The sequence below is a fragment of the Ptychodera flava genome, chromosome 18 (assembly GCF_041260155.1).
Source record: "Ptychodera flava strain L36383 chromosome 18, AS_Pfla_20210202, whole genome shotgun sequence".
Taxonomy (NCBI): Eukaryota; Metazoa; Hemichordata; class Enteropneusta; family Ptychoderidae; genus Ptychodera; species Ptychodera flava.
In genome coordinates, this window is record NC_091945.1 from 21,155,905 (window position 1) to 21,444,262 (window position 288,358).

The 288,358-nt window shown below is 38.4% G+C and overlaps 8 protein-coding genes across 11 annotated transcripts; 3 read left to right on the plus strand and 5 right to left on the minus strand.

Annotated features, from left to right (window-relative positions):
• Positions 1-5,348: 5,348 nt before the first annotated feature.
• Positions 5,349-49,249, minus strand: LOC139117132 (lysM and putative peptidoglycan-binding domain-containing protein 2-like). Its single transcript, XM_070679982.1, has 3 exons — positions 49,033-49,249; positions 46,031-46,413; positions 5,349-13,330 (listed from the first exon to the last, which is right to left on the minus strand). The coding sequence occupies exons 1-3, from the start codon at positions 49,198-49,200 to the stop codon at positions 13,054-13,056; spliced, it is 828 nt and encodes a 275-aa protein (XP_070536083.1). The 5' UTR covers positions 49,201-49,249; the 3' UTR covers positions 5,349-13,053.
• LOC139117857 (uncharacterized) lies at positions 15,856-20,540 on the plus strand. The gene is made up of 7 exons (XM_070681091.1): positions 15,856-15,907; positions 16,331-16,434; positions 17,956-18,129; positions 18,368-18,538; positions 18,736-18,787; positions 19,865-19,905; positions 20,174-20,540. The coding sequence occupies exons 3-7, from the start codon at positions 17,981-17,983 to the stop codon at positions 20,538-20,540; spliced, it is 780 nt and encodes a 259-aa protein (XP_070537192.1). The 5' UTR covers positions 15,856-15,907; positions 16,331-16,434; positions 17,956-17,980.
• A 47-nt stretch (positions 49,250-49,296) lies between the features above and the next one.
• LOC139117135 (transcription initiation factor IIA subunit 2) lies at positions 49,297-54,017 on the plus strand. Of its 2 annotated transcripts, none has more exons than XM_070679986.1 (4): positions 49,297-49,336; positions 49,467-49,604; positions 51,233-51,337; positions 51,832-54,017. In XM_070679986.1, the coding sequence occupies exons 2-4, from the start codon at positions 49,533-49,535 to the stop codon at positions 51,982-51,984; spliced, it is 330 nt and encodes a 109-aa protein (XP_070536087.1). In that variant the 5' UTR covers positions 49,297-49,336; positions 49,467-49,532; the 3' UTR covers positions 51,985-54,017. The 2 variants fall into 2 exon arrangements, with proteins under 2 accessions (XP_070536087.1, XP_070536089.1); XM_070679988.1 differs by having other exon boundaries at positions 49,309-49,341.
• LOC139117133 (snRNA-activating protein complex subunit 5-like) lies at positions 54,006-86,091 on the minus strand. 3 transcript variants are annotated; one of them, XR_011548459.1, is made up of 5 exons: positions 85,564-86,076; positions 58,192-58,304; positions 56,922-57,014; positions 55,079-56,203; positions 54,376-55,044 (listed from the first exon to the last, which is right to left on the minus strand). XR_011548459.1 is itself a non-coding variant. In XM_070679984.1 (4 exons), exons 2-4 carry the CDS (start codon positions 58,291-58,293, stop codon positions 55,985-55,987), a joined length of 414 nt encoding a protein of 137 aa, XP_070536085.1. In that variant the 5' UTR covers positions 58,294-58,304; positions 85,564-86,091; the 3' UTR covers positions 54,006-55,984. The 3 variants fall into 3 exon arrangements, 2 of the variants coding, with proteins under 2 accessions (XP_070536085.1, XP_070536084.1); XM_070679984.1 differs by having other exon boundaries at positions 54,006-56,203; positions 85,564-86,091; XM_070679983.1 differs by lacking the exons at positions 54,376-55,044; positions 55,079-56,203; positions 56,922-57,014; positions 58,192-58,304 and adding an exon at positions 74,310-78,873 and having other exon boundaries at positions 85,564-86,085.
• On the minus strand, positions 62,353-71,372 carry LOC139117134 (BTB/POZ domain-containing protein KCTD6-like). The gene is made up of 2 exons (XM_070679985.1): positions 71,189-71,372; positions 62,353-64,747 (listed from the first exon to the last, which is right to left on the minus strand). The coding sequence occupies exon 2, from the start codon at positions 64,719-64,721 to the stop codon at positions 64,035-64,037; it is 687 nt and encodes a 228-aa protein (XP_070536086.1). The 5' UTR covers positions 64,722-64,747; positions 71,189-71,372; the 3' UTR covers positions 62,353-64,034.
• A 5,416-nt stretch (positions 86,092-91,507) lies between the features above and the next one.
• LOC139117660 (mothers against decapentaplegic homolog 3-like) lies at positions 91,508-95,245 on the minus strand. Its single transcript, XM_070680900.1, has 3 exons — positions 95,152-95,245; positions 93,021-93,158; positions 91,508-91,776 (listed from the first exon to the last, which is right to left on the minus strand). Exons 1-3 carry the CDS (start codon positions 95,243-95,245, stop codon positions 91,508-91,510), a joined length of 501 nt encoding a protein of 166 aa, XP_070537001.1.
• A 618-nt stretch (positions 95,246-95,863) lies between these two features.
• On the minus strand, positions 95,864-174,463 carry LOC139117137 (mothers against decapentaplegic homolog 3-like). Its single transcript, XM_070679989.1, has 9 exons — positions 174,269-174,463; positions 173,875-174,102; positions 136,677-136,870; positions 131,744-131,878; positions 114,535-114,609; positions 103,325-103,366; positions 101,601-101,813; positions 100,449-100,586; positions 95,864-99,612 (listed from the first exon to the last, which is right to left on the minus strand). The coding sequence occupies exons 2-9, from the start codon at positions 174,069-174,071 to the stop codon at positions 99,344-99,346; spliced, it is 1,263 nt and encodes a 420-aa protein (XP_070536090.1). The 5' UTR covers positions 174,072-174,102; positions 174,269-174,463; the 3' UTR covers positions 95,864-99,343.
• A 27,246-nt stretch (positions 174,464-201,709) lies between these two features.
• LOC139117124 (mothers against decapentaplegic homolog 6-like) lies at positions 201,710-216,723 on the plus strand. Its single transcript, XM_070679969.1, has 4 exons — positions 201,710-202,553; positions 202,805-202,858; positions 203,020-203,088; positions 215,860-216,723. Exons 1-4 carry the CDS (start codon positions 202,136-202,138, stop codon positions 216,399-216,401), a joined length of 1,083 nt encoding a protein of 360 aa, XP_070536070.1. The 5' UTR covers positions 201,710-202,135; the 3' UTR covers positions 216,402-216,723.
• The last annotated feature ends 71,635 nt before the right edge of the window (positions 216,724-288,358 follow it).

Sequence of the window (288,358 nt, forward strand, 5' to 3'; positions counted from 1 at the left end):
CAAGTTAGAATGCTATATTTTAGGCAATTAAAAGGGAAACAGTCATTGGAACTGCGCTAAAAGGTCGTATGGACCCATACGACCAATGTAAACACTGTATCCAAGTTACGACGGTGATTGATGAAAGTTAAAACATGTCTGCCATAATCTACATCGTATAATTTAAATTTTGCTGCTATGATGATGAGATGCATCCAGATATCGTGCACGAAATACATTGTTTGTAAACAAGAAACTCGCACAGGAATATTTCCGACGACGGTTTCCTTTTAATCGTTTCTTCTCAGATGCCTTTTCTAATGTGGAAACGCCATCATATTCTGTGAAATTTATATTTCAATCTCCCCCCCCCCAAAAAAAAAAATGAAAATGAAACTCATCAACGGTCTTTAATATTTCATTTTTTATGCGATCAAATAATCTTTTGTTAAAAAAAATGCTTGTCCTACAGCGCTGAAATTTTCTTTCGCAGGTTTCTTGGATTCCTTTTCATTCAAACTTGGTCATAACAATTATATAACACTTCAAATTTGATGATTTCACTCATTATATTGTGCCTTCATATTAGCCGCAAGTTAGCACTCATATCAATTCTGATCTAGTTGGAGCATCCTCAGTTGCAGTACATTTTACAGTCAGATTGACCTTCTAAGTTGTCATGGTTTCACGTGGTTCTGGACTCAGGTTAGGTGTATCATGAAGCAAGTTAATTATCCGTTCTGCGTCTGCGCGAGCTTAGGTCTTCCGGAAAACAAACACACTTTACTCGCAAACTTGTGCTTTGTTGGCGCTGTTATGCCCCCGGGTTATGCCGCAAGACAAGTCCATAAATTCCACTTTTTTGACGGATAGCATGTTCCAAGCATTGACAATACACACATAGTGAGTCACTCTGTTACAGGAACTTTCATATTGTACAGTAAAAGTGCCAAATAAAACGAAAATCGAATGTGTTTTATTAACTCTCTGTGCTTGTTTTTCCAACCGCTTACCCGCCTACCTTTCTAAACTTTGAGTATACGTTAAACAGATAATTTACGTACTTTGGCCGTAGCCCGGTGTTTGAAAGCGATAAGGAACGGACAAGTAGATTTTTGGAGGTTGAGTGGGCAAAGAAAGGACATGGTAACTTTATTTTGCCCCACGTTTTTTCTGATAAACCAGAGTGTTCATGTATTTTTCTAGAATTCCTCGCCTTTTGTAGCTTCGAGAGTTAATATACTTTGTGCGAAAGCAGCGAAGTGGCGCACGATTCCTCACAACATCTCTGCAGCATTAACCTTTCCAGTTTGACATCCCCTCCAAGAACTAATGGTCAATTCCTACACAAAGGGCCCGGATAACATCATTTCAGCAATCGGCTGCTCATAAAGGATACACCTAGGTAATTTTCTTTGTCCGTGAACACATTTCAATGTAGCTAAAAAGGGAACTTTTGGATATAAAACCATATAAAGAAAATTCTTTGTTTGCCCGTCCTTGGATTTTTTTAAAAGCATACCAGCCGGCCAGGGAGAAAAAAAAACAGAGACAAAAAAACACAAGGGCATTAACATAAGCTCATTTTTCAATAGGGTTCTTTTTGAAAAATAATATTTTTATTTGTAATAGTGTTAACATTGTGTTTGTTTTCTTAATTTTCTCTGAAAACCTACCAGCAAGCGGACGGCAAACAAAGAATTTGATTTTAAGCGCCTAATCGCCTGAAATGGATACGATCCTCAGTCTAAATTATCTTTGTTGATTTGTCCGCGTGAGATCTCATGTGTTCAAACAACCGCCGGTACCCCCTCCTCCAAAAAAAACACATATCGTCCTGCAAATTATTTGCTAAAAGTACAACCATAGAAGTAATCAATCGAATGGTTTCTTGTGGTGATACGGTCGCAGACGTCACAAAGAAGACATGCAAATTGGGACAGACATTGAAAGAGGAAAAATCAAGGCTCTCTTGTATTTCGCTCTCGAAATTCCAAAATAATTTATCCTTTTCGAACACAATTCTCACTCCTCTTCTTCGTTTACGACATCACAAGGTCGGCGATACAATACTTGAACTATTAACATCCTTGTCCAACATTTTGTCGGCTGAAGACTTACCATGACGTCAATATGAATAGTTTATGTGGAACACCAGATCGTTATTCGTTAACGCATGCGCACTTACAACCGGGCAAGAAATCGTCGGCAAAAGAGGCTTATGAGTGGGAAGATAGTTCAGATTTGTAAATGTTGATACCTAAGGATCTTTGTATGACAGGAATTGGAAAATCGATCGAAACTGACCTAGATAAATAAAACAGCGAGATAAAAGTACACGTGCAATGGTGAACACGAGGCCGTAGTCCGATGAGACTTGCCCCCGTGGTAACGTTTGTACTTTTCTAAGTCAGTTAATTCGCGTAGTTTAATTCCTAAGTTTTTACCGAACGGAATTCATGACCTTGTGAATGGTACAACGCTTGGATAATACAGATTATAACATGTAGCCCGCTTATCAGACAATTATTAGACATAATTTTCAATTGGAAAAAACCTGACTCTGTTGAACCACCATCGCCCGATATCATACTACTCTATCCGGTTCTTGCATCATTGCGGAATGACAAAACTTTTCTCTACAGGGACCACACTGAAGCGAAACTGACTTTATTTACATATTTATTCATTTCATTTTATTTATTTATTTAATTTATTTTCGATGCTTTCTGGCAGATACTAATTGCAATACTGTTCTCTATAGTTTCGTTCAGAACAGGGGCAGAGTAGTAGTTTTACAGCAAATATAATGCTTCCAGAATATTGGCGGCCCAAGGTGCCCTCAACGATATAGGAAATGCACTAATGATTGGCTTTTTTTTCAAAGGTCATATCTACATGAATATCACATTTCTAAAACTGGTGTCCTGTCTCTGCTACCTAGGGGGCGCTATACAGTTGATGGCCACTACGCTGTCCATCCAAATGTTTGCGACACCACACATCGAGCGAGAGACCGAGGCGATCGTCTGCGAAAATACTTGCACGATGACTCAGAGCTGATACAAAGCTTATAATATCACTGTCTAACTTTTGCTATTACCACCTGTAAACATGTCCCGGAAACATGTAGGGAAGACACACGATGCACACCAGGCCATGAAATATCTGATATAAAACAGTCCGATAAGAGGTGACTTCGTGATATGGTAGTACTTTCCTACATGCACATCAGTCTAGTGGTCAATTCGCGTGACATAATTTCCTAAATGTCTTTGCGATTAGACTATGTTGGCCGAGGGGGGCGCACTGCTTTAGGAAGTCTATGCTATACGCACTTCTGTACCGCGGTTTTGAACCCCTCTTTTTCGCTAGCCTTCAAGTAGATTTTCTGACTGAGAAAATATTGATAACATGAGGAATTTTGTTTCTTGTTTCCAGCACGATTATGGCCCGTCACTTTATAGAAAATGTGGAGTTTTGACGCCGGCATTTGAGTCGAAATGTTGACTTTTTTAACCCCGTTTTTACTGAAAATTGTAGAGATTGTTTAGTTCGAACTGTTCAGCGTACATTGGTACTGACTGAAAATCCGAAGGGGAGCACCCCCTCCCCGGGGGTTGTGACTAGTACGTCATTCTTAAAACTCCTTTCTTCGGTGCATTCTAATACCACACTTTTCAAATCTTGCTTTCCCATCGTTACTTTTGACATGGCGCATAGTCGCCGACATTTTCCCGCATAAGATTAAATTATCTGTTCTGATTCGTGAATGAAAAATCAGTTCTTCCCTGAAGTTATACGGAATAAAAGTCTGTTTGTGTGTCAGTCAGACTTGTCAATTTAACGGCAAGTAATATTTTATGACACTTTAAAAGTAGCGACTACTCTTTTAGATAATTCGAAAACAATTCAAAGACCATTGTGATTGACCAATACAAATGTAAGGTTTTTTTATGGAAATTTCCTGTAAAAGCTTTTTTACAATATCTGATCGACTTACTTTAGAAAGTAATATAGATGCACAATTCAGTTAGAATGCGCCTCGGGTACAGATATTCAGACACTCTAACTTTTACAACTTGTGAGAGCTCATTTTGAGTAAATACAATTTTCACCGCTTTAGTTTTTAAAAATCGAAATTTTAATTTTTCCCAGTAAAGTTTACACAAAGATGGCGGCCATTTTGAGTGTCAAGTGTCGATAGGTATTGGGTCATATCTGTAGTATTAATTTTCACTGTGTGGTTTCTTTTTTTTTACTTCGTTCGGAGGGAACGGTTTAAGTTTCCTTGTGGAAAGTTTTCAAAAAAATTTGAATCTTTCAGTTTCGAGGTACGGACTACCTTAATGGGTATATCAAAGATGAAGAAATTTCGTAATCAGTTGTACAATAGAACAGGCATATGCGTACAGTCAGTAGTTTCAAGGCCAAGTTCAGTGTCATCAGTCAAAGAAAAGGTAACACAAATTATTCTGCATGTTTCATATCGACGATCTTCATGACATTTGTACGATCACAATTGCTTGCTCTAATAAATACCGTGTGAAGAACTACTTCTTTTTTTGCATTACTATTGTACGCTGGCTTGCAATCCCATTTGCGAGAAGTTAAAGTTGGTATAGGTCATGTCACACTGGCTAGACAAACACGCTGACTGCTACAGGAAAAAAAATCCCCTTTCGTGCCCTTCAGACTTCAAAGCTAGTCGATATGGAAGCAATAAGCCCTCACAACGTCTAGCATGAGGATGACGGTTGGGTTTTTTTCTGGCATAGACAAGATGTCTGAGGGGTGCAACACTAGATCTTAAATAGAGGTGGTCAAAATAAATATATCAATAGTTTTTTTATGGTTGCATGTAAACATTTGATTCTTCTTTATTTAGCATGGTCAGCACACTCATCTTCTCGAATTGCCACAATAGCGCATCGGGGACAAATTCGGACTCCCAAACTCTTCAGTTCTTTTCTGATCTACCACTTGTGGGGGGGCCTCATTTTAAACCTCGCAGTGTGAAAAAAAATTCACCATCTTAGTTTGTCGAAAATCGAAAATTTTATTTTTCTCCATAAAGTTACCTTAGGGAAGGTGGCCATTTTAAATTTTAAATATCGGTGAGCCGTGGGTTATTTGTGTCTCTAGTAGCAAAATTTGCACGGTGACCCGCGACTTTCATTCTTGATTTTGAAAGAGAATGGTTGAAAGATTCCTTGCGAAAGGTTTGAGCAAAAGTTTAAGTCTCACTTTCGAGGCGCAAGCTACCTTGATGCAGCATGGTTGGGGGTTTTCAAGCAATTTTGTTCGGCGCAACTAACTCAACCTCCCATTAGTTTTTAACTAACTCTTAAAGAGATACAGGAGCCATGTTTTACATCGACAATGTCACATTTATTTTCACTATATATACATTGTTATATTGTTATATTGTACAGTCTAGTATTTGTTACTATCTACACTATAAAAACTGCATAGCACAATGTTGGTTATCAGAAATACATGTACATAGGTCTCAAAATACAGGGCCTCTTGAGGGCACACGAGTTCAAAAATAAAAGTTTTTACAATTTTTGCTGTGGAGGGCAGGCTGTCCTTCTGAAGCTCCTGAGAACTTTCTCAGATAGGATTTTATAACTTCCCATCGTTGGGGTATGTGTACGCCTTCTAGTATATACATGAAAAAAATATGAATAACTTCAAGAAGGACGTACTACAGTTGGACGATCTGTCGCTGAGGGCGCTCTTCATTTCACAAGGCCAAAGATTATGCCGCACCCTCGACTGACAGGTCTTCCAGTCTACAAACGGAATATTGAGTACGAAAAAGTGACAGGTGCCACCTAGAAGCCTGTATTTTGAAACATGCTTAACAAAGGAAAAATGGGTATTTACAACAATATAACTTTTCTTTAGTTGTTAGATGTTTTACTTGAAACCAGACATAAGTCTTTCATTGTTTGAATTTCAATGACATTAATAACTGTACAACCAAAGTCAGTTTCAACGAACACATTTTGTTTTCAACAAAAATCCACTCTCTATCCCTACTCTGCTAATAGCATTCCTGTTTCACATAGTTTTTTTTTCAAGAATTTTTCAATTTCTTTCACACAATGATCTACCACGAGTTGTAATTGACAGTACTCAATGACAATTTACTACAAGACAATAACATACTAAAAATTACTATATGATACACGTATTCACATTGTCAAATTTGACAGGTTGACCTCGAGCCAAAAAAATGTCCATATTTGCATACAAGCCTTCAACAGGTGGTCAGGTACTATTGAAGGATGTAAGTTTGTCTTCCTATACATGGTATGCTTCAAATTTTCTATCATAATGAAAAGCTATTACACAGAGATCGCATTGCTTGAAACACCTTCATTATGGCTTGATGAGAAACAGCTATCATAAAATAGAATACAATTTTTTTTTGATATACAGGGAATGTTGGGAGTCAGGGAATTTAGTACTACACATCATTTTGGGGAAAAATTTTCTGCAGCAGTAAGAAATATTGTGACATCTTGGCCTTTACTGTATGAAAATTTTGACTGTTTTGGACATTGTATCAAAACCAGCTTGTACTATTAGATCACATTTACAATAATACACATTTGTCTTATACGTGCTAATACCATTTAGGCAAATTGTCAAACCACATACACATTACATTACCTAGTAATACATTGAGTTCATATCAAGCAGATACCTCTAGCTTGCACAGAATAACTCTTTCTGCTTTCAATAATCTGATCAATCCACTTCAACTGAAACAGGTTGAAAATGGACGATGATGACGTGTCGTTTCAATATGTTCACAATATACAAAACTCAAATAGATATCTATGCTGACATAGAGTTATGTGTTTACAGCACAGCAACAGTGACAAAAACCTGTACATTACACAATACAGAAATGTGCGCAGATGCCTTTGAAATTGATATAAGTGCATCATTCCAATACATATCTCAGTGATTCTCTTCATCCATATTTTCTAAAGCTGACATTTTGGGGGGTTCTGTTACATGCGGCAATTATATCCTCCATGTTCAAACCTATATTTCTTATGGCGTCTTTTTACCCAACAATGTTATGTTATGTGGAACAAAGTAATACACACTGAATATATGGCACTGAATGTTCATTACACTATGTCATTAAAGCGGCTGTCCTTGAGATGCAGAAGTTCACAATTTTGCAAGTTAAGTTTATACCACCTCCAATTAACCTTCCATCACCCAAATGTGGTTCAACCCACATTGACTTTCTATGGATGCGGGGACTAAACACTGTAAATTAGGGTAAAATGGAATTGAGGAGAGACGTGTATTATTCTTTCATTTTATGAACATGCAAGGCTGTGTTGTATTATTTGAACTTGTATATTTCTGTGAACTGGGGAAAAACAGGCCTTTCATCTCTCAGTTAAGTGTGGTATGGTATAGCCCAGTCATTGAAAAACACTGGGGCTGAACCAAAACATGGTGAAGAGGGGTGTCATCCACCCCATTTCCCCAAACTAATAAAATTCTTACAAAAATATTGTTCAATACAAATTCAAATGTAGTTCACATTGCAAAATTGTACTTCACAATATCAGAAAAGTGACAAACGAAAAACAGAGTTTTGTGGATCTGCATCAACATATACAATTACACTCACACAAAAAAAATACTGTAAAAATTTAAATTATTTGGTCACAGAAAAGTTAAGACCCCATTTCTGAAGCTTTAGGAGTAATAGTTATGGACATGCGCTATTGGTAGAGATAAATTCAGGAAAGAATATCTGAAAGAAATTCAAATATTTTGACAAAAAATATCAGTGGAATAGATGCAGCTAGGTATTGTCTTTTTGGCAGTATCAACTACTGGTAAATAAATGTGAGCACTGAATCAATGAGAGAATTTTATGAATGTTGCAAGAGATGGGAGTACCTCACGTATCACATATGCTATGAATTTTTCTGGCAAGCGCTTTGTTTTCTGTCATGTCTAGCTGCTGCGTACTGTGCACAAATCCACATGACTGCGCTTAAATATTCTAAAGCGCTCTTCTGCATTCTAAAGAGTTCAAAAGTTCAAACTGTTGGTGTGGACACAGCAGGTCTCTCCTGAAAGCATCGTCAGACAGATGATTTTTCTCTGTGATACAAAGATGTTGTATTTCTGAATGGCGATTTTAATTTCCATCAAGGTATTCTATTCACACAATGATGAGATGTGTAAGGTTTTCAGAACCCACATAAGGATTGTGCAACTTTTGAGCAAGTGCCATAAAACAATACATTCTCACTTGAATAATCGAGTAACTTTTGCAAATTGTACTTCATTTATGCACCGACCTATTATTTCCCTAAAGGCATGTGATCTATTACTCTACAATATAGAAGGTAAAAAAACACATTTTGATACCACAGCAATGCAATCATAACCAAAGACCCTTGAGGGTCTACGTCATGACAACTGAAATGTACACAACTGAGAAATGGACAAATAAAACATTCCTATATGAAAAAATACGTAAAACAATCACTGTAATGTCAATCAACATTCAGTAATAAACATTAAAGCGATAAATAATTGAATACTGAGACAGGAAAATCACAAACTCTGTCGGCGAAGGACTTGTGGACAGCATGATATGCAAATACCTATGTCATGGCTTTAGGGTATACTAGTAATACCCTGTACAGAGACAGAGTGACTGTGATACATTACATGTAACTAATAGGTGTGATCTGCCTATGGGCAACATTCAAATTTGGTGTAGTATGTAATTCTATAGCACAGACCAACACATTGCATTTTGGAAAGACCTTTGGATTGATGATTATTTTGATGCATCTACCCCGTGTTCTGTTTTCACAGACTGGTTTCCATGGCAACATCCAGGCACCAAGCCACCTTAACGATGCTGTCCTGTACATTTGGATCCATCGGGATGAAAATTCATGACAAATTTAAAGATGTTTTTAGGATCATCATCATTAAAACTGAGAAGAAATTTCGTCTATCCACATGTTCCGTTGAATTGTGTTGGATTTGTCACACAATTTCAACGTGCAAGCAAAAGAATCAGTCACCAGCGTCATTTGTAGCTCCAATAACCTGACCTCACCAATACCTACAATCACTGCAGCATCATCCATCACAGATGCCATAAATATATCGACCATGCTCTATTGTGAACCAAAGCAAATATTTGGCAGAGCAACAATTTCAATCATAAATCAGATTTCTGAGTTGTAACACCACTGTGTGGAATGGTCATATCGTTTCAAGATGGGTTTCTTGTTTCTTGAAAACTTTCACATTTGACATTTACAATATTCCATTCATGAAAGACTGTGGTATAGAGATTGGTTCCCAGCTTGTCACCTAAAAAGCTTTTCACAAGCATTTATCTGTCTGAGATCTAAAATCAATCGTAGCCAGAAATTAAATATTCGATTAGCAAAGGTCAAAGGTCATAGCAGAGAATAATCTAACCTTTAACATGATGAAGTATGAAATCACTGTATTGGTGATATTGCGTTCTTTCTATGTTTGGTCTGTTCAAGTTTGGTCTCACTGAATTTTAGCTAGGATTATGTTGACAAATACTGTGTATTTTACTTTAGTTTGGATCATGATAATAAAAACAAAATGCATTGCTTCAAGTGTGACAGCTGGAGTTCTTTGATGTGCCTGGTTCTAAGAAGACACAATGAATTTGAATATCAATAAAAGATCTTAAGTTCACCCTAGTTACCAGAGATGACAACAGACACCGTGAGGAATTGAACATGATGAATAGACAACGTAGGACCACTGTACCAGTTGTGATTGAGTTAATGGATGCTGTGACCTAGATTACAGATCAGAAAAACAAAGGCCTCCACAGAGCAGTCACAGCACACTGTGATCACTGGTGCCAAGAGCCACCAGGCTGTAAAATCATTGAATAATTGAAATCTCAAAGCGGCCGCCGACCTTGACAAGGGATTCAATCCTCAGATATGTTGCCGATGTTGAAATCTCATGACAAGTGTTCGTTTTATGTCTTCTTACAGTATAATGCGATCTGAAAGCCTCCTACACTGTTGCCATGGAAACAGGATAGCTTGATCTTTTCAATGATACTGCACTCTTGTGCAGAGTTGTCAAAAAGCCAAACTTCAAAACACACTTTTTTCACTTAGTTAACGCTGACACAAGAGTTCCACTGATGATGGAGGGGTCCCTGGTTTGTGACCTTTCCATTGATGGTACACAGTTAAGTTGTCATCGACTGCTTTCTTCTCTTGCACACTATGACACATGCCTTTGATTGAATCCATCCTAAAGCAAGAGCTTCCGGATAGAATTCCATCCCATAAACCGGCTGTACAATCTCATGCCATGCCTCTCCCAGGTCACTAATGCATGGTATGTGTGCAGTCACGCCTTCAAAGACATCTTTGTGGTATGCGTGGGTCAATGTTAATATGACCTGTACACATCTCATCACGGTGATTCGTGTAATACGAACAATACAGTACTGTGTTTTTCTTGAGGAGGCCAGACCTGTCCGAGTAACGATACACCACATGCTAACTGTGACCTCCGATTTTTATTCTTGATTTTGAAAGAGAGTGGTTGACGGTTTGTTTGTGGAAAGTATGAGCAAAAGTTTAAGTCTTTCCTTTCTAAGGCAAAAACTACCTAAAGGGATATGCCTATCGTATCTGCAAATATGCCCCTTTCTTGTTCACAGGTAACGTATTTCTTCAATGAAAGCAAGTCGACAAGTCAACATAGCTACAAAATTCAAATGTTACTGTGGATAAATATGCATGCACAAGTGATTGTGTAGGTCAAACGCAACCTTGGTGTTGATAGACATATCACTTCACAAAAGCTCTTTCTTTCACGATGCTTGAGCAAAGATAGAAGCCCCTCTATGGTTATGGTTTGAGTTTAGGTTGTAATGGCAGTACAACTGAAACAGTGTTAATAAATAATGTGACGTTTAACAGGACTGATATCTGCATCTATGTAATACTGGAAAGATGCAATTCAGAAAGCAGGCAGGGATCATGAAAGAAAGTGCTCTTGTGACAGAATTTCGGATCACAGTATGCTGACTTTGTCCCATCAGGAGAAAACAAAAGCATTTCTGAGATGTGTGAATAAATGAAGCCACAGAATAAATCAACTGGTCATGGTACTATATACATAACAATATCGCCTTTTCCAATATATTTAAATTTTTATGAAAAAAATGAAGATTTTGTGACTTTCATTCTGAAAACGTAAATGGACAACAAACAAGGACAGTTAATAACCACTACTTTCAATGTTATGTATCTGTCCTTGTGGCATCATCAACAAAGTCAAGGGCACATTACCTTTTGGTTTAAGCTCGTATAAAATTTTTTTTTGATGCTGGCAATAATATTGATGTACTGGCAACAAAGCATTCTATGGTTGGGACAAGCTCTGTTTGTGTTCACAAAAATAACACAATTCCTCAACTTGGAAAAAAAATTTACTCAAAAGTATGATACATTTTTTTCATATTTTATGACTACAAAGTATAGGCCAAGTTTATTGAACTTTCTACGGCCACTAATCCTATGGCAGTGTTTAACTGCACAAAATAATTTTTTTGTGAAAAGTTTACAAAACTGAATTCTCAAATGCTACAAAAAATTAGTAACAAAAATACAAAAAAAATGTGTCAAAATGATGGTGGTTTGTGAAACCAGGACTTTACAAATAATAAAGAAAGGTTACTCGGTAAAATTCACTGATATAGGCAACTCAATGACACGGTGTAGTTAACAATAGTGTTGAATGAAAATTTTTATCAGAACTTGCAAAATTGAATGAAATATGTATAGTTGACTAAATGTTAACACTGCAGTCATAAGGAGTGTCTAAAATTTGTAAAAACCTAGACACTGTGAATATAGTAAAATACAAACAATCAGAAGTCTTGACAAACTGACATGTGCTTTTCTAGCTAACTATGTCACCAACTCACTTCGGCAAGAGATGCATACATGTACAAACACACAAGAAAACATTTTCAGACACATTAACCTGACCACTAACCCCCCTAAAATAATGGCAGAGTCAACATGAACATACTAGTATTATGCAGAGGACATTCCATTTATGAACTCAGGGGATGAGATCATGAACAAGACTGAAATACAACTTACATTTTAAAATATTGCACATTTTGAACATTTCACATGCGTTATGCATTGTACACAGAGATTTGGGCTTAGGATGCTTAATTCTAGGATAATTATGGGGAGTACACTCTGTATAATATTTTTGGAGTTATTTCAAGTGCTACAAATCTACAAAGTAAGAGTTGTGTCTGGCCTTTTGCACAGCGAATACAAATGTCAACAGGTCTAATAGTCTTGAGTTGTCAATCTCCTAAGCTGTGGATTTCAAATGAAAATGCCTGCCTTTGATGGGGAGTATTGCCATCAACAGGCTTTATACAGGAAATGCCAGCAACAGCGTCATCAGTGGGCTGTATCTGTGGCATGAAGTGGTCTGTAAGACGGGCAGATTGTTTGCAAGCAGCCTACGCTTTTCCGCAGCATTCTGTTTCGCATTTTGAGAAAGGCCAGCTGAAGTAATAAGCTGCATCTTGGCAGCTGAGTGGCATACACGTCCTTCCAACAGAAGTAATCCCTAGTTATTGGAATTATCCTAAAAAGCGGGTCTTGTTCAGTATTAGAACGGTGGCCTTGACTGTTTTGGATTTATCTGAGTTAATTTTAAGAAGTTTTTAGAGCTACTATACAGTGGAGTCTGTAATTGTGGAACAAAATTTGGAACAATTTGCAATTCGTGGTTTGGTAAATTCCAAATGCAAAGTGCCTCTTTCATTGAACCCACTGATGATAAAATTGCCAAACACAACAATTGTACAGTTCAGTGGGGAAATGATGTCATTTTTCATCCTGAAAAAGCGACTGACAAACAAACAGCAGATTAATTAAAATCACTCTGCAACTGGGACATGAAATGGAGGACTTGACTTTTTGACCCCTGCACCCTGACCTTTAAACTGTGCTATAACTGGTAGAAGCCATCTTGGTCTTCTTGTAACAGCTCTTCACCCTGGCTGCCTGCCTTGCTCAGCTTCTTGCTTCCCCCTTCCTTTCTGCTGAACAAGCTCTTGGCTTTCGCAAAAATTTTTGGAGATCCTGTACTGCTGCTGGTGTTGCTGCGGTACGTGGCTGTAGGGATGACATTGTCACCCTGATACGCTGGCGTGGATCGGGTCTTGTAATCGTATGGAGCTGCTGGATTTGGGGCAGGCGGTTCTTTTGATTCTAGCTCTTTGAGGCTGGTTTAATAAGTGGAAAAAAATAAGAACATATCATAAGTATGGCATTCTCACAATGTCAGAAATTGCATATAAAACTTTCAATTCTTTTATTTCAACAAAAATTTATGAAAATGAATGTCAGATAACTGTTAGTGCACACCGTGACAATTGACATATTAAAAGCTTACATGTACATAGCAGCCAATGGTAAGTATTGTTTCCATTGAGTGTCTTCCAATGAAACCACTGTGATTAATTATTAACCCTCTGAGTGCCAAAGTCAATTTTGGTTACCTTTATATAAAATACATCCTAGTCAAATTTTTTCAAGTTTTTGCCAAAATTTTGATAAAAAACTGTAGTCAATGATATGCGATGTTCGTTTGGTCCAAAATTATCCAAAAAATTTTATAAAAATTCATAAAAATGGGCAAAATGTTGCATTTAAATTTTGGTGGGAAAAATTACAGCACTCAAAGGGTTAACAACATAATCACTGATTATGCACTTTTCAAAAATTGCACTGACAAAAATAAAACTGTGAGGTAGAGTTTTCAAAATACCTTTTAAAATCTGCAAAAAAGTTAAAGAAGCAAATACTGGGAACGATTTCAAAATATTACCTGGAATAACATACAGTTTATTATCCTACAGTACCTCTATTACAGATACTGAAATTTGAACATTTTGCAACCATGCAGTGAGGGAAAGTTGTCACAACATAATAAGAATGCCCTACTTTGCTTCAAAAAATAGTTTTTTGAAGAATTTTGCTAGCACTTTTTAAAGTACATATATATCATGTTGCTATTTTTGTCCTCATATTTCTGGAAAATACCACTTCACGCCCTGCCATCTCAGTTTATCATATAAATATCATATAAATTTAGCTTTTAATATTTGTTTCAAAAACACAAAGAGAGCTTATTACCAGTCAACGACCATTGCAATTTCTGATACACACAGAAAGTAATTTAATACTTCATGAACAGACAAGATTTCTGTTGGGGGATTTTATTTCAGTTTTTCTATCCTGTCTCCCAGTGCATGTCTCCATGGCAAATAGTTTTATGCAACAGCGCTGTTCAGGATTGTAGTGGCTTTTTGTGACTAATTATGGCATCATGTGTCGGGAACCAACGCTTTATAGCTTGTAGACCAAGCCCTTGTTGTGTGATTTCTAGGCTTTTCATCATACATGTATCATTGGTAGCAGAGATGCCAGTTTGCTCAACCTTGCATGCGAAATGTAAAAAAATTCTGTAAATTTTTTCGCATATAATTCAGTGTTTCCGTTAACGCAAAATCCTGCGTATTTTACGCAAATTGTTCGGAAATACGCAAAAAAAAATCATGACTGCGTAAACAAATACGCATTGAGAAATGCCGCCCAATGACACGACGTACTTGGCCCGCACTACATTGCCTCAACGTGGTTCAATGCAGGACAAAAAGGGCTATTGACAAAGGTTGAGACGACCCAAACTAGCCAAAATTAGCCAAACCAGCATAAACCACCAAAAACGACCCATATCATCAAGTAAACGACCTAAAACAAACATTCTAGGTATTCAGGGATACAATAAAACTCCACCTTCTGGAGAAACCGTCGACAGAATTGCGGGCAGCCATGTTGTTGGTACTATCAATTACCAAGTTGTGGGGCTCATTTCGATGACACAACTGAAAACGAAAATAACTTCAGCATCGTAACTGGGCTCACCGAAGGAGGGCGCTTTTTCAAACTTTGTGCAGTGCAGTGCTAGTGGGGCATAATTGACGAATTTTCGAAAACATGTGGTCTCCAGACTCTCATTCACCGGCCAATAATGTGCAGGTGAGTGAAAAAAGGTTAAGTTCTACGATTTTTAGTGTTTAACTATGTTTTGGAAGATTTTGCGCTTTTTTTTGCTCCAAGAGACTCTTTAATGATTTTCCATCAATGCCATCTATTCTGTCAGAACTTACCGGAAGTCATCCAACTGTGTTGTCTTGTTGAGAGAACAACCAAACGTTATGTGACACCATCAGAATGATATTTCAAGACAATTCTCTTGACTTGACAGAGTACTCGTTGTAGTTTTCTAAATCTCATCGGAAATTGTTTCTCGAAACTTTTTTTTTTTGGGGGGGGGAGGGTGTTACATATTGGAAATGTTTTCATGCAGTAACCAACATGACCAATGACTCATGTGTAGGTTTGAAGGTAATTGTACCGAATCTGACATTTTCAGTGGTTTACATGCCCGGAATCCACCTGCAAAAGAAAGTTCACAGAAGAAGGGGAGGCATATTTTCACTACTTTTCTTGCCATGTAGAGGTAAGTACATGATAAATCTGCACATTGATGCACTATATTGGTTATAGGTTATACAAAAGTGGAAGACTGATGCCATCACTTGACAGATAGTTTTATTTACTATTATTTCTTTGCAACAAGAACCTTTCAGGCAGTAGGGTTTGTACACTCCAGATGGTATAGATAACAGTCTTTCACTTCCCTTAAAATTACAGGAGTTTGACTGTCCCACTTGTGCCACAAATTTGAAACACAAGGAGAAGTAAACATTCATTACATTGAAAATCATGTACAGGTAAGTATTTATGTATTTATCAAGAGGCTTAGATAGATATTGACATTTCAAGCCCAGTATAACTGTGTATGTAGGGGTATACAGTTGATACACAAAATCTTGATTATAAAATTCAATTTTTAGTGAAACTGAAATGACCCCAAATATAATGTTGTGTTAGTCTTTCAGTCCTTTATTCAGACTACTTCAATAAACTTAATTCTTGCTTTATATATACAACTACGCTTGTCCAGATTATCTATTGAGGAGTGTAATCAACATGTACTATAAATATTTCATTCTGAGTGAGAAAATTAAAATAATGTTCTCCTTTCTGCTCCTGCTTTTTATTCAGATACTGTTAAAAGTCACCGCCATGAGTTATTGTTTTTCTAACAAAGTTTGAATGTATCAGTTACATTATCTTGTCTTTTGTGTATTCAGCAAGAAGACAGTGATTCGGAATGTTCAGAAAGTGATTCTGATGATCTGACTGGTTTCCACAGTCCGGCAAAATCCAATTGGGATAGTTTTAACAAAGAAAGATGGTAAGTACAATGGTTAGCCAGTAAACTGTCAGTGTATGTGTATCCTTAAGACCCATAATTAGTAAAGGTAATAACTGGATAACAAGATCAGCAAAAAAGTATTTACTAAGAAAGATAACTCCTAGTCATACATATTGGCACAAGTCCAGTAATTTACTTCCGGGTTCTTTACCCACGAATATAGTTCCAGTAAAAGAAGAAGTCCTTTCTTATTCTTTGTGAGCTGAATTGAAACTTTAAAGGATTAGCACTGCCTATGGAGTATTTTTGTAAAACACAAATCAAGGATTTTCTAAAAATACCCATTAGAGTGATAGCGCCTGTTTATATTTTGCTGAAATGCTTGCAGTTGTGTTGCCCTCAGGAAATGTGAAAGTTGGCCTGGATTTTGTCATTTTTGCCACTGAGGGTGCTATTTGACCCCTAATTAAAAATTTTTGTGGACTTGACCCCACGAGATTTTTACTGGTGAATGAACAGACCTTGTAAAGTAGGAATATTAAGCTAAACGCTAACATTGTCGTCTATGGGGAATGAATTACTGGTCTTGTGCCAGTATGTATGCTCCACTTATCTGTGGAAATATGAGGAAATATTGTAATAGGTGATATTGAATTAGTGTCAGTCTTCCAACTAAAAACTGGATAACAGCATAAATTATTGACTGATGACATTTGATGTATAGATACGGCATGACTTTATTATGTGCATTTGTCTAGAAAGGATATATGTATATTGTCTGTGCTCATCACAACTCAGACCTCACTTGTGATGGAAATCTATAGAGGTTTACAGAAGTGGACAACCCAGAAGTAGTGCAATACAGCCTGTCTGTAGAGTTTCAAAACAAAACATTTTACTGATACTGTGATTTTCTTTCAATTTCCACTTAAGATGTTGGGAGACTGAGTCACCTTGCATGATTTTTTGGTAGATCCATTCTAGTAATTTACCATAAAAAAAACTTGAACCAAGAAATTGTATCCTTGGCACTTTTCCCCATGTTTTCAAATGAAATGTTTCACCAGTGTAGCAAGTTTACTCTTAGTCTCTCCATTAGTGTTCTCCACCAGAGATTTTCAATGGGCAGCCACACTTTAAATCTCTTACACCCACATGATTGTTCCTAAGTTCTTAAGTTCAGTATTTGTGGTACGGATCACCACTTGTTTGTGTATGTAATATCAATTAGGGCAATTGAAGCAAACTCAGTACAGTTTACTTTTATGGTCTTGAATTAGGAAATTTCCTCAAGTTATCAAACTATAAATGGCAAATCAGTGATGTATGCAATAACATTGTAATAACAACAACAATATAATAATAATAATAATAATAATAATAATAATAATAATTTTATTTTTAGTTATGAGTTTGTTTTTGAAATACCTGGTCATTGTCCTTACATTGCGTCAAGTGGAGTTTATAAAGTAATTATGCATGAACGAAGCAGAAATGGCTTTGGAAAGATGATACTGTCACTGTTTGATGTCAAACTGTCCATTTTGAAATATTGCACAGGGTATGGGAACACGAGAAAGACAGCATGTTTATCAATGCATGCAACAGAGGAGCAGTTTCAAGAAAACATGTGAGAAAATTAAAGTATGATGGATGGAAGAGGTATGACGACAGCAGAACCCAAGGAAAGAAGACACCAAGCCCGCCAAAGAAAAGGAAAATGAATATCACCAAGTAAGGACCTTTATGTGTTCCTCAAATATTCAACTTTGCATAGTCTTTACATCTAAAAGGTGCTTTAGCCTGAAACCTTTTCACAACCATGTTTTAGTCCAAGTCCATTGTTTTCTATGGTAAACTTAGACTTGTTACAGGGAAATCTAGGGTGAAAAAGTTAAAGTGACGTTTGATATTATATGCTTCAAACAAAGTATTGACATCATTGCTCAATTCTATCTTTTGATATTTTCAGCCTTACATGTACAGAATGTCATGCTGGACCATTCACAGATGTGTCACAAATGCACAACCATTACATAGATGTACATCTACAAGAACAGGTACATGCACTAGAAAGTCCCAAGAAACATACGTCGTCACGTGTGTGTACATCTCCACCAAGTACAACAGATGTTGAAGAGAGGTACGTTCTGTATGTAAGGCAATGCATTGAAGTTTGGTAGAATAATCACTTTGATAATAAACCTTAGTAAATACCAACTACTACAGGAATGCAGTATAGGCATGCAAAAATAATTTTGTATCTTACAAGTACACAATTTCTGATAAGATATTCTAAGAAACTAATTTTCAACCCATATCACTGTTTCCTTTTCACAGAAAAACTTCTGAGGCAAGCACTTCTGGTGATGTAGTGGTCATTTCATCTGATGTGAGTCCAATAGGCCACTCTCATGACCCCTGTGTGACCTTTACATCCTGGCTTTTTTGTTGGTATGAGTTTACCATTTTGAGTTCAAACTCTGTAACAGTTGACCATAAAATTCAATTTATGCATTCACATTCATCCTAGTACAAAATGTGAGATGTAATCAGTTACAAAAGGGGGAATGCTCAATGTTGTAGGATGCCATACCACCAAAAAGACCAGGATGTGAGGTCACTCAGGGGTCATGAAAATGGCCTATTATTGTCAGTTCTCTTGCTGTTTTGAGCATGAAAGTAGTATCAAAATGCAGTAAATAAGTTTTACAGTTAGCACTTAGTGTTTTCTGAACACCAAAGTAGGTAGATGATCACCTACCAATTTGGCTAGGGATTATGGCAATATACCAAAGTAATGATAACTTCCCAAGGCAAACTGGTTCTTTCTTAATTGGAGTGGTGAGATAAAATTGATGACAACACAGCTAGCAGAGCAGCTAGCCATGTTCATGGTAACAATGCCAACTCTGTCCACTTGATGTGTTATCCTCAAAATTACCCAGTCACTCCAATAGCAAAGAAACAACACTTTTCCTTGGAAGTTACCATGGCATTATCCAAGCCAAACTATAGGAGGGAATTGCATACTTTGTAGTAAAGATATCTGTGCCAACTGTAAGTCAACACAAATGTGTTGATGTTAGTCATTGATGTTGCCCATGAGTAACTCTGTAAAACACATATTTAAGCCTTTGAATCTTGCTCCAACAAAGATGTCCACACAAACACAAAAGTTCTGAAGGGTCAGGGTGCAATGGGTTAATTGCCTGGGCTCAGTCAATGCTGCTTGCAGCTTTAATTTTGTCAAATATTTCTTTCATAAAATTCACATGGTGATCCCATATTCCATTAAATGTAAAGTCCAACAAGTCCTCTGGTTTTGCTTTACAAAAAATAACAAGTTAGATTTCATTTCTAGACCACTTCATTGTCATCATTAGTCATGCCTATAAGCCATGGTGTCCACTTAAAGGTGACTTTGACTTTCATGTATATTGATAATCTTCATTATCCACAATTTCAGGAGGAAAGTAGCAGCATTACTCCCCCGCCATCAGTATCTAGGTGAGATTATAAGCATTACAGCCATCATTGCCTTAACTCTTAGGATGATTGTTAATTCCTACAGTGCTTATTAATGAGACTAAGGTGTAGCGAAAACAATATTCATGTAGCAAAAATAACTGATAATTACTGTTTGTTCATATGTAGAAAATAGTTATCAAGTAGCTTTGTTAAGCATGTGCATTCGAATGTGTGTGTGTGTGTGTGTGTGTGTGTGTAAATGTATTACATACAGGTGGTGTGCAATAACACTCTTTTCTCTTTTCAGTCAACAGACCATGGATCCTATTGTGTTGAGCGACACTGAAGAAAATCAGGATATTATTGTGCATGGGTCTTCTGAAGTCTATAGTACACCATCTAAGATGTTAGGAGCTCAAGAACTAATTGAAATATTCCTCATAGACAATATTGAAAACAAACTGTGTAATAGATTGCCTGAACCAATCTTTAATAATGAAGGTAATCCTCAGAACTGTGTTTTCAAATGTAGTGTAGACAAGATATCTTTAGGTGATATCTGTGCCAGTAGCCGCTGTGGAGCATGGACAAAGGGTGGTCAAGCTGCCAAGTACTTTTGGGTATCCAGAGAAGAGAACATTTTGTCATCAGTGCAGCTGCAAAATTGTTTTTGATGATGATGGTAAACCAAAATTTGGAGGAATAAAAGTCAGACAGGGTAGGAAGTATAAAGATATTAGAAAACCACTGAAGGAAATCTACAAACTTAAAAGGCGGTACAGTACTAACAATAACAACACAAACTTTCAAAGAATGATCGCAACTTTAGAAAGTGTAGACTCTGCAAATGTACAATCACCTGTCATTGTCCAATATTGTTGGTCAGGGAAGCCAGGGACACTTAATTTACAACCTCATGGTAATGCCAAAGTCTCTTCACCGGTACCCTACACTCAAACATTACCAAGTTCTTTAGAAAATTTGAAGTCTGCACTCGATGAAAATTCACCTGGGTTGGTTTACAGCAGCACCCATGACAATACCAAAATAAGAAATAAAAGGCAAGTGTACCGTCAAAATCAGAAACGAAAACGTGACAAACTGTCAGGGGAATTTGGTGATCAAGACTGGATTTCAGCTGCCATACAGCAGGTACAGGAACACAGGAAAAGGGGAGATAAACAAGCTTTTGTTAGAGATCTTCGCATTGGTAAACATGGTCCAATGTGTGTAAACTACACAAAACAACAGTTGTTTGATCTAGTAAGGTTTTGTACTAATCCGGTAAAGTTTTCTGTACTATCAATTGATGTGACATACAACTTGGGACCATTTTTTGTGACAAATACTGCCTTTCATAATCTTAGCGTTATCAACCGTACAACTGGCCAGCATCCTGTATTTGCTGGGCCAAGCATGCTTCATTGTTCTCAAGACAAAGAGTCATTTAGTTATTTCTCATCAGTCCTTGCATCTGCAGAGCCAGAATTAAGAAAAATAAAATTCTTTGGTACAGACGATGACCCTGCAATTTATATGGGATTCAGGGATGGGTTAGGATGTGCTGAAGGTGAAGCCCAACCTGGACATTTGCTATGCTTTAATCACAGTAAAGATAACATAAAAAGAAAACTCTCAGATTTGGGATTCCCTCAAAAAATAGCAATGACAATAATAGCTGACATATTTGGTCTTATAGACATAACAAACAAAACAAAGCAAAATGGTCTTGTCGATTCAACCGATCAATTTGACTTTCAGGAAAAACTAAAAGTTTGTTCAGAAAAATGGAATAGCCTTGAAGGGAACACACTAAAAATGACCCCCCAAAGTTTTTTCAGTATATTGTTTCTCATAAAGCAGACAAAATATCAAAATGTATGTTAGCACATGTCAGGAAAAGGCTGGTCTTGGTAGTCCACCTCTGATCTATACACAAAATTCTGTAGAATGTGTGAATTCATTAAGTAAAAGAGAAGCAAAATGGGAGAAAAATGATTGGTGTACTGTAAATGATCAGCAATACAACATTAGTAACAATCAATATAAGGAAGTCACTAAGCTATTCATGAGATGGTGAGTTCACATTGAGCAAAGAGTATAAACATTTTCAAAAAACTCAATGTATGGCAGGTAATGACTGATGATCAAAGAAAACAACATATTGACAAATTTTACAGGGCCTCTCTTGATATTGAAAGTACACCTGTTGAAAATATAGTACATGTAAATGAAATTCAGGACTCTCAGGTCAAACAGCGTTTATCTTTACAGCCTTGGCAAATTAAAAGTAAATTACCGGCATCCCAGCAGACATTAAGTGCACTGTGGGTGAAAGCTGAGGCACTTTTGAATATGGACAATGCAATATGTCAAGTGCCTGGAAACAAAAATGGTAGAACTATACTCAGAGATAGCACTGTCACTGCACCTGAAAGAAAGAGTAGCAAAAATGAAAAACCATATGTGTATGTCATTTGTGCAGAATCGTCTATGTCATGTGAGTGTGATGTATTTCACAGTTCAAACTTATGTCAACATGCACTTGCTGCAGCACATGACATGGGGTTACTGCAAAAGTACATTGACTGGGTGGAAAAAAGGCCAAACTTCCAAATTTAGCAGCTTTGTTCAGGGGAACAATACCCAAAGCTGCTGGCAGGAAACCCAATTCTGGTAGGAAGTGAATCCCTAAAAAAAATACAAGATGTGGAAAATATTGACAGAATAAGTTTGACAGAAAAAGTCCAACTCAGCTTTTCACCAGTTACTTCCACAATGATAATGAGTGGGAAATAATAACAGTTAACAAAACCATGCGGGGTAAAACATGCCCCTCATGCAAAATGGGATTTCCCATTCATGTGAAAACTATTCCATTTGATATTGCTTTCTGCCACAAAGAGCGTTATATGTATCCAGATTCTAATGGCCAATGGATACCAACCAAATCTAAATTACGAGATACATACTATCACATTTCAATTACATGTATAAAATCACGCCATCCATATTTTACCAGTAAATATGTGGTTGCAAGTGAGGATGTCAAAAAATCTCTAAAACAAAGCCACAAAAACCTACTGCAGCAGGAGATTGGTCTTTTCCTGTAATGTTTGAGTACTGACTACCATACATGTAAATGTCAAATATTTTACAACATGATCCAATGTTTGTTGCCATTTTTCAGGTTTTGGCACTTATTCTATGAACTGATTTTGTCCAAAGCAGTTCTATCTTGCCATTTAATGCCATGTCTGCTGTGGGTAATATGTGTAATTGAAAAATGGATCCACTTTGAGTACATCCAGCCAAGTGAATGAAGAATTTTTTTTATTGTTTCATGTATTTTGAAGCACAAGTCTACTACATGTGTTATTCAGTCACCATGATAATTCAAACACCTCTATCAGGTGGATGCAGCTGTATTATTGATGATGACTTGTTTGTGAAAAAAATTAAAGCTTCAAACTTTTGAAATTAAAAACTTTATGCAGTTGAAAGTCCTGCGTGATGTTGATAATGCCACGTGCTTTAAGAGTCCGAGTCTACATTCATTATCTGTCAGCCTGCCTATGTATGTATGTATGTAGTATGTATGTATGTATGTATGTATGTATGTATGTATGTATGTATGTATGTATGTATGTATGTATGTATGTATGTGTGTATATGCATGCATGCATGTATATGTGTATGTATGTATGTATGTATGTGTGTGTGTCTCCACATATAAATGTAGACATGCATGTTTCCTGTAATATGCCCTTGTATCAATATGGCCATGTGAGGGCGCTGTTTTTTTAAAGCGACCACCCACTTAATCTGTTATTTGCTAGATCTTCAACTTTCCATGGTAACCTGCATGCACGCATATATATGTTTGTGTGCATGCATGCATGCATGCACATATATGCAGGTATGTGTATGTACATGTATGGAACCAGGGCCACGGCACATGTTATCTTAATATTTGGTTTGTAGAATTTATTCAAATAAATTAATGTTGGTATCAAAAAAAATGTGAATGAGCTGTAAAAATTTAATAAACTAAAAACTTTGATCTCATTCCTTGGTAAGCCACTAAACACGACAACGGGGAAATTCCCTGTGCTACACTTTACGTTGTAAAAGCAGTAACAATCTTGCACAGCGCCCTCTATTGAAGAAACAAACCGAACCCCTTAACTCGTTGATGGCATGTATAGGAATTTGCAATGATCGAAAATGCCGGCTGGTTTTCGCCGTTTTTGGGGCGGTTTCTCCAGAAATCTGAGACATATTTCATCCCTGTGCTTATTTTAGGTCGTTTACTTGATGATATGGGTCGTTTATGGTGGTTTATGGTGGTTTGGCTAATTTTGGCTAGTTTGGGTCGTCTCAACCTTTGTCAATAGCCGGACAAAAATAGAACATGCACCTGCTTGCAAGTGACATTTATCATGATATTGCAACATTTTAGACTTTAGCAGACCGCAGCACTTTATGCAACATTGTATTTCATCATCACAAAACGTCATGTCAATCAGTTCTGTACAGACAATGAGACACTACAGATGCAAAAAATTCGAGAATCGATCGAGTCTACGTTGTTGGTAACACAATACATACAGTTACATGTAATGGTCATTGCGTTGCATGTATTTTGGAAAGTGTTTACGGGTGACCATTTAGACTCTGTCGGGTTGCATTCTTGAGAGGTCCCGCTGGACTTTGAACAGTATCTGCTTTTTGTTGGCCCTTTGAAAACACTAATTTCGTGGTCAGAAGGTATTTTCTTTGAACATGAACTCATTGGGCCCCATGGGCTGCTCAACGATCATATGCGGGACATACATCACGGCATGGCAAACGTTCAGCTACACTTTGAAGCCCCCCAGGTTGTTGTTTTTTGTTAATACAGCATGCGCATTACAGGAAACCCCAAGTTCTACAGAAAAGACTGCTCAGCTCACTTCAGATACTGATTCCTACCGTACGCATTTTGAATACAATTTACGCAAATAAAAACTCAGTTGCGTAAAATCGTACGCAAGTTTTGAAATTGTAACAGAAACGCTGATAATTACAATGGCACTGACTTCATTCGATATCAGATTCTTAATCAGACAAAGATTAGGGTTAAGAATTGACTTCATTCAAAGCTGTTTCACTTTCTTCTTTCGAATTATCTCAGAAAAATTCCCCCCCAATAACCTGACTGTCTTGCACTGTGCTATGACCAATTCTGTCTCAAAGTATTCACAACATGTTTTTTGCATGTATGGTATGTATAACATTTGATATGCAGGAAATACTGAAATATGCTTGAAGGTCCTGAAAGAGAATCCATAGACCATTTGCGGACACGGAAATCAGTGAACCCTATCCCTAGATCTAGATACATGTGTAGCTACATGTATTATTATACATGGAAGTTGTTGATTGATCCAATGTCTCAGCGTGGTTCCAATTATGACGTGTAATCACCACAGCACAAATCTCAGATAACACTTGACTTGATATACTGAGCAATGAGGCCTTTTGAAGAAGTAATAACTGAAACACTACAGTACACCATGAAGATCTGATTTTGGCGTTGGAAATACCAAGAGCAGAATAAGAAGGCAAAACTATACACTAAGCATTTACCCCAATACCTACATTTTGTATGATTTAATTATTTCTAATAGCAGGACCAGACCATATTACTTGGGTATCAGGTGAAACCATGAAAGAGAATATGATCGGGTTTTCTAGAATTGGAATGACTCAACAAATCTTTATTAAAATTCCACCTGGCAACAGAGATTGATACGGACGACATTAATAGCATCCTTGTTGCAACGACTAGATCCGGGGAAAAAATAAATCCCAAACAAGTTGTCAAAATCACAGCGGGTTAATTCCGTCTTCTCATTTAGCTCTTTGTCATCAGAATCCTGTTACAGCCCTGGATATCGCTGACGCTAATTTGTCGGCAAGGCAGGTGATTGGATACAACAAAAGATTATACCAAAGATAAATCACCCATACGGTTGTTAAATGTCATAAGACTCAATGCACTTCACAGATTCTACTAAATCCTGGACAGATGGCCCCACGTAGATTATACATGTATTTTGAGCAGAACATAATGATTACATGTACTATACACCTATTATTCTCTTCCAATGACAAATGAAGTCAATAACATAATAATACATTTCTGGATATCAGACAAGGCTTTCAATGATTTTCTATAGCCTGGGATAAATGCTTGCATTGATAGAAATTTGTATTTTGACAATAACAATTATTATGAGGACACTAGGTATTAACTTGTGTCCAATTTTCACTTTCTTATATTCTGCGTAAAGTATCCTTGCTGAGTGTACGTAGTCATTACTCTTAATTCTACACAGGTGAGAATTACAGCTAACCTCAGGAGGTCATTACTGACAATGGGTAAACTACGTGTAACACTTCCAGGGTTCAAGTCATTATGGCATGAATAACACATACAACAGTTGCAATTTGCAGGTAATCTTATGAAGAATGAATGGAAGGCTAAGTCTCAAAAAATTCTAAGAGCATCTTTATTGATGCGTCAATTGATAAATCTCCCGCTGACCTTTACAGCATATACGTGAGGATAACAACGGCTCTAAAGGACATGGATGTTTGACTTTTTGATTCCCATATCCAAAGTTTTCTCGTGAATGCACGATTGCAAGTTATACCCCCCTTTTCTAATCTAAATCCCCCTCAAATAATGCAATCTTGATATATTGACATATACATACAGTATTGATAGTGGCATCCGGCACCATGATAAGTGCCACTAATGTAACATCATAGACTCTGCCTCCCCATTACAAACCTGTGTTTGAACTTATATGAATAATGTAAAAGTATACACATTTCCTACATAGACAAGAAGACACAACAGAAGATTGTTTTCAATTTGATATTTGACCAATACTTTGATCTTCGACTGTGTGAATACCTTGATAACCTTAACTTGCATAACTTAATTTGCATAATTTATCGTGGTTCCCCTAAATCAGAACCAACTCCCACACAATTTTTGAAAGGGGTGGGGGGCATTCCCTCCTTATGAGAGAAACCTGGAAAAAACATTGCATATCATTTTACAGAGGTCCCAGAGCTTCACCTTAGAAACAATGGGTCGTACCACTTTAATAGGCCTGGGTGGGGGTTGACGCTTGGCTGATTCAAAATAAATGTACATGAGACCACTAAGGTGTACGGAGTACTGCAACCGTTTCCATAACTGGCTGAAACCTTAGCAGGTCTACAGTACACTAAGAGCATCAAAAATTCAAAATGACTTATATTTTGGAATATTCCAATCTGATTGAAATTATCTAGAGATGGTGAGATCTCTACTGTTTATCATTCCTTGCTCATTGCAAGGCAACCATAGCCAAAGATTATGGATATATAAAAATGCTAAGACATAACTCGGAACAGTGCTACAGCGGAAACCTTGCCATCGTTACATGTACATCTTATTTCAATCAGATTTTGATGTTTTTACTATGGAAGAGGTACACTGAGACCAGCAAATAGGATTCAGAATCCATCAGATGAACCTACATGTACAACATGTACACCTCCACTGCCATGCAGTTTGGTTTGTCCCTATTGTATTCTTCAGTGTAGAGAGAACAGACTACTGAACCAGGGGTTGGACAGGGTGCAATACACAGGTTATGAACTGAAGCAGAGTCTCATTTCAAGTTGCCATGGGCACAGTACTTTCCTCTTGTAAAATTTTCAACGCATACATAACAAAGAGACTTAGGAATAATGGCGCAGTACAGTCGCTTTAATCTAAGAGACACATGTTTCACTTGTCAACATTTACAATCATGTTCATCACAAATCAATAAGAAACAAATTATCATCCTGAATCCTGGGGTGTTGCGATGGTTACAACCTTAGGGTTTAAAAAAAGGGCAGTTGAAATTAGCAGTAGACATCTTACAGTATTACACCACCACTCCAAGTTATTGTAGGTATAGCAACACTCTCAATATTTTATTGATCGGAGGATGTACATGTATGTTAATATTCCAGACTTGTTTTGTGCAGTTTTTTGTTGGTAACGCAGAATGGACATCTTTATCAAAGCTTGGCATCACCAAGCTGTTGTTACCATGGTAACAGCTCTAACTGGATTGATTCCGATGAGATCAGGTGGACAGGAAATTATTCGGGACATGGTGGCTATCATTTAGCACATCTTTTCAAATGTACCATGTGTCTACGTCTACACAGGGATGGAAAGAGCCATTCTGAATCTGGGCATTCTACAACATTAGTGCCATTAATATGATGGTACACTGTGATAGCAGTGCTGAGAGAATTCTACCGGACACTGAACTCTAAAAAGAGCACAAATCCATGGCAACTGGTGTATCTTATCAATTATACAATCATAAAACATAGGGCCAAAGTCCCTGAAGCTACTATAGTAGTCCGTGGGCTGGAGGGGCCCACCGTGCACCCCCCCCATAAATCTACTACATGGGTATTTTTTTGTTCTTTAGGATCTGCTGAAGTAGAAAAAAGATGTTACATTGGATATTTTGGGATGCACTACCTGTCTACACTGGTTTTTGATTTGCATGTACAACGAGAAATGGCGAAAAATGGATAGGGGTAGGGGGTACGATATCCTCCCCTACATTAAGTAAACTAGCATGAAATAGCACAAACTTTACATTTTGGAAAGCTCAGATACTGCTCTTTCTGAAAAACACCAACTTTAGCAAAATAAATTTGTGTACATAGAATAGGACGACTTAAGAGTGAATATTTTGACAAATTTGAATTTCTTTACCCAAAATACCATGTAACATTGTGATCTACTTTTTATTAAGCAAAATTTTCACAACTTTTTTGTGTTTAAATTATTCATTCCGACATATTAAACAAGAAAAAAAGTGTTAACATCAGATATTTAACTATACACTACTTCTCTGGCGTCAATTTTGAATTGCGTGTATCTGTATGGGGTGTGCAAAAGCTAGGGGTAGGGGTACAACATTCTTTCCTTGATGAAGTAAACTGGCATGAAATGCCATATACCTTATAGTTTTAGAAAGCTTAGATACTGGCCTTTCTAAAATGCATAAGTTTTTAGTAAAAAATATGACGTCATAGAATTGGATAACTGTAAATCGATTTTTTCTGGTATTCAGCAATTTTAACCGGAAGAAAATACGATAACTATTGTTTCCTCCCAATGAAGCAAATCAAACAGATTTATGGATGTTATTTACTAATTGCAATGTGCTGAAGAAGAAAATAAATGTCAAAATTGGGTATTTACAATCCATTATTGTCCCTGCTCACTCAAATTGCAAGTTTTGCTACATTGGTATATCGTGAATGGGCATTTTATTGTTATGCAATGAACTAATGCACAGCCTTAAAAAGAAGATTTTAAAACGCACACACATAGTCATATTGCCATTTTCTCCTTAAAGTAAATAGATTGTTGATGACTGTCTATTTTTATAATTTACTTTTTAAATATTTTCTATGAAATAATTTTGATAAGACGTATTTGGAAAATTGTGTATGCCTCCTTGTCTTACTTATACAGCAAGCATTACTAACAATCTATTAGGCCGTGGGCTAGAGGGGGCGTCTACGTGCACCTCCCCCCCCCCCAACCGCACAGGATAACAAACCTGTATTTTTCAGAAGCCTTGGGATCCCTAGAATAAGAAATAGGATTTTAACAGACAAAATATAGGGACTCAATAGCTGTTACGGTCATGTTTTGAAGGGTGCCGCAAAATCACGATTTTGTGACCCACATGGATTTTTGTCAAACCTGTCTTCATGTACGTCATCTGCTGAGCTTACTGTTTAACATGACCTGGCTTATGGGGTATCATTAGAAAGGTGATGTATTCTTCTTGATAATGTTATATAGCAATATGCAATATCTTCTATAGTTTTTATGAAATAGGGCCATAATTTACCCCATACCCCAAAGTTTATGTTGCAAATTACTGTCAAAACTAATCTAAATTCTACCAATTATTTACCTAGACATAATACAAAGGGTAATGCTGTGTATTAACTTTGTGTTATTTGCTACAGGTACATGTTAGAAACCTGAAATAAACTTTTGACAGAAAAATATTGGGATCCTGTAGCTGTAACAGTCATATTTTGTGAAGGGTTCCGCAAAATCACAGTATTACTGAATCACATTCGTTTTTGTTAAACCTGTCTTCTTGTAAGTCTTCTGCTGAGCTTATTTTGAACATAAAGAGGCATATGCGATATCATTTGAAAGTTAATTTACTTTTCTTCAAAATGATATATTGCAATATGCAATATCTTCTATAGTTTTCATGAAATGAGATCATGAATGAGACCAAAACTTACCCCATACCCCAAAGTTTTATGTCGTAAATTACTGTCGAAACTAATCTTAAATTCTACAATTATTTACCTAGACATTATACAAAAGGCAATGCTTTGTATCAAATTGTTTTATTTGATACAGGTACATGTTAGAAACTTGAAATAAACTTTTAACACAAAAATATCGGGATGCTGTAGCTGTAACAGTCATATTTTGAATGGTACTGCATAATCACAGTATTGTCAACTCGCATACATTTTCGATAAACCTGTCTTCTTTAAGTCGTCTACTGAGCTTATTTTTTATTATAACGTGGCAAGTTGGGCATCATTAGAAAGTTAATTTACTCTTCTTTAAAATGATATATTGCAATATGCAATATCTTTTACAGTTTTCATGAAATAGCACCACAACTTACCCCACACCCCAAAGTTTTATGTTCCAAATTACAGTCAAAACTCATCTCAAATTCTGCCAACTATTTACCGGGACATAATACAAAGGGCAATAATTGTATTAAATTTAGTTTATTTGCTACAGGTTCATGTTAGAAACTTGAAACGAACTTTTAACAGAAAAAATATTGTGATGCTGTAGCTGTAACAGTAATATTTTGAAGGGTACCACAAAATCATGGTATTGCCAACTCGCATACATTTTTGTTTAACCTGTCTTATTGTAAGTCATCTGCTGAGCTTTTTTTTAACATAAGTTGGCTATTGGGGTATCATTAAAAAGGTTTTTTTCCTTTGATATAACATATTGTTATATACAATATCTTCTTTAGTGTTCAGGAAATAAGACCAAAACTTACCTCATACCCCTAAGTTTATATTGCTAATTACTGTCACTACTGATTTCAAATTCTACCAAGCTTTTACCTAGACATATTACAAAAGACAGTGATTTGTATGAAATTTGTTTTATTTGCTACATAGACATGTCACAAATATGAGATAGACTTTTAACAGACAAAATACTGGGATTGAATGGTTGCTGCTGTCATGTTTTGAAGGGTACCGTAAAGTCACAGTCTTGCCCTCTCGTATGTGTTTTTGTTAAATGTGTTATCTTGTAAGTCATCTGATGAGCTTACTTTTTACTCTAACCTATCTTATGGGCTATCATTGGAAAGACAATTTTTGCCAGAAAGCGACCGACATATTGTAATATGCAATATCTTCAATAGTTTTCATGAAATAGGACCAACACTTACCCCATATCCCAAATTCGCAAACTGCAAAGTTTTAGAACAGATGTAGTTTGCAAATCAAACTATGAGCTGGGGTGATGAGATGTTTGCTATTTCATTACAACTTAAGATGATATTACAATATTACAATGCATATTACAATATGTCAGTCGCTTTCTGGCAAAAAATTATATCAAAGGAAAAAAACTGTTTAATGATACCCGAATAGCCAACTTATGTTAAAAAAAGCTCAGCAGATGACTTACAATAAGACAGGCTAAACAAAAATGTATGCGAGTTGGCAATACCATGATTTATTGGTACCCTTCAAATATTACTGTTACGGCTACAGCATCACAATATTTTTTCTGTTAAAAGTTCGTTTCAAGTTTCTAACATGAACCTGTACCAAATAAACTAAATTTAATACAAATTATTGCCCTTTGTATTATGTCCCGGTAAATAGTTGGCAGAATTTGAGATGAGTTTTGACTGTAATTTGGAACATAAAACTTTAGGGTGTGGGGTAAGTTGTGGTGCTATTTCATGAAAACTGTAAAAGATATTGCATATTGCAATATATCATTTTAAAGAAGAGTAAATTAACTTTCTAATGATGCCCAACTTGCCACGTTATAATAAAAATAAGCTCAGTAGACGACTTAAAGAAGACAGGTTTAACGAAAATGTATGCGAGTTGACAATACTGTGATTATGCAGTACCATTCAAATATGACTGTTACAGCTACAGCATCCCGATATTTTTTGTGTTAAAAGTTTATTTCAAGTTTCTAACATGTACCTGTATCAAATAAAACAATTTGATACAAAGCATTGCCTTTTGTATAATGTCTAGGTAAATAATTGGTAGAATTTAAGATTAGTTTCGACAGTAATTTACGACATAAAACTTTGGGGTATGGGGTAAGTTTTGTCTCATTTCATGAAAACTATAGAAGATATTGCATATTGCAATATATCATTTTGAAGAAAAGTAAATTAACTTTCAAATGATATCGCATATGCCTCTTTATGTTCAAAATAAGCTCAGCAGAAGACTTACAAGAAGACAGGTTTAACAAAAACGAATGTGATTCAGTAATACTGTGATTTTGCGGAACCCTTCAAAATATGACTGTTACAGCTACAGGATCCCAATATTTTTTCTGTCAAAAGTTTATTTCAGGTTTCTAACATGTACCTGTAGCAAATAACACAAAGTTAATACACAGCATTACCCTTTGTATTATGTCTAGGTAAATAATTGGTAGAATTTAGATTAGTTTTGACAGTAATTTGCAACATAAACTTTGGGGTATGGGGTAAATTATGGCCCTATTTCATAAAAACTATAGAAGATATTGCATATTGCTATATAACATTATCAAGAAGAATACATCACCTTTCTAATGATACCCCATAAGCCAGGTCATGTTAAACAGTAAGCTCAGCAGATGACGTATATGAAGACAGGTTTGACAAAAATCCATGTGGGTCACAAAATCGTGATTTTGCGGCACCCTTCAAAACATGACCGTAACAGCTATTGAGTCCCTATATTTTGTCTGTTAAAATCCTATTTCTTATTCTAGGGATCCCAAGGCTTCTGAAAAATACAGGTTTGTTATCCTGTGCGGTTGGGGGGGGGGAGGTGCACGTAGACGCCCCCTCTAGCCCACGGCCTAATAGATTGTTAGTAATGCTTGCTGTATAAGTAAGACAAGGAGGCATACACAATTTTCCAAATACGTCTTATCAAAATTATTTCATAGAAAATATTTAAAAAGTAAATTATAAAAATAGACAGTCATCAACAATCTATTTACTTTAAGGAGAAAATGGCAATATGACTATGTGTGTGCGTTTTAAAATCTTCTTTTTAAGGCTGTGCATTAGTTCATTGCATAACAATAAAATGCCCATTCACGATATACCAATGTAGCAAAACTTGCAATTTGAGTGAGCAGGGACAATAATGGATTGTAAATACCCAATTTTGACATTTATTTTCTTCTTCAGCACATTGCAATTAGTAAATAACATCCATAAATCTGTTTGATTTGCTTCATTGGGAGGAACAATAGTTATCGTATTTTCTTCCGGTTAAAATTGCTGAATTACCAGAAAAAATCGATTTACAGTTATCCAATTCTATGACGTCATATTTTTTTACTAAAAACTTATGCATTTTAGAAAGGCCAGTATCTAAGCTTTCTAAAACTATAAGGTATATGGCATTTCATGCCAGTTTACTTCATCAAGGAAAGAATGTTGTACCCCTACCCCTAGTTTTTGCACACCCCATACAGATACACGCAATTCAAAATGACGCCAGAGAAGTAGTGTATAGTTAAATATCTGATGTTAACACTTTTTTTCTTGTTTAATATGTCGGAATAAATAATTTAAACACAAAAAGTTGTGAAAATTTTGCTTAATAAAAAGTAAATCACAATTGTTACATGGTATTTTGGGTAAAAAATTTCAAAATTGTCAAAAAATTCATTTTAAAGTCGTCCTATTCTATGTACACAAATTAATTTTGCTAAAGTTGGTATTCCTCAGAAAGAGCAGTATCTGAGCTTTCCAAAAATGTAAAGTTTGTGCTATTTCATGCTAGTTTACTCAATTTAGGGGAGGATATAGTACCCCTTACCCCTACCCATTTTTCGCCATTTTTTGCGGTACATACAAATCAAAAACCAGTGCAGACAGGTAGTGCATCCCAAAATATCCAATGTTAACATCTTTTTTCTAGTTCAGCAGATCCCAAAGAACAAAAAAATACCCATGTAGTAGGTTTATGGGGGGGGTGCACGGTGGGCCCCTCCAGCCCACGGACTATAGACATGGATACAAAATTAAGTATCTCCTTACTGTATGAAATTATCTCACTAAGGTCATCCTACGGACAAGTAAACTAAATATTAAAGCTGTCTGACCAGCGTTTTGAAAGAACAAGCAACTCAACAGTTGACAGAGCTCTGTTGAGTTATGTAGAGAATAACCTTTTGTGACACATGTATTGATGAAGAAGGTGGATATCTTTGATTAACATTGTGAGTTCTGTTTTATACTAAGTTGAGACTGTACATACTCAGAGAAAGCACACTGAAGAGACAAAGGTTTGAAACTTAAGAAGTTCAAGGTCATCAAAAGCATTATAAGGAATCACAGGGCTCCCCCTAAGTCACCAAAATGATTAGCCAACTGATTAGCCAAATCAAAAATTTTGTAGCCACTTTGAGCAACTTTTAGCCAGTTTATGATCTCAAGCGTAGCAATTACAGCTTTCTCGGCATTCAGGTGTTCCTAATTTTACAAATCAAGATGTTTTGTATGGTGTTCCTGATAGTTTTTATATTAAAGAAATATTTGTTCAATTTTTATCGAATAATCTGGGTTTTTATGACATTTCCAGGATAGAAATACTTTTTCATTTCAGATGTTAAACTTTTATGACCAGAAATAAAATAAGGTATCAATTGAATTCTAAAAATCTGGTAGCAAAGTGAAGTGTATATTACAACAGGTACAGAACATTTCTACGGCATTCATTTAGTGTTCACAGTATAATAGCTTGTCATAAGCTACAAGCCTCTCATGCGGCAAATTTATGCAGTCTTCCATAACCAAAATGTTTTAGCCACAAGAAAAAAAAATGGTGCAGAAGAAAGCATTTAGTAGCACACTGGCAGTGTAGATATGATTGGCCCCAGTGTTACCAGTATGTTATAGTTGTGGTCAAGCAGGCTGAATAGCATTTTGGGTATGAGTATTTTTCTTGAGACCAAAGGGTTTGGCCAAACATAACTCTTGCAAGACACAATGATATATGTTCATTTAAATTACTCACTGCTTGAGAGTGTACATTGTTTTAATGACTATGATAACATTTTAGCACAGATATATTTTCATTTGATACTTTGATATCATCAAGAAATGTCTGGTGATGTTCACTTCTACATCATTAAACTGGCAGAATCTGCAAAAATATTAAAATAATTCAGAATCACATAATTTCTTGTATAAGTTATAGCAGTTTGAAATAGACCGAATTAATAATTTGTTGCTTTAACCTTTTCCTGCCAGACAGTAATAACTGTATCACTTCCCCATCAGCCAAGTCAGTAAAAGCGGTATTGAGCCAAAAAATGACGTATTTTCACCCACTTGGCTTGGTATGTTATGGCATCTTTTGTCCAAAAAAAATCAACTTTACAGTATTATGTTTTCAACAGCCTTCAAATATACAGTATTATGTTAAAATACATCATGTGGAATATGTTGTGTTTCATTAATTTTAAGCATCTTGACCTGGTGGTGAAATATGGACTTGGCAGGAAAAGGGTTAATGTTTACATGCAAAATTGCAATTCACAGACGTGATGATTAGACAATGGATATGCTTATACTGCAATTACTGTTGACAATGTCCCTTTGCAATGACTCTTAATAAAATTTAATTTAAAACTGACAGTCAAGCTGAATGCCATTTAAATTTGAAGGCACCAAAATTACCTTTTACCTATTGGACCACCCTAGGTGGCTCTTTTAACCATAATTGTACACCTAAGGGGTCTTCATGCATGACATCACATGATGAGATGACCTAGACTTGACCTTTCAGAAAACCTCAGTTTTTCTCCTCTTCCTTTGTATTACTACTCTGTTTGTGAAAGTTTCCTTTGAAATTATGGTTTTTACTATCATACTGAGTAGTTGCAGGCCAAATATTGATTCTAGCAAAGTAGGTAAAACTTCTGATAGACTGAAGGACGAACGGGACTCACGGAGGCAAAGCCAAGCCTCTTTGTACTGCAGACGGAACAGCAACAATGTTTGTTTTACGTACCAGGGAATTTGTAACTTTGTAGAAAGGCGAGTGAAGTGTTTCAATACATTGCAACTTTGTATGAAGGAGGGTAAACTGTTTCAACATCTAATACAGCTTTTTTATTGTTAGCTGTATAGTTTTTTGTTGAGGTGGCACCAGGGCCGGGCAGTAAAAATTCATTAGCCACTATGTTCGCCAAACGGGAATTTTTGTAGCCATTTTTAACTTTCTTTCGCATTTGGCTAATTGGCGATCGGGTAGCGGGAGCCCTGAATCATGTTACACTTTCATTGCACTGTTTACACAGATTGCATAATTGCTATAAATAGCACATGAGGAATCTTACAGCCCAGCTTTACCATAAAAACCCTATCACTTTGACCACTCTTTTAATTGACCACTCTATTTTTTTTCTTCAAAAGGTAATTTTATTTTATTGTTACCAAGTCAACCATAAATGGAAATTAGAACTTTCTCTATCTATATCTCTATCTCTATTGACTATTTTGAGCAATTTCTTTTAGATAACATACAGGGCACAATAATGACGGTTCAGAATATGTCAAAGCTGGGATTCAGGAAAGTTGCCTTTACATGTTTTAATCCTCCAAGATGGTAAGCATTTCACTATGAACTGTCAAAAAAAGTTGAACTTTCTGATAATTCTACACTAAAATTATTTTGGCTTTGATGATTTCCTAATTAATTCAATTATTTAAAATCATATTAATTATTTTTTCTGGGTGAATTGATAGGGTTTATACAGTACAAGAATTACATACAATGTAAGTCAAATTTTGACCAAAAATGACAAAAAAATTCCTTAAAAATACAGATTTGCATATTTCATCACAATTTGAACAAGTCTAAGTTGGGTTACCCCTAGGGACCTGTATACCAAATAACAAAGCTGTCTGACCAGCGGTTATGAAGAAGTAGATTTTTTTTCAAAAACACCTTTTTTGGCATTAATTTGCCTATTTTCAACAATATCAAAAATTAAAAAAACTAGTTTCTCAAAATCATATTTTTCATCTACACAACAAATATCAAATCAGTAAGTACTGCGGTTCTCAAGATATTTGAGTGGACGGACGCCTCACAAACGGACATACATACATACATACATACATACATACATACATACATACATACAGACTGACGACGGACGCCGGACGGATACCCATCCCAATAGCTTCTATAGACTATAGTCTATAGTAGCTAAAAAATTATTCCACAGCTTTTTGAGTCTGTTGGTTTTGAAAATATACAATGAACAAGCGACCTAGCGGCCGATATAGCTCCGCTGTGTTTATGTAGAGAATAACTATTTTTGACACATGTTGATGAAGAAGGAGGAAATCTTTGATAGCTCAATGCAGTGGCCAGAAAAAAGTGGCTAAAATAAGCTGCAAAAATACACAATTGAAGATTTCATCATACTTTGAATATATCACATCGGATCATCCCTAGGAACATGTCAACCAAAGCTATCTGATGAATAGTGTTTTGAGAATAAAATTTTCTGACCAAAAATGGCAACAATTGCCCCCCCAAAATAAAAATTGCAGATTTCATCATAATTTCAAAAGATCAAATTGAGTTCATCTATAGAAACCTGTATACCAAATTTCAAAGCTGTTAGACCAGTACTTTTTGAGAAACACATATTTTGACCAAAATGGGAAAAATTGCCACAAAATTCAAAATTGCAGATTTCATCATTATTTCAATAAATATCATGTAGTTCATCTATGGAAACCTGTATACCAAATTTCAAAGCTATCAGATGAGCAGTTGTTGAAATACACATTTTTTGACCTAAAATTGCAAAAATTGCCCCAAAATACAAAATTACAGATTTCAGGAGAAATTAAATATATATTACTTAGCTCATCTGTAGGAACCTGTATACCAAATTTCAAAGCTATCAGACCAGTACTTTTTGAGAAACACGTTTTTTTGACCAAAAATAGCAAAAATTGCCCCAAAATTACAAAATCGCAGATTTCATCATAATTTCTACAAATATCATTAAGGTGATCTGTAGGAACCTGTATACTAAATTGCAAAGCTATCAGATGAGTACTTTTGGCAATACACATTTTTTGACCAAAATGGCAAAATTGCCCCAAAAATACAAAATTGCAGATTTCATCATAATTTCAATACATATCATTTAGTTCATGTGTAGGAACCTCTATACCAAATTTCAAAGCTATCAGATGAGTAGTTTTGGCAATACACATTTTTGACCAAAAATGGCAAAAATTGCCCAAAAATACAAAATTACAGATTTCATCAGAAATTCAATATATATTACTAAGTGCATCTATAGAAACCTGTATACCAAATTTCAAACTATCAGACCAGTACTTTTTGAGAAATACATTTTTTGACCAAAAATGGCAAAAATTGCCTTAAAAATGCAAATTTGCATATTTCTTCACAATTTGAACAAATCTTAAATAGATCATCCCTAGGGACATATGTACCAAATTTCAAAGCTATCTGACCGGTAGTTTTGAAGAAGAAGATTTTTAAAGATTTTTTTACCAAAAATGACAAAAATTGCCTTAAAAATACAAATATGCAAATTTCACCACGATTTGAAGAAATCTGACTGAAGTCACCATAAGTAAACTGCATATTAAATTTCAAAGCAATCGGACAAGCGGTTTGAGAAAAGAAGATTTTTTTACCAAAAACACCAAAAAATGCCCCAAAAATACAAATATGCAAATTTCACCACGATTTGAACAAACTTAAGTGAGGTCACCCCAAGTGAACCGCATATAAAATTTCAAAGCAATTGGACTTGCGGTTTCAGAGGAGAAGGCAATTGTTGACGGACGCGACGACGACGACGACGACGGACGACGGACGACGGACGACGGACGACGACGGAAAATCAACCTATTTGATAAGCTCCGCGTCGCTGACAGCGGAGCTAAAAAAGTCATGAAATCTTGCTTCCAATGACTAGTTAATCATATGACGCAGAATCCATGACCAATATTAATCTGTCCACCCACAATTTTCAGTAAACATGTCCTACGTCACCATCATACAATGGGGTTTAAGCCAAACCATGGTGGTGATAGGGTAAATCAAAAAGAAATGACCGCATGTAAGATATTTCAAGGTTTGAATATTTTGATGACATAACAAACCAACCCATATTATTCAGTTCAATGGCTGACACTATTCTTCACAATAAATTATTCATTAGTTCCCCCCCCCCCCCCCCCCAATACTTAATACTCTGAACTGCAAGCCTTCCCATTGGAAATTTGACATTTCACCTGGGGCTTTGTACATGTTCAACACTACAAGTAAATACATACCGGTACTCTTCTTTGGGAAGCATTCTGCTTGACAAGAGAGTTGCTACTCTCCACAAGAAACAAGGTTGACTTTCTAATCACTGAAATCTGCTCTAATAATTTTTTTTTTACCGATGGATGGCCTGTATTCCAAGAGATGAAGTTCACTGCACTTTAAGAGATGTATAATAGTATGAACCATTGAACCATTTTTCCTGCCTGGTTCATTTGTCTTTACAAAGTCAAGGTGATTTAAGCCTATGAAGCGTTGCAACATGTTCATACAGAGTATTTTAGACTTGACCATGAAAACCTGTGCATAACGTAAACAGGACAATCACTGTCTTTCCTTGCTACTATTTGCATAGAGAGGATGATCTTGATGTTACAGAGATAGTGAATTGTGGGAGGGGGGGGTGCTCAGGGTGTGATGCAGTGATAGTCTGGATACCTTGATTTTTATGCTGATTTTCACAAATTTCACAACTTGCACTATAATCTATACAAGAGAACACTCCTATCCTAATCAACTCTAAGACGACTGTTTCACCAGAGCTTTTATCCTGCCATGTTCATGTGTTATCATCATCGTTAAAACCACTGAGGCATACACATAGCACAGCTGATATGACACATTTTACCGAAGACTTGAACATTTGAAGGGCCCCTGAAACGTACATACTGCTAGGATGATTTTTACAGACTAAACCTCCCATAATTTACCGTGCCACGTAGGTGTAAATACATAGTTTTTGGGCTCAATACTACTTGTTCCTGACTCAGCAGATCAGGATGTGATACTGTCCAATAGGATAATGGTTAAACACCCCCAATTAATGACAAGATTGCTGTCTAACTTGACAGCGGCTTTCGCTATTTTTCTCTCCGAGTCCATTACAAGACTTTGGACGACCATGAACTCATACTTGCAAAACTTTGGGACGTGCTATTGCTCTGTCAAATGCAGCAAAACAACATTGCAGGAAAAGGTAAATTTTACAATGCTCACAGAAGTCACATGGTTAGGCTGCAAAGAGGTGAGGTTGACAGATTTAATTTGTAAGGTACTCTTGCAGAGGTGTCAGTATTTGTGAAACATCTATAACAATGACATCATTCATTAGGTGTGTTATTTGTTATATGTAGTAAAATTAAAATTTTGATGCAGTCCAGTTTTTAGTGGATTTGATGATATTTTATAAAGAACTTCTAGATAAGTCACCATTTCAGTGGTTTCCAGCAAGAATTTAAAGTGGAAATTAGAAATGAGTTTAGAGGGTTTTGATCTATAAATTGATATATATTATACAATACAGCTCATCATTACATGTTACCAATTTGCCGGCATTCACGGCAGCCAGCTGTTCCAACTGTTTTGCTGACTGTTACAATTCATCATACCTAAGCGAATATATCATCCGTCTTTATTGTTGACCCTAAAGTAACTAATTCAACTGTATGAATATATGCCAACTTCAGTATGAAATATATGCCAACTTCAGTATAAAATATATGCCAACTTCAGTATAAAATATATGCCAACTTCAGAGTAAAATATATGCCAACTTCAGTATGAAATATATGCCAACTTCAGTATGAAATATATGCCAACTTCAGAGTAAAATATATGCCAACTTCAGTATGAAATATATGCCAACTTCAGTATGAAATGTATGCCAACTTCAGTATGAAATATATGCCAACTTCAGTATAAAATATATGCCAACTTCAGTATGAAATATATGCCAACTTCAGTATGAAATGTATGCCAACTTCAGTATGAAATATATGCCAACTTCAGTATAAAATATATGCCAACTTCAGTATGAAATATATGCCAACTTCAGTATGAAATATATGCCAACTTCAGTATGAAATATATGCCAACTTCAGTATAAAATATATGCCAACTTCAGTATAAAATATATGTCAACTTCAGTATGAAATATATGCCAACTTCAGTATAAAATGTATGCCAACTTCAGTATGAAATATATGCCAACTTCAGTATGAAATATATGCCAACTTCAGTATAAAATATATGCCAACTTCAGTATGAAATGTATGCCAACTTTAGTATAAAATATATGCCAACTTCAGTATAAAATATATGCCAACGTCAAACTAAGACCATTTGACAAAAAGACTTGTTTCTAGTAACATACCTCGGATACTAGGCAGGTTGGATGACATTTTTAGAGTAAAATTTTCCTTTTGTTGGCTGAGACCCATAAAATAAGGTGAAATTCAGAGAATTTACTAGAAATTGTTTTGAAAATGTGATCAAACTATCTACTGTAGGATCAGTGGTTTTTCATAGGGTAGGTAGGGGTTATAGTGCAGGAACACAGATATTCTTTTATTTGGCCTAAATGCCAATATCCAGTCTTACTGCATAGTAATCCTACTCTCATTGATTTATATTTCACAGATGAAACAGACCTGAAGGATGTACTGACAAGCGAAATGTATTGGTACATGTAATATTGCTGCAACAGTAAGATACTCTTGAATTAATTCATTCTCACTACTTAGCAGGAGTTGAAAGCCATGGGTGTTCCCTACTCAGTTTCACCAATTATCTTGCTATTCTGCAGCATATTTTAGAATACATGTACAGTAGCCTACAAAAACATTTACACAATTGTGCCAACTGTGGTGAAACAAACATCAACTTGACAGTCTATCAGCTGTTAAGGGTACAGTATTTCCTATGCAAACAGCAGAAATCTAGTTGTCTCATTTGGGTATGAAGTTTACACATGACGTGACTAGCTGCATGTAACTCTGGTGAGCAATGGTTCAGTCATACAGTAGCTCACTGTTGGAATCACTGGATGGGGTCAAAAGGGCTACCCATACAGGTATTGAGGCCGTCAAATCAAAATCATTCATTATCAGTCACAATCATAATTTGTATCTTTAGCTAATAGCTAATGCATTCAGGTAAGGGTCACATTGACCTCTGTTGAGAAAATGACTAAACTGACATTAAATATTTTTAAAAATTTGCGGACAAATCGGAAAAAAAGCAATAAGCTGTTTGAAAACTGAATCCCTGCTAGATTATAAATTTTGAGCTAAATTGTAAATGCCAACAGCATAAATTTTGTTGGGTACTGACACCAAATGACTGATAATCTTTATTGCAATACAAGTACACTGATGTATATCCCTGCAATAAAATCATCTGAGCTTGTATAAAATGCATGTCATGCAAGTACAAGATGGAACATGTACTGGGGTAAAACACAGCCTGTCCACCAACAACTAACTAAATATGGAGACATGATGTACATGTTTCTTTCACAATATTAAAATACAGTGGTAGAATGTGTACACATACTCAAAAAATATTAGATTCCAAAGCTCAGGGCATACGGATACGACTTCACATTTTCTGCATGTCCTTCGTGAAAAAATAATATTGACCTTTGAAGCAACGGAGGGGATATCATCTTTGACACATGGTCACTCATTCATACCACCCAAGGGAATGACCAGGCCAACCACAAAACAGACCTTCCTCTAACTGTTTGGTTACTTTGATTTTATTACATTGTAAAGGTCTGTGACTTTTTGAGGTAAGGGGCAAGGATAATGCATTGACGCAAATGCCGCATTTGTGAAATATCTTCTGTGGAATAGGATTTCTAGGCAAACAGAAGTAGGAATTTATTATTTTGTGTACAAGAGATTGTATCACATGATCATGCTGAATTTAGTGATTGTATGACATAAATTAACATGTTCTGGGATGAAAAATAATAATTCTTAATGTACTACATTGTGTACGCATACATGTATAAACACTTTTAGGATTCTGATTTTTATAGTAAATGCATTCATTTTGATTGATTACAATGTTTTGCATGTCGTTAATTTCACATGCACGTACGTGTATATTATACAGTTCAATGACGTGTCAGAACTTGTGAAATATTTCTGCAATACAAAAAAGACCCCAGGTTTGTACATGTACACATGTGAAAATCTGAGAGACATGATGGGTTTGTGGTACGTGAATAATCACTGCATTAACTGCGAGAGATTTGAAAATACCATTCTGGAAAGGAACTCCATAGATTTTAATTCATGAGTGAGTTGAGATCAGTTATTGTGCCTCATTCATGACTCTCCAACCAGACTGCTGCACATAATCATGGACACTCTCACTTTCAGTAACTCATGATGGTATGACTTAGTATGTACCATGTATTTGCACAGTGTAAATGTACATGGCACTAGGACGATCAATTTCACCTTTCCTTCTTTATTTACCTGCTTCAATGTACTTGTTAAAACCTCTAGACTTCAAAATTTGACATTGGAGGAAAAAGGATATTGATGGTCTGTCTTTGAGTAGCACAGTGGTAAGGATTCTAGTTTTCTGAGGTGGAAAGCGATCATTTTCTCACAAGAGGGACCTTTAATTTTGAAAAAAATTGCTAACACACTCATCAAACAAAGAGGTGTACACATATGGCATTGCTACAGCAACTGAAAACACATGAATTACAATGAAAACTTATGATATCAAAATTGCTTTGACAGCTTTGAGCTTCGATGATCATATCGGAAATACTTGTCTTTATCCTCTATACATGTCAATTTACATTGAAATCAAGTTTACTGACATGATAAGTATTTTCCATGTGAAAAGCTGCCAAGCTTCCTCGTAATAGGGAAATTCAAATTCTTAAAAATTCCAAATTAACGTATTTTTAGGGAACAAAAATTGTGCATGTTCCCTGAGAGGGCTCAACAATTTTACAATGATTAAACGATTTTGTGCAGAAGTACACAATTTGCAAATCCAAACAGACTTATATTTAATAGCTTGTTAATTTCCCCTTGGCATTTCAACCGTATATTGCTTGACCTAAATGTATAACATAGCTCGAATATTTTTAAAATATCTAAAATCTGCACTGATTTACAGTCCATAAATTTGTCTTCCCATACAACATTTTCCCTGCAGGATAATTTAATTCATGGAAGTCTCCCAAAAATAGTTTTGTTCATTCTTTTTTTAAATTTGAGATGAGATACAATGTACTAATTTAAAAGAGAGTTTTTTCCAAATGTTGATGCGCTACAATATTTAAACCCTTTGAGTGCTGTAATTTTTCAAACAACAGTTCAGTGTAACATTTTACCAATTTTTATAAATTTCTCTGCAAATTTTTTTGATAATTTTGGACCACATTGACATAACTTTTCATTGGCTACAATTTTTAACTAAAATTTTGGGGAAAATCTGAAAAAAACTTGTCTGGATTTGTAAAAAGTTATCGCCAATTTTTACATATTTCTCTGCAATTTTTTTAAAATAATATTGGACGAAATTGACATGACTTTTCATTGGCTACAATATTTGACTAAAATTTTGGTGAAAATCTGAAAAAAATTTGTCTGGATTTGTAAAAAAGTTATTGACGTTATTTTCCATAAATGCAACTAAAACTGACTTAGGGACTCACAGGGTCAAAGTCTCTTGATGGATCTATTTAGTTATTGGCCAAAAACTTGGAATTTAAATGTTTAGGTATTATGAAGATTACACCTTTGACATTCATTGGGTAACCTTTCTGTAACTTAGAAGGACCATATTGGCTACATGTACACTGCAAGGCATGTACATTTACACGCATGTAAGACTCTTGCAGCCTCATTGATATTCATACAGGCTGCAAGAAGAGAGTCTATTACCTTAACAAATTATTTACACTAGTGGGACCAGTCAGACACAAGTAATTTGATGAAAGTCCATTTGATATTAATCAGACAACAAATCCCCATTCCCTCTCAACACACAAAGAATGCCCCTACTCGTATATGGTGGTAGAAAGCGTTAACTTATTGACAGTATTATACAAAAAACATGGAAAATTCCATTCTGCCAGACAAATGTTTTAAAATTCATCAGACACCTGGACAACTAGCAATGGGAAGTACGAGGTTATGTGCTGTGTTATGATTCAAATAGCAGCTACAAAGATGAAATCAATCTATTGATCACACTGAATATATTTTACAAAAGGGATAATACATTTTCTGCTGCAGTCTGGATGACGTAACCAGATATATATTGTTTGGCAAGAAATACAGAAAATGTTACCTAAGCAATGTATCATAATGGCAAAAATATTAAATGGGTACATTTAAGAGTGATTTCTAATACTTTATGATAAAAATCATGTAAAAATTTGAAATTTGTCTTGAAAAAACTGTTATCAACTGGAGAAAACAACTTGAAAGGTCTTGCTTTCAGAAAATACATATATTTGCAGCCTTGCATTCACTTCACAATTCTGAGGGATTGAACCATTAATCTAAAGGGGTAGTAAGCATAAAACTCAACAATACATCAATATGTTTTTTTAATTCAATATCAATATTTGCAATCTTCATCTGTATTTTTTACAACTTACCTGCTATTTTCTTCTATCCTTTTCACTTCTGTTTTCATATTTCTAACCTGTCTGTCTATTCTGTTAAAAAAGTCCATAGTTTCGTCCCTGGGTTCATCCTTTTCAGTGGCTCCTTCCTCTTCTTTCTTGTGCTCTTCTGTCACTGCCTTTGTAGTCTCAGCCGGTGCTTCAGCTTCAGTTTCAGATTCCGACTCCTCTTTGGTCTTTGGTATGATAGGTGCTGTGTCTGACGTGTTGTTTCCATTCCCGTTTGTCAGCGATGCTGTTGCTGTTTCTAGGACGTGTGCCGGAAGTGGCTGCTCACCCACCGGAATATTTAAGACTTTTCTAAGAAATATACTGTCTGTTGTAAATAATTTGTTGGCTCTCTTGATTTGCTCTATCTGTAGAAAAATAAAACGAAACAGAAATTTTGTTTGTCTTGTTTATTACACAAATGTTGCGATTTCAGGTGAACCAGTCACAGAGTACAGTTACATGTACATGCAGTGAACTCCACAGCCTCGAAAATCAGAGATGACAATTTACAAAACAATGCATAATTTGCATATTCATTCATTGTGAAAAATATTCTCTTTATTTGGTTGTTCGCATATAAGTAGATTGGTGAAAAACACAGAGGTGTGGCCTATTGTGGAAAACAGACATGATGTACGTACACTGTGAGTTTCCTCGCAATGTACCTGGTAAATGGGAAATTTGAACTTATTCACATAGAACACAGGAATAATTTCCCACTTGAACGCAAAATTTCACTTGATCATAACCACTGTAATAACAAGGATATATTAACGTATTAGCCATGCTCTAAAGAATGTCAAAGACCAAACACCATTCACGTTGATTTGCCCAGATGACGACAACTGTATGTTTACTGGTACCTGACACACACAAAATTTTAGACTGAGTCATAAAAATATTTATAGAGCACAAAGTCTCTCCAATGAACACAATATCACATTCAGCATCCCTGACTATGATAGACCTTTGTTCCTTTAGTTTGTTTTGTTAAACATTTGATAAAATGATAGATATATAAGGCATTTTATTAATGAACAGCTTTACAACCGTAACCTGTGACCTCACATACCTGTGAACAATACACCCAGTTCAGATATTTTGATTTTTAGGTTGTATACAACTTAAGTATTATCTCTGTTTATCGTTCTTATCTCCATTTTTTTTATATGACTGTAATCTTGCTACCAGTACTTCAATAACTTTCCAATATATAACACAAGTTACTATTATTCCAAAGTTAGAGTTTTGTTGGTTTGAAGGCACATTGAAAGCGCCTACACAGTGGGTTTTTTACATGTAACACTTCAGTTTACATAAAATTTAGGGTTTACATGTAAATCATAACCAAACATACATGGTTTCCACAGAGAATATATCATACCTGTCTCAATGTAATGCAATATCCACTATTTTATTCATTTTTACGAGGGGCAACTGTTGTATCTTGTGAACACTCTTTAAGGCAATGGAATTCATGAATATCAGCTTTGTGGGATTTAACAATTGAACATAAGATGATTCTTCATGTATTGTCTGCCAGTAGCACCATTAACCCTTTCACCACCATGGCTTGGTCCAAACCCATTGTTAACAATGGTGAGTGTTGACCTGTTTACTGGGAATTTGGGGTGAAAAGGTTGAAATCAATCTGTCTCTATAGATAAGAGGCAATGTCTCCTTCCAAGAGTACAATGAATGAACATATGTACGTGTAGTTTTTAGGATTTACGTTAGTATGGTCCTGTAAGGTACACTTACAAGTGACCGAGACCTATCAAGAAAAAAATAATTTAAGCACTGTCTGAATATGACAGCAATACAAAGTTTCATACATCTATGTCTAAGTTCTACACAATTTGAACTTCCTGGTGCCTAGTGGTGAACAAAACAATAAGTGTACTATTTTTCTTGTCAAAGCCAAAGATATACAATATTTGTTTGTATGTATGTATGTTATATATATATATATATATATAATATATATATATATATATATATATATATAATATATATATATATATATATATATATATATATATATATATATATATATATATATATATATGGACACACACACACAAACAAGCTTGTCAGCAAGGTGTAAAACTTTGGAGTGTGGTGTTTACCATCAGAAGACGAGGTGATTCAGAGTCACACAATGATATTATAAATTAATGTAAGTGTAACATGTTTGAAGTGAACACGCCTATACGCATGTTACTGTGAGCCAAATGACATTTTAACATTAGGTTTGAACAACAGTCGAAGATGATAACTCTGAAAACAGTCCCTTCACGCAGACTGGCTAGGAGTTTTCCCCCATCAGAGCCATCTATAATGGTCAGCCCTAACTATCGTTCAACTTCAAATGGCGAGAATGTACAGTACCCATATAGAGGGTACATGGAGCTGAGGGAGAAACTGTTTCCAATTGAAAAGATATGCATGATGCATTCCAAATGATTTTTAACACCCACACGTTATTTACTTCAATAACCAATTTTTTGGTGAATATGCTGGTACTCGACAGCTATTTTTGCGACAGAGGACTAATAGTAACATTATCGAATTTATTACTTGAATCCTTCACAATTATTGCTGCTTTTAATAACGGAATCGAATGGCGCGGATAAACTTGCTGTGCTTGATACGGAGAAAATCTGTTTGGAGCAAATTTGTGAAAAATGTGTTGATGTTATGATGTTGTCATTTTATTTTTAGCTCATAGACGTCATGTTTTCGAAACAAAGGCCCTACAATTTACAAGAAGAAATGACTAGTGTGTGAAGTCAGAGAATGTATTTGATCCAGTCGAAAATGGGAGATATCCTGAGTACCTTAGTGGAAACTTGTCAGAGATTTACTAATTCTGATCTTTTCATGCTGACATCTACGTACAGTACTATTAAATATCATGGTTCAGTTGCGTTCACCTAACCTTCGGATAAGTTCAACTTTCCGGAAGTGGTTCTGGTACTCACCGAAACTCCGTATTTTAACGCAAGTCCTTGTAATGTGTCTGTCTCCGAGACGATGTGTTTGATGTAGATTTCTTGTTTTGATTTTTGAAGGCTTCCATACGATTTCCCGTATGATTTTCGACTTATCCCAAGTGACTGTCGTTCACTGCGGCTACCGTCCAGAGCCATTTTGGTGAACTGATTGATTCTGCGGTGATCTCGCGATTGACGATAATCTCCTGTGGCTCAGTTTTCTTAAGGTCAACGCTGGTGGCGAAATATGTACGGAATGTTGCGAAGTTAAAATACAGACTAGGATACAAACGTAAGGTTCGATCGAAGTTCAGAATCGCGTTTTCTTATCTCATGAACGATAGTATGCACACTTTGATCACTTCAGCTTTTATAGGACTATGATCGATACAAATTATCATAAATTTTCTCAAACGTCACAGGTCAACTGTAGAGGGCAGACTGTCCACCACGAAGGAAAAAGGAGTTCGTGCGTACATATTGTCGAAATGAGTTACCAACTTTACCGAAACACAACGCTTGGAAATAGCCTTCAAGAAAGCCTTGATGAACTTATTCAGGTAAATAAATTTCCATTTGATTAGTATGCCGTCTTTAGCGAATATATATGCACAGAAACCGCTTCATGTGACGCAAAAATGTGGAAGAAAAATCCCTGTGACAATTCCATTTTACAACCACAAAGCACAGCCCTTTGTCTTTGCTAATTTTTTCTCTCTTTGACAGACTTCCCAATTAAATGCAGAAATATTCTGCCTTTGTATATCATTCTGTACAAAGGCCGTCAGTTATCAGCCGTTGGGAAGGGGATATTTGTGTTCCCCACTATGCAAATGAAGACTTTCCTTCCTAGTACTAGTCATGTTTGCATTGTCACATTCTAATTCTAGTCTACGAATCATTTTGATTTTGTCATTTTTCTTTGACAAATTCACAATGGTCTCATTGTGGAAGTAGCACACCGTGTGCTACCTCCATGGTCACATGTAGTGATTCAAAAGTAACCGAGAAGGAGAACATGGTCCAGTGATTCGTTGTGCCTGCCATTGTGAGGCTTGCACGAGATGTATGCTCGCAAAACCACAGGAAGCATGAATAAACTGAACGTGTTACCATTCTTTCACAGTGGGTAGGCAGTGGTCTTTAATTCCAGGCTTCTATGTTTAATAAGAAAATATTGTCTCTCTATCTTTAACTTTTGTCTCTGTTTTCGAGGTGGCCCATCTTTACGTTAAGTTTTCAGTAGAAGCATGGAGGAAATAGATGGAGACGGAAAGAAGTAACACAAAGCATTTTTCTGTGGTATCAAGATTGATAATGTGAATATTAGAAAAAAAATTCCAAAAATAAAGGTATTCAGCAGCTGATCAAACTCATCACTATATGTTAATATTTTGAGAAAGGCAATACAGAGCAATGTATCCATGTGTATTTTTCACCTATGCCAATTTGATGACCCCTGTTTGACCTCATACAATTACTTTTGTTGTTGCTCTCAACGGGAAGTTACAGGACTGTGGGCACACAATAGGGGGATTACTGATGACGCGGCCATTTGCATAAACTTGGCAGGAGTTTTTGAATTCTCATAGCATTGCTTTGACCGTATGAAAAATTTTAATAATTTTGATGGGCACTTTCTTGATGTATGCGCAGAGGGGTCAAATGGGCATACAGGGAACTTAGTTTGAAATATATGCCTTCTCTGACAAAAAACCTGTATTTTTCAGTTTATTTTCACTTAAGTCGCTATATATTCACAGACATCATATGCGAGATTCAAAGACAATGAACACCTGAAACATGGCAAAATTATGGGATTCTGGGACCAAACACGGCATGTCCGATCAGTGGCGTGGCTTTTTTACATTTGCATAGATTTATGTTAATCTGGCTTTTATAGGGGAAGTTCCTGTTTAAGTGGCGGGCACAAACTCTCTGCATTCATACCAGGAGAATCTAGGAGGAAATTACATAAACTCTGTCAAGCAATTAGCAATTGAAATGTTTGTGACAACTGTTAGTCACCCTGAGGCCAGAGTATTACATGTTGACTTGAGGTCATGGCCAACTGTTCTTATAAAAGTCATATCCACAAATATGGTAAATAGGGAAGAACCAAGGTCAAATATGAAGTAACGTGTGTTTAACAAATGTCAATTTTTGCCCTTTTTCCATTTTTCTGCAGTCACAGCAGATCAGTCCACAGTTAGCTCTCCAAGTACTACTACAGTTTGACAAGGCTATCAACAATGCATTGTCATCCAGGGTCAAAAACAGAATCAACCTCAAGGTAATTGATCTTGTGATGTGATAAACACATCCCCTGCACATCAACTTCTTCGTCACAATTATTCATTTTATAAACCGTTCCCTCGCCCTTTGTTCCTTGTTTATTCTCAAAAAATCCTCCAAAGTGAGTGTGTGTGTGTGTGTGTGTGTGTGTGTGTGTGTGTGTGTGTGTATATATATATATATATATATATATATATATATATATATATATATATATATATATATATATATATATATATATATATATATATTCACACAGTTTTAAACATTTTTTGTAGAAAAAAACAAAGTTTGGTTCTATCCTGAAATTTACAAAGTATGCTGGGACAGTTTATGACAAGCAATCATGGAAACCCATTTTAACCAGTGAAGATTCCCTCTCTTGAGACGACCACTTGGGACCATCAACTATGTTATTGTACATACACCAGTAATTCTTCTCATGATGTGATAATAGAGACTTAGTGTTTATTTATTTTGCGTCCATTTCAGGGTCACCTGAACACATACAGATTTTGTGATAATGTATGGACTTTTGTGCTAAATGATGTAGAATTCCGGGAGGTCACAGAAATGGTGAAGGTCGACAAAGTGAAGATCGTGGCAGTCGATGGCAAGAGTTCAAGTGCATTGAGTGGAGACTAAAACCAATGCATATGCTTTTTTTTCCTTTTCTCTAACACCTGTCTATGTACCATTTCCTCCCAAATCTGTCAAGCCAGTGTTTCTTATATTTCGGCCAAAAAAAAGTCTAGGTTTCTTTCTCATCTTTGATCTTTTATACATGTAGGAATTCTGTGGTGATGTGAGTTTTTTCACTTCATTTCCTATTTGAGCATACAGCATCCAACTACTGACACGAAAACAACAACTGGGAACGTTTATATGCAGCAGGAATTCTAACACGCAGAAAAACATTGTTGAGAAGTTCAGTGTCGGGTACTGTACTGTATGCTACAGATATTAACAACTGTCATTCATAGTGCATAATCATTTGTTTGTCTTAAATTTTTCCATGCAAATGAGAAAAAAAAAAGGGCAGACAGCATGCAAAGATGAGAAACAAAACCTTGAACTTTTGGGAGCCAGAAGCAAAAACATGAAGAAGCTTTATGAAACAATGTAATTTTTCTATGAAGCAACTTAGTTTATTATAATATATAGCAGCAGGGGGATTCTAGTCGCAAAGTTTAAAGCTGTGCTTTAGTGATCTGCTTGCTTTTTGTAGAATTTTAGTCTGACTTTTTTTGTGAAGAAAAAAATCGTCTGTGTATTACAGTTTGAAGACTTTGATGTAATAAGCTTTTAGTCTTGACTTGCTTGATTGTGAATGGCGTAATATTAAGACCCCAGGCTTGGACTCTTACTATTGTTAGGATGCCTGGAAATACAAAAAGTAAATATTTTAGTTGTGTCTTTGCTGGGTACTCTTGGTAAAAGTCTTTGCAAAATATCAACTGAAAAATCTATGCAGTGAGTGCTGTGTGGAAGAAAATCTGAAAAATTTTAGTATCTTTCAGTATGTGGACTGGTTTCTCATTTTAATCTGTTGATCTCATATCTTGTAAAAGATCGCTGTAGTTGAATTTAGAGGTCTGAACCAGAGCTTTTGATGCAATCTGGAATTCTGTACTTCAGTGATCTTATACTGTACACTTTTGAGATACACAATTATGTATGGGCATTCGTATACCTTCTGTACCTGTACAAAATGGACATAAATAGTGTGTGACGTTGTTGTGGAAATTTGTGGAAGTAAATGAACAAGTGGGAATGTTTTGATCCCAGCAAATGTTTGAGAAGATCTCACAAAGTAGTTGTTTTTTTTCAGTACCATTCACTTTTATATGTAGAATGTGCATGAAACTGGTAACATTATTGCTCATCAGGAACTAGTGTAGTACAAAAGAGACAATGTTGCAATAACAGTCCCAAATCATTGCAGAATGCAAGTATTATGCTGTTCGTGTAAAATCATGAAAACAAATGTGCTGTCCATCTGATTCACTTTTCAAACAAAAAAACACGTTGTTACAAACTGAAATTAAATTTTACAGTGCTGAGAGTCGATTCATATAATTCTGTACAGCTTACCATCCCTATATTTAAAGTTTTCACACATTTTCCAAACTTTTCTGTGTTCACCAAATCGGCAAGTTGTTTGTTGTTTTGTTTTCTCCACCATGTATTGCTTGTCTTCATTCCTCCACTGCCCATCGCAGATTGTGAATGACTGCGTTTAGGTTTTCTGAAGTGTGTCAATTGAATCCATTGTAGTGGTATTTTGGTGTGTATTATTATAAAGCCTGTTCACTATTTTGTTGTGACGATACCAAGATTTGTAATCACAGAGCGGCCATTTTCTGGAACAACCCTGGCCTTCTGATATACAATTTTTTTGTATGAATATTTTGACCTTTTTCGATAGTTTTGGGATTTTCTTTTGGAACTGAATTTGTACGATTTCTCCGGTGAATATAGTACAGAGGTCAAATGTAAAATGCCAGTAGTAGATAACTTTGACAATTTATAGAATTGTCCTTTCAGTAGTGTCAACACCCCTTTCAATAGTGTACTGTGCCAATTTCCTGTGTTTGCTTTACTTGTTCTGTAACAACCACTTTCAACTCAAGCATTGGAATTTTCCCACAATAAAAACACCATACTTTCATTACCAACTTTAGCAAGTATTTCTTTATTCCAAAATAAGAATAACACACATCCAACAAATAACTGTTCTGTCATCTAACATACGAACATGCACATATGAACCTGACAGAGACACATTACCATTGTGTCAGCTTATATACAGGAATATTTTGATAATTTCAAACATCACTTAGCTTAACCCTTTGATCTGTTGGAAATTTGCCTAGCCATTTTGAAAAATGTTCTCTTGAAATGGCCACAGAAAACCAAATGGTCGTCTAACATTGATTGTGTTTCGTAGTCCTAGTCTATGTAATCTCAATATAGTTACCTCTCTCAAACATTTTTTTGAAAAGACTGGCTCATTTCTTCAAATATCTTTCCAGATCAAGAATTTGAAAAGACCTGTTGCAGACATATTGTGGTTTCTGAACAAATTTTAACTCGTCCAAAATGCATGCAGCCTCCTTGCATGCAATAAATCTGCTATTTTCTTTGCCATTCACTGATTTTGGCTAGCTGTTTTCACATCAAAAATGTCCTCAACCATAGATGGTGAATAGCTGTGAAATCTACTACTTCTCTGACTGGCTGGCTGGCTGTGAGTCAGTGACATTATGCAGTCTATTTGAAATCTGTTTTATCATCTTGATAATGTGGAGACGGATCCAAATTTGTTTACAATGCAATGTTTGGAGTAGGATATACCTGCCTGCACATGTAAACCAGGTAAATTTCACTGCTGCCTGCTTGATGAATGGTTAAACAATTTCTGATTCTTTATTTGCTGAAATCGGAGGTGTGGTATACCACCCATACGGTACATGCAATCTGCATTCTTATTAGTTCCAGGTGAAATGCAGTTATCAGGACAGCGAGGTGTTGTTTTGACCGACCGGACAATTTTTCAAAGCTACCTGCACAGATGTCTGGTTGTTCTTTTCAACATATTTGCTACATCAAAATAGTGATGTTCATTTTGTTGTACAATTAATTGGTGCTGTCAATAGACCAGCATTACTGACAGATCAACTTACAGGAACTTGCACAAGACACCTAGTTCTCTGCGTCACAAACTTGAACAAGACACCTAGTTCTCTGCGCCAAAGACAACTTTTGCTGATTCAGTGATCGTAAAATAAATAATACTGAGCATGCAAATAGAACTTCAGGGTCAGAAGGACAGCATTGTGCCCTTCAACTCTAGGCCAGAATTGAAATGCCCTTGAAACGAGGATCTTCTCTCAGTAAACTTAGATAGTACATATGTTTTAAGATAGCGCCAACTGAGGGACATTTCCTTAAATTCTTAGATTGACTCCAAGGTCTTAGATATCCTACAAGATTGAGGGAACCCTGAATGGCACTCTGAATGAAGTATTCTTTTACATGATATCATGACTTTCTTTCAACAGTCACAAACTAGGTGTAAGATGGTCATCCTGAATGATCTGTATGATTTCTGACATCTGATGATGTGAAGTGATCAACAATACAACAGCAAAAGTACCCATCATGTCGGACATGATTGAGACAGTTAATGATACACGTACCAAAATAGGCAAATTTCAATTTGTGGTATCAATTTCTGTTGGGAAGTTGATAGCTATAAAAACGGGTAACTTTATATCTATAGGTAACACATGTCAAATGGCAAAGCTTCTTTTGGACTGAGGCTTAAGTTCACGTAAAGCTGGTATTTATAAAGATGAAACAAATGAGTCTTAAAAACAAAAATTCTGTTTGAAAAGGTGAAAATCCCATGCAGTCCTGCTGAATTTTGCTTCCGAAGTGGCAAAATTTCTCTGTGAGATTTGATTTGCAGGTTTTGCAATTTTTTCCCCCATATTTATGACTATTTCTGCAACAGTCAAAGAAGCTGTTAGGAGAGCAGATTATCTTCTGAAAACACCAGGAGTCAAGATGGCAAGATGTAGCAAGGTTCTTTGTACATGTCTGATTTGCATCACTGTATGACTACTGTCTATATCTTCCTCTATGATTCATACTGTGCGTTGTCTCTGTTCATCTGCTGCATCAGTTCCATCAACTGAGAGCTGTATCCTTCCCCATCCTCTCCCTCATCTTCGTCTTCCTCTTCCTCCTCCTCCTCCTCCTCCTCTTCCTCCTCCTGGACCCCAAAACCACCTGTGCCTGGGTTGATGAACTGAGCATTCAGATCAATGGGTATCTCGTTGGATTCCAGTTGCTGTGCCTGTTTTGGAGTAAGAACATGACAATAACATGGTTAAAACCATTCACCTTACACAAAAAAGGTATCATTGGCTGACAATTACATCACATGCTTTGTGTTTGACCTTTAACCCCTTCTCAATCAGGAAAGTTTCCAAGGGCCAGGAGCCAACAACAAAATCATAATTCAAACATGTGATGAATTACTGAAATAAGTTGTGGAAGCTAGTTTAACCTTTTTACAAAATGGTTTAGCCCAGGAAAACCCACTGTTATCAAGGGTGACTGTGGACTTGTTAACAGGGAATGGGGGTGATCTGGTTAAAGTAGGAAGTTTTACTGCTTACAAATGTTTCAAGTCAGAGGCTGATTGGTCATTGGAGGGTCATGCATATGCATGATTTCCATGGTGTAACTATGGCAATAATCAAAACAGAGCAAATGAGTTCCTGTTTGGCATTCATGTGAATACCCATAGCCCCTATATCCTGCTGCAGAGTTGCTCTCGGGGGAGGCATATATTGACATCTGCAAAAGAGGCAGGTCTTCATCAGGTCTGCTGAGCTGAAGGCAATAGTCAAGGTACCTTGGAGAGAACCATAATATTGGTACACCAACAAACAAACTGCAATACGATAAGTTGGCCCCAAAACTACCTTTGCCCATCAAGCACACGATGGCAAAAATGAGTGAATGTTGTGTGCAAGGTGTTGAGTAACAGTAACTTGTACAATGCTTACCTCAGAGGTGTAAGTGTCTTCTTCAGTTGGTGCAGGCTGATTAGCGCCCTCAGCGTTCATGGTTATCATACTCCTCAAAGCCAGCTCTTCCACCTGTGAGCGAGGATGTCATAAAAGCATTTAGGTTCACTTTATTGTCTAGCTGCGGCACAATTACTCTCAAACTTGGCCTTCCCATGTTTCTAGTTCATGATGACAGGTATGACTTGGTAAATGTGCTTTTCTGTCTATTTCTCGACCAATGGAATTGCTGTATCATACACTTTGCAGAAAAATGAGGCTTTTGCCGAGTCGGTGTTAATTTCTCTATCATTTGAAAGACAATTGGGTCACATCTCAGATTTTGAAGGAGGATAAGCAAAAGGCTGGAGCTTTTGGTTGCTACACTGACTTATCAGAACACAGCTTTTATATATATCAATGGACTGACAGATTCATCACTATTAAGGTAGTACGCACCTCAAAAGTCAACAGACTAAGACTTTAGCTCAAACTTTCCTCACTGACGTTTTCAACTATTCTCTTACCAACAAGAATAAAATCAGAAGTCATCTCACAAAGTTTGGCACTAGAGAGACAAATTATCCCAATATTTGAAATTCAAAATAGCGATCATCCCTGAGCTAACTCTATGAGGGGAAGTAAAATTTTTGATTTTCAAAAAAGCAAGAAGGTGAAAATATTTGTTGCACAAAGAGCTTTAAAAATGAGCCCCCCTCACATATTAAATAGATTAGAAAAATCTTGATAAAATTTAAGAGCCCAAATATCTGTCCCAAAGGTGCCTTCTACCTTAGAAAGGCACTCATCAGAATCCCAATTTCATTTTAGGTTTTCCAGCAACCTTTTTATGGTGGTCAATATTTTCTTCAAATGATTTTTTTTCTGGTACTTCTTCACAATTGAAAAACTTTCTCATGATAAACAATGAAAATGATATGTAATTACTAATATTACCTATATGTAAAGATGTTTCAGTGTATTTTTGAATAATAGAAAGGCTGTTTCAGCAATTAGCCCTTTGACTGCTGTAATTTTTTCAACCAAAATTTTAATGCAATATTTTACAAATTTCTGTGAACTTTTCTGTTAGTTTTTTCATAATTTTGGACCAAATGGATATTAGATTTCATCGGCTACATGTTTTTACCAAAATTTTGGCAAAAGTGAGAAAAAATTTGTCTGTGGTAGATTTAATAAAGGTGACAAAAATAGACTTTGGCGCTCAAAGGGTTAAACAAATGTAAGTGTAAAAATATTGAAATCTTACCTTGAGTCTGTTCAGCTGTTCTAACATCCTACCCTCCATGTTGGCGATCACTTTTTCCTCCTCTTTGAGTTCTTGCAATTCTCCAAGTAAATTTCCACTCATGATGATCTAGACTGCAGACACAGAAAACGAAAATGTCATGAGTGTGCAGAATTCAGGTCAGGCCTGCAGGTTCAGATCCACGAGGGGATGTTTGGCCACTGGAGGGCGCTGTTCACAATAGGGCGCTGTTCACAATTAGACCAGAGTTGGATGTGTTCCACAGATGCGACGCACCCAATCACAGGAAGCATGGCTAACACAATTAATTGATGGCAAATGTCACATTTGAGGCCAAGATGAAACCAAGGAACACATCTCTAATATTTTAATGTGAATATGACATGAATTTTGGCAGAAATATATTTCTCATTTTGTGAGCAAACATATATCAACTACAACATCAATATCACAACAGCAGGTATTGAAACTGACAATAACGCAACATCAGATATTGTTTTTACCCTATCCCTGCCTATGTGAACACGCAATTTCGAATACAGAAATTCAGGTACTCTTGATGGGGTTAAAGTTACCCTTCAATCCAATGTTATGCAACTCAAATGCTATCTATCTTCATGTATGAATGTGTTGTACTATATTCATATGATCATATTGATGATGTACAAAGTCCATTATTTCCTAAACAAGCTTTCAAGCCTTGCTTGACATAAATAATGCACCTTTATTATCTTATGATAATATTATCCTTTTTACTTTTTGTGGGTTTTTTTATCTTTCAAGGTAAATGGGTACTTTTTGACCAATACTTTGTACTTATATTTTTTTACTTGATATATTCACAGTGATGAAGATTTGACTTGTACGTTATTACTTGGTGGTATGCGCTTTGAAAGTGAAAGCCTTAAACTTTTGCTCAAACTTTCCATGAAACTTTCAACCATTTTCTCTTTCCAAATCAACAATAAAAATCGGGGGTCACTGTGCAAAGTTTGAACTGGAGAAACAAATTATCAAACATTTTTGCCGTATTGAAATTCAAAATAGACGCCATCCATGTGTTAACTCTGTGGGAAAAATTAAAGTTTGGATTTTTGAAAAACTAAGATGGTAAAAACTTATTTTTTGTCCAAGAGCTTTAAAGTGAACCTGCACAAGTAGGAGATCAGAAAAGAATTGTAGAAATTTGAGAGTCTGAATATCTGTCCCCTAGGCCCATTCTGCCTTATTGTTGAAACAAAACATATCATGTTCTATATAGCAGAGTTCAATACCAAATCCATTAAGCCTACACCTTCATACTCTCTTTGCATGGTCAAAAACTGGTTTTCAAGGTTCTAAAAATTTTTTTTTCTTTTTCAAGCATCACTTTTTGATTTCTTACATCTCCTTTGAGACAAAATGAGTTTTATAATTATCATAGTGAAGAGTATCTGCCTATAGATCAAGATTCATTGTGTAGGGACACTCATTAAGGTAGACTGTGCCTCGAGATTTTCAGACTCTCAAACTTTTACAATTCTTTTCTGATATACCACTTGTGAGAGTTCATTTTAAAGCTCTTAGTGAGAAGAAAACTTTTCACTGCTTAGTTTTTCGAAATCCAAAAATTTAATTTTTCTCCATAGAGTTAACACAGGGATGGCGGCCATTTTGAATTTTAAATCTTGAGTTATCTGTTTCTCTAGTGCCAAAATTTGCACAGTGATCCCCAATTTTTATTCTTGATTTTGAAAGTGAATAGTTGAAAGATTCCTCAAGGAAAGCTGTGGCAAAACTTTAAGTTTTTCACTTTCGAGGTGTATATTACTTTACAGTAGAATATCAATTAATTCCCAGCTCAGAGCCAACGAGTGTGTCTGAAATCTTTCGCAAGCAATGCTGAATAAGACGCGTTTGCAGGTGGCTCTGAAAGTATTATTACATGCCTCGATCTGAGTGCAAATCACTGCATTGATTTATTTTTGACCCAGTGTCTTAGAAATACATGTGACCTATAACCTTGTCATATTTTGACCCCCTAGGAAGCTGTTTTTTATTCAATATGAGCGAAAAATTAACATTTCTCTCCCATTTATATGGCGCAAATTACCCATTCACCTAAAGATATTGTAAAAAGTAGCGTGGTGACACCCTTTTATTGAAAGTGTAAATTAAATGGTATTATGTCAGGAGTTTATTCGCCAAGTTTGGTCAGAATGACACCATTCAAAGCGACAGGAAGAAAGTTCGAAATTATGTAGTGATACAATTTCGATATCATCATTTTGTAATCAATACTTATGTTAAATTTCTTCACAAACGTCATGAAAACTATACATTCGATAGATATGGATCTTAAGTCTTGGTATTTATTAAAATTAACTCATTTGCTAAGCGTTTTATAATTGCTTTCTTTAGTATAAGTGAATTATATCATTTTTATTTATTTCTAACGATGCCATTTTAATGTCCGTTTCCATGGAAACGAGCATGGTGACCCCCATTTTTTATTTCATTTTTGCACTTGCACAACTTTCAAGAATATTTGTGCAAAGTTTCAAGAAAATGCACCACAACTTAATTTTGACATAATTCGTAGTACTTCACCTTAATGCTAGATGTAAAATATCCATGCGTGCACTGCTATTTTGACTTTCTTTAAAATCTGTTTGATGTTGGTAGATAATGGTAAAATTGTTTTTAAAATGCTCTGCATGTAACTAAATATCATATAGCATTAACTGTGAAGAGGCATGTAATAAAAATATTATTGCCTGAATACATGGGTTTATGTGATCTCGCAGCAGGAGACAATTTGCCCTCCTGGTGTCGGGCAAATTGTAACCTGCTTTTGGGCACATAAACCCATGTATTCAGGTAATAATATATAATATCAGCAAATTGGGGTTTCATTCATTTCAATTGTTTCAGCAAATATATTCAAACCTAAGCTTCAATCACTTTGAATAACATCGCTGAAATACTCTTGCTATGTCGTAAGCTGTGTACATTCTTGAAGTTAGTTCTTTGTCTGTCTGTCTGTCTGTCTCTGTCATGTCAGCCATGCATGCACAGAACAATCAGGACCAAATGTCATTTTGTATTTCACTCATTTATTTTACATTGTTGAAATCCCATATTTAAACATCACCTACAAAGGAGAGCATTTTAATGTATATGTATTAAAGCAGTAAAAAAATTGGCAATCTAGGTTTAAAAAATTGTATGCAAGCATTTCAATCTGTGCTGCCATTGACCAGGGTTCATCTTCAAAACCTCATACACCAGCTGATCACGCTCGGGTACTTCATAGGTGCATGAAAGCAAAATGTGTACCGGTAAATATCTAAATAAATGTTTGAATTTCCCAAGATTTCTTTCGTTTCTGGAACTTGTGACCACTGTTTCAATTCAATTTAATGCCGTATACGGCGGTACAAGGAGCTTGATTATGCTTGATGGACCTTCCGTCTAAGCAGCATTGACTGAGTGAGATGCACTTAGGTCACGCTAGTCCGGTCCCCTGTCCCATACTACCACTGGTACGCTGCTCACGAGAACAGGGTCAGGTATGGGCTAATGTAAACATGGCTGTCATTGGTCAATAGTAATGAGCGCAGTGAATGCATTAAATTTATTTCCAGCATGTTGCTACCTTTGAACTTATTTTTACCTCTATGGTGTGCCGAACCAAGCATGTTTTGAATGAAAAACGGAAAATCACTCATTTTTTAATTACTGCCATACATGCCAAAGGAGGGATTGTCTCTCACGTCTGAGACTAAACCAAGACCGATACTCGTTGTCCTATCACTAAATGCCATCATAGAAGAACGGTGTAATAAAGCCATGCAAATATTACGTCAACGTCGATGTTTTGTTGTCTTATTTCCAGGCTATCCACTATACATGTGTGCTGATCACATGATCTTGTCAGGTGACTGTGCTTGTTAATTTGCAGTCAAAATGCTGACTAAAATGGCGGCCCATACCTCAGCCCATACCTGACCCTATTTTCGTGAGCAGTGCAGCCAGCAGTAGGAATGGAGCAGCGATCCAGACTAAAGGACATGCTTTACGTGATGAAGATTACCAATTTCCAAGCTCTAACATATCATCTCATAATGCATAGAAAATCATGTACAAAAAAAGCAACTTAAAAGCTCCACTCACTCTCTCAGTTAAAATTTTCCAAAATCAACTTGAAAAAATATAATTTTGGAGAAATAAATTCAGCCACAGTGCAAGTTATTTCTTATGTGTGCATGCTTTTCCCCTGACTTAGGGGGTCACTTCTTGGTCCTGAGACGCACATATAGACAGTTCTTGATTTGCACAGAAGCAAATTCAGTAAATGCCATGTACAGGGTATATCTGATGTGTACCTATTCCTCAGACTGAAAGTTTCGTCACTTGAGGGCGCTCTCTATGCTCCCCCCTCAAGTGATGGATCTTTCAGTCTACCCTATTCCTATGATATTCAACAGTTAAGTGCACATATGAGGTACAAAAATGAACAAGAAAATAATGGCTTCTATTAAGAATATGTCAAAAAGTTGACAATACAACCATAACAACTGTATATGAAACAACCAACTAGTACTACCAGTATATTATTTTACTCCCTTGAGCAATTACTGGATGTCACAAATATGATTTAGTCGTCCTGGTGAAATACATCAATGATACAAAGTTACAGAAAATCATTTGATGGGTTGTATTTACTGCTTTCAACAGCAAAAAAATCACTTGCTGCTTTTCTTTGCCTTTTCATTGTGGGAAACTTTGACCAGCACTCACTATCAAGACATTTTGCATTCACGGTATAGAACTCGCTGACAATTATTAAAACAGACTACAGGAAGCAACTTGTATCAAACACCAGAGAAAAGCGCAGTCAAGCTATTCAATAAATCATTTTTCTCTCCAATTGTGGCGGTCTTTTAACCCTTTCACCACCAATGGTTTCACCCAAACCCATTGCCATTGAAGCTAAATGTGGACCTGTTTACAGGGAAGTGGGGGTGAACAGGTAAAACAACTACCTACTTGGGGTAAATTTAAAGTAGTAAAATTGAATATATTCACATTTTCTAGCTGCAGTTTCAGTTCCATCTGTCCTCTGGTTTTTCCATTTTCTGAATGCTTTCAAGTAACTTTATGAATTTCTAGAAATTTTTTGCGGAGTCAGTCTTACAAACATGACTTTATGCTGATAATTTTATTGTTTATACTGGTGAATCAAGAGAATACGAGTGCCACTGTACAGGCAAGCAGTGATAGATTGTAAAAGTTGAAATGATGAGTTAAATAGCCTGTGCATGGGAAGGTCCCTGTGCCTCGTACAGTATTGATATCAAAGAGCACATGATTCATTTTTTTGGCTGAAATGACATTTTACACATGTTGATCTGTGTTTTGAAATGTGAAAACTATCAGTGGGCTGATCCCCTCTTTGCTACCTTCACATATGGCACTACTCTGAATTAATAATTTCTGGTATGTATAAGGTAAGTGTACTAGGTTTTTCAAGTTCAGTTTCATATTACATGAACTTATACAAAGTGGGTTGAAGTCCTACCCTGTTGATCAAAATTTCATCAATGTATGTCTATTGCAAAAAACCAATCTATTTTCCCCAGTCAGCGACATTGCAGCATTCATCTGAAACTCGTGACAGATTGACACTGCCAACTTTCAAATGGGAAAGTCGTTTTACAAGATATTTCACGCGTAAATTTTGTTCAGCTTGCCATCTGAAAGCCACAAACAACATTGTTTGATGTAGTATTGCAGTGACTATAGTGCTAAGCTTATTTCTTTTGTTCAATTTCTCTGTGCATTGAGATCACACAAACACATCAGCGTTGCAAATTCCCGTTTGTTTGTTGAGTGTTCTTTTCTCTAGTCAGCAGCCACTTTTCAACCGTGGCTGTGGTGGTTCCCTGGACGCCGATGCCGCTGATACTGGCCAATGAGATGTTGCTGAATTTCAGGTCAAATCCGGCATCGCACAGATCCTGTAAAAGCATGTGCCGATCCTCGACGTCTCCGTGGATGTGCAGACAGTGGCCCTCCCTGTACCATCCCACCGGTTTCTGGACCAACCGCTTAATGGACGGAATCTCATTCAGAATATTCTCTTCACCGTAGATCCTGAAGTACATCACGCGCATCGATTCCTTCTTGCATTCAAGTTCGATAACCGTTTTGCTCTTCGTCGGAGGCTTGGTGTTTTTGCGCTCTTCACGAGCATGACTGATCGCGTCGGTGAGTTCCGCGATCTGATAAAAGTCCGCCTCGGTCGACAGCAGCTCCCATTCCTTGAAGTCTTCCGGTAGACTGAGACGCGAAGACCGAAGGAAATTCAACACATACTTGAATACCGCTCCGTCTCTGTCAATGAAATAGTGACCCTGCTCATCTTGGTACGCCGGAAACCGGTCGCTGAACATGGAACCAAGCATGGAGTGTGGATAGTTGAGAAGAGTTGCTCTCGTCGTCATGTAAACCACGCCACCGACATTTAGATGTATAACCTCAGACATGATCAATCAGTAAGTACAACCAAATTCTACAGAGTAAAAGGATTACAAGACAAGATGAGAGTCACTCAGGCCAGTTTGAGTTTTGTAGTCTGTTTAAAACAGTACATCACAAAACTTCACACATTGCTTAATTTTGCATGTCTTTGAAAGTAATGTGTCAAACAGAGTATTCCAAAATATTTTTACTGATCTCAGAACTTTGCTAATTAAAGCTGACAACTTTTAAAATATGTAGATCTTTTACGACTGACACTATGCTACACAGGACAGGTAAGAGAGAACAAACTTCAACAACAAACTTCAATATTACACATGACTGATTTTTTATGTTCAGAATGGTTACCTCATGGGGAAGATGATATGAGGTGTCTATGGCAACCCCTATTGCCAAACTCTTGAAATAAAATTTCAGTCTGACAACTAGGGCATATCCACTGTTTTCCTATCGCAGTGTGCATGGATGGGTAATGTTTTCCTATCGCAGTGTGCATTGATAGATAATGTTTTCCTATCGCAGTGTGCATTGATAGATAATGTTTTCCTATCGCAGTGTGCATTGATAGATAATGTTTTCCTATCGCAGTGTGCATGGATGGGTAATCAGTGAGCAATACAATGGAAAGGAAATGTCCTAAAGATTCATTCTCTTTTGAGTTTCCAAAGGTGTCTTTGGAGCCATACAGAAAGACATTCGACACATCTGGGTTTAAATGCAAAAGTTTCACTGCAAATCTTTGTCACCGACTCCCTTCCCTTCCCTTGTTCCATTTTGATAGATCTACAACACAGCTGTTGTGGGCAAAAGAAGGGTAATTTCTCGTAACTATGTATGTATCCTCGGCAGTTATAAGCTCATATCCAGGTACTGCCAATACTCAACAGAAGATAGAGGAAAAATCAACCCTTTGACTGCTGTAATTTTTCCCACCAAAATTTTAATGCAATATTTTACCAAGTTTTGAAAACTTTTCTGTAAGATTTTTCATAATTTGGACCAAATGGATATCACATTTCATCAGCTACAGTTCTCTCTCAAAATTTTGGCAAAAATCAGAAAAAAATTGACTGTGGTATATTTTATAAAGGTGACAAAAATAGGCTTTGGCGCTCAAAGGGTTTAACTATTGTAAATATGTAACTTAAAAAAGAATGATAAATTGTTTAGTTCAATGTCAAATGTTTTCATTGATGTACATTATTTGCAACAGTTTATTATTTGTGAACTCTCTGGTAGTGCTTGTTGTACATTGAATAGATAAATAATTGTCGGCTCATCGAGGATATCTTTTCATTCAGTTTTGGCAATTTATTACAAAAACAAATGATTATACAAACATATAAATCTCAAACTAACAAACAAAGAGTTTTCTTCACTACATAGATGTAACAAAATCAAAACAAATGCCAAGACACTGCATTTATTTTTAAACATGTAATGTTAAACAGGTAATGTTGCATTCAGAAAAGATTTGAACATTTAAAATCATTGCACAAAATGTTGACCTAGCTAGCAGAAGCAATTCTGCGATGACACTTGAAGTTGCAGACCGTCCACCCGCCAACCGTTGACCAAACAACATCCATGACAACAGCTGACTCTGAGTCTGCTCTACATGTCCATGTCTTGATAACTCGACTACATAGTCAACACTTAAACACTCAAAAGTTGTGAGTGCATCGATCTACACAGTAACAAAGGGGCAATAGCGTTGATCGCGATTTCAGATTTGATACCAAATATAGCTGCACGACATAGGACAAAAATTCGAACACATTTTGTTGTTGCATAAGCGCCTGTTGTTGCAGCTTGAAGTGTGAGTCATAAATTCATACAAATTAGTGTGACTTTTAGTAGCCATTGTAACACTAGCAGGTTTTATTTTTGCCATTTATGTGGAAAATGTGGACAAATATTTATTTATGCATATTAATGAGAGAGAAAAATGACATCATTTGTGATCAGCGCTATAGCTCATGTGAGCAGCGCAGACTTTGGCCCACAAGTAGAAGTAACTTTGTATGTTGGGACAAGAATATTGTCCTATTTGGAAAATATAGCACATCATGGTTGTTGTGTAGAGTGATCTTTTCGGTTTAGTTGCACCTTTTAATCAATGATTTTGCCGCTAAAAAGTCTTTGGGTGATTTCATTTGTGACCTCTAGGGAAAATGGATTTTTCCAATTCCTGCTGGCTTTAATATGACAGATGAACATTGCTACGATGAAAGGGCAAGCTGCTTTCAAAATATCTACCTATGTGAAAGGCATCGCCAATTAAAGATTTCATTACAATAGCCTGCATGAGGTACAAACTTTATGTAACAGTGTATGTTCAGTTATTCATGATGAAAGTATGCACTTACAGAAGTTGATTTTTTGGTACAGACTGCAACAAGTTTCAATGAATGTTAAATCTTGTCAAGCTGCAAGCACAGCTGAGGTTGTGAACATGGTTGCTCGCACTCGACTCAACCAAATCTGAATATGACTCCTGAATGTCCAAATCTGTGCAATTGTATGGCTCTTTTTTATTGTTTATGCTGATTGTATTTGCACATTTTACAAACTGTAAAATTACTAATTGAAATACGGGGATTTACTAAGATGACCAAATCCATGCTCTGTGTATAAACACAGTATGTTTCCAATGTTTTTGACCAAATTTGACACAGCTGCAGCATTTTAAAAATTTGCTAAATTCAGTCGCAAAATGTTAAGACATCAGGGGCCTGAGGCTAGCGACTGCACATCCCCTGTGTTGCTTTGTACACTATCGTGTATTAACCTGTGAATTAACCCGTGCAAGTCCATCATTCAAGGTTAATGCACATCCTGTAACCCTTTCACCCCCAGTTCCCTGTGTAGAGGTCCAACTTTACCATAGAAAACAATGGATTTGGGACAAACCATGGTGGTGAAAGGGTTAATGTCATAGAAATCTAACCAACAATCCATGCTTATGTGTTGTCTAAGACATGCCTTCTACTATTTGCTACATTTGATCATAATTTTTTCAACCTTTTGCGCATTGTTGTTCCGACTAAATAATGCCCTGAGCTTCACCATTCTAAGTACACACATCATGTATCTACACTAATAATTTCCTACCTTTGTCACTGATCTGGAATTAAAAAAAAACCATAACAATTGAACTGGTAAATAAAGAAACCGCTATAGAATAAACAATCTATAGAACTACAACATCAGCCTGATAATCACTGGAAAATCTGATTTGACAGATTTAATGCAGGAACTGTAAAAATTATCAAAATTTTCATGCAAACTTATTGGCAAAGGCAGCCATATATCAAAATAATGAAACATAGGGCCAAAGTCCCTGAAGCTACTATAGACATGGATACAAAATTAAGTATTTCCTGACTGTATGAAATTATCTCACTAAGGTCATTCTAGGGACCTGTAAACCAAATATTAAAGCTGTCTGACCAGTGGTTTTGAAAAAACAAGCGACTCAACAGTTGACAGAGCTCTGCTGTGTTATGTAGAGAATAACCTTTTGTGACACATGTATTGATGAAGAAGGTGGATATCTTTGATAGCTCATTTCAGGATGGCCTGACCAAAAATGGAAAAGAAAATTCCGTAAAAATACAGATTTGCATATTTCATCACAATTTGAACAAATCTAAGTTGGGTTATCCCTAGGGACCTGTATACCAAATAACAAAGCTGTCTGACCAGTGGTTATGAAGAAGAAGATTTTTTACCAAAAACGCCTTTTTTTGTGCTAATTTGCATATTTTCAACAATATCAAAAATTAATAAAAAGAGTTTCTCAAAATCATATATTTTATCCACACAACAAATATCAAATCAGTAAGTACTGCAGTTCTCAAGATATTTGAGTGGACGGACGCCTCACAAACGGACATACATACATACATACATACATACATACATACATACATACATACATACATACAGACTGACAGTGCACGCCGGACGGATACCCATCCCAATAGCTTCTATAGACTATATTAGTCTATAGTAGCTAATAAACGAGAGTTAATTACATTCTAATTAAAGTCAACAAGATTTGCTTAAATCAAGATTTTCGTCATAGAAAAACAGCATATCTGTCAAATTGAATTGACTATATCAGCAATTTTCATCCCATAATAACCAGGTATATTTTAACTTTCAAATTAACATTGTAAGTAAGTTCTGTTGAATAAGTTGAGACTGTACGTACTGACAGAGAAAGCACACTGAAGAGACAAATGTTTGAACTTAAGAAGTTCAAGGTCATCAAAAGCATCATGTTCACTGTTTACACAGATTGCATAATTGCTATAAATAGCACATGAGGAATCTTACAGCCCAGCTTTACCATAAAAACCCTATCACTTTGACCACTCTTTTAATTGACCACTCTATTTTTTTCCTCAAAAAGTAATTTTATTTTATCCTTACCAAGTCAACCATAAATGGAAATTAGAACTTTCTCTATCTCTATTTATTTGACCACCCTATCATGACAAACTATTTTGAACAATTTCTTTTAGATAACAATGGTTCAGATTATGTCAAAGTTGGGATTCAGGAAAGTTGCCTTTACATATTTTAATCCTTAAAGATGTAAGCATTTCACTATGAACTGTCAAAAAAGTTGAACTTTCTGATAACTCTACACTAAAATTATTTTGGCTTTGATGATTTCCTAATTAATGCAATTATTTAAAATCATATCAATTATTTTTTTCTGGGTGAATTGATAGGGTTTATACAGTACAAGAATTACATACAATGTAAGTCAAATTTTGATCAAAAATGACAAAAAAAGTTCCTTAAAAATACAGATTTGCATATTTCATCACAATTTGAACAAATCTAAGTTGGGTTGTCCCTAGGGACCTGTATACCAAATAATAAAGCTGTCTGACCAGCGGTTATGAAGAAGAAGATTTTTTACCAAAAATGCCTTTTTTGGCATTAATTTGCCTATTTTTAACAATATCAAAAAATTAAAAAAAAAAAATTTCTCAAAATCATATTTTTAATCTACACAACAAATATCAAATCAGCAAGTACTGCGGTTCTCAAGATATTTGAGTGGAAGGACGCCTCACAAATGGACATACATACATACAGACTGACGCCGGACGCCGGACGGATACCCATCCCAATAGCTTTATAGACTATAGTCTATAGTAGCTAAAAATGTAATAAAAGTTTGCTTTGGGGCAGTAAAATTGTTGAGTCATTAACTTTAGGAGAGAAATAGCTCACTGACAGCATAAGCAATTGTGTTCATGGCATACGCAGCATCGTTACGGAGAATTTCTTTTCACAGAAGTTTCTAGAAACAGGAAGAAACTCAAAATTAAACAGTTTTTGTCACAATGTGAATTTCGTTTTGTTTGCTCTATCAGAAAGCAATGAATAATATGCGAAATGTGTGATGTTTAATATCTCTGTACAATGAGATTTCTCGAGTGAATTTTTCAATGTAGATTTGCATTTGCTTTTTAGATGTTCTTTACTCTGGTCAGGAACCACTTTTCAACAGTGGTTGTTTTGAGTTCTGGGAATCCGATTTGCCTGGTCATGCTGGTGCTTGAAATACTGGTATTGCCAAATTTTACTTGAAATCCTGCATCACACAGCTCCTGTAATAGCACGTGTCGATCTTCAATGTCTCCGTTAATGTGCAGACAGTGGCCGTTTTTGTACCATCTCTCCTGTGGTTTCTGCAATTGTCGCTGGATGGACGGAATTTCATTCAGGATATGCTCTTCACCGTAAATCCGGAAGTAATTCACATGCGTCAATTCCCTCTGGCATACAAGTTCAATTACTGTTTCCCGCATCATCGGAGGCTTGGTGTTTTTACGCTCATCGCGGGCATGATTGATCGCGTCAGTGAATTCGGGGATCTGATAAAAGTCCGCCTCGGTCGACAGCAGCTCCCAGTCCTTGAAGTCTTCCGGTAGACTGAGACGTGAAGACCGAAGGAAATTCAACACGTACTTGAATACCATTCCATCTCTGTCAATAAAATAATGACCCTGCTCATCTTGGTACGCCGGAAACCGGTCGCTGAACATGGAACCAAGCATGGAGTGTGGATAGTTGAGAAGCGTTGCTTTCGTTGTCATGTAAACCACGCCACCGACATTTAGATGTATAACCTCAGACATGATCGGTCAGTGAGTATAAGTACAATGGAATTCTATAGAGCAACAAGATTGTAAGACAAGATGAGAGTGCACTCAGGACAGTTTTGGTTTGATGGTCTGCATAAAACAGTACGTCACAAAACTTTGCACATCGCCTAGTTCTTGTCAGGATGTATAATGAAGGAAGGGCATGACTTAAATATTTTACCTGAGAGTGATCTATCCAAACAGGAAGTTAGTAAATATCTTTTAGTATGACAATAAGTTGGTGAAATGGGTGTACTAGAAATGGAACAGTCACTACCGGTAATTCTGTTTGGACTTACTTTCACAAACTTCAGATGTATGAAAATTCAGTTCTACTCTGGTGCAAGCCCTGGTACCTTCGGCACTTTACAATGAGGAAATGTATATAAACCTACTGAGATTGTGCCTTCTGCACTAATATCAGACATGTCATCGCATGGTGTAACCTTTGTTTGCTTTCATAGATAGGTAGTATCACAAACATGCCCACTGTACTTCCGCATTCGTGAAGTAAAACAACAGCGCCCTCTCTGGGTTTCATGCAAGATTCAGCTGAATGTCACGACAACCATAAGATTCTAGTCCAGACTGGAGACCATTTGCCAACGATAACACTGAAGGTTGCAGACACACACAGGTGGTGGTGATAAATTGAACACGAGACACTTGGATATGCTTTTGGGAGTTGAACAAGAAATTGTATTTCGCAAAAAGAGCAAAATTGATCAAAAATATGTCGAAGGTTACAGATTATCGAGTTTTCAGTCATTACTATTACAACAGGAGTGATTAAGTGAAAACAGCAATGGTATAATTTTTCATGTTTGACAATATCTATGTAATATACAAAAAAAAACCATTCGAAAAAGAAGAAATGCAGTCACTAAACAAACACTATTTTATGAAAACTCAAATGCCACAAACATTGTCGAAAGACTAAATTGCAAAGTGACAATGTCTATGTTGTAAATAACTAACGTGAGTTGGTTTTCAAAGTTGCAGCCAGTATTGTGATGCACCATGGGAAAAAAATCAATCTCTAATTTGCAATGACAATCTTAATTTCGTGTTGTCATGTTTTGTTTTCTTTTTTAACCCTTTCACCCCCAGTTCCCTGTGTACAGGTCCAACTTTACCATAGAAAACAATTGATTTGGGACAAACCATGGCGGTGAAAGGGGTAAAGGGCCCATAGCTGTAACTTTGATGATTTTTTTTTTCATTGGTTTTGATTGAATGTCAAGTGCAAGTTCTTCCTCTTTATACTTGCAAAAGGTGTGTTGAATTACCGACTATTTAGCTTGTCATCTCAGCATCTCCAATTGTCACATGAGCTATAATTATTGTTTACATTTGAATACAAGCCCAGACCAGAATTCACTAGTCCATAAGAGCAATGCAGTGTACACGTGTACAGAGAAAGTTGACAAGCTCAAGATTGTTTATCTCAACGTGATTTTGGACAGAAGAACAACAAACTATACGGGACTTAAAAGACAAAAATAATGAAAAAATCATTGAAAGTTACAGCTACAGGTCCTTTAATTGGCTCCCCATTACTAGGGACAAAGACAATGGTGAAATCATGTAGTGACTATTGACATCATCTGAAACTTATGTCTGGATATAAACTTGGATCCATACAGATGATACTACAAGATCTGTCACCCTCAAGCAACACATCTTCCAACCTACACTGACTATACTGTTTAACCCTTCCACTGCCATGGTTTGGCCCAAAGCCATTGTTATCAATGGTGATTGTGGACTAGTTCACACTGAATTGGGGCGAACGGGTTAAAACAATCCTCACTCTGCACAAATTTTGGCTTAACTTACAGACGAGAATAAAATTCCCAAGTAAACATTTCTATAATAATACTGATCAATGTTTGAGAAAATAATAAAAATAATGATACATTTACACCTGGTGGGCTAAATTGTGGACAAAAATGTGAAAATTATCTTATATATGATCTGCAAATATATAGTACAGAGAAAAATATTATTATTTACACGTGGGATACAAATTGAACTAACGAAATAATTCTGTAAAATAAAACACAAAATTTTCTCAAATAAAATATTCCCTGTAACGGAATACTTTTGCATTTAATTACACTGACTCACAGTTGTCTGTGATTAGTCCCTGGACTATTTCTGTGTATTGCTTTGTCACCCAAATGTGTGTATGATGTGCATAAATATTATACACCAGTGACGTCATAAGTTTCGTCGCGTTTCAGGAAGTCCAGATTATTTGCTGAATTCAAAGTCTCATGCAATTGTTCCTTCTATGCGACTACAAATCTGTTTTGTACATAAGTCCACACATTTTGCTAGGGGGAGTCCCTCCTCCTCCTCCCCGGCAATCAACATGTCACTATGCAGGGACTGTCAGACGCAATATCTTACATACCACGCCCCCTCCTGGAGAGGAAGGTACTGCCCTGCCTAAGTGATGGCTCTTTCAGTCTATGGGACTATCCGGTACTTGTGAACACATTCCCGAGTGGAAATCACACAAATGTGAGGCAAGATAACTACCTTCTCCTACCTAGAAATATAAGGTGCTGGTCAGGTAATGATAAAACATTTAATTTATTCGTTTTTGCACTCATATTTTGCACGAAAGTCTTTCCTGAATTCCACGCCTTGCTCAGGCAATGAATAAAAAAACGTAAGAATTGGTAAAGTGGAAACTAAAAAATGATGAACAAAATATATCTTTTTTACAAAAAAACAATGAAAATAAATGCAATTTGAAGAATTTCGACACACTTCAAAAACACACTATTTATTAAGAAAACTGAGCGGCTGACAAGAGTAAAGATTATATGCGATGAAAATGTTTTACATTTTGAACTAGTAACCTAGGGAGTAGTTAAGGTTTGGGGATTGTGTACAAAAATTGAAGTTGCTCCAAGTAAAACCACTTAGAAATCCAGAGGTGTGTGTTTGCCGACCTTGACTTGGGTCAAACAATTAAAATGATAATACAAGTGTGCCAGTGCTGCACAAAAGTGGACCCACCTCCTTTTGGCAGTAACAGGTTTCCTATGGAACCTTTCAAAATATGTTTAAGAGCTTACCCCCTAGGTTCATGTTGAAGTGTAATATGGCTTGGCTTGAGTCCAGTTTTCAAGAAATTCACAATTTTATCATATTGCATTTGTCGAATGAGATTGCTCAAATACATTTGGAAATTCACAAATTAAGGTAGTATTCACCACCAAACTGAAAGACCATCCCTTTGCTCAAACTATCCATAAGGAAACTTGAAATCATTCCCCTCAAAAACTAATAATAAAAAGCTAAGGTCATCATGCAAACTTTGGTACCAGAGAACCTAATTAGCAAATATTCACACTTGAAATTCAAAATGGCTGCCATCCCTGTATAACTGTGGGGGAAATGATATTTTTACAAAAATAAACCGGTGAAAACTTTATTGACTCCATAAGCTTCAAAATGAGCCCCAACTGGTGGTAGGTCAAAAGAATATTGTAAAAGCTTTAGAATCCAAATATCTGTACCCAGACGACATTCTACCTTGAACCATCACTGAACACTTTAGGCATGCTGAAGGTACATGTACAGTAACATCAGTCACTAAAAGCTTACATGTACGTGTATGCTCAGTCTAGATAACTCTTACATATTACCATGACAATAAAAGCACAACAAACAAGTCATCGTTGATGACACAGTCCCCACTTGTTAATGGGTACTTTGATTACAGGTCCTCAGACAGGATAGACGCCTCTTCATAAGGTCTGTGATAAAAATACTTTTGAATGAATTCGCTTGATACATGTCTGAGTTGTAGTTCAGGACATGAAAAAATCGTAATAAAATGGCCACACGGTGGCCATATTGGATCGTATCACAAAACAAATAAATGTGCATATGCATGACATAGGTTAATGTCCTTGTAGAAAAATTTGATTAAAATTGGTTGAGATATGCCTGAGTTATGGCTTGTACATGAAAAAATCATAACAAAATGGCCGCACAGCAGCCATATTGGATCGTATCACAAAACAAATTAATGTGCATATGTATGACATTGGTCAATGTCCTTGTACCAACTTTGAATAAATTCGCTTGATACATGTCTGAGTTATGGTTCTGGACATGAAAAAATCGTAATAAAATGGCCACACGGCGGCCATATTGGATCATATCACAAAACAAATCAATGTGCATGTGCATGACATAGGTCAATGTCCTTGTACCAAGTTTGAATAAAATCGGTTGAGTCACGTCTGAGTTATGGCTCTGTACATGAAAAAGTCTTAACAAAAGGCCGCACAGCAGCCATATTGGATCGTATCACAAAACAAATTGATGTGCATAGCTATGACATTGGTCAATGTCCTTGTACCAACTTTGAATAAAATCTGTTGAAACATGCCTGAGTTATGGCTCTGTATATGAAAAAATCGTAACAAAATGGCCGCATGGCGGCCATATTGGATCGTATCACAAAAAAAATTGACGTGCATATCTAGGACATTGGTCAATGTCCTTGTACCAACTTTGAATAAAATCAGTTGAAACATGCCTAAGTTATGGCTCTGTACATGAAAAAATCGTAATAAAATGGCCGCCTGGCAGCCATATTGGATCGTATCACAAAACAAATCGACGTGCATCTGTATGACATATGAATTAATCCTTGTACCAAGTTTGAATGAAATCGCTCCAGGCATCTCTGAGATATCTGCGTGAACGGACGGACGGACGCACGGACGGACGCACGCACACACGCACGGACATGACCAAACCTATAAGTCCCCCCGGACGGTGTCCGTGGGGACTAATAATTACCGTCTATCTGCATTTCAAATGAGTACAGAGTCAATACAACACTATCTTCTTCATAACATGTTTGAACAGTGTCATATTCAGCAACAAGTCTTGAAAAAATTTGGGCGTCAAGTAGAGCCATTAAGGACATTATGTAAGTTCTTTCAGTTCTTATTTGAATGCACATTTTTTTTTATTTGCTCTGTCATATCAGAGTTGTCTGTGCCTTTTATTGGCCATCTTTGCAATCATAACGGGGTACATCCAAGACAAAATGGCCGCCGCCACAAATTATTTGTCTGAATCAATACAATTACAAATGTGAAGGTAATTTTTTAGAGAAAAATTTAAACAAAACTTTTGTCTTTTCACTTTTCAAAAGTATGTTAACTGAATGATATTTTTTATTTTTACTTGTTCTACCAGTGCATATGTGCCATCATCTGATTGTATGGATGACTTTGCGAAAAGGTATCAAAGCCATATACTGCATTCGGTTGCACTTTAACCCTTTCACCACCATGGTTTGGCCCAAACTCATCATTACCAATGGTGAGTGTGGGCCTTTTTACAATGCACTGGGGGGTTTACAGGGTAGTTAGCGGATGGCATCAATTTTCAGGAATCAAAGCTTTACAATGAGGTTTCCTGAACTGCTCTCATCAAAACTGATATCTGTCTAACATGGAAAAAGTCATTTATTATTCTACATATTGCCTGTAACCCCAGGGGGTTCAGTTGCTCCACCAAGGGTGCCTCTGCATAATAATGAGGCTCAGGTGATCTGTTTGACAAGAGCACCCAAATTTTATGACAATTTTTTTTCAAGTCAACCAAATACTGCATCATATAAATGAAGAGTCAGATTATGGTCTTCAAAACTCACTATACAGAAAGTCATTATTTGATACTAGAAATCATGCAAAATATCAATAACAATCTAGGTAACTACACTTGAAAATATGACGTTACGTTACAACTACTGGTGCAACACCTATATTCATGTGGTGGTGTGTTTGGAACATGGTACACTATATATTATAGCCCAAACATGGGACTATGTGCCGAGGGTAGGTGACCATTTGCCCGACGTAAGGAGGGCAAATGGTCTCCTGCCCGAGGGTACATAGTCCCTTGTTTGGGCTATAATATTTTTATTACATGCCTCTCTTACTCAGTTTGCACCAAAAATATTTACGTTTATTGGCAAATTATAGTCAAATGCTTTATTTTCATTTTAGACGAAAAACGGTTAAAATAGAACGATTTTCATCATCGAATGGCGCATTGATATATTTAAACTACTGTTATGCGGTTTATCAATATTTTTATGCGAAATTTTCCAAAAACCGGATTTTCTGTGCAAAACATGCAATTTCAAGACTTTTACGTCGAAAAGTTTTCAAGTTGAAAATAGTTCCGGTTCACTTTCAGTCCAGTGATGACTATGCGGCCCGCGACGTCATCGGCGAGTTACCATTGAATCCTATGGAGCGCGCGACGTTCGATATACGAGGCATGTAATAAATGGTACTGCAGAGGGAACGGAAGACTCGGTTTACGGAAGCAAAGTGGTACGATGATGGTGTAAATAAATTCTCTTGAACAAAATGTTAGTTTTACAAAATTTTCATAATTAGCACAAGATGAACACAAATGGTAAATTAATGGGTCAAATGAGTGAACAGAATAAATTATTCATTTCTAATAAACATACAACCACGCCACACAGGATGAATTTTACATTGCACACCATACCGATATACATACACTTTTCTCGGTGAATTAAACAATTTTAAGGAAATCTTAATCTTTTGCTTTCTGAAAATCTCAGCCATGTAATGTAAAAAAAAGTTCGAAGGTCAAGTCAACAATGTTAAATCATTTTTTACAATAATAATGAATAGAAAGACAAAATAAAAACATAATTATTTAAAATATTGCAGGAGTGGCCTACAGAACACAAAATTGATTTTTTCTCCTTCATAAAAGAGTCCTTTGTGTGCAACAAAAAAACTACAGTCACAGAATTTAACATGAAGCTATTTGAGAATGTGATTGAAAAGTTGGTCTCTATTAAAAGGTATACTGTCACCTGTTCCAATTTTGACACGGTCACCATGGAAAGAGAAACTCTAACCAATCACAGATTTTAAGCGGGTGGCCACCTTTTAAAAACAGCGTCCTCACATGAGCATTTTGAATAACAAGGAACGCCCCTTTGACCATATATGGGCATATTTAGATTACAGGTGACTGAATACCTTTAAAGCCAGAGAAAGATGGAGCCATGTACCCTGTTATGCAAAAGTAAAACCTGTTCACCGAATTGTTCACTGATCTGTTGGGTTCAGTCCACTATGAGATAGCGGTGGTAGCGTTAGGAAATTTTCTCTCTGCAGAATGTCCACTTTTCCAGGGTGTTGCTGAGATTGCTCTGAGCGTGTAGGGAAGCGTCCTTGCTAACCAGGGAGTGGGCGATGTTCGTAAATTTGAGTTCAAACTGTAGCTTGCTGAGTTCGTGGAACAGCTGGGCCCTGTCGATGTCGCCACGCAGCTGAACGCCCCCGACTTCGTGGTACCACTGGCGCCCTGGTGTGCTTTGTATGATGTCTGCAACCACGCCAAGGTTTTTTAGTGTTGTCTCCGAGCCATATATCTTATAAGAGTTGCCCCAGGTAGAGTGTTTCTGGTAAATGACTTCGACGTAATCGGCGGTTTTGTGAAGTTCAATGTCCTCGTCCTTGCTTTCCCGGCTGTTCTGCAACTCCTGCAGGGCGTTGATGAGTTCCGGGATTTGGAAAAAATCTGCTTCGATAGTCAGAGCATCCCAATCTTGAAATCCCGCTGGTAGGCCAAGCCTTGACGATCGCACAAAGTTCAAGATGTACCGGAAGAGCTCCCCGTCCCGGTCGATGAAATAGTTTCCTCGGCTGTCCTTTTGCGTTGGAATGCGACCGCTGAACATGGCTCCCAGCATGGAGTCCGGATACATGCACAAAGTTGCCAGGGTCGTCGTGTAGACGTGGCCGCCAACGTTCAGGTTCACCACTTCCGCCATGGCCGATTCACTCTCCGTCGTACCTCTGCCGCTTTCTTTGAGCCCGTCTTCTCCCATTCGTTCAGTCCATGTCTGTCGATCAATACGTGCGATTTGGTCGCAGCACACTGTCTATGTACACACAGAAATGACTTCAGTAAGTATACTGGTAAACTGAAACTGGTATTATGAGGTCCTTTTACTCAGATGTCATCAGGGTAAAAAAGTAATAAAGAGGACAGACATGTAAGGTGTACCTTCTTGGTGTTCAGTCTTGCATTCTCCTCTTTTGAGCAAGAAAGCACTGTTTCTGTACTGTAACTTGAATTGACTGGAAAATGAATGGGCAAAAGAGGAAACACATTCACGCCTTGATTGTGAAAATAGACACTATATAAGATATAAACAGGCAGTGCAGAGGTATATTTCGTATGTTTACGCAGCATACATTTTTCAAATCTTCTCAAAGCTACAGAATTACATGTTAACATAAGAATCACAGTTCTCTTCTCCTGGTAAGTGATCTGTGATTTGGTTTCAACCTTAAGTGACCCTCCGGTGCAGAGTGCAAACCTTACTGAATTCTCATCCAGTCCAAAAAAGGTAGTAGGGAAGTTATCACATGATTTGTTAGATTTTATTGGGACATCTGAACTCACACAGGTCGTACTTAGATGGAACCTGTGATAATGCATGAGAGGTCATGAACTTTGACCCCTCACCTTTAAAATATTTGTTAGGCCAAGCCACACACATATTATACGATGCATTGAGAGGAAAACCGGAGTTGCAACAATTGTTTCATCTCCACACTTTGGTTACTGGTGAATGGAACAAACTTCAGAAGAAATAGCATGTCTGAGTGATTCATACGACACCCAGCAACAATCGAGGAACAATCATTCATGAGATGGTAGAGATTATTAAAATTATACAACATTTCAAGGACATATACTCTTCCTCATTTCAAATTTGTTTGCACTGTGATATGATCAGCTATCAATGCAGCATAGCCCTGTTTTGCTTTGTCATACATGCTGGTCAAATCACATCATTTACCCTTTCACCGCCATTTCTCCCTGGGCCCATACATAGATCAGCCCACCAATCCTACTGAAAATAACAAGAATATTTTAAATATCTGATAACGAAAAGGTTAAGGACATTAACCTGTTCCCACCCACCCCCCTTCCCTGTAAACAGATCCACAACCACTGTTGATAACGATGGGTTTTCGGGCCAAACCATTGTGGTGAAAGGGTGAACTGGCTGACGCGTACCATCATGATGTTAAACAGATTTTACCATCTTCACAACGTTTGTGTGGTAAAATTTTTTGTAAATGTTCAAAAGTTTGAATGAATGAATGTACCGAAAACGAAGAAATCATCCTGTCAGTGGATGAAAGCTCGGTCTTTTCCATGAGAGATCAGTCATACTTAGGCAGTCATTTCTTTAGAGTGATTGAGGGTAGATGTGATCTTCTGCAGCTCTTTGCATGGACATACAGGATTTGACAAGAGTTCTGAATGTGTAAAAATACTGACAACCTCCCTGAAAAAACATCGGTCAATTTGTCATTGATGCACACTCGTGCATAGCAGGACTACTCTAAATTCACCCTGGCCAGTCTAATTTTTGGCACAGCTGGGAACACTGCGGAAAAATGTTTGTGCTTGTCCCCCCAGCATGACCACCAGTAATGGGATATCCTGTCATACAACTTGAGAATGCTTATAACATTTTATAGGAGTATGCTGCCCTCTGTGTTTAAAAGCAAAATGCTACTTCAGTCTTTACTATGCCACAATACGTGAGTACAATGATCTGCGGATAGTAATGGCACAAGCCAGTGGTTATTGACATGGTGACCAGCCCCTGCTGTGCAACAACCATGGGTTCAAATACTGCACCAATGGGATTTCTACAGGTTAAATAGGATACACATGGGAGTGTACTCATATTACCGCCAAAACCATGCCACGTCAAACAACAAAATCAAAAATTGATTTCTGCAAGAAATACTATCTCATTGAGTTCCTCAAGGTACCACAGTGGCAGTGTTTCATCTAGACAGGGGTATGGGGGATTCCCCCTCTGATGACATTTTGGCAACCCCTAGTAGTAATTTGTCAAGGGGGACAGCCCCCATGAAATGGTGCCAGTCACACCATAGAGATACAAGTGGAACACATGATCTGGTGAAATACCCCCTAGATTTTCTGGTAAAGAGGGGGAAAATCCACCCTGTCCATGCCATCCTGGATGAAACACTGTATTGGTTAATTAGCCTGATAGGAGCATCAAGAATCAAGCTCAAAATTGCCTGAGATTCACCTTCATATACTGCAGGAGTGCGGACAGTCTGTCAGTATTTTCAGCACCAGCAGCCTACCAATCTATTTACATGAACGTCCTTGGGATTCTAACTGTTACTGGTACTGCCTCGACACTTGGACAGTATGGGTATCAAGTGCACATTGCAGAACAAATTGAATCTTTTTTGCCTGTCTGGCAATGTGACACTCTGAAAAATGCTGTGAGCAGACTAATTACAGTTGATGATAGTTCACAACCTCCTTGATTGCATGATATATTTTTTCACAGAGAGTAAACCATAATTTAAGTTTCTGTCTCTAAGAAGGTAGAAGTAGATGAGCCTTCTACCAAGACACTATCGCTGTAGCTAGAAGTCAACAAAGTATTACAGACAAAAAACAACAATACTATCTTGTTTTACGGGTTTTCTACAATCAGCTTTTACAAAGAAAACCTAGGATTTTTCTTTATGCATTGTGATGCATTTTAGGAAGAATAATGAAATCGGCCTCTTTTTTTCTAGAACAAAAATAGTGAAAATATTATAAACAAACGTAATTACACCTAATTTTCCTTGAACACACTGAAGTCTTTATTCATACCTGCGTCTGTAAGCTATGGTGTTCTGTCAGATAGAAAGTTTGGCATTAGAGGACGCCTATAACTTTTGGTGCTATTGATTGCCATTTGACCTTTAACCTCATAACACCTTTACATCAACGAGAGAAGATTTCAGAGTTGTTTAAAAAAATGTACATCTGATGATCAGTAGGTCATGTATTGAATTATGGTCACCCAAAACCTGTAAATTTGAGTGAAATTATGCTGCTGAACTACAATTTCTGCTGCTGAACTACAATATCTAGCACATGCATTGTACTGCGCAGGTTGAATTTTCGTTCTGTACGATATAGCGGATATGCTGAGTGCCTACCCCATCTGGGCCCCATCTGCTTGCAATCGCGCAACACAGTGTAAAACAGAGCATTCTCAAAACGCTATAATATCGACTTCTGTGGTAAAATTCAAATAAAACATGTATTATAATAATAAGGTTCTTCACAAAATACCAGGATTTATGTCAGAGTACATCCCACAGTAGAGGAATTGTCTGCATCTTGGACAAAATACCTCTGCTGTACTATGAATTCGGACGTAAATCCCATTATTTTGTGAATGACTTTTATTATTTCATGGTCGTGAAGGACAATCATTGCAAAACCTGTATAAGTAAAGATCTCTTCATTAGTAAACTCTGTAATTTGAGCTGAACTTAAAACACAGATTTCAACAATATTACATACACAAATGGGGAGCATTTACCCAGAATCACCTAAATAACCATTCTTTAACTGTAAGTAAACTCCAGTAGATGCCAATCCCATGATGATATTTACAATACAGTCACTGGCGTACACCTTCACTTTCTATTTTACTTGTACTTGGGAAAAATACGAATTTTTCACCCAGCAGTTTTTCTTCTATACATTGACTTGGTATCAACAAAATAGTTACTGTAACCATAGACTCTCAGGGTCTACTAGTACTACGGTATAACCAGTGTGACCCGTCACTGGGTCAGTCTACGACGCAGTGACTAACATTAAAAGGGGCAGGATATTCATCAGCTTTACCCAGAAGCAAATTAACCTATTCCAAGACCTACACAAACACACAAAACATCCACGACCAAAAATACAGAGTTGCACGACAGATCTACAGGCATTCGACCCAATAAAAATAGTGTCAATGACACTGTCCTCCCATTTTGCAGCGATACTAACTACTAGTACACACATGACATTGCATTCTTACAGGTTGACTAAGAAATTTCCATTGCAAGTCCAAATTAATCTTATACCCAGCAATATGAAATGCTCCATCTCATAATGACTTTTACACGTCTGACAGAAAACAACCCTAGGATCAAGACTATCATGTTTTACAGCAATCCAACAAATACTTTGGGAGAAAATGATTTTTTGACAAAAAATGGGAAAAATTGCCCCAAAAATACAAATATGAAAATTTCACCACAATTTGAACAAATCTGACAAAGGTCAACCCTAGGATCATACATACAAGTTTTCAAGGCAATGGGATGAGTGCTTTCAGAAAAGATTTTTTGACAAAAAACGGGAAAATCGCCCAAAAAATACAACTTTCAAATTTCACCACACTTTGAAGAAATGTACCTTAAGTCACTATAAAGAGCCTGCATACCAAGTTTCAACCAAAGTTTTAGCAATTTGCAGGATTTTTCCTTTTTTCCCTTGCATATTTTTGACTTTGACATGTTTATTTCAACAAACATCTCCACCCCTCGATGCACCTGTCCACCAAATACTAAGATGGTAGGTGCTGCGATTTAGGAGTTTTTAATGTTGACAGACATACATCCGCACATAATAACTAACATACATACATACATACATACAGACAGATCATAGACCCTCCAAAAATGCGGTCTACAGACAGACAGACAGACAAACAGATAGACATGCATACATTTATTTTTACAGCTTTTAACCTCCAACAGCCTACCAACTTGTCAATATTAGCTTGATCAACTTGATACTACTGCTTATAATAATATAAATGAGAGTTAATTACATTCTAATTAAAGTAAACAAGACTTGCTTATCAACATTTACGTCATAAAAAAACAGCATATCTGTCAGGTTATAAAGAATCTTCAGCTGGTTATCTTTATCAGTATTTCATCCTATTAACCACGCACATTTTAACTTTCAAATTAACATTGCAAGTAAGTTGAGACTGTAAGTATACTCAGAGAAAGCACACTGAAGAGACAAATGTTTGCAACTTAAGAAGTTCAAGGTCATCAAAAGCATGATAAGGAATCATGTTACACTTTCATTGCACTGTTTACACAGATTGCATAATTGCTATAAATAGTACATGAGGAATCTTACAGTCCAGCTTTACCATAAAAACCCTATCACTTTGACCACTCTTTTAATTGATCAATTTATTTTTTTCCTCAAAAAATAATTTTATTTTATCCTTACCAAGTCAACCATAAATGGAAATTGGAACTTTCTCTATCTCTATTTATTTGACCAACCTATCATGACAAACTATTATGAGCAATTTCTTTTAGATAACATACAGAGCACAATATATGATGGTTCACAATATGTAAAAGTTGGGATTCAGGAAAGTTGCCTTTACATGTTTTAATCCTCCAAGATGGTCAGCATTTCACCATGAACTGTCAAAAAGTTGAACATTCTAATAATTCTACACTAAAATTATTTTGGCTTTGTTGATATCCTCATTAATTCAATTATTTAAAATCATATTAATTATTTTTTGGGGTGAATTGATAGGGTTTATACAGTACAAGAGTTACATACAATGTAAGTCAAATTCAGTTAAAACATCAATTACCGTCTAACATTGCATCATTCCTATAAATAGCACCTCAGCGTGGAACAGCACAATCATAATCTGCTCATTCACACAGGTAGTACTTGACTTTGAATGAATGACCTACTACATTTCACCTATGTACCAAATTTGAAAGCATGACAAAAAGTACCACAAATTTGCAAATTTCAGCTTGAGTTCACAGAGTCATCTTCAGGTCACTCCTAGGAACCTGCACACCCAATTAGAAAGTAATGGCATACACAGTTTCAAAGAAGATTTTTTTAACCAAATATGGCAAAAATTGCCCAAAAATACAAATATGCAAATTGTGCCATAATTTTGATGAATTCTATTTTGAGTGTCACAAGGTACCAGCACACCAAATTTTAAAGCGATCCAACCATTGTTTAAGAGGAAAAGATTTTTTACTAAAATGCCAAAAAAAGAAACAAAAATCATTAAAAATAGAAAGCATCAAATATTGACATCAAATCTATATGTTTAAATGAGTTGGGCCCAAGGTACCTAAAACCCAAATATGACAATGATTAGATGAGTAGTTCCTGAGTTATTGATTTTTGACCATTTTTGCTTTTTTTTGTACCTCATTAGCATATCTATGGGCCTAAAAAGTTCATTTTAACAACGGCACATCTACATCATATATGGCATCACTACACCAAAAATCAGCTCAATACGTGCAGCGGTTTTTGCGTTGGACGGACAGACATCCATACATACATACATACAGACAGACATCTCACATACAGACTTTTTTCAACCATATAACCTCCCATTGCCATATATGTATGGCAAATGGGAGGTAAAAATGAACCGTCACTGATGACTGGTTGCATCAGTGACGGTTTGCTTGCATTGAGTCAAATGCCTGTGCGACCGGTCGTGTAGCACACTCATATAAATCATGGAGGTAAAGTCTACTTTTACCTCCATGTATAAATATATAGGTAACGTTGGTTCCTGTTGGGGCACATATGACATATTGTTTAAAAAGCGGGTAGCGAGTTCTCCGAAGTTCCCTGTAGTGTTGTCAAGCCTACATTAAACCAATCACCCCCATCCCATCGATAAGTGACAAAATTTTACCTGTTTCGTGTTTTCTCGTAGCTTCTTCGTCACTCCAAATCGCGATCCTTACTGTAGACTGTACTGTACAGTACTCCAGGTCGAACTCAAATCGGCATTAGCCTCAAGTTCAGGCATTAACTTCGCATTAAATGAATGCTAGTAAATACAAAGCCAGGTAACTGGATTCAGACTTGCATTGTCAGACACGCATTTACTGCTGGAACGGTGTTATGAAGTCACTTTGTCGCTTCTCGTGTCCTGCGCTTGATATTTTGATCGGCTGAGTCACGGTGGACCGTGGCTGAGTGCATCGATTTCACGGACGTTAAATCATTGTGGCAAATCTGCAAATCTGTTTCTTCTGTGTAAGCACTAGAATAAAATGTTTCTGTTTTCATGAAATAATGTGGTTACTACTTCAAATATGCCCACTATCGCCTCCAGGTATCCGAGATAGTCGACGTCTTGTGAACTTCACGAATGTTCCGTCGCGTGAGCGATCCTGCAGATTCTCCTCCCTCGAAGATTTATTTGCCCTACGACCTGGAAGTAGTTTGTCGCCATCAAGCTATTTCCTAATAAATCGTTTGTTTTTAGACAACCGGTAATCAGCGACTTGCCTTGCCGACGAGTGAAAAAAGACCTTTTTAGTTGCGTATAAATGTTAAAATAAATATTTTCTGTCACAGTTCATCCTACGGCAATTCAAAAGACAATGCATTCTCACGGAAATTTGTCCTCATTTCGGGCCTAAATTACTGAATCATTACTTCGCCTGATGAGGGCGCCCTTTAAATTGGACAATGTACAAGAGCGTTTGTTTGTGGGAGCACGTGTCCCGATTCCAGAATGGATGATGTTTTTAGTTAAATCACTGATTTATTTTAGGCAAGGTGCTTTGTAATTTGTGCTCAAACACTTAAAGGGACAAAGTCGGCCATTTTTCATGAATTTTGTTTGATGCGAGATACTTCATATATTATTTGACGAAAGATACTGAAGATAATGAATGGGTGACCATTATATTCGACCCCGGTTTTTAGAAACCATCGCGAAAATGAATTAATGGTCATGACCATAATTCATTTTCGCGATGGTTTCATGTATCGTATGTAAAACTAGGGTCGAATATATGCATGGTCACCCATTCATTCAGTATTTTTCAACATGTCAAACAATATAAGAAGTATCCGTATCAAACAAAATGCATGAAAAATGGCCGACTTTGTCCCTTTAACACATTCACAATAATGTAGTTTAGTTTTATTTGCCACTTTGTTGGAATAAATTCATCTTTAAAAAAAGGGAAGGAATTCAGGTCGTAACGCCAAGTAGTTTGTATTCGGTCGACAAATAAAGTGGCAAGGTCTCTGTGTTTTGTTCACTTTCAATGTCAAGAATTCAATGTAACACTTGACTTATAAGCAACAATGAACTCCAGTGGTTTTGATGCATGTATGATGTTTTGTGTTTACTTGCAGTTGGACATAGTGAACTTGTAGTTACTTCTCCTCTCAAAGTCTGTACTACCATAGCCATTGGTCAATAGCTGTGGTGTTTTCAGATGGGATTTCTGCCTTTACTGGCAGGTTTTGACTTTCTTAAAAAATTCAAATCCAGCCAGTAAAAGGCAGATATCCCGTCCAAAAGCGCCACAGCTATGGACCCACAGCTAGTGCTACCACAGATGTAACATACTAAAACAGTCCCTCCACCAAAGACTGATAAAAAGACAAATTTTAAAGTTTCCGAGTTGTATTGAATAAAGTTAGCAAACACTGGAGGCTAATGAAAGGTATGAGTTTTACCCTAGCTTGTTGACACCAAGTAATGGAGCCAAAGAGAACAAAAATGTCGGTAAAGATGGTATTTCAATTACTTTTGAGATTGGCTCTGTCTGACAATTGAAAAAAAAATTTTCATGCATTCTAAAAATACTACCACTTTACAAAGAGCAAGATCCAGTTTTGATTTCACAACACGGCATTCCAGTCAACAACTTTGATTAATAGCAGTCTACATGCATATGATCTAATATACAAGAGGTGTCAAACTCTGAGTTTTTCTGTCCAGTGTAAGATGACGTACATGAAAATGCTTTTAGTTGAAACGGAATTGCACCATACAGAAAAAAAACCCAGAAAGAGTGACAGTGTAGCTGAACATTTGGGACATTTTCAATCATTTTGGTTGTGCTTGTTAAAACAGTTCACTTGTTTTGATCCCATGTCATATCAAAATGCTACAGTGTTCACAACTTTTCAACACTAGGAGTATACATGAGCTGTGTCAAATGCCACACTGTCGACATCTGAAGTCTGGTTTGGATTGCAATTCAGTTGTCAATGACGGCATTAACCATTGTAAACAGACTCTTGATAAGGCTGTAAAAGAAAAGGCTTATTTTTTGTATTTCAAGACTTAAAGGACAAGGAGAAAATAACACTTGTTTGACTGAACAAAAATGATAAAATTATCATCAAAAGTTGTAGCTTCTATCCAAACCAGTAAAAGTGCGAAACGCAATTGACAAACACCAAATAACTTTTGTTTTAGCAAACATAATTGACAAGACCAAAGAACTTCTGATTTCATGCATATTTACAGCCACACATAACACAAAAAAGTGTAGATATACATGCTGATAAACAGCACATTCTACACACAGCTACATATCTACATACGCTCACATACACAAACAAGAAACGTACATGCATGCAATTTCATACATACATACATACCCCCTTGAATGTATGTATGTATGCACAGATACACACACGGTAACCAAATAGAATTAACAGACTGTAAATGGAAAAACAAAATAAAGCAATCTTTTATTTTCCAAAAGAATTCTGCCCACTAATGACTGGGTTTCGATGAACACGTAACTGCCTTATATCCGTCTCTATAGAAACTGCCATTCACTGAAATTCAGATTTATAATCAACGGAAAATTACAATCCCATCCAACAATAACGTCTCAGTCTAAACATGATGATCAAATTGAGGCCCTGCCTCTAATAGTTACAATGCTCTCATGATGGATTTTCTGGAGTAAACGTTGTTTTAAATAAAAGAATATTTGATCAGCAGTTTAAAATCAAGAAAACAATGATGTCATATCTAGGAATAAAATTGGTTTTTCACTGATAAACATCTTAGATAAACTTTGCTACTTGGAAACTTATTTTGGGAAAAGGCAGGAGTGTTATTCAAAATAACTGAAAATAATTTTATCTTTATGTATGAAATGGCACTTCCAAGCAAGACATGGAGAATTTGTTAGAAATGTGGTTATAAACGAAAATATTAGATTTATGTCAGAACAAATAATCACTGGCGCAGTATGTGATTCCTGAAGGACAATGTGAGTCTTCATAACTCAGATATGCTGGAGTGAAATATGTTTAATTTTGTGTGTATTTTCAAGCATTTTCGCTTTTCTTTGTGAGGTATTCTTTCTTGAGTGTTGGATTTGTCAACACAGCCTCTATCACGGTATGCACGGGACATCAAATGTTATTGTTGACTGCTAAATTTCACTCTGGACTGGAATTTGTGCATCCACCCAAAAGAAATGCACTCGAAACACGACCCTTTATGTTGTTGACAAGATTGATATTTTGCATTTCAACATACCGCAGTGGAAAAGATTAAAGAGACTGTTCTTGTTTTTAATGCTGAACAAAAACCCATGAAAATATCATCAAGAGTTACAGCTATGACCCTGTCTCTGCACATATGGGTATCATCTGTGTATCATGTGTGTTGATGGCAGCGGAAGCAGAGTGTGGCATTATCAAAGACAGATTTTCAGACTCCATAAATCTGTAAAATTTTCTGTTCATCTTTACAAACTCATTTGGACAAGCTGTAGAGAACAAAACTTGTTTTGGGTGAATGAACAGTTTTATTACCCCCCCCCCCCCTCCCCCGCCCCCTTAACCCTTTGAGTGCCAAAGTCAACTTTTGTTGCCTTTAAAGAATAAAACACAGCCAGCAACTTTTTTCAGATCTAGACAATTTTTTTCAGATATTTCCCAAAATTTTGGTCAAAAATTATAGCCATTGAAAGCTTATGTCCATTTGTTCCAAAATTATCAAAAAATTACAGAAAAATTCATAATAGTTGGTAAAATGTTACACTGAAATTTTTGTAGGAAAAATTACAGCACTCAAAGGGTTAATAGAGTTCACAAAGAGATACAGAGAAAACGTTGATCACTATGAGTATCAAATATTGGTTAATTTCAGATAATTTGGAGTTTTTTTGTCAAAAATGTGTATGTCAGTGCATGATTTCTTATTCATGATTGTGAAAACGAATAGTTTACAAGTTTCCTTCAGCAAAGCGTGGATCAAAAATTTGAAACTTTCATGGTTGGGATGGTGCATGCACTGGTGCTTGCATGTTCTAGATCATAACTTTTTAATATTGTTTCCCCCCCCCCCCCCCCCCCCCCCCCCCTCCTTTTCCTTTCAAAAAGTACAATAAAAACGTGTTTATAATGAACGGTAAAAATGCATCTTAAAATTGGCTAAGCTAGGGAGTCAAAATTTTAATCATCAACTTCATGGAACTCCTAACCTGGAAGCTATTGATCAATTACCAAAAAAATATACTTGCTCTACGTCAAATAAATAGTCAAAAATGACTTGCTTGTTTGAGAAAAACAAATTTTTACGAAAATTTTCTCCTTGAGTATGTTAATGGTAAGACTCGAGTCAAATCAGCCGGTGTGAATTTTTCACAGATTTCTATCTCCTAAAAAATGTCATTGCCATAACGAGTGCTGTAACTAGCAATACTGAAATGCCTCTTGATCATGGTTGTCACTCGTTATGACTGGTAGTTGCCAGTTACTGCAGGCGTTGAGGTAACCGACATCTGACTGTAGGATGATGGTCAAGTTATAAAGGGCTTGACGCTAGCTATCACTAGATACAGCTATTTTCTTGGACGAAGAACTAACAACTAATTTCCATAAACTTACAAGCTGAGTTCTATAACTGCACAAATTACTTTGGTTACTGCAGGTTATTGCCAGCAATATTAACTGGCAAAATTTAATATCAAGCTTGATATGCAGCTCATGACAGACCACAATGTCCATATTGTTTGTCAAACTAGCAACTACTGGTAAAGACATTTCATTTCGTCTATTGTAAATATAGTTTTACCAATTGTCCGTTGTGTGGCATGTGTGCTACGAGTATCTCTCTTGTAGTACATTGAAGTAAAAGTTCCCCATCACCTAAATCACCGCATCAAATAGCGTTTCTTGAATCCATTTGTACAGATGAGAATTGCAGCAAACATCTTCCTGCAGAGCAGTCTTGACCTTGACTTCCATTTGAAGAAAACAACAATTAGGTCACCACTGAGGGCAGCGTTTCACAGCTCCAACTGAGAGCAAAGTTTCGCAGCAGAATGTCCGTTGAATTCATGATCAATAAGTTGTAGCTCATTCGTTATGTGAAGTTCTTTCTACTGACAGCCAGTTACAATCACACATAAGTCAAAAACAGTGGAAATTGGAAATTCCAATTGAAAAGACAATCCTAAATCATCATTTGTTAATCCTCCTGTAATACATCCTCATGTGCAATGTATTGAAAGTTCAAGGGCGGTGAACGCACTTGATCCAAAAAGCTTCAGACTTACTGGGCAATGTCAAACATCATCATTTAAAAGATCACTGGAGTTTTACTTAAGAAATGGTGTACTGCCCTGTAGTAATGCAAGAGTGTACAAAAAAACTGCAATGTGTCAGATACGGAGTTGTTTCAATAATGTATGTAGGGTGTAAAGAAAAACTCAACTAGTTATCATAACTACTTAATATTTCTTCTTGTTACTTCTCAGAAGGTTCAAATTCTGGAAATTTTGATGAAGTCTTCTGTCCTTGGAAATTTGGAATTGTCTCTTTTCAAGATTGTCAAGTTCCTTTTGTTTGTTTTTTCAAGACATGCTGGAACACGGCACTCGCGGCGAACCCATTTGCGTAAGAACTCTATCCAACCACTGTAAGGGTCCATTGAGATGGAGTTCGATCCAACTCGGGGTGCTCGTCACCGTCTGGCGCCTGTACTCCGCGCCCCATCCTTTGACGAAGCTCATGCGAATTGTGCACATCTTGGTCAGCTGGAACACGGATTCAAATCCCTGGTTGACAGACTGAGACAGCAAGGCGGCAAACTCCTGGTTGTTGAAGATCTTCAAGTTACACCCTGCAATGCAGGAAAAACATGAGCGTGATGATCGATAAATCACTCTGGTTTTTTCTCTCTTGATTTTGTACTCGCATATTGCTGTATTAAAAGGATGGCTATCTACCAGTTAAACAAGTTCTCACAGATACCTCTGTAGTAAGGAAACCTCTCTTATATGGATATATTTATCAAGCCCAAAAATACTAGACTGAAAGATCCGTCGCTCTCAGGACGCTCTCTAGACTGAACGATCCACCGCTCACGGACACTCTCTACGCTCTCCTCTTCTTAATGTAGAGAGCGCCCCTGGGCGATGGATCTTTCAGTCTACAAAAATACAAGCGGAACTGAATTTAAATTTAATGTAGCTCTATGGACAGATTTCACTGTACTTTGTGACAGTTTTGTGAGTTGAATATCTTTCAATGAAATGATATTAATTTTCTTTTACACTCCAATTCATTTTTGAAATGTTTCAATTCTCACATCAAACCTGATTGCATTGTATAGTCGTCATTCAGATTCATATGAAACTCTCTAAACCAGACAGCAGTACATATCAAGATGTGGATATTTTTGTCAGCTAAGTTACGCTCTTTCAACAGATTGTAATATACTGACGTCCAATGACTTAAGAACACAGCATGTATTGAGAGTAACCTTTGCACTTTGACCTTATACAAGATTAAACTTTCATGCCTCGCAAAAGATCATGCATTTTGTTTTATGAATTATCCTAATATTGAGTGTTAGTCTGCCTGTCCATTTTGATAAACATCCCCCATCACTTACCAAACTGTAAAAGATTTTAGCAGATGCCTATGAGGCTGGTTTGAGGTTGGAGGTCTGCTATTTAGCAGATGCCTATGAGGCTGGTTTGAGGTTGGAGGTCTGCTACTAAACAAATTAAACATGGCTGCTTCAAATTCAGACATATTTTGTCGTTGTTGTAGTTGCAGCTTGTTATTTGTGATGTTAATGTCTTTTCTAGTGTTCATCATAACACTTGCAGTCGCCCATGAACTTGTAATTTTTTCACTGATGCATGTGTAATTTCAAAATGTAATCTAAATTTTTGGACAAATATTTATTTTTGCATATTAATGAGAGGACAAGACGTCATTTGTAAACAGCCCTATACAGATGATGGTTTGCATTTTGTGAGAAGTTCCAAAAACAAGAATTGCAAACACAGTAGATTTTCTTGTATATCCAGTTTATAAACCCCAACACTTTGGCTACAAACAATCAATGGTGCTTACCTGGCGGTATTTTACAGACTGTTGCCGGATGCCATCCATATCGTAGATTACACTGTGGGCTCTGTACAAATATGCTACTCTCGCTCAGACACTCTGCAAACACTTCGCCTCCTATGTAATACAACCGCACGCCTTTACCTGCAACAGGACGTGATGAAACAAAAAAGGTTGGCGCCCTAGACGTCGTCCAATGACAGCGATGCATGATGGTATCAGATCCCACAATGCATCGCTATTGTTGGAAGTGAACAATGTTTCAGGCAACAAGGCCCAAATGATGGAACATGGAAGCAATGACATAAGTGTCAAACTTGCATGTTTACAATTTTGTCTGTGCGTTCTTACAACCTGTCAAAATTTTGAGTGGACGTAACACAAAGAATTTAATCATTTTGGCTTCAGTTTGTATAATACCGTATTGTCTATTCGCAAGTCTACATTTCTTATTAATGATAGTGGTGTTTTTGGATTCTGCATCATGTTCAAATGTAGTATACTGCCTGACTGGAAAAATTCCCCCAGTGCTGGCAGGCTGAATGCTGTTTCTTTCCTATAGGATATCGAAACAACTGAAATATGTGATGAACAAGTCAAAGTACCCTATCATATTATGTAAGTGACAAGAAAGGGTGCAGCAAAGTGAGTATGAGTGAGTCTGAGTGGCAGGGGATTCCATAAGTATTAAGCTATAACCATAGATAGCATGTCTCCAATATCTCTGGGCTCAAGCGTAAACCAAGGGTCAATCACCCATACAAATCGCACTGATAAAACCCCATTCTACAATAACTCCCATGTGATGCCAAATCAATGGTTGATCGGGACATGACCTGTCTGGGAGTATTAGAGAACATTTTTCCCTTTGACCACAGCATGAAGAAATTCTATTTTTCCAAAGGTCTGAGATATTGTTTTAGGACGAATTTGCATACAAATGTCTGTGAAGGTAACTTTAAAATGGCGTTATGAGAGAGGTTTCTTTCCATGGAACAACAACAAAACACATTCACAGATGATAAGTTCACTAGTGTCGCTTTGATTATTTCAGATGCAAGATTTTGTTGTAACTTCTCTCTAGCATGTAGACTGGAAGATCAGTCGCTCAAGGAAGAAGGGGGAGTGTAGATAGCGCCCTCAAGCGACAGATCTTTCAGTCTCTCCAGCATGGCATGTTACAGATATCAAGCCTGCATATACAGTTCAACTTCAACACTATCGCTGTACTTTCATGGTCTGTACACTGAAGGACCTTTTGAGGTCCAAATACCAGATTTCATTTTAACTATATATTACTTTTTCATATTATTTTACATATCATTTATAAAATATCAGGACCATCATTTTTGGACATTGTACGTGATTTGTTAATTTTCCAGGACTCAAGTTCATTTGCCATGACTTTCCAGGGGCCTTTAAAATTCAATGACTTTCAAGGTTTCAAGGATTTTCAGGGAGTGTACGGATCCTGTACTTGGCTCTGTTGTTGTGAAAGAGATAATCTGGCATTCACACTATTGTAATATTACAGAGGTACCACCCGTACAAATACTGTAAGGAAAGCGAAATCACCCTTGTTGATGTACAGCTCTGGCCATACAAGTGTGAAGGCAATGGGGAAAGTTGGAGTCAAGCCTGCCCTCAGTGGCATGATTTTCAAATCTTTTGTTTTGCTATTATGAAGGAAGTAGAGTGATTGGGATGACTGCGTTCAGTTCATCCTGTGGAACATCCATGATCTCAAATTTTGACCTACAGACAGCAAGACAAATTAATTATTTGTACAATTGTGATAAGCATTGCAAAATTTCATATTTTTTTAAAAAGATATTATGTATTTTGTTCACAGAAATAATATATATTATTGCCTGAATACATGGGTTTATGTGCCCAAGAGCAGGTGACAATTTGCCCAACGCCAGGAGGGCAAATCGTCTCCTGCTGTGAGGGCACATAAACCCATGTATTCAGGCAATAATATTTTTATTACGTACCTCTTCACAGTAAATGCTATATGACAGTTAGTTACACGCAGGGCATTTTCAAACAATTTTACCATTATTGACCAGTATCAAACAGATTTTAATGAAAATCAATATAGCAGTGCGCGTATGGATATTTTACATCTTATTACATGCCTCGATGTGAGTGCAAGTCAGTGCATTGATTTGAATTGGAACATCTGGGGAGTTAGCGGGCTGGTGAATAATGTACTGACCGGTTTCCATGCTTAGCCAGTCCAGTGAAGCCCTTTGACGTTTTGGACGTCAAAGTAGACGCTTAACGCTAGATGTAAAATATTAATGCGCGCACTGCTATTTTGACTTTCGTTAAGAACTGTTTGATGCTGGTCTATAATGGAAACTTGTTTGAAAATGCCTTGCATGTAACTAAATGTCATATAGCTTTTACTGTGAAGAGGCATGTAATAAAAATATTATTGCCTGAATACATGGGTTTATGTGCCCTCGCAGCAGGAGACAATTTGCCCTCCTGGCGTTGGGCAAATTGTCACCTGCTCTAAGGCACATAAACCCATGTATTCATGCAATAATATATAATGTACTATGATAGCCCTCTATTTATGATTTACCAATAGATAGATAGATAGATAGATGGATAGAGAGACAGATAGACAGGTGCATTGATAGAGAATAGATGGATAGATAGCTAGAGAGACAGGCAGGCCATGTAATGGGATAAAGGTATGTAAGCTCAGAGCATTTTTGTTCAACAAAGTTGGAATGTGATAAATACAATGAAAAGTAATCAAACTATACACAATCTTCCATTTCCATCAGGAGGAGAGTGTACAACTGACAAAAAGATGACAAAAGTCACAAATATTTTCGGCTTCCAACGCTGTGGCAAACAACCATCCTTTATTTGTCGAGAAAAAAAAAATTATAGTTGCAAATACAATGGGTGCTTTAGCAACACAAGTTAGGGTGTCTATACAGTCACCAGTCACAACTCAATGTGACATACAGGGGGTGAGCAAATCTCCCACTCAGAAGTTGGGTCAACGACCTCTGACAATTTTTTTTTAAAGCTGTGATCTGTGCATTTGAAAATCATGTAGCCTAGGCATACCAATAAATGTGGGTATTGACTGCTGGATGGCAGAGTTCAGGACCCTGCGACAGCAGCTTCCAGCTTCACAATGGCCCCCAACAGACTGCTCCAACTCCTCAAAGGATTTGCTCACCCTCCTGACAAGATGTCTCGTGGACTCTCCGCGATACGCCACCAACCCTTCTTAATTCAAAGGTAAGCAAATTTAGACCTTTGACATCACTGCAATTTATGGCCTTGCTGGCTCAAGGATATTACCTTTTATTTTATTATAAAGAGTACACTTAGTTGTAAATAAAGAAAAAAATCTATATGTTATTTTTCTTTTTTAAAAAAAGGAAAATAAACTATGACATCTAACTCTCTCTCTCTCTCTCTCTCTCTCTTTGTATTTTTTCATGCCTTTTTTTAAAGACTTTATCAAGGACCATTACTACCCACACAATTTCATATACTTTACATTTATGGTGGTAGTCATAATTTTTTAGGTTTTTTTCATTCCTTGTAAGTTTGACTCGCCTCTGCAAATGACACACACACAGAAATCTCTTTGGATTTTTTTAATCCATATAGCAATATCCTCAAAATAACTTTTGTAAACTTCTTGACCCCAAGTTCACCTCGGGTATTACAATGGCACCTTTCATTCAAACAAAAAAAAAGTGGAGTTCAACAAATATATCTTCAATGGCAGAAGCGGTAAATTTTTCATACTTTTTAAGTTTTTCACGAAAGTTGTTGACAAAAAGAAGGGAAAACAAAACCACAAATAAACCTCGTTAAAAATTTGATGGTCAGATAAAAGTCTACTTGTGTAGCTATTAAGTCAACAATTTTACAAAATTACTTTGTTTTGCTTGGTACAGAAGCAAATACTGAACATACGCAATACATGTACGTTTTCATTTAAAAAAAAAGATTCTCATTACAACTGTGTTTTCCTCGCCTAGTTGTCAACTACAGTGCATGCTACAAAATGTACGCATTCTAGGATGATTCAAACGTTAAAAGGTTACGACCTTAGGGGTTAAAAGGTCATGACCTTTGGGGGTGTAATAAGACATTGATTTCACAATTGAAAGTTTATGGAAGGACCCCCCCTTTGGTAACACTGTGAAATTCTATGTGCAATTCTATAATATTAACAGTATGATCTACCACAGATTAAAAAGATGACAATAGTTTCATGACTTTCCAGTTAAGAGTACTTACTAGCATTCCCTAAGTTACGATCTAAAATGTGTTTCATTTCATCAATATCTGTATGTTTCAGTTTCTAGAGAAAGCCTTGGTACAAACAAATAGTTTGCCATTGACAACCCTGCATATATTATGACATCCACTTTGTTGAAACCTACATTTTGAAATGAACATTTTCCCTCTCTGTACTTTTTGAAAAAGACCCCCCTCCCCTCATCATGGGGATGGGGGAAAGCAGGGGGGAGGAGTGGTCGATAATAAAATCTACATACTGAGAAATACATTATGAAGAAGTGTTTTGTATTTAACCCTCATAAAATCTCTAAAACTTTTTTAAGTCAAGCAGAAATGACAATCAGTGGTCCACGAATATGCATGTTCTTTTTCAAAGTGACGTAGTTTCTTTCAAGACTGCCAAGTGACTTGCTTTTGGTGGTATTGCCCTGGTCTAAATGAAAAATAATTATTCTATTTCAGTAGCTCATCCATGAACCAAGTGTGGCTGGCCTCTGAGAAGACTCAGAAAGTCTGTGAGCACACCAGCAGACACCCGGCGTCAAAAACTAGATTAGCAATGTGCTCCGGTAGCTGTTGACTCAAGTATTTCACTGAAGGAACTATTTACGTCAGTGAATATAATGACTTTATTTTTTGGATAATTTTGTTGAGTAAAACAACTATGAACTGGTTGTAATAATAATTTCAACTGATGATGACGAACACAAAAATACAGACAGTCAATTTATATTAAATTCAGACATTTTTCGCCTCATTTTGAGTTCTTAATGTCCTGTTTAGCACCCATCACTTGACTGCCAGTGCTGATAAGTTACCTAAAAACCAAATTCAAATTTTGAGTATCAGCACTTAAAAAAAATTAATGTATTTTTTTGTTTCAAGTGTGTTGCAACGAGTGCATGTAAGTCAACCAAGAAGCAAAGTCAAGCTCATGTATAAGCTTTGAAATGGAATATGAAACACTTCTGTGAAATATTTCTGTAATTTTTGAGTAGTAAGTTCGTACAGTATTTGCATACTGCAGGATTATTTTTTTTGCATTTGTGTGGTGTGGAAAATGCCATCTCCTTTCTCGATAACATCTGCATTTTGATCTGCTGCACTGCCTGCACATAATATTACACATGCTTGTGCTCTGTTTTGTGTCGAAAGTGAGACACTGTGCAAAAAGATCGCATGTGCAGGTTTACGTGGGCTTCAACAACGGTGCATGCTCCAGAACCGGTGCGTATTTATGCAGGAGGATTCAATACAGCCCTGCTTTCTGTGAATTCCAAACCATGACTTTGGTCACAAACGCTAATCTAAAAACGATATTACGTCAACAAAGTGTAATGAGCATCACTTAGTGCCCCCCAATCGCTCATATTAATCGCTCCTTTGAGTTCACTTCATGAAATTTCAACCAACAAACCTCTTTTGGTTTTTTTTTTGTTTTCAACTACGACGGTATCAAAATACATACAAGAAAAATAGACCAGTCTTTAGCTCTGGGTAAAGTTTTCAAACTTCTGTCCTTTGTATCAGTAAGAAAACTTTGTAAAAGACTTTTTTGCATTTACGTTGAATGTGAATTGTGTCTGACTATTCACTTTCTTTCATACACACTCTGGCAGCTTCTCCATCCAGACGGAATGTTCGTACACCAGGGTTGACTGCGGAGCTCTTCCAAACTCATGACTTTCCTTTCGTTAGGTACAAGTTCTCAGTGATAAGGTCTTCATAGGATTCTGGTGGGTCCTCTCCATTGTAACACGTTTGATGCCTTAGCAACAAGAGGTTCAGATGCTGGGTTTCCATGGTGACAGGGACATGGTTACCACTGACGTTATCACTGGGGAAAACGTGATTACATGATACTGGCAAGCTAAAATGCTAATGAGTTCTATGGTACGTTAAAGGTGCCGGAACAGGAAATTGTCATTTCTTAAAAGTACGATAAGGAGATATCTACTTTTTAAAAAACTTTTGATTTTGTTAAGATTTTTTTTTTGTAGAGGCAGGATTCTTGGTATCCGTAACTCTCTATGCATTCATGACATGCTTGGGCAGGGCCCCGGAGGCCCTCCCATCTGCGTAAGAACTCTATCCAGCCATTGTAAAGGTCCATTGAGATGGAGTTCTATCCAACAAGGCGTACTCGTCACCGTCTGGCGCCTGTACTCAGCGCCCCATCCTTTGACGAAGCTCATACGAATCGTGCACATTCGCGTCAGCTGGTAAACCGCCTCGAATCCCTGGTTGACTGACTGTGAAAGTAGTGCTGCAAACTCTTGGTTGTTGAAAATCTTCAAGTTACAACCTGTAAATCATCAAAAGGAGCGCATATTTTGGGTGCTTGAAACAGACAGAATCACAGCATTGGTGCAGAAATTCAGCCCGTCTCACTGCATGAAGCAAATTTTGCAAAACTATGAACAAAATAGCACTGGATAATTAACTTTAATAAGACAAGAAGACACCATAAAATCTGACCTACCATGTTCCTACCATAGACAATATGTTTTTACTTTCTGTGACCCCTACATGACCTTACCTAATTGTGGTTTAGGTGGTGTATGAAAAAATTCAACATTCTGCCGTGAGATGATAACAAGTCTTCACCTTCACAATATAAGTTAAAGTGGCCATTCAGTTTCAAAAGCTGTGAATACGGTTGGCTCCTACTGAAGAATATGCCTTCGAAGCAGCACACTCAAATCAATAAGAGTATAGAGATGTAAGCTCACGTAGGGGTCATTCCATCAAAGTTGCACATTTAAATCAATCAGAGTACAGGGGTGTAAGGTCACGTAGAGGTCAAGAACACGAATAATTTGTTGCTACTTTGCCAAGGGATAACAAGGATTGCTCAAAATGCAGTCATTACATTACAGCTGGCTTTTGTTGGACCCCCTAGCTTGGTAGAAACTCAACACAGCATCGATATCAGAAACCTAGAGATCTATTGATTTTTAGCACACTGTGGTTTGCCTCGATAAATTGACATCACAAATACATTACTATATTTCTCAATTTATACATTTCCTAGGACTAGAAATATTACTTTCATAGCGACAGTGCAGAACTGCGACACACAATAACGAGGTTGTGTTATTGTGTTATCACAACTGGATACAAACGATTGACAGAGCTTACCTGGCGGTATTTTACAGACTGTTGCCGGATGCCATCCATATCGTAGATTACACTGTGGGCTCTGTACAAATATGCTACTCTCGCTCAGACACTCTGCAAACACTTCGCCTCCGATGTAATACAACCGCACGCCTTTACCTGCAACACACGAGCGTTAACGCCCAACAGTCTATATTGTGCATCTCATTAAAATGGGGAGAAAACGTAACCGCTGAGGATACGTACTGGGCATTTCAAGTGTACTTGTCACCGTTTTCGTTTTTTTTTTACCAGTCAATGAATATTCCTTCAAAGAGTAGAAAGTTTTTATTTCTTTTTGACTCTCGTTTTTGTCTTTCAAAAGTGAGAGCAACCCACACACTGTCGGCGTTCACGCACGTATCACTTTGTGTACAGGTATCGTTTTCAAAAGTCTTTCTATCGGTTAGTAGTGTGTGTACTCTAATTCTAGATTTTGAAACGCATGCATGTCTCCTCGGCAAATAATTCTTCACAAATTTTGGCATCTTCACGAGCAGATTTCTTCCAGTTTGGAAACGTTCATATTTCTGTTCGAAATCCTTGAATGAGGATAGTACAAAAAGAACTTACAGAGCGTAGTATGGATGACAGTGAGTTGGAATGTTAAGAGTGGGTTAGAATGGAGTATTAGATTGTGAAATGTAGAAATTGAGGAAAGAGGTGCCAAACGGAACTTTTCCCTATCATAATCCGGCGGACAATATGAGCTGAGAGTATTTGTCGTCCTTAAAGAAGGTAATTTTATGGGACAAATTCAGTGGCCTGTAATGTTGCAAATACTCTGAAACACCCCCCATTTTTACCGTAATAGACTGACCCTTCAGGCATATAACACAGAGTACACATGAAAGTCACGTAAAAAGAGGTAAATTTTGCTAGGTCAAAGTCAGAGTGTGACATTAGCCATGAGAAACTGGAACAGATGGGACATCATCTGGATAAACTCCAGAACACAAAATCTGTTTTTTAATGACTGCAGTTACTCATGATTCTGGCCAAACACATTAGGTCCATCCCAGTTCATCAATAATGGTTCTGTATCTTAGGTGCGCTCTGAATGGGTCATTCTACCTGGTAGCCAACTCGGGGGGGGGGGGGGGGTGATCTGCCGAACAAGTGAGAGGGGCTTACCAATATGCCTCCTTGTGAGTTCAATGGTTTGATTTCTGTTGATATTCGACAGCAGTCCCAGGCAGAAGCGTTCGGAGTTGGATGGATCAGTGAAGCCATCGACCGTCAGAGAGGGCTGGGACGCGTGGAATGTCTCGCCAACCCGGGTGTTCATCTCGTAGTAAGCAATGGAGCACCAAAACGGAGGTTCGCAGTACGGAACCGGCTGCACGTCTGCCAGGGTTAGAATAAAAGTAAGGAATGTTGAACATTTAAGTTTGTTATTGAAACAGCATCCAGAGTTGACAAAGGGTGAACCTGGAAATCAAATTAGCAGTAATTTGTCAGGAAATCCATATGAAATCTTTATGAAATTTAAGTCTGTTATTGAGACAGCATCCAGAATTGGCAAAGGGTGAACCTGGAAATCAAATTAGCACTACTTTGTCAGGAAATCCATTATGAAATCTTTGAAATTAGCCAACGTAAAAAAACAATGCATGTTGTAGTCTAAATGATGACAATGTCTTATGATTATTTTTTTTTCAAACAGCAATATGCTTATGTTTTTGTCTCCCTTTTCCAATGAGCTAGGATTCCAATTGTCTTGGATTTATCACTGCAAAGACATTAAGCTTGGCACTATCATGGACAAAAACCAAATGAGCATGTATGATTGGCCTTGCCCCATGATGACTGATGACTGAATTTCACCGGCAGTTTCTTAATCTGTTTGATCATTCCTGGATACCGGGGAAAGCCATTGGTATGGAAATGGCAGGACAGGGTGTGTTTCCTTATTTCCTGGCAATGTAATGATTCTCATTCCTAGAATGTATACGGAAAGAATTTTATTCGAAAGACTGGGCCTGCTGGTCTGTTTATTAATCCAAGAAATCACCAACTCACAAAACATTTGACACACAATGCAGTGTGAAATGTTAATATGAAGGGGCGAGGGTTTTTTCTTTTTTTTTGACACAGGTGTTATGTGGTCTCAAGAGCATCATTGCAAATACAGAGAGATTATTAAGCCACGGAATGCTGATGATGACCAACTCTGTTATGGCCCCTGTCTTCATTGTCATGGCGCCATTCAGCCCCTGATCCTGAACATTAGAACAGATCTGACTGGCTGCAAATTACACCCTGCAGGGATAGGCCCTCAGTATTTCCCCTTGATCAACTTTGCCTGGTAATTAAACCGACATGCCACTGAATTACCACTGAATTACGGGGACAGCTAAGGGCATTCTGAGATAGGGCTGTCACCTATAGCACAATAATCAAGTCCAGTGTTTGGTTCTGTTGTAAATATATGATCCAAGAAAAGTCTTTGACAAAACTATCAATTTCATAAGAAGCCAAATATTTCTTAATCTCTCAGAGAACAAACATGAGCCACCAATATTCGGGGTTAACTAGTTCCAGCAAATTTCAAGTAAATATGACATATCATTTTCTGCTTTTGTGAATTAATACTTGTGTTACTCCGAAAATCATTTGAGAAAACATTGCTTGATTGGTTTTTGAAAGTAAAAACACATCCACATTTTAAGCCTGAAAAAATGTGTACAATGTTTCACACAATACGTTTAAAATACACAATTTATTAATTGGCAATGGAGATCACAGGAGACTTTTATCAAAACCAGTCTGTCCTTGTGACTCACATCAACATTTCCTGTCATTTTAAACAATGAGTGATATTTTTCTTCGCGTACAGTAAAACTTTTCAAACTCACCCAAAGCTGGATTTGGACTCTGAGCAGAATCAGCTCCGTTCCCTGGAAGAAGAAAAAAAAGAGAGAGAGAGAGACAATTTAGCACAAATGATCATTTCCAACTCATCTGATTTAGATTTTTCCACAATACAAGACTGACAAAGCTCACGAGATCAAGGACTGCAGATATGACTCAAAATCCCTGTTGTTGAACTGGAAACTGTAGAACTACCACCGTTTTTTGCCACAGTTTTTTTTTTGACCATCACCCTAGCATATTTCACTGTTTGTGCAAATTTTCTAAATTCACTGGCTTTGACAACCAGAGTAGAAATATAACAGAATTCCGGCGTTATAGGTGCTATATTAAATCTTTCAAAAGACATAAAATACAGTCAAGAGTTATTACACAATATGACCTAGAATTTAGGTGCTAGATTTGACTGCTAATCACTGGACAAAACTGAGAGCGTTTAGACAAGAAGAAGGAATTTGCAATACTGTATACATTCATCAATTCATCCCATACCAAATTTCATTACAAAAGTATTTAATCTTTATGAGCTGTTTTAAGCTGCAATAAAGGATTACATTCACTGTGACTGGGGATTTTTCATAGTTTCTCAATGCTTACATGTTTCCAAAACAGCTTAGATTCACTAGCATGCAAAATGGATGAAAGAACGTAGGTAAAAGTGCCAGGGAAAATTAACGTAACAGATTGGCAGCCTCCTGTATCAAAAACAATTTTACTTGAGTAACACTACAGCAGTATAAAAAGAGTATTTGTGATCTCACATCCATGGCCTTTACATCATCTCTTTGATCAAATTCAGAACTTTCTCTTCTTCAAATATAATTCAATCACAGTCACTGATTTCACACTTGTCTCAAGTCACACAAGTGGTCCAAACAGAATCTACTCTCGGATCAGATCAGATTCTACAGCTACTAAAATGTGTGTCATTGATCGGAATGTCAATTATTCATTTTATAAAGTAAGTAAACCTTGACTCATTGCCACAGTTTATTGCTTTTATGATTAATCAACACAAAGTCATGAAAAAGCTGTTGATACATGGTAATTGTAAACACCTGTTCAGAATGACATGTACAAATCACACTCGGTGTGTTCTGTGTCATCACCTGCCCTTGACCTTACATGACCCTTTCACTTGGGTTTGATGTGTGATTTTTTAGGACCTTTCATGCCCAAGGAATACCAAGAGAAATCCTTCTGTAAAATATCTGACTCACACAAAACATTAATCACGGCTTCCATGAGGAAACTCTAAACTCTGGTTCCTCTGGACTGTGTATTTCACCCCCTTGAAACAGTATGCTGGTGATAGCAGACACAATATCAGTTTGAGCGGTGGCATGAACGAGACTGTGACCTATCCATCGGAGGAACAGATCATGAGTATGCATATGACACAAAATCATGATTAAGCACATCATCGGCATCTCCACAGGAGAGTGCAAAGAGCAAGGAATCCTGTGAGAGAACTAAGGTGATATAACTATCGCTGACTATGTAGCTTATCAGGCGTCAAGTGGATAACACACGCTACAAATGTCATGTCAGGGGCTACATACACAGATCAAGTAACGGACGTATATCCTGCATTTAAAGTCTGATGATTTTTACAATGACTAAACTTTAGGCCGGCAGTGAACACTGATGAAATTTGTAATACTTCCCGTATCAATGACAGGCTGATAGCGAGGCATGCAAAAGTCAGTGAAACAAGAACTCTTGAATGGAGCTTTTTTGTTGGGTGTAGTTAATTTAAAATTTCTGCCCTCTGAAATTTTTGAGAGTTTTATATTTATGATGAGTGAATCACATAAACAAATTCACGGAATTACAAAGATTTATTTATCAAAGGTTTCAATGCTGTTGCAGTACTACTTTAAAGTGATGCAGTACATTGAAGACAGAAATTGCTAGGTGTTCACTGAATAAACTCAGAAATGATTGATTTATGTATAAATTACAATCTAGTCTTACATTTTTATTCCACATGCTATCATTCCATCAACACTTCATTTAATATTCCCTCTTACTCCCAAAACTTTATAAACATGCTCTATTTTATCTACAACTATTAAAATAAATGCCATAAATGTATTAATCAATAAATAAATAAATAAATAAATAAATTAACACTTTTTTGGCAATTCAAATGAAAGTGGCATTCTTTCTGTGATTATAAATTTTGCGACCTCAGCTGACCTTCGATAAGCCAACGCGGTAATGACACCACATCAATTTTCCCTACATCAGTCACATGTGCGTTCATTTTACGTGCACATAAAATTTTACTACCGCCCATTATCCCTTAAACACTGGTTTTGGTTGATAAAACTACTTGAATGTCGCTGTGGCTTAACAAAAAACAGCCAGGTTCACAGTTGCAAGGGGGAAAAGGATCGTCAAGGTGGATATCGTAAAATGTTGCAGTTTATTTTTTGAAATTGCAAAACAAAGATGGTAACAGACGGAGGGATGATTTTCTGAATAAGTTTAGGATATTTTTCATTAACCCTTGAGTGCTGTATTTTTTCCCCATCAAAATTTAGTCCAACATTTTACAAATTTTTATGAACTTTTCTGTAATTTTTCTCATTTGGACCAAATGAACACAAAATTTCATTGGCCTCAGTTTTTTATCAAAATTTTGGCAAAAATCTGACAAAAATTGACTGAGGTATATTTTATAAGGGTGACAAAAATTGACTTTGGCGCTCAAAGGGTTAAAAGCTGATTTTCATTTATGGTTAATCTCTTCGTGGAAAGACACCGTAAGCATTGTGCACAGTGTGGAATATACACATACTGTCAAAACTGAGAGAGCTGCAAAGTTCAAAATTCTGTAAGCAATTCTGCCAAAACAATTGATGGCATAGATAGAGACATTAAAACACTTTCCAACCCTCATGTTTCTTTGATGAGTTCAAGCTGTGACATTATCTCATACTCAGTAGTGGAAAGCTGGATATTAAAGTTACAGGTCATATGGGTATTTTTTCGGTTTCGTTTACCTTTCCCTGTAATTTTGGTGCAACCCTATTGTCTGCTGTGACACAGTTAGACAGTGAAATTGAGGTGAAAAAGTGTACAAGCAAAAGCTGCCTTTTTACCGCATACAGTTGACAATTATTCTAGGGAAGTTTAAGTGTAATGAGGATGTCTATATTTATATATTTTTGTTTTAGTAAATATGACAAATTCAGCAGGAATTCATGAAACAGACTTCTCTAACTACATGTTCATGTACAAGGGGATTAGTATTGCATGGTTTGATAATGAACTTGTTTTTTAATACTGTGCTTCAATGAACTTTCAAGTTGACTGTTATTCCGACAAAATGTCATGCAGATGACTTGAGATGCATCAAAGTGACTCTTAAAACTTGTTACCCTCTCGCTGAAATTCATTGCTCTTAAACTACACCGCAATCGGGTCAATAACGATGTTAAAAGTTTGTGCATTATGGAGTTAACTGGGGATTATCTTGAGTTGTGGCGTGGGTCTTTCATTTATCTGATTGAATGCCCAAAGGATGGCTATATAAAGGGGTAACAGTCTCACTCTGCCTTTGCTTTAAACTTCTGAATAAGTGACGGACAATTACCTTCTTTAACGTCACGGACAGACTTTTGAAATGGGACGCATAAAAGCCACTGAAGAAAATACTACAAAACCTGATCTCAATGCCTCGGTTTAGTGTTCAATTTCCATAGGGGAAATTCGGAAAGGACAGATGTTCAGGACGGTCCATTTCAACTGATGTCCTGCCTCAGTTGCTACAATTGATTTGCAAGTGCCACACTGTGCAGAAGAGGGATGTGAAAATTTTCTGAAAATGCATAAATTCTATTTTGCATCTGATGATCATAGTGTACACTGTCCCTTAAAGAAAACTCATGTTCTTTACTATCTCATAGTATGCACTAGAAATACGCATCAAACATGATCTGCTCAACACTCTCTTTTGGTCAACACACACACACACACACACACACACACACACACCACACACACACACACACACACACACACACACACACACACACACACACTCTCTCTCTCTCTCTCTCTCTCTCTCTCTCTCTCTCTCTCTCTCTCTCTCTCTCCTCCAACAATGCTGTCCATCACACTCTCTTTCTCTCTCTGATTTCTGTTCAGTGTTATCCTGGTTTCTTCTTTCTAACTTGTTTCTTATCCTTCCAGTTTTCCATCCCCCCACTACTCAATGAGCCAGGAATAAAATAAGCGCATGGAATATTTTTTTCTTGTTTGTAATCACTGTCTTCTTAAACAAGGGATAATTAGTGGACTAATCAACAGTGATGAATTTCTGAGAAACCTAATTTCAGTCATTCTCTACATCTTTACAAAAAAAAATGCACACCCACAGACAAAATTACTTCCCTGTTCGGCTTTGATAAATGACCACAGCGGCCATTGTGAAAGCAGCATAGGCCGAGGGCCTTTTTTATCCATCAGCCAAGATCATTGCAACAATTATACAGCAATTACACAAACAAGTCATGTCACACTCAAGGCCGTTTTTATAGGAAAAGTACGCGGCGGAAAACATGAACAAAAAGAACAAAAGCAGTACGGGGGATGGACGACAGGTATTGGCACGTGAAAAATATAAAAAAAATTGTCTTACCCAAGCGGACATCAGCAGTGCTGCTAAGCATCTTTGTTGTGAGCGAGGCAGTTTGGTCACAACTGAAGGGTGTGAGTGTGCGTGTGTGCCACAAATTACAAAAGTAATGGAAGCAATTGCACTATGGGGAAAGTCAGCAGAGACAATGAAATACTGGCTATTGATTACATTCCGTCCAGGTCATCAGTGGCATGGGGGAATTGCCTTTTCCAACTTCTCACTTCATTTCACTTACTTGACCTGGCTGAAAATGCCCGTGTCGTACGCAGTCATTATAATAAATCACCTCTAAATGACAATTTTCATTTCTTTTTCCAGCCAATAAACGTCACAACCCTTCACGTTTCATGTGCTCACACACAACATTTAATGACACCAGGGGTTTTTCCTGCCAACTTTTGATATTTTTCAACTGATTCATGATTTTTTATCATTTTGTTTACAAATATCGTCTAGCTATGATTTACAGTCACAATATGAAATTTGATGGAAAATCTTCTTGGGAAACACCATATTTCTAGATAATTTCAAATTCATGTCTGGTTTTCAAATTTTTGGATTTGGAAATTGCAATGCAGGAAAAAAAAACGCCCTATATCGTTGTTCCTTTTCACCTTTGCTCCGTATGCTTGACAGTGACCACGGAACTTGAACACACAAAGTAATGCCCCGCATCCAATACTGCATAGACACAGCTGAGAATCAAATCTAACATTGGAAGGAAGGATTAGCAAGGGAGCACAGAATTCTCTCCGAACCAGATCTCAAATTTGCATGCTGCTCATGGGAATTCACCTCCATTTCAGAGCACTGGATCGCAGGACAAACCTCCAGGGACATGCCTGCATCAACATCAATATGCACTTGACATTTCACATACGGGCAACACAGACCTTGTCCTTGATGCAATCAGAGTTCAGCTGCATGGGCATAAACCACTGAGTTAGGGGGTCCACTTTCAAGTTGTTATTACCATTGGGAAGATTAACGACAGACATTTTAGGCCAATATAATCGCTCTGCTAACATCATTACTGGACTGTTTTGGATGCAAAGGACACATTAATTTGTGGAAAAATATTTTCAGGATGACCACAATGCTTTCCTAATGGTTTTTAGCTTATACTAAGCCTGCTTACAAATATCGGTATATCATCTGTGTATGTTTTTTTCAGAAGCAGATCAGATGGAAATGTATGAACCACCTTCACACTGTTCATATCTCAAAATTTTCTGTAAACTGGACTAAACTAACAGACAATGATTTGTAGATTTGTAGATGTCAAGTTGTACAATGACAGCTTTCTACTTATGCCCGTCAATGGCTGGACAGCCGCAAACCATTCTTGGTATAAAATAAATATTTTAGTTTTTTAAGGTTTGCTACAAAATGTAGCTTTGCACACATGACATTTACTGCTGATGATAGAAGTTTGGATAAACTCTTATCGGTTTTGCACTTTCTGCTTGCTGCTAAACCCTGAAATGCTACGTTCTACAGATTCTGTGATAACATTGTGGCCGACTCAATACCAGTTTTGAAAATAATTTCAGCAAAATTTCTGAGAGTCTGTCGAAAATTTTCAACGAATATTCATTTTAGCTTATTCATGATAGGAATGTAATATAATTGGGAGTAGGCTGAAAAAAAAAAACACAAAAAAGATACAGTGAACGAGGAGGAGCTCACGGTTTAATTGGGAAGGTTTTCGAAGGATTTTGACACAACAGTGAGTGAGTTTTGAAGGTTTTGATTGCTGGTGGGAATAATGAGATGGTCACAGTTGGAAAAACTTGTAAAGACCTAATTTCATAATTTTTTATGAAATTTATTGTAGGAATATTTTGGCATTTAAATTTGCAATGAAAAGAACTTGACAACAAAATGGCAAATGTATAAATATTCTTGATGGAAAGGACGAGCTGATGTATTGCTCAACTATCACAAATGGGATTTAACAACTTGGCATTTACATTTTAACTTCTGAACTCTGAAAAGATGCAATTTTGTCAAGACCTTCGGAGCACTCAAATCTGATTCGATGTTTTATCGCAAGAAATCTTTGTGTGATGAAAATGATATTGCGTGGCTTGTTCTTTTCACTGACAAAGCAGGATTCAAGCAACTGGAGTGTCCAGTGAGGAGGCTTTAACCAAAGTGCAAAGATATATGACAACCAATTGCTTCACCAACCATTTACAGACTGCTTTTGCCTGCGGATCAGGAAATTGAAACGGTCATGGTTTTCTCTCGGATGTAAATGCGGCGTGTTTAAAATGACTGAAAAGTCATTTGTGATATTGAAATTTATCTTCGTTTTGTTTCTCTTCGCAGTGGCAACTCCGGACGTGGCTGCCCACGCTAACTTATTGTCAGTTAAAAGTGAAAACACTTCACATATTATTTTGAAATCCCTGATGAATGATAATCGTGGTTGTGTGCATACAAACCTGGAAATCAACCACTGAATTATTAAACACTCAATTTGCCATCAAGAATTTTAATTGGGGAGGGCAATTTTACCAGAATTCAATCACAACACCCCGGAGGTAAAGAAAACCCCCTTTTTCTCAAAATTCCTCTTTCCGCCAACTGACCGGCATTTCAGGTCATGTTAAACAACACTTTCTTTCTATTCTGGAAAGCCTAACCCCGATTTCTCCTCCGTAAACATGCATTAAATGAAAGCTGAATTGTGGTGAACTTGTGAAATTTCTCAGCTCACTATCATATATATACTTCCTGCCCTTTCAAACAAACGCTGGAATCACTGAACAGCTGGTCTAGGCTGTACATCGATAGAAAGGTCAACTGACACTTTTTGACTTGGCAGTAACACTACAAAACCTCATGGGAGCACGCTTCCCATCTTATTGACAATTTTCATGCATTTTTCATACAATTATTATCAGATTCACTGTATATGCACAATCGCCTGGGACAAACCAAGCTGTTAGTTTTCCTTTCAGCTGTTTTGTAATGAGCTTCTACAAAGAAAAACACTGATATGGGCTTTCATCCCATATTTCCCATTCAAGTTCTATTCACCACAACTTTTGGTGCTTTTTTCTAATATTTTTCTTCTGTCGGTAAATAAAATTTCACGTTCAACCCCCAAAATATTTTGAAACGCTTGTGTGTAACTGAGTTTATTGTCCAATGTTATTGTTGACGACTGAATATTAGTCCGCACTAGAAATCACTTGTCAATTTTACATTGGGCAATGACTGGGAATTTTTTTCAAATCTTCTCCATCTGTAGTCATGGCATTAAAACTAATCTTTTGCTATGAGAAACTTTTGAAAACTATTAACAACCTATGTGTCTTGTCTAAATTTATTGTTAATGACTGTATTTTAGTCCAGACAAGAATTCATTGGTCGATAATAATACTGTTTGTTGCACACAATGTAAATTGTTGGCAAGGCTAATACTCGGTATTTCAACACGCTGCAGGCAGACATACAAAAAACATCAGCTTTTTATATTAAATGAAAATAATGAGAACACAATTGAAATATAAACCATAATAGCCCCTCACTGGGAAAGGAAGAACAGTTTAAAATTTATCCGTGGTTTTTGTCAACAGCCAATGTCCAATGACTCAACTACAGCACTTCATTAACACCAATGAGGTTGCTTTCTTTGTCGTATTTTTATAAGGAGTATTAAAGTATATCACCGTTCTTTTAGACTTTTTGAACTACCATGAACTAAACGGACATGTCAATGCACTGTATATTGAGTATTAAAATACAAGAACTGATAAGGGCATGTGCAGTTGGGTGGAGCAGCTGTAAGTCAAGTCAAAGGCTGGTTGATACCGGAAAGTAGGTCACCGCCTTCAGCATCTGTCATGCAGGTATCTGCAGGCAGAGTGTCTTGTCGTCCATTCTGGGTGCACACTTTCATAATGGCGAATGATATTACCAGCTACTCTCGCATAATTTTGACCAAACATACAAATGATGACTTTGCATTTGTCCTGTGAGTGAAATTTGTTGGGAAACAACACCAAACAGTGAGCGTGGTGTATTTGGCATTGAACTTCAATCACACCAAACAGTGAGCGTGGTGTATTTGGCATTGAACTTCAATCACAGACAAATGGAACAGTTAAACTGCTATAAGATTAAATTTCAAAATTCACTGGAACAGATCAGGTTCAAACTGATATATAATAAGGGTTTCAAAAATGCATGTCCTACAGACGCACAAATAACCAAATTGGAAATAATATGTCACATTTTATAACCACACATATATTCACACACTCAATGTCAATTCCCAAATATACTTAACATACTTCTGAGCTAATAATTTATTAAATCAATCCTTGGAGCATTTTTATGGGCTAAAAGAACTGAAGTATTAGCAAGATCTAGGAGCAAGATTAGATGGACTTGTAAGAGACAGCCTTGTTGGAAAAAAATAGGCGCCGGTCTCTAAAACACTGCAAGCTGACCAGTGGAAAATTTACGGCCGTGGACATGATTAGAATTTACGAGAGGAGATTTTAAAACTCGCTTAACAAACTGCTTGACGCACATAAAGAATGAGCAGCCCGCCCTACTTTTCTGGTGAACTTTTGGACTGAAAAATGTCCACACGACGCCATCTATCATGTGTTTCAGACATGTCTGACACATATTACACTGTAATATTTTGTTTACAATATCCCAGATTGAAATACAATCCCAAGAACGCCCTGCCACTTCTGAAAAAATCCAGCAGAGATGTGTGCTTGACAGGCTAAAAAACAGCATGCTCACCAACATTTTCAAGAAAAAATTACTGCTATACTGTGTTGTGAACAATTTATACGAAAAATTTCCGCAAAAAAAACCCACTGTAATCTTCTAAAAGTCGAAACAGAAAGTCCACCTTGGCATTGAAATGCAATAATTACATACGATGCTACAAAAGATGCCGTTTTAATATTATTTTCAAATTGTGTGTCAAGGTAGAAGACACATCCATGAGAACTCTGAAGATGCTACAACTCTTTTGTGTGTGGTCTTAAAACCTCGAAAGTTAATTTATGCAAAGAGGGTAATTTTACAGTCAACAAACTTCAACATTTGTATGGCTTTTTTCCCTCATTGCAGTGAAATATGTAAGCCTTTATAATAGTTAACCCTTTGAATGCTGTAAATTTCCACCAAAATTTTAGGGCAACATTTTACTAATTTTTATGAATTTTTCTGTGCTTTTGTTATTATTTTGGACCAAATTGACATCACATTTCATAGGCTACAGTTTTTAATCAAAATTTTGGCAAAATTCTGAAAAAAAAAAAGCTCTCTGGTATATTTTTTGATGGCAACTAAAATTGACTTTGGAGCTCAACGGGTTAATGAAATATTGATGGTTTTACAGGTGTTCCATGAAAACTGTTTTCAATCTGAACTACTTTACAGGGTGACCTGATTTTTTTAGTACACGACATTTTGGTTGAACTTACTGTATGACCAACACGTACTGCCAGGCAATGAAGATAGCTGTACGTGTGCCGCAGTCAATATCAACGGTTATTATTAGCCGCAAGTAGCATGTCTTGGAAGTACAAGTGTTTTAGAGCTTACCGAAAAACAAGTTATTGCCACCAAACACCTAATTTTGGTGATCCATCACCGCAAATCGTTTGCAATTTTTCCTGGCATGACACAGACATTAATCAGCACATGTGCACTTCCGTTGGCCATTACGGATTCCGGCAGAAGGCCATAAAACGAATTCAAACCATTGAGTCACTCAAATACTCTCGATTCCAACTCACACACACTCTCTCTCTCTCTACATCAAATAAATCAGCTGTGATATCCCTCTTCACTCTCATTTCAAAGTGAACTGTGCAAACGTTTTTTCACAAGAAAACAGGAGTTCCATTCAAAACTTGGGCAGTCAAAAGTCTACACTGTCACATCGAAGACAAAACGCACAAAAAATGGCAATGACTGTGATCAATTGATATTGAAATTTCAAAACAGCAAATGCTGGAAAGAAGCCTACATAAAATTCTCATCGATGACAAACACATTTGATCCAAGCTACATGTACACGCCCCCATGATTCTGAATGGTTCAGTCCAATATAATTGTTTTCCTGAGTGCAGTTAATTCTACATAAGGGAAATGAGGGGGAAATGGTGAGGTGAGCACAGTAATCATCGCCCCTCTTTATTTTGAAATAATTTTATGTATTAAATTCATGTTCATCTGCCCGCATGTTGAATAATGGGAAAAGCCAAGCCTCTGGGGAATCATTTTAAACAGAGGCGCAACAATAGATCTGTGATTTTATATAATTCAATGACATAAACAAATTCTTAAACCTGTTACATCATCAAATTATGACACTCAGGCACTCATACTAGCAATATTGACATTGTTACTTTCTAAACGGTGGTATAACGATACAATTACTGCATCACAGATCTGATGTACGTGATTACACATCTTGAAATGTGAAACAAAACCTGGGTAAGCCAGTGTTTCACTTTGTACTGAGACAGTATGGATGGGTAAAGCGGTCTGACTTACCTCCGACGGAGGAGGTGTCCATGCTCTGGTCCTGGTTGTCGCCGTCTTCACTCATGTAGCCTGGTGGTGGGGTTTCTACAGACACACACACAGAGGAAAACAAGACGTGGAAAAGAAAACCATAAACAGTCAATATGAGTCAATCAGTTGTAATCAACTACTGATTCATGCTAAGAGACAGAATAACAAAACACGGATGATGAACCGATAAGGCTTCCTCAATCTCACCTATCACAACTTTCATCCTTTAATTCATGTAATTTGCTTCCCTGAAAATGGCACCAAAATGGAAAAGATCGTGCCGTAATTTGCCCTGTGAAGATGTCACACGCTACTACTACAAACAATACAGACCACAATATGGGCAAAAGCAAGGTTTGCTCTCCTTTCTGATAGCCCTTTATAAATGACGCCTAACTGCCTGAACTTGAGCCTTCAGCACCCAATCCAATCTATCTGTAAATCTGCCTTGTATTACCTTTAAATACACGTCTCTTTGCAATACCTGGTGTGTGGCATATCCCTTATCCTTTTATACTTTTGCCTTTTCCCTGGGAAAAAATCCCATGAACACCTGACCCCTGCTGTATTGTTAGTGTTGCTGTAAATGACACATCATTCAGTTTCCGCAGTGCATTCAGTGTACTAGATTGTTGCCCCGCATGGCCTTTGACCTTTGACCTCCCCTTGGCATAGTTGAACTTTTTTTTATTGATATTCTCGCGAATCAACATGCAAATTGGAATTTGCGAACGCTGCCAGGCTGTGTGCAGAGGTCAATTTGAGTAAAATCCATACATATGATTCCACTCTTACTAGCTGCGTCAGAGTCAATACCATGAAAAGGCAAAATTTCATCTACATCCTCTAGGTTTTTTTTTGTTTTAAACTGCACGTTCATTAACAACGTGATGCTTGACGCACGATGGAAATCATGCAAATACAAAGCAAAATCTACTAATTCTATTTCACATGCAAAACAAACCCGAATTCTGTCATGTGTATTTTCAAAATAAATTTACTTTGTGAGTTAAAATGATCAACAATTTTTATTGAATTTTCAGGCAGGGTATCCAACTTGTCTCGCGAGAAGACTACGGCGAGAAGTTGCGACATCCTGGATAAGTCTGTGAGAATCTAACATTGTCTTGTATGTCAAATATTACGTGCAAGACGACGATCAGGGTCACCCTCACCAAAGAGACTTCCAATGTTCATGGCAATGCCGCTCTGGGAAAGTCAGGACCAGAAATAAGTTAGCACTGATGTAGTTTGGATGGATGTCTCCAATCTTTTCAACTATTAGGGCGACATTTTTTATTTTTGTTTTTCTCATCTCCCGACCGACAGACTCTTCTTCAGAAGCCAAAACCATTGAATCAACCAAACATTGTTTCAAGCTCACATGCCTCTGAATTTTCAAAGATTGATCATTTTGTCATCAAATACCACATTAGTTTCTGTTACCACTCGAGTACCACTGTCATGATTTTTCAACCCCTGTCTTGTCAGATGACAGCAACTTAGAATTGGGTCAACGTATATTTTGAAAGTTCTTCTCAAATAATGAAATTGCTCTCTGTATGGCGAAATGTTGGACACTTCTATGCGTACATGCCAGGCTGGGAAACAAGCACTACCTGCACTTTGCCACTCTCACTTGCCACTGAAAAATGAAACAACACTTTAACCCTCTGGGTGCCAAAGTCAATTTTTGTTGCCTTTATAAAATATACCCTGGTCAATTTTTTTCACATTTTTGCCAAAATTTTGATAAAAAACTGTAGACGATGAAATGTGATGTCCATTTGGTCCATAACTATCAAAAAATAACCGAAAAATTTATAAAAATTTGTACCATGTGCACTAAAATGTTGGCGGGAAAAATTACAGCACTCAAAGGGTTACAATGCCCTTTTTGGGGTCACTGATGGAAGTTCACATAACCTTAGTGAATTTCCCTGACAGCTGCTGCAGTACAACACATTGTATTTGTACAACAGCTCGTTATGTGTTCTCTGTATTTCCCATAAACTGAAGTCATATATCATCCAAGGAACACAAATTACAAAATCAAATATTTCCCCTCTGAGTCCATGAATCATTCCAAATCAGATCAGATTCACTGAAACTGTCATCTTGTGAGAAAAAAGGTGAAAAGAATGGGGGCACCAATTGTGAAAATAATTGGAATGATGCGTCCTGCTGGAAACCGGGTGAAACAATAATATCTTACTCATGTCAATATATCATGAAAATGTGAAGAATGGCAAAAAAAATCACAATACACACACTTGGAAGCACACAGGTGACAACTCACAGAGTTTTGTTTCCCAGTCTTCATACACAGATTAACAGATACATTTGTCATCCAATAAAACCAATGTCATGAGACAGTAATCCAACATACGATGGCATATACCAGCTCATCACTTGCCACTTTCAGGCTGTGCTGGCTTTACATACTGAAAATATGATGCGTGTCAAATGCCTTACAAAGGGCATAGAAGACGCCTATAATATGTATCACGGTGCCCTGTATTCATCCACATTCATATTGATGTGTGCAATGTGAATAAAATAAATATAAAAGCCTGCAGGGCAGGTAACCAACGACCGCTTCCAAAATCACAAAACAGAATAAACTAAATACAGGGTGAATGACACTTCGAAATCTCTCGCTTGTCACTCAAATTTGATCAGAATTGGTACATACCAAAGATCAACAATAAGTGTTATTTCTATCTGTTCAGTGCAGGAAAATTATACGCTGATGTTATGACAATTTCTGCACAGTACAACCAGAAAAACAACAAGAAATATTTAAACCAGAAAATTAAGAATGACAAAAGTAAATAAGGTCAGAAACTTTAGGTACTGAAGGTCAAATTTAGCAATATACATAGCAAAGAATCTTTCTACCATGGATGTACAAAAATAGACATACATATGGTTTCAGCAGATCTGTTAATATGTCACAGTTCATAAACAATGACAGGAAATGACAAATTAGCTGTTTCAGTCACTGCTACCACTCCCAAACATAATAGGTACCCTGCATAAAATAGGTTAAAGGTCAAAATCCTCTTATTCAGATGTGTGGGCTGATTCAGTTCACTGCCACCACTCCTGCACACTTGCAGTATTTCCCTTTTTCTTACCTCATTTGCACATTTTTGACACTGATGTGTTCATTTGAACAAATTCACATCTCAACCCCTACATCTACCTGTACACCAAATACTGAGACTGTAGCTTTGGCGGTATGGGAGCCTTTGTGTGTGACGGACATACATCCACACATACCCACAAATATACAGACATACAGATGCCACTCAGACTCATCATATAAGCTCTTTTTGGTATTTATATATAAAACCAAATATGAGCTAAAAACTGTAGTCGATGAAATGTGATATCCATTTGGTCTATAATTATCAAAAAATAACCGAAAAATTTATAAAAATTTGTACAATGTGCACTAAAATTTTGGCGTGAAAAATTACAGCACTCAAAGGGTTACAATGCCCTTTCTGGGGTCACTGTGACACTGATGGAAGTTCACATAACCTGAGTGAATTTCCCTGACAGCTGCTGCAGTACAACACATTGTATTTGTACAGCAGCTCAATATGTGTTCTCTGTATTTCCCATAAACTGAAGTCATATATCATCCAAGGAACACAAATTACAAAATCAAATATTTCCCCTCTGAGTCCATGAATCATTCCAAATCAGATCAGATTCACTGAAACTGTCATCTTGTGAGACAAGCGACCTAGCGGCCGATATAGCTCCGCTGTGTTTATGTAGAGAATAACTATTTTTGAGACATGTTGATGAAGAAGGGTGGAAATCTTTGATAGCTCGATGCAGTGGCCAGAAAAAAGTGGCTAAAATAAGCTGCAAAAATACGCAATGAAGATTTCATCATACTTTGAATGTATCACATAGGATCATTTCTAAGAACATGTCAACCAAAGCTATCTGATGAGTAGTTTTTGAGAATAAATTTTTTGACCAAAAATGGCAACAATTGCCTCCAAAAGTAAAAATTGCAGATTTCATCATAATTTCAAAAGATCAAATTTAGTTCATCTATAGAAACCTGTATACCAAATTTCAAAGCTGTTAGACAAGTACTTTTTGAGAAACGCATTTTTTGACCAAAAATAGGAAAAATTGCCCCAAAAATTCAAAATTGCAGATTTCATCATTATTTCAATAAATATCATTTAGTTCATCTATGGAAACCTGTATACCAAATTTCAAAGCTATCAGATGAGTAGCTTTGAATATACACATTTTTTGACCAAAATGGCAAAATTGCCCCAAAAATACAAAATTACAGATTTCATCAGAAATTCAATATATATTACTTAGCTCATCTGTAGAAACCTGTATACCAAATTTCAAAGCTATCAGACCAGTACTTTTTGAGAAACACATGTTTTGACCAAAAATGGCACAATTGCCCCAAAATTACAAAATTGCAGATTTCATCATAATTTCAATAATTATAATTTAGTTCATCTGTAGGAACCTGTACACCAAATTTCAAAGCTATCGGATGAATAGTTTTGGAAATACACATTTTGACCAAAACTGGTAAAAATTGCCCCAAAATTACAAAATTGTAGATTTCATCATAATTTCAATAACTATCATTTAGTTAATCTGTAGGAACCTGTATACCAAATTTCAAAGCTATCGGATGAGTAGTTTTGGAAATACACATTTTTTGACCAAAAATGGCAAAAATTGCCCCAAAAATACAAAATTACAGATTTCATCAGAAATTCAATACATATTACTTAGTTCATCGATAGAAACCTGTATACCAAATTTCAAAACTATCAGACCAGTACTTTTTGAGAAATAAATTTTTTGACCAAAAATGGCAAAAATTGCCTTAAAAATGCAAATTTGCATATTTCTGCACAATTTGAACAAATCTGAAATAGATCATCCCTTGGGACCTATGTACCAAATATCAAAGCTATCTGACTGGCAGTTTTGAAGAAGAAGATTTTTAAAGATTTTTTTACCAGAAATGACAAAAATTGCCTTTAAAATACAAATATGCAAATTTCGCCATGATTTGAACAAATCTGACTGAAGCACCCTAAGCAAACTGCATATCAAATTTCAAAGCAATCGGGACAAGCGGTTTCAGAGAAGAAGATTTTTTTACCAAAAACACCAAAAAATGCCTCAAAATTACAAATATGCAAATTTCACCACGATTGTACAAACTGAAGTGAGGTCACCTTAAGTGAACTGCATATAAAATTTCAAAGCAATTGGACTTGCGGTTTCAGAGGAGAAGGCAATTGTTGACGGACGACGACGGACGACGGACGACGGACGACGACGACGACGGACGACGACGGACGACGACGGAAATCAACCTATTTGATAAGCTCCGCGTCGCTGACAGCGGAGCTAAAAAAAGGTGAAAAGAATGGGGGCACCAATTGTGAAAATAATTGGAATGATGCGTCCTGCTGGAAACCGGGTGAAACAATAATATCTTACTCATGTCAATATATCATGAAAATGTGAAGAATGGCAAAAAAAATCACAATACACACACTTGGAAGCACACAGGTGACAACTCACAGAGTTTTGTTTCCCAGTCTTCATACACAGATTAACAGATACATTTGTCATCCACTAAAACCAATGTCATGAGACAGTAATCCAACATACGATGGCATATACCAGCTCATCACTTGCCACTATCAGGTTTGCTGGCTTTACATACTGAAAATATGACGTGTGTCAAATGCCTTACAAAGGGCATAGAATACACCTATAACATGTATCACGGTGCCCTGTATTCATCCACATTCATATTGATGTGTGCAATGTGAATAAAATAAATATTAAAGCCTGCAGGGCGGGAAACCAACGACTGTTTCCAAAATCACAAAACAGAATCAACTAAATACAGGGTGAATGACACTTTGAAATCTCTCGCTTGTTTCAAGTCAAACACCCTGGCCTACTGGAAGCTACTATTTTATCAATATGATTATTGCTACAAAGTTGTTTATTCGTGCATGGGCAATGCATTACCCAATCAATTGAAATCGATTTTTTACCGTGAAAGTTTACGACAGCTGAGCCACAATTGATTGAAACGTCTTTGTACGACAGTGAAGTTCTTACGGGGTAGAAAGCTCCCCTCAAGGTATACATTGTATTTGTGATTATTATACACGGCTTGAAGACGTTGGCATTCTACAAACAATATTTGGGGTACTTGCTGTGGCAGTAAATACATTTGCAGGCCACGCTGAACTGCCACTGAACTCAGCTGTCTCTACCAGGGGACTTGGAAAACTGACAGTTGTTAATGATGAAGCGGGCTATCCTGACCTACATGTCATCAGATATTGTTACCTCTGTGAAAACACGTACATCATGACAGCTAACATTTCATTCCAAATTTTTTTTCATGTGAGCCTGAAAACTAATGATACCATCCAGGGTTACTGACACGTTGTGAAAAGCAGGCGGCTTATCCTATACAACCAACTTTTTGCATATGGCGCCAACAACTGCCGATTGTATCAGCAAAAGGAGTGAACGAATCTCCAACTACACGACGAAATCAAGCAATAAAACATACAGGTGTAACAAAACGACAGTTTAGGGAGCCAAAAGCTGAAGAGTTAATCACAAGCGGCCCACTCCTTCGTCGGATATATTGCTTTCATGAAGAGACTAATAAAGATGGAAGATTGAGCTGGGCAGCCACTGTCCCATAAAACATGTAACTCACCCTATTAGCAGCTTACATTGCATTGTCTTGTAACCATCCAGACATGGATTTATGTCCCCGACTCTCTGACATTCAGTGTAAGTGTGAAAATTCTGAGCAATGGGTGGCACAACGTTGTGGACATGTCAGTTGGAACTTTATCCCCCATACAAAGAGTTCAATATCTGTCTTACCTTATGCTGTTTGCCACGCAACTAAATTAAGATTCGTACCAATCACACAAAAATCCTAGTATGTTTGTTACTTGCATGTATTCATACTTATAATAATATTTTTTTTTAAAGTATCATCACGTGCTGACTGTAGATTAATCAAGTGAGATCACAAACGGCACGTTTTCTTGCAATGAAAATGTCGCATTACAACAACAGGCTATTTTTTTAGGTGGGGTCACCGCATGATCATGCGGGTTCATTGCTCAATAACCCTCCCCCCCCCCCAACCATTCCATAACACAAGAGGGCCCATATACTAAATTAGCATAAATCCATAAGAGGTGATCTGCGCTGCTGATTCGACATCAAAAATGAAAAACAAATACAGAATATTGTGTGAATTGACCCATGCCTGCTTGATCCTCCTCTATAAGCCATTGATAAGCTGATTCTGACTGATGTCGTGTAATTTGCCACGAGGAAAACCTCTGATTTTTATCCTTGCTATGAATGTGAAGCGTTTCCATAACTGTATTTGGTAGCCCCTGTATGAACTGAGGTCATCCCCGGTCAAAAGCCCCTGCTTTCCATCCACAGTTCAGTGTACAAAGCTGTCTATCTATTTCACAAAAGCAACACTGAGTTGAGTGTGATTGTTAAAAGATCATGCAGGTATAATTCAATTCCCTTTCAGTTGGGTTTTTTGTTACGGTGCAAAAGTGTGACAGATTGGTGTCACTGAAAACTGGCAATTTCATAAATGGCTGATCTAGAAGATGTGGCGGGCATGACTCTTGGATGAACCCATCATCAAACAATAGTCCACCACTGCAACGCTGTGTTTTACCAGCCACACACGTTTTCAAACAACCTACCGGTACACTCAAAAGAAAAAACATAAATCATACTTGTACAATCTATTTTTGGCAAATATTTTCAGCATGCAAAAGTTGAATAAACATTGAGAACAAAGGTGATATAGTTAACATTACAACTGACACCGATAAAAACAGAAGGACACAATATTAAATTAAACGCTGTCTTGACCTTACTCAAATTTTCTCTCATCAATATTTCATTTATTTTCCATTGATATTCTTTTCAACGTTTTGGAAACGCGAGCTCAATCTTAATATAAACAGCTGTAAAAATTTTTGAGATAATCGATAGTGTGGCTTTGGGCCATACGTGTGGAAATATCTATGTATAATATAGATAGGCATCACCAACCTATATTTTATGTATCTGCCTATTATCTATTGATCAATCTATTGATCTAAATGGCAAGAATCCAAAATATTGACCCTGAAATAGCTATTTGTGGCAATCGTTGTGAAAGTATTACTCTCAAACATCTGTACATTCTGACACCTCTACTGCCTGATGAACCTGTGCTGATTGACACCCTGTCACCATGAAAGAGAACAGAAATGACTACCAGTATCCATTATTACCAGGTTTGCTGTCACCGGTAGACAGCATTTTCCTGCAAGCAATCAGATCTTGCCTCAAACGCACCAGGGGGAGGGGGAGTTGAAATGAGAGTGCATGGAAGGGGGGGAGTTGGAACGAGAGAGCATGGACAAAAGAAAATCTACCCATGCATGCACAAACAACAACCTTGGGCACCGCACTCACTACAAATGCATTTCAGCGATCATAGCCAGGAAACCTGCCCTCAAGCTGTGACTGACCTACATATCTCCCACTGTAATCATGGCCTTGACCTTAGTAACAAAGTCAATGGTAATTAGTACCACCGTTTTCCATTGTTTGGGGGTAAGCAAAGCCGGCTGAGACGCTTCATAGGTGCACAGGCAAATTGTGTCGGTCATTGACTTCGTAAACAACATCCCTAGATTCATGAAGAGAAATTCAGCTGGGTTTTTTGTTATAAAATTACATTTGCTAATGACAATGGCCTTACATGGATTTACAGCAAAGGAATCGCTCATCAGAATAAAAAGCTACGACCACAGTTTAACTGACTAAAACCATACTGACCTCGTTCTCCCAGAAACCGTGATTTTTTTTTGTCTCACCGAGTACGCGGAATCCAAGATGACATGCAACACCCTCTCTGCACAGCAACACTGCGTAAACAAGGTTGCTGGAAACGATCTTGAACCATGATGCATCGTGACGTTGGTGAATTTAACCCTCTAACAGAGCCATCTATAAATTGCTTTGTTGATAATATCTCCTGCCCCTTTGTTGCCGGGGCAATCCCTTCACAGAGTTCAGTAATAAGCTTCAGTATCATGTGACACTTAAATAACTAGTCTTACTGTAAAAGCTCCTCAAAATACATCGCCATTACTGTCATATACTGGCACATCAGTTTGGAGATGACTTTGTCAATACAAGAATGCAAAAAAAAGAGGAGTTTATTTCATTGAAATTTCACGTATAAAATATATAACGGCTAACTGTTGCAGTGAGATTGATCAAGGTGACAGAAGAAAAAATGCAGTGACTTGAATCATCGTACAAGTTAAAGAAAAATGGTGTCAATGACACTGTGCTCCCATTTTACAGAGATACTAAGTACTAGTACACACATGACATTGCATTCCCACAGGTTGATTACTAAGAAAATTCTGTTGCAAGTCCAAATTAATCTTATACCCGAGCAATATGAAATGCTCCATCTCATAATGACTTTTACACATCTGACAGAAAACAACCCTAGGATCAAGACTATTATGTTTTAAAGCAATCCAACAAATACTTTGGGAGAAAATGATTTTTTGACAAAAATTGGGAAAAATTGCCCCAAAAATACTTTAATATGAAAACTTCACCACAATTTGAACAAACCTGACAAAGGCCAACCCTAGGATCATACATAAAAGTTTTCAAGGCAATGGGATGAGCGCTTTAAGAAAAGAAGATTTTTTGACCAACAAGTCATTGACAATGACATAGTCCCCACCTGTAATAGGGGAGTATTAGTCTTGATGGGGCAGGGAAATGTGGTCATTAAGAAGTATCACTGGAGTGTATATGTTGAGATCTATGGGCACATAGGTCTATGTCGTTGTTCCCAATTTGAAACACATGAGGTATGTCTAAGTTATGGTTCTAAATCGGGAAAAAAGATCAGACCTCTAGCTGTATTGGCCAGCCAAGAAATACATATGCGCATAATAATGAGGTACAAGATGTGACATCTTAAGGTCTAATATCCTATCAGAATTGGAGGGTATAGAACTTGTGGTTACTGAGTTATGCATATATATGTATAATCAAGGTCAAAGGTCATCGAGGTCACGTGACATTTTGAAAAAAAATTGTATTGCTAATTAATCCCTATATGCCAAAAATCAGACCTCTAGCTCTATTCGCTTGCCCAGAATGTGTGCATAATTAATGAGGTAAAGCGTGTGTTGTCATAAGGTCTCCCACCCTAAAAAATATAAAGGACATAGCTCTTGTGGTTACGTATTTATCGACATAAACTTATATTTCAGGTCAAAGGTCATCACGGTCACATGATATTTGGTCAAAAAATTTCTATGTTATAGTTATCCCTATATACCAAAAAACAGACATCCAGCTCTATGGGCTTGCTCAGAATTAGATGTACGCATAATTAATGAGGTACAGTATGAAGCATCATAAGGTCTCCCATCATACCATATATGAAGGGTGTACCACTTGTGGTTACTGAGTTATGGACAAATATGTATATTTGAGGTCAAAGGTCACCGAGGTCATGTGACATTTTGTCAAAAAAATTGTATTGCTAAGTTATCCCTATATACCAAAAATCAGACCTCTAGCTCTATTGGCCTGCTCAAAATTAGATATGTGCATAATTAATGAGGTACAATACGTGGTGTCATAAGCTGTCCCATCATACCATATATGAAGGGTGTAGCACTGTGGTTACTGGTTATGGACAAATATGTATATTTGAGGATGGACAGACGGACGCGCGCACGCACGCACGCACAGCACGCACGCACGCACACCGCACGGACATGACCAAACATATAAGTCCCCACGGACACCTAAAAACAGGAAAATCGCCCAAAAAATACAAGATTTCAACAATTTGAAGAAATGTACTAAAGTCACTATAAAGAGCCTGCATACCAAGTTTCAACCAAATCTGACCAGTGGTTTATACAGAGTTTTAGCAATTTGCAGGATTTTTCCTCTTTTTTTCTTGATTTGCATATTGATTTGACTCACAAAATGTCAACAAGATTGGGAGAAAACTCCTAAGTAAAGCACAGTCCCAATAATTCCTTATACTTTCCAAATACACTTACAGAAGAGTTTGTTGAAGTTACAAGGAGATTGTTCTGTAATCAATCATAAAATTATTTGTATTGACTGGATTGATTGTGGATGCCATTTTTTGACAATAATCTGAGCCATACGTCAATACTTGGAATATCCACATATGGACTGAGTATTACCATATATGGACTGAGTATTACCATATATGGCTACTACAAATGTATGGCTTAATTAGTACAAAGCACCCATGTAAAGACAAAAACATGATGAGCTACCACGTTCTATAGGTTTGTATATTGTAACAGCAGTTGAGTAAAAGTTCACGAACTCAGGATGAAAGTGGGGTTTTTTTTCATAGTTCCCCTTAGAAATACGGGGAAAGATGAAACTTTTCTGAAAAATCTATATTTAGAATTAGCATAAGAATCTCATATACCTACTCACTACTTTTCTGAAAATCTACATTTAGAATGAACATATGAATCTTGTATGCTTGAGAGTAATACCGGCAGATTTTTCTGGTAATCAAGGTTGCTGATAGTTTACTTGATATGAGTACTTTCTGTTTTCTGATGATGATAATTTACACATACTTTGACGTCGGAAATTCACCAAATGATTTTATTAACATTCAAAGATGTGCACTATGGGGGCCTTGATGGCAAGCAATATCCTGAATCCAATCAGTAAGCCACACTTAATACTGACATCTCATACAATCATACCATGTCATAAGTCTTCATCACGGAAATTGATGAAGCGTGACAGGGCAAGGCCAGGTATTGTAACCTTTAGTCTTCTCACACATCTTTGATTTATCCAAGTCAAGAAAATACTTAATTGTTGCACACGTACACCTAAGTCCTAATCACAGTCACCAAGAGGCCCGAAGCTTCAAATGTTTGAAGTGTGACATGTTATATGCTGATGGTATGAACAAGTATTGTTTCAGTATGCGAATCTTATGATAATGAGTTGTTGTGAATGGTGTACATTTGCATATATTTGCATATCTAACGACATGCACTATAATTTACCGTATTCCTCCGATTCTAAGACCCGGGGTCAGCAACATGAAATGGTTGTATTTATCAGGGGGGTCTTATAATCGAGCCATCCCCAGTTTTGAACAAACACTGCTAATTTATGCTAATTTATTCACGTCAATTCAGCATTACTCGAGACTTTCACACATATTTTGGCAGAACGTACTAAAGCTTACTTAAGTTATATGAGCAACATTCAACTGTTCAAACAATCCCTGTCTGATCAAATGACTTGTGAGGTGAAACAAAACTTTGAAACAATTCTTGAAAGACGTAGACAATTCAAAACAGAAAGTCAATCATGTATTCACCGGATTGGGCATTATGCAGTATAACTCATGGCATATACAATACATGCATTTTCTGTACGTAAAAAATAACCAACCTTTCTTTCAATCTATGTCTGTCGAGTAAAATAATGATATGGCAATAAAATTCATGGTTGTCAACGGTAAGAATTCATGATCCAAGGCGAAAGACTGTTAGCTACAAACAGTAAACCCGTGCATGAAATGGTAATACATACATCGTGGATCAGCTTGCAGCATGCAACTTCGTATTAATGATCGTTGAAGTCATAGTATTGTCAATTTTTGAGTTGTGATTTATTGGCTTTTTGAACTAAACTAGGGAGGGGTCTTAAACACGGATGTATGGCATTTTCTAAAATCCTCAAAAAGTGGGGGAGGGTCTTATACTCAAGCATGGTCTTATAATCGGAGGAATACGGTAAGTTCAGTCCAGGACACATCACTATTTTATGAGTGTGCTATTTTAAATGAATGTACCTGTTAGAATTAACACATTCCTGGTAAAGAACATTCACTGTAAACCTTTGACCTTCAATCTTTGACCTTCAACCTTTGACAAGGTGGTAACTGTACTATATAACAGCATATCAAAACAAGACTTCATGGTTTCACTGAAACTACTTTCTACAAATTCTGGCGGTTGGCATGTTTGTTACAACACATCAAATGTATGCTGTCCCAGGCAGATATTCCACAAATTATTAGAATTTTTCTTTAACATGCAGAACACAGCATTCCAGAGAAAAACAAGTAATATAATAATAATAATTCTGACTGCCCTGGGGACAAATGGTGCTTTTCTGACGATCATTTACCCATCTCATAACTACTCCATAAGGTTACCTATGTGTCTGTCTCTGTGCTTTCAAAAGTCATAATGTACGTCAGTAGGTCCTGCATAAGCTAGTTGGCATCCACTGGTTTGGTTAGTTGTGGATAACTACCATCTACCACCTTACATGCAGTCCCACTGCAGCTCTATCATCCACATAATCTCCATGAGCCAACCTAAGTGTCTTCAACAGTCAGTCAGACTCACAGCCTTTCAAACAGTTAAGTCAATTGTCATAAAAGTGTCTTCCCGCCCACACTGGAACCCTTTCCCAGAACACAGAATACTGCTCACAAAAGTGCTATAATCACCGCACTGAAACAATTCACCCTCGGCAATCGCGAGACTTACGCAGGACGAACTAATACCTTATTAAACGATCTGACAGCATTGCATACGTGTAGCAACCCATGCAACAACTTACGTGAGGGGAAATCCAGTCACCTACATCCCCGTGGCAAAAATCAATACGCATCCTCTCCCGGATTGCTCCGGCAAGATTTATGTTTCACAGGAAGAAGTGGATGCGTTGCGTGTATCAGATGACGAAATTGAAAAGGAAATACGTCACCCAGTCATTAACTTACAGCATTAAAACACCAAGAGACTTAGCTTCAAGCTACACTGTAGAATAACTGTATTGATCCGCCGATTAGAGCTCCGTAAAGTTTGAACTTTTGATTTATTTTCCAGTGCCTTGTCCCGTCAGTAAATTGTAGTTTTCTTGTTCTTCTCCAAAAACTGTGCCAAAACGCCTAGTGTCCAACTTATCAATGCAGAATGTATCATGTCTCTCATGTTATTGTTGACAACTGAATTTTGGTCCTGACAAAAATCGGTTTGTTAGCAGGCAAAATCTGACTGCACACGTGTTGTGATGGCAAGGCTAATACCGTACTATGTAGTTACGCATGCTTGAATAAGAGTAAGAAAAATAGGACCTTGTTTTAAAAGACCTATAAGATGAAAATATTCCTACTAATATTACCATCCCTTTTAACAGACTACAAGTTTCGTTAGACCTCAGTTGTTTGGCCAATGGTGACTGATTCTCTTACCATCATGTGATCAGATTTAGATTCACTGGCATGCTGGCATACAGATCTGATCTGACACAGTTTGCGCTTAGAATTATTCCAGTCGGCAAATTACTGGCAAATTGAGGAGAAATACCAGAGTTCACGTCATTTCAAAGATCACTTGTGTCTCTTTTGTGGGTTAAACATCATCTTATATATTGACATCGGTAATGATGATCTGTAGGCTGATTAATTAATTTACAATCAATCAATTGATCCAAAGATTCATTAAATTTCACATTATGAATTATTTCAAATATAATCTCTGGTCATCGTCATAACATTGAGTGGACTGCACATGCCCTACTTAATAATTCCAGCATCAGGCGGCAAATTTAGCATGGAATAAAAATTTCAAACAAAAGTTCTAAAACAAACTGTTTAGCAGACCCAGCAGTACAAGTTTCAAGTTTACACCGCCAGCTTTTGGAATGACCACGATGTGTCTCAGTATACTGTGCATATATTCATGGTAATTTACAAAATTCTACCAGATAGTGTTTATAAACTCTGAAAATAGCCAAGTAAGTATAAACTAAACTTTTTCATCCCTGATATCTTCAGAGAAACATCATCTCATGAGAGAAGCAGTCTTTTACATATCTGTCTTGGTTTGCCCTGTTCACCCCCAATGCCCTGTGGAATGGTCCACCATCATCATTGATAATAGAGGATTTGGGTCAAACCATGGTGGTCACAGGGTTTATAAACAAAGGCAGGCATACAGTAGTCACTGGATGTGGACACAAGTGACAATTTTCCCTCAAGTATCCTTTATTTATGAGCAACCTGAATTTTTTTGAAAGAGACGGGAGATGAAAGGGATAGGAGTGAAACTGAAAGTAGAGGAGTACATACAGTTCTTTAAACACCCAACTGAGTTAAATTTTCTGCTTCAATGTCAAGTATACTCCATCTTTCACTGAACTTCACGCAACAAAATGTTGACAAACCTCACGGTGACAACAGTAAAGTTAGGAAAATTCATAGCACAAGTTGACGTTAAAGCATGATTGATAAGGCCATCACACTGACTAGTCAATTACTTCAGCCAACCCTCTGTCGGTTTCCAAATCATAGCCCCGGTAAATTTCCCAGTAAATGACACACTACAATATATCATCTGAACCTTTAAATAAATAGCAGTGTGGGGGTGCCATTGATTGATTCCCCTAGTAACAGAAATCTCAAACCACCACACTTGATGAGCTGATCCACGATAATTTCAAAATGATCAAGGTTGCGACGACTCATGTGTGAGGTAAAGCACGGTCTGTATCCAGGCAACAATCGAGGTTTAACAAGCAATTATTTCTTGAGGTAAAGTGCAGCGATCAAAATGTCGTGTTTACAACACAGCAACATTTACAGGCCTGACTCGTAACTCCTGCCATCAAAACAACATCAAATTCGTGTACTATAAATATACATCTCCGAGAATTTACCTGCAATTGTGAACAGTGATTTGATTTCATCGAAAACCATACGCTATTTCACAACACAAATTTTTCACATTCCTTCTTACTTCATGGCTGAACGTGACAAGTATGAAGCTACGCCATTATTAATATTTTCAATCTCAAAGCTGCCATGGCTCAAGTACATGACCTTCGCGCCCTTCTCAAATAATTTGAAGGCGACAAACTTGACTTGGACAATCCCTGCTTGCAACACATCAGAGTCAGACAAGATCACATTTCAACCTTCAGTCGCAACCAAACAACCCAATCACAATACTCCAACGTCAGAGTATCAGGAATTCTAATCACTAAAAGCACCACTTTACCAACCATCAAGGTCAATTCTCCATAACAGGGAGTTTCAATTTCACTAATCTTGGGTGAAGCCTCAGTAATGGACTTGACACTTTGACCTACTTGGCCCTGACGTGAGGAATGTTGTGGTACTCAGAAAACATGACTTGGGGCTTCCTTCAAGTTTTCCTGAGGAGGCACGCATTATCACACATTCAGTGAAGCGTTTATAGTGCTTCATTGAAAACTTTTCTATAAAAAAAATATCCTCATTTCCATAATGTCTTCAACTTTCATACTGATACTTATTGATAAAATCACTGCATGAGACTTTCACCTTCTTCAAATAGTGGAGATGTGACAAGGAGCTGGACACACCTTAGTTCACCACGGCTGATGATAGATTTTAATACAATACTGTGAAAACATCTGGAAATGTGCATTGTGTGAGTATTGGGCTTTGGATCCCGATTAACAAATTTTCTGCGAATCTGAATCTGGATCCTAATTAACAAAATTTTCTGCGAGTCTGAATCTGAAGCTCATACGGAGCGCCACATAAGATCCAAATGCACTTAAGTTATAGCTTCACGGGCTATAATTTCAAGATTTAGGACGTCTTCGAGGTATTAACCAACTGACTGAAGTAAGATGAATCTGATTGGCTATTCTAACCCATGTACGCAAGCAAACAACCAATCATAGACCCTACGCTTACACCGCAATAAAATTCAATCACCCAAAACAAGGGGATGACATTTTCACTTCCTATTAACTGAGACGAAAATAATCGCTCAACAATTAGCATAGGAGATTCAAGGCAAGACTACAGAATGTGAAAAATATACAAAAATCATGAGTATGCATCTGGGCACTGATTTCCTTAATAAGAACATACTGCGAATATATTAACACATTTGCGTTGACAATTTTAGAGCTGACAGTCAAATTTCACGGCCCAAAATGAAACATTTCTTCACTCGCTGCTCACCTGGAAGAATACTCTGGGCTTCGACTCCAACCGGGAAATTGGTGTTCTCCGGTACCGATGTGGAATAGTCGTCCAATGGCGGGAAATCCTGGGGTATCTCACCAGTCTGACGAGGAACTAATACTGGTGGCAATACTACAGAGAAAAGCAATATGCACACACAAAAAACTATCATTCCATTGTAATGTTTTCCTTGGTCCCATATACCACAGTTACAGCCAAAGTATTTGTGTATTTACAGCACTGAGGAAAAGAATGGCACCTTCTGAAAAGGGTGACTTAATATTTAACGAGTCATCGTTGATGACACAGTCCCCACTTGTCAATAATGGGTACTTTGATTACATGTCCTCAGAGAGAGTCCTCTTCATTAATTAGGTCTGTGATAAAAATACTTTGATACAGATGGCGCCCAATGGCCAAGAATGAGTTCCATGGTGATGAAAACATAAAACCAATGTAGGCCACCATCCTAAAGTTCATAAAATGAGTCAACTAGGAATTAATCAACAGGATGTTGCAAAACATTTTTGCATACAATTCTAACACTTAACAGATTATCACTGGTACCATATTTCATAAAGTTTGATGCAGTATTTACAACACTATGAGATCAACATCTGTATCACGTTTCATCACATTTGACGTTGTATTAATTTGTGGCTATATCACCCTAATTAGGAAAGTTCATTACTTATGCAATTACAAATTAATTAAAATGACACTGATAAATGTCTTTTTCAATGTTAAAGCAATGTGAGCTTAACATCAGTTAACATCTGTATAAAGTTTCATGAATTTGATGCAGTACATATTTCTTGACATATCAGCCTACTTACGAAACTTCAATAATTGACATGTTACTGCTACATGACGTGAAAAAAATTGACGAGCATATGTATGAAATAGGTCAATGTCAACTTTGAATGATACTGGTGGAAATATGTCTGAGTTATGGCTCTGTACATGAAAACATCGTAATAAAATGGCTGCCTAGCGACCATATTGGATCGTATCACATAAAAAATCGACGTATATATGTATGACATAGGTCAATGTCCTTGTACCAACTTTGAAAAATACCGTCAATGACGCTGTACCTTCTCTAATGTGTGGCCAGGTCAGGTAATTGGTTGTTGGCATGGAGTTATTGGTAAATAGTTGATGATGTAGGGGCATGAGGTGGGATATGGACCCAAAGAACCCAAAAGATGATTAAATACATCAATCAAAAAAATTCTAAGCTACAGTATAAACTGCCTAAAGATAGTTCAATGTGGTAAAAAAGTTAAATAATCAGAAATAAGAATTAACAGTCCAAATAGTAATGACGCACTTCCTTACTGACCTGAGTGCATGTGAAATACACAACCTGGCATCTGTAAATTAAATGTATACCAAGTGATCATTTCAGTCACTTTTAACTGTTTTTAATGGATTTTCCAAGAGTCCTGTGGAAATGATGAAAAACGCTTATCTGGTCTTGTGTTTGTATAACCTCATGGCTGATAATTGTCATAGTATTGAAAAAAAATTGAAAGTGAAGAAATTACTGTTTTTAATAGGCATATTTTCCTTGAAATACATGACCGTGTAAAGAATATATGCTAAAAGTGTTTACAGCAAAAAACAGGATGGTTGGACAGTCTCATATACATTACGTTTACGTTTTTGAATGTCCCACACAAGTTCTGTTGATAACATTGTAGATAAGAAGAACCGACCCATTTGAGTAAAATACTAATCATGTAACACTCCACTCCACTGTTTATCCTTGTATGTCTATAACAACAGATTGGCTTCAGTAGGTATACATTGTTTTATGGTTTGTTTAGCCAGAGTGCTGTACTAATTAACTTCAGTCTCTACTATCAACACACTCAGTAATTTAGCAATTCTCCTTGTGTGTTCAGTCCAGACACTCAAAATGAGTCGTTTCTTTTTATCTACAATGTTATCTACAAAACTTGTGTTGCCACGTACAAAAAGTAACGTAAATGTATATGAGACTGTTCAACCATCCTGTTTTTGCTGTAAGAGTAAATTTCTTTTCAAAAAATAATTTAATTTGTGACCAAAGGATTTTTATTCTTTGAGTTTACAAATTCAAACATTGCAATTTGTTCAATCATCTTGTGCAGTGCAAAATTTATAAAATGACTGAAAGACAAAAAAAATTGGCAGAATTACAGTCTTTGTGATGTAAAATTATGGGTTGACATCACGATAACTGTTAATCTGTTTGAAGTACTAATATACTATAATTTAAAAAGAAAAATTCATGTAGAAACGGTAAAATATATTGTCAGCAATGTAGTGTTAATTTGACTTTACATCAAAATATGCCTTTGCTGGATACCAAATATATAGGGCGAAATGTCAGCAATGTTCAGCAAAATCCACACAACAGCATTGATCCTTTTCTAATTTGATTTGATTTGCTTATGTTATCCTTGTATGACAGTCAGTACAATATGGAACTTGAACACAACACAGTGAATAAGTATGCTGTAAATGAAATGGTGTGGCTGCATCCACATGCAGCAATAGGAGTGCCTTTGTCTCTCACCCCTCATTTCCAACCTGTCCCATCCCTGAAAAAATAGTTTGGTCTTATATTTATAATGTTAATAATTTCTGTATTTGTTAAAATGTGCGCATCTCAAAAACTTTTGATCATAAACATTTTCATTGTTTTTTATAGCTGACCAATCACTTAACCTGTTTATTTTGAATATTTGCGCATTTTTCCTCAGTATTTGACATTTTCTGAATACCTTCTTATTCAGTTTGTCACTTTCTAAAAGTTTAAATGCTCCATTGTGTGGTCAAGCTTTCCACAAGCATCAAATGTGGTACTTCATATAGGAGGGTCTGCCTCTAGAGGGCGGGCATCATGAACATCCTGTGTTTGTTGGTTAATTCCTCCACGTAAACTTCTGATTGTACTGTAAACATTGAACATGGCCGACGTCCGATTTTCCTGTCTAAAACTTTCACTCATTTTCGTTCATATGACTCTGAAACTCCAGGAAACGATTGGGAAGAAAGGGTTATCTTGAAATATTGAGGTACTCGCCGATATTTTGCAAAATTAAATGAGAAAAATGCAAGGAAAATGCCGACAGGCTTACACAATGACAGTTTTCAGACTCGGAGGCATATGATCATCTCTGCAGATTATGCAACAGGCCCAGATCACGTGAGGCCATGAGGGGATATCCACGCAACTCAGTACCAAACACTAGCGCACACAGAGTGAGCAAACACAAAGTGAGTACCCCTAACGTCAGCTCAGTAGTCTGTAATACAGTAGATTGTAGTCAACTAAGAAACCTTGGAGAAAGGCTTACACTGTGGCTATGCCGCTAAGTCCCTTTTGATTTTTGTCATAGCTCAAAATCGTTCTCCCACACCTCAACCTGAGCCATGAACACCCCCCACCAGTTTATGATATGACCCATCACAATGGCATGACGTCCACGGATCTTGACAGACGGAAGTCTTGACAGACGGAAGTTCTTGACAGCAGCATATTGGTTTTCAACTCGAATACCTTCTCTGTCTATAAATAGACACGAGAAGGTAATAAATCAGTTGAGATGTGCCTGAGTTATGCCTCTGTATATGAAAAAATCGTAACAAAATGACCACACAGCAGCCATATTGGATCGTATCACAAAACAATTGACGTGCATATCTATGACATTGGTCAATGTCCTTGTACCAACTTTGAATAAAATCGGTTGAGATATGCCTGAGTTATGCCTCTGTATATGAAAAAATTGTAATAAAATGGCCGCCTAGCAGCCATATTGGATTGTATCACAAAACAAATTGACGTGCATATCTATGAAATTGGTCAATGTCCTTGTAGCAATGTTGATAAAATCGGTTGAAACATGTCTGAGTTGTGGCTCTGTACATGAAAAAATCATAATAAAATGGCCGCCTGGCGGCCATATTGGATCGTATCACAAAACAAATTGACGTGCATATCTATGACATTGGTCAATGTCTTTGTACCAACTTTGAATAAAATCAGTTGAAACATGTCTGAGTTATGGCTCTGTACATGAAAAAATCGTAATAAAATGGCCGCCTGGCGGCCATATTGGATCGTATCACAAAGAAAATTGACGTGCATATCTATGACATTGGTCAATGTCCTTGTACCAACTTTGAATAAAATTGGTTGAAACATGTCTGAGTTATGGCTCTGTACATGAAAAAATCGTAATAAAATGGCCGCCTGGCGGCCATATTGGATCGTATCCCAAAACAAATCGACGTGCATCTGTATGACATATGAAGTAATCCTTGTACCAAGTTTGAATGAAATCGCTTCTTGCATCTCTGAGATATCTGTGTGAACAGACGGACGGACGCACGCACGGACATGACCAAACCTATAAGTCCCCCCGGACGGTGTCCGTGGGGACTAAAAAGTTAGAATTCAAAAATTTTGGATGAAAAGATAGCACAATAATGCAATATTTGATTGGTTTCGTCAAAGACAGAACTTCATTCATGTATCCCTTTTCCTGCCAAGTCCATATTCCACCATCAGGTCAAGATGGTTAAAATTAATGAAACACAACATATTCCATGTAGTGTATTTTAACATAATACTGTACATTTGAAGGCTGTTGAAAACATAAATACTGTAAACTTGATTTTTTTGGACTAAAGATGCTATAACATACCAAGCCAAGTGGGTGAAAATCTGTCTTGTTTGGCCTCAATACCGCTTTTTTACTGACTTGGCTGATGGGGAAGTAATAGTCTAAATACTGTCTGGCAGGAAAGGGGTATAGTCTGCAAAGATTAATTAAGGTTCTCTATTTAGTCAGCGAGGCATGTATTTTTTCAGCATACAAAAATGAAACACATGCACATGAACATTACACGAATTGTTTTTCTTGTTCCTTACCTGGAGTTTCTACTCGCTCGTAGTGATATGGATTTACGCAAACTTCGTCTCGTTTGAGGTTGAAAGCAAATTCACAGCCGTCAATGGCGCGGAGTTCGTGATGGCTCTGCAGGTCGGGCCACCTCCACAAGCGACAATAAATTACGTGCGGTAACCCCTTCCTGTGGGAAACCTGTAAACGGCCATCCAGGGACCTATCAGAAGAAAAAAAACAAGAGAAAGGAAAGTTCTCGGTTAGATCATGAATGGTGTGGATGTAATGCTACAAAATGATTGCTTGTTGATGGACAACTGACAGACATACAGACAAACAGACAGACACACAGGCACGTACAAATGTATGATAACAATGATCTGTATTACTTGTGATGGCTACATTTTTACAATGGGATGATTACATCATAATGTGTTAAAGGGCCAGTAGTTGCAACCTTTATGATTTTCTGTTGTTTTTGTTTTGAATGTCAACCATAATTTCATGTTCTACTCCCCAAAGCATGTTGAGATACAGAGTGTTCAGCTTGTCAACTCAGCCTGTACATGTGTAGACTACATTGTTATTGTTGACAAGCTGAATACTGAGATACACAGTATTCAGCTTGTCAACTCAGCCTGTACATGTGTAGACTGCATTGTTATTGTTGACAAGCTGAATACTGAGATACCCAGTATTCAGCTTGTCAACTCAGCCTGTACATGTGTAGACTGCATTGTTATTGTTGACAAGCTGAATACTGAGATACACAGTATTCAGCTTGTCAACTCAGCCTGTACATGTGTAGACTGCATTGTTATTGTTGACAAGCTGAATACTGAGATACCCAGTATTCAGCTTGTCAACTCAGCCTGTACATGGGTAAACTGCATTGTTATTGCTGACAAGTGAATTCTGATCCGGACTAGAATTCAAATGTGAATAATAACAGCACATATTACACGTGTAGACGTTGGCATTGACAAGCTGCATACTGGTTGCTTAGGGAGTTGAACAAGAACTTGCAACTAACACACAAAAAAACAATAATTTTGACAAAATCATCAAAAGTTGCTGCAACTGACACTTAAACAGACAGGCTGAATCCCAATGCTTGTATCTGTACCAGAGGATCCATGGTTTGCCGTGCTATTTTTTTTTGGGGGGGGGGGGGGGGGGGGGGGGCAAAAGAAATGATTTAGGAGCTCCTGTAACATTTCTGTAACATATATAAAAGAAACCCGGGAAAACTGATATAGGAAGCTCTACAAACATTTGCGCGCTTAAAAGCCTTGGCATAATACTGTAAATGTAAAACCATAGACTGTAATGTAGTACTGTGTGTGTCCTCCATTTCATTTCTTCTTCTTCTTCTCTGCTTTTTCAAAAATGCATTTTCAAAAATCGCACGTTAACTTTGTAGTATGCTTTGCAAAATGATATGGGTTCAATATTCTCACAATGTAAAATGGAAAAAGTAAGATGATACGTCGTTTTTAGCAGAAAATTGGAATGGGACCTTGCAAAGTTACAAGACTGTTGTTTCCCGTTGACCCATGTGCCCTGATAGTTTCGTACTGTCATACTGTCCTAGATACTTTTAAGAGAATCCAAATCCATACTTTCGCTGAAATATTAAAACACAAAACCCATTGTGACTGCTACGGCAGTGTTGAGGACCCTGAAAGCAGAAAAAAATGAAGAATTTCTTTTCCTCCACTTCAATACTTTAAGGAGGCTGACCAAATGTTTTGTAAACGTATAATCACAACAATGCATAATATTGCCTTTCCTAATACAGAGACGGCTTTTTCAAAAGAGAAACAAACTCAAAGAAGGACAATAACATGAACAACATACTGTACCAGGAAATAAACGGCCAGCCAGCCTGACAAACAGCACACTGTCTCTATTGATGGACAGGATTCACGCAGGCTGTGCAGGAACAGATCACCTGTGAGATTGACCTTTTACAGGGAACAAAACATCAAGAAGATAGCACCAATCATCGGTCATTACAGAGCCAACTCACACCGAAAAAAAAACCTCGGAAAGGCCATAATTCACTCTCTTTTGGGCACACAGCACATCTGGATTGATAAGGTCGGAGAGTATTTAGGTTATCCTTTGCGTGAAAACATGAGCTGCTCCAATTAAAAGGCATGACCAGGATATCTGGAGGTAAATTGATACTTGTCGTATGGGATGACCTACATAGCACCTGCACAGGGGACTCTTGTAGTTTTTTTGCTAACAGACCGGTCTGATTTCATTAATATTTGTATCGGTTTCCAGCAGTTCTAATCAGACAGCATCACGACCGCAATGCAGCGGTCGCCACACAAAAAATTTACAATGCGACACAAGAGCCAACAATCACAACACACGATATTCTAACTTATAACAATGCAGATATTTTACCTTTTCACTTTTGTGTTTGCTCCCAAACTGACAAATTAACTCTCTTTCACCCAGTAGTAAAAAGAAACACTGTACTCTTTGCATTTGCTCATTACGTCCACAACAAAGACACTGTAGAAACTCTATAAAACACCTTCACAGATCACCTGAATCTCTCATATTAACATATCATCAGCAATCGCTACACTGGGAATATTTCACCAAACATGTATCCTTTCAAACCACCACATGGTTTAACCCTTTCACCCCCAGTTCCCTGTATACAGGTCCAACTTTACAATAGAAAACAATGGATTTGGGACAAACCATGGTGGTGAAAGGGTTAAAACCATGCCCAGTAAAAATGTAAACACCAACACAAGGAACAGGCTCTTCAAAAACCCTTCATCCCCTAGGTTCATGTACACTGGTCCAACATAGCCACAATCACAATTGGAACATACCATAATGTGGTGGGGAGAGGGTTATCATCACAATGAGAACTTTCTATCCTCCCAATGCTGCTATCACTTTGTTCAAGTGGAATATGCCACCGGGGACCTAATCAATGCCCCAAATTGAGGAACTACCTCTCTTGTGAATTCAGCGTATTAAGCCAGATCTGATGAAAATTTAAGTCAAATACAGCAAAGTGCGGTATTTTGCTGCAAAAAGATTGAAAACGAGACAATTTCAGTCAATAGATGCCAACATCCACTCATGGTCACTGGATATCACATGAGTCCAGGGCTGAGGTACACTCGTGACCCCTTACATGAGCAATTTACATTACATACACACTGACACATGGTTGACCCGTGATCTGCCATTCACAGATGTCATCCAGCAGTCAGGAAAATAATCCCCAGATCCCTCTCTTGTTGAGCTGAAGACTTGTGACCAAAAATACATTATCTGATACACAGTTCCAGTAATTTCACTTGCAGAATCAAGCTCCTGTTCACTGAGATTGAGAAAGTCAGAGACCAGATTTTGAGTTCATGAAGTGTCCTGGTTGGTTTCTGTCACTAAAATATTACACAAGGTAACAAAATTTGTCTGTAAGTCAATTGTAGCGACGTTTTACTGAAAATGACATACAAAGAGAAAGCAGTGGTACACAACGTAAAAAAATATACAAAAAGAGGTGACTTACATGGGAAAAACCTGTGCGAAAAAAACCTAGACTAAATCAGAAGTTTGGCAACAGTTCTTGACGGTCCCTGAATTCAATTCTCAATTCAATGCCTGTATCATTACTTACGCATCAATGCCGTGGTTGATTGGATCAACACTATTGACCTGACCACATCATCCTTATAAAAGACTCGCATTCAGACGACAAAATGACTTCCCAGAGGTTCGTTCACAACCTCACTACGAACAGTACTCTCTCTCGGCTTGAAGGGTGGGTATCTGCCAATCTTAAAGAAGAAAGTTTGTTTTTTTTACCTGGGAAGAAGCCAGATGGTGTTAACATTTCCCTCCAAAGTGCAGTCGACCTACGCATTTCACAGGAATGGTACATTGATATGGCACAGTGCAGTAACCCTAGGATGCCTACTGGTATACCACACACGTGACCTCGTCGGAGGTCACTCCCATAATACCAATTAACAACCTAACACATACCAATCCACAATGATCTCTCAAATGACACAGTCAGCTGAAAAGGCCAAATGTAATCACCGCTCAATGCGCTCTCAGAATACATTTTATCAAAGTAAATAGTTTCGGCATGAATACTGACATTAACGTCTACTATACTCAACCGGCTGCACACTGTGCGGGCAAATCAAAAGGGGGGATGCCCTATAGCAAGCCATGTGCTGTACTGAGCAAGCAGTCGGCACTGAAGGGCGCCATCTCTACCTCAATATCAACACACCAAGTTTCACAGAATCCACTGACTCAAAAATGAAATTTCTGCGATCATGCATAATCTTTTGTAATTTTTTAACAGTCTGTGGCCATAATCCTTGTGTACAACTTGTAGAGTAGAGTTAATAAAGATAAACATAATTTTCTTTTTGAATTAATTCAAGAAGACATGCTACAGCTTGCCTGTCACAACTCTGAAATACTCAGTCACTTTAAATGAATACGTCAACATTATCACAAAGTAGATAAAAGTGGGGGATATTTTTACATCTGTATGTCAAAGGAAATATTTAGGAGAGTCAATATTTGTTTTATATATTTGCTTTATTTGGCAATAACAGGCAGTGCTGCTTTTAATAGTTCAATATATCCAAAAACAGTACCTACTGCCAGCAACACTTCCAAAACGAAATGTGACATGATTTGGTGGCTATATCACAATTCTAGATAGATGGAAATGGCATTGAACCTGAAAGAAACATCTAAACCCTCTGATCAATCAATGCATCTTCTATTCAGTCATATTCTGAACTATCGATTCTTAACTCCAATCTCTCTGTATGTTAGACTGACCACGTTTACCAAAGATAAGTACGGGGGGGGGGGGGGGGGGGGAATGCTCAAAAGTACGACAGTTATTTAATATGTTATCGTAATGAATTGTACAGAGATACAGCCATCCATGTAAAACCTATTCACGAATATCAAATTTGATAATTCCCCTCGGCATGCTATTTAGTGACTGATGGAAGACTTCAGGCTGGAGCTAACTTAATCTTACAAGAACATCACAAAAGACTTAAGTTGGGAAAATCTGAACTCAAAATGCTTCTTATTATATGTATCACCAAACTGCAAAAAAATGAACTCTAAAACGTTCAAAGAGTTCAAGAACGGTCTTGTGAACTACTGATGTCATTCACGACGAGATTACATGAACTTCTAAAGCCTCTTAACATGGCTACATTAAACAGAAGGTCATTTACTGATTCAGTTTTTATTGCAGCGAAAACACTTGTTACATAGTGATGTAAACAGTTAATAAATTTGTCTTTCAGTTCAACCAGGAACAAAAATCATGTAACTTGATATTCATTTGCAATAAGAAGACAAAATTTACGTGCAAGCTGGTCTAAGAACACAACAGGCATGGATGAGGGTCTCCGAAGCCATAAATGAAATTGTTCACACTTGTAGTAGACAATGGGAACTAAATACAGAGCTTCACGATCCCATGAGCAGCGCCCTCAAGCTTTACAAAGCACTAAAGTCACCATGTCGTCAAACATGATTTTCCCTTGAAGAAACTGAAACCAGTGGTGGACAGTTTGATTTAAAGCTTCAACAGAAATACAAATTTCAACAAAATCCAGTCTGGTGATTGTTAACCGTAAACCCTCGCAAAGAATAGGGCTGGTGTTCTAACGATACCTTTGGACACAGACAGACGCCGTTCTACTGTATGACTATACAGTAACTCTTGGGTCACTCTGGCATAGATAATTTGCCAGTATTTGGATACGTTTATATATCTTGAACTAAACCATAATAACAGGTTGTGCAGGATTATTCCCAAAACTACATACATCAGATCAATTTCATGTTGAATAAACCACTAAATTCAATGTCATTTTCAGCTGTAAAAAACAACAGTGATGACAGCTACCGAGCTCTCCTACTCTTCTAGGTATAGCTGGCATAATTAAACACTCTCTCATTTCCAATCACTTTGCTTCCACATCGCTATATGCCACTTTTTTATGCCAATGCAGTATTCAATGAAACAAATGCTTTCAAAGAAAGAATACAAATGTTAGCCAATCAAATTCAAACATTGTTTAAGTTAAATTTCCAACATCATAGATAAATCTAAAAATCATGATTTAACAACAAAATTTTTCATCACAATTATCGCTATCATAAGAAATTGTCAAATTAGGGTTAGGGCATTAAATCAAACACATCAGAAACATGGTATGAGTTCATTGACGTCAAAAGGCTTCCACTTGATTGGTTTAAATATTCTCAATTCTCTTCTTAAGGAAGCAAGTACGGTGCTTGATGAGACAACATGCCAGGAAGAATTTGGGAACATCAATTTGTGAATGTTGTGAAGGCAAAAATATGGAAAACAGAATTTGGTTTGGAGCAGTGGGACTCTTTTTAAACAAATAAATGACCATCGCAATCATGCAAGTTCAGCTCTCTGTCATTAATACTTCTGTCAAATTGTAGATTCTCTTTAACATAGCTGGGGACAGCAGATACCAAACAGCGACTGTGATATCAGGGCATTACCGGCAGGTGATTAACAGATCAGTGAAGATTGGAGGCTCACATCCTGTTATTCACATACCTTCACACCCAAAGCTAAGAAAGGCAGTGCGCTGACAAGGAAATGCATAAAACAATGAGAAACCTGTGTCTGCCTGACAGCAGTGCATTCACCCGATTTGTCTGAGGGATGGCCATCGCTCCCTTTCCGATGGTGACTTCAATGAACAATGGGTCTCCCTGATGATACATGTACGTGCAACAATGCCTGAATTGGCTGTTGTTGTCCGGTAGTACTGCCACTACTCAGTTCTGGCACATGCTCATCAACTGGCTGCTTTGCTTCAAAAAACTTTTGACAAGAGACACAATGTTCCACCGGCTCTGTGCACACAAAACCTGTTACCTTACTCACCCCTCAGAGAAACATGCTGCCACAAAACCCAGATGTTGCGGATAGAGTGAACAGCTCTCCAACCTGATACCCACAGAGTGATCTCTACCTCACGACAAGCATGATTTATGCAAACAAAAACCCCGAGCCAATGCTTACATCACATCCGTTTGGGCTACTGAAAAAAAAGCCCCTTTCAAACGACCGTGGTCAAGGATTCACCTTGACGCATAGTACTTTTTCGGATTATGGCATTACTGCTGGTGAGCTACCCCTTGGGTACAATATAACAATCCATCTGGAAAAGTCCATTCTTGATAGTACCACTGTACTACCAGCCAACATAAAAAAAGGGACCATATACCAAGTGTGGGGCTGTCATGTTGAGCTTATTTTTTAACAAGTGGCGAAATACCAGCAATTCTTTCAGATTGGATTTTAGATGCTTTGCAGACAGCAGAATACCATGATTAATTGCGTTGTGTTCATTTGTGGCTGAGTTTTTATGAGACAATATTAATTAAAGGTCATCTCTGTTAGCCAGGCGTTGCTGGTAACATGCAATGTATCACATCACGCGCGATGTTTAATATGTTCCATTAAATGAAAAGTCACACGTTGGCATGGAAGTATTTTATTGGTCCGCCGGTATTCTGCATTTATCTAGGCGAAAAACAGCATCAGAGATCCGCCAAGTGATGTGTACATGGAATAACAAAGAACATACACACTGAAAATTATAGCAGTGCGATGTTTAACACAAAGCAGGAACGTTTAAAAATTTACAATCAACTCTCCTGCTCTTCAGACAGAAATAATGATGAAGAAACATTTGAAAAGAGTCCTTGCAATTTGCATATGGTGAAAAAGCAAAATGACATCAAAAACTGATGCAAGTGGTGGTTTAAACAGAAATATCAGTTTTCTCTACACCTTTGACTTCCAAGTCTGATATCGTACACTGGACACCCCCAAAAGGCAAAAGCTGTGTCTGGTTTGTCTAGACTCAGGCTCGTCTAGACTTTGCTGAACAATATTTTATGAAGCTTTTGTAAATTCAAAGGTCGTTTCATGGTTATCACTAAACCATTGGGGATTTTTTTGTATGTATAATGTATTAATGATAAAGGGGCATCCAAGATTTACAACGCTGACCTAAAATACGAATGCCCGTTTGATTTATAAATGAATCTTTTCTCAAATTTTGCAAGATGATCTCTGGCAGGTCGGTTCAACCTTAACTGACACAGGGTGAAACTAAAGGACTGAGTAGGTGTTAACCTGCAACACCCCTGTTTTTCTTGCAGTAGTCAAACTTTGCCATAGAAAACAATAGGGTTATGCCACCCTGCGGGGGGATGACACGATTGCAATACCTGTCAAGTGAACACCACTCATACTATACTAGAGTCTCCATATTTCTTTCTTTTTGCTACACTTTGTAATTTTAATTTAACAATCCCATACACTGCTTGCTTCAACCACCCTCAATTCTACACCAGTCTAAGCATTACAGGGGTGATCTGGCGCACAGCCTACAGTGTCGGACCAGACCAAAGTAAAGACAGGCAAATCAGGATGGAAACGTCCATATCTTACATTTTGTGACAATCTGTCATACAGCGTTGGTGGAAGTTAAACAATATATGTGATGTGGTTACAGTCTTTTTACCACTGTTATGAGATAAACCACCTGTAGAGAGATCCCCTTTTGTGAATATTGCAACAGCTCAGTACCTTGGCTTACATCAGCGCCACATTCTCGAGGAAAGCTCACCTGTGGATCTACACAGATGCACATCTGCAATGCAGAATGTGACAAAGCATCTCTCATACTCTCAAAATCAAAAGATACCTTCCCGAACGAACGAAAAGTTTGCGTGAACCTACTGTGAAGCCAATTCAGGAAAACTTTTAACAATATTTCCTTTCAAAAATTTGAAAATGATATTTTCCTTTCCATCAAGGCAAAGAAGAAACCGGAGGCCATTTTGAATCAGGACACTGGCTGTTTTTTGAGATTTGCTCAGCAAATCTAAAGACTGGAATAATGAACTCTTGATTTTTTTATTCTTGATTATAAAAGGTATCATTTCCATGGGTAAAGTATTTGCACAAGTTTACAACTCTCTTCAGAGGTTCCTGTTACTTCATACTCAACAAGGCTATCTTTATCTTCATCAACAGAATTCCAGGTTACCTCTTTTCTACAAGTAAGTTATCGTCTTACCCAATTATTTCATCAATGGCATTTTGCAGGATGAGATGAAACATACACTGCATTAACTTCATTGATGTTACTTGAGACTGACTTCTTCATTACACTTTTGGGATTTTTGATGGCTTCTATCAAGAACACAGCGTGCAAACAGATATCTCCTATATGTGTTGACAAAGACATTAAAGGTGGCTTTCTTTCCAACTGACAAAATAAACAGTGTCTGTGATGCTGAAAATCAACCTATCACATTTCTTTACCCAATCAATACGTGTTGACATCCAGTGTCCGGGCGGAGAAGGTTTTGACATTGGTTTGACCTTGGCACTGGCTTGACATCAGTTTTGACCTTAAATGGCAGAGACATTGTCAGTAACACATTCCACATGAAGTATGGAACACAATGCCTGCCAGGTATCGTGACATTCCTTGATGTGTGTTTTGAGAAGAGTTTGGGCTACCTGTTGGCTGTATTGGGGTACCAACGCAACGATCGAGATCAGACCAGAACATCTTTTTACACATGATTTTATAGGGCATCGGATTCACAGACAGTCCTTGTCATTTTTCCATATAGAACCAACATCATCTTCAAGCCAACATGGTGTAACTTAAATACTTGATCAAATGACTGAAACAAAATGACCCACCAGATCTGCACCAAAAAAGACAATTCACTTTATCAACCAACTAAACGTAAAAGATTTTTGAAATGCCAAGAAAGTGACAGACAGGTTAAAAGTGTATGCCTTCACCTGCCTCACTGAACGTTTGCAAAATCAACTGATATTTGTAGTAGAGCTTGTAGGCAGATTTCTTTACACTATACACTCACACACGTCAAATATTACTCACTCAAGATTCTGCCAGCTTCTTGGTCACCACCAACCTTACAAAACACTAGCAACTTTCAGCCCAGTGGCTGCACAATGGTGAACTGCCCAGAGCGACTACCCGTTGTGCTAGAGTTTGCCCCTATTTTCATACCAGTAGCATTTCAGTTTCATAGTCTGGTGATTTTGTACAGGCTGTTTCTAAAACACCCCTGGCCTACGCATTATACGACACTCTCTCAACAGACAGGGCAAATATTCCCATGAGGGAAACTGGCATACCACTAATTCATCACGGTTTTCAGGAAAGGCGAAGGACACTTCCATACATCCACTACTCGTCTCACATAACTTCTTCGCTTCAGTTTGCCGCTACCTTTGGGAGTACACAGCACTTTATATTCTTCAAAACAGTCAATTCAAATACCTGGATATAAGCTGCAACAGCTGGGGGGGGGGGGGAAGATCTTTACTCTTTAAACATCAAGTTATGCTCACATGCTACTGTCTTTGTGGAAATGGTTGTACCTGTTTCAATTAAGGAGAGCTGACACCGTTGAATCTCAAGCACGTGGAATTTTGTTGGAGCATTGAATTTTTTGTTTACATGAAGAACTGTTTTCAATTATGTAAATCAGTATTTGTTTCTTGGCATTGTTTTGTCTTTTGTCACTTGTAGGCCAATGTTACTATTGTTCTCAAATAATTAACAAAATCTAGACAAAATGTGCGTTATTCATGTGTAAAATGGGTGTTTTATGATACAATCATTGTAACTCATCTAACTTTATAGTTTGTTTTGACAAAGGTGGTTAACTTTACTGGAATAAAAAATGCCAAAGAAAACCAGAAACTTTGTCAATTCAACACTTTCTATGAATACATTTGCATGTCATAACATACTTCTCTTAAGACTAATGGGTTGTGGGGCATCGGCCTTTTGTCAGGTCATCTGGGGACACTACAAGAACAGCTGGTGACTGTAAGGTCACCCAGGTCAAAGAGTACAGCTGGGCAAACATAGCAATCCTTAACCAAGGGTATCTCCAAACATATCGCCCCATGTCACAAAATGCGTTTAACGCCAACTGAAACCCTGGCTTGCTTGGAATGACGATAACAGTCCCTGGCCCTCAAGTTACTGGCGATGTCTTGTAAGCTGATAAATGCAAACGGCAGACCTGGTCTTTCACCGAGGCATGCCACAGATGACAAATCTCTTTTCGATTTCCATCTCAGGTGTAAGAGGTACACAGACAGCCTCATCAGGTTTCCCCTCCGTACATTGACACAGAACCTTCCATCACCTTGTAGTCTATAAAACTTGACACATTCGTAAGCATTGCTTTGAAATGTAACAATGTCCATTCTGGTGAGAAAAAAAACTCCCCAATAATATGATCAGCATTGAACAAGGCAACTCTATAGCTACTCAAGACAGCTGGAATGCGACAATAACATTCCCCCTCTGAACATTTAGCCAGTCACTCAAATCACATGAATGCACTGGATGGCTGTGTTGATGGGTCAACTGAGGTGATTCAAACCAGCTGGCAATGAAACATTTAACTGGGGCCACCTAGGCTGCTTGAAATTAAGACCCTGCAAACACAAGGCCCACTTTTACTCGGCTGTCAATCATTTTATTCTTCACAGTGAACCACAACACAATCAAATAGGTGATTGCCACTGCTAAAAGCTCTGTTTTGTACTGTAGTAACATTCAAAACAACTTATGTGGCATTCAACAAGGGCCACCTAGGCTGCTTCACAGTGAGTAGACACAACAAAATTCACTTCTCTTTACATGTAAACGTTGTCATTCATTCAAATTAATCCCTAGAGCCTGGCCGCAAGACTATCTAAAAGATGCTTGCCACTGCTAAGAGCTGGGTTTTTGTGTACCAAAAAAAACCCCATTGAAAACAACTTTGAATGTGACAATGAACCAGAGGGCCTCCTGGGCTATTGGGAAACACAAAATAGCCCATGTTTCTTCAGATGTCAGTCAACACTGAGTCTGCGCCCAAGACGGTCACATCAGGTGATCGCTGATGATAATGACATTGCTTTGACACATCTGCTGCAATAATCAACACAACTTTCTGATGGAAAATTGTGAAACAGCATCCGCGTATTTTCAAAGAGATCCTATTCCTCAGTATATACTTATTGTTGTGTGTGCACCTTCATTCTTTGTTTCCCTTGAGCTTTAAATCCTTTGGATGAATTTGTGGTCTGTTTAATCTCATCAGATACAGACCTCTCTAATCCTTCCACCCCCATTTTCCTCTCTAGAGGACCAACTTTACCATAGAAAACAATGGGATTGGTTCAAACCACTGTGATGACAGGGTTGAAGTGATGAAACAGTTCATGTTATAACACACCTCATGCCGTCTGCTGCCAAGAAAAAGGATAGTCAAGAAATTTCTCAGCTTATCCTATTACTTGAAGAACTGACTGCTCAGGTTTTTCTGACAAGGACTATAAACAGACAAAAACGATAATCAAAGGTGTCTTTAGCTTTTTGCAGAAGTATTGTGTCACTGTCGGGAAAAACTTTTTCTTGCCAAGCCACTCCAACATATTACATGCGACAAGTTTTGTGTATGGTATATCCTTATGCATGACTGCGGATGAGGTGTGTTATCAAACACATATTGACTGGCCATGAGGGCAACAGCATACGTCTTTAACCCCTCAAGCCTGAGTCACCCCCAAAACAGACTGTTTCCTGAGGCCTTTGGCCTCGGGAAAAAGTCTGTTTTTGGGGGTGACTCACAGTCCCTCAGGGTACAAACATATGCTGTTGCCCTCATGGCCAGTCAATATGTGTATAGTATTTTCCATTTACTGTACGTGGCATTGCTTTCTGGGACCTATTTTTAGGCAAGCCAGTCCCCTCTCTTATTATCTCACAATTCTTTAGACTCTACCACCAATAACAGCTACATAGTCGCGATCTTTTGACAGAGTTTTGCTTCTTAACCTCTTCTTCACTACAAAAAACGAAGCTGACAGACATATTGACACATGCACAGTCACCTTTCTCAAGAAAAGATACCCTCCAATAGGCATGTGTAATATTAAAATTGGTAAATAATTTGTGGGACACGCCTAAAATCATATCATCAACAGATTTTGATGTTACAAGCAAAACGAAAGACACTGGTTACTTATTACAGTCCTCTTGAGGAAAAATGTTTACTCACACTAACACCAGTCATGAAAACATGATTTAAAAGAATATCACTCTGTTTAATTATGCAAGTGACTAGAAGGATTTTTTTCATGCAAATGTTTGACAGGAGGCCATAAATTACCTCATTGAAGAAGGTGATTATGTAAATGACCTTGTCATGGGGCCAAGGCTGGTAATCAACACAACCCTGGAATAGAAATGAATTTACATAAATAGCATTTTTCCTCAAAGTACACGTGACAGCAGAAGATCATGAAATTGCAACCACTATTTGAAACATGTTTCTCTCTCTCTCTCTCTCTCTCTCTCTCTCTCTCTCTCTCTCTCTCTCTCTAAAATATATAAATTTACTAGCATAGAATAGATGACATATTCTATCATAAAAGTATATCTGACATCTTCTAACATTTATATCAGCAATTTATCTCCAATAAGCTGAGAAAGCTACAGTACAGGGCACCCTTTCTCCCTTAATCACCATAAACTAGGGTCAAGGACAAGGTCGTAGCCTTGAGACTAAACTATCATACATTCCATAAAAACAGGCTTTGCTCACATTCTCAAAATTTGAAGCTTTGGTTTTCATCAAAAACTGTACTAGAAATAGTAGGCTGTGTTTTCCCTCTTTTTTTCACCCATGTACGAAAAGACAGATATATTCAGCGGCAAATTCACAGATGTATTTCACAGCAGATGTAAACGCCCTACAACTGTGTTGTTTCCTTTCCTACATTTTTGTGACACAATATGATCACACTATTCCATCATCTCTTCAACATTTTTGTGGGGTTAATTCTGTACCAAATGGAAGCTTATGATTTCACACATTTGCTAAAACAGGTTTTCCCAAAAATTTTTGCGCCAAAAATAGATATATTTCAATCTTGAATCCTGCAGACAAACAATTACATGCTTCAAAACAATCAAGTTTATTCTCCAATGTATTGAATTCAAACACTTCCATGAATCTCTTACACTGTAAGTGGAAACAATACTGACTCACATACATACTGTAACACAGCAGCATGTTTGAATTTCTCTATTTTTTTTCCAATAGCAATTTTGCTGTACGTCTCCAACACTCTTGTTATTGATGTGTGAACTGTAAATTGGGTAAACCCCTAAATCTCAGAATCTGTTAGGTCTTATTAAACAACACAGAAGACAGTTTTTGGTGCAGACACTTTCCCTACCACAATACTCTTGACTGTTTGTTTTCAAATATGAAACACAATACGCTTATTACAACTCGGTCAGAGCGAAATCTTGGCCTGACAAAAATCTGCTCCCCTCAGCCTTTGTGCATACTTCTCCACAATCTCAAAGTTGTGGGAAAGTAAGAAGATCGTGCTGGGGTTTGTTTATGTTTCAACTTGACCTTGGCTGACCTCCATGATAGAACAGGCATCACTGTGTTTGCCTGAGCAACGATCACCTTTTCAAAATGGCCGCTGGATGCTAGCCTTTGAGTCATAGTGAGCAACGACAGCCTTTCAAACCAGGAATGAAATATTTTGATAAACATTACATTCCTGTACATTTAAAAAGCTCTGACATTTTGGAGAAGCTGTAGAACTATGTAATTTTTATCTTAAATATGACAGAATATGGAAAACACAAGAAAGCACCTGTGCTAACATGCATGTATATGGCATATTTTTTTGTTTCTTCCGATAAAATTTTAGCAGACGACCAACAGCAACTGAATCACATGCTGGATAGCACAACAACATTTTGAAGATGTTGTTGATTCAAACTATATCATACTTTTTTCACAATGTTGAGACAAAAAATCACTGATTATCTATGCTTGCCTACTCCATCTGTAAAACACAGCAGCTTTTAAAATAAGGTGCTGGGTACCCATGCTTAAATCCCGCACTCTACAGCATTTTCTTTCAAAACTGGGTACCTGTCAGTGCGTTGGGCATGATTTTTATCAATATTCTCACTAAAAATATGTCTTATGAACGGAGGACATGCATGTTAAACTGTATCATCAAAACCTTGTTCTGCTAATCATTCTAACTTAGCAAAATACGCCCCCAGGCTGGTTTTGTATTTTCTTTTTGACAGTCTGTCAGGGTTTTTTTCACATTTTCTGTGCCTTTTCACACGCTGATGTTTACTCAACAACAAGCGGCACAAACCTTACCATTTTTCTGGTTGAGAGTATGCCTTGAATGGTGTGAATATCGCCAACTGGCCTGACATTGATCCTTAAAACAACAACTCACAGAGGCTCTATCTCCGCTTACAATGACCATGGTGACCTGATTCGATTTTCTGTGCCCTGACTGGTGTCATGTTTTGCCCAGCAGCAAACACACACACATGAACTTCATAATGGCATCGATGAAAATCAATCCATCTCTCATGGAATGCGAAACCCTCTCATTCATGGTTGTGGCAAAGAAATAGGAAAATATATATTCTTCATTTGGGGGCTAAAGATGGCAGCCTTTCTCACTCGACGGGTTTGTATTTTCCATCAAAGCTGGTAAAGCTTGCTGAAATCCAGCCACAGCCACTAGCTCAATCACACACAAACAAGACACGGCAGGCATACAAATGGTCTTACCTAGCCAACGCAGTGTGCTGTCGTCCATTAGGTTAGATGTAAGGGCAGGCAGAGGGCATTCACACGGCAGCCATTGGGCCATACACTTCCTGTCTGTCAGCCAGATACACTGATACACTGCAACTATGTAAGCGGGACATCGTATAGCATGACCTTTTAATCACCCCCATGTCTAACCTTTTCCCCCTTCTCCATTGTAGTCGGGTAGAAGCAGGGCAAACACAGCAAACACGCAGAGTGCACTGCCCGTATCGAAAACTGCCTCAAAAAATATAACCTCGCACAGAACTTTTTACCATACTTACCGGTGCGAAAATGTACGAGCAGCGCCCGTGCGGCGGTATTGGCAATGGCATATGGGTGTTCGCTACCCATCATGCCTTGCCACCAGTTTCAAGGTAAAGTCGCGGAAGTGACATCAGAGAAGTCATCGTGACGTCATAAATAATTACCAACAACCCCACCTTGTCACATCAAATATATGAAGCTTGCCTGCTACATCAAAACAACCTCAGTCCTTTTGCCTTCTCTTGCTTCCAGCGCACGTACCGTCGATAAAATTCAGTTTCCATGCCTTCCCAGAAGGCTCCTTCAGATACTGCCTCTGTTTGTAATCTGTACTTTGAGTCATTTCTACAAAATGTGGCAAGTTTCGATCGTTGCCAGGCAAACCAGCCAATGGAGGGGGACAGACAGCAGTGATTTGACAAATAGTGTGCAGAAAAAAAATCAGACGTTGTTCCCCTTTGTTTGAAAACGTCGCACTGCCCAAAGCGATGTTGCTGTGATGTTATGGATAACTACTGACAACAATAAAAGAACAACAAAATCGCGAGAGCACTGATCTGAAAATGTCGTGAGGATGCCCTGTGGTTCATATCTACACAAATCAAAGAAGACAAAAGCATCCCCATATGGCTGAATTGGCGTTCCCATAGAAACAATGAATTTTACAAACCTGGGATTGGATCGACAGATGATGAGGGGATAGACTCTCCCAATGCAGGTTACGGATCACATCACAAACAAAATTCTACGGTTCACTTTCCGACCACTCTGACAAAAGCACTGAAGTGGCCCACGCATACCACAACTGGCTGTAACAAGCCCTACTTCTGACACTGGTTAGAGAACTGGCTGATGAACTGTGACCTTTGGGAGCCTTCCAATCAGCGACCCTCAATGGGATCATGAGTCAATGTTCCTTTATGATAGGAATGGAAATGATTAGCAGTGGAAATCAGCACATAGGGGGCACTGTCCCCAAGTCACAACTTCACCAGAGATTGTTCAGCCCAAGCCAGACATACTGCTGATGAAGCAATCACATATATGCCCAAGTATGAAATTTCATACGCGTCTGGATTCTACAAGTGGTGCTATTTTTATGTCCGGATTAACATCCATCCTCTGGATAAAGATGGAAAAGGCTACCGGAGAACGTGTCGTGGGAGCGGTGAAAATATCACTCCATCACACTGCAAAAGTGAAGCTGAGAATTGACAATCTTTTCAACAACTAATCATACAGGGATGTAAATTTCTTTTGGTGAAATATTCAACAGCAAGACCTGTGACCTTTTGACATTTGGGAAACTATTTGACATTCAACACTTCTGTTAAACAATGCCGCTCGAAAATACGGAGTTTAAATTCCGTCTGATATCTGATGGAACAATATTGCTCTGTCTGATTGTGGGCGTTTTGCTCTGCGTGGGCATGTTAATATTAGATTTGTATTCCTCAAAGTCAGGGGTGGCCTTGGCAATGCATAAAGATCGAACAAGACCCGGAGGTGTAGTTCTACGACAGATTTTTGATAAAACTTCAGAGTTTTCCAGAAGGGAAATCTCAATTTATTTTGCAACTCCTAGATAAAAATGACAAAAAACAGCTGAGATAAAATTGTATCTCAGATATAGAAACAGATGGTGTGAAAATGATCAATTTGCGGAGAATCAGCTGACACAGAAGCACCGCTGCATTGGAAATCAATGTGTCAAGGAATAATTTTCACGTCGAAACCAACATTCATCTCCAGAGGTGAATGAACCCACCGGGTAACTTACATGTAAACTTGTTTTCCTAAAGGCTTGTAGAAGATATCGGTCACTGTCACTTTTTCAGACACAAATCAAGAAATGTACACGATGATGTACGTTTCGCAGCTGCAAGAAACGCAGGTAAATTGATTTCCCTGAACAATCAAGCTAATCTCCCTGAGAGATTTCATCTCAGGCACAGCTCCAAAACCTGTCAAGTCGAAGTAATGAAATTTTCATCAAAACTTGAAAGTTTGTGGGCGAAAGGGCGAGCTCTGTGTCAAATTTTGCCGATCAAATCCACTCCCTTGGGACTGACGAGTGTATCATTTTCCATAATTGAATGATGTTCGGGGATATCTTTAAGGTGTATGAGCACACTTCTCTCACTGCTACTCATCAAACCTCACTTCCATGGAACAGCTACAGATCACCACGAGTTTGCCATCTTGGGCACCAATACCAACCTACGACACATAAGACTTGAGGCTGGACCAACAGACAAGTTGCTGTACAGGTAACACTACAGGTTGTCTCACTGCGTCCAAGAAACAGGCATCAAAATGTTTTAATCAGCTCTCAGAATTTATACACCTACTACACGTAAACACCTGATGCAATAGGGATGATTATGAGAAGTCAGTCGCCCACTGTGACTGTGTTAGGCATTACATTGTGAATACACTATTCCCTCACACTATGGCTAGATTTTTACCACTCTTAAAGACGTCAAAGTCTGACTACATGTATACTGGGGAATGTTGCCCAAAAACCCAGAGGTATTGATGAATTTGATGCTGGTTCAAGCATACACTGTAGCTGTGTTTGCAGCATGTGGGCGACACAAGGCCTGCCTTCCATTGGTGCAGCAGTTCAAATGGCCGGAGTAGGCTTTTCCAGCCCGTGTTGCCAAGTGCAAGTTCAAAATGTTAATGAACCGGACAAATCAGTGCACTTATTCTTGCCTCAGTTACATATTTGTGAGTACTGCACCACTTTAAGATTCATGAACTCTCATGATTATTAAACCTCAACCTGTTCCACACACAATTCCTTGAATTGTATAAAATATCATTATTTGCAACAGGAAAGTCTGACAGGAGAAATACAAGTAACAGGTACACATCAACAAGGCTAGACTCATTACAGTTCATAGTGGTGCCAACTGTGACACAGATGAAGGGAATTTTGAAACCGTGCAATCTTCCACTACTCCCTGTTATTTTTAATTACTAAACACGATGAGAAAATCCATCTTTTCAAAACATGTGATGTCGGGTCATTTCAGAGATGAGAGAAACAGAATGTATACCTAGGATGGTTTCAATCATCTTCCCCGGCTTCATGACAATTATTCTATCATTCCACAAGAGTTCTTTATCTAATAATGAAATGAAAAGAAAGTAGCAATGTTTCCCTGCAGAAGTTTGATGAATGAAAGATATGAATTCATTCCCTGGCAAAAACTAAACTCTGCATAAATACACACAAGGAGTTTTTTTGCAATTTTAAAGCCCCTATGTCACAACAGTGAGGAAATAAAAGACAAACAGCCATGTTTACATTGACAACAGTCTCTATACTGATGCTCTGCTCAGGCTACGCCTGGCCTCTATGTCTGGCATTCCGTGCAGGATTGCCTTGCTGTGCGTCACCAGGTACAGGTGTCTGTGTGTCTCCGCACAGTCTCTGTACACTTGAATATTCATGGCAACAGCGTGGGCAGAGTACGACGTTAGAAAAGCATCCGGCTTTAAAAACAGAAATGGAGCAAGCATTGCCGGAGGGTGTTGACAGAACTGACAATATTGTATGATTTCACCTCATTCGTCATGACAATACTAACATGTAGGTTCATAATCCCCCAGTCTCCTGGCAAGAGAAGCTTTGTTGAGCTAGTTATATAAATGCCATCTTTGATATTACTTTTAATTATTACAAAAGATGAGCAGACTTTGTCTGTCTTGTTATCAATATTCCTATAAAAGAACAGACACTCGTCAGAGGCAGCCTGAAATGCTCAACAGGTCTAGGGGCAAATCATCAAAGGGCAAATCATCAAGTCTTTGATGAAATTTTGAAAATCACATTTACAGTTTGTGTCAACAACGGCTTCACCCCCTGACTGCAATAAACATATCACCTCTGCTCTTTGCATGTGTTATGCTTTCTCAGCCTGCCAGGAATGCTCAATTAAATTGATTGCTGGGGAGAAATATGGTTTTTGTGCAGAATAAATCACTTGAGCATCACTGAAACTGCGGATACCGAACACACTGCACCAAACCGGAACAATGCGTGTTGTGTGTACAGCCCAGGGTTATCATATTACAGGGCGACAGGCATCCAAGGAAACCGTCAAAACACAAACAGTACAAGGGCAAGGCCTCTCACTATCTCCGAAGTACTGACAACTTCAAATGTCAAAGTGCTTGAAATGACCAGATTTCACATCACATACAAGCCGTACTTGAAGTTGAGAAGACCACAGTTCATATGGGCAGTACTGACAAAGCATATTGAATTATGAAATTATTTTTAGATAACATGTTCACACGTAAAGTGCTCGGTGTTGCCGTAGTAGAAATTTGAAAACTAAAATATTCTCACTGTGCATACACAGATGTGTACATAAATGCCTTCTGTAACGAGAGATAGAAAATCACCTAATATCAACAATGTCAAGACACAATGAAAAGATAATATGAAGAGACAATCCATGTCCACATGCACGACCTGATTTCAGTTTAGCCTTGCAGCATGGCATGCCTACAGGGTAGTTCATCAAATACACATTACATTCACTGTAAGTTGACATAAGAGACTAGTGCTTTCCCAGTAATTTACAAAGAGTTCATTGTTGACCACTTTGTGTATTCCAAACCTTGAAATCTTTGAAAGATTTACAAATCTCAACTGTAAACATCAAGAGAGAAAATAATGCTGAATAAATGCTGAAAAATACTATATATATATATATATATATATATATATATATATATATATATATATATATATATATATATATATATATATATATATATATATATATATATATATAATATATGTGTGTGTGTGGTGTGTGTATATATATATATATATATATATATATATACATACTATTAAATAATAACACAAATTACTTCAAGTACAAAGTAATAACGAAGTAATTTGTGTTATTATTTATAACGCTCTGCTTAGCATCGAGCACTGTAATTTCCCACAAGGACATCTGCATACTTCGACTCACACACACACACACACACACACACACACACATACATACACACACATTAAATCGAGTTCATGGCTGGCCCTACGACCAAGAGACTATTCTGGTATTACCCATAATTCAATTTGATGAATACCATCATATGTTGTATGACGCTGGGCAATCTTCTCTGAGATTTGTCCACAAAAAACTCACATTGAGTTTTAAACTGGATTTCATCGAGTTTTAAAATTAAAATGTGGATTCTATAAATCACAGTGGTGAAGCTTCACAGAAACTCACAAGGCATTTTGACTGATTTCATGAAAGCACAGTGGTGGTGCTACCAGATTTGAAAGGAACTGGAAAAGTAACGAGGAGTATTTGTGAAAATTTGAAAGAATTTTATTGAAAGTTTGCGGCTCATCAGTTTACAGCCATTAATTAAGACAGCAGAAGACATCATTGTTAAAATTGGGACACAAGTTGCACCTGTTTTTGAAGTACACAAGACCCAGATACAATGAGTGGTGCAATTTTCATAGGAAATTCTCTCAAAGATCAACCACTCCTTTTGGTCAGCAATAACGGATTGCAAAAAGGACTTTATCTACATTCCCTGTGTAACCCAAATTTTCAATGAACTTGAATTTGAATTTATTATGTGCTTGAAGACAACGTATTTGTCAAAGATAGCCCCTGAAAATTTCCCAGTAAAACTCTATGAATCTGTGACAGAGACAAACTTCAACACATGTGCTGGTCACTACCACTGAAGCTGTTCAGAAATTTATAGCATTGTACAATCTGCATCGCGTAAACAAAATGTCTGCTTCAACAAAACTACTGCCAGTACAGTCTGACCCTGATCATCAGACATCAGCTGGTCGAATGAAAAGACTAACCACCCATAAAAATAGCACACTACGCATATTGTAATGGCCGGCATTTCTGGCAGCAGTACTGTATTGCCAAAAAACAGGGAAAATTTGCATACAAACTAACTAAAAAGCCATGGCAATATGCCTTTTATAGCAGACACTTTGTGCGTCTTCAAATTTCTGATACTCATGGCAAATCTGAAGTGGACTGATTCCGTCCAATTGCCTTCACGACAAAAGCCAACGTTACATATCTCCATTAAAACAGTCACAAGACCATTGTGTTGAATCATACTGATTCAGCGATACTTATGTTCAGTTAAACCGGCATACTTTTGGGCAAAGACGTCGACTCGATACACAGCATCAGATAGAGCTGTGAAGGTCTCGGCCGGTATTACATGCCATTTGGCTGCATGTTGTTTACAAGTTGAGAGCAGACAATAGCCTAGTATAGAGCCACTAGATTTCTCTTTCATGTTTGAAGAAAAAATAATTGTGAGAACAAAAGCATGGTCTGCAGATTTGCAAAAAAAAAAAGCACGGCATCTTGCACAGATTTGTGTTGTGGAAAGCTCTTCCCTTCACAATGCATAGTTGTGGATTACGCTACCACTGGATACTGAGGATGTGATCGATTTGAAAGCAAAGCATTATCAGTCAAGAAACTACACCGAGTTCCTGGGTTATTTTCCAGAAGGAGATTTTTTGCACAACACTGTATGCATAAGAACGAAAAGTCCAATTACACAATACAAAGGTGGTAAAACTGAGCATTTGTTCTGTGCTGAATTGCTTGGCTAAAATCAGGTTTTCTCACAATTTGAAACAGACTACGAAACACTGGGAGGACAACACTTCAAGAGCAATTTTGCACTCAAGTGAAACGTGGAAGATATCATTACGACTGTTGGGTTTTAAGAAGAGACTCTTGGCATCGAGAATCTGGCTGCAGATTTCGTGCCGAGAAAAGCGTAGAGAAAACAACACAAATGTTGAAATTTTCTGCAAGACTGGGAAAGGTTGGAAGTAGGACAGTACAATACACATCTGCTGAATTCCAATGATTTGAATCACCGCTTATTCTTACCTGCTCCCTAGGCTGCATAATTCACTACATCAGACAGGCCGTATACCTGAGTCTGACTGTCACCAGTCAGTTCGTACCAGGCTTTGAGCTGCCAAGCCGATATAGTCGGTTACGTAACACCGTCGGCTACATTCCTAGTACTAGCCCGCAATCTGCATCTATGCAGATGAGCAAAGGTCAACGACCCCCATGAACTGGGGAACTTTGACCAATTTACACAGTTAGCACAAATTACATTTCTGATGATGGCTTCATCCCAGGGTCCAAATAACGGAAAGATTTTTCTTTCAAGTTGCATTGTTAACATCTGCAGCTAAAATTTTCCAAAGCCCGGGCTGTATTTCTTCACGTATAGAATTCAAATAGTGGCAACAGGTACAAATGTAAATTGTTGCATCAAAATTTCCACATCGAAATGTCTTATAAAGTGAGAAAATAGGAGTGTCATTTAAAAAAGTTCAGTTTTCTGAATCAGTCAGTGCAATTCATGTATTCATTAATGAACTGGACAAAATACACTAGAATGTCATATGCACCCTGAAAATTTAAAAAAAATGTCATTACAAGCTCAACACACAACACTCGTCAAGAATGAGAGGTACACTATAGCCATGCCTATTTTCAGATTGGAGAAGCATTGTAATGCAAATGATTCCCGGAATTTGTTCACATGAGTATTAATTAATTAAAAAAGTTCCAACTGTGGAATTCTACTGACTGTAACGATAGAAGTGATGTGTTTATTGGAATTATTCTAGTTTAAAAACTACAAAAAAATTAACATCTTGATTTCTTGATGAAAAAATCAAACTGAGTTTGTGAGAGCCATTTACAGCGTCCTGCTAGTGAAGAGCTAACTCACAGGATCACACCACATCTTGCTTACACAAGACACACAAATGATCATGATTGAGACATTCCTTCCTAAACTTCTCAATAACAACACTCCTGCATAAACAGTTTTTCACAGGAACTTTCAATCAAGTTGTGAGTAAAGATTGATGGCACCAAAGAGTGACAAGCGAAGCGGAGCAAGATTGCTACCGCTACTCCATGATATCACCTGTTACTAAGCTATTGCACAATGCCGTCATAAAAACAAGAGCATCCCTTGTCTCTGGACACTGGCTAGAGTCAATGACCTAGGGAACCATAATTTACTGCCGTTTCACAAAATTTACATACTGTTTTCCACCCATCTAACCCATAAGTTTATCCTTAGACAACCAATGTGATGCCTCGGTATTTTTAATTACATCTAATGCAATAAAATTGGGGAATGGTGCTGTGTGCTACAAGCTCGTAGATAAACTGTAAAAAAATCATGTACAATTGCAGGTTGACTAATTTATTCATAGAATATGGTTGTTTTTCAACACACACAGCCAATGTCACCTTGAACAGCTTATTGTCATTAAAATTATGATTAATATCATCAGCATAATGTAACTCATACGGAAGATACTGGAATCAGCAGCAATTCCATCAAAAGCTCTTTATGTGATTAGACGCAGTATTAATTTTCTGTCTCCACTTTGATACTTAGATTTCTGCAATTTTTCATCATTCGTTCTTTTTTCGTGCCACCACTCTGAGACAATGTATCTCATTGTGATTTTTCTGTCACACAGAAAAAAACAAACCACTGTCTTGTTAAGATCTTGTACCCACATGAATTTGTTCTAAAAACTAGATAGTGCACGGTTTGCGTCCTGTGAATATTCTTCATTACGTTATACCAGATGGCAAAAATACAGAAATCTGATTGGTTGAGATGTGAAATTAACATAGCTCTATTTGCAATATTAAAGCACAATCGAAATAAAGGCAAGTTCTTAGAGATAGAAAAGTCCCTTTTTCGGGCTTTTAAAATCAGGATATCAATACAGTATTATAATAGCAATAAACCAAGTCAGGTATACCAAACAGTTTTGACCACTTCACTCTATGTATGCAGCGAACTAGTCAAAACCTCATGGCATACCCATCACTAAGCGATGCTTTCAATGCTCATAATATACTTTGCAGAACTGAAAATATGTATATATATAAACTGAACATAGTTACTGGTAAACAAGACAATTTGATGAAAAACAGAATATAATGCATCTTGCATCTATGAGAAACGGTCTCTGCTCAAGTGTCTGTATTAAAATCAGATGTGTATGAGTCCTTCTTGAGCAAAAGTTTCACAAGTGACAATTTAGAAAAGCTTGCCTCAGTCTGGTTGATTGAAGGATCAATAATTTGTGGACAGCTTGTGGTTGAAAGTAATAAAGCAGATCAGTCCAGCTGCAACGACACAAGGTTAGGTTGGGGATAGTTCAACATTTTTGTGTGTTATGGTATCCCTGAATGTTTATGAAGTCATTGTGGCAGCAAAACGTTATGACGTTCAGGTAGGAACTTTTCAATCAGGTCTCTTGGCACACCTTTTGTTCAGCATCACTTCCATACAATACACTTCATGTATTTTTTTAAATCTGTTGGTTCAAATTCATAGGGCCCTCACAAAATCAAACAATGAGCAGCATTGTGTAATCAAACTCGGACATGTTTCACTGCAGCTGGGTCAGGGTTCAGGGGGCGCTGTTTCACTGTGTTGCTCCTATGGGGCAGAGCTCATTTGCAAAAATGGCCAGCACCAAGGAAGCCATCGAGTGAGATGATTACACATGATTACTCCATTTCTTCTCCCTGGAACAGCCCTGGTGTTTTCCAGGAATACCAACAATTGCTGATCAAAGCAACATTTTGTCTGTGCCCTGGATATTAATCTCAAATAATTGCAAGACTTTACCACAGACCTTGAAGAGAGACTCGCTCCAGGGTCATTGATTTTTACAGATTTACAAAAATTTACAGATTACCAAAACTAACCTATGGCAAACCCACACCTTTGCTTATTTTTGACTTCAAAATTCCAATCATGTTTTGTAATCAGTGAAAGGACCAGTAACTCCAACATTTGGAGGTTTTTTGTACTATTTTTTTATTTTAATGCCATCCATGATAATTTGTTGTTCTTCTCTTAGAACCATGCTGAGATGCACGGTATTCAGCTTGTTAACTCAGTGTTATTGTTGACAAGTGAATTTTAGTCAGGACAAGAATTCAAACGTAAATAATAATAATAGTGCTTTGTACGCATATAGATGCCATATTGACAAGCTAAATAGTTGGTGTTTCAACATTCTTTAGGAGTAGAATAAGAACTTGCCATTGGCATACAAAATTAAAATAATGCAAAAAATCATCAAAATTTAAGAGTTACTGGCCCTTTCAAGGCCCATGAGCTGCAATTCTAAGAAACTTGTCCACCCTCAAGGTACCTCCAACTTCCTCAGATATTCATTGCAATCTGCAAATTGAACGATATGATCGTTAACTATGCCTCAATACATTTGCTTGTGGCAGAATAGGCAAGAAATTGAAGAGATTTTTGTTCATTTTAAATTTCCCGCCATTTTCAAAAACTTGCCATGTCATGTAAAAAACGGAGAATTTTTTGTCAAAATGGAATGAATCCCTCTTCCCGTCTTTTCAGTGGGTTGCACCACCTTGTATTTGTAAAGATTCAAATGTGTACATGCTCCATTTACACTGTTTATCATGTAGTTGTATAGAGGCGGCCATATTTGGGTGCGGCGCCTGTTTATTATTTGTCTTACTGAAACCTCCCCATGCAGTCCCACTCGTTGGATAATTATACTTGAGTAAACATCTCTGAGTAGGAACATTTCTATGAACTAATCATAATCTAAATGTAAAATCATGAAAATAATGCCAAAAGTTGCAGCTCACGTGCCTTTGAAATTATTCAGTGAAATTCGATAATGACAACCCTTTCAAGTTTTTTTTCAAGATTTTTTTTTTTATTCAGTACATCATCCAACAGAAGAATGCCCACTTACAGGATGAGGTATCCCCTAGCCATTACCCAATGCAGCAATGAGGAGTAAGGTGCCTTGCTCAAGGCCGCAACACTGATAAGGGCTGATTTGTGATCTGGCTTGCGACTTTGACTAAGGGATGCATTCCCGTCCCTAAGGGAAGGAAATGAGCAAAAAATGGGGGCAGGACTTGTCATATGTGGAAACTCGTGCTAGTCTCAAAATCACCATCCCCCCCCCCCCCCCCCCCCCCTAACAGTGGGTTTGTTATGCTGGACTTTATTATATAATACCAGGTCTTCAACTCACCATCCTCGGATAGTGAATCCACAACCCTAACCAATGCTCCACTGTGCCTCCATGAAACTTTTGACCAAAGAATACCACTTATGCAGCTGCGCAGAGCTATCCACACGGATGAAACAAGAGTGTACCTATACACTTTTCTCACTGAATTTCTTTGACTTAAGAAGTTTCTGTTCAGGCTGTTGCAGACATTTTCACATCATGGCTACCAACAGAACAAGGAAACAAGAATGCAACACACTTATGCTCAGTCGGCAGTTTGATAACCCTGCAAATCCACCAAATCATGGATCGTAGTGTCACTGGGCTGTGCTGACTTATATATTCAGACGTTACTGAATTTCACCGACTTGACATAAGTGGGGTTCAAAACACCAGCTTCAATGGTATATATAACAAATACACTGAAAGCAGACAAGGCCGACCCCTTGGCTGCTGGGCAACCCTGCTACATTCAGCTGTTGAGCCACATCATTTCAAACACACAAGATGAAACAGGCATCATGACATTTTTCAAATACATGCCCTCACTCTAATTCCAGCTGCACTCACATAAAATTAGGCACAGCATGTTGGAAAATCTTGTACAGCAATGTAAACATATGTACGGTCAAATATAACAATGATTTATCACCCAAACCGTTAAGCAGTGGTAATCGGTAGCATGGCCTTTCACACACTAACTGAACAAAGAATCGTAAAATATTATTATGCTACGAGCATTTATTTGGCACTTGAAAATCATTTCATTGCACCCCATTAAAAGCCACTCAAAGGAAAGAACAATACCTATATTGTCATACAACACATATGGTCACACATCTTATAGTTCATTTCAAGAGGGTCCATCAATAATACAGTTATGAATTAAATACAAAAAATAAGCTGATAGTGCTGCCTTGCAATTGAATTAAAAAAGAAAGACGTTTAAATATTGTTAATCTACTGACACTGTTTAGAACTGGTGAGCAATGGTATTACAGAATGCAGGAAAAGCTCCACATTTAGAAAGAAAAAGAAAAACATTGTCTTAACATTTCAATTTTGAAGTTTTTGCAACAATCCATTTGACATGGGAGCATTCAAAAATATTGACTCACCTCATGATTTTATCGTGATGTGTGATTTAAGTACTGTATTTCTATTATAAGTACATGATTCACATATGACGATTGCCTGTTGCATCGCCTTGTATGATTCACACCTTAGAAACTGTTAACATCCACAGGGAGACTTCTCTGCTCAATTAAGAATAAAACATTGTGTCCAAATAATCTGCAAATAAGTACGTCTTCAAAGCTGAGAGGATCATACCTGGGTTTTTGTGCACTTTTTTCCATACATCGTTGCTACGAGCCACACACAGACTGGCAAGGTTATTCTCAATGCTGATTGGATAAACCAAGTGACCTGATCCATTTTTTTGAGAAAACTACAGAAAGTGTTGTGTCATTCAATGTTACCCATCATGCCATAGTAATTTGAGCATGTGACCAAAGCATTTATTGAGGAAAGTGCAGACTAATTGACGTAGTCTACAGAGAGCAAACATGCACCATGAATAACTAAAATTTACTATGAATTGATAAATGAAACTACTGTAAATCAATAGGAATGCTAGGAACTGAAACATATCGTACATGGATGAAGAGGCTTTCTGCTCATTTAGTTTCAAATCTGATACATTTTCAAGACACTCAATCATTCGACAGAAACCAGGGTATCTACTCTGAGCGAGAATTAACACAGGTCAGCAGAATAATCTATAAGGCGATAGGATATGGTTACACTGCTAGACATTTATAAGCTGAAGTAAAAAAACGCATCTCAGGTTAAATGTAAAACCAATCACTTGGTACAGCCTCCAGCCCGTATTTGATTCCAAGTAAATGTGTGTGTCAAGTTGGACAAAAATTATTTATATTTACACTTAGGGGAAGTGCTAAGGTGCTAACTTAATTAAGGCAGTATGTGCCTTGATATTGAAAGAGTCAAAACTTTTGCGCAAGTTCTTCTCAACGGAAAGTTCAAACATTCTCATGAATTACAGTAAAATTGGGGGCCACCAAGCAAATTATGGAAACAAATTACCTTACATTTATACCAATATTTGGAATTCAAAATGGCTGCCATCAACATGTTAACACTATGGCAAAATTGTCACAAAAATATGATTGCTAAAAGTTATATACACCGAGTTTCAAAATAAGCCCACATGAGCAGTAGATCATAAAATTATTTGAGAGACTGGGAATCTGTCCCCAAGGTGCGTTCTACTCAAAGACACTGACTAACTGTAGCTATGATATTGATTAAGATGTACAGAAATTCAAAACAGCAATTCCAACTTATTTCCTTTGATTTATGTAAGCTGGCTGAATAAATCATTACTGTCCAATGAAAAATTCTTGATTTTCAGCAGACAACCAGCAGACAATTTTGCACTTGGCACAAAATGTACGCTACATGCTCATCACTAGCTTTGAGTAAAAGTGTATTGAAATCCAGAGATATTCTGAGGCTCTCACATACACCTCGCTTTGGCCATTGAATCAAAACATGCTTTTTACGTCACAGAATTTCAGCCGTTTTTCATCAGTTCTGACTTATATACCACTCGAAAACCATTTTCATTTGATTTCCTACACATCTTATTACGGGTTTGCCTATGAATGACCGAGTAAAAATTTTGAACATTTTTTTCATAGCAGAGGGCGGTCCTATATAACAAGTGCTACCACTTTTGGCATCACAGGGGTCAATTTCATTGAACCAGTACACAGCTACTCGTACCTCGCTGCAACAAGAACTATTTCGTGAAAAAGTTTCAATATTTATAAACCAAAGCACGAGCACTGCATATCACCTTGCTATGGTCACAAAATCTCTGTTAATCTCAGCTTAGCTCATCAAGACCTGTAAATCTGATAGTGAATAGAATAGACTACAATTGATATTCACTGAAGATGCTTGAATAATTTGAAAAACCATACGCCATCCTTTGCATAATACATAACTTGGAGATTACAGTGATTCCCATCATTCTAGTTCATGTATTTCACCACACCAGCACCCTATATTCCTTACAGTAATTAAAGTAGCTTCTAGCGTGCAAGCTTTCAAATTTCGTTTAAAAATATTCAACTTAAAAGTAAAAAGGCTCATAAAATCCCCTCGTACACATAGGTCGGGATCTCTTCTGGTAGCCCCTGGATGAGATATATTTATTTTTGCAGTCATTTTATGGTGCATGTTCCATGCATAACAAACAAATAAAAGTGTGTAATCGGTTTAAGTTTGACAAGTCCACTTTTTCATCATTTGGACGATTGATTACCTAACCTTCTATTGTGTATGTATGAGAATTAAAGCATTTCACACCTTCCCTGATAGTGACAATGAGACAGGGCCTCTGTTGTGTAACACTGTGTGTTTGTTTTGAAGAGAAGCATTTCAGTTATGTTTATGGCCCGCTATCATAGCTATGAATATAAAGAGTATCCACTACCTCCTGCTGAGTGGTTCACTACCACTAACGATATCCTCTTCTGTGTTAACTAGCGGCATGAGTGATCAATCTGAAATGTCTTCCATGAACTGCCGACTTTGCCTGGCAAGGCAAAGTTTTTGGTCAAAATACCGCCGTGAATACTTCCAATAAAGTTATTCCAATGCAAAATATAAACAAGAATAAAGAGTGTTTCATTAGCCCAGCCCTTTATAAGATTCACAGGAAAGTACTGGAAGTTTACCATGTTCTTTCGACTGTGCGCAAACACACTACACACAAATGACTTTTCTTATTTTTTTTATTTTCCATATTGAAGAAACCTCTGAAGCCAGACGACATTTTTGAATGGAACCCTCACCAAACTGGCTGACAATAAACATTTATTGGATGATTTCATTCATTCAACTCTAAAGTGTGGTCAATGAACCGGTACTTGAAGAGGTGACAACGCTCACTTCAGGCAACCAGTTCATGCTGGGGTCAGAGGTCAGTACACCGGAACTCACTCGAGTGACATACACACACACCTTTTTTTTACTTTTTTGATAGAATCATGAGTAATGGTGCCATTGTCGGTATGATGTCAAGGCATAGAACCATACTGCTACATTATCAATAGCCTAGCCTGTGACACACTATTGCGACCAGGCATTGCGGTGACTGACCAAACACAGTTTGATGAAGAGCAGGGTTTATTGTGAGAGTGGCTGATAGAAATCATAACATTAGTAACCCTGCCATCATTGTGAACCACTGCTGATACACCCCCATCCTGTCACAGTTTATTGTTTCCTCAATTCTCAAAGAGAGCTACGCCCACCATCATTCAAACGGCCCCGGGCAAGCCATCACAGTTACCAACGTACCAAAAAACTACAAAACTAAACTACTTCTTCACTTTGCCCTTTTTACCCTTCCTTCCTGATGTCAAAGACAGACCTTGATATCACACCCTGGTCAAGCAATTGCTAACCATGGAAACACAGGGAGTCAATGACCAGTCAAGTATATGGAATACAAACACTGACAGTTGAGAATCCAAATTCTTTTTCTCATTCTGGCCAGTTTCTTTAATAAAATTAAACCATATTAGTACATGTAATTAGCTTCAAAATTGTTTTTCTCATAAATTTAAATTCTCATCAATCACCGTAATTTTAGCACTTGTCGCACGACTAAACACAGCAGGTATTTGAGTACTTCCCTCAATATTGACTTGTGATCAAAATACACGTATACCATATGAAGCATAGTATAGAATTCTCCAAATTGTACCACATTCGGCACACGACCTGTTTTAGTTCTTCCACCAAATACATTCAGCAAATACTGAGTGAAAATGAAATCAAAGTAAAGGAGAAGCTTGCACTCACAAGACCAAATCCTTTCAATTTTTGTTTTCACCTTTTGTACAAAAGATGTACGATACAGGTACTGAGATATAATTCATGGTTCATTGGTCTCACAAATATGACCGAGTCATCCGAATTCAATAAACACCGTCACTGCTATGTTAGTTGTTTTATTGTACCAAGCCTCAGGTGAAAAGAAATGAACCACACAACCCTTATTCTTTACACAAAATCAATTGTCCTGGAAAATGGTGTGTGTATTTGCTTGACCTCTCACCCACTTTTACATGTAAACTAACATGTACCTTTGCCGCATGACACCAGGAGCTCCGCAACAGGGTTTGAAATGGGAAGGAGTTCATCCTGGCCAAACAGCTTTAGTATATTTGCCGGAAATGCCTCTTTTAAACCTATACAGAAATCTATCACCCAATCATCACCTGATAAGCTGGTCCACACATGTACAGCTGGGTAAGCTACCTTGTGTCAAGCAACAAGACGAAATATAAGACTTTGAAAATCGGTCAATGACAAATATGGCATTTATTATCACTCTACTTGCTTTACTAATGTTCAAGAAAGGGGACTCTCGGTCAGCTTTATCACAGAACAATCTGAGCATAACTTGATGGAATTTTTCAAAGGAAAACACCATAACGAAACATGGTCAGTGCCAGGAAATGTTTAGCCTAGACTCTAAACGGAGTGTTTTGGCCTCGGAGTTCTTGTTGCCTTCACCACACTCCAAAGGCAAAATGACCTCCAAGGCCAGCGTTTAGAGTCTAGGCTACGAAATGCTAGAACATGGGAATGACTGCGGCTGTGTGGGACTGTGGTTTTCCATGACCACTTCATACTACAACTCTACGGGGTTTACTACTGTAAAAATTCCTCCTTGATATTTTCGCACTTGTCTACTGACTACACCTCAACACTGGAAGGATATTCCATGGTGTGCATATTCCATAACCATATGAGTTTGGCTCGCACCGTAACCAAAGCATGGTGTCCCAACTTTTGTTACAATTCTGCAGCTGCCTCTTGTGTTTTGATGTCTCAGAAGCCTGCACTAGCCGAGCGCCAACCCTCTGATTACACCTCTAATAGCAGGTATGTACCAAACATTACAAGCGAAACTGGCAATACAATGGGAATGGACACACACTGTAATAAGTACTGTATCAGCCATATTGCCTATCAAATATTCACAGGCCTGACTATACAAAATAATTTAAAATTTACGAGCTCTTCACTCAAATTGGTCTTTTTCCATGTTAATCCGGTAAAACCGTAAATCAGTACTTGCTTTTCAATAATATTAATGTCTATAAATTCAATATGTTGTTATTGAACTCTCAAGTTAATAAAAAGACATCGCATACACACGTTTTTTTGTTCTGATAATTATGTCACTGTAGCACGTTCCCTGTTTTTCAATAGAAAAGCGACAGCACTTTTAAAAATCAATATGGAATATTTCATTGCATAATGCAATACATGAACAATTCCTGGTGTAAATACACACAAAGACCCAATGATATCAATTGACAGTTATAATAAATAATTAAATGCCATCCCCCTATTTTCTCTCTCACCCTGGTGTGATGTAACTGTTTTCTCAGTGCTAAATTATCACCTTCATTCTTCGGAATAAAACCGAAGAGGATTTTTCTCCTCATCACAGACCCAACAAGATCATCGAGAGTCTGTTTATTTTTCCTTCTTACTTATTTTTTTAACACTTTTGTCAATCATTGTCCACTCCTTATTCTCTATAATTTTGGAGGATACTTGAATATGTAAATTTCTGTACACTGTTGAATTTTTCTATTTTTGTGGGTTTCTCTTCAAACGTTTCTGTGAGAAAATACAACAGTTCTCAACAGACTCCAGCGATTTGACACAGCAAGACTTGTTCAAGTAATTGCATATTTGTTGTGGTTACACTGACCAAGCCATTCAATCCTTTCATTGGGTACATGATAAATGTAATAACAATGTTGGGACTAGCTTTGTCACAGCAAGCCCACTTCAAATCAACTTAGCCTTATCACCTCCTTTTCAATCCATTTACTTTTGAAAAACGCAGCTTGTGGTGAGGTTGAAAAGAGATTTGGATGTAGGAGACAGAGACGCTGATTTTTCCTATTTCTTTTGTATATTTTGTTGAACATTTCCATGCCGTGTCAAAATCTGTTCTGGGTTCAATGTCACAGAGCGACATTGAAGCTGCTCTTCAACTGATAGACTATAACTCACCTAGCAACATACAATCCTAACACAGACATACTTTTTTCCAAGATCTAGTCAGTTGATGCTACAGTGCCCTGTCTCTTTGAAGGTCTGCCTATTAATTAAACGGATAGAAGCTGAAACTTTTGATTATTTTTTTCACTGCAGTTTCTTATTCTACTTCACAATGCATGTTGAAATACCTACTTTTTAGCTTGTCCACACAGTTGCTTGTGATGTGTGAATCACTGTAAGACTTGTGAAAGGGCTGCTAAGAATTTTGTGGTCTGCGCCCATTGTACCTTTAATTTCATGGTAATTGGTTTGTGGGCGACCAGGATTGACGGATCAAGCTGGAACCTTTCGTACTACAACTATTACAGAGATCCTACCTGGCAAGGTCCTGGATTCATGCTGCAATTGTTTACAGTGTGAGAGTGAGATTAAGGCAGTGCCGTTATCATCTGACAGACACACATAGCTGAGTTTGTAAATATTGGAAAATAAACTTACGAAACTGTACACCAAGTTTGAAGAAAAAAGATGCATCAGACACAATGCACCCGTTCCTGGTCCAGTGTCCTTACAAAAAGAATTTTGTGGGGGGACCGTGAATAGATGTTTCTGAAATGACCTTTGCGCCGAGAAGACACTACTGCAATCCAACAGACAAGTCACTTAACCCTCTTCCTATTCAGGTTCATCTGTTGCAATCAAGCCAACCTGGTTGAGGTGAATGAATGCCTAACATGTCCCATAAAACACATCCTGAACATATGAGAACCCCTACATACAGAAGTTCGCATAACGTTCGACGTCCTGTCTTGCCTTGGCATACTGAAAACAGACACAGTGATGTTGTAACGCATTTGACCTGACGGTGAGTCAATGTGATAATCTTCTGGACACTTTTGATTTTCCAGCCAATTAGAATTTTGAACGACTTTACCCGAAAGTGTTTACCTGTCCACCCCTAATTCCCTGTAAACAGCTCCATAATACCATTAGTAACCAATGGGTTTAGGCTATACCAAGGTGGTGAAAGGGTTAAATATCCATTTGGTGGCCTGACAAATATGGGCATGTATTTGTACTGCTTTCACTGTGGCCTCTTTTTTCACTGAACTGTTTTATATCATAGTATCATATATTATACCATACCAGTATACTGATTGTGCAAATGCAGTGAGTTGATTGGTCGAGATGCAAAAAGAACCGTAGTGTATTCTTGATATACCACTGCTGGCACACACGCGAGCTCACGGTAAGCGCAAAAATCCCTTTTTAAATAACGTTCCATGCCAGAATTGCAATATATGGTATAATAGAAATAAATCACCCCAAGCGATGGTATACCACTCAATTTTGACCAGTTCACTTCATATATGCACTCACTATCACTTGGTTGTGAACTGGTCAAAATCTTGTGGTATACCGTCACTGGGTGTGCTTTATTGCTTAAATATGCCAAAGTACTTCAACCATGATGTTAAGGGTAAATAGTTTCTCAGACAAACAAGTATTTCATGATACACATTTAAGTATACAAGAGTATGTTTGAAAACGTACAGACATACATATTCTTTATTGATTTTCACACAAAATTCCAGTTAGCACATCAATACTGAAGCAGTAAATTTTTTTTGAGTATATCCAACATCATGTGCTATTTAGCAGTCAGATCCTTACTATTAAAGTTGCCCAACTTTGGTGGCTACTGCCTTTGGGAAGGCACCAGTTTCCAATATCGATGCAAAAATCAACATTGTGTTGATGTGACAGGCTGGCTGTATCACGCTGGGAATATACCAAATGAAGGCCAGAGTTCAAACTCCATGGTCGAGTTCACAAACATGTGAATCATAGAAAGTATAATAGTTTCAAGTGAAAGTAGAGGGGGGGGGGGGGGGGGGGGGGGTAAGCATGGGATGTCGAAAACCACACATGAATAGTTAATCATCTCGTTTGAGATCTGACTCACTAACACCCTGGCTGCCTAGGGTCTCTCCACCTTCCACACATGGGCACCAGGGCTTTGCTGTGGCAGTGTCACTGTTAATACAGACGTGCACACCTCACCAAAAACATTCAATGTGGTATCATGGACGTATTAATTGGTCTGGTGCGATGGTGCAGTAATACAATTCATGATCTACTGATTTGGCTGTGAGCCATGCATGGGGGAGAAAACTTGCAGATGTTGAACACCTAGGTGCTGAGGTGCAGGTGGGGGATGGTATTATCAGGCATTCGCTTGATACAATCTAATAAGATGTTGTTTGGCTTTTTGCTTACATGTGTAAGTTGAAACTGTGCGTTATAGCCTGCGTTATGTTTGACACATGACAAATATTATTGGATATTTGTTACCAGAGCTGACGATATAAATACAGTCACAATTGAGCAATTTGTTGTGTTTTAAATTTATTAACTTTCTGTCTTGCATAATTTGGTGTAAAACCTGCAATAATGTAGAAACTGTCGGCGAAACGGCTGTCACTGAAATGGAAGCCCTGCAAATCGTTCTGCATTGGTTTTCTGACGGTGGACACACGAATCAGTGCACCGAGCTGCGGATACTCATTCTGTTTACAAAATTACGTATGTGTGCACACACTGGGGTTCCCGAAGATCCGACAGATTGGAATGCTCTGTGACCTCAGACAATACTGGAGTCCTTGTCAGTGGCGAAGTTTGGGGTTGGGCTCACAGTCAAAAGTGCCATTTGGTATAGCAAGCATGCAGATAAACGTTGGACGCAACAGCAATGAGAACTCCACGTTGCATGCTCGGGCTATTGACAAGAGACACAAACCATACACACACAAATTCTATGCTATCGTCACGCACTTAAATATACTCGACTCCATGTTAAAATGCAGAGCCCCAGAGTAAAACAGTATTAGGGCATATCAACTCACCGAGGGATTGTCACACACTTTGTTGTCGGGTCCTGGTTTGAAATGGATTTCTCAAGGTCGTCTAAAGTGCCGGTCTTTTTGAGCCGTTTGACCAAACTTTTGACGGCTTTCTCGGACCACTTATCTTCAGCGTCGCCCTTCTTCCAACCAAGTAATCGTTTGACGATAGGTGGAGTGAACGGCAGCATAGAACTCATATTTCTACAGATCAGCTACTATGGTCCTCTCCTGTGGCCAGTAAAAGGACAGTATTACGTGAGTTCCCGATGAAAATATTGTAAGAGTTATTAAAAGGTCCAATTAGATGGTTAGACTGGTCAAGCAGCATCCGACTCGGAAAATCCAGACATTGACGAAGTTACCCACTGTAGCAAGTAATCTGATGTATACTTACGCTGGGGTCAAAAAAGAAAACACGTTCGAGTGCCTCCACTTTTAGTTGATCTGTACTGGCAGAAAAATTGCTGGTTGGCAGAAACTGACTGCAGCTCCACTCTATCCAATAAATTTTCAAAAATACGACGTAGATGACCTGGAACACAAGAGAAAATTTCCGTTCACCCACGCGTGTGTATATTATATTCTGAATAAAGGTAAACTGGCCATTTTGTAGATTTGCATATTGTGATTGACACCTATGATATAGTTGGGCGTGGTTTCGTATTGAATAGACCAATGAACTTCCAACTTTCGGTGGTTTTCTAATCCTCACAACCATGACATCATTGTTTCTTACAGTAAGCTAAACCAGGGAAGTGACGTTGTAACCCGAGGTCAATTTGAATAGCTAATATGGGAAATCCTTATCACCCTATTTGGCAAAACACCACTCCCGCACCCTACTGAATCTGAGAAAAGGAAACAGCACGCTGCGAATTTCCGTTACGTTGAATTTCAAAGTTCCGGTCCGTCGATATTGATGTAAATAATAATCGTTCAATACTTTAATTTTGTCGAGAAATTTGAGAGCGTTTTGATGCTTTTTTAAAGCTTTACCCCGTGAAACGCAGAAATAGAGACACAAAGGTGTTCTGATTTCACAATGCCTCGCTGTCATGAGCACAAACAGTCAACAAATTACATGCAACTTTACATGCCCATAAAGCCTGAATTGTGGTGTATCTTCACTACAAATTTTATTGCTTTTTTATACATAAGCAACGAATACGTGAATAAAATATACTTTCTTCAATCAAGTGTTTTACAAGTTTAGCATATATAGTATAGTTTTTTTAACAAGTAGCTCTCCAATAGAGCGCCGAGACAATACTACTGAGGATTTATTGAGATTTCATTCATGCATTCGTTCAATTACTAATAACTCTATTTTTCCTTTCCTAAAGACTTTACTCGCTATGTAAATGAACCTTTGGTTCTGGTCGACCGCCCACGCGCGTCAAGTTTATTGTTTGGGAACACAAAACTTTTCAACTTCAATAAATAGAACAGGTTTTACCTCAACTGGGGTTCTTCTTTTTCACGTCCTGTATTTATCAACACAAGCATATTATATATATATATAGGTGATAACCGGGAGGGCACATTGTATACATTTTGTGTGTATATATATATATAATATATATATATATATATATATATATATATATATATATATATATATATATATATTATATATATATATATATATATATATATATAGATAGATAGATAGATAGATAGATAGATAGATAGATAGATAGATAGATAGATAGATAGATAGAGATATAGATATAGATGGATAGATAGATATAAAACATACGTACATACATACATACATACATACATACATACATACATACATACATACATACATACACACACACACACACACATACATACATACATACATACATACATACATACATACATACATACATACATACATACATACATACACATACATACATACATACATACATACATACATACATACATACATACATACATACATATATACATACATATACACACAAACATATACACACAGACACACAGACAGACAAGCTATAACACATCAAATATGCAGAGTGAGGTGGTGTCTCTATGTGGATATATCTTCGCAGGAGCTGATAACTCTATTATTCATAAGTAGTCTGCATGTAACACAGATGTAAGAACATAAAGTGATCAAAACATTGGTGATCAATGTCTGTGCGTGTTCGTGTTCGTGATGTTCCACAATTTTCAGTTGATGGCTCATAAAGATTCATTTCTACTGATAATACACGAGAGCCAAGTACTATTCTAAGTTGCCAGTTTATGCCTATCTTTATTGACGATGCAACGAAAGCATTTATATAACGGAGATATTCAAAGAAATATTGTGATGCACAGAGTGATGTTTCAACTGAGTAATTGTGTCGTCATCGATAGGCGCTGGAAATATTAAAATTGCCCTGGCTTTCGGCCTCCAAGAGAATAACTTGAGATGGAGTGATAATAAAAATGAAGACGACAGTCTATAGAAACATTGGGTTAGGAAGAAGACTTATCTCCGACCCAATCTTGTCTTTTTAACACTTTTCGCTTTTTATGGACTGGCTATGACAACTTAGGGTATTATAAAAACGACGTATTGAGAACAAGACATTTTACGTGAACTATCAATGGGGTTTTCAAGTCCAAGGTCATTATTAAACCTGTTGGGAAAGTTTGAGGTTTCAGAACAACTTGGTATCAGTGTACTATTTGATGTCCGATTGTTTACGGAGAAAGTTATTCTTGCGAGTGAAGAAAAATGTGAAATTTGGAGATCATCGAACTGCGTTCCTGCATGTCAACAGTCACCTACCGATCATGGTAGAGCCAAAGTCCGAAATGGATTTAACTTCAACTCGGTTGTAATAAGTATGCGCCTCGAAAATGAAAGACTTCATCTTTCGCTCAAATTTTCCTCACATAATCTTTCAACTACCCTCGTTAAAAATCAAGAATAAAAAATTGGGGCCACCGTGCAAATTTTGGAAGTAGAGAAACAGATTACCCGAGATTTACCGATATATGAAATTCAAAATGACTGCCACCCCGTGTTAACTCTATGGAGAAAAATAAAATTTTCGAGTTTCGAAAAATTAAGACGGTGATTTTTTATTTTGCTTTAAGAGCTTTAAAATGAACCCCCACAAGTGGTAGATCGGAAAAGAATTATAAAGGTTTGGGAGTCCAAATATCTGTCCCCGAGGCGCATTCTATACCTTAACACAAATTTGAATCCACAAACTTGAATGGTAAAAAGGCAACACTTGCCAATGAATGTTGGCGGCTCTTGGGGTGCTTATATGACTGGGAGATATACATTTGACTCCATGCTTCCATATATGTTCCTCTGAAGCTACTCTGTGATCAAAGTTGAAATAAAGTGTTCAGGTTTCTTATGAACTTTGCCTACAATTTTCTTTAATCCAAAGGCACGCATTAATAAAACCCTTACGCTCTTAAAATAAAATTTATGATAGTATTGCCATTCACGATGAAATGAAATTTATCAAATTCATCTGCACGTCTGTACGCAACTCTGAATTTCTTAGCAAAATAAGCTAAATTATCCTTTCCCAAGTTAAGAAATTTATCCACGGCGGTAGTCTAAATTCTATCATTAGCTAATTTGTACCACTTGCTGCAGACAAAACGGCCTTGAAGAACCCGGTTCTATTAATGCTAATCGCGCCAACACCTACACGTGTCTGATGTCTAGGTCTGCATGTCTAGAATCTATGTAAACTTCTTGCACGTAATTTTAATAGGCCACTTATGTTGCTTCTTGGTTTTGCAGGGACACTGTAACCTTTTCATCTATACCACTCCAAGTATTCTCGTTTTATTATCCCTTCATAATATTTATATAACCCTCGGCGCTCTCTCTCTCTCTCTCTCTCTCTCTCTCTCTCTCTCTCTCACTCTCGCTCTCTCTCTCTCTCTCTCTCTCTCTCTCTCTCTCTCATGTCACCGATGTTTTTCATGGCTTTGGTCTTCTCGTGGTTCCTCACCTGGGCACTACAAACAGGTACAGTGTTGACCACTGCCCCAGCCACAACAATAAGGTTCTATTTTCGTCTCCGTGGGTTTTGTTTTTGACATGCTCGGCCGGCCGTCGCGCTATCCACCCACGTGTCTGCATGGCGCGTTGTTTTGACGAATGGACTATCATAAAGCCTGTATAGTTACCATGAAAGGCCGGGTCAAAACATATATTGACATGATTGAAAACAACACCAAAATGCGCCTCTCGCATATCCCTTCATTAATTTACGTATTCCAAAGACTTCTTGTTCTCCTCTAGACACTCCAGGAACACATGAATTGGTAATCCTTTTTAGTTCCTAGCCCATTTCCTGTTTGGGCGAACCACGAAATGATTGAACATGATATAATCGAGGCATGCTTACACGTTGAACACGCAATAGGCGAAGTTGGTGGAATATTTTATTACTGAACTTTCGTAGGTCCATCTTTTTTACCACTCAGTTGGAGCTTCACGGGCCGTAACTTTTGATCATTTACCATTAATTTTGCTCTCTTTTCATAAAAAAAAATAAATTTTCTTGACCTTCATCTAAAATCACCTTGACCAGATCTATAGTTTCCCACCTGTGAACACAGCCTGCTTTTGTATGCATGAAGGAAGGAAGAGCGGGAAGGGTGTTATGTCCAATAGGCGCGCTGACTGAACTTCATTGTCAACATGTCTAGAATTAATCATGATTCGTCAATGATATCAATGCATTGTTACGCAGTTCATTGCAGCGCTAATACTTTGTACTTTATTGAACCCTACGTTAGAAGAATCTCTATCTGTTTTATGCAATAAAAATAATTAAAAGATATCAAAATTTATTGCTATTGTCCTTTACTATAAACCGCACCGGTTGAATGCTTTTTCACATATTGCCCCCTCTTTTTACATACTAATGAAATCCAAAGAAATTACTTTCTCACATGTTTACTTGTAATATTGCCCCCTCTTTTCACATAATAATGAAATCCAAAGAAATTACTTTCTCAACAAAACTAATCTTCCCATTGGAACACATAATCGACCAATTTTTCTACTATCAAAACGAGACATTTTCACATTACATTATGTAATACTTTATCTTGTGATAGTACAGCTCCCTTTTCGGGTCTGTAGTTATATCGTTTCTATATAAACCCTCAATAAATAATTTGCTACAAAATGTTGTGGTTGAATATAATGATGATGTAGCCGTTTTTGATATGTGTTTGGTTGTTGTTGTTGTTGTTGTTGTTGTTGTTGTTGTTGTTGTTGTTGTTAAATAAAGAAATTGGCCTACACCTGCGGAATCATTGAAGTTAACTTTGAATCTGTAAACACACATACGTATCTCCTTAAAAATGACCCAAATACTTCCCATGGTCTTGTTAGAGTATACCTATAGGCACATACAAAGAGACAAAATTTGACATTTCCGTACATACATTACTAATCATACACACATACATACATACATACATACATACACAAAAATACATAGACTGTAGAGTGTCTTTATTGATAATGAAAAGTCGTCTGTTTATATCATTTGTACGAAAACAGCAATCTCCATGGTGGTTGTTTTTGCTATTCTACGGGGAATTCCCGAGCGTGATTTTCTGCGTGGGAAGGTGTTTAACAAACACTGTCCAAAATAATTTGTCAAGCCTGATATTTGACCGGAAGTTCCGACGACAAAATCCAGGTCGACATGTTCTGGCCACCTGCGGAGTCCTCGCTGGAGGACCCCCTGTTCGAGGTCATTTGTAAGTTGTATGTCATCGTGACCGCCCTAGGGGGACATAGGCGACATACTTTCGGCGTGACTTCATCCATATTCTGGCGTTCAAAATCACAGGCGTGCTGTTTTCTGGGTAGTTTCTATAAGTGTAGTTTATTCTACGTTTCGACGTTCTCTTCCGTAGCCTACGGAAGAGAACGTCGAAACGTAGAATATAAACTACACTTATAGAAACTACCCAGGAAACAGCACGCCTGTGTTCAAAATCAACCGGCCGTTAAGACACTGGACACTGAAATTTCAGACGGGTAGATCGATATCATCCACAAGTTCAAAAGCTCGTTTGACGATCATAAGCATTTACCCGTGTGACTGCCAACGTGTGACCGTAGTTCCTCCATCATCTAGGCATTGTGATGTGATCTTCAGTTGGGAAGCCCATTTTGGGTGAGATATATGTATACTTAGTATGGACTTGCTTTGTATGGAGATTTGCAACTGTTTCTCTCATCCTTTCCCTTGTAAATTTTTTTGTTAAGGGGTGGACCATTGATATCCTGGGGGGGACTTGGAAGATTTGGGGGAAAAAGATGCCAGGTGGAGTTGCTCGAAAAAAAAAATCTGGCTTTAAGTGGCTGATGGAAAAACAATTATGGACCATTGCGACTCGAAAAAAAAATCTTGGCAATTGTTCGATGCACACTGCAGCATCAATAAAAATCAAGCAGTAGCTCTGGAGTTTTATAAAGCATAAACCATTTCAAGCTTGAGGAACAATAACTTAGAATTTATTAAACGAGGAACTGAAATAAATACACAAACAAAAGCACTGAAAAATTGTCAAAAGTTACAGCTACTATCACTGTAGCTTTCATCAACTGAAAACAAGAACTCGTCTAGAGTTGTCTCATTGAGGAAGAGTTTCACACTATTTCAGACGGCTTTTCTCTCAGTCATCTCCTTTATATTCTAAATCACTGAATATGAACAATTGTACAGTATACATGACCTTCTGATTAGAGGAAGTATGCTGAAATTGAAATTGCTCACCAGTGTTTTCCAGAAATGTGTAAATCTGAATGTATGGATTTTGTCAAAATACCACAAGAAGAGAGACAGCCTGCCATGAACTGGGTCAAGTGGACTCAGTCAGTCAAGTGGACTGTTAACTTGCTAATATCACTCAAACCAGGACACTTGTCAGACAATGACATATTTTTTCAAGCACAAGTAAATGCCATAAATGTACATGATTTTACAAATATATGTAGGATACCATCATCTCTTCTGATGACACCAGTGATGTTCTCAGAAAAGTTTTCACTGTAAGTTTGTTAATGCTTAATGTAGAACTCAGTAATCAGGTTGTTTGATTTGTATTTTCAGTGTGTTACCCATGGTATAAATAAGATCTATAAACTGATATTTTTGTAAAGTGAATCAAAAATGTACATGTATTTACATATCTTTATTTAGTTTCTTGAATATAGTCTGTGTGCGATAGAATAGCATCTTGTTACTGGGTGTGAAAACCAAGCAAACAAACATTGCACCGAAATTTGGTAAAAAAAAATATATCTCGAAGAAGGAAAGTGAAAAAAAAAGTTGCCAGCATATGCCCTGTAGAAAAAAAATAATTCATGGTAAGCAGGTGGGAAAAAAATAATGGCTCTCCACCAATCTTCCAAGCCCCCCCCCCAGGATATCAAATGGTCCACCCCTAACTTTGATGAATCTAAAGTTCTAAATAAATAAACTAAGTATGTATGCATGCATTTATCTATTTATCTCTGCATCTATTATGTCTCTACGTGTGTACCTGTATGTATGTATGTATGTATGTATGTATGTATGTATGTATGTATGTATGTATGTATGTTACTGTATGTTACTGTATGTATGTATGTATGTATGTATGTATGTATGTATGTATGTATGTCTGTCTGTCTGTCTGTCTGTCTGTGTATGTATCTATGTATCTATGTATGTACGTATGTCATCATAAGATGAGACGTGGATGATGCTCGGGTTCGAATGAGCATTTTTTGCCGCGATGAGTTCCTAGATTCCACAATGTTTTAACCTTTGCAGAATAATTTTATGTGTCATATTTTATTAAAATGCAAGTCAGGACTGCAAAGATCGAATGGTGGACTCCTTACACAGGATAACATAAGGACTATCAACTTCGCTGACCAAGGATGATTATTTGGGCAGGGAACCTCTCTCAAAACAGCCCGTGTTGGTTATTGTCTCGCCAATAGGGAACAATACTACGCCAACCTAACCTAGCCGTCCTGACCGGACGATGTAGGACAATACTGTGATAAAGGGCTAATGACCGGTAGGGCCATTTGGGGTCAAAATGGTCAAGCCTCCGAGCACTCCTGTAACTTGTGGCTCAATCTACGCCCTGATAATTTTGCCAGGAATCTCGGTACAGCATTTTATTATTTGACCTACATTCAGCGACAAAGATATGTCACCACGGCCCTTGGTTTATCGAAGGTATAAATTGTTTTCCGAATCATTACGTATATCATGTATATAAATAGATCTTCTCTCATTCAAGACATTAGGATTAAACAAACATCTGACGTCACTGATTAGATATCGGAGTAAATATATTCTTAGGAAGCCATCATTTATGCTCATGCAAATTTTCTGTTTCCTGTCACGCAATCTTCCGTAATAGTACGTAAATAAAACAACGCATTTTGCGTGTAGTGCCTTAAACCGATGCGCAGCCAGCTTGTTTTGTTTCTTGATAATTCATGAGGGTGGGGGGGGGGGGTGGACGAGGGATATCAGTGAAAAACGACTATAGTCACTATCTTAGGGATTATTTTTCGTTTTTTATGATATGAGGAGAGACATACACAACCGGCTGGAACCTTTAAATATGATGAAATAATGTTTGATTAAACACCTTCGACGCTGTTCAGACACAGAATAGGTGTAACACGATGACGTAATTTCTGGTGTCTACAATAGAACTATATGATGATGAGGAAACATCTGTTTGCTGTGACGAGGTGCGCATACAAAAGAAGACTATTAAATGGAACAATATAGCTGTAATTTTGATAGCATTTCATTATTTCTGTGTCAAAAGAGAAGCGTCTTTTCATACCTCATCTTCTTCTCAGTACTGAATGTTAAAAGACTAATTTTTGGCTTTGTCGTTACAGAGCATGGCGTACAATATGCAATGGCAGAACACGCATAAAGGGTTGTGTTGACCAGCTGAACACTTTGTATTCCGAGACTTGGTTTTGTGTGTGTACGAAGAAACTGTACCTAAAGGACTCATTAAAAAGCTGGAGAATATACAAAAAATACGATGGGTGGAAATTTAAAGTAGAAGTATAAATACCCACAAACACACCGGGTGAGCTAAACCGTATCTCCCTTCATCTACCGACCGACATTCATAACACCTTTTTTCATTTTTACTGAAATAAAATTGCTGCAAAACGAGTCCAGATTCAGCTAAATTTGACTTGACATTTCGTATGATACCCAATCAACGTAATTTAAGTAAATGGCGAGTGAGAGGGTATTTCAAGTTATGGAAAAGAACAAGCCGTTAAAACTTCTCGTTCTTGTGGCTATTGTAAGATGGTGATAACACAATTTGAATCAATATCTTTATTTACAAAAGCGGGCTGTAGCATATAAAGGAACAGAACTACAAGGCCTACATGCCGTCTTTTTAGTTCTTCATGCACGATTTTTTCACTGACTGCTGAACGTGTAAATAGAAAACATGTGTTTGTATACAATCACATCCTCGTTCGCCGCCCTATTAATTATTTTCCTGGAAAGTCCTACTCTGCGTTTCTTGGGATTGTTTGTCGCATCCTTGCTCTTTTTTCATAGACGGATGTGAGCATCTAGAGTTTATGGTACATGTAATCTGTATAACACGGAGCTGACACAATTTGGCGACGGTGGGTCATCTAGTTTACCCCTTCGCTAGCCGAGCGGGGTTTCTTTTTGGATAGAGACCATTTGACCCTTTTGGATAGAGACCAACTGAACCAAGTCATGCTGACCGGACAATGTTTAATTGAAAGTGGTCGAAATTAACGCTTTCTGTCACAAATGCCGAGCCACATACTTCCATTGTTTGCCAACTGTCCTGAAACGAGAGAAAATAGGCGGTATATGAATTTCGTCAAAACTATTTTACAACCATACAATATATCAACCGAGAAAGCTTTTTGAGTCCATCAAGACATGACTTATTGGCGTGTCGATGGAGGGAACAGTTTCGATAGATAAGCACGAGAAAACAAAATGAAATATGTCTCAGATTAATAATGATTAAAGAGATGGTACGTGTAATTTGTATTATTTATAATATTTTGCCCTTGAATTATATTATATTTACTCCTTTTGCTCCATACAGTAAATACATGTACAAGATATATGTCTTTCAAATACAACGAATTGAGTACTGTGCGATGTGATTGAAGACAAGGGAATTCTGGTCTTGACTAAACTTCAGTGGTCAACAATAGCAATCGACAGTGTATAAATGGAGACTGGAGAGAATCACTATTTGCATTGTAGAATAAGAAAATACATAAGTGTACAAACACAAAAAATAATGAAAAACAAATTAACAGTTATTTAGGTTTTAAGTTTGTGTACGGCGATCATAGCATTTTTGCCAATGCCGTTTTTAACATTTTTACCGGTTAATACATGCTTCATGCGCCAAAGTTTGGATGAACATTTTGGTTGGTCATCGTATGCAATGAATTGATGTCGGCGTTATTTTCGGACTATAGTTCGAGCAAGTAGTTCATCTGTCTGCCAATAATATGTCTGCCAATCTGTCCGTCTGTTGAAGAATAGTGGTCATATATATATATATATTATATATATATATATATATATATTATATATATATATATATAGGCCAATCTGTCTGCCAATGTCTGTCTGATGAACGTGGTCATATATATATATATATATATATATATATATATATATATATATATATCTTTCAATAATATATATAGTTATATATAGAGTACACGCACTGTTTTATAGCTATACCTTGTGTTCAGCAGTGTTTATATTTAGTCTGTAATTAACGTTTGTTTATCGTCTAACTTTGAAACGTTTGATATTTTTGGTGCGAGTGGAAGGTTTTACGACGTAGTGGTTTCAGCATCTTCTCTGTTTCAAAACCAGTAAGACTAAACTGATAAATTTAGTTAAATTTCGACAAACAAACATCGATATTTCCTCTTATCTCAATGTCCATACTACACAGGAAGTGTTGTGAACGACGTTCCAAAACCGCGACGACCGAATAACAAATCATTTTTTTTTCAAAACCGTTCTTGAAATAAAAAATGTAATTCAAGCGTACTCACCCATGATGTAATTGATCTAAAAATAAACATATGTATGGGATGATGTCATAACAGTGCAGATGTCCACATCACTGATGCAGTCATCGTATACTAGGCTTACCTCACTCGGAAGTTCAAAGGTCAATTTGAAAGCGAAAGTTGCGTCGATTGCCTCGATCGGCAAATTTGAGTGAATTTTCACGGGATGATGCTGGATTATTGACAGAAAATTAGTGAATTCGAAAGAGAGAAATAAAACATACGCAACAAGCAACTGGCAAGATGGGAGATTCTTCAAAACCATCTGTGGGTCGATTTTTTGAATGTACATAATTAGCCTATTTCTGTAAATAGCCAGGTCAAGAGAAATATACGTTTCCGGTAAGGCCTATAGAGAAAATATGGATCCGGTACCCCGGCCTACTCTATTAAGCAACATTTTTCCAACTTTGTTTAGGTTACAGCAAGCAAATTACTAAATTAATTATAATTAATTTGTAAACATTAATGAAGAAGTTCCCAACCGACCCTATGCTGTCTCCGTAGCCATCTTACAGGAAACACAGGTTTTATTGCTCGTTTCCAACTTGCACAATCTACTCTAAGTCTCGTCGCCCGGTACGATTTGGATATCTTTGTGAAATTTGCCCCTTCCGTGGGTAGTACTCTCTTGAAAATCTGATAAAGTTGCATGTCCTCTTTCCAAAGAAGCGCACTTGTGGTCCTTTTAGAAGAATATCCCTTCATATCCCGTATATGCAGATTTAACTTTTCCTCAAAAACTTGTGATTTGCCCTTCTGTGGACCTCTTGCGTTCCTATTTCTCGAAGGGGTTATCGTCGCCGACTACACAATTTTTTTTTAGACTGGAAATGAGAAAATGGCGCTCCCCGTGCCTATGTAAACATGGAATGTATTTGTCGATATAGTGAACTCTTTATTGTATAGTCACCAAAATATTGGCGTTATTTGTGTGTTCTTATGAAACGCGGTGGCTGTCCCGTTTCCTTACTGTTTGAGGTATTCTTTAATCATGAAACACAATTACATGTATGAATAGATACACTGTTCTCCGCCACAATGTGAGCAAAATCACTGATTAAACGATGTCTCTTTTGGAATTTTTACGATTTGAAAAACACTTTGTTTTATTTTTAGCCTAACCCCTTACTTTTCTGGGGGAGGGGGTGGGGTGATGAGGGCTTGTTTCAGTGCAACTCCTATTCGTGCAGATATTATCGAAACCGTCGCAAGTCATGCAGGGATACAATGTGTGTCTCTATACGAGCACGGTCACGAGCACCTGTGGAGAGACGGGCGCGGGAAGGGGTTGGCCAAATATGACATATACAAAACAGTTTTCGCTTTATCGTCAGTAAAATGGTTGCTCGCCTCCTCCGAACAGAATAGACAACGCATAAAAACACCCACAAACTTATTATTAACTTTTGCAACTTACAGACTGAAGTATCTTCTCCATTAGTCGTTCCATAAAACAGGGTACAATTTCTTCTTCTTCCAAGAATGTTGAATTACACAGTGCAAGTATCAACCTTATGTAGACTAAATATTGTTTTCGATGTGGTTTGAGTCCGGACTAAAAATCTGGTTTTCAAGAATAACACCAGACATTGGTGTTGACGAGTTGAACAGTGTATTTGAAGGAGTAAAACAAGACAGTGTCCTCTATCAACACACCAAAACAATGGCAAATACATTTAGGGTAATTCGCACCTTAAAATGAGAGACTTAAACTTTTGCTAAAACTTTTCTCAAACAAACTTTCAACCATTCTCTTTCAAAATTAAGAATAAAATTCGGGGGTCACATAACTCAATCACCGATTGCCGCCATCCATGTGCTATTTCTACATGTATGTGGACATTCTACCGTTAGTTTAAAGAGTTACAACTGAATTATTTTTTATTTTTTTATTTATTTGATACACAGATCAACGGGCAAACCCACTAACAGATCTGCGAAACAAAAACGTCACACAATCACAAGACAAATGTACAAGACAACCATAAAAGTAGCACGATACATTAAATTGAAAAAAAAAAAACATACACAAATCAAAAAGGAGAACTGTTAAAATGACTGGAAAAATAGTTTTAAAACTACACAGCGTAGAAAAAATATCTATTACATTTAAAAGAGATATCATTAAAAACAGACATGCATCTGGGCACTGTCGAGAATTTTCTGCAATTAACAGAACACAAGTCTGGTTTAAAAAGGGTTTCCTGCGTAGATTTCTACTGGGGGCATAAAAGCAGATTTGATTTAGAATATCTGGAGCATCATAATGTGAATGAATTATTTGTACAAAAAGCACATGTCAAGGGTTAGTCTTCTATTGTGTAACTTAGGAATGTTCAGAATTCTGCAATAAAATGGGTAGCTGGATTTACTGCAGTGAACATTGAGTTTGCGACAAATGTATTTCACAAATTTAATTTGTACTCTCTCGATTTTTCTGACCGGCCCTTCTGGTGGGGTGACCACACAACAGAGCCATACTCTAGAATAGATCTTACATAAACAAAATACAGAGAAATAATAAGAATGATCTGAGAAATTTGATTGTGCATTGGCTCTTAAAATTAGCTCCAACTTTCAGAACTATGTATATTCGCATTTACAAGCTTTTTCAAAGCGTGTATGCAGTTTAAATTGTTTCTTTAATCAACGCCTACACTGCATTGAATCAGCATTGCTTCTATCTGCAAGACTGCAATGTACATGGCCATCCGTATGTATGTATTTATTTATTTACACATATCATAAGGCACGTCGAGGCATAATCCTAAAATCTAACCGTTTCAGTGCTAACAGAAAGAGCCTGCCTCCTAAACCCCAGCAAAAGTAACACTTTATCACTTCATGGCCGGACTGTTGGCGATAGATCTTGATGTTACGACAGAATGGTGTCAGCATTTAAAAAAAATATATTTTATTTGCACTGAAAACCGGGCACTTTTACCTTTTCTGAACGCGTGCTATCTGGTTCTTTCACCGGAAAAACACTGACTGAAGTGCTTGATGAACTGCAATCAGGGCGACATTTTTGAAATATGACGGATTCATTTTAGCAATCCGGTTCAATAAACTGAAAATAAAACTTAAACATACCACGGGTCTGGTGAAAGTTTAACACGCCTCGGGGACAGAAAGTCGGACTCTCAAACTTTTACAATTCTGTTCTGTTCTACCACTTGTAGGGGTCATTTTTAAAGCTCTCTGTGTAAGAAAAATGGTTACCGTCTCAAATTTTTAAAAATCCGAAATTTTGTTTTCTCCATGGAGTTAACATAGGGATGGCAGCCATTTTGAATTTCAAATAAATCTTGGGTAATTTGTTTCTATCGTACCAAATTTGCATAGTGACCCCTGATTTTTATTCTTGATTTTGAAAGAGAATGGTTGAAAAACCTTAAGGAAAGTTTGAGCAAAATTTTGAGGCTTTCACTTTCTAGGAGCAAACTACCTTGTATTAAGGTAACACTGCTTATTTCATGCGCCACGATCACGCTGGTGACACATCGTGACCCTGCCTACGCTACAAATTAGGGATATGCACCTGCATGTGCGTTAGTAAATCATGAACATCAGTGTTTTCTCGAACGTCCCTGTCATTGAAGTGATCTCAGGTCGACTGATTCATAATTTCACAGTGTCGCCAGTTTCCTCAGCTGTGTATCCTATTTGCAACAACAGCGACCGAGACGGCAGTGTCGCTGTCAAACATAGCTATACAAAACCGACGAACACGGCAACATTATTTCCCGATGACATAAAAGGATATTTGTGGCAATATTAGCACTATCGTTACATGCAATGCTTCCTCTAATTTAAACTTCTACATCAAAAAGGATCGAATCAAGTTTCCTTTAGGTGACAGAAGAGTAGCGTTTTATGATCGGCAAGGCATTCCGAAACGACTCATCGCCCATAAATAGATTTCAGGCCTTGTCCTTTATAACACTGTGTTTGGTCTTACTTTTGGCATTTTGTGAAACATGAGTTTATCAAAGCGGTTCAGAACAGTATCCCTTACAATTATAAGCTATATCAACATTACTTTATGGTTTTTAGGGAGCGTTCAATTATTATGGCAGGGGGTGGGCCGGCAAATTCTTCCTGCGCATTAGTCAAAATAAGTGAACCACCACCCATTGCACCAAAAAATTGATGAACATCGACAAAAACTTCATGACCCCCCCCCCCCCCTCCACATTGCTTGAGTACAGCTTCACACACAAACACCTCTGGATTGGGGGGCGATAGAATAAAAAAAAAAGATTCTCAGATTTTTTCAAATGATCCTCCTTACAACAAACTCACAAGGTGTTAATGTTCAAATATCCCCTTCTGACTTGCTATAATTTTGAAATTACCCCTCAAAGGGACTGGACAGAAATTACAGGTGGATCGCAATGTTTTGAGCAAGCATGTGTATAAAACTTTGATATTTGGATTTTAATTGATAATCAGCTGTTGATGTTGACTTATCATACATGGTAGTCTATGATAAAACTATGTAATACTTTTGCAATACAAAACTATATCTATGCATTTATAGATATTTGATAATTGACCTAAATGTACTTAATTGGAATAGGGTTGTTACAACTGGTATGTGGACAAAAATTAAACTTTAGAATTTCACCAAAAATGTTCATCCACTACACATGGGAATCTATGATAAAATTGTGAATAATTATTTTCCGATGAAAAACTTCCTATACTTGTGCATAAACGGACGTTGAATAATTAACATAATTGTACTTGATTAGAATATGATGGTTAAAGGTGCATATTATGTGTACAAGAAATCTGATTTTGGAATTTCACTGAAAATGTTCATCCACTATACATTGGAGTCTATGATGAAACTGTGAATAATATTTTTCCAATACAAAAATAGGTAAACCTGTGTATTTATGTACTCTACGATTAATAATATTAATGTACTTGATTAGACTAGGGTTGTTACAAATGATTATGTGTGCAAGTAATTGGATTTTAGAATTTCACTGAAATGTTTATTCATTATACATGGTAGTCTATGAGGAAACTATGAATTTTTTTTTCCAATACAAAACCATCTAAATCTGTGTATTTACAGACGTTTGATAATTCATTTTAAAGAGCTTAGTAGACTAGATATGTGCAAGAAATTGGATTTTGGAATTTTACCAAAATGTTGATTCACTATACATTTGAGTCTATGAGAAAACTATGAATAATTTTTTACAATGCTAAACTAAATTAATTTGTGCTTTTATAGGTGTTCGATAATTGATACAAATGTACGTGATTCAAATAGGGTATTTGAAAATTCAGATGTTGACAACAATTATATATGGAATTTCACCTTAAAGTATAATTTCACTTTTCATGGTACTAGTAGTCTACAGGTAACTGTTAAATAATTTCCCTGACAAAACTTGCTATATCTCTAATATGTAAGAAATAGGAATTGATCATTGCCCTCAGTGGGCTCGATTTAATACAAAAAGATGAACCTCAGAGTTGCCAAGTCAAGATGTCCATGTTACAGATAGTTATACTTTTGTTCAGATTTACAGTTAAATGGCTTCAGAGAATGGAATCACGCAGCATCTCATTTTTATCTCCCAGAATATTTCTGAACACTGAAACTACTTTTTGACGGGACGGATACTTTTGAAAATTAAATGACCCCCCCTGAGCTGTTTGAAAAAAAACACAACCCCCCCCCTTGCAGTTTTCAAATTTAAGGTGACTCCCTCCCTTGATTTTGCTGGCCCACCCCCGGCTATAATAACTGAACGCTCCCTAAAGTCACTTACGGCACATTGCATTGCCAATCCTTGCCAAAGTACCAGAACTGTAGACGTTAATATCAACTTGGAAGTCAACGTTTCCCCACTTTCGCACTTATAGCATCTTTACAGCCCTTATCTTACGTTAAAGAGAAACAGTGGTCGGAACTGCGCCTGTGCGAGTTTCTTGTTTACAAACAATGTATTTCGTAAACGATATCTAGATGCACCTCATCATCATAGCTGCAACATTTGAATTACACGACGTAGATTATGCCAGACATATTTTAACTTTCATCAATCACCATCGTACCATCTCACCATACTACCTTCGAGCGCAGTTCCGACGATTGTATCCCTTCAACTTGTAGAATGCGCCTCGGGGACAGATGTCCGGACTCTCGGTGTTTACCGTACACTTTTGGTCTACCACTTGTTGGGGCTCACTTCCAAACTCATGGAATCAATAAAAGTTTTCAGCGGTTTATTTCTGTGAAAATCGAAAATTTTATTTCTCCCCATTTTCAACAGAGTAACACCTTTGGAAGAAATCGATTAAAACGTTCTGGAGCAATTTGAGACACAGTACTGTAGGGCATCTGGTGTGCATCTGTAGAAATACGACGGACTTCCCCTGAACCTGTGACATCACCCTATTTAATGTCTTTTGAAACTAAAAAATTAAAATGAGAAGAAAATGTGAATTATCGGCAGGAAGCAGATCTACATTCCTGGATTCAGCGATCCTCAGCTTGGCCATGTAAACTGCCTTTCAGCAGATTTACGACACCGGAGTGTATTCACTTTAGAACGTCAAGAAATCAAGCACAAGCAAAGATTGTTTGCAGTTTTGAAGAAATTACCTCTGTGGATTCAACAAGGAACGTTGTAAAAGGAAACGCGTTGCTTGGGGCGGTATTCATCCCTAGACTTTCAGCAAACGTACTCTTTCAGTCTCAAGCACACATACCGTTCTTCAGCTCGGTTGACGAGCTGTTTCCAGTATAGCTGCAATACTGCAGCTCGAGGTCTTGACTGGGCATGTGGGTCGGACGGCGAAACCATATATGTGCGGATTAACGACAACATTCAAAGATACTGAAATCAACGAGTGCCTTGTGGCCCGGTATACGATTTGGTATGCTGGGAATTTTCTTTTCGTTAAAAAGTTCTTTCGTGATATTTAACATTCTGTCTGTAAAATATGACTGACACAAGCTAAGTGTGTTAACAGTCCTTCCGAGACGGACTCTGGAGTGTTATAATGGTCAGTGTGGGATATTCGGTTGTTATCCGTATGTTGCCTGCTCCTATGCCTAACCTTACCTGCAAATGAGAGTACCTTAAGGTAGAACGCGCTTTGGGGACTCTCAAACTTTTAAAATTCTTTTCTGATCTACCACTTGTGGGGTTTCATTTGAAAGCTCTTGGTAAGAGAAAACTTTTCGAAATTCGAAAATGTTATTTTTCTTCCATAGAGTTAACACAAGAATGGTGGCCATTATGAATTTCAAATATCGGTAAATCTTTGGTTATTTATTTCTCTAGTACCAAAATTTGCACGGTGATCCTCGATTTTTATTCTAGATTTTGAAAGAGGATGGTTGAAGGATTCCCTGAGGAAAGTTGAAGCAAAACTTTTAGTCTTCCACTTTCGAGGCGCATACTACCTTGTAATAATAGCAACCCGGAAAATACATATCATCATATCATCATCCATCCTTACATAAGTGCCAAGTACCTACGTAAAAACAGTACATTTCTTTGAGCGGATTTTTCAGCATTATCGAATGGTTATTATGAGGGTGATGAGAAATCGATAAATGTACAAAACCAGTGTCTTTAATCTTAAAATACGACCTTTTGTTGTGTCGACATTTGGGGATTATATATATTGCCTAAATCACGTCAAGAAAAAGAAAGAAATTAAAAGAAATCTCGATGAAGAGTGAGAAAAACATTGTGAAAGTCAGAAGAGATACTTCGAAAAGGACAGCAATGACCTGAAATTCTCGTATGTATGTATGTATGTATGTATGTATGTATGTATGTATGTATGTATGTATGTATGTATGTATGTGCATGTACCCATCATTAAACTTTAAGGGCGTTTCTGTGACACATTGAAAATGGAGAGCTTGTGGTTCGTACTGATGTGTTCTTTCTTTCAGTGATATAATAGTGACTACTGTATGAGATCTATTAGTGAAACCCTTGCACTAGTCCTGGCAAGTTGCATGGGATGACAAGACAGATTTATCGTGGAAAGAGATGAAAGAGGCCCCTTCGAGTGTGAAAAGTAGTCACTGCGCCAACAATGTTGAACTTACAGAACAAAAACAAAAGCCTCAAAAATGTGGCTTTCCAACTATGGCGGCGCACTATATAAGTCCTGGATGCCCTGTTTTTCCTCTGCGATGATGTACGTGTTATAGATCACGTCCACAGCTGTAAAACGGTACCCTCGGCCCGCGGCGGGTGAGTGATCTACCACGGGCAAAGCAAACAGCATAGCGCCGTAGAGCAACTACGGTGGCACGCCATGAATACAGGTCTTATGGACGAGGCGATTCTTTAGTTACCTAAATTACACAGCAAAATATTGACAAATCCGATCACACCGAACAGTTCAGGGCTAGTAGAAGCGGTTTATCAAAACTATCAAGCGTACGAATCTAGTCCCTCTGTGGAGAACGACCCCTGTCATGGTTACCATGGTGACCACCGCACTTACGAGAAGATATTACAGTAAACACTCTAGAGCCCCGTGTTGGTGTAAAGGATTTAGATAGAAAACGAAAATTGGAAAAATATCGAAAAATTATTGTCTGAAAACAGATCATAACCCTCTTGAGCGTTGTTTACCAGTCTCAAAGGCACCAATGATTTCATCTGGCTCCACCGTGAAACTCCGACCTCGCAATCACCCGGTTCCGTGGCGTCGTCAAGTAGTGGACCCAGGACAATCACACCACTGATGCACCCATCGGAAATTTTTTCAATGTCATAATCGTTCGTCATAGCCCGGCCCTCTCCCAGATACAGGTTTTTACTGAGGTACAAACATATCGTACATGGAAACTGCGAGTTGCTGACAAGTTTTCTCTGTATAGCTGATCAAGTTGTTCCCATCTTTCAGTAAATATTTCCGAATAATCTCTGAGTATGCCTGTCCATAAGATCGCAAACTATTGCACACAATTGGCGGATATCAACAACAAACCGGTTTGCAAAGCGTAAACTAGTAGATATTGCCAATCAACAGTATTATAAGCTAAGTGTGTAAAGAAAGCAAACACCGCGAGGTTACAATCCTTTATTTCGAACAGGGAAGGGCTAATCGGCGGACTGAGCAGCTTTCGGAATTTTTTCTCCTTTGAATTGAACTTGCCTGCACCACAAATTGAACATTTTCATCAGCTCTGACCCCCTTTGTTAACATTATGATATTTGTCCAGTGTTTGTGACGACGTGGAAGGATGTTAGGAATAAAAAACAATCTAGGTGAGGGCGCCATGAGTGCGTCGGAGACAGAGCCAGGCGGTCAGACGTGTGTCTATGGCGACAGCATCCCGTACTGTGTCAACTCTCTCTTCAGACGACGGAGTCGTAGCTTCTGGCGCTGTGTGGACTCTTGTTTTCTCATTCAACCGTAAGACATAGCGGGGGGAAAAACACGAGTGAGTAAAATCAACTACGCAGTGTCGATTTCTTGACCCTGAAATAAACACAGACAAACGCACAACGTGAAAGTGACAGTAGCTGTATAACCCTGTGTTGTTCAGGGTATGTGATAGATGCCAATATTATTTTTAATGGCGTAAGGCAGACTTTAAACAGTTCTACTAACGAAAGTGTTTACTTTTTTCATTTTTTTTCAACCGACTTTCAGTGCAAACATCCTGTAACGACGAGTGCTTCAAATAAAATCCTCCGACGAATTCACTGACGTGAATTCGTACTCACCAATAGCAGCGGATATCTCCGGACATTTTTGACAGGTGAAAATTTACGGTTATATTCAATGATTCCTTTGGCCATAGAAAAAATACCTACGTCCACAGGCCGGACTGGAAAAACACTTAAACGATGTGTCAACACCAGCGATAACTGTGCCTTTGTATTAGTGGCGGGATGCTGGCGGTGATCAAAGGAGTGTTTTTGCGGTGAAGAACTCGGGCCGAATTTATTGACCGAACCGTTCCCTCCTAAAACTGCTACCCCGTGTACGTTGTGCTCATATATACAGGAATGTCACAGACTCGAAATTGTAAGGACAGCGTCGCGTTGCGTTGGTAACAGAAAATATAGTCGAAAGCTTTTAAATGTTAGTGGCCTTCTTTTATGCACTCCACCCTCCTAGCACTCGTCTCGATTTGTGTTGTCTGACTCGACAATTAAGAAAAATGACGGAACCGCCGGAAAACACAGTAAACGCAATCCATAACAAAAAATACCGCCGCCATCATTGGTTACAGAAACCCCCTTTTCATCAGCCAGGAATCCCCGAAATCAGTTAAGGATTTTAACTGATTTATGAAATTTCAATACATGTTGTTAAGCGGGGATTTCTGAATTTTCGGAGCAAAACTTTGTAATCCAAATCTCTCGTTTTGTCAGGGAGGTGCGCATGGTTCTTTATGAATCTCCTAGGTACCATTTGAAGTCCCACAACGCGAGGGATCCCTGTACAGTAAGAGTTTGGCATCGCCCGATGTTTCCAGTAGCTTGTGGCTGTAAGATTGATTCACGGGGTATTGGCCCAGGATTTGGATTCCGAACGACAAAAGTGCAGATTACTTGAACTTTTATAAGTTCAGTTGGCATCCAAACGATGCGGCTACCCATCGACTTTTGTGACTGTCGCCACTGCTTTTGAGAAAGGATTGTAGACACACAGATTACAGGAAAGGGGGAGATACAGGCACGTTGTCCGGCGTGCAAAAACGACAGACTGAACAAACACATCAAATTGGCCTTTTTCTTCTTTGCCGTCAAACATTGTTTACATTTAGCGATTAAACATGACTTCGTCGTTTAGTTTCGCATGTATGCGAACAAATTGTCTCATGACCCCACGGCAATGGGACAGAACCCAGCCGAGTCAATTGACTATTTTACAGAAGTGCGCTTACAGGAATTGATCGTCGAAAGGAACAATGTTCCAGAGTCTGTGTTTTAGTGCGTCATTATTGGTCTTTTTTCCAGACTGCTTCTAAATGTTGCATGTGATGGCGTACAGAACATTATAAACAAATATACAAGCGATTAGCCAGACCTTTCCAAGTTCGGTCGACTGTGTTCGAGTGATACATCGCAGAAGCTCGCACTGAAAACAGCAATCGTGCAGGCTGGATACAACGGAGCGATATTATGCAGACCTACCTCCGCAACTCTGAGCTATTGCCAATGCGCCACCAACGTCAATGAAGAGAATATTGAAAGGGTTCAAAATACAGTGATGCGCCAGTGAAAGTCCAGAACCAGTATGAATATTTTGTGACCTGGCAAACGATATGTAAAAATTGTGAGATTTATCCATGCATATATGTGGAGATTGTCTTTCGCTGACGGTGAGGAAATCGGAAGTTTTCTTGGAGGAATGTTTTTTTTCACCATATAACGAAAAAGCGAAGTTGTTCTGATCGTCACATAAGCCTTACTTGCATTGTCTGTCAAGTTGACGGATTGTGTGATCAATGCGTGTCGATCGAGTGCGACAATTTTACGAGAGTGGCTTCTGTAGTGTACAAGTTTCAATTCCTTTAATAGTTCTGTTCATTTTGTCCGACAGAACTCTGGCCTCATTTTTCCTTCATTCGTCCAGCAAGATATTGTCATGAAAGACAGAGACATGATGTCGACGCCTCTCGCCTAAAACATGATTTGCTCGCCGAGCTTTGTCGCCGTCGACCAGCTAAATAAGACACCAAACATGTACAAACAGATAGAAAACAATAATTTCAGACACAATAGTGTGTTAACGAAGGAATAAAGAGACCCAAACTAATTTATTTGAAGCAGCACAGTTGAATTCAACAGCCTGTAGAAACCTGAATTCGAAAACTTCCGAACATTATAGCAATGATAACTGGCGCTACAATGCACAGTGTTTCGGCGAGATCAGCTGAAAAGTCGAAATACAGGATTATTTTGAAAGAAATGAAGACATATTAAGCGACAGCACTTTGAATATTTGTATACTGGAACATATGTATATATGTTTCGATAGCGCTGGAGATCGACTCTTCACGCAGGCTCGGAACCAAAGAACTTGTAAGCCTCCGCCGAATGGGAAGACACGACTTGTTAACACAAAACAGCTTAGGGCAGACAGGCATAGACTTTGATTTAACAGTGGGACGGGCAATTTCCAAGTTGATTACCAAATCTTTTATACTAAGTGATAATCGGGGCGTTGGTTTTGACGGAGTAACGGCTCGTTGTCGCCTTACGATGTCTGTATCTCGGTCTGTCTCCCAGTGGCTGTCAGCCGTTAAAAGAGACAGTTTTGTGTGAATTTAGGGTAAAGAAATGGAGTCACTGTTATGTTAGGAGACAAAAATAAAGGCAAGCTACCCCCCCCCCCTTCTTGGTCACCAGCACGCGGAACCGTGAAATCACGGTGATTGTTGATAGGCGGACACGACGATCAATGGCGATCGATGACCAATGGATTTTTCAAGGCGATTAAAAAGCGATTACATTGATTAATTTGTTCGGGGCTAAACATCAAGCGCACAGAAAACAGGGGAGCGGTTTCATTGAGCTTTTTAGCCTCCCCTCCCCATCCGCGGAATGATTAATTTCCTCGTCTATTTCATCCATGCATGTTTCTTTTTACCTCGGATTTCGTCCATTTATTCTATACTTGAGCTACTTCGTGACTTTGATTCATGACGCTTAAGCCGATCCGACGGGTGTCATCAGACATCGAGATCAGCTCCCAGCGCGATGCCACAGATAGGAAAAGTAAAGCTTCGCGTCTTCCATCCGTGTCACATCTACTCAGTCGCTCACCAAGACCGTCCATTTACCCCATAGACAGTGACTCTTCCTCGCTAATGCATTCCAAGCAACAGCAACAACGAAAACTGCACGCACGCTACAGAGGAAATAAATCAGTAGTACTCTAACCGATAAGGGTCACGATTTTATTATTATTGTACGGACAGAGATATATTGTATTCTTGCATAGAACATTCTAAGTGACTAGGTCATCCTCTCGTTATCGAAGAAAAAAAACAACATGTAACATGTTATATATATATATATATATATATATATATATATATATATATATATATATTATATATATATATATAATAATGTGTGTGTGTGTGTGTATGTTGGGGGTATACATACGCATACTTAAAGATTATTTTATAAGTGTGTGTCTCTATGTATGCATACAAATATACATATAATATATATTTAAGTAGACCAATTCCACATACGGCTCAACGATACAAATTAGCGTCAAGGAGTTCAGTAAAATGAGTTATGGTCGATACGGTCTTCTAGGTAATTGTATGTTTTTGATGCCTGTCCAAGATAGCAATTTACTGATGGCTGGCTCTACGACACGAGGTTCCATCTTCATAGCGATCACACCTGTGCGTTGCCCATCCCGGCACCAGCCGCTCATTTCCACGTCTCTAGTCTTGTTTTCCAGCCGCAGTATCTCACACTTCAAACTTTTAATTAATCCGAAACCCTCGGCATGATAGCTTTTATCGTGATTCCCGCTCGTCCTCCGCACGCTGCATTCTTCTTACTTTGAACAAATTGCCATGGTTACGAGCCATCATCGCGCCAATCTTGGTTGCCGATAACAACTGATAATACGGCACGCTATGTTCGCATTACGGGCGCTTCTAAAGATGATGATCTCCCCCCACTCGTGACGTCACGGCGCCATCTAAGTCGCTCTGAAAGCCCGGATCGCTCATTTGGCGTTCATGAATATTCATAACCCTATTAAGAACCCAATTTGCATGACTAATCTGACTAAAATTACTCATTGCTGCATACAGGTAAAATTTGAAGGATTTTGAGCGATATCGATTTTCAATTTTTGGTTCTTTCGAATTACACACAATTGACAAGAATGAAACGCACTTTCAATAGACAATTTTGCAAGGGCCTCCCTCTCTCTCTCGCTCTGAACACACAATGGGCACGACGATTATTAAATTTATCTGAGGCGAGACAGTAAGGCATTTGAAAAGCGCACAATGGGAATATGGATATTAATGCGATATGCGCCACGGATATTTTAATGTATAAAAGGTGAAGCGGCGACGTTTCTTCGACGCCGCCACAACACTGGAATAGGTCTGAGCAAAGCAATTATCCCTCGCAAGAACCGGACTTGGTAAATCGACGCAAGGTAGTGGGTTTCGTGTCGGTCACGCCCGAATTATGGAAATTAAAAAGCCTGATGTTTCGCTTGAAAAATCCTCTCGACAATCTTCTTCTGCTCTAAAATACTCGTTGCGGCGATTTCTCATAGCAATATTTTTAAAAAATATATATATTTTAATTTGTCACTCGCTAGTTGAACGCTTCAAGTCCAATAAGTTTAAGAGAATTGAGTCACGTGGTCTCCACCATACAGACAGTCAGTTACGGTCCCATAATATCGCTACAATGCACACTTAAAAAACATGTTAAAAAGTAACAAAGACGTCTATCGCATGACTCTTGCGTTTTTCCCGCTTTGTTTACGCTGGAATATGATTATAGTGGCAGACAATAGGCGAAGCGCCATGATGCCGCTCTTCTGCACACCGTATTGCCGGAGCCGAACTGAACTACTGTCCCCCCACTTTTATTTGCAGTGACTTGCCACAACTATAATTTACATTTTGTTAAATTCTGTGGGACGCTACCACTTGCCGCTACAATAAAGGAGTGAAGCCTTACAGCTTGACCAGCGTATTCAATTTTTATGCTTTCTAATTTGTCAAACCACCGAAAAAAAGAAGCTTCGGTTATAGCACAAAGGGAAATAGAAACAGAATAATCGGACAGGGTTAATCGATTCTTAGGATAGTTCGGGTGCCGGTTTTAGAAATAAAAATATAGGCGGGTTACAACCCAGGTATTGGCAAATGTAAACAATTGTGCGGTGTTATCGTGAAAACACCCTGTTCGACCTTTCCTAATCTTGTCTGAAAATATTTACACATTTTAAGAAGGGAGAGTAAAGATTTCGTTCCCGATGTATTTATTATTATTTTTTGCGGTTTTCCTCCATCGCGTTAACCAAATATTTCTGCATGTTTTCGGCGCTTGCTCTCCGTGGCCGGACATGTGGTTGTGTGTAGTTCTGACATATTGCACTTGACACGGTGCCTCCTGGACGTTTATCGATATACATCATAAGCGCAGCAATTCGAAATATATATGTATCATGATGCGGACAGACTGTCGCCACGTGTAAAGTGATTCACACTTGACCGTGAGCGAGTTGAGGGAGTCAAGTTTACGCGTATGCGGGCCCCGCCACCCGTATTATCCAGTCTGTTGACGTGCGCTTATAATGATAGGCGTGCGATCAGGGAGTTTTACCTGGCTGGGCTGTCGGCTCCTTGTCGCTTCACAGCCCCCACGATTAAAAGCTTGGGCCTGGTGTCCGCACTTTGACAATTTGGTGATTTTAGCCACTTTGACGCGGGTGAAGTGGGGTTCAAAAGTTAACCGAATAATTTACCGGCCTTGTTTGCCTGCGTATTTGTCATTATTTTTACCATGTCGCTTTGTCGTACTCCAGGCGCCAAAATTATTTATGAAACAATAGCGACCGTCTAGCAGCGCCAAGCAAGGCGGTCGCTTGACGAGCCCACTCGTCAATACCGACCAAGGTCGCGTCGCAGAGCTTGCATATCGGTTGGCAAGTTTTTTTTTTATCTAAAAGGAAAGAACGGACGATAACATGTTACTACGATAAAAAACAGGATATTCGAGCAACAGAATTAAGAGCGTGAGACAGATTTTCATCCGCGCCAGAGAAATGCGGAAGAACCCAGTCGTAAGAACGCTGGCGTCAGTCGCTGCTCGTTGAGTATGTGACATATCTGATATGAGCAAAAGTGTATGTCATTGCCTACGCTCTGAGAAGCACAACGCCAAATAAAGTCAACGAGAAAACTTGTGCCCGAATGTTTCGCATGAAGCTTTGGGGCACCGAATAGCTGGAACGTTAAACACAGTTGAATTTCTAGCCAGTATGTCAACTAAGTGGATTTTGATAATTGCCCGGCGCAATTATCGGTGTCCGCAATAAACGTACAAAATAATGACCCCCTATTTAAATGGACAAAACGAGTCACCTATGCGATGAGTCCCATTCACAATTGTTGATTGTGGAGCCGAGTCCGACGGCAGCGCTGACGACGAAAACCGCAAAAAAAAATCGTCGCTATCGGAGCAGGGAAAAGACTGTACACGGCGAAGTCTTGAAAATTTAGAATGGTTTTAGCTGCGTTCTGAACATAAAACAGCCACACTCATTTACGCGTAATTTGATATTTAGAAAGCGTGGGTTGGGTTTCCGCCAAAGCCGGCGACGCACCAATCAGTAGCAAGCTGATAAGCGTTGCTGCATAATACAGTCACCCTCTGAAAACACACAACATTATAGTTTTCACCCCTGACCTTTCCACTTTGCCTCTGTTGAACGCCATGTGACTGACACAGGTGCTTGGAAACTGTGTTTTTGGCTTTCTCGAAAGCGCTTGATGGTTTTCCTAAGATCTGAGGGGTAAAATAAAGTTTTCTGAACATTTTTGTTGGACTTTTACCGGGGGAGAAGTAACAGCCAAGTGTAATTTGAGCTGTTATTTGCGCAACAATCATTTTAGACTCGGGGCGCGCCAAAATGTCTAGACAACCACGTGATAGAAATAAACCAATGGAACGGCAGCAGTGGTGTGGCAGTAAGTGTTGTAAATTTCAGCCGTGTTTTCAGAGTCTAGACGTGCAAACCAGAACTGCTTTACAAACGTGTTGACACTGCTCCACAAGCTTGCCGTTTTCAGTACGATTTCGCAGTCGACGGCCACAACCACGGTATCGGCAGGTTCGGAAGATCGTTCGTTATCCACTGGTGTGCTTTATTCGGCCCTCTGGGCTAAGGATCTTATAGAATCTTCAGCGGAGTCCGGAAAGCCAGTTGGCGACAGTGCCACTTAACGTTATCCTTGGTGTATCGTCGTTGGGAAATTTTGTGTTTCTTTGTAGAAATCAGAGAAGGAGTCGTTGTCGATCCTTCTGCAACAGTGCTCGAATAATGCCAGTTCAGTCCTGAGCGTTATAATTGTGTGTGTGAACCGAATGTCGCATGTTCAGGTCCAAACGTTCGGCGCTTATTCGGCGACTGTGGAAGTGCCGTGCGGGCTACAGTGACAACACGGAGGATGGCGAAGCAGAAACCGAAGCAGATCTGGAGTTGAAATCTATCGCACAGTCTATTTTCAAGAGACTTAAAGACAAACAGCTTGAGTTGCTTGTTCAAGCCGTGGAAAGTAAAGGTGGTGCTAATTCTTCTTGCGTTTTATTTCCGAAGGGAGAACTGCAGATAGGGAGGAGGACGGTTTTCCCTCAAGTAGTGTTGTGTCAGCTGTTTCGCTGGCCGGATCTCAGGCATTCATTTGAACTCAAGTCGCTCACGTTCTGTTGCGAACACTGTAAACTACAGGACGATGGCGATTCTACAATTTGCTGCAATCCCTATCATCTCAGTCGCTTATGCGGCCCAGGTAGGTGTCTGTTTTTATTCCGCTCCCAGTTTTGTCCAGCTCACCGTTGAAGCGTCCCCTTTGAACCCCCTATATCTATGAAAGGCCCCAGTCACCATTCAAAAGATACCAAATTGGCAAGATGGCGCCGTACTATTTATGTGTTTATCAGCCTAACCTCTCTCGTGTAATTATCTCCCAGCTAGTCTGTTTTTATTCAATGCTAGAGCTTTTTCTCAACGCCTTTTTGTCTTCTTCCCGTGCATTTACAGAGAGCCCGCCTCCGCCTTACAGCCAACTACCGATGGAATCGTACAACTTGGAAGGTAGGTCTAAAGTTCCGGTCTTTCTGCCCCTCGCTGAAATCTTTGCGATCTTTCTTTGATTTCCCGTCGAAAGCCGCTCTGTGTGACTTTGTACTCCGCTACCAAACTGACCTGATTTTTGGAACGATACTTTGAACTAACTCTCTTCGCTTGTCTTCCAGAACGTAACTCAACTCCTGAGAGCACTGAAACGGGTGCTAGCAACACGGCTTTTCCTCATAACTTTTCAGGTTAGTGTGCATTTATTTTTCTTCTTTCACCCTGCCTTTGCCGTACTCGACCGCGATCGAACCGCTCGGCGAACTTTCCTTCGGTGGAAATTGGCTGAATATTTTATGCAAGCAGTCGAGTGTAAACGAGATCAGCTTACAGTTGTGAATGCTATCTTCTAAACAAGTTTGGAAATTCTGTCCGCGAACTGAAGTGTACAGCGTGCAAAGTCGCCCGTTTGAGAAGTCACCCAATCGAGTGTGTACATTGACTTAAGTCATTTTTGAGTAGTTTTCAATGCCAATTGTCACCGCCACGGAATAAATAAATGACAGTTTTTGCCTATTCTTGCGTTTCAAAACAAGTCGTCGATTTATCCAAAGAAGTGGATTTTTCAACATTTGTTTACATTGCAATAATTTCCAACCTCAAATCACGGTGTACAGCTAACTTCATCATTACAGCTAGAAATCTCGAAAAGAAAAAAAAATAAACATTCTAGTTAAACTTTGATCTTGTTCGATAGCTATTAAAAAGCAACTATCGTAATCCAGTCACCACATTATTTCGATTTTGAAAAATTTTAATTTCAAAATAGCGTTTATTTTGTCGCGTGCAATGGTAACTGTTGTGTGAATTCCATATCGTTTAAAAATATAAGTTGAACTTGGTTATAATTTGCATCAAGTGGGTGTTCCCTAATTTCAAAGGATTTCGGATGGAGAGTTCTAGTGAAACTGTAACTTATGATAAAATAACCAAGAAAATCTTGCATTATTGATAAGTTATTGAAGCGATTTGTTGAGGTTTTTGGGGTGCAAATTTAATGTCAACAGAAAGGGGGAGGGGCTGCTATGATGAGGACAGCTGAAGCATAGGTTCTCCCCCTCCCTCCTCAAAAAATAAGGCGCGCAGAAAATCGCGAAGACACCGAGTCAAAAGTGTAAATTTTTGACCTGTATGGAATAAATATTCCAAGGGTTTCAGTCGGAATGCGGTGTATGTATTGTTTTTAACTGCTTTTCTCAGCTTAAAACAACTTGTCACTAATGATTAGTGAGTCGGTACAGGGAAAGCATGTGGCTAGTTAATAACACTGAAAAACACCCAAGCAGTGCCCCAAACATCGACTACGCTTTGCATGTTGGTTTATCAATCACCGTTTCTTAAAGCACTGATATATCACCATGGCAACAGATTACGAGGGTTGAGCAAGTGCGATCTCAAACGCTCGAAGGATTGCTTCGAATTTAGTCTAGTTTCAAAGTTATCTTCAGTGTGGGATTTTCTCTGCTTTCAAAGGCTGCCTCCTGAAAGTCGGGAGAGCCAGAGTGTTTTGAGGAAGTGTCAAACAAGAAGACGTCTGTTGCTGTTGATGAGGTTTTGCTGTCAGATGAACTGATGTACTCGGCACTATCAAACCTTGGCATAGTTTACACTCAGAAAGGATTATTGTTAGCTTTGTTAATTAAGTTGTATTAATTGTCAATGGAATTTGTGCAGTTGGACTCTGCACTGAAGGGGAGGGGTGTGTGAAGAGCTTGGACGGTTTTTTTTGAATAAGTGGGGGAGGCTTTGGTGAGTGTGTGGCTGGAGGACAGTCTTCTTGTCAGAGGAAGTCGGTCTACTTGGTATAATTCCTTGAAAACTCCAGAGTGCTACTGGGGTAAACGTTGTTTGCTTAACACCCTGAACTTCGGAGTTTGTTTATCAGTGCGGGCTAGAGTATAGATGGGTCACTCGCACTGGTCGGCCCCACCAGTAACCAATTACCTAGTATTGTGGTTTGACACACTATGTTTTATGCATGGATGTCAAAAGACTACAAAAGTTGGCGCACACTTACCATTGATGTAACTAACCTTTCTTATGAGAGTTAATTTTCCATCAGTCATGACTGCGAGCGAGGCTGTGTGTGTGTGTATGTATGTGTATGTGTGTGTGCTGTATATGCATAGCCAAGGACATTGCCCACAGTGCTCATGCTCGCATGCCATCATCGTGGGGCCTGTTTTAAATTAGTCCGGAGTAACACTTACCCTAAATGTTATTTTAACTTTTTGAACTGACATGTGGTTTGAAAACCACCGCCGCACTAGGTGTCTCTTCCCTAGCTTCCACAGAAAAACCCAGGATGAACAAAATATGAGGAACTGCTCCATCGGGATTCAGCGACAGATGAAAAAGATAAAACGTCCCCTACCTAAAACCTTGCCAAAGATATGTGGCTCTGGGCATTTTACGAGGCCATAACTGTCACAGAAAATGTCACAAAAATTGTTATGAAATCTCTCTTTAAAATATAAACTGGCGGCGTCTAAAAATGAACGACAGTCAGTTTCCCCGTTTAAGTATGCCTGATGACTGTTATGTATTATGTCGGCTGGAGTTTGGTGGCAGTATAAAGTCGGCTTCAGCTTGGCAGGGTCAACTATTCACAAACCATAAGTTTTCAAGTGGTGTTCCTGCAGTATGCTGTCTTGCTCAGTCGGCCAGATACTGCATAAGATCTCTGGCAATCATATGTTCGGCATTTCTCTCTGGTCATGTTTAAATTCTGGAGGTCAGGGCCTACGTTTCATTTTTATTGCATACAAGGGTAAAGCCGGGGGTTTATTTAAATTTGAATACCCCAAGAGCTCCTCAGCATTGTGTATTGTATATTATCCTTTGACGGACCATGTTTTCAGACCACTTACGCATACTCAATGCATTTGGTCCATTTTTATGCTAAACCCTGCGGTGCAGTGAAGTCGAAAATTCACAACTAGTTGAGTAAATAGCAGGCTGAAAGTTTGCCATCAATCAGTAAAGTGAACGGGTAGAAAGCCATTCCTGAAATCAGCCTAAAGTATCATCTGACCTATTTCCAGTGGTGTTTTTTTTTTCGACAACCCACTGTGTAGTGTTCAAAATGTTTGTATTCAGTGTTAATCATGGCCCTGAAATATTTACCTGAGATGGGAGGAAGAGGAAGATGAGATGATGAAGATGAAACAATAAATTTGACGAAGTCTTTGAAGACAAGTAAAAGAATGTAAGATGTATAGGTGTGTGTGCTCTGGGCAGAGTAGGCATGTTTCATGTATTGTGGGCTGGTCCTTGTCACTCAAATGACAATCAGTTGTTCGTGAGAGCAATTTTCATCTAAGGCTGGAGATTTTAGCATTAACCAAAGAAACACATGAACATATGGGAGGGGGTGGTGCGGGGAGTGTGTAGGCTTGTATGTTTTGATCTGCAACGTAGGGTGTAGGACACTCTGATATATGTACTGAAGGAACTTATGCAAGTTTATTTCCAAAGCTAGAGTAGCTGACGTTTTGGCTTTTGTTTAGGTGTACTTGCTTTGTAAAGAGCTCTGTTTTGTAGGTATCTTCTGTCACATTGTTCCAAACCAACCTTTGCTGACACAAAATACATTGGAAGTTATGCAAGGGTAAACCATCCGTTCCTTTTCGGGGCTTGCATGTTTATTTTGCAAAGAATGGTAGGGGAAAAAAGAGCTGTTCTCGGAGTTTTGGAAGTGGGTCCTGCTTGCTCTACCCCATGTGATTTTCAGGTTTCCACTTTGTGTGTGCTGTTTGTCTGAATGAAACTTGTCACCTTTTCAGCAAGGCAGAGAGTGTAGTCAGCAATCCTTGAGCATGGTAATTTTTTTTTTTGAAAGACACCCCTCTCCCTCCCAAAACCCAGCCCTACCTCCTCCCAGCTGCCTTTCGTCAGACTGAGAATAGGGAATTCATCGGGAACAATAGTGTATTTGGCGGTCACAGTTGGCCCATTCGCTGGGATTTACACTTGAACACAGTGGGGGCTGGAAGTTGGGAGAATAAGCTGAACTCACAAAGCCAGGGAGAGACTTTATTCAGTCCAGTTGTTGGGAAGGCTTGTCAATAGTTATGTATCGTCAAGTTCATTTTCTCCTTGCCATAGTCACCTCTGCTGCTCAGAATTCGACCAGCAGCAATCCTTTGCCCAGCGTTCCCTGTTAACTACCTCTTATCCCACATCAAGTGCATTCCATTGGGCCCACCCCTCTCAAAGAAAAAAACAAACAAAAAATGTCACTAATGACTTTCCTAACACCGCTCAGGCAGCAGTGAAGTTTGTCTGTTCACATATTGCCCCACACTCCCCTTATATTACTCTTGCGCCCCCCCCCCCTATTAAAAAGTGCTCTTTCAGGGCCATACTGATACCATCTTTTGCCACCATTGTGTGATGTTTATATGTTTACAATGGACAACCAAATTCTGTAGGTGTCATTTCTGGATTATGATTTCATTACTTGGAAAAAGACCACACATTTCAACAACATACTTGAAATGTTCCCATTGAGATTTTCCAACCATGTCTTGCTTTTCCAATTCTCACTCATTGCACGCATTGAGCAGAAATATAGAGAAAATAGAGTCGAACATAGTTCTCAGTAACTTTGACAGCTGACCTGACATGTTGGGCAATTGCTCTGTGCACTACATGCTAGCTTAGGATTTGGAGCCACTCACATAATTTTTATCAGTTAGACAAATTTGCACTGGGTTTAATAGCTAAGTAGCATATGAGCTGACTGTTTGACCTATAAGGTACCTTCAAGCTTACTCTAGTTGACATATTAAACTCTGATTAAAATAAAGTAACTGCAATATTGTGCTTCTTAGCCAAAGAGTTTATAAAAAATGTGATTTAATATGATTTCAAAACTCCCATTGTAAAATACTATAAACATTGGATGTTGTGCACCTGTAGGCATTGTTGTAATGCTGATAAGGTATTGAAGAGATTAAAAAAAGTGTTATCAGGTTTTGATATTAGATGGACTGACCTATAAGCGTAATTGAATGAAACTAACCCAGCAATTGTGAACACCCTTGGCTTCAATGAGGCGAGGTATTTTGTTTTTTGTCTTTGAACAAGCCAGGCCCAGCTGGAACTTGCAAGCCACCATTTTGTCGTGAGAGACTTCAGAGTTAGTATAAAAAAGGGTAGGTATAGAAAAGCTGAATGGTACAAAGTCATTGCTCCTAAGATGTGAGAGCTTTTTTTTTTTCACATGTACTTAGTTTTGTGGGGAGTAGAAACGTCTTAAGAAGTCTGAACTGACTTTGGAAATAAAGACAGGAAGACAAGCTTTTTGAATTTGGCCCCAAGGTATGTTTTGATTTGTTCATGTAGATGTACATGCTCACATGCACATGGCATTCACATAAATTTGGAAAAGCACAGAACCAATAATTTCCTATCAAAGTTAACATTTTGAGACTGTTTGTTACTAGGCCTAGAATCTACGGGGAGATTTCTTGATAGATAGATAGGGGGTGTTTCTAGATTCCTGAAAACACCTCTTGAGAGAATATTTGCGGAAGACCCTTCAGGATTGGTACGTCAGAGCAGTTTCATTCAGGGCAACAACAAAGTGGTGTGCGGATGAATGGTCGTGAAGAATAACAGATAATGCTGGTCGCATTTACTCGGCTCATGGCGGACTGTGTCGCCCACTAGAGCCGTCTCGCTGCTTCTTCAGTTACCCTGTTAAGCTCTTTCCTGATTCATGTTCTCGTGCGAGGGAAGGAGTGAAATATTAAAGAATGGTAGAATTGATCACTTAGTGAAAAAAACTTGCATAAAATTTTAATTGCAAATCTTTGATTCAGTAATGAAAATCATCGAATGAACAGGGTTGGTCGAGCAGATTTTGATGTTTTTGACTTTTGTGGGCTCTTCTGCTATCGTGTTGATCGGATCGATCGATCGGATCGATACACGAACTTTGACAAAACAGTGCCCTTGCGCCTTGCATGTCAGGAAAAGTCAACAAACACACCAAGTTGTATTTTATTGAAGTACAGATATTCCCAACCTAACGCCAAACTTTCTGAAGACTTCAAAAGTAGTTCCCGTAGAATTTAGAGGAGTTCCTCTAGGAGGGGGAGGGGGGGGGTTATGTGACAAAATACCTTCAATGTGCAGATATTTGGACAAGACTTTGTGTACTGCTTGTACCAGTGTATTCACCACAGGCAAGTCAAGGCTAGTCTTTTCAAACTAGTTTGGTTGTGAGAAAGGAGGTCAGGTTGTGGAGATTCTTCAAACTCATCCCAATGTGTGCAGTACACACTTGGATCATGTTGTACACCGAGGAAAAAATTACCGATAAATGTGTCTAATGCTCATTTGAAACGCTTTGGTCATTTCTTAATAAGTGCTTGAGCAGTGAGGAGTGTTTCAAAGTACCGCAGTGTGCTCGCAAGTGTTTGTCACATCTGTTTAATTCCTGACAACCCCCATCTACATTTGATTGCATGCCTGCATGTGCACAAGACGGGAAAAACACCATCAGATGGGACTTCATAGATTTTTATCTGATATCACCTTGAATAATATGAAAAGCAGATCCCAGTTACTAAAAATAGCCCCGTGACATTTGAACTTGTTGTTTGTGTTGTTGCTCTTAATGATGTAACCCCGCGTGTTTACAAACGGATTCAAGTGTCACTCAACCCTTATATATGGTTGATGATTCTCCCTGGAGGACCACGTGTTACATAATTGCAATCAGATATGAAATGGGAAATGCCTAACAAACGTGGAAAGAAGATGAGAGTCACTTCACCTGAAGTCGTGGAAAACGCAGACTTTTCCTAAGAAAGCTGCTGCCACTTCGAGTGTCAGTTCAGATAGATATTGGAATTATTGATAAACAAAATGACAGGATTTGTCACTAAAACCGAAAATGTTACAAAAAATGTCATACTTTGAGGAGTTTGGTAGAGTGTTTGGCAATACACTGTATAATCTTTCTTCATTATCCGCTTGGCTTATTTTTTGGTTACTAGTAAACAAACAAAGCAAAACAAAAGAGACATTGTGATGTCAAGGTGAGTACCAGCTCTCCTGTAGACTTTTGTGACAAGGCTAACGCTTTGAGAAACTGGGGGAGTCACTTTTCTTCTGACTAGGAAATATCTCTGTATTTCATCAGTTATGCGTTCAACAGTAGCAGACTGTATTTCTCAAGTTCTGTGTAGAAATATTTATACTCAAATATGGACATGTGATTAAAGTTAAAATCCAATGAGAATATTACCAGTGGTAGACGCTTGAGAATCTCTCTCAATGCAAGGGATGAATGTGACAAGAATTTAGATATTTCCCTTGTTCCTTTGGTGAATATTACAGCCTTCTCCTGTTGGTGTAACAGTGCTCCTGAGAAAAATTCTCCATTTGATAGCAGAAATCATAGTGCAGCAAAAGATTCATGAATCATTTTTCATGTGGAATTAGGTTGCTAAAGAGCAAATCTTTCTCATCTAAGCTGGTCTAGTATTGTATAACTAGCTGCTTGAAAAAAAATTCTTTTGTGGCGTCCTTGGTGTAGAATGGCAACATGTGCACAAGTTTTCTCTATTCAGTGGGTCTGTCCAGTCGTCCACTGTCCATCAGCACACTTGAGAACACGGGCAGTACAACAATGCAGCCTCCCTAAAGAGGTGGTTTCAGTTTTCACAAAACTGTCTGCATCTAATAAGAGGGAGGGGGGAAAAAAGGAGACTGTAAAAACTAGGCAGGGCCATTGTCATCTAGCCAGAACATGACCCCCAAAGTTATTTGTTTTAAACACCCTGTCAGTCATATTTGAAACAATGATGATAGATTTTCTGGTCTCTGGGGGAAGAAGTCTGTCGCCATGGAAACAAGAATGACCTACTTTCGTTGAGGACAAGAGTCAGTGAGAAAAGTTGCAGCCCTCATATTTACAAAAGAAAGAATGTGACAGAGAGAACATGGCGGCAGGCAGCTCCCCAATATGGCTACTGAGTACCAGCGATTTTTAAGGTGTATGCACAAAGAATATGCACACGCAACCCTTGTAATTTCAGCATCAGTTTGACCCTGCAGTGTTCAGTTGTTAAGGTGGGCTGGTGTATTTTGGGAAATTAGGGATGCGGGCGTGGGTAGCGTTGAGCAAGATGTTTAGTTGAGCCTGTGCCCTGGCTGCCCCAGGAATATTCAAGATAAAACAAATGTTATGATAGGCGACAGAGAGAAGGGGTTGTAAATGAAGGCAGAATAAAGACAAGCTTGTTAATGCATTCACCAAGGCAAACCTGGTGGCCAAACCTAGGGAGCCCCTCCCCTCTCCCCCCCCCCCCCGCTCTCTTGCCTTATGTAATGTTCTTTTATATGATGCCCCAAATCGTAGGCTACCAAATAAACTAACAAAAAAGAAAGATAACGGCACATGATGGGTTGACTTGAGCTCCAGCGTGTAACTCACACTGGCTGAGCAACCATTACAGTATTATTTGAAGTACTACAAACAGGCATCCAACAGGAAATATTAATTGTACGTGGGAATGTCCAGTACAGCGCAGTAGCTCAGTCAACACAAATATACACTTTGTGATCTTTGCTCTCTGCTGGGAAGTGTAGAGCTCAGAACAGTATCAGAAAAAATTAGTTCCAGCATGAGCAAGTGTCCCTTTTAAAAAGAGCAGTGTGTCACTTTTGGTGTGATGCCCTCTTGTCCCCCACAGTGTGTCCAACCCTGTTTGTCGGTTCAACTGCCCACCATGGTGAGCCAGGAGGGCCATTTCAGAACGAGGGACGGATGTCTAGGGCAGATTCCTTTAAAGGGAATACTGTCAGCGTTAATCAACTGGAGTAATGTTTGAGGGCTTGCAGCGTTGGCATGTGACTGTTTATTGCTGGACGGAGCGAGTCTTTGCCTTCCATCATTGTCACTATCTTCAACAAACTTGCCACAGTAGTGATAAAGAGCCTGATGTGTGTTATCTGAGCCCTGTCGCGAGAGCGTTATGAAATCTTAAACTGATATGTGTGTGTGTGTGTGTGTGTGTGTGTGTGTGGAGCTAGCTGCGGAGTCAAAAGACCAGTTTCCCAACAATGCACACAGCACAGACAATGCTTGAACTGAGCAAATATGATCTGCCCAGTCAAGGCTGCTGAAACACTGTTGCTTGTCTTATATTCTCCACGTTGTCGACCTCGCAACGCTCTGGCCATATATTCCATTGGATGACTATTTTCGAAAGGCAAATCTGTTTCGCTGCTGTGCCAGGTCATCTCAACAAGCCTGTCTGAATCGAATTTTAGAATTGCGTAGTTGAATGTAACTGAGTTGCAGACTAGTGTGAAGGGGACAAGTCTAGTATCTGTTGGGGGTGTACGTGGGGCTCTGTAAGCCCCCAAAAATGCTGAGATGTATGGATTCTAGGCTTCATGGATGTCAAATCGTTTCAGTCGGTGTATAGTCGTGTTTAGTCTGTTAGTTTGCATTCAGGTTGGAGAACTTGTCAGCTGGGTAATAAATGTTCCCAGCGTCGAAATAAACATCACCCCAATAATCTCTATGTGTTGTTGACATTGACAGCAAAAAAATGTCGCTACAAAAATTTCAAATCAGCAAGTCCTGTGGACTGATTAAATTTAAACAGTGACTTTGTTATGTGTGGCAATCAAGAAGTTTCCCCGCTCAATGAAACCTGGGTGTTGTTGACGTGACGATGGCCCACAGCCTAGCAAATTACTTATACACAAATAGTCCTTGCCTCTGAACAGTAGGGGGGAGACACCGCTGAGTTGTTCTATGGCTTCAAGAATAATTAGAACGAAAAAAAAAAGCATTCCAAGTCAACTGGTATGGAAATGTTCGTGGTTGGATCTTAGGTACAAGTACAGTTTTGAATTGAAGTGTGTGGATTGTTGTCCGATTTTTACAGATTCCTAGCTCAACCTGAGGAGTGTATTTGCCTCGGTGCACATCGGTTCTAGTAATGGCCTTCTATTGGCAAACCTCTTGAAGTGGTGTGTTTGACTTGGCATTAGTTGGGGCTGACTATTTTAGGACCAGCAAGGGGGAAAAATAACAATCGGACACTTAAGGGGACATGTTTCTGTGCACCTCACATGCCAAAACAAAAATGTTTGAAAGAAAAAGGCCTCTGTTCGGTGGGCTTATAGTGGAGAACCGAGGATTTTTATTGGCCCTTCGTTTTAAAAATTAAACCTGTCCGGGAAGCCCAAAGCAATTAACGGCAATGGGCAACTGAGAGGCACTCCTGTGTTGCCCAAGAGATGGTGTGGAGATTGCAAGAGAGAAATTGAGAAGGCGTTATGTAAGAATTACCGCTGTCAATTTGGGAAATATGTCCTTTTAGCTTCTGCTGCAGTGTAATCAAGTCAGGGGGGAGCTCCCAGGATTGTTTATAACTGTGTGGTGAGGTTTCAAACAGACCGTATGAGACGAGCCACCTTGACACGAGACAATCCATTTATGAACTCAATTCTCGAGTGTTCCCCCTCCAAGTTACGGAGGCATCCGCCGAGAAAGAATTGTTTTATTCAGAAACTGAGTAAAAAAGACAATCAGAGTTCTGTAAATGTGAGATTTCAGATTGAGAACAGGCGCAAAGAACCCAGACACAGTAGTCGAGTCTCCAAATATTCTGTGCCCGGCAAGACCCTTTTAGGTGCCCCAAACGTCCAGCACTCCCTCCGCAGTGTTGAGTGGTACAACACATGCATACACAAAACCAAGCAGAGAAGCTATTCTGCACGAGCCCTGGCCCTTGGGTTCTGTAGAAGTGTGTTTATGTTAAAATTGCAACTCTTTTCCCCCGCTTGCCGGCTGTAACGTCAAAAAATAACCAAGAGAAAAACAAACAAACAAATAAACCACTGTCACCCTCAGTTTACATCTCCATGCCACTTTTCGATGTGAAATTATCACCCTTCATTTCTTGAATGAACGGGGAGCGAGCAGAAAAGATCAACTCAGCTCCTGTGAAATAAGTATGTTCACATATTTATACCATGTGAAACTATCTTGCAGAGCAGTGAGAAGACATGATATTTCAGCTAAGTAAACAGTACAAGCACACTGGAAACCCAAAGCCTTGGATTGATAGCCTGTTTAAATCTTCTGTCATGGTGGTGTCAATTGCTAGAATTTTTCCTCGAAATACTTCAGACAGGGAGATCCAACAGTGTGATGGATACATGTTGGGTTGCTCCAACTACTAGTAATACATCTTCAGGGTGCCCTCCTTTCACTGTGCGTTTCAATTCAACCTGGGAGGAGGGGGTATAGAGAGGGGGGGGGGCTCATGTCTTTTTATTTTCAGATGCAGTAGTACTATGAGAACTTTTTTTGTTCAGAAATCATAAAATATGAAAGGTAATATCTTGTGGATTATCATTAAAAAGTTGGTGGTTATTATGAAAATACCAATATTCATCGTGTTAAGGCTTCTGTTTTGTATCTGGCTGCATAGTTTGTAATACAGTGTTTCGGATAGTCTAGACAACAACCAGAAATGACCCAAATGCAGCAGATGTACTGGCTGGCAATACTATGCAAATTTAGTACAAGTTTTGCTTGTTTGATTCAAGGTTATCGCTCCCAAAACTTCCCCGTTTTAACAGTCATGGCCGTTGTAAGAGGTCTATTTTGGTCAGTTTTTAGAACAGCGTAAGAATTTCGAACAGCATTTAACAACGAGGGGCAACATTGTTTGCATGCATTTGTTTTAAGACAAATACTCATTGATTAGGTGTTTTTTCATATTGGGGAAAATTCTTGTGGTTGGAAAACGAAAACAGGCACCTCACTCAAGAAAATAAGTCTAATGGAGAGTCAGTCAAACTGCTTATGTACAGCAGAATAGGGAAATGTTGTCTCCATTTGACTGGAAGATGTAAATAAGATAAATTTAAGTAGCTTTTTTACAGCGAAGCTGTGTAGTTTATTAGGACAGAATTAGAGGGAACTTAACAAGGGGACAAAATAGAACTAACAGGTGAAAAAGAGCTGCTCTAATAAGACAGGTTAAAAGAGAAAAAAGAAACCTGGTTAAGGTTCAAGTCACATAGAAAAAAATCTTGTTAGGTTGGATTTCCCGAACCCGGATTGCATTTCAATGAATGCAAGGTTTCCGGGCAATATGCAGGGAAGGCGGTTCTGTGATGGAAATGAAGTGATGGTGTGCAGATGATGGAAAAGAAAGGGCTGGGTTATCAGTTCACTTAAGAAAATTACGTCGATAAGGTTTAGAGAAGAGGGGGGGGGGAGAAAAGGGGATATGTGTCGGATGTACGGGAATTTGTGGAGCCTTGCGTCACAGGAACCTTTCACCCCATTGGCAGATCTGTAGATGCAACTTTGCCATAGAAAACAACAGGGGCATGCCACTGTGACAGTGGTGAAGCCCAATCAATAGTAGGTGATGTACAAGACGTCCGACAACAAACAAATAAAAAAAATGATCAGATTGAATATTCCACAATGTTGTGTGAAAACCATATTCACTGACCCACCTTCCACCAAAAACGTATTGTTTTGAAATCAAGTGGGTTGGGTCGACCTGTTGAGTAATTCCAGGTCACGGAGGGCTACTGACTTACATAGCATTCTGGTCAAACAGAAAGAAATACCTCAGTACTCTGAAAATTACAGTGCACTGCATTATTAGCCATGTAGAGGTCGGTTGCCATTATTTACAGTAGGGAAATCAAATCCACCATGTTGCATCCAAAAAGTGAAATTGAATCCCCAACTGTATTCATTTCTCAGTTTCCTAAGTGTGCTGGCGCAACCTCTTCATTGAAGAATGGTCGTGCCTGCATTGTTTGTAATAATGGTGGTTGGACCAATCTACAGGAAAAAGGGGGCAACAGGGTGAAGAATTATGTTGTATGAATCAAACTGACTTTGGAATAGAAAAGAAATAATCTATTTTTTGTTTCTTTTTCTTTGATTATTTCAGACCTCAACGATTCACTTGGTGCCTCAAAGCCGATGCATTGGTGTAATGTGGCATACTGGGAACTACGCTCACGTGTGGGACGTTTGTACCCTGTCTACGAACAATCTGTAAATATTTTTCAGGAACTACCTCACGGCGATGGACTGTGCTTGGGATTACTCCATCGCGACTGTCGCAATGAATCTGTCGAAAGGACTAGAGGCAAAATCGGGTACGGCGTCACGGTCAGCCGGGAGCCGGACGGAGTGTGGGCGTATAATCGTAGCAACTTTGCCGTTTTTGTGAACTCCCCAACCCTGGATATCCCCAACTCGAGAACGTTAACAGTTTGGAAAGTGTCGCCGGGATTCTCAATACGAATTTTTGACTACGATAAGTCGGACCAGCTAAGGAGGACTCGAGACCAGGAATTCATGGACGGACCGTACGATCCGAACTCTGTCCGGATAAGCTTCGTCAAAGGATGGGGACCTTGCTATTCTCGTCAATTCGTAACCTCATGCCCGTGCTGGATTGAGATTATTTTCAATGTACCACGATGACGCCCCCAGTGTCTCTTCTAGAGTTAATCTTAATATAATATTTTATTTTATATATATTATATATTATAATGTAAATATGGACAGACTCGTTTTTTTACAGTGTAATTATTTATGGTGACCCGTATGTACCCATTCTTTGCTAACCACTGGATCATACCATGTAAGAGTTCTAGGACCTAGCCAAGCTCATGTACAGTTTTATTGTTTTATATGAGAAGACAACAACTGAACCAAGCAAGAAAAAACAAAACAGAGTTAAGTCACAGAGAAAGGGAGACAAGCAAACACGTCTTAAATAAAACCATTAATATCTTAATTGAAATCAGCTGGTTATATCTCTGGTTTGTCTTTTGAGGAGAAAAATAAGAATAGAAATGGGTTTTTTCACTTTTATCGGTCGTGATGTTGATGCAAACACATGTGGGTTGGGATGGATGCGACAACCAAGGCTGTTTTATTTTGCTTCGATGGCGGGGAGTGTTTCAGTGTTGTGGATAGTGAACCCTGGGATGTGTTGCTGATCCATGCCACACATCACGATGTGAGAATGGCTGTCGCACCCACTTGTCATGTCGTGTGCTTGCATCCTCGCTTGCATTCTCTGAGTGAGTCTTCAGCGTGCTGACATCTGTGACCTGGCAACCACCTTAAAAATTCACCATCTGTCATATGCCAGCCGCAAAACGCACAAAAACATGCCAGTGGAAATGTTGAACGTCTTTTGGGGGAGGCTGGGAAAAGGCAGCTCTGAGAAAATTTCCTTGTGAGATTCTCTGTAAACTGACCTGGGATTCATCCATGCGTGAAACTGAAAGAGGGGGAAAAGCAAAATGGTAATGGAATGTCTGCCCCAAAGCTGGCACTGCTGGTCAAAGGTCAGAGGTTATATGTCAAGAGAAGCAAGGTCAGGTTGAGTGTTGTGATGGTGGCTCATCTGTAAACCAGGTCTTAAAACCATCATAGTTCGTAATGGCTGTCTAGCCTTTGCTATCATAGGCAGGCAGAGCATGGTCTCTGTTCATTCTGGAACAGCAAGAATTGAATGTAGATGAGCAGAGATTGTAGTCATAAAGATAAGATCTTGACAAGTTCGGACGTCCTTTTTTGATCAAAAATCCATTCTGTCAAGTTTGCTTTAGTGCAGAGTTATTTTGCCTGTTCTCTTTGCTAACGATCTGACAGTTTTCTGTATAGGTTGTCAAACCAGTGCTTGAGTTGCGGTATCCTTGTCTTGTTGAGGGTGGCCACCCCTCCTGATCCTACCCTGCCCATTTCCTAGCCATCCAGTGCCTCTGGGGCAGGTTTATTTTATCATAGACTGCCAAATGACCCAAGTAATAAAAACACACTGTTTAGCTGAAAAAGGGGTACTAGATGTGATCTATGACAAAGTAACTCTGGAGACGATAGAAAAAGTCCACTGTATACAATATGTTGTTGTCATGCCGCTCTGTTCTAATATTGTTAGGTAGGCCAGAATAAAACAAATGTGAGCCTATCCTAGGCTATATAAACTGCAAAATAGCACCAGGGCGGACTTTCAGCCAAGAATTTCTGTTGTACTAATTTGTGATTGCAATGTACTGGGCAGCTTATCAAGGGTCAAAGGTCACACAGACCATAATTAACTCCCCTTGTTTGGGAACTTTGAGTTCAACTCTGATCTTAGATATGGCTAGAATATCTGATAAAACTGATGGAGAAAAAGATTATATGTGAAATGTTGTTACTCTGGATTTATATTAAAAATGTTGAAAGAATTGCAAATCGATTTGAGGCAATGTGCCCGGTCTATAGTCCAATGTATAGTCTTGGACATCGTTTCGACATTGGTATGACAGTAATAATAGTTTGTCATTGCGTAATGCCATCTTGATATTCACCAGAATAACTGAACACATTTTAGAAAATTAGGGTAGTTGGTAAGTCAACTTTAAGAACTAGATTAAGATGTGTGACAGGAGAAAGGGAAATTGCACAAAGAATTGCAGTGGAGAGTGTGTTGACTGACAGGTGACTGGCATAGATGAATATTGCAAAGAGTACGGCGCTGAAGTGTTGATACTTTTTTAAAAGTTAATAGTTGCAGATGAACAGGTGGCCTTTGACCTCTCTGACACTTAATCTTAGTCAAATTGGCAAAGTTATCAAATGCTTTGACAGAGTATGTGATAATAGGTGCACGATTGTCGCACAATGTTACCCAATTTGATACCAATTTTGTTAGGAGACGTGTATGCTTGGTTTGGAGTCATCGATTTTTTTTCCTGCCTTCCTCTCCCAGCTCAGGACCCCCCCCCGATTTTTTTATTTGAAGCCCTGCGAATCCATCGAAATCTGAGGATGGATGGATGTTGCTCAAAGCTGTCACAACTTGGTGGTCCGGTCGCGAGCGGCGGGAAAGAACGCGAACCCAGTTCCTGAGAATGGAATTGAAACCAAAGTACAGCTGACCAGTCTTACGGATTTGCCAACAGATCCAAGCTCGAGGCACGAGCACCCGTCCTACAATTTGCTGGTTCTGTGAAGTACCAGCTGGGCGCCTCCACTTCCATTGTGCTCTGGACGTCCCGCTACGTCATGCTTTATCATCCACTTGACCCCGCCAAAGCCCCTAGGACATGCGCCAATCAATTATTTCTAAATTATTTTCAAAGTTCTGATCAAACATCCTGATACAGTGTGAATTTATCGTTCCATCCAAAACTCTCTGCGCTTCAGAGAAGGGTTAAACAGAGCGGATCATAGTCATGATGTAAAAGTTCACCGACCATTGGTGTGTAACGGCATATTGAAGGGACTAATAAGCGTAATTGGTCAGCTCCGCGACATTCCTTGGTGGGCCCTACTCCACTTGCACAATGTTTTTCTCGCGCTCCGCTGTTCGAATGCCCACACACAAATCGACACCTTACATAATCACTCGGTTAAGACAAAAAATGCCAGGCAAATTATGTGAATGGCCCTTTCCAAATTGCCCCCCGAAGTTGGTTTTGTCGACTCACTCGAACAATGAGAGGGTTTGTGTTTTGCCCAACTGAAGTTTCTTAATTAAGGGACTGTATTCCGATTGCAGAACTTACGAGAATTAATAGGTGGAACAACAAATTCGAACTTCCTTTATAAACATTTCCTAACAGTTATATAAACAATGTTCCTCCAAATGGCGTACTTCAAGTGAAGCTCAGAGGCTGGAGTTTATACTGAATTGTTTCGCACGTTTCGGTCACCTATTAAGTTCTTCAAAAAAATTCTTTGGGATTAACTGCCGACAATTGTACATCCTTCTACACGAGGTAGACCTGATATTCAAACTTTCAAACTTTGGGAAGTTCTCGAAAGCCTCAGGCCAGTTTTTCGTTTGGGTGAAGTGGAACTGTGTGTTTGAGAACCTAGCGCCACTTGCTGAGCGACAAAATCCGGGTGTCACGTTATTTTCAGTCGGGTATCGATGTACCGTATCTCGGAACAAACATAAATTCCCAGCGGATTTGTTAACGCACATTGTATTATGTTAACGTTTGACCAATGAACAACTCGAAAAATGCCCGCGTTGCGCGCTGTGAACGTCCTCTCTACAAGCAGTTCAGTTCAAGTGTACACAATTTACATGTAACTGGAAATGCTTGCTCCGTACCAAAATGAAAATCCTGAAAGCTTGTGAGTTTGAACATAAATAGGGCTTCGGTATTACAATTTGCATGAGAGGAAAGATAGCCACCTTTGTGGCAAAATTTTGAACGGCGTGAAACTCTCTCCAGGTGACGACAGCGGCAATAAATGGGTTCAATTTAGCATGGCTTAATAAATAACGGAGTTGTGCAACACCGAACAACACCAGATCAGGGGTGTTGTTTCAGTACATCATGCCAGAAAGCGGGGTAACATTGACCTTTGACACGAGAGATACGGCGCTGACTCCCAAGGCACACATGGCATCCATACATGTTCACGCAGGCCGAGTGAGTGTTTCGCAGTGAACTATCTTATCGCCTAATCGTAAAAGATGTAATTCCTCCCCATCCTCGTTTGTTCATGTTTCTTGTAGGATCAAGTCGGATTTGATGGATGATGTAACACTGTTGGTCTTCCACTGTCGCATTGTACTCGCACGACAGGAAAAAAATGGGGCGAAGATCGTACCACTCTAGTCGACTAGTTCGTGACCCGACGCGAAAAAAAAATTCTGGGGAGAACTCAACACTTATTGTGGTGTGTTTTGGTAGAGCCGTTCATTGTATCTAACATATCTAGACTCTCTGTGATAAAAACATCGTGTCCTAGACGACGTTCACAGGGTTTTAGCCTTTTGTTCGCGACACTTTCCGGAACCTCCATACTCTAATCCCGGGGTGTTTGTAATGACTGTAAAGCCGCGAATTAGATTCCACCGCGGCGTTTATTGAGGCTTTTTGACTTTGACCTTAACGCCATCGACGGGGCAAGAGGTAGTGCATACCTCTACTGCGTTCTAGCGTTTTGGCCGCGAGGAACTGCCAAGTTACTTAGATGTTTGTCCATGTCCACTGGCCAAGATAACAATCAACATACCATTCTATCACGTGGTCTTCGGGCAATTATGTTGTCAATGCTCCATCAGCGGATACCAATTTCGGGGAGGAGGGGCGTCATGAAAAGTGGGAGGGGCGCGAAATGCTCTCGACTCTATACGTTCCATAGAAAATAGTAATCAATCATACTACTCGTCATGCAGGCGACTCACATGTGTATTTTAGTCGTCTCGCCTTGCGAACGGTCTGCTACCTGTCATACAATTTCAGGTGAACTCATACCTCCCACGCCGATGTCGATGCCACGGCATCTATTTTGACATGGTCTCGCCGCAAAATGGCTCTCCAAACTCTGCTATCTGTCAGCGATTTCGGGTACTGAAATACTAATTGGCTACCTGTCACTTTGCCAAATAAGGCAAATAACTGACGTTGCAGTTAGGGTTCACCCGAGTGAGAGCGGGGTAGAAAAGAACAAGGGAGGCACGAACCTCTTTTAAGATGCGAAGAGAGAAAGAAAAAGCACGTGACCAAAGACTGAAATATTTTAAAGGAATTCTCAACAACACGGTCGGAGTTGTATTTCCCCCTACATGTTATGAGAAGTGCGGTGTTTTAAAACTGTTATTTCCTTCAAAAAGAAACGCACGAATAAGCTTAATAAGGTGAGAATTTTACAGGCCTAAATGGAGTTGCACAAAAAATGTACTTTTTTCAACAAATTGCATTTTGAACTGTTAGGCTAGTGTCAGAGAATGTGCGAAAACTTGCCCTAACAGTACAAACGGTCGCCATGGTTATTGTTTATTCAGCATACGTGTGGTTTTGTGTAACAATGTATATACATGTGTGCAACCATAGAAGCCACACAGTGCACAACTTTGTGCAGTGGGGCGACTGTTCCACGGTGGTCAGTTCAGTACACATGCGTGTCTCCCCGCTTCTACGTCACAGAAAATCGGACAAAGGCTTTCGGCTAAGAGGGGCTTGCCTTTGAAGTCATCCACTGCTGAAATCTATTGACAAGCTGTGGTTTTGTACCTCGCTTTATCAATAGGGGTAATCTCACCGTTGATTTTTGCTCCGGTCTCATCGGCCCCGCCCACGTATTCCTCCGGCCACACGAAGCGTTCACTACACGTCACGCTGACGTATGCAGCGGACCGTTCCCGTCGCGGGTGAAGTTGGAGATTTCTTGAAAAACGGACCGTTCAGGAAAGCGTTGAAAACGAGAACCCCAAGTCCCCCCTCTGTGAAAGAAGTGATATGTATTTGCTTTCCCGAGGCTGTTTAGTGAGGCTTTAACAACTCTAATTGGAGTCTGGAACCCAGTGTTTTATTGGACAAAGTTCGAACAAAAAGTCACATTTCGGAAGGTGCAGCCGAGCGTGAACACTGAATAAGACGCTCGCTAAAATCAACAGCCACTGTGCATAATAGCACTCGGTGAAATCAAAAGTGGTTGGCTCCTGCTGACCCTTGACCTTACAGGTTGACGCCACAGTGGGGCGACACAGCGATAATGACGCGTAAATTACATTTAATGGGATGCCTTATTTGCATAAATAAACACCGCTTTGCTCCCCCGGGATTGAATGACAAGGCATGCTCTCCAAAAGTACCTGAACAGCGCGTGTCTTTCTTTACCAATCGGTCATTTGAGCCGTGAAATGTCCCAAATCTATAAAGTAAACACACGTACAGTTGTCAAGGTAACGCTATTGAAGAAGAAATGCAACGATTTCTCGCGAGTCCGTCTTGCAGTTTGACTCATTAACTTCTCCATGGTGCCATAAGAAAAGTTAGACAACGTGCCAAGACGAAGCCACAGTTCTGTTAGTGTAGTGACCCGCATAGTCCTGCTCATTTCTTAAACAACCATAATTTTTCTCTCAAACCAGTGCACAACTGAACACCAGTCATCAAATTGCCCGCTATCATTCTTACCACCATGAAGGGAATATGTGCACGTTTCCCCCGCTACTTCCTCCATCTTCTATCAGTATGTATGTATATATATATATATATATATATATATATATATATATATATATATATATATATATATATATATATTATATATATATATATATATATATATATATATATATATATATATATGTATATATATATCATATATATATATATATTATATTCTTATATATATATGTATATATATATATATATTTTGTTCTCTATACATCTACAGCATTTTGTACACCGTACCCGAAAGTGACACCCTATACGCTATTACCTGTGTTGTGTTTTTTACGATAGCCATAACGCTGATAATTACGAGTTATCTGGTCGATAAACATATTTTGGAACCGAGAGTTCTTTCACATCGTATAAAGTGCACGTACATCTTAAACAAGGTTTTTGGAACAAGGGAGAGTATTCGCTCGGGCTTTATGAAGGAATTTCGTCTAATCCTTTAGAGATGTAAGTTGTGCGGCGGTCACTCCTGGTGCCATTGTCCTTCAAATCACGACCACTTCAATTTCAACTTCTGAGCAACAGCGGGTGCATTGTGTTGGGGTGTACATTGTAGATTTCGTAAAGCGGAACTCGATATCGTAAGTTTCCAAGTGTTTGCATCTTGTTTGCAATGGTCTTGCCCTATCAGAGGGGGCGAAGCCCTGCACTCTGTTCTCTCGCCCAATGGTGAAACGTAAATCTTGGCAGTTTGAATCGCCTCGTTTGTTGTATGAACTGTGATTGTCTATCAACACAGACATTTTAACACGCCATACAGCTGAGGGGCTGTCCCCGGGGGCTGTCAGACCATGCTCATAATCTATGTAGCAATAATAGGAAAGCACACAGCCGTCCACAAGGATAGAGGAACTGGTTGTATGCCCATTTCATATAACAAATTAAGGGCCCACGTTGCCTTTTCTATGTATTGATTTGACAAGGCGAACGTTATCACCAACATTTTGACAGTTTCTGTTCAAAAATTCAAGTTTGATCTTTCATCAAAACAATCACCGAAAAGACTTGCTTTTGACATTTGTGCATACAATAAGCATTTCTCTAGACCATCAACGTGAATGACAATACTGTCTCAGTGTGTTAGCAGCTTTTGTTATCCCATAATTTTGTTGAAATAATCAATCAGATCAACTCTCTATATAATACTCTGATCCGAATGAGACGTTTGATGGCAGAAATGAAGCCTTGTATACACTATAGCCCAAATGATTTTTCGTGAGAAACCATATGTGCCCGAACGCACCTCGGAGACAAAGTTTTTGACGCCGGAAATCCTTTGCTTGTCTTCAAATCGCGTAGACTGAAGAGACCAGGTATGAACTGAAAATGCTCACCTGTTTCATTATATATTGAAGTTATGTGTACATTTGAACCTTTGCCACATGTTTGCAACTTCATTGAAATTATTATGATCAACATAATGAACAATAATCACCGCCGATTAATTCTAAAAGGTCATGAAGTATACAAATATGTAATTAGCTGAAATAAAAATATTAAAGTTCTTTGACTGCTCTTATTGTATCACCACTTTATATAGCAAGTGTAATTACCGTTGGCCAAGTCATTCAAGCCATATATGCCGAACTGTGAAAGCTCATTAGATAGGCAAATTATAAATTAGCTGAAATGACTTTCGATATTGTTTTAACCTAGTACCTGGTATAATCATCAATGTACATAGCATGTTTTGCCAACTTTGATCAAGTAAATCCCGGTATATATCCCCAATAAGCAAAGTTCATTAAATATGTAAATTAGGAATTGGCTTGAGTAAAAATGCTTAATGATTGTCAATAATGTTGTATCATGGTATCTGCAATATGTGTAGCAAATTTTGTCAACTTTGGTCAAGTCAATTCAGATATATATCTCTAATTAGGAAAGATCATTAAATATGCAAATTAGGAATTGGCTGAAGAGAAAATATCCCTAATTATGAAAATTCATTTAATATTCAAAATAGGTTTTGGCTGTAGTAAAAATGTCTTTTGACATTCAATAATGTTATGTCACAGTATCTTTGATGTATATAGCAAGTTTCAACAACTACAATCAAGTTAATTCAGATATATATCCCTAATTGGGAAAGTTCATTAAATATGCAAATTCGGGATTGGCCGAAGTAAAAATGCTTAATGACTTTCAAAAATGTTGTATCATAGTGGCTTCAATACATGTAGCAAGTTTCATCAACTTTGGTCAAGTCATTTCAAATATATATCCCTAATTAACAAAGTTCATGAAATTTGCAAATCAGGAATTGGCTGAAGTTAAAACGCTTAATGACTTTCAATAATGTTAAATCATAGTATCTTTAATATACATACCAAGTTTGGTTAATTTTGATCGCGTCAAATCAGACATTTATCCCTAGTTAGGAAAGTTCATTAAATATGCAAATTAGCATTTATCTTATATGTCACCCCTTAATGGTTCCCACTGCTGATATATCTTGGTGTGATCAACATTTGTAGCAAATCTCATCAAATTGTGTGTAGTCGTTTTTAATGTATATCCGTTTTTTCTAAAATCATTAATTATGGAAATGAGCAAAAAGTATGCAAGCCACACCCACAAAAAAAACTCATCAGTTCTTGCCATTTGCTAACTGAATATATGTACCAGATTTGATTCTGATCTGATAAGCCGTTTTTGAGATATCGGACCAACAGACAGACAGACACACAGACACACAGACGGACATATATATATATTTGACTTGATCAAAATTGACCAAACTTGGTATGTATATTGAAGATACTATGATTTAACATTATTGAAAGTCATTAAGCATTTTAACTTCAGCCGATTCCTAATTTGCATATTTAATGAACTTTGCTAATTAGGGATATATATTTGAATTACCTTGATTGTAGTTGATGAAACTTGCTGTATACATTAAAGATACTACGATTTAACATTATTGAAAGTCATTAAGCATTTTAACTTCAGCCGATTCCTAATTTGCATATTTAATGAACTTTGCTAATTAGGGATATATATTTGAATTACCTTGATTGTAGTTGTTGAAACTTGCTGTATACATCAAAGAGACTGTGATATAACGTTATTGAAAGTCAAAAGACATTTTTACTTCAGCCAAAACCTAATTTGCATATTAAATGAATTTCATAATTAGGGATATATATCTGAATTGACTTGATCAAAATTGATGAAACTTGCTATGTACATTAAAGACACTATAATACAATATTATTGAAAGTCATTAAGCATTTTCTCTTCAGCCAATTCCTAATTTGCATATTCAATGAACGTTCCTAATTAGAGATATATATCTGAATTGACTTGACCAAAGTTGACAAAACTTGCTACGTGAATTGGAGATACTATGATACAGTATTATTGAAAATCATTAAGCATTTTTATCAGCCAATTCCTAATTCACATGTTTAATGAACTTTGCTAATTAGGGATATATATCTGAATTGACTGGACCAAAGTTGATTAAACTTGCTATATACATTAAAGATACTATGATACAACAATATTGAAAGTCATTAAGCATTTTTTTCTTCAGCCAATTCCTAATTTGCATTTTCAATGATCTTTTCTAATTAAGGGATATATACTGAGATTTACTTGATCAAAGTTGGCAAAACATGCCATGTACATTGATGATTATTCGAGGTTAAAACAATATCGAAAGTCATTTCACATTTTCATATCAGCTAATTTATAATTTGCATATCTAATGAGCTTTCACAGTTCGGCATATATGGCTTGAAGGACTTGGCTAAAGGTAATTACACTTGCTATATAAAGTGGTGGTGCAATGACAGCAGTCAAAGAACTTTAATATTTTTGTTTCAGCTAATTACATATTTGCATACTTCATGATCTTTTAGAGTCAATCGGCTGTGAATATTGTTCATTATGCTGATCATAATACTTTCAATGAAGTTGCAAACATGTGGCAATGGTTCAAATTTACACATAACTGCAATAATAATGAAACACGTGAGCATTTTCAGTTCATATCTGGTACAAATGTGGTATTGCGAATTATTCAGTGTATGTAGTTTTGGACTCTGTGGTGGGGACTTTGACGAAAATATCAAATAAAGGGGAAAAGACAGAATATTTTCGATTTCGTGTCAAAGTAATGAAGTCAATGACAGAAAAAACTTTTATTTATTTATATATTTGTTTATTTATTTATTTATTGAATTGTTTTCTCGTTTTTTAAACTGGGTACAAAACACTCTTCTTCCATTTTTTTATTTGAAGGGCTTGTATATCAAGGAAAGACGAACTAAATGTGTGCGAGCTATTATCAGAAAACATGATTTTGCTTTACCCTTTTTCGATGACATGTTTCCGTTGATAAAAATACAAAAGTAACTATGACTGGGTTTTAAGTTTAGTTTTGTTAACTTCCTCGCCGAGACCAAAATAGCGCAACGGATAATTGTAAAACCACTGGTCACGTGAGAATCTGCGCGCCTAATTCATGATAGCCTCGTTCGGGTCTTCCGGAAGGATTTTACAAAAATCGACAGACAAATTATGTTATTTGTCGTCAGTTTTCAGTATTTTTCTTGGAATTAAGGGACCCACATTCAATCGGAAATTAAAAGTTAACTTAACAGTATCTTCCCAATTTAGATTTTCAGATTAATTTTCTGCAAACATGCATCGTAATAACAGCATTTGATCACATGAAAGGTATATCGCTGTTTCCCCGCCATGTGCATTTGAAAAAGTCCCGGCATTATTTATTATTAATGCGGTGTCATTGAATTATTTTGAATATTAATGACACTCATCAAAGAGAGCAAGTGTTCAATTCGCAGAGTTTCCATCTCAATGGAACTATTTCCACGATTTTCAAATGATTAAATCTCGTAAAATAATCCCGACTTGTAATCCATAACCCCCCTTATATGAATATCGCTAGAATGCATTGTTGCGGCCATCTATGGCCCCTTTGATATGTTTAAATATAGTAAGCCGATTGTCGCCACAAAAAAATTCCAATTAACTTCAGTATTTGATGATATCTGCGTGTTTCGTTACTTTTTTTAGGAATAAAATGCAAATAGCCGGCCGACATGTGCATGATTGTTTGCATGATAATTGTACCGAGTTTGATTGTTGAATTGTACCTGCATTATTGATGAAAGTGATAAAAGACATTTGAAGCTCGGAGCTGGAGAAAGCGGCGGTAGCGGAACTTTGATGCTGCAGAGACAGTTATGGAGTACGACAGATACACGCAATAATAAAGTGCACGATAAATATGCAAATCAGAAGGTCAGCGGTAGTTTTGCTCCTGACATATTAAATGAGATCACAGTAGGTTCAATTTATATATAATATATTTCATATTTTCCAATTGGTAGCAAATTATTCAATAAAATTACATTGGTTTATTAACAAGATACGGTACAAATCAGGTCTGTGTTTTACGAGTCAATCTGCGGTTTATGATCGTGTTTCTGCAACTTGCGTCAGCCTCGCAGAGACACAGACACATGGACGGTACCGATGTCATTTTGTGAGATGCAAATTTTCCAACACAAGGCAAACAAATGACTGTCCTATGTACTGCAAATACAGCAGGCAAAACCCCCCCCCCCCCCCTTGTAAATGGGGATCACAAAAGTACACCCCCCTCCTCCGATTGAACTACGCTTGTTAACTGTACCAATTACCCCAATTATGGTGAAATTACCGAATTATACCGCGATTTGGAAGAAATCTTCCTTTTTTCTGGAAACGTGTATCGTTCGATAGTTTCAATAAATAGCCGTTTTATTTTCAAATTTAAGTTCAAAACAATGTTTTCCATATTTTTTCCGGTAATTTTGATTCCCTGTAAACTGTTCCTGTTCTAATCCCCCCCCAAAAAAATATTTTGAAAAACTGTATATTAAAACAGAATATTTTAGATTGGCAAGTAAAAGATGGCAGTCAGCCAATAATGATTCCAAGCTTCTCTTTTTTCACATCGATAAACGCAGAAACGTTTGAACAATTTCGACGCGCAAGACTTAGAGACGTGCACCAATGCCGAAAATTCGTAGTTTCCTAGTTTGATTGTAGCGGGTAATATTTGAAAAAATAGATTTCCAGTTTTCTAACATTTTTATGAAGTCCCGTCGCAGGATTCCAGACATTTTCTTGCGCCACAGGGAATAGAGGGAAGTTTATTGCTGTTATATTACTTTGAGTTGAGCCTTCAGTCGCGCACGCTTTCATCAGAGAATTCGTGTGCAAACACAAGGCCCGTATTTATTTGTCTCGGACAATACGGGATAGATGAAATTTATCTTCATGTTGACTTTGTGAACGTTGATTCCATTTAATATTCCAATCGTTTCAACCGACAACAAATTCATGTTATTGATAGATGTGCATAATTCTCATATTTGGCAACATTTTAAGAGAAGAAATATGCCATTAAAATTAAAACTCCAGACATCTCGTCACCAGTCCACATAAGTCTGTTCATTTTTTTGCATTATGTTTCAAATTATCTGAGTTCCCGCAGAGTGCCAGTTTTGTCCCAGTACATGTACACTACCAGTACAGAACATTTCCAAAAATGCTGCTATTAAAGTGGGCGGGGGTTTTACCCTGTCTACCCTGCGTGACATGAGTGTCGGAAAAGTGTAACTCAACTTGAGGCTAACTTGCAAAACGTACTCATCGATAGATCAACAAATGTAAAAGTATGGACATAAATTAAGGGATAATTCGCCAGAGTCTCCCAAGGCCCTCTCCGGGGGAGTATACGCATGCGCAGTCCTGTTTAAATTTAGAAGAAAACGAAATAATGATAGTATTTATCAACAACTCTTTTTAATGTGTTTATATTATCAAGAAGGCCGAAAGCGAAAATTAAGTACTTTGACTTGCCACGGAGATCAAATAAATTAACGCAACGATCAAAGTGCAAATGTATTGCTTTATGCACGTGACGGTATAGTGGTGGTGGTTGTAATGATGATGATAGTGATAATGATGATGATGATGATGATGATGATGATGATGATGATGATGATGATGATAATGATGGTCGTGGTTGTGTTGGTGGTGATGGTGGTTATCATCATCATCATCATCATCATCACCATCATCACCATCACCACCATCACCACCATATCATCATCATCATCATCATCATCATCACATCATCATCATCATCATCATCATCACCATCATTATCGTCATGAACATACAAGCAATATCAAGTTAAGAACAAACATGAAAAATTCAATTTCTGAAAATTGTATACTGTATTGTGCGAAATGAAATCAAAGTAACACTGCGCTGATTGACTGTGTTGATCGCGACCCGGCAGGTCTTTTTGTAACACTATTAGTACCCGAAAACTCATTCCCACAGGAAAAAATTGATAGACAGATTTTGGTAAAATTGTGTGATGTGTCGTAGGTAGCAATATTGCGTCGAGGTGAGTTTTTCCGTTCGCTTGATTCCCGTCGTTTTCGACATAAAAAAGTCCATCATAACCCAAAGGACATAGATCATACAATACGATAATTCATAGTAAATTAAAGGCATAGTAGCTGTAGTGTTTGATGATATTTTCACAAGTTTCTTTCTGTAAAATAAATAAATATCAATGCTCTTCTTCCTCAAGTGCATGGGAATACCAAGTATTAGCCTTGTCGACACACTTCCTAGTGTATAATACGGATTGATATTGCTGACAAAATGAATTCTGGTCCCGGACTAAAATTCACTTGTACATACATACAGGCTAGACTGAGTTGATGATTGCAACACAGTGTATTTCGTCATGTCTTTGGAAGTAGAAAAAACACGCTGTCTCTTAAAAATAGACACAAAATGAGGAAGAATAGATCAAAATTTAATGGAAATTAAATTGCCCCGTTCTTCGTCATCAACATCAGAGACTATGATCATCCGCAGGGCATCAATTACGTGCGACAAAAGAAATCAGTGTTCAAATTAAAAAAAGAAATTGACGCTCTGACGTCACGGCAATCGCCGACCTATGAAGTTCAGGTGATATTTCAACCACAGCCTCGAAACACGACACCTCGGCGGGTTTGCCGCGAGGAAGCCCGACGCACGGGACAGCCTCTTGCAAGCAAATAGTTTGCCTTTCCGCTCTCCCGGGAGGGCGGCGATGGAGTCGGCGGGTCGCTTGGATATCTCAGAATTTAACCAGATTTCGATTAAAGATTTAAACGCTATTAAAACGCTTTCTAAAATTTATAAAACGCCTAATCCCACCTTTGTGGAATACCGCGTGACACGAATCGCTCACTCAATCCGGCTAATCCGCGAGGTTTCATTTTTCAACCAATAAAAAGAAAGAAATAGTTACAAATGTTGCTTCTGTTCTTCGGATTGCACATCCTTTCTTCAAAGGCGTAAACATTTTTTTTTCCGTGCGGATTCCGAACGACTACACAGGTGAGCGAGGTTTTCAACGGTTGCCAAGAATTCAACTTGTGCAGGGTCACGCCAGCGCCACGCTGTCTGCAACCGGTGAACTGGTATTTTGATCGGCAAATTTATTATTCTGCTAGCTGCACACGTAGACCCGCAACGCTGCTATGCTCCCAGTTGATTCCAAAGTTCACTGACCCTTCTGTTGCGCGTATATGTCGTTCGGTACATGAAAAGATTTCGAATTAATTGCAACATATTTCGAAGCGGGCGGACACGTATTATGGCTGTCCCCAGGTAAACGTCAGAGATCGAGGGGAAGAAATCGTTTCGTATTCGTTCATACCGAATTGAACACGTCACTAGCGGTTTTCTTCTCGGGGCAATTAAGCTAGCTCGGTGGATGGTATTGATTCCATAGGTGGTTTTCTTAATGAAAATGTTTATTGTACAAGACATTATACCTTTATAGCAGCGAAAATAATGGTAATTTATTTCCAAAGATTGCATTCTTCCGTAACCCAAATAGCTCTGTCCTTCCAAGAACTTAATACACTGTCAGTTCTGTATGGTGTACCGACGTAAGCATGGCATCGACTCCAGCGCTCAAATATGTAGATTTAATGCAATGCGAAATGGTTTGTTTTCTGGGCGAAATTAAGCTCTGTGCTGTGAGGTGAAAGAACTGTGAGAATTTTGCGTGCATACTTGCGAATCCATATATTTATGGGATGTTTTTGTTATACAGGTAGTAGCCTATATCGTTGATATAAAACAACCAATTAGCTTCGACCGTTTTGAATACAGAGAAGATTTGACCCGCGCGGTACGATATATTCACCATCGCCTCTTCTTCTAAGGGTTCCAAATAGCTATTAAATGACATATATTATGTTGAGTTGGTCAAAAATCTTACACTTTCTGTCGTTTTCCTGGCTAATTCTGTCAAATGTATGCGTGATGAGCCAATTTGAAAAGCACAAGAAAAATTGTTGTTGGCAAAAAAGACGGACAAAAACTGATGTTTCAAAGGACATAGCGGGCATATTTTTTGCGTCATTATATCTGCACTTGCGGCAGTAGTCTTGTGGCTATAGCCAGTTTCCTTGGGGTGTCGGGTGCTGCATACCTCAAGTAGGACAGATACTATATAGGTTGCAGGGAGACATCAGTGACATCATTGGAGCGATCAACTAGAGCGCCAGTCTGTTGAACAAGATTGATAAAGTTCCATGAATGGGTTCATTAATAGTCAGTTTTGCGTCGATCAGGCACCCGGCTATTCATCCGGCTATTCATAAGCAAAGTTGTTTTACAAGTTTGTACCAGTTAATAACCAAACGTGCGCATCCGATCAGAGATTCGGGGGGAGGTAGCCTCAAAGGTTGAGTTGAGATTTTCTCCGCCGAGGAAAATGCTATGATTGTGATAAACACTATAAACGAAAACGGCAGCCTGGCAAACGATAAGGCATGCAGAAAGAAATGAGGACAGACAGTCCCACAGACAGTGACTCAGAGACACGCTGTCATACACGGGTGGACGGGCGGACTCGCTGAAATCGCCAGTAATCTTACGTATGCACACAATGCTAATACCTGTCGTGCACGTGGACAAAGAGAAGCCCCATAAATATAATCCCGGACGACAAAACAATGCATTTCTTGGGTTATCTAGTTTGAAATCTTGGATAATAGTCTTGAAAATGGAACCATCTAGACGCAGAAAGGCGCCGGGCAGGCCTGACTCATTGCCCATAGAGACTAAACAGTGGAGCCCCATTGACTGACGCGTTCATCGGAAGATTCGCAGGTTGATCTTTATCACTATTTTGCCTCGACGGCTTGTAATAATTAATGTCTCCCAGCTACACAAATGACTATCAATAATATAATAATTGATACACAGAGCAGATAGTTATACTCGGCAGAATTAGGGGGGTCTCCTCATCATAGTATCAATTTCGCCATGAGGAAATTCATTCAATCCCCCCTGAAAACTGCCAAGTTAAATCATGTTCCCTTCTATTCGAACAGGTAAATTTGGCCCTGGGGTCGGATATTTCCTCCAGACGGTAATCTCATTGGATTGGCTAAATCCCCACGTTTCAACGCATGGTAGGCCGACATGTCGATGTCTTTCGTCTTTATTCGACGGAAAAGTTGCTTTCTGACAGCGGCCAGTCGTGTCACCGGTGTCATGACCTAGCATTTCTGGGCTTACGCCGTCTCCTCGACCGTATCGAGCATTATGAATTTGTGATTCGAAACTTTTTTGTGAGCGGCGCGCGTGCAAAGCCTGCAAACGGAAATAACTTAATCCCGTCTGCTCACAGACATTGAACAGTGACAAAACAACTCGTGTCAGTCCAACGCTCCATATATAACAAACAAATTTAAAATGATCATATAATATGGGGACTGTGACCGTTCGTGTTTTTGCGAGAACTTATTTTCCTGCCTTATAGCGAACACGCAGACGATATAACGATGCGGACACTGCATCTCGAAACTGTAAAAAAAATGAAGAATTAATGCACTGAACTTGGTATTCATTCTGCTCTTCTTCAAATATAATATACTCTTCTTGGAGTAGCCGAGACAAACGAATTTGAGACAAACTTTAAAACCGATGTACCGTGCAAGAGGCCCCTTTTACTCGCTAAAATGGAGGGCGAAGATGTACAATTGATGATACATCGCATTTTAATTGTGAAACGATGTCCATAAAACTCAAATAATGATCCGAAGAAAGTCCCCCGTGGCATGTTTTCCGGCTTCGGTGGTTTTAAAAGCAGATAAAAAGTCAATCAATCGGCAGAGTAGTTTCGATTGCAACAGGTATCCTAGGGCACGTTTCTATACAGGTCGATAGTTGACACTCGTCGGTGGACGCACTGAGAAATACAAAACGTGCAAGAGCTTATATGGCTCATAAAAACACAATGGCATTAATATTGCATCATAACTGGACCGAAGTGATATAGAATACACATTTGCTATGTTTGCCTCACTAGTAATTTAAATTTAAGATTTATCACCCCTTTACGAGTCACACCCGACAATCAAAAGGAACAAGTTATTTGATTTTCTAAAGGAGGGTTAAAATCCAATCTTATATGGTTTTTGTGTTTGCTTTTCAGTATATTTATGGGCCAAATGATTTCGTGTAACACTGTGGAGAGAGAGAGAGAGAGAGAGAGAGAGAGAGAGAGAGAGAGACTGGGACACTGCCAGACACTGGGACGCAGTGAATGTTTATTTACTCAATCATAAAATCATTACCGCTCAACAGCAAACTTCACTTGCCCGATCGGGCAGCCAAGGGTGACATTTAACCTGCCCGGAATCAACTTTCAGTTGTCCCGGGCAAGCGGACAACCGTTAATTTCGAGCCCTGCCTGATGATATTTATAAACTTGATATATTGATAAACTTGTGTAAGTCATATGGCTGACTATTCTTGCCTGGCAGGTTGATAGTGTTATAATGACCTAAAAGAGGATAGGGATAGGGAGGATAGGAAGGAGAGGGTTGTTTATGGGGCAAAAGAAAAAGTTTGTCTCCACGTCTTTGGCCAAATTCGCGAAGCTGGCAATTTGCAAAAGTTGGCAAAGGTCGGAAGACAACTGGGCATGCGCATCGCGAAATATAGCATCGTAATACGGTATAGCCATGACGATTCAGAGTGTTCCCCTATTTGAAGCGAATAATTGACAGCAATATTTCGGCAAAATGTAGAACTACTTTAATAGCGCACCTGCACAGAATACATGGAATGTATATAAAGCGAAGAAACACAGGAAAAGACTGTCAATATCAAGCATGTACATGAACAGTACTGGTTGTTGTCTGTCAAAACCATCTTCAACACATACACCAGTACTTTTTAATACTGTATATTCACCGGCGAATCTCTAGCAGAGCAGTGCATCACCACAATCGATTCAATAGTGTGACTCTGCAAATAAACAAAAAACAAAAAAGACAAAAGAGAAAGAAACAGAAACAGAAACAGAATCTTATAGATCACCATCAGAAGCAATTAATTTGATTTGAGTCGGATGGCGATCTTGTGGAAATCTAAGTTCTGCCGTGACAAGTATACAGACAACATTGGTGTCAATAATTCAAATAACGCCAAGGGCACCCATCAAATATACATTACCCCCTCCGTGTCAATTAGTTTCAATGGTCTCAACCATCAATGCAACGGGCCACTCCATCCCTTCCCGCCCACATCTCTTTTGTTTAGTGCACAGAGCAAGTGGTACTCCATAGCGCTGATTGTCTGATGTTAGAAGTTATCACCATGGCGACGGTATCTCCAGATTTTCTTCTCTCGGCAATTCCCGCTTTACTTATCTCTTACCAGTCTTGTAAAGCGCGGGTATTTTTTTTTTTTTTTGGAGGCAAATTTGTTTTGATGTATCGATCACAAATTAGTGCTGCCGCCGCATCGTTTCATACTGGGGGGACACCGAGTTAGAGACATTTCCGAGCTTTCTCCAAGGACTAATTAGTATTTTTTTCTCAGTGTGTCCGTGATTGCAGGGGACCCAGTGCGACGCCAAACGACGCGGATCGCCGTCTGCATGTTTGCATTTAAACCGATGAATGATCCGTCCAATTCCGAGGGCATGGCGATATCCGATCGTTACCACCCCCTTCCCCCATCTCGCCGACATTATATGTGATCTATTGGAATCGGCAGACGGTTTAGATAGTCGGTGGAGACGGTTGCCCGGAAACCGGCGTTTAGCTTGTTTCTTGAACATCGCTCGTAGGAAAAGAGACGCTATCTTATTGATGTGAACAGTCTTCTTGCTCGAAGGAAGAGCGTCAAAAGGTCAACTGAGGATAAAAAGTAATACAGACAATGTCACTGTCTTCGGACATATTTTGGTATAATATAGGGGGTCAGTTACATCGCTGGAACATGCTGCCCAATTGTTGACAAAACATCGCTCAGCCCTGCTTACTGACGGAGACGGTAACAAAGTGATGGCATTATTCAGTTATCGAAAGGAAAGCACGCCAAAAGAACCGTCGGCTACTCTATAAGCTAACCACAAATCGTTACGTAGAGTACAGCAGAATTTACGTTAGCTCTAAGTCTCTGACTCTCATCTTATCATATTTAAAATCAATGTGATTTTTTCATTCCACGGATGGTTTAAAATAGTTTTTTTCCTTTCCTTCATATAAAAAGAAGAAAACATCTTCTCTGTGTACTTGATTCCTCAAGGTTTGCCTTTAGGTAGAATGCGCCTTTGGAACAGATATTTGACTCTCAAAATTTTCCAATACTTCTCTGATCCGCGGTTTGCGGGGGATCGTTTTGAAGTTCTTGGAGTAGGAACATTTTCACTTGCTCAGTCTTTTGAAAATCGAAAATTTTATTTTTCCCGTAGAGTTAACACGGGGATTTTGAATTTCAAATATCGGTGAATGTTTGGTTATCTGTTTCTCTGGTGCCAAAACTTTGCGCGGTGACCCCTGATTTTTATTCTACATTTAGCAAGAGAATGGTTGAAAGTTTCATTGATGAAAGCGTTAAGTCTTTCACTTTCGAGGCGCATACTACCTTTGACCACCTCACTTCCTTCTTGAAATCCAATCTGATATTGTTGGTCTAGGCTGTATCCCAAAATACTTTGAAAAAATAGAATTGGGTTTGCATCCTAGGGTCCTGCTGGTTCGAAATCTCCATCTTAAAACTCAAAAATGAAAGATATTTTTGTAATCTTACATGGATGTTCTGGCGGTTTGCACACAAGAGTCTAACTAAGGGGACTTGTGAAGTGTATATGACATAACCAAATACTTATAGTTCTCAAAATCCAACTATCACCACTATACATGTAATTACTTTCACTAACTTCAAAACGCCAACTCACTAGCCAGACCCCTTCGCTTCACAGGAAACCGTCATGAATTTTATACATGATCTAGGCTAACCTCATTTGACGGGCGCGGTGCACTAACAGACCGCTACTTTCCCTGTGCTTTTATCGAGCGCAGCAATCAAGTAAACATTAAGATACTTCTGTGGTCATTTTAACCAGGCTTCCATTGCCATAATCATAATACAATTACATAAGGGGAGAAAAGAACCCCTTTCGTGGATTTTTGTCTGACAGTACTGACACAAATATTCTCTCCAACATATACCTTGTACTGCCATATTTCCCAGAAGCCAATATTTCCATCGTGTCTCGTCTGACGTCACCAACGGCAATTTCTGTTCCTTTTCATCGACCACATAGTTTCATCGCCTCAGGCTCGTATTGACGGATTCGTGTTTTTGTTCATTAGGAAAATCCTATCCTATTCAAAGAGGGAATTCGCGTTTACTTCGCTAACCATTAAGTCCTGCTTTTATGGTTTGTGGTAGCTGCGTTTCCATGTTCTGTTGAAAACAAATTCTGGCCCAGATAACAATACTGAAGTACTTTTTACTGACATGTATTTCTTTATTTTTTATTGTGAGCATATTGATACTAGTTGCTTTCGTAAAATTCAAGTTTACTACCGACTTCAAAATATTACCGACTCAATGTTGCTTTCCGATGGCGTTCAATTTTTGCGATTCCAGAGAATGACAGAAACGAAGCTAAAAACCAAGAATCAATTTTATGAACTAAATGAAATTCAACACTCCATGCAATCTTTACTAAGTCTTGATTTTCCAGGTTCAAAGGCTGGCGAGAAAGAGGGTGGGCGGAAGAGTGAGGCTACTAAGCCCATAAAAAATCGTTGTTTCCGAGAAAGACCCCTTAGATCGACTTTAAAACACCCCTTCAAACCCCGTCAAAACGTTCGGTGTTCAGAACCCCACACGGATTTCTTTGAAGACTGCTTTTCTGCGTTAATTAAATCTGTCCATGTCGCGACAGTTTGCTGTGGTTCTAAATAGCAACAGTCAAGAAGCGATACATCAATTCAGATCAATTACTTCGAGAGTAGTCAAGGGCAGCAGATTCTTTCACAACGGTGGGCAAGGTGTGCGACAGTGTAAAGCTGATATATACTAACACACACATACGCGTGTACATATACATACATACGTAGATACATACATACGTAGATACATACATACATACATACATACATACATACATACATACATACATACATGCATGCATGCATGCATGCATGCATGCATGCATGCATGCATGCATGCATACATACATACATACATACATACATACATACATACATACATACATACATACATACATACATACATACATACATACATACATACATACATACATACATACATACATACATACATACATACATACATACATACATACATACATACATACATACATATAGTTGCTAACATTACTGTTACCCAGTGTCCAGTGGGGACGAGGTAAGCTAGAAAAGATCTCTTCTGTTTATGATTGGTGTCGGTGAAGAGAAGCTAACGCCCGCTGCAGCCTTATAATTTTTTCGAACAATAGACATCGCATGTGTGATTAAAAAACGGCTCCCAGGATCTTGAAATCGGCAACTTCACAGAACTTACGGTATTTCAGCGGAATTGCAGTGCTTTTGTTTTGCCAACCGGCATTACCTTTTCTTCTGAATATATTAATAACAAACGCGTTCTCAATTCCTCGAAGGGTCATAATTTCTCTGGGGCTCGCCGAGTCCAAGATCATTGGAGCCAGCCTCCGATTAAGAAGAATGGCCTGTCCATTGTTCATGAAATTGCATCAATGCCGTTGTTCTCACATGGGCCCCTTGCAAAACATTCATGTATTATCACTTTACTTTTGAAGATTTATATCAGTGTAGACCGAAACGTTAGTCTGTAATAAAATAAACACTCACATACATACATACATACATACATACATACATACATACATACATACATACATACATACATACATACATACATACATACATACATACATACATACATACATACATACATACATACATGCATACTCATACACACAATACATTCATGTAAGTACGTGAGTAGGTATACATACGTATATGTATGTATATGTATGTATGTATGTATGTATGTATGTATGTATGTATGTATGTATGTATGTATGTGTGTGTGTATGTATGTATGCATGTCACTTGGTAACAAACGTTTATCACTTTAATTTTACTCTTGTGGATAATTGGCACTGTTTCATGTATGGTAGCTTGATTCGTGTACATACATGTTATCATTAAAATGATGCCTTTCTTATCAGCATAAGACTACCAATCCCAGGATAAAAATCGATAATGGCTGACTTTGTACATTGTGACAAAGTGAGTGTGAAGATATAACACACAATATCTATATAATTTTTATGTTTTCTGTTTCGTTTTTCAGCGCTTTTGCAGAGGAAAGTAAAGTCCGAATGTTGCAGGGGTGATCCTTATGTACAAAATATATGTTACAGCATTCACCAATATCTAGGCTTTCAGAAAATATACACTTAAATAGTGTTACAAGCACAGTTTTTTGCAGAGAATTCATTGTATAGAAGGGCCCAATATTTGCTCAGGGACAGTAGCAAAGCATGTTCTACTGTTGTCATTGCAATAAAAAAAGTTTGACTTTAAGTTGACAACGTCACCAAATCGTTCACCATTCAGCCTATAGCCTTTACACCGTCTTCCCTCATATCACACGCTTTGTAGCCTAGACTATCTATTTGGTGGCAGTTTTTTATCTAAGCTAACCATTCGATTCATCCAATACAGAATTTTGGATTTGCGTTGAGAGCCTTTGTATTGTCACGGTCGTTTTGCGATGACGTACTTACCTATATAATCCATTCGCATGAACTTTTTACAAAAAGTGGGAAATACAGGTACAGATTTTTCTGTGGACTTTTCTTTCTTCTTTTTTCGCAAAATCAAATGTCCAGAATATTTTTTTTTGCTCTGAGACAAATCAAATCACTGATTCAAGTATCTCTGAAATCATTGGTGTCAGTTTGGTAATTACTGTGGTATAAACAATGGAAGTTTAGGTTTCATGGGTGTAACAACAATATATCCATCTTTTACAAACTGGCGGGGATTTTTTTTGATTCACACCTAATTCTGCCATCTGGGATAGCTTTATCATCGATGAAATCATAAAGAAACAATATTTTGCGCCGTTCACTTATTATCTTGTCAGCGATTTCAAAGGGTAGCCAAAGGGCAGTTTGTCAGATCCAACACTATCTTGACTACATCTTTGATGAAAATCGATAATTAGTCATCATGGGATATCTCCCATACTCATTCAACTTCTTCCCCGACTTCTGATATTGAAATTATCTTTTGTGTGGTTTGGATAGTTCTTTTGCATTGATGCAATGCCATGTTGCGTCGAGTAATACTTCATTTTCATCTTTTCAACGCCAGTGTCATCTTCTGTCACCAAATGTGTTCATTCTTGAAACTTTAATGCTGAGAAATGGCCCATAAATGTCTAAACCCACGCGGATTAATTCTCCAATTTACAGACCCGCTTTTCCCTCCTTCGCCGTTGGCGAAAGAGGCCCTGCAAAATCGATGAGATGTCTGGCTATAAGCTGACGAGTAAAACAGAGTTAATTAAAATTCACGAACGATGTAATTGTGCGGGTTGCATTATCAATGATATCAGTCGACTTCCTTCGAGCACTTATTTCAGATTATCACGGAGTGCGATGCTGAAGTAATTGGGCGATGTGAAAAATGACAATTTTTCTTTGTTCACCATACACCCTGCAGTCGAACGAACGCCAACGTTTATTATGCGCCATTACTTTTAATGTCTTTCCACGACTCCTGTTCTGTTTGCAACGTATAGTTTCTAATTCTGCTCACAAAAGTCGTGTTAAATTGCCGAATGTTCCACCATGCCAACACAGCCTGTATCACGGCAAAGTCCAATATCATTGTTGACAACTGAATTTAAGACCGGACTAGAATTCATTTGTCAACAATAAAATCGAACAATATACCGTGATTGTGAAGCTGATACTTCATATCTCGACACACTTTAGAGGGAAAAAGAAATTGTGTCTGTTTTCGAAAACAAGAATAATTAAAACATTATCTTAAAGGGTCAGTAGTAGCTACAACTTTTGATGGCCCTTTTTCAATAATTTTGTTTATGATGTCAACTACAGTTTTTTCTTTTACTCCCCAAACTCTGTTGAGATACAACAACTGAAATAGAAAGCAAAAATAATGAAAACAGTCATCAAAAGTCATGCAGCAACTGGCCCTTTCCCACCAAAATTTTAATGCGATATTTTACCAATTTTGGTGAACTTTTCTGTAAATGTTTTCATAATTTTGGACCAAATGGATATCACATTTCATCAACTACAGTTTTTTATCAAAATTTTGGCAAAAATCAGAAAAAAATGACTGTGGTACATTTTATAAAGGTGACAAAAATTGACTTTGGCGCTCAAAGGATTAGGTTACAGATATTGTCTCTGTGATGTATTTCTGTCAGGAGACCGTAGAATTTTTAATGTGGAATTTCTTTGAGCTTGCAAGATAAGATGCATGCATCCTTACATGGCCGCGCTTCTTCCCCGTGAAATACTTGAAATGTAAAGACTCATTAAATGTTGCAGTTTGGGTGGACCAAACTACAACGAAAAGTAGGTCGCACATATTTGCTGCCGATTGCGCACATATTTCCAAAGATTGCGGAAAAGATTGAGGTGCTCGACCTAATGCGAAATGTCACGAGATTTTCTGTCGGACTTTGCGTGGATACGATAAACAAAGTGATCATACTTAACTTTAAAGACAGCCCGATATTTCCGACATACACTGCGCTTTCACAGAAAGAGTGTTACACTTAGATTAGAAAGCAACCGTATGACAAATCTTCAACCTCACAGAATACTTAAATTCCTGTTTCGTTCAAAACTGTAGTAGCTCATTTCGACATTATGTAGAGAAGATATTTTTTCACTTTATCTTTGTTCTGAATATCGATAGCATTTACTTCGAAGTTTAGCTTTGTCAATACCAGTGACTTTTGTGACGTCATGTCCTCAGATTACTACTGATAATGTATGTATCCGATTGTCCAGTATTGTTGCCCCCGAAGCTTTCTCTGCACTGGCATTGCCCAAACTATAAAATAGTAGCAATAATGTACCCCCTCCCGGCCCAAAATGGAGTTAAGTAAACTTCGCAATCCATAATGTCTTTTTAGATTGTTGACAAGTGAATTCTGATCCGGATAATTTTCTTACACTTTTCGTTTTTACTATCAACTACAGTTTCTTGTTCTCCTCCCAAAAGCATGGTGAGATACACAGTATTCAGCTTGTCAACTCAGCCTGTACATGTACAGACTGCATTGTTATTGTTGACAAGTGAATTCTGATCCGGACTAGAATTCAAATGTAAACAATAACAGCACTTTTTACACGTTCATGTTGATGAGCTAAATAGTTGTTGTTCCAACAGGCAATAGATCAAGAACTTGCAATTTGACATACAAACCCAAAAATTATCAAAGTTTACAGCTAATAAGGAAACCTTACCCTCGAACATAAACTTCAAGTTCACGTAAAATGCACTCTTTTGCAACTTAAAGGTAGCATGCACCTCGAAAGTGAAAGACTTAAACTTTTGCTCAAACTTTCTCAATGAAACTTTCAACCATTCTCTTTCAAAATCAACGACCGTCTGGGTCACTGTGCAAAGTTTTGAACTTGCGAAACAACTTGCCAAACATTTTGCGATATTTGAAATTCAAAATGGCCACCATCCTTGTGTATAGGGAAAAATTAAATTTCGTCTTCTCAAAAAACTAAGACGGTGAAAGTTTTCTTTCTCCAGGCGCTTTAAAATGAGCCCCAACAAGCTGTAGATCAGAAAAGCATGGTAGAAATTTGACAGTCCAAATATCTGTCCCCGAGGCACGTTCTATCCGCGTGTTCTCACTGTGGTCGAAAAGCCAGTGAAATTCCCCTTGCAATAGAGGCAGACAGAGGGCATGTCAAACGACCAAAGTCCATATACTTTGTGCTGAGAATTTTTTTCTGGTTTACCTTCCCCACTTTGTACTTAATTCATCCCTCTTACAATAATCCATACTTGTTGCAGTTCTCAATGAAGGACGTGTATACAGAACTGTTTATAATTTGTAATCGGTTGTGAAAGTCATGAGATCAAAAAAGTTGGATGAAATTTCCAATCTTGCAGCTTTGACTACAGAGGTTCTTATCTCAGAAAAAAAAATCACATTATGCAAATGTAAAATCGTTTTGATGCTGAGTACAATTCCAATGTCGTAGCTAATATTATCATTGTATAGTTAAAATATGTGGATGCATTCTTTGAGTATATAACTGTTCTATGCTTATTCAGTTGTTTTCCTGCATGAGTATATGTCTTACTCTATCCTAGCCTCCTTTGTATATTAAATGGAGGCCAAGATATGCAAATAAATGTGTGCTTTTATTCATGTATATGAACATTATCTGTGAATTGTGAATTGTTTATTCAACCAGATAAACGGACAATTACAAGAAAAATATTACAGTCACTGTGAAAGTATGACTTTATCTGGTTTGGACCATAGAAATAGTCCATAAGGACTAGTCGAGTCCATGGCCCACTACTCAGCTAAAAACTGCAAACGATGATGCCATAAAGGGCTCAAGTAAGACAAAAATACATATCGGAGATAGAGGAAATAAAATACATTAAATACATAAACAACTCAAGAAAAAAGATACATATTGTTATATGTTCATTAAGTAGTTTCTTAATTCTACTTTGAACCTTTGTCTACACGTTATTTGCTTAATGAAGAAGGTAGAGAATTCCAATGTTTAATTGCTGCATACTTAATGTTGTGTTGTGTGACTGTAAGCCTTGTTTTAGGAATACAATAATTGCTATGCTCTACTGTCATTTTTTTTCTCGAGATTTTGATGTCTTTGTTCACTGCTGGCGATTTAAACTCTCCTGAAGTGTTTCCTGTCGGTAATTAGCGAACATCAATTACTACCGCATAACAACAAGAATCGTGACATATATGTATTGCTGGAAAAATGTATGAAGATCTATCAATATATGTAAGTTTCGGCCAGCTGTGTTATGGCGCCAGACGATTCGCTGAAAGTCTCTCGCATTTAGTGTCACGTGACACGTACGTGACCAGTGGTCCGCAGCTTGCATTTGCTCTGATGCGTTGAAATTATGAATGATCGTGTTAATGGTGACGTTTTCAGTGATTAACAATTAGTGGTGTTGCAAGGAACTACGCGGCTAACGTTCAAGCTAGCTTTTCGTTGTATGGCAATATTTAAGTTTCAATATTCGACTCTCTCTCTCTCTCTCTCTCTCTCTCTCTCTCTCTCTCTCTCTCTCTCTCTCTCTCTCTCTCTCTCTCGCTCTTTATATATCTAGCTAGCTGCCTATCTCTCCACATTAATGGGTGTTTGTGTGTCTTAAGTAGGCCTACTACTTCCCGTCTCTTGTTAACTTGCAGTCGCTTTCCTATCTACCTAATAACGATCAAGAAACAGTCGGTCCGCGTGCCTTCTTTTTTCATTCATCCCCTTATTTTTGTCTGAATGAGAATTTTTACTCCTCATTTGTGAATCCTAGAATATGAATCTTCTATCATACCGGATGTCAAAGCATCAAACCAACCAACATGTTTCTGAATGATCGCCTTATGATTCTACAGTAGACATATACCGGCCCTCTCATATTACAAATATACGGTTTTCGTTCGTGACCTACAGCGATCGCCTGGCTTGGTTATCAAAATCCGATTGTGCTGATAAGAGAACGCCATGATCTGTTCTAAGTGTCACTTTTTTTCAAAGTGAAAGACATTGTAATCTCGTAGATCCAGGTCAGTGGTGCTACTAAATATTTCAAAATTACATACATCTGTTCTTCAGTGAGCACTGCGTTCGGTAATCCTCTACCTCAGCAGTCTTGTAGTGGAGTCTAGAATTCTAAACCCCCTTACAGACAACTAGGCGCTCTAAATCTGGGCTCTTGACTCGATTCAAACTGCGTGTCTGGGAGATAACATCCTTTCCCGGTGTAGAACACTTCCCTAATGTAAAAAAAAACACGATATAAAATTCGAGGCAAGCTCAGTGTTGAAAATCTGAAAGGTTTGTGCGATCTTGAAGTAAAAATGGTGGTCTTTAAAAAAAGTAAGAAGCTGGTTTCTTGAGGGCAAGATCGACTGAAAACAATACAATACATGCATTATTTAGCTACCCACTTAAAACATTCTCGTTACCGGCTTTTGAAAATCCTCTGTAACAGATTAACTATTGTTGAATAGCACGCTAAGAGAGTCAAAGGCGAGACACTTGAAACACTTCAGAACGGACGTGTTGATTTCGGCGTCAGCACAAACTGCACAATTTAACAGAAATTCCAAAGTTTTTATGGAAACCGGTGACCATTTTGGACAGAAATTGTTTCCCAGGCCTCGCTAAGTGGCCCGAGTCACAAATTCTACAAATTATCAAACAGAGCGACTTAAGAATGACTCGGTTTCAGGTACCAACGTTTGATGGCGCGGCGTGCGGTGGATGGAGCCGATTACAATGGCATTATTCTGTCTGGTGAATCGTACAGTCTTTAATAATGCATACAAATGTCTCATCTTGTGCACTAGGATGGCGTTTGCCCTGGGCATTGTCCGGCAAAATAGACAAACACGCTACTATTCAATTGCCACCGCGTCACTTGACGAGACTTGAAGTCTGTATCACTAGTTACGCTAGTAGCCATAGGCCCCGCCAGGTTAATTTAATATTTATACGTCGATTTCGATTCTCCATCTTTAATTTTCACTGGAATTGGCCCTGACCTCTGAAAGTGCCACACTATAACGTCTCTGTGTAAACTCTCGAAATCTACAGAGATACAAATAAACCTGGAAACAATGGCAATTGCGATGATAAAAACTGATTAAAGAGCTACCATTGAACACGAAATTGTGATGTCGCAGCAGGGCTAAGGAAGTTAATAATTGTAAAATTAAAATTCACTTCAACCCCTATTAAAATATACTATTATGAATTATATGCAAATATACCATGGTTGGTATTTATCTTCAAGCTTGGCTATTTATTTCGCACACTTTTCCAGAGCCCAAATAAATGTCATGGCTTTCTAGTTTCCTTCAGTATTATTGATTTCTCACGCCACTTCCGCCATGTTGTCAAAAACGCGTTGTCAAGTTCACGGTGAAGCTGACGAAAGAAGTTCCCATCACGGTTGGAACTCTGCTGCTGCTTATGATGATGATGATGATGATGATGATGATGATGATGATGATCATGATGATGATCATCATGATGATGATCATGATCATGATAAAAATGAAGGTAAAGATGACGACAATGATTATGATGATGGTGGTGGGGATGATGATGATGAAGATGATGATGACGACGGTGGTAGTGGTGGTGACTGGGACTGCGTTGATAGCGTTGTTGACTACTACAACGACGACGACGACGTTGATGATGATGATGATGATGATGATGATGATGATGATGATGAAAGTGGTAGTGGAAGTGATGACTACGGCGAGGTCGTCGGTGATGCTATTATTATATTGGCAAAAAATCACTCGACACCAAACCCTTGACATCAAGGCCAAAGCTAGAATTATTAAAATTGACAAAACAGAAAATTGACTGAGTGACCACTATAGCTTACACAATTTTTGTACAATTAACTATTACGCCATATCAGTGCGACAATACATGCAGGGTATATTACTCATAGAACTTTATGACAGGTTATACTCTGACCTATATTTCCATTGCAAATGAATAAAAAATACACGAGGCATTTATTGGCATTGCTAATTCATGTCATTCTTGTATAACAATCGGTTGTACAACGCAAAGTCAGTACGTTTTGCTGTTTTGAGTGTGTACAGTGTATTTGATGCAGCCACGGCAATGCATTGTGGGATAACCAGTAAGAAGGCCGATTGGCTGCGGTGACATTGTACTCGTTCGCAGAAATATCCAACTAATAAACATCCATACATGTTCATGTAGTTCCCATGTCTTGCCATGCATCTTGTTGATCTAATGACGTCATTTTGACCAAAGCAGCTTGTTCACAACAATATAAAACGAACAGTAACATCAACAATATGGACTTCTTAATATATTTCGGGTACTCTTCTTTTCAAAGCAGCGAAGCAGGTTATTTTTACATTTCAGAAAGCAGCGTGTTTGAACTTGATGATGAAGTTGATATCGGTATTGAGAGAGAGAGAGAGAGAGAGAGAGAGAGAGAGAGAGAGAGAGAGAGAGAGAGAGAGAGAGAGAGAGAGAGAGAGAGAGAGAGATGTCCTCGTTGACAATCACAGTGCTCGATGACGGCACATTCAAGAAAGTAATTTCTATCAGCTATACTAGGTTATTTTGCGAATGGCGTATATTTCCGTTTTGGGGTTTCTCTCTTTCTGTTTAATTTATTTCTTCACAGATTACAGGGACGTCATGTCTTTGTTAACACAAACAAAATTCAGTCTCATAAGCCTCAACCTGAAATGGGAAGACTTGTTGGTTGGATGACGTCATGAATAGTCCATCGCCTCTGAGATTTTTACTAAGAATTTTCGGTGAAATAAACTCTCCGAAACAATGCCACACAGACCTTAATACATTAACACGTGATACATTGTGAATATATATATATATATATATATATATATATATATATATATATATATATATATAAGGTAATTTTCAGTTTATCATGGTGTGAAAGCCATATCGCGAAAGTAATATTCCCTTTTACCTTTTGCTCGTGTAACTTTTGGAATAAGCATTTTATTGCTCAAGCTGTTTGCCTTTACAACAGTAGGTTTGCCCATGGTTGAAAGCAGCATCAAAATAATCAGGGAGTTCCACAACACTGTGGCAAGATATTCTACCTTTAGAAATTGTCAAAACAGCACCAAGACAACATCAGACTCCAAATAACCTTGGACGTGATGGTACCAACTCAGAAGTACCGCTTCAGGGGCCACGACACGTCAATTATAGAATTTTAAGTCCCTGAAAAAGTCATCTTGGCAAACAAATGAGTTCATAGTGTTAGCCTTGCTATCCTGTACCATCATCAAGAATAACAAGCTGTGTCATCACCGAGAAAACCATCCTGTACCTTCACATCTAGAATTTCATCCGGTACCATCATATAGAATGCTATCCTGTACATACATAAATACCTACATAGATACATAGATACATACATACATAGATACATACATACATACATACATACATACATACATACATACATACATACATACATACATACATACATACGTACGTACGTACGTACGTACGTACATACATACATACATACATACATACATACATACATACATACATACATACATACATACATACATACATACATACATACATACGTACATACATAATAGTAGCATGCGTTGATTGGTGTCAACATGGTCTATTACAGTATGTCTGATACGCTAATAATGCCATGGCAATTATAAGATGCGATAACATTTCCTGACCGAAATCGGGAAAAGTGTGCAGATTTAGAGAATTACTGCACAATGTTTTAGTCAGACATGGTTGTAAAATATTTACAACAATACTTCCAGACTACGCGAATGGAAAGCGTGATTTGAGAGAATTTTTATCTCTCCAATCAAAAGGATTACACAATGTTTTGAAACAGCGTGCGTTTATCCAGTTGACTTTTCTGCTTTTATGTTTGACAAAAATATGAACAAGCCATGTAAATTTACAAAGCAAAACATCCAATTTAATCATGACGTCAGGTTTGTTTCGTTCAAGCGCCAATTTAAACGTTCGTTTTCCAGGGACGTCGCGTAGACATCAAACATTGACGTTATTAATGACAAAAAATGGATTACAATGCATCATTTTGGCTCAGAATTTTGTCTCCATATGATATCGCGACGACAAACAGGACGGCGGCATGGTGGCTGGCAGACTATCGCGAAGGTATAGTCTGCGCGGTATGTGAACCTACTTTGTGAAATAATTGAAGCTCAATTCCCGCGATTTGCAAATGTTAATAACGAGTGGTATCGGCGGTAGCTTGAAATCACGTGACCAGAAGGCGACCCATAAAGTGGGCGATGGAGGAATATAGTTCGCTGGCGAAAATCGTCTTCCGAATAGCTAGAGAGAGGAAATCACTGCCATATTTACGGCCACGGTCATTCTTTCTATAAAACATTATCCTTTTCAGTAATAAGAGTAAAGAAAGGGAATTCGAACTCGAAAAATTAACAAACACCGTAATCGAGAAATAACAATCGAGAATAACAAACACCGTAATCGAGAAAGCAATACGTCGGTGTTTCATCGTGGTATGTTCGAATTCATAACCTACAAGTTGCGAGCAAACGGAACCTTAATTTGGAACTGTACAAGCCCGTAAAATGAAAACAGACTTAGAAAATGAGGGAGCATAACAATTTTGTCATTTGTTTAATCGAATAATTAAAAAGATATACAATAATGGTAATACTTCGGGGGGATTATATAGTCGATAAGGGGTAGGAAAAAAAGCGCCCGGATTGGTATCTTTCTCGGAAAGTCCCCGAAACAAACTGATTTCCTCGTCCTCCCCCCTTTTTTGACACGCATTCGGTCCTAGGCTTAGATATCACAGGACGAAAATGATCTCGCATCAATTTACCCAAACAAACACAGGAACTGGAGAGAGCAGACACGGATACAAAGCACAAGCAAATGTTTCAACCCACGTTTAATGTCCACATGTCGAAATGAAAGACTATTTTCGAAGATAGAGAATAACCCGGTTGATAAATGTAAGAGCATTCCCGTCTTTGTCTGTATGTTATCAAATAACCCGAGAAAGCACTTTCTCTTTCATATTAATTTGACGTCTGTGGTGGTACAGTATACAAAGCCCAGCTCAGTTGGCCTCGATATGATGCATCCGTAAAGTTTGGGCGGGAGCATATTGGTCTCTTTCGAAACAAATACGTCAATATTTGAAGAAGTTTCTGGTTTTGCAGACAGAGTCATCAGCTGAAATTGCCCCGCTGTCTCCGTTTACATGTCTGGCATCATCAAATATAGACTTGGGAATTTATAGACGGCAAAAAATCGTATGGGAAAGCGCCGTGCGCCCCACCGGCAACCCTCGTGACTTGTATGTAGTGTACCCGGGGCGACTTTTGCTCCAGCGCGCAGGAGTCCAGAATTTTGGCTGTTAGTGTCAATTTCATGCGTTTTGCGGCGTTGAGACACGACGGAGACTTGAACGAGTGCTAATTCCGACGTGAAGAGCGAAAAAGCACGCAAAGCCTGGGCAGACAGACAGACAGCGCCCGGCGAACGGCGAGCGGAAGCGGGAAGGAGCTCTCTCCGCAGCCAAAGTGTAATTATTTCAATTCCACTTACCCATGGCCCTAGTTAAAGTACTAAGACTTTTTATATCGGGTGGACTCTTTTCTGTATCGCCAATATGTATCTGACAACCAACCAAACAAACAACATATCGAGACTGAAAGGACGGCCGAGCGGAGCCATGGCCATGTCGTGTTCATCAGATACCGAAGTATAAGCTACATCAACTTTGTGTCGTCAAACGAGACGAGAGTCTGTCTCCCCTAACACCAATTAAGCGGGACCTGGCTGAGTGACTCGCCAGGTTTTTTTTCTATTATCGCGTGTTTGAGAAAATAAATATGTTTTTAAAACTTAAACAGATGAATTAATATTTGCGATTAACACTGCTTGCGCACACACATCGAGATCTCCTAAACAGGGGGAAATTGCTGAAATTTAAGTTGTCTTTCAAATATATCGTGTAGCATTTCATCATATGATATCGTAGAAGAAAAATTGTCCATTGAACTTCATTGGCCCGCGCGTGCACATTACGTCTGCGCTTAAAATTAAGTTGATTAAAAATATCAGCAAATTAAAAAAAGTCATAATAAACAATATCAAAGCGCTGTGATAAAACATGATCCGTGCCTTTTTAGCTCACGTGTGTAAACACGTGGGCTATTGTCATAGCGATGTCTGTCTGTCTGTCCGTGTGTGTGTGTGTGTGTGTGTTAGTGTGTGTGTGTGTGTGTGTCTGTCTGTCTGTCTGTTTACACGATAACTCAAAAACGCTGTAACGGATTCAAGTCAGATGTGGTACACAGGTACCATGTGCTACTTGCAAGAACTGATTAGATTTTGGTTAGTGTGGCTTGCATATTAATGAAGTTATGCAATATCGTTTTTTTCCATACAATGGTTTCCCTATGGAGACGGTAATGACAGTGTATACATATATCAAGAAATACTGCACAAAATTTCATGAAACTTTTCACAGATGACAATCTAAGAACATTATGATGATACTGTGAGTGTCATGTCAATTATCTGCTCATTTGCATATATAATGAACTTTTGTTATTAGTGAGATAACTCTGAAATTCCTGCACCAAACGTGATGATACTTGCAACAAATATTGATCTGATATATATCTAATTATACTTAGAAGCATTAGGCAGTGTCAAGTTAATAAATAGCTCATTTGCATATTTTATGAAGGTTTGTAATTAGTCATATAACTCCGATATAACTTCACCAAATGTGATGCAATCTGCTGCAGATACTGATCCGACTGATATCTAAGTGTAGTGTAAAGCATTAAGTAGTGTGAAATTTATTAAGGGTTCATTTGCATATTTAATGAACTTTGTAATTAGGTATATAACTCTGAAATTATGGCACCCAAGTCAGTGAAATTGGGTACAGATATTGTTTTGATAAATATCTAATTGTACTGAGAAGCGTTTGGCAGTGTCAAGTTAACAAATAGCTCATTTGCATATTTTATGAAGTTTTGTAATTAGTGATATAACTGCAATATAACTGCACCAAATGTGATGAAATCTGCTGCAGATACTGATCCGACAGATATCTAATTGTGGTGCAGAGCATTTAGTTGTGTGAAGTTAATTAAGGATTCATTTGCATATTTAATGAACTTTTTAATTAGTGATATTACTCCAAAATTACAGCGTTAAATTTGATGAAACTTGCTACAGATGTGGATCTGATAAATATCCAATTGTACTGAGAAGCATTGACCACTGTCAAGTTAATAATTAGCTCATTTGCATATTCCATGAAGTCTTATAATTAGTCATATAACTCCGAAATAACTGCATCAAATGTGATGAAAACTGCTGCACATACTGATACGACAGATATCTTACTGTGTTGTAAAGCATTTAGTAGTGTAAAGTTAATTAAGGGTTCATTTGCATATTTAATGAACTTTGTAATTAGGTATATAACTCTGAAATTTCGGCACTAAAATTTGGTGAAACGTGCTACAGATATTGATTTGATAAATATTTAATTGTGCTATGAATCATTGAACAGTGTCAAGCACTTTTGTGGAGGGACCGTGTGTCAAGTTAATGTAGGGTTTATTTGCATATTTAATGAACTTTGTAATTAGTGACATTACTCTAAAATAACAGCATTAAATTAAATAAAATGTGCTACAAATGTTGATCTGATGGATATCTAATTGTCCCATAAAGCATTGAGCAGTGTCAAGTTAATTGACAGCTCATTTGCATATTAAATAAAGTTTTGTAATTAGTGATTAAACTCTGAGAGTACTGTGCGAAGTTTAAAAAAAGCCTGCTACATATAGTGATAACATATATCTCATTGTTCTGTGAAGCGTACTTCTATTAATTAACCTGTTGTAAAACACGTGAGCATATTCAGTTCATATCTGGTTTTTGGTTTGTCCGCATCAGTGTTGAAGCGAAGTCTAAAAACATTTGGGGTTTTTTTTGTACGCAGTCAGTGCAAAGTTAAAGTGCAACCACAGTGTGAGATGAACATTTCAACATTTGCACCATCTAGCCAAACAATTTTGGATGCGGTTCAATACGTGTTCAACAACCGCCGAAGCCGAAGATGGTTGTTTGTCATAATGATGCATTAAATGTCGAGTGGGTGCTTAAAAGAGATCGGGACACATAAAACTGTAATGGGCTGGCTGAAAAACTGTGCTCATAGCGAGACGATCCAAAAAATTGGGGGCGTACAGCCAGTAACTCTTCAAAATCGAAGTCTAAATTGGGTGGGGGATGGGAGGCGGCTGCAGGAAAGATGGAGATAGAGCAATCGACTTTCAATTTGCTGTCGGCCCTGTTGGCAATGTGGAGATGAAATTGCGGCCTCTCACCTCCAATACAAATAACAATTAGAGTTGAGATTATCTGATCGATTAATTTCGGTGACGAGCATGATTTTCCGAGTTCAAGACTGTGCTTTCTAAGGAGAATAAATAAGGACAAATATAAAAAAAACCTCCGATCTATGCCTCTTTCCCTAGCCACTTCTATGTCACCCATCTCTTTAACTGTACTTCTGTCCCTCTCATGTTTAACCGTAACATGATATTGTCTTTGATTTTGAAAATTCTGCAAACATTGTGATGGGACTTGAGTTAAAATGTTAACAGGAGAGTAATTAGTTTATTCAGCCACAGTTAATTGAAAAACTACATATTAATCAGGATCGTGCCGAGCACGATCGCATTTCTCAAGAGCCGCCTGCGATCGTAAATCGAAGTTCAAGGTCGCGTGTCTGATTTGTCGGCTTAGCGTTTAAAACCGCTTGTCATCTGCAATTTGAGTGATCGATTGTAATACACTACAGGCAGGGGATGAAGAGAAAATTAAGTGCAGTGGCTGTTCATCGACTTGTGATCCTGTTTGAATTATCAAAAGTTTGCCTATTAAAGTTGAATTGCCATGAAAAGCAAGTCGAAGCCCCGAGCAATCCATAAGAGTTCTGCTGTTGTGGCACGGTCGACTCTGCCCCGATAGCAATGGCAACCCTGGATTAATACCTATTATACTATATTTCTTTCATTAACAAATTACGTTTTCTTGTGTAAGTAATGTTTTATTTCACCATGTACCAACTTTCGTTACCTAACGACCCCACTCTGCGCTTCACACTACCGGAAGGGCATATTACGTGCGTCAGAACTTTTTATCGTCGCAGGAATAATTGTTTGATCCTCGACCGATGGTAATTGCTTTAAAACATGTATACACAGAGTGGAAGACTGTCAAAATAGAGCTTTTTACAAAGAGGGCAAGATTGCATGTCATGTACAGAAAAGCAAAATTACGGCTGAAACGGTGGGATAATTTAGTTTCGAAATTTATTTCGTGCTCAGCGAACGCATGAACAATTTTCTCTGAAACCTGTTGAGCCGATTGACGGAGACCGTTGTCGATCCGAGGCAACTGCACGATGCATTATTAATGCATCGATAGTATTGGCGGCCATTTTGGGGACGGACCTTTAATGTACACGCGAGATAAGTGTCGCGCATGTCGAGGTCTAAATTATTCGATATGCTTTTGTAAGAGGAATGTTGTCAAGATATATGTGAGGCATACAGAACGTCTGTTTTACACATCAGTAGATAAAAAAGGTAAAGAGTAGCGGTAAAGTCATCTTTGATATTTTTGACATTTCGTATTTCGTTCTCTATGAGTGTGCAAACGCCCGCCATTGTTAGAGCTGTGTGCACAGACGGCAGCCATGTAATTTGTATCAATCTATTGCAGAAACATTTCAACTTCCTCACCGGAATTCCATTTCCGACAATAATGGCGCACGTCATCAATATTAGCACATCAATATTAGCGGCGGGTACAAGGCTGCACACCTCGGTGCGTTTCAACGTGACTCTGCACAGTAAAATGGCCGTTATTTACTTGACGGGAAGATACATTTATACAATTAATCGACATTCAAGTTCAAGATTGGTGTCTTACGAACTCACAACTATGAAGGCACAATCGTGTTCATATGCTTGTCATTTCAGATGACAGAATAGAAGAGATCGCAAGTTTTCCGGATGTGTGTCTCATTCTAAATAGCTGACTTTCGGAACAGCCATTTTAATTTTCAACGGAGAAGTTGACTGATTTCGTCATTTTAAAACAATTCTTGGATGCAAATTTCAAACTTTTTTCTTTTTAAAAATGATAGCTCTGAAATTATCTTATTGTTGTGGTTTATGCTGAGTATCAGTGCGGTGAAGGGGTGTAAAACGACATAATGAATAGAATATACCCTTTTGAGAGAACACACTGATGAGACTCGTTTTGCGGGAGCATGCGTGGTTTGGACGCGGTATACCGTAAAGAGGTAAGGGTTTGTGAGAAATCTGTGCAATGGCGGCCAACGAAGACCACCGCTCTCCTGGGAAATACTCCGATTAAAAATTTGCTCCACGTTCAACTGTATGAGTAGAGGGTAATGCGGAACACTCATATATTACGAATAGTGGAGTATGGTAAATCGTTGAGGTGCCTACAGATAAGGGTCTGTCTGTCCGGTTACTATGGCGCGGAACATATGCGAGGCTTGTAATTTAAAAAATACTTCCAACCTCGCCATTAAAGAATCTGAGAAAATTCTCTCAAGAGACGTATGAAGCCAATCTTGGGTCAGAGATAAAGGGGGGCTCCGAAATAAAAGATTGAAGATTGTGACAGTTGTGTATCTTGCCACGTATGTCTGTAAGTTTGACGCAAGGCAAAAATAAAACACCTAACTAGACTGTCTGCCATGCCGTTTTAATAGCGACAATAAACTAACGTTTCCAGTCCATAAACCACCAATTAGTAAATAATAAAATTACAAACTGCATAGGGTCATGCATTATTTGTTACAGCAGGCTGTCAAGCATTATGGAAAAATCAACTGTTCGCTCTCATGCGCTCGATCGCCAATTAAAAGTTTAATTGCAGACTCATGTCTCATATTCGGGAACATTGAAAATGGCGTCGACGGTGATTTGCAGACGGCTGAAAGTTGTTCACGCCGCGACAGAAGCCGATATAGCTTCTCTTTCTTCATCTGCTCTCGGTATTCGGGCGCAGGGTGTGAGATGGTGAACAGAAGCCTGGATAATGGGGCACCGCAAGACTTGAGACAATGCGTTGTTCTGCTTGGGTGGTTGACCGTTGTGTACAACTTGCGTCCGAAGCTGGTATTTCCAAAAAAACCCAGAGCCGATTCACGGCTAGCACCTGGTCCTCTCGCCTGTATTTTCCTGTTCGATTTGTATCAGCCTTGAGTTGGCTTCGCTCTTTATTGCCGTTGACAGCCTGCCTCATATCGTTAACTTGGGCAGGAGTAGAATCTTTTGTTGTTTTCCCAAATTGGTTCCTGCTGCCGAAAATTGCACCCCCTCCACTCTTTGAGGCTTGGCCTTGCCACATATATAAGCTGAACTCGGCAACCGATCGACCGCCAATTAGTTACAGGAACGCGAAGGAGGGAAAAAGACATATTGTCAGTCAATCTAAAACGGCACATGTTCGTTGAGTAAACGACCCAGGCATTTCATGGAAATTAATTTAACCATTCAAAGCAATTCCACGGAAGAAGTAACCATATGCTCGGACCGATGAGGACCATAATACAGTGAAATGACGATAAAATGGAACTCTATTTGGTTAAGTGGCGATAAAAATGGAAATAGACGGTATTGTATGACATGCACGCTGACGCTTTCAATTGAGTTCGATTTGGCGCCGTTCTATCCCAAACTGTTCAACTTTTTTATTAATTGAGAATTTTTGTCGGAAAGCGTTCTAAATTCTGATGAGAAGGGGCACAATGAAGTCTCGTGTGCCTTTCGCCCCTCTGCTCAACTGCAACAATTTGGGTTCGGGGAAACGATTTTAACTTGATTTAGCGCGACATCGATGCCCAACGAGATCGCCATATTGTCCGACCGACCAAAATACAGAAGAGCTTACTACTGTAACTCGGGCGCGAGCTATTTACAAGGAGCTTTTACACGTTCAATTAAACTTTGTTTTTCTCAACAATTTCTTTGTATTCGTTTGGTCGAGAAACGCATGCTAGTAGCGCTGTGCATCAAAAGCTGTTTAATAGAGAGCGTCCCCCACCTGTTATGACCAACAATGTTCGCTTTAATTGAATGGATGGGTGCGGTATGACCAATGTTTCTCACAATACGCACTAACGGATTTGTAAACGAGTGGATTCCATGAAAATCCCTTAAAACCGACATTGGTGTTACTCGAATTGATCTAAACCAGCCACCCTCTCCTCCGGTTTTCTGGAACCCCGCGAGAGCTCTCATATCAAAACTGTTATAGTTTTGTCGGACGAGTTCTGTCAATGACTTTCAACAACCTCTCCTGCTCTTTTCCAAAATTAATGACAGTGCGACAAAAACTTAGCGCGCAGTCTCAAAAAGCACTGAATGCGCCTCGGGGACAGGTTTTCGGATGCTCAATTTTTACATTACTTTTACTAGTCAATTGGACTCATTTTAAAGCTTATCAGACAACAGTAGTTTTCACAGTCATATTTTCGTGAAAATCGAAAATTTCATTTCCTTCCATAGAGTTCGCATAGGAAAAAAAGACAGCGATTTTGAGTTTCTGTTGCACTGGAGTATGCACGGAGACCCATAATCTTTATTCATGATTGTGGAAGAGATTGTTTGAAATTGTGCACGAGAAAGAAAAGTTTGATGAAATCTAAGTGTTAAAAACGTTCCGTTTCGAGGCGAGCGCCCGGGCGCGCGGTCTATGATAATAATTTTGTCGATACACCCATGAAAAAATTCTAAACGTTAAAGGAAAAATCTCGCAGTGGGGATGCATTTTTAACCTAGGTCGCAAAAGAAACAAAACGTGCACTGGCATATACAGATAGGAGTTTCGCGTGTTTTTGCACACGTGTGTGATAATCTTCAAAGGCACGGTTCTTCACCGCAAAATGCTGTGGTATGCAATATTAAAATAAATGTCACTCAAAAAGTGAAGTTTGCAACAAGTGCAAAATAATTTTCAATCGATCCGATGCCGAGATAACGTCTCTCCTGGCATAAAACACCATGCACATTATCAGCTTTCAATGTACTACTCAAGTTGGGCTACTCGGAGAACAGACTGGTGGGTCAACAGGTGGATGGGTTCCATACAATTAGGCGCAGACTATTTCTGGATTTCCGAAACAAATATGAGCATGCGCAGTGTGCTCACACCGACCAGAAAGTTCGGCCACAGAAGAGAGCCATTTTTAAAATCACAAAATCTGGAATCTTTGTTATCAAAACTTGAACGCTTCGAAGGGCGTGCCTTTAGGGTTTTATCTTATGTAGAAGTTGAGAGTACACAAATCATGTCAATAGCCGTGGGCTTTGGTTTTCATCAAACCTGTTTCTGTTGGCTGATGTGGTTGTATAGCCAAGACACTTGATATATTGCTACCATGGGGCTCCGTGATTATTTGTGTCTCCGCTACACATGGCAACCACCCTGTCGCCTTGCCAGGATTATTCTGGTCAGAGGGCACGGCCCTTACACGATACAATTAACCCCTTAGGGTCACAGGCCAATTATGTCGCAAGTCCCAAGCGATGTGGTTTCTTGGCGTGTCGCCATGTTGTCGTAACATAACTTCCGCAAAACAGTAAATTTTTTATTTCCTCGCTCGCCGAAGTTCATGTATTAAACGCAAACTATCAGCAACTCGTGAAAGTGGTTAAGATTTTGAACATCCAAACCAACAGACTGAGAGCTACTCAAAATTTCCTTGGTGGTTTCTTTGAGAAAAAACGCAGATGCCCCTTTTAGTATTATTTTTCTCCCCGTCCGAGTCGGTCATATTTTCAATATATTGAATTTTGTAAAGTAGGTCCAGCCTTGTAATTTCTTCTCACCCATAAACGCAGTCACCATGTTTGTTTTGGTCATCGTCTGCCCATTGTTTTAAAGGTCTAACTTTGAATGGACGGAAACTTTGGCCTATAGACCGAACGAAATTAGAACAAAACTGAAAAGGCGTCATTTCAAATATATATACCGCGACGAGAGTGTACCCAAGCAGAAAGCAACGGGAATTAACAGCACGACAGTGTGCTCAGCGATTCTTTGTCAAAACTCGCGCGTTCTGTGGCGCGGTAGATCACCTGTATGAGTTTGTGTGGTTTGTTGGAAACGACAAGCGAAATCTGCCCAAGAGTGATGAGGCCGCGGTGGCGTGGAAGAAAGGTGGAACACCTTGGATTGTCTCCCCAACAAACAAACTTAATTTTTTACAGTCTGAACAGCTGTCGTGCCAGTTAAGACGCTCGCTCACTTCATTCTAGATTAATTTTGCGCGCTTTGATAGATCAAAACGGAAACAGTGAATGTTGTTCGGCACAGACCTGTAGAAAGACGCCTGCTGCGAGTGTAATTTTCGACTTAATTACAGCAGAACGACGCTATTGTTCTCGAGTCACTTTTCATTGAGAGGGAAATTTTCTCGTGTTTGGGACACTGCCGATCAGCGAGGCGGACAATTGTCAAAATCTAAAACAGTGGAAAATTGCTTTGTTTAAAAAAGAAAGCGATATGATTTGTAGTTATCTACGAAGATGTTAGTCTGGGCATTTTTTATTAAAAACCTAGAAGATAAGGAAATTAAATTGATTGAACGAATTAATATTCTATCAGTATTCTTTCTTCTGTTGTTTCATTCAGACATGCTTGGCGCGTGGAAATGTAAATTCGCGATGACATCACTACCTTTTTCGTCTCCGCGCCGAAGGATCGCGCACCAAGCGTTCCAATTACTGCGTGGCGCCGCTTGAATTAGGCACGGCCTTGTCGAGATTACCACGGGTGCAAACTTGAACAAAAGCAGATATTGAATCCGATTGTTAATAAAAATTAACGCAAGAGACATCAAATTGACAATTTTTCAAATCTGTGAATCAGGTTATCGCGTCGCATTGGAACTACTTCCATCGACCGTCCCAACAAGTAAAAACCTAATTCCCCATGCACATGACGAGTGCAAATATTTTCCGTGTTTTGTTCGGGGTAGGTTTCGAAACGGGGAAATTCTTGAATTTAATTGTACATTGCTTCTCAGCAGAGCTGTAATATCGGATCTACAGAGCACAATATACAAAAAGTAAAGAAAACCTTTGCTCGTTCAGAAAGATCATTGTTCTAAAGCGATGTGGGTAACCAGAGTGGCTCCCAAACGAATGAAACCCTAAAGAGGCTCGCAAGGAGAATATTTAGTGTTTGGACTCTATGATCTAACCTAAAAAAAGACCATGCCGAGTTCAAGTTCGGGGTTGAGTCTGTCTCTGTCAGTCGAGGAGACCGGACATACAATGGAAGTGCCATTCGTAGAGAAGCAACTCCTTGCTCAATTTGTTAAACGCTACCAGGTATACGTCGACGCGCGGAGTGTAAAGACCACATTTCACAACAGCTACCAACAGACACGGAGTCTTCCTCTGATCCACCAGTTTTGGAATCATACGATCAGTATCCGAGTAAATTGTAAGACGATGTAAATAGGAAAGCAATACTCTTAATTGTTGTCGTCACCGTTTATTGAACGCTCGCGGATGTGGCGATAGGGTAATTAGTGGTGTTTTACTTTTGGAGACAAGGGGTAGGGCTTTCAGTTTTAATCCTGTAATCGTTAATTAGCAGAAACAATCCCGCTGATGAGGTTTGATTTGGCTTTCGTCTGAAAAGTAGCCTTTCATTCAAAAACCGCCGTCAAATCGGAGCTGTGTAGTCGTCATTGTCCGCGCCAGGCCCGCTTTCTTTTATTTGTCCTTTCTATGTTTTGTTCGATGGCGGATTGCATCTGATCCGATGGGCGCCATTTTGACCGTGGCCATATGGAGACGCCTTTGGAAAGCTTGAAATAATTCTGCTGGAATGGCAGTCACTTTGGCAAGCATATTGTTGGGACAAAATACCGTATTGCCTTTCCGATGAACAACAAAAAGGGCAAGTGTGTAAACCTTTTATATGTGTATTATAGGGAGGTATTTTACCCGGCGTACGTGTACTCACAATCAACTGCCGAGCAATCTTACGGGAGACAGACGCCACCATCCTATCAAGACAAGCAATGCCGTTCTGAAACAGTGATGCCGAAATGCAATATTGCCGAATAATCTAAAAAAAATTCTAAAACCACAACAGCAGCAATAACAAGTTAAATTTGTACACACGCGAGTCAGAATCGAAATTGTGGAATTAATAAAAAAAATCCAGTCTCGGTGATGGCGCTCTGCGTAATGGTTCACAACAGAGCAGGTAAGTTTCGATCGATACTCAACATCATCGCTGCCTCCCCCCTCCCTCCCCGAAACAGCTAATATTAATCGGCTATCGTTTCATTTTCCATCGCAAATCATTAATCTGACTCTCCCCTATCATTTCAGGAAAATTATGACATGGATGGATACCGAAAACGAGCCCGATAACATGAACGTAATCTGTTGGACTGCATCAACAGACCGTTAGCTCATCCCCCAGCCGTCGTAATGAGAAACGAAATATTAAAGTGTGGATAATGGAAGAAACCTGTCTCCACGACTGGCATCAGAGATGCTATCACCTTAACTGATGTCTAAACGTCATACTGCTTCCCGCCAAATCTCCCACATCAAGATTTTTTCACATTTCCAGAAAATTTCGTCCGCCTAGATGCTTTTTTTACGACTGAGCGTGTCGGTTGGCGATTCTTAATTTCTTTCTGACCAGAATAAGTATGGTATCTCTGAATTCTTTTGGGAAAATGTGGAGAGATTCGCCCCAGACGACTCCGTAGAAGACAAACAGTTGACATCAAAATTTATCCTAAATGTAGTTTAATTGTGACAAGGGCAGCTAGAAGGACTATCAACTGTCTCCAATAAATGATACTTATGGTACTTGAACGAGACATAAGGAGTTTTAGTTCGTTTAGCGATGATTCTACTGGCGCCTAGGGGAATTTGTTCAAAACCTGCCAAGTTTATCCCCCAGCGCACGCTTCTGACGAGTTAGCCACGATGAGATTGCCGAGGATGTCCGCATTTCCCCTGCAAATATTAGTTCTACTTCCGCAAAACAATTAGAGGAAAAGGGGATATTGTCGTTTGAAACTTCTTTTAGTGGCAGATGTGTGTCTGCAGGAAAAAAAAAGCCGTTTGCAATCACTCCTCAAACAAACGAAACAGGAAAATGGCGCTCGGTTTGCTTGTGAAGAACATCCGATTGTAATTTAAATTAATATATGGCGATGTCCTTCTTCAAACTCTCATTTTAAGCACCTTGTGTTCAAATTAATTTATTTCAATCTATAATTCTTTTTATGCGCCGTGGCCTTTTTATTGTCCCGCCACCCCACTGTTACGGCAACAGACTGTTGGTATATGTCAAGGCCGCTTGAAGACCGTACCAGAAAGTTACGGAGTCTTGCATATATCATTCACGGTCCTTTTGTGGAGGGACCGTTAATATATACTGTAGCATGCAATACTGTATCAGTAGGGCTATTCCCCAGATGTGGCCGATATTGACCAGATTAGACTGGAGAACACTGGGCCTACGAGTCAACATATGCCTAGGGGGTCCACAAATGCCCCTTAAGAAACCCTGATTGCTTTCATAAGGAAGATCCGGTCCACCGTACTTCAGGTGCACCACCTTAAGTACATGTATAACAGTTCTAGAGCGCTGCTTCTCCGAATTTCTGACAAATTGAAAGTTTGTGGCGACCTTGCAGTACAGCCGAGCTCGGAGTAAATAAACTTTCTCGCATACCAACTGCGACCCCGAAGGTTATGCCGTCAAGCGGACCACCCTCCTTAAACAACGCCGAACCATTCAAAAAGGCCAGCAGTGCCTTTGAAATATGGTCCGTTATTTTGTTTAAACATAACATTTGGACAAGGGCTGTCAATTTAGCCTCTATCTCGCAAGTATTAAACAGTCGGTTCACCAATGATTCTTTACACCCCATCTTCAGTTGACATGACATTCCCCATTGCTAAAGTTGTAAGGTCTGTTTAAAAGTCTAGAGGAGGGGGTGGGGGTGGGGGCTCTTGCAACGACACTGGCGACTGAGCTCAAGGGGAATTTCATTACGGAACAGACGCGTGTCAGTGTGCCGGCGCGCAGATCGAACCGATAAGAGCTCTTGATCAGAGATGCCCTTTTTCCGGGACGCGCTGTCTGCTGTGATCCTAATAAGACTCGAGACAAAGATTTTCAAGCAGTCATATGAGCAACATTCTGGCTATTTGGGGGCATTAGCGTTCCTGGCATCCCAAGATCATCTAGATAAGCGTTCAGTTAACCTACTTGACTGGTCCAACTTTGACATTTCGCTTCCGCGCGTCGCATCTCAAGGAAACGATTTCGATCAGACCACTTAACTGTCTGCCAAGAGCTATCATGGAAGGAAAAACACTTCAAGAGGAACCATACGCAAATAGTCTGACCTGACATCTCCGGCCGTGACCCATACGTCTGTGCAGACATGCAGAGAGAGAGAGAGAGAGAGAGAGAGAGAGAGAGGAGAGAGAGAGAGAGAGAGAGAGAGAGAGAGAGAATAGTGCGTGTTTTGAAAGGTTTATCACTCGCATGCTGGTTTATCAGTTTGTTCGTGGAAGTTCCAGTGATAGCAGAGTAAAACAAATGAACATCTGTTTCTGCTGTCGCACATAAACGATACTCATTCGCCATTTCATTGCCGTCAGTTGTTGTTGTTGTTGTTGTTGTTGTCAATGCATCGAGCGTTTAGCGGTCAAAATTAAACGCAGGTGCAAGAAATGACACAGATTGGACGGAAACTATCCATGGTATCCAATCACACGCTCTCAAACATGTCTTTTCCATTTGCGTGCCGCGTTGAAGCCGGACAAGAAACAAGCGCAACTTTTGCGTGCGCATCATCACTCTGTGCAATTCCGAAATTGATGAATTCGTGTTTCCGGTCGATATTTTTTGCAGCAATCGCCGGCATACAGACGATATGACAGATGAGTGAGGCTGAAAGGAAATTGTTTTCCGGATTTTAATGATAACAATACCACTTCATAAATATCATTCGCTCATCGGAAGGATTATCTGAAGGCCGATAATCTGGATACATTCTATTGCTATTCATTGTCGAGGCTATGTCAGAAATCCAAAGGCCTGATTCGCATTATTTATTGGAAAAAGCGCCAATCTTCAGCGGATCTAGTTTCCGCGATTTCTTTGTCGCAAACTGGCAATCTTTCGTAATTTCTTGACACGAATCATAAAATGTACTTCTCACGAAGCCTGAAATTACGAATTTCCGTGCACAAGGTACGAGAAAGATAGTGTGTACATTTTATGTATGCATTTCTAGCTTTATGGAACCTTTGCACGTGATCCTAAAAGTACTCGTCGGTTGATTATCTTTGTTGGGGCAATCAAGTAAGGTTGTGACGTCACAGCTTCAGTACCTGTATCAGTTGTATTTCACCTATGTATAACAAAATTTAATGCTCACTCATTGAATGTACACTTATTGAGCATTACAAGTTATATCAATTTTGTCATGAGGTTTGTGTGGTAACGATTCGTCAGATATCAAATTTTAAGGTTGCGTCCCGGGGACAGATACTCGGACTCTGAAACTTTTCAAATACTTGTCTTGTCCATCACTCTAATTTTGCCACATAGAATTAACACAGGGATGACGGCCATTTTGAATTTCAAATATTGGTATATATCAATGGGGTAATTTGTTTCACTAGTACCAAAAAATTGCACCGTTACCCCTAATTGCTATCATTGGTCTGTTGAGAGAATTGTTAAAAGTTTCCTCGAGGAAAGTTTGAGAAAAAGTTTACGCCTTTTAGTTTCGAGGCAGTACTCGCCATCTCAACTATGATTTTCTGAAGGTCACCTTCAAAACAAGAACCATGTTGCCCAATAGCTTAAAAAACTGCAGTATTTGTTAACTTACTGAAAGTACTCCTCTAAGTTTTCCAGTGGTGCTTCTTGAGTAGCATCGAAAGTTTCAAATAATTGTCATATTTGATGCAGTCAGCCCAATTCTTTATTAATTCACTTCAAATATTTTAACTCATTCCTTGTACAGGTATACTAAGTGATGTCTTGCACAGGTGTGAGTATGCCTAATTACATCTAAGCCAATAGAAAGAGAAACCCATCTTCAGAAACTAACATCATGCAAATTATGTGAAAAGGTGTAGCTAATGAGAATGGACGCGCGACTGAGGGCGTGTTTCTATGACACACCGTTGGGTCTGATGATAAGTGCGGACCGGTAACCGCGCAGGTGAGCAAAGTCGCTGATTTCCACCTGCTTTATTTGGCGTTGAGGGACACCGAGATCAGAATCCCGCATGGATGCTGCATCCCCCCTGGTGTTATCAAAGTGATTTTATTATTGTAGGGAGAGATATCTCATCCTTGCAATCTAAGTAAGTGATGAGTCATTCTTATCTGCGGACAGCACAGCATTAGCGACTCGGAAGCTGCAGTATCTAAAACGCGGGTAATTTCTCGGAGTGCCCGCCAAAAATGTAGCCACTTACCCACCACTCCACAAAGGTGTGAAATTTCTTCGCCTCGAGTTTCAATCCAATAGTTAGCAGGAACGCCAGACTCAGGTTACAAAGTGATGTGTACGTCGCTAAAACTACGACTGTTGATAGAGATGGCTTCGGGAGGAATATGATCAAAAACTGGATTCCCAGACGAAGCCAATATGGTACAGATATACTTCAGTAACTAAATGAAGTTGATCTATGATACGAAAAAAAAACCCCGAAACACATTATATCAGTTTTAGTGATGTAATGTGAAGAGTGACAAGGAACGTAAGTCTCAGAACGGCTGATATTTTGCTCAAACAGATGCATTTAATCTTTAAATGAAAAAAAAAGACAAATCACGCTACACCCATGTCCATATAATTAGATCTATTTTGTGTGTGTGTGTGTGTGTGAGAGAGAGAGAGAGAGAGAGAGAGAGAGAGAGAGAGAGAGAGGGGGGGGAGGGAAAGAGAGGGGGAGAGAGGTAGGTGTTGCTGCTATCACCAAACTAATTTAATTAACTCGTTAGAGTATCGAGTACCCTGTAACATGTCTGCAGAGCGCCTGCCAGGATGTCGGTTTAGCTCCAGCGAACAGTAAGTAAAATATCTATGCAAACAAATCACAAGAAATACAATCTTTTATCGTAGTAAACCCTGACAACGTTAATAAAACTGGTCATAAAATTCTCAAAAAAAACGAGCTCAACGGAACTTGTTGCTGACTGAGATGCGCGGTGGCTTCAACTGCTTACTCGAAGTCGCAATTGATGCGACCCTGGCAGAGTCCTTGATATGAAAATTGCACTCATGGTTAAAGTTGGCTGTTACTCGTCACGTTTCCAGATCCACCAGGACCAATCTAACTCTAATCTTCTTAAGGATTCTAAAATACTCTAAAACTCTTCAAAACAGTGTCTGCTTTCACGATAGGTCTGCGCATCGGCTAAAAATGCAGCCTTGCTGGAGTCGCCTTGGTTAAGTTAGCATCGGCTCGGTATCGCGTGGCCATTGGTATTAATTTTATGTTTACCGGAGTCTGATTGAAGGGTTTACAGTCAGGTCAAGTCGCTTTCGATTGCCCGGGGCGCACATCATGCAAGTCCATGTTGAATTGCTAAAAATGTAGGTTTTGGCTCTCTCTCTCTCTCTCTCTCTCTCTCTCTCTCTCTCTCTCTCTCTCCACGATCATTCCGGTTTTACGTGTCGAGATTTTCTACCATACCAAAATGCGATTCCGTGATTGTGTACTAATTTCTCATACTCATCCCTTCCACACAGCAAAATGTCATCAAATGCTTTACACAGCCAACCCTTACGGCGAATAACTAGTAACCCAGATCGGTCTAATCTTATCACCCAATTTTTTTTTTGTCTCTGTGGTAATTTATGTTTCAAGATTTACCATCCGTAGCAATCACGTCAAAACTCAAAGCTGAACAAAACAAATATTGGACAGTCAACATACTATTAATTTTAAATTGCTCGTCAGAGCCGTCTCGATTACCCATCCCGCGTCACGGTTGACTCCCTCGTAAAGTTGGTTCGTCGCTTCAACATGCCATCAATTACTGGAACGATGACGAGCCAAGACAAGAAACAATGTCGCCAATTAAATTAGCATGATAATTGACTCGCCGAGAATATTGATGAGCAGCCGGGGAAAAGGTAAAACTGCGGTGAAAGGAGATGCCCGGAGTTCGACGAGGGAATGGTGTCTGGTTGTACCAGGGTCAATTTGAGCTCCTATACCTCCGGTTCCTACCTTCCTTGTCTGCGAACAATGGCGTCACATGTTGTCGCCGGGTTCTTGTCAGCGCCCCATTACTGAAGTCGCTTTGCCTTGGGGAGGCGAGGGTCTCATATTCGGAGGGACTTTGTGGTTGATCAAAATCTTTTGCTACATAGCGTCCCCCTCTGCCAATTTTGCAAATGCCATTGCAACCGGCGAAATTCTTCTTCAACGCTCGATTTGCAAATATTGTCCAGACTGAATCTTAAAACACACCGTTTCGCCAGAATATACCAAAAATCACAAGTCACTTTCTTTAACAAGATAAGTTTATATTTATAAACGGTTGCATACACCAACAAACTACAAGCGAGATTGAGAAAGAGATCAATGCGGCCGAAGCGATATCTGTGTCAAACATTTGCGAATGTGGGATGAATCCAAATATTGCTGCACACATAAATACCGATGTCGCATTACCGACTCGTTTGTATAATCGGATTCAGATTCCTTGTAATATTCCTCAATGAAGTTGCGATAGCAATTGGGAGAACATTACGTTTATTGCATGTTCCCACTATGAGTTTCTTTCATTGACTTATGGCGGAGATGATTAGCGCAACTTTGTGGATAGAAACGCTTGACGGCTGGGAAGTACTGGGCAATGTGAGGGGCGGGGGAGAAAGAGGGACGAAGGGGACTTTGGTGGAACCATAAAGAAATATCTTGATAAGATTAATCAGGGGACAATTGAATGTTGCCAACAATTTTGGAAGGTACTAGGCAGGTAGGATTTATCTGGGAAGGTAGGAGACGACGGGCGGGTGAACTGTTGGAATGAAGAGGAGGGTTGGAGGAGACGGGGAGGAGCGATAAATGTTGTTAAACATGAGCACACCCAGAGAGTGGCTCGGTTGAGAGATTCGCTTTCGAGTAGTGATTTGAAGAGCGTCCGGGAAAAGCAAGAGGAAAAATGGAGACGTGAATGATAAAAAATGAATGAATGGATGGATGGATAGACGGGTGGGTTAATTTATGAATGGATGGACGATCGCCTTATACAAAGGAAAATATTATTCAATGAGTCAGGGGGGTGGTGATTTATTAAGGAGAGGCAAGCGAACAGGACATCAATAGAGGACATGAATGTGAGCACACACTCTGCTGGGCTCTAAAAGCGACGTCATGGTCATGTTGACGGAATATTCGACAAGATTTGAATCTTCTGAACAGGGGGCTTTTGGCCGTCACAGCAGCATCGCCCGCATGGTTTTCCCAATCATGAGAACGGTGACATTGGAAAGTGGAACGAAACTGAACACAAATGGAATAATAGTATAGTAAGACAAAAACAATAACAACACTGGTTAAATTATCTGCGCACGGCGGTTGCCGGCGGTCAAAATATTGGATTTCCTGTCCGGATGGAGCGACATAAACCGTGCCGAATATGCAATAAACCGGCTATATCCATGACTCATTGAGAATGAATGGCATCAAACGTGGCTCACTGGAATCGCAGAGTCGTTGCCTGAGGGGTCGGTCCTGTCTCCCCCTGCATGACTGGCGTCAGCCTGGCATCCCGCGTCACATCACGACTATCGCTGCGCACTGGGCCACTTAACACAGGTCAGTCGGGACACGCTTCGCTTACTTTAGCGAAAAAAAAATCTGCTCGAGTTGTTTCTGCGAGAAGGGGTTTAAATTTCGTCTTGATCGGCGAAAAGTGATTTGATTAATATTTAATGGTCGTTTTCTCAAATGAGTTTGTAATTTTATGACTTTGGTTTATGATTATGTAGAAATTAGAAGATGGTTATTTTTAAGTTGCCGCCACAATTACGCGTTTGATCGAGAATGCAAAGTACTGGGAATAAAATATGTAAATTGTGTACCATGACAACTGATTTTTCAAGGTTACAACAAACACAGCTCCCGGAATTGCTTGGCAAAAATTTGGCATCCCTGTTGGGGCCATGTTTCCTCTTAACACTTGGATAAAAAAAAATGATATTGTTCCTTCGCATGGCACTCGGAACACTGACTTTCAGCGGTGTTTCGATCGCACTGCAAAGTGGGACTAATCAGAGCCTAATTCTCGGGCCCTAAAAAACTAATGAAACCGCGGTTAAAAATAAACTGAAGATACGCGAAGCATGAAACAGGAAAGGTAATCCCGATCATCAGAATATCATACCCTGTAAGCGGATTTTAATTTTACCGACACGAACTTCGGGTCATGGCAAGCAGAGTGCAAAATTGCAGCCCAGCTGACGGCGGCTTGAGAGCGCGACGCAACGATCTGAGTCAAGAATTAGCCCGCCGTCGTCAGCCGTGCGCTATAGTCTGTTTCCGCCAGCAATGGCGCAGTAAAAAACCTGCGTGCAGTGAAGCCGCTTGGACCAGTTGTCTGCAAAAAGTACTTAAATCCGAGACAGCGACAAGCCGGATTAGAGGGAAAAAAATAATTAATGAGCGGGTATGCCGGGTGGATGGTCGGCAACAGGAAGCGCGTAGCATCTCCTCGCTTAAGTGAAGTCAACACATACGAAGCAATGTAACTTTGGATATAATTGCCATGTTTTAGCCCCAGGGGACGAGACATTAAACTCTCGCAGAGTCTCGCTACAGAAGAGCGATTTGGTGACATCCTAACGTCCAATTATTTGTTCAACAACGTAGTGTTTAATGTCTAACTGACTCCCGTATCAACTTGAGTCCCGAACCCCCGGGCCGTCGTCGTCTGCACGAACTGATAAACGGGTCTTCCACAAGAACTGTCTGTCAACAGTACACTATCTCCTCGGGGTTATTTCTTCATATCGTTGGGAGGAAAAATATTGCGACGACATAATAAAATTATATAGTGTAGTCAATAAAGGAATAAAATTCAATCTCTTTAATTGTTATCAAAGGTCGAGGTCATTTAAACAATATGAAATTTTACTTCGGTTTTATTGTCCTTCAAAATTATAACCATTATAAATTAGTGTGTCTATTTATGTATTACTTACGATTATTAAACTTGTTTTACGGAGAGAGAGAGAGAGAGAGAGAGAGAGAGAGAGAGAGAGAGAGAGAGAGATGTCGCGTTGATAAATGGAGAACAATCACTAGAGAAAACAGGCAGGACAAACATATCGGGAGACAACTCGGAAAATCAATTCTGCCACAAAACTCAACAACTTGCCATCGATAGTCAGACACAAAGACACCCGATTCAATTAACCAGCGATCTCGGTTCAATTCGCAAATCAACAGAAAACAGTCTGTTCAATTTGAAACCGCGGCATGCCTGCCACTTTATCGCAGACTCCGAGCACTTGAGGTCCTCTCGTACATAAGCCAATCGTGAGTGGGTCGTGTTTTCTGCAAATTGTGGCGTTTTTGCGAGTTACGGAATACCTTCCTCTAAGTGGTTTCCTTCAAACCGCGCTTCCTGCCCGAAGCATCGCCGTCCTCAACTGTTAAATCCGGGAAACAAAATGAACAATCACGCACAGGCGCCTGACACAGACTGTGAACCTTCTCCTTGCCTCTACACTTGTCTTTGGATGGTTTCGCAGTTAACTAACAGAAAGGGAAAATATTGCTTCTGCCACTTTACGGCACCAACTCGTAATTGGAGCAATTTGATTAACACAGCGGTCTAAATTCAGTTAATTGGCTGGTTATTCGATCTGTCAAGATAAAAAGTCCGCATATTCTTAGAATAATAGGAGTTCGAAATTTCACCAGTGTTTCTTCTGGACGGTTTTGTGGACATCGCCATCCGGTCCATCCGTTGAAAAATTAGATTGTACACCGGCAGTCAAGAGAGTTTTGTTGGATTTAACCCTTGGGCTACACTGGCTTGTGTCGTTCTCGTTTGATCAGGGCCCGCCGCCAGATAGAAGGAATGACAGTACACGTGATAGATGGCTTGCCTGCAAAGCATTCGTCTTCTCTGGTTCCTCGTTAAAGGGATACAGTCGTTATTCTTTCAGTAAGGGTGTCAGAAAAAAGGGAAAGATGGCCGCTATTAAGGTAGTACTAGTCTCGAAATTGAAAGACAGACTTTTGCTCAATTTTTCAGAAAGATAATTTGAAGTCATTCCCTTTCGAAATAAAGAATGAAAATCTGGGTAAACGAGCAAAATTTGGTTAACAGACACTTGGAATTCAATATGGCCGCCATCCTTGTTTTAACTTAATCGAAAAATAAAATTCCCGCGATTTCGCCTAAATGAGCTGGTGGAAGCTTTTATTACTCCGTAAGCTTTAAAATGAGCTCCCACAAGTGGTGGACCAAAAATATATTGTAAAAGTTTCGGACTATCTGTCCTTGAGGCACATTCTAGCTTAAAAACAATATTGGACTCTAAAATTGTCAGTGTAGGATATGGTCAATTTCTTCGCATAACTTTGCCGTACGCCAAGGTTTTGTTTTCATTGCTAAGAATCTTGCTAAGAATGACATCAGCATATTATGTCGCAGGTAGAAAGCACCAAATTATGACGTCATCACCCAATGATCTGCTCTGTCTGTAAAGAGGACTGAAGATCTTCCCATCCACAAATCCTCCGTTTTGTTGAAGACACCGATATATATTATATATATATATATATATATTATATAATATTATATATATATATATATATATATATATATATATATATATATATATACATCAGGTCTCCTGATGATTGCTTAGCGCATGAAACAGCCTGTAGAGTGACAACTACAAGTTCCTAGATTCTCAGTATATATATATATATATATAATATATATATATATATATATATATATATATATATATATATATATATATATATATATATATATGACGATATCGATACAAAGTAACACAAAGTTGGCAATCAAATTGTTCGCAAAAGATTACTTTGACCTCAAAGCAATGTGCACTGTCCTCAACATCGTTGCATTGAAGAGAGTCAGCCCTCTGGAGACAACGTTATGCAATATCTTCACGGGTATCCATGACGCATCAAGTTGTCATAGTTGCCTCATTTGTCAGCTCTGCTACCCTTCTTCGAATCATTTCTTGTTTATTTTCTCGATCCAACGATAAGAAAACGAGCCAGTCTCGATATTTTTATGCGTCGATAAGGACACCATAGAAAGACGGGTGCTTTTTCTTTTTCTTTTTCTTTTTCTTTTCAGAGAGAGAGAGAGAGAGAGAGAGAGAGAGAGAGAGAGAGAGAGAGAGAGAGTGTGCCTTAGCCGACTATACTTGTTCCGTATGAAGCCGTCTAGGTAAAGATATGAACCATCCTTAAAAGATATAAAATAGCGTAATGTGTGCTGTTGACTGTCATGACACTTAAAACAGGTCGTCAAACAATCCAAACGACGGATCCACTTCTTCCGCACAGATACATCAGATGAAGAAGGTCTTAGTTATTCGGACTCATGACGAGTTTGATATCGTCTTTATCGGTATGGTGATACGATCGTATCAACGAGCTCACAAATGCGGACATTACTTAGTCGGCAATAAAACCTTTATTCGTTTCATAATTTCTTGTTTCAATTACAGACACCAGACGACATAGAGAAAATGTCATATTTAACTAAACCCCGCGGCTGCTCCGGTATCAGTAATAAAAAGACGCGTAACTTAGAGGCTTTAGTTTCCATGGCGTTATTAGGGGGAAAGTTGCGTTTATTTCAGATCAGCGCCCTCTCCAAGACCTTCATATTGCGTCTACTTTCTCACTCTTTGGAGTCTTTCAAGAAAAATTTTCATTACGATGTAACCCACCGTACAGCTAGCAAACAATGTCAATAGCTTATCAGTTGAAGTAGCTTTAAAGTAACTTGGTGATGATTTTTTTCCACTTTTTGTTTTTTTTTATGTCAGTTGCAAGTTTTTGTTCTACTCTCCAAAGCATGTTTACAATGTCAACTATCTAGCTTGCCAACCAAGCTTGTGTAGAATGCACTGCACTTGTTTACATTCGAAATCTAGTCCGGACCAGAATTCACTTGAGCAGAACAAGAAACTGTAGTTGATGTTAAAAAAATAGTGAAAAATCAATACCAGCTGCACCTACTGGCCCTTTAAATTGATAGACTGCGTATGGAAGTAGTTCGATATTCATAAACACTGAAAAAGGAAGATCACGTATTTTGCAGTTTTGAAAGAAGAAATAACAGTTAATATTGAGGTAATCTCACACCACAAGTGGTTAGGAAAAAAGAAAATGAAAAACAAAGAAAACACGCATCATCGCAACATCATTGCCAAATGTCAAGGACAAGAAATAAATATCTTATTATTGGCCTTAGCGTTTGATTGTTAATGCCAAGTTGTAGTGGAGCTCTAGTTTCAGAGATTAAACTTTAAATTGGAAAACCTCGTCAAACTGTACAACTCTCAGATAAATGGAATCACGTGAACTCTATCGTAAAGATTATCGACCAGATCAGGTTACGGATTGGTTGCCGTCAGGACAAGGACTAACTTAGGGTTTGTTGTTTCATTAAACATAATCTTCCTAATCGATTGGCTACGCAACTTGTAGGGACTCGCTAATCACATCGGCCATATTGCTGGTAGCAACTGAACAAACAAACGTCTCTTTTCTTTCCTCAAAAAAGTTTCTGCTGGTGCGGGCACGTCTCTTCGTATGTCTATCTGCTGACCGTTTTTTTTTTCTCCTTCAAAGTGGACACACGCTGCGGGGAGAAACGAACAAACCAGCCTGCCATAGCCCGGGAAAACCTCCAAATGCTGGCAGACTATTAGCGATGAACTGGTTGCAGGGACCCCAGACGCGCGGAGCAGCTGATGGCGCACCAACAGTCCGTTTGGCTCCAGGAAATCTGTCTGCTCCCGGGGAAGCAAAAAACCGCTGAAAATAGACGACTAATGAGATCATAAAAATTTAGTGAGCATGAAATTGGAATATAAAGCCAGATATTAAAATGCAGTAAAGGGAGCGGACAATATACAGAGAGGAAACAGGAATTGTTAGAAATGCGGAGAAAGAGAAAGAAGGAAATTTGGCACAAAACGCAGAGAAGAATCTTTGGCGATTATTTCCTCTACTGAAAGAACATCTATTAGAAGAATGGGAAAACAAAGTGAGCGATAATCGACAGGAAAGAGTTGGGATGTCTTGAAAGAGGAAAAGCCGTAAAATTGCCGTGAGATATACGCCTGCTTTGATTGGCCGTTGTTGTTATGTCTAAACTCCGTCTTTTTATGTTACACAACTGTTACACGGCAGATAAAGCGCTTCTAAAGGCGATTTTATGAATACAATGCGAGTGTAATAAATTGGTTGTGTTATTTTTGGATTGTCTAATTCTACGGTTTAGTCGACGCAGCTGCCTTTAGTTGTGGCGCCCTTAGCGAGGTGTTCATATCAGCCAACGAAATATACAACCTTTGCATATTTTGAGTCTCTGCCATTTTTCATTTCATACGTTTTACTCTCCTTTAAATAAAGAAAATAAAATTAAAACGCTTCTTCAGTGTTGGTATGTCTCCTCTCGTAACTCACAGTAAACAGTGGACAGTTAAATTTTGACAGCCACTTTCGAAATACCACCATCATAGCACCACGACATTTAACAGCAAAACTTAACATACATGCTACGACTATCGTTTACCTTCATTGTCCGAATAAAAGAAATGCATACGCACCGCCATATATATATATATATATATATATATATATATATATATATATATATATATATATATATATATATATATATATATATATATATATATATATATATATATAATATATATATATATATGGTACATGAAAATAGTCAGTCACTCAATTTTATCAGTGCGTTTGTTTGTACACGAGAAATGAGAAAAGATAAACAGAGTTGTACAACATCATATCAAACAATTTGAAACTAGAATGACTTTAAGGTTGTATGCACCTCGACGATGAACGACGATGAACGACAAACTTTTGCCCCAAACTTTTCTCAAGCAAACTTCTAATCGGGGTCAACGTGCAAATTTTGGTACTGTAGAAACAAATTGCCCAATATTTACCGATATTTGAAATTCAAAATGGCCGCCATGATCACTGTGTTATCTCTACGGGGAAGAATAAAATTCCCGATTTTCACAAAACTAAAGCGGTGACAACTCTCGTTACTCCGTAAGCTTCAAAATAAGACCCCACAAGTGGTTGGCCAACAGGATGTTGCAATATTTTACTTAAAGGGACAATGCGCCTCGGAGACAGATGTTTGGACTCTGAAACTTGTACAAATCATTTTTGTTCTACCAAAGGGGTTCATTTCGAAGGGGGCTCATTTCGAAGCTCATGGAGTAAATAGAGATTTAATCGGCTATTTTTTGTGAAAGGCGAAAATTTAAATTTGTTCCCGAAGAGTGAACAGAAGGATGGCGGCCATTTTGAATTTCAAGTGTCGGTAAATCTTGAGCAATTTCTTCCGATCTCCTGTACCGCATTTTGCCAGGTGACCCCTGATTTGTATTCTTGATTTCGAAAGGGAATGGTATAAAGTTTCCCCGGGAAAGTTTGGGCAAAATTTAACTCTGACTTTTTCGAGGCGCGAACTAACAGCGCCAAATTATCACAAAGTTCTCTCTTGATCATTTCAGTTAAGTTATCAATACGATCAATTCATACAACTTTGGCTACGTTCTGAAGTTATACACATACGAAATATGCTAAACTTAGGGGAAAAAATGAGAAAAGTTTGGGAGTTTTGTTTTCTGAGTATTTTTCTCGGCGTTGCGGCCACGCACAAAAATCATCCCATCGACACACGTGATGGATCTTCCTATACGCATTTTCAGGGCAGCGAATTCGGATACACTGGTAGCGGTGAAATTTGGGTGGGCAGTTCGGACTATCGTACTCCATATCGATTTAATGTGCGCAATTCTAATGCGCAAATCCCAATCAGTACCAGAGAGTAATAACCCATAATTGTGGGTTTCTGCACAATATGAGTGGTAAGTTTTTTAAAACTGTACAGTCATCATAATTAGATATAACAATCAGATGAGGAAAGTGCCCTTAATCAACCAGGTCTGAAAAAGAGGCAGTATATCGGTTGATACGCTCTTAATTCTTTTTGCCGAGAGCATCTGTACGACTTTTTTGCTCTTTTTCACTTTGATGTACACGTGTACGCAGCTCACATTGCTTTGTATGATCAACAGCATATTAAGTGACATATGCCCACAATAAATACATGATGCATGCAAGCTGCTGAGAAATGACTAGCTAAATCTAGCATCGCTATGCATCGTTTTTCTCTCTGACCTAGACCGAGGGCAGCCAGGGTACATGTCACGTCGCATGGCACACAGGTCGCGACGTCGCTACATTTTAAGCAGTTGTGTCGACTCTGGAAGTCTATTAGGCAATGCTGCGTTTCTCTGTCCGCTCATTTGATTCGTTCCAATTCAATCAGGGCCAATTATTGGCCGGGCAAATTGGCTATTTTGAGCAGATTGTGTCTTTTCGACCAGAAAAAAAACGTCGACGGGAAAGTCGAAGGACAACGAGACAGTCATGACACCCGAGAACGACTGAAGAAGATTGAAGGATATTGGAATCGGAATAGGATTTTGAGAAAATAGACTTCTGTTATTGATCTATAGATTGAATGGAATAGTTAATATTGAATTTATTCTTTATATTGTCAACCGCTTTTACTTTCATTCGGATTCGGCGACGGCCTCAAGGCCCAACAAGAAAGACGTTTATTATCGCAAATTCACTAATAGACAATGCAAGATTTCTTTGATGATCTTCGGTGTGTATACGGGGCCCTCAACTGTCTGAGAACAGCTGGCCCCGATTTTAGCCTTCTTATTTTTGTTTCCAGCACTTTTTGCGATAAGAAGTGTGGAATTCCGGCTCACTGTTTTCGTTACATGTGAATTGTGGAGGTTATGCCAAACCATGCATGTTTATTTGCCATGCCTTGGACAATCCAATCACCGTGGTACATATCGAATTTGCGGCACATTCGTATGTTGAAGTGTAAAAAGGCATTATATCAGATGTCCTCTTTGCACGCAAAGCTGTTAAAAGCCCCTGGCTGCTTGTAGTCTTTGTTAGTCGAAATGAACAACGACGGAAAATTGAACATCGGAATAGCTGAAAAAGCCGCGCCAAAATTTCTTAATACCAAATATCCGAAACTTCATCTTTCCTTTAGAATCACGTGACTCCGGCATTTTTCTTTCTCAATTTATGAAAAAGAGACAAAAGTCCCAAATTAATTAATTGGTTGCTACAACCGTGTAGCTTACTGAAAAATAGTAAAATTTAAGTGTTTCCATTATCTAATTCTTGCACGAATCAGTGATTCCAGAAAATCTTATTGACCGCAGGGTATTTGGAACAATATGATTAACAAACCAAAACCGTCAATTTTCGCATTGTAATATAGCTGTTAAAAAGTGAAAGTCGTTTTTCACTACGTCAGCGTCCCATGTAACAAGTAAGTTCAAGTCTGAAAGGACATCGCTTGAGATAATGTGCTAGAATTCTCAGAGCGGTTGATTGCTGCAAATATGATCTTGGTACTCTCTGTCTACTTTGCGAATGAAAAATCCCTCCGCACTCAGGTCATCAAGGACAAGTTGCCCTGAGAATGGAGTAGGAGCACATCTGACTGTAGGTCTGGACCTACCGGACAGCAGAGCTGAATTTTACTGGACAGAAGAGCTGAATTTACCGGACATCAGAGCTGGGCCTACCGGACAGAAGAGCTGAATTTACCGGACAGCAGAGCTGGGCCTACCGGACAGCGGAGCTGAATTTACCGGACAGCAGAGATGAATTTACCGGACAGTAGAGCTGGGCCTACCGGACACAGCAGAGCTGGGCCTACCGGACAGCAGAACTGCTACCGAGTACAGTAAAGCCATCAAACGTGCGAGTCACCGCAAGCTGACACACATTTTTGGCCCAATTCATGATTTATTGACTCTTACAGGAGACTGGGAGGCGACATCGTTAATAATTTTATTTTCATCGAGATATTGAAAATTAATCGGAACGAATAACAACTGACGCCATTTCCTCCCATTAAAAATTATTTTAGGTAATAAACATTGATAACGTTGAGTCCTACAAATGCCAGTTTTTAAAATACTTTCATAAGTTTGATTTCCGAAGTTATAGAGCCAGCTGTTATTACATTTCATTTCGAAATATTCGTATGTATACGATATGTCCCCGCTGTGTTTAAAGAAAACACTGAGGGCGTTGATAGGCCATTAGAAATAAGATTTCAGCAACAAGTATCAAAGCCCCAACCCCCGTCAGATGAAGTGGAAACTAGACTTGGTCTTCACCAGTGTTGAAGAGTGCAACACAAATTAATTTCGCAATCGTCGATATCAATCAATCAATCAATCAATCAATCAATCAATCAATCAATCAATCAATCAATCAATCAATCAATCAATCAATCAATCAATCAATCATCAATTATCAATGTCTCTTTAACAGTCAGAAAAAACGATGCCCTCTGCATAGGGTAAACCTAATTACATGAATTACATGCCATCAGAAGCGTGCTTTCATAAGACATGCGATTTACTATCGACATACTACTGATGAAACCAAAATCACGAAATGGTGAGGATGATTTCGCTTACACCTCATGACCATCCCGCCATTCACGCATACCCAGCATGCAGTGTGCCAACGTCTAGTGTTACTACCATGGTCTGGTGCACACACAGCTCTTCACTGAGTTAAGAGCGCATAAATTGTCTCGAACGCATGAACACAAACGTTGGCGAAAGATGGACAGCGTTGCCTGCGAATTTGTGGCAAAAATTTGGATTTTCGGTGTACACATCGGCAGGATTTCTTTCACCGTTTCGCATATCATCCCTATCCACGCAAAGAAATATGGTTTCGCATTGCCAATCTTAAAAGTCTTAAACTTTGTAAAACTTTTATGAATTAAAGAGCTCCCGACTGTCAGATACATCCAGTGAGACATTATGGCTGAAATCGAGTTTGTTCTGTTATATAAATAATAAAGGACGGCATAGTTTCATGCATCTTGCAATCCTCAGACTGATTGCAAGATGCATGAAACTTAAGTAACTATATTATTACTTTGTACTTGAATTGAATTTGTTATTATTTATGACACTCTGCTTTTTGCATCAAGCACATACATACATACATACATACATACATACATACATACATACATACATACATACATACATACATACATACATACATACATACATACATACATACATACATACACATACATGCATTAATGTATGTATGTGTACAGTGTTTATAAGAGAGAGACGGAGACAGAGCCAGAGACAGAAACAGAGACAGACAGACAGACAGACAGACAGACAGACTGACTGACAGACAAAGAGGGAGAGAGAGAGAGAGGGTGGATGTGATAGACTTTAGGATCTTTATTCCCTGATCTTATTTGATTTCTTTCGCATCACATCTCATTCCATTTAGTTCGCATGAAGAAACTAATGCGAAATATCAATGTATGTATCGGTAATAACCTCACACAGCGCGAACAAAGACACTGTGTATACAATAACTGATGCATCTTTTTGCGTACTTCCTTAAATTTTAATATATTTTTACTGCCTTGTAAATCCTCTTAGTCAATAAACAAACCGCTTTCCTTTGATCAGTGGTAAAAGCCTATTCTGTCACATGTATTTTCGTTAACCCAGCTAAACTCGCAGAAATGTCTTTTACCTGAAGATTTTTGTCGGTTTGGGGACATCAGAATATCCGAAAGCCCGACAGTTAAACGATTATGCAATTTCATAGCATCCCGTGTAGCATAGATTTCGTGCATCGTTGGCGATCATCGTTGCGATCAGTGACTCTATAACGCAAACAAAATTGCGAATTTGTGCATGGTGGCAAAGGTCGTTATCCTTAACTGCCACATGATGGATTATGAAGCAAGGAGAATTTTGCTCGGGACAAAACGATGCGAGGAGAGTGCGACAGCGTAGCCTAGGGTCTCGGATCCTTGCGTTCAGACTACGCCCGGGCAACGTGCTCGAATTAATGCTAACCCGGTCACGCTGCATGCGAGGTTCGCTCTGCGAGAAAACTCTGAACAATCAGCCAGGACTGCCAGGTGACGTACCCCTAACTGCCCAAGATGACTCCAAAGGGGTCTCGAGAGACTCTGAGCAAATAGCACATTTTTCACATTCTGACCGGCACAATGCGATTTACGCTGTGTTTGAATAGGGCATTACCCGCACAATAGCGGTCGCGTTTTAGCGTAACCCATTTTGACGACGTGCCCGACTAAATACACCGTGGCTCACGTATGACCTCATCTGGGCAGACGGTGGACCTCACGAGGTAACCGGCCTGTTTCTCAGAAACTTACGAAGCTGTTGTCGGGAAAAAAAGAGAACATTCGCGGCAGAAGGTGATCGCCCGACGCCCGCGATCGAACATCCGTCACTAATCCTCATTTTGTATTTAAAATTTATTGCTCACTTGTACAGTGCCATCAAGCTCTGACAATGATCATGGGAGAGTAATGAGGCTCATTATCTGTAAATTTGAGGTTTGCATACAGTGAAGTAAAAAACCGAAGCGAATTCGATGAACAACCATTACCGATGTAAATTAAAAGCCGTAATTGAAACACTAAATAACCGAAGTTGGCAATCGCTTTGTGTTCAGTCCGAGGCGATGCTGTAGTTACATCAAAGTTTTTGTTCAAAATTCGCTAAATTTGATCCAGCTTTCCGATCGATGGACGAGATTTTTTTCATCGAAGCCTGCATAATATACTCCGGATTTGCTGTTTCCAACGCGACAAATCTGTCCATTCCTGTCTCTTATTTCCGCGATCACCATGCCAACGAACTTGAGTCGTGAGAAGAACAAGCTGCAATCGGGAGATCAACAAGTTGCAGAATCGGAAATTAGTTCTGTCTTGAGTTACTGAACAGGTCAGGTGACTGGTTTAGTGCGTCCAGGCTTTACTTTTTGCCGGGCCCCCGTCTATTTGCAACCCTACTTCTATCTCCACGCTTCTACCATGTTAAGTTACCGTCATATCAGAGCACATGGAATACACAGAAACGAAACCAAAATATGACTAGCGGACGCATTCTCGCGAGCCAGAGCAATAATTTCCGCTCCGCTGACCTACGTAACGGTAGCGATAAGCTGTTGCCGTAAAGAGGCGCGTGGTTCACGACGATGGACGGACGATGTCGTCGTTGTCTAACTTTCGAGACAAGCAAACGTAGCGAGTTTTTTTCATCATTTCCTTATCGACCACACTTTGTAATTCGCATATCAGAAATACTGTTGAATGTCTCAACAAAATTTAAAAAAAAAATCTGTACCCCTGAAAAAATCGTATAATTATCATTTACACCAAGGCCAACACGGTTGCGTTTTCCAAGTGAAGCCTATAGTAACGGAGACCGTGTCTGTGCGGTGACGACAGATAAATCACCGTTGAACTTGTTCACGTAGAGCATTATGATGTCATGTCATCGGTAGTCAGTCGCTGCTTGTCACTCGCTGTTCCGTCTCAAAAAGTGGCGCTGTATCTTGTTTTCCAACATTTCACAACGCCAACAATAGAAGAGCACCCACTTCAGCCTTTCTTATGCAAACTTGCCGACCCTACGAGTAATTATCTTGATTATCCTGGACCACCAACATATCGAAGAACTCGGAGAGAGAGAGAGAGAGAGAGAGAGAGAGAGAGAGAGAGAGAGAGAGAGAGAGAGAGAGAGAGAGAGAGAGAGAGTTTACAAGCAAAAACATGTCGGGACACAGAAACACACGTCAAGGAACGTTATCACATAGGGCCATGCAACTAAAGCCAGGGGTCATGGAAAGACACTGCATTCTGTCTCTGGAAAGTGGTCGGCGGTAACAGCTGAAATCAGTCTTCTGGAATTTATAGTTTTGTTTTGGCCATCCCGTACGTCTAACTACACACCGCCCCGGTAAAATCACTTTCGCCTCTTTACATTCAAATTGTCTGGTCCCTCACTATTAATTAGTCGACGCCTGTTGTCGCCTGAAAATTTGCATTTGTGTTCTTCCTGTTCAGCAGATTAAAGACAACGCCGTCAACAGTTTAAGTATTCCTCCGAATTCATGGAATACCAGCCATAACAGATGCAGGTTTTGGTTGTATTTTTACCATACTCTGGAGCGAGAAAACCGCCCAAAAAGCTACCTCAGTTCTTGTTCGACCAATTCTGATCGAACAGAAGGCCCGGGAGAGAGACGCTATTACCTCATGCGAACTTAAATGAGAATGCAGAATACATGAATTATCACCCGTTGTCTGAAGGTCTGCAACAACAATCACCTTTAGCACGCTTCGCTGGCAGTGAGTGGAGGGCCGGTGCCAGACCAAGGTGAGCTAGAAAAGCGCCCTCTATGAAAGTCCTGCATTCCGTGAAATCGGAGTTCGGTGTCACCGAGGAAGTTTATTCCGCACGACAGCCCGCTACGAACATTTAGTCGTTTTCGACAAATGTTTTGCACGAAAATTTTCTCAACAATATTGCAAAATCGAAGATGTAATTTGTCCGAAATGTCCGAAATGTGAAGTCACAACGGCAAAAATGATATTCTTATATGTCGTTGAACTCACATTAATACAGTCAAACTTGCAATTGTGACGATGTCATACCCTTTTCGGTGGTTGGCGAAGTGATAATTAATGAGGTTGTATATTGTTCCGTTTTATCATCCTACTTTTAATGATCAACTTCCTCAAAAGTTTGTCAAGTCATTCAATGATGTCATCGGTTGTTTGGCGCCAAGACCGGTAGTATATATTCAGTTTTAGATGTACTAAACTACTAGTATTTGAAAGAAAAACAATCGTGGTTTTGTACACTAGTGAGGTCATTGTACGTGCAAGCGATGAGCTTTTAAAGGGGCGTATCTTTATACGATAAATCTATTGTTATACGTGAGTACTTATCTAGATCGTACTTGGTAAATTTTTGTTTCCGATTGACTTTGACATCCGCAGAGACAATTAGCTGTCACCAGGAATATGCCGCGTTGATGTTGGCATCGACGCTAATTGGGAGACTGCAATGATTTGTGGTCGGAAATGGCACAGCGAACCCCAGCAGGTCGTCTGAACTTTGGTAAAGCAGGTAACAGTGAGATGTCAATGACTCTCCGGTTATAAACGCACTTGACGAACAAGAGTAAATTCTGGAAGTTAACTTCTAGATATTTAAGATATAGCGATGACTTGTTATTGGAAACGTAGCTCATTTTAGAGTGAAACGTGTGATTTAGACTTCATGTCTCGTCATGTCCGTCTACCTACCTACCCGCCTGCTGCATTTCCGCCTCTCTTTAGTAATAAATTCTATCTATCTATCTATCTCTCTATCTATCTATCTCTCTATCTATCTATCTATCTATCTATCTATCTATCTATCTATCTATCTATCTATCTAGTATCTATCTATCTGTCTGTCTATCTATCTGTCTGTCAAATTATGTCTGTCTGTCTATATATCTATCTACCTATCATCTACACATACATACATACATACATACATACATACATACATACATAGTTTATTCATTCATTCATTCATTTCCATAATTACAAGACTGTAATTACATCACAATCTATGATTGCAAGATACAGAGACTGGTATTCTTATGAGGTATAAAGACCCCACATTATAAACTCTCACTGTGTATTACAAAAGTATATACAACAGTAAATATCTCAGTGTACAAATAAATAGAAACAAAAACTTACATATAATTAAATTAGTCAATAAAGAAATGCTGTTACAAAAAAGACACACGAGAATTATGAGGAATATATTCTCTTTTATGAAGGGGAATGAATGTGAATAGGAGCTAGAAAATAGCTAATGCAAAGCTAATGAGTGTCTAGCTCCTGGTGGGTGGTAGCTGAGAATTAAATAAACAAAAAAAAACTAAATTAAACGAGGACGGAGGGTATAATCAGAAAAAGACAACTAGTCGTGGTTTAAAATCCAAGATTTAAGAGTTTGTTTAAACTGGTGTCTATTGTTTATATTTTTTATAGTAGCTGGTAAACTGTTCCAAAATTTGGCTCCGTGGTAACTAAATGAAAACTGGCCTAGACGCAGTGTTCTTTTTGGTACAATTAAGTGGGAACTGGCTACTGATCTGGTATAATACTGGTGACTGATGTAGGAAAAGTAGTCTGAGAAATTGTGGGGGAGTCTGCCATACAAAAGATCATGAATAAAAGTTCTGTCTGGAAAAAATTGTTCATAAATGTTCAACATATTTAATTCTCTGAAAAGGGGTGCACTTGAGGCTTGCGGGGGATTGAACGTGATGATTCTAACAAGTTTTTTTAATAGCTTGTGAACAGGAAGAAGTGTGGAAGGGTAAGTACTACCCCAAACCTCGAGACAGTAAGAAATATGTGGTAAGATAAGGGAGTTGTACAAGCGAATAAGAATATGTTTTGGGACAAAATACCTGAGTTTAGAAAAGAGACCAATTTTAGGACTAATCTGGTTGCAAACTTTCTTAATGTGTGATTTCCAGGAAAGATGGTGGTCTATATGAACTCCAAGGTAACATACATAATCTTCCTCTCTGATCTCACATGAGTGAATGTCAATAAAACCAGCTTTACTAAAGTGACGTTGATGAGGAGCAATGAGAACATAGTTTGTTTTATCCTGATTAACTGTAAGTTTGTTGGCTTCACACCATTTTACAACATGTGAGAACTCATCATTTGCTTCAGTCATATCTACTATATTGTCTGGGAAAGCATGAAAAAAGTTAGAGTCGTCGGCAAAAAGTTTTGATGAAAAGTAATGAGAGCAATCAGGTAAGTCGTTGATGTAAATAAGAAAAAGAATGGGACCTAGGATTGAACCTTGAGGTACTCCATGTGTTATGGATTTGAGTGTTGAAGTATAATTTCCTGTACAAACATATTGTTTCCTTGAGGTCAGATAGCTTTCAAACCACTTCAGAGGGATACCTCTAACTCCATAACATGGCAATTTGTCTAATAAAATACTATGGTCGATGGTATCAAAGGCTTTAGTCAAATCAAGACAGATCCCCAGGAGAACATTTCCCTCATCAACATTGTGTAAAACTTCGTCAATAAGATTAATAAGAGCCAATTTTGTACTATAGGTTTTTCTGAAGCCATACTGTTGAGGGTAGATCAGAGAATGTTTATCAAGAAAAGCAACAAGCTGTTTACAAATTATGCGTTCAAAGATTTTACTTAGTTGGGGTAGGATGGAAATTGGGCGATAGTTACTGAGGTAGTAGGGGGAGCCTTTTTTGAAAATTGGAGTGATCTTAGCAATTTTAAGAGGATCAGGAAAAACACCATGTTGAAAAGATAAATTAATGATATGACACAATGGTTTGGCAATAATGTGAGCCCCATCAAGTAGCAAGCGAGCTGGGATATTATCATGACCAGTTGATTTAGATGGGTTAAGTGATAATAATTCTTTAACAACATCTTGCTCTACAACAGGGTGAAGAAAAATATTTGTTGGCTGAGAGAGAGTAATGTACTTCTTGTGACTAATTCCTGAGTCTATGTTATCTGCTAGTGTTTACCAATGTTACAAAAGAAGTCGTTAAAATTCTCAACGATGGAAGATGGTTCTGTAACAGTATTTATGGCTGTACTACTATTATCAATAATTATTTTGTTGGGAAGTTTAGTGTTTGTTTTCTCTGTTTTACCCAAGATATCATTAATCACTTTCCATGTCTTGGCAGAATCTGTCTGGCATTCACTGAATTTATTACTGTAGTAAAGTTTCTTTGATTTCCTAAGGAGGGTGGTCAAAATGTTCCTGTAAGAGTTAAATTTTGCCCTGACTGCTAAATTGAAATTACTTTTGACAAGTTTATGGTATAGCTTATATTTTGCCCTGATACATACATACATACATACATACATACATACATACATACATACATACATACATACATACATATACATATACATATAAATATAAATCCATCCATCCATCCATCCATACATACATACATACATACATACATACATACACACTTTAACTGTCTTTAGTTAATTGTAAACGACTGAACGCAATCTTGATGCGAAAATTTTGCTCTGTACAGACAAGCTACCAAAGAATGTTGAATATGGCGACGTGTTTTTCGCTCAACGGAGACTCTGTAATCTGTGCTCTAAGTTACATGATTTGATTATTCCAACTGGACTGTTTTACCGTATACTCAGCGGGCGTTGTCGTGCAGTGCATGTCTCATGTAGGATGTGTGTACTTCCTTGAGAAAAGACATCACACTCTTGCCACTTGAGCCACTTGGAAATCCTCACGGATTTCGTCATCGCTACAGAGAGTTAATTTTAGTTTGTGGTGAACTCATGCACGCCAGTGTTCGAAACCAGCGGCTGTGTCGTAAAAGTCGGTCGCTAGCTTCCATGCTGGCAAAATTGCTGGAAAAGATCATCTCAGCCCTTTGCGTTTGCACAATAGTAAGTTGAAAACAAAATGAACAAAGTGGAAGTCTAAAGTTCGGACTTTACTTCCAGAAGAACGCACTTTTTCAAAACAAAAGTTGTAATTAGCGCACAGAACGTAAACATTTAATCCTTTCTGCGATGGGAACCTCAGCCTCATGGCAGACGCAATGGCGGGTCAGGCGCTCGATAGACGAAAGGGCAATTCATCCAACACGCTTTCTTTGTATATGTTCACAAGAAAAGGTAATAATTTTACACTCGCATTGTCTAGTCTAACGACAACATCTTACTGTTTGTCGAGGTAGCTGGCTATAACCTACCCTGTCTTATCACTTTAACACCACCTTTCCCGCCAACAATTTTGCGCAGACGAAAAATAATGTCGCCTGAAATTCCATTACGCCACATCGCTGTCCATTTTTCAATAACTCTGGAGCCAGAAGCGCAGACTACAACGTATGCAAATTCACACTCCCAAATCGAATGAATTCGCAGGAGTGGAAACGGGGGAAAAGTCCAACTATAGGCACTGTCAGAGATCATTAGGAGACAAAACTTCCAATGAGAAAGGGATGCGGACAGGTCCGCCATCTTGGATGGTAAATTGGACATGGGGATGGTGTCCCGAGAGAGGGTGTTGTCCATTTACGGTTACACCTCAGCTAATCAGAGGATGGAGCCGGAATCAGACTGTCGGGCACCTTTGCCAATATCACTGACATACAGCGTATGGAAACACAATATTCCGGTAATTTGCTGGGAAAGCAATACATGGTTCGAATTCCCTTGGTGCAAAAGAGCGGACAGCGGCTATTATACGACGTAATAGTATAGCTGGAAAACAAGAAACGCCACTGATTTCATTTATCCCTGCAGAAATCGTCTGCAAAGGCTGCTACTGCCATTAAGGGTAGACTTTTGCCTGGTTTTACTGTATATTATCTTAATATTTGAACTTTGACGTTTTACTATATCTGTAAACTGTAATATCGAAGCGTACGATATCAAACAAATACTTTCACCAGTTCAATGAGTTCAAAAAAATAACCTTCCTTGTAGCTGACGACACGCTCTCTTCCAATTTAATAAGAAAACTACTTTTTAGAGCAAGAAAATCCCCACGCCCAAAGAATATGTCTAATTTCGGCAGGCTAACGACGAAGGATTTCCACACACCGTGACAAGACATGGAAAATATCCACATCTCGATCGTGTACAGCGTCGAATCCGAAACAAAGGGCAGGCGGGTTTGAAGGAGTCGCCGTGTACTTGCCTTGACCCGGGAATATGTGATTGGTATCCTGGTTCAATTCTCTACTTTCTATTTAATCACTGAG

Excerpts from the sequence above, each read along its gene's own strand:
- LOC139117133 (XM_070679983.1), bottom strand. The coding sequence starts at position 78,819 with ATGGGAGAAGACGGGCTCAAAGAAAGCGGCAGAGGTACGACGGAGAGT.
- LOC139117660 (XM_070680900.1), bottom strand. The coding sequence starts at position 95,245 with ATGGAAACCGGTCAGTACATTATTCACCAGCCCGCTAACTCCCCAGAT. Across the intron at positions 93,159-95,151 it reads TTGCACTCACATCGAGGCAT|GTAAAGGCGTGCGGTTGTAT; the intron begins GTAATAAGATGT and ends GTCCTGTTGCAG. Across the intron at positions 91,777-93,020 it reads AGTCTGTAAAATACCGCCAG|GGTGTAACTTGAAGATCTTC; the intron begins GTAAGCACCATT and ends CCTGCATTGCAG.
- LOC139117857 (XM_070681091.1), top strand. The coding sequence starts at position 17,981 with ATGTTTATCAATGCATGCAACAGAGGAGCAGTTTCAAGAAAACATGTG. Across the intron at positions 18,539-18,735 it reads ACAACAGATGTTGAAGAGAG|AAAAACTTCTGAGGCAAGCA; the intron begins GTACGTTCTGTA and ends TCCTTTTCACAG. Across the intron at positions 19,906-20,173 it reads CCCCCGCCATCAGTATCTAG|TCAACAGACCATGGATCCTA; the intron begins GTGAGATTATAA and ends TTCTCTTTTCAG.
- LOC139117137 (XM_070679989.1), bottom strand. The coding sequence starts at position 174,071 with ATGAGTTCTATGCTGCCGTTCACTCCACCTATCGTCAAACGATTACTT. Across the intron at positions 114,610-131,743 it reads AGCCCAGAGTATTCTTCCAG|AAACCCCACCACCAGGCTAC; the intron begins GTGAGCAGCGAG and ends GTGTGTCTGTAG. Across the intron at positions 99,613-100,448 it reads AGTCTGTAAAATACCGCCAG|GTTGTAACTTGAAGATTTTC; the intron begins GTAAGCTCTGTC and ends GATGATTTACAG.
- LOC139117132 (XM_070679982.1), bottom strand. The coding sequence starts at position 49,200 with ATGGCTCTGGACGGTAGCCGCAGTGAACGACAGTCACTTGGGATAAGT. Across the intron at positions 46,414-49,032 it reads CGTTAAAATACGGAGTTTCG|ATAGAGCAAATCAAGAGAGC; the intron begins GTGAGTACCAGA and ends ATTTTTCTACAG. Across the intron at positions 13,331-46,030 it reads AGGATAGAAGAAAATAGCAG|CCTCAAAGAGCTAGAATCAA; the intron begins GTAAGTTGTAAA and ends TTATTAAACCAG.
- LOC139117134 (XM_070679985.1), bottom strand. The coding sequence starts at position 64,721 with ATGTCTGAGGTTATACATCTAAATGTCGGTGGCGTGGTTTACATGACG.
- LOC139117124 (XM_070679969.1), top strand. The coding sequence starts at position 202,136 with ATGTTCAGGTCCAAACGTTCGGCGCTTATTCGGCGACTGTGGAAGTGC. Across the intron at positions 202,859-203,019 it reads GGAATCGTACAACTTGGAAG|AACGTAACTCAACTCCTGAG; the intron begins GTAGGTCTAAAG and ends CTTGTCTTCCAG. Across the intron at positions 203,089-215,859 it reads TTTTCCTCATAACTTTTCAG|ACCTCAACGATTCACTTGGT; the intron begins GTTAGTGTGCAT and ends TGATTATTTCAG.
- LOC139117135 (XM_070679986.1), top strand. The coding sequence starts at position 49,533 with ATGAGTTACCAACTTTACCGAAACACAACGCTTGGAAATAGCCTTCAA. Across the intron at positions 49,605-51,232 it reads GCCTTGATGAACTTATTCAG|TCACAGCAGATCAGTCCACA; the intron begins GTAAATAAATTT and ends ATTTTTCTGCAG. Across the intron at positions 51,338-51,831 it reads AAAACAGAATCAACCTCAAG|GGTCACCTGAACACATACAG; the intron begins GTAATTGATCTT and ends CGTCCATTTCAG.